The following is a 288,358-nucleotide window of genomic DNA, read 5'->3' as shown; positions in this document are numbered from 1 at the left end:
GCTTTTCTCATAGACCTGTTTATTCCTCCCAGATTTTTTTTTTTTTTCTTCAGGGATGCAATTTCCAAGCGGTGCAACTAGAAACTTGTATTTGCCAGGATGCGAATGCAGTGTCCAAAAGTAAGATGGCGCCACTGCGTGTGGTGCGTCCCACTCTGTGCGCGCTAAAACACTTAGGAAAATAATATGCTGGAAGGACGCCGTTGGAAACTGCCAGTGAGAAATACCTCACATACCTGAATTGTCAACTCAGTATAAGCTAATTGATACTTTAAAAATGGTTAAGCAAGGTAGTTCCAAAACAATTGGCACTCACAGATGCCGCTTTCCACAATGGTGTATGAAACTTTTCAAGTATAGTACAATCACACTCTTTAATGATGGTAGTGCAATTATTAGAGTGACTACGTCGTTTCCAAATCACTGCTCAAAATTTTCTTTTGTAGAATTACACTACACTGCCCCATGTTTTCCCTCAGCTTTCCAATTGGATTAACTACGTATAATATCACTTTTAAATGGGGTATATTACCATTTGGTGCGTGGGCTGGACGGCCACAGGTTGGCAGCACCTACGAACATCAGCTCTATGATGCGCGCTGTGGAAATAAGGAGGTTAACTCTTCCCAAGCTTAACACTAAACTCCGATCAATATCCAATGCGGTAACAAAGAGTAAACTTTGCTTTCAGCTCCACTCAAATCTCCTCCTCACAGCGAACGAGACTATCTCCAATATTCACACAGAAAGTAATGAAGGCTACGAAGTCCTCTTTCTTTTTCACAATTACAGGGCGGGAACTTCCTGTCGAAGACTCTGCGGTTCCTCGGAGCAAGACCTGCTACGTCTTCTCCCTCACGAGTGTTCAGTGCTTCTCACGCCCCGCACACCAGTCCTCACAAACCACAGAGGGGACAAAGCAAGGTGCTTGCAGGGCGCCCACTCAGTGACAGGATCGAAACAATGCCTCCAGAAGTCGTTCGCTGCGTCACATTAACTTTGACAGCTTCTCACTTAGCCCCAAGCTCCTTAACGGCAAACCCGTCGGGCTGAAAACTCCCCGAATACTTGTCATGCAGTAGGGAGAAATGGGTTACACTGCATCTGACGAACCCTGTATTCTACACCACGGTGACTGAGGAGAACACGCGCCACTCCGGCACTGCACCGACGGCAAAGCTCCTCTGCATCACAAGCGCTAACTGCAGCCGTTCCTCTTCACACGCTCACCCTCGGCCTCTTCTCCTTCAGAGATAGCTGATCACTGCCACAGGTAGAACAGCTCTCACAAGGTCACGCTGTGCTCACTCCGCAGGCGCCGCCTGCTGCCGTCTCACTTCACTTGAAGCAGCCAATTCCGCTGGGCTCACCACAGAGATACCAGCTAGAAGATCCACCAACTCCAGTCAAACTTGACACGGAAGAACAAAATTCCTCTGCTCCACACGGTACGAGCTCACCTTCATCGAGACCACACACCCTGCTTCCTTTTGCGTTCCGGGTGTGAGCACCACACGTCCCCAAAGGGAACAGTTCAGCTCATTTCAACAATATGTCCGCCGTTCCCATGACCTTCCTTCATCGACTGGGTAAGTCATCATTTTCAATAATTTTCTCCGCTCAAGCATCAAATTGCTCCAGGGGGAGGCACCACGCTGACCCTGGCTCAGCTCCTCTCCCTCGTCGCCAAAAATGTAGTAATAAATCACCACACATTGAGGGTTCCAAGAACATTTATTAAGTCCTTAAGTAAACAGGTGCTCCCAGCTTGACGGAAAGGTCTCCGTGAACATTCTAACACAGGCGCACGGACCGTACCAAGGGAGAAGAAGGGAGAGGGGTGGGAGGAGGGAAGCGACCAACAGGTGCAAAGTCACAACACAGGGCACTCAGACAAATCACATTGCTGCATTGCAGCAGAGTGACTGGCTCAGGGGAGCCTGGGTGCTTCTTGGTCCGACCATAGGGAAGAGGAGGGGAGATGCAGTGAGGAGAGAAGTGAATTTTTATTTTTTATTTACCCCCGCCCTTCCCGCCACACCTGATCCATGCCAGCTGACAGTTTATCAATGTTAATTCAAAATAAATGACTTTTCTAGGACTTTTGTTCTTTATTGTAGGTTTTACCACAGATAGCAATTCTGTGTAGGTTGAGGATTGCCGATCAGGACGTAAATTATATACTAATGGCACTGAAGTATTAATAATGGTAGCATGAATAGTATACATTTGGATGAATCAATGGGCGTAAACTTGAATGTCCCATCCTTCTTCTAAAGTTCACTGTACTCAAGGGTCACCAGGGTATGGGTGGGGCTAAAAAAAATATTACTCTTTCTTGAGGGTTTGGTTGCCATGCAACAGGAAAGGTACATCACTGAAAGTTAGTTCAGGGGGTTTATTAATGTCAGAGTATGTTTGAGGGGCTACACTGTGTGAATTACTTGCCTGTTTTCTTCTTTAGACCATTCAACGGAGGTTGGGTATGGAGGGCATACTGCTTGCAACATGCATGGGAATATTTTGTGACACCTCCTGCAAAACTGAGCCACAGGGATCATTTGAGATGGATATGAGCATGTATATGTGCTGCACATGTTCTCCAACTTCAATCTCCATTGCAGAGGCAGAGTGGTTATGCTCTATTGTACTAAAAACAGTCTGCTTTAGAGTAACCATTATACCTGTGCACCGGGGTGATACTACACACACCTCCAATTATTCCTGGGTTCAGTTATCTTCTCCTTACAGTAAACATAGCACTGTACTTTAAAATTCTGTTTCCATGTTCTACATCCAATGCTTGGAAAAAACATGACATTTTGTTGAGGCCTGCAAAAACAAAATAAAAATAGAAAAGGTATTAATTACATTTTAGTGTTTTGATACGGATACCTTTTTATTTATTTTTTCCTATTGAAAGGGAGGAATGATGTACAAATTATTACTTTCTGTACGAGGGCAAAAACTGAAAAAGGTAATTTCTTTTGAAAGGGTACGTTTTAGAATTTTGAAAACTATAGTTGCCTTGAGGGAGAAAAATGGTATTAATTGGTTGCTCAAAAACTCGGAGTTAAAACTTGTTTTTACCTTGGAGTACTCTTGTTTTGGATGATGTTGAGGTTTAATTTGTTGTTGAACTTTGGTTTGCGGCATGTTGAAGCGAGGAAGTAATACTTAGTTTGTTCTTTCTTCAAGGTGGTCGTGTGTTTTTTTGTGCTGAGACTGGAACTTTAGAACACTGTTTGCTTTTGTGAGAAAATAAATATTATATTTTATTAAAAGTATATTTTGTGTTTTATTGAAAATGTTCTTTTAAAATTATGGTCTATGTCCATCACCTGCTCGGAGGTAAGTACTCGGTGGACTTTGAATAGTAATTATGCCCCGTCACTCTCCAGCATCTGCTCTGAGGTAAGTATCCAGTGGTGTTAAATAGAAAATTAGCCCCCCCATCCATTGTCCAGCATCTGCTCAGATGGACACCCCCAGCAGAATTAGAATAGTAATTTTGCCCCAACCACTGCCCAACACCTGTCCTGAGGGACACCACCAGCAGAATTAGAATAGAAAATTAGACCCCCAACTACAGTAGAGCACCTGCCTTGAGTGACGCTCCCAGCAGAGATAGAAAAGAAAATTACCCCCAAATCACTGTCTAGCACCTGCCCAGAGGGATGCCCCCAGAGGAGTTAGAATAAAAAATTATCCCCCCAACCAACATCCACCGCCTACCCAGAAGAATGCCCCCAGCGGCGTTAGAAAAGAAAATTAGCCCCCAACCACCATCTAGCACCTGCCCAGAAGGATGCCCCAGCGGAGTTAGAAAAGAAAATTAGCCCCCCCCCATCACTGTCCAGCACCTGCCCTGAGGGATGGCCCAGGCGGAGTTGGAATAGAAAATTAGTCCCCCATCCACTGTCAAATGCTTGCCCTGAGGGACCCCCCAGCAGAGTTATCATGGAAAATTAGCCCCCCAACCACTGTCCATCACTGCCCAAAGGGATGCCTCCGGCGGCGTTAGAAAAGAAAATGAGCCCCCTCCCGCCACTGTCCAGCACTTGCCCAGAGGGTGATCCCTGATAGAGTTAGAATAGAAAATGAACCCCCTTACCACCGCCCAGCATCTTCCCAGCGGGACACCTTTGGCGGAGTTAGAATAGAAAATTAGCCCCTTTACCACTGTCCAGCACCTGCCCAGATGGATGCTCACAGCGGAGCTAGAAGAGAAAATGTGCCGCCCTAACACTGTCTGCAGTCCTTCTAAAGAGCTCTGAAACATTGTTGCACAGAACTTCATTGAGACCTGTGTAAAAAAATGCGGAGTTAGAATAGAAAATTTGCCCCTCTACCACTGTCCAGCACCTGCCCAGATGGATACTCACAGCCGAGCTAGAAGAGAAAATGTGCCGCCCTAACACTGTCTGCAGTCCTTCTAAAGAGCTCTGAACCATTGTTGCACAGAACTACATTGAGACCTGTGTAAAAAAATGCTCCCAAATTGGAGAGAATATGTATTTAATAGTTACACACATATGAAACGCAAAACAACAGTATGTACAAGAATTCCGGGGGAAGAAAGGTTGGAAATCACCAGAATTCCAAACCTCAGGCATGTATATGTATATACATAGTGACTACGTTGATTATTACATATTAGGAACAGTTACAATATGGAAAAACATCTTATGCTCCATTCGAAATAGTGTGGAGTCAAGATGTGTTTTTCAACTACGTTTTGATCTCAACTAAAAACAAGTGATCATCATCATCAGGAGGCACAGATATATACCTGAGAAATGCCTGTAAGCCAAGCTAGGGATGCCTCCTTAGTCGGTAGTCCACAAGGTAATGATCGGGAGTATCCAGGGCCAGACTGGCCGTAGTGGGCACCGGGTGTTTCCCTGGTGGGCCGCCAGGGTGGGGGCCGGTTTTGGGTACCTGGTGGACTGTTTTTGTTACCGGAGGCGCAATATTGGCATCCTGTAACAAAATCGGCCAAAACCGGCACCTTCAAACAGCTCGGCCGCACCCCCCTGTCCCCCAGGGATGCCGGCCGAGCAGTTTGCCAGGGCCGATTTCGGTTTCCCGTCCGGCCCTGGAAGTTTCCCGGAGTAAGGGGCCTGAATTCTGTAGAGTCGCGCTTTAGCATCTAAGCACTACGTCATTACGTAGCGAGAGCGGCGGCCATCTTGGATCACGCTGGAAATGCGCGATTCGAGTCTGAGCTCTCGGAGAGGCAGCACGCCCGGCGCTCTCCTGCAGAAGTAATCTAAATAAAGTAATATAGTGCCTCCACCTATTCCAGTGTTCTGTCATCCTTGCCAGGGACACACAATATTACAGTGGCGACGAGGCTGAGACCCTGGAAAAAAAAAACGAAGGGAAGGAAAGACCAGCACCACGTGGCAGGAGACAGCCATGAGAAGAGGCAGAAACGAAGAGGGGTGAAGATAAAGCGCAGCAGGAGAGCATGGCAGTGGCACAGGAAGACACACCGGTACAGAAGTCATACCAACACAACCAGGTACGAGGGCAACCAGACCAAGGAACGGAGAGACAGGATAGGCCCCCTGGGAACCCCACAAAGAGCAAAAAGAACACAGGAGACACAGACAAGGACAGGCCCCTGCAGCAATACCCAGCAGAAAATAGAAGGAGGAACAAAGAAAAAAAACTGAGGGAATAGCCTGAGAGGGAAGACACGTACCAGACAGAGGCCCTGGCGGAGTCAGCGAGAAGTGGAGCGAGGGGCGCAGAGAGTCCCCAATTTTGACCAGAGCAGGGCGAGGAGACAAGTGCACCAGGCAGTCCGAAAAGCCAGGAAACAGCACCAAAACAACGCGAAGAAATGTGTGCGCAAGCGTCATCAATGACGACACCGATTCAGTTTCTAACAAAACCCGGAGAGCCCCTAATGAAGTGGGAGGACTGGAGAGAGTACATCCTAAACTACATAGAAGCCCTGGAAGACGAGAATGAAGAGGCGTTCACAAGCAAGAGGAAGAAAAGAATACTCTTACATAACTTAGGCCCGGAAGGGATTAGAGTGTTTCAAAACCTTGTACCCAAGCCCCGGCAAGCAGGAGATGACGATGTGTTCGCGCACGCAATAGAAGAACAAAATGAGCACTACAGGCCAGCAGTGTGCACGTCTATAGACCGGTACAATTTCCAGCAGAGAAAGCAGGAGGTGGGAGAGTCAATTGACGAGTATGTGGCGGCGCTGAAGAAGTTAGCGACGACGTGCAAGTTTGGTGCGCTGCACGATGAATTCATAAAAGACCAGATAGTCATGCACACCACTAACAAAACAGTGCAGGACAAATTGTGGGCAAGTGGCGAAGCCACGCTAAAGGAAGTGATTGCCATTGTAAAGAAGGTTGAATTGACAAAAAGGTGCGCAGACGCAGCAAGGAGAGAAACAGTCACGAGGGCCTTGGTGAACAAGGTAGACGACGAAGAACCCACGGGAAGAAACAAGAGTGCGGGGACGAACAGTAGAGGACCCAATAGATGGCCTGGGAAACCGGTGCAGCAAGGAAAGCAAAACAGAGTAAGCAAGAACACGTGCTTTCGATGCAGCAGTCAAGCCCACGAGGCCTACGACAAAAGATGCCCGGCGTTTTGAGCGAAGTGCATGTTCTGTGGCATAATTGGACACTATGAAAAAGTGTGTCGCCGGAAGGTGAAATATGTTGAACAAGATCCGGAAGACGCGGAGGAGAGAGAACACGAAGAAGAGGACACAGTACTAGTATAGAAGATCAAGTGCTAGGCGTAGATATCAAAAGATCACGAAGACCGCAGTGTGACATGCTGATTGGAGAAGTACAGATCAGTTTCGTAGTAGACTCTGGATCACCGTATACCATCGTCCAAAGAGCAGTGTGGAATGAGAGGTTTAAGCCCCACCTAGGACCTCGGTTGGAACGTCCGGATATAAGACCTGTCTCATACACGGGAGAACAAATTCCCATGGTAGGTTACAGAGCACTAAAATTCGAATCCAATGGACGGAGCGCTGAGTGCAAATTGTACGTAGCGGAAAAGGGCCAGTCAGTCCTAGGCTGGATGGATCAGGGAGACCTGGGCATACAATTAGACCCGGGAGGTGACGTACAAGTGCTAATGACAGCACCCGAACAATGGCCAGACTTAGAGAAAATGAAAAGGGGCTTCCCCAAGGTGTTCGGAGGGAAAGTCGGAAAACTGGAGAAGTTCACACACCGGATAGACTCAAGGAAAACTCCAAACCTGTATCTCGCAAGGTGCGGAATGTCCCCATAGCGGTGAGAGAGGCGGTACAACAGGAACTACGAAGATTAGAGGAGAATGGGATAATAGAGCCCATAAACTGTGCGGAGTGGTTGGCGCCCCTAGTGGTAGCGATGAAACCTAACAACAAGGTTCGGCTATGTGTGGACCTGAGAGAACTAAACAAGTGCATCGTGGTGGAAAAGTTTCCTTTACCCCGCATTGAGGAAATGTTGGCGAGGACCAGAGGAATAAAATGGTTCTCCACCATGGATCTCACGTCTGCATATCACCAAATAGCCCTACACATTAAAGCAGGAAGCTAACATCATTCATAACACCCTTTGGGTGTTACCAATTCCGCAGGATGCCATTTGGACTTGCCTCGGCAGCGGCCGTCTTCCAGAAACTCATGCACCGTCTCTTCAAGGACCAGGAAGGGGTGCAGTACTTCCAGTACGAAATATTGGTGATGGGGAAAGACCGGAAGGATCATGACACGAAATTGGACAAGGTGCTAAGTGTCGTAGAAGAGAAAGGCGTCACAGCAGAGTGGGAGAAGTGCTATCTTGGAATGGCCTCCGTCACCTACCTAGGACACGAAATAGGAGAGCAAGGCATTACACCAAAAAGGGAAAATGTAAAAGCCATTTGCGATGCTCCGCCTCCATCCAGCAAGGAAGAAGTAAGATCCTTCTTATGGATGGCTGAATATTACAGCAAATTCGTACGACACTTTGCCACCAAGACACATCATCTGAAGCAACATATAAGGGACAAAACCGTGTTCACATGGACAGAAGAGACGCAAGGGGAATTCGAAGGCATCAAGAAGGACATCAGCCGAGCCATACCCCTGCAAGAATATGATCCTCAAGGACAAACGGTGTTGGCGACAGATGCCAGTGACAAAGGGCTGGGAGCAGTCCTCATGCAAGAAAGAAGGAATGGAACAACAGAAACTCTCAGCTTCGCCTCCAGAGCCCTATCAGACACAGAAAAGAAATTTAGCGTCATAGAAAAAGAGATGCTAGCAGCGGTTTGGGCCATGGGCAAATTCCGCCAGTTCCTATGGGGCACGAGGTTTTAACTGAAGACTGACCACAAACCCCTAGTAAAGGTGCTTACGTCCTGTGGGCACACAAATGCAACTCCCAGAATAGCCAAGATGACTCTGAAACTGCTCGAGTACCGATATGACGTGGAGTACGTCCCGGGAAGTAAGAACAAGGTAGCAGATTACCTTAGTAGAGCTGCTGCAATGGAAAGAGCACTAGACGGAGCAGAAGTGAGCAATGAGATGGTAGCCTTGATGGAAGACCCGGAGAAAGTGATTAGCAACCAAGAGTGGACTGGAGTGTATGGAGAAGATAAGGACATCCAAGAAGTGAAGGAATACATAGTTAGAGGATGGTCTGAAAAAAAGCACCTGAGGACAACCCTCAAGAAATTGTATGAGGTGCGAGAAGAATTGTCCCTGGACGACAAAGGCATCTTCCTGTAGAGAGGAGACAAAGTTGTACCTCCGATGGAATTGATATCACGATTGTTGGCGATTCTTCATGAAGGTCATCTAGGGATCGTGAAAACTAAGATGAGGGGCAAGCATCGATATTGGTGGCCCGGGATGGACATACAAACTGAGAGACATGTGAGGGAGTGTGACCAATGCCAACGAGCGGACAAGACGATGACTCCCTTGAGGCCAGCCTTAGGGAAATTTATTCACCCGAGGAATCTTTGGTAGGAGCTATCCAGAGACATACTGGGACCAATACTAGATGACCAGGGTACCCCAAAATACCTATGTGTCATAGTGGACAGATACTCAAAATGGCCTGAAGTACACGTGCAAGAAGAAATGGACACAGAAATTATACTTAAGTTCCTCACTGCAACCTTTCTCAGGGAAGACATACCAAAATCAGTTTTGAGTGACAATGGTCCCCAGTTTACCTCAGAGAAGTGGCTCAAATATATGGAGAGGAATGGCGTCACATCCAAGAACACATCCATATACCATCTTGCTGGAAAGGGACAAGTGGAGCGCTTCAACCGAGTACTAATGGAGTCCATCCAGGCAGCCATCATGATGAGCAAGGATTGGGAAAAAAGGTCCAAAATATGATATGGGCCTACCGCATCACCCCAACGAGCATGGGGTACAGCCCCTTCCAAATTCTAAGGGGTAGAGATCCCTTCACGAAAGATAACTTGGCGTGGAAAGAGAAAACCATAACCAGCAAATGGTCCCCTGCAGTGGTGCAGCACAATCTAGAAAAAGCCCAAACGATATATACCGAACATTACAACAGAAGGAAGAATGTGAAGGAAACATCCCTGGAGAAAGGAGAATGGGTCAGGGTCAAATTGGCGGTACTACAGAAAAAAGGTGACAGCAAATACAGTCGTCCTTACAAGTAAAGGAGGTGTATGATTGGGCTGCATTGCTTAGTGATGGGAATGTGTGGTCTCAAGATCGCATGTCCCGGTGCAATAAGATCCTGCAATGGTACCCGGAAGACAGAGAGCAATCTACAATGGACCGGAGGTTCCTGGAGAATGACATTGTAAGCCCGGAAGGAGAAGGGAGCATGATTATGGAAGGACAGGAAGAAGATCAAGGGGGCAGTGAAGTTCCCTGAGCAGAGGTATGCCCGAAAGAAGAGAAAGACTCCCGGCAGAGAAAGACTGAGTACACAAGAAGAGAGAGTGGCGGGTCCTACTATGAACAGTCCCAGAGAAGCTGCTTCCACCCCGGTAAGACAAACAAGGGGGGGGGGGGGGGCAAGAGTGATTGTGAGGCCCGCGAGATATCGGGATTATGAGCTGGGAGAAGCAAAGTACTCTGATGTGTAGAGACTGCAGTTTTCATTGTTTATATATAACAAGCATTTGCAATGCATAAGGTCTCGCATTAGGAAAGTTTGAGCTATTGGTATTGTAAATGACACATTTTTTATTTATGTGTTGGTTTTGAAAATAGCAAAAATAGCTTTGTCATTTACAGTGCCAATAGTTATAACTTGTGACACCTATAGCATTTGTAATGCAATATGTGTTATATTCACGTGACTTAGATGTATTGATATTACAAATAACAATGGCTTTTGATTTTTTTAATAATTAAAACTTAAATAAAAGTTATTGTAATTTATAATGGCAATAGCTTAAACTTTTGTAAATAACTTTTGTGAAGAATATGTTCAGTGTATTTTATTGTGACGAAAATCCAAGAACAAAAGTGAAATACTAACCTCTTTTTGTGACATTTGTAATAAAGCTTGAAACATTGAGAGAACATATTTGACCCAGTTGTTGTTTAATGGTTGCACAGATTGATGCTGTGGTGGCGCTGAGTGATGTTGTGGTGGCGACTAGTGATGCTGTGGCATTCAAGGATCCTGTGGTAGCGCATAGTGATGTTGTTGTGCCCCTTGGTGATGCTGTGGTGGTGCTGAGTAATGCTGTGGTGATGCGATAGATAGAGTGAGTGGGATAAATAGATAGATAGAGTGAGGGCGATAGATAGATAGATAGAGTGAGGGCGATAGATAGATAGATAGAGTGAGGGCGATAGAGGGAGGGCGATAGATAGAGTGAGGGCGATCGATAGAGTGAGGGCGATCGATAGATAGATGGAGGGCGATAGATAGAGTGAGGGAGGGCGATAGATAGCTAGACAGATAGATAGAGTGATCGCGATCAGTATCTAGATAAATAGATAGATAGAATGATAGATAGATAGAGTGAGGGTGTAAGATAGTGAGGGCAATAGATAGATAGAGTGAGGGCGATAGCAAGATAGAGTGAGGGCGATAGATAGAGTGAGGGCGATAGAGTGAGGGCGATAGATAGAGTGAGGGCGATAGATAGAGTGAGGGCAAAAGATAGATAGATTGATAGAGTGAGGTAGATAGATAGATAGATAGATAGATAGATAGATAGATAGATAGATAGATAGATAGATAGATAGATAGATAGATAGATAGATAGATAGATAGATAGATAGATAGATAGATAGAGATAGGACCCGATTCACAGAATGAACTTAAGACTCAATCCTAAACTTACTACTATTTTGGTATTCACAGAATGCACTTACTACTTTTGGCATTCACAGAATGAACTTACTACTTTTGGTATTCACAGAAGTTAGGATTTTGTCTTAAGTTTGTCTTAAGACAAACTTAAGACAAAATCCTAACTTCTGTTAAGACAAACTTAAGACAAAATCCTAACTTCTGTGAATACCAAAAGTAGTAAGTTCATTCTGTGAATGCCAAAAGTAGTAAGTGCATTCTGTGAATACCAAAATAGTAGTAAGTTTAGGATTGAGTCTTAAGTTCCTTCTGTGAATCGGGCCCATAGATAGATAGAGTGAGGCCGATAGATAGAGTGAGGGCGATAGATAGATAGTGAGGGCAATAGATAGATAGAGTGAGGGCAATAGCAAGATAGAGTGAGGGCGATAGATAGAGTGAGGCCGATAGATAGATAGATAGATAGATAGATAGATAGATAGATAGATAGATAGATAGATAGATCGATAGATAGATAGATAGATAGATAGAGTGAGGGCGATAGATCGATAGACAGAGTGAGGGTGATAGATCGATAGATAGATAGATGGATAGATAGATAGATAGTTGTGTGTGCGGTTGTGTGTGTGGTTGTGTGTGTGTGGTTATGTGTGTGTGGTTGTGTGTGTTATGCTTTGTTTTGCTATGCTATGTTTTGTTATGCTATGCTATGTTTTGTTGTGTTTGGTATGCTATGCTAGGTTTTGCTAGGCTATGATATGTTTTGTTTTGCTATGTGTTGTTGTGTTTTGTTAAGGTATGCTATGGTTTGTTGTGTTTTGCTATGTTTTGTTATGCTATGTGTTGTGTTTTGTTATGCTATGTTTTGTTATGTTATGCTATGTTTTGTTATGCTATGCAATGTTTTGTTTTGCTATTCTATGCTTTGTTTTGCTATTCTATGCTTGGTTTTGCTATTCTATGCTTTGTTTTGTTATGCTATGCTATGTTCTTTTGCTATCCTATGCTTTGTTTTGTTATGCTATGCAATGCTTTGTTGTGTTTTGCTATGATTTGTTATGCTATGTGTTGTGTTGTGTTTTGTTTTGCTATGCTATGTTTTGTTATGCTATGCAATGTTTTGTTATGCTATGCTATGTTTTGTTGTGTTTTGCTATGCAATGCTTTGTTATGCTATGCTTTGTTGTGTTTTGTTATGCTATGTTTTGTTATGCTATGCTTTGTTATGCTATGTTTTGCTATGCTATGCTTTGTTATGCTATGCTATGTTTTGTTATGCTATGCTATATGTTGTGTTATATTATGCTATGCTTTGTTTTGCTATGCTATGTTTTGCTATGCTATGCTATGTTTTGTTGTGTTTGATATGCTATGTTTTGCTATGCTATTATATGTTTTGTTTTGCTGTGCTATGTTTTGTTGAGCTATGCTATGTTTTGTTGTGTTTTGCTGTTTTGTTATGCTATGTGTTGTGTTTTGTTATGCTATGTTTTGTCATGTTATGCAATGTTTTGTTATGCTATGCTATGTTTGTTTTGCTATCCTATGCTTTGTTTTGTTATGCTATGCTCCGTTTAGTTTTGCTATCCTATGCTTTGTTTAGTTATTCTATGCTATGTTTTGTTGTGTTTTGTTATGCTATGCTATGTTGTGTTTTGATATGCTATTCTTTGTTATGCTATTTTTTGTTATGCTATGCTATGTTTTGTTGTGTTTTATTATGCTATGCTTTGTTTTGCTATGTTATGCTATGCTTTGTTATGCTATGCTTTTTTATGCTATGCTTTGTTATGCTATGCCAAGCGTTGTTTTGTTAGGCTATGCTATGTTGTGTTTTGTTATGCTATGCTATATTGTATTTTGTTGTGCTATGCTATGTTTTGTTGTGTTTTGTTATGCTATGCTAGGTTTTGCTATGCTTTGCAATGCTATGTTTTGTTATGTATGCTATATTTTGTTGTGTGTTATGCTATGCTATGCTATGTTTTGTTGTGTTTTGTTGTTTTGTTATGCTATGCTTTGTTTTAAGTTATGTTATGCTATGCTTTGTTATGTTATGCTGTTTTGTTCTGCTATGTGTTGTGTTTTGTTTTGCTATGTTTTGTTTTATGTTATGCTATGCTATGTTTAATTTTGCTATCCTATGCTTTGTTATGCTATGCTATGTTTTGTTGTGTTTTATTATGCTATGCTTTGTTTTGCTATGCTATGTTTTGTTTTGTTATGCTATGCTTTGTTATACTATGTTTTGTTATGCTAAGCTTTGTTTTTTATGCTATGCTATGTTGTGTTTGGTTATGCTATGCTATGTTTTGTTGTGTTTTCTTATGCTATGTTTTGCTATGCTTTGCAATGCTGTGTTTTGTTATGTATGCTATGTTTTGTTGTGTTTAGTTATGCTATGCTATATTTTGTTGTGTTTTGCTATGTTTTGTTTTGCTATGTTTTGTTATGCTATGCTTTGTTTTATGTTACGTTATGCTATGCTATGTTTTGTTTTACTAAGCTATGTTTTGTTCTGCTATTCTTTGTTATGTTATGCTATGGTTGTTTTGTTATGCTATGCTACGTTTTGCTGTCTTTTGCTATGTTTTGTTATGCTATGCTTTGTTTTATGTTATGTTATGCTATGTTTTGTTCTGCTATGTTTTGTTGTGTTATGTTATGCTATGCTGTTTTGCTTTACTATGATATGTTTTGTTTTGCTATGCTTTATGTTATGCTTTGTTTTGTTATGCTATGTTTTGTTATGCTATGCTATGTTTTGTTGTGTTTTGTTATGCTATGTTCTGTTGTGTTGTGTTTTGCTATGCTATGTTTTGTTATGCTATGATTTGTTTTGCTATCCTATGCTTTGTTTTGTTATGCTGTGCTTTTGCTATCCTATGCTTTTGTTTGTTATGCTATGCTATGCTGTGTTTCGTTATGCTATGCTAAGTTTTGTTATGCTATGCGGGTATGTGAGGGTGTGTGAGTGTGTGTGAGGGTGAGTGAGGGTGAGTGAGGGTGAGTGAGGGTGAGTGAGGGAGGGTGAGTGAGGGTGAGTGAGGGTGAGGGGGGTGAGGGGGGTGAGGGGGGTGAGGGTGTGTGAGTGTGATGGTGTGTGAGGGCGAGGGGTTGCGAGGGTGAGGGGGTGTGAGGGTGAGGGTGTGAGAGGGTGAGGGGGTGTGAGGGTGAGTGAGGGTGAGGGGGTGTGAGGGTGTGTGAGGGTGAGTGAGGGTGTGTGAGGGTATGTGAGGGTGAGAGTGTGTGAGGGTGAGAGGGTGTGAGGGTGAGGGGGTGTTAGGGTGAGGGGTGTGAGGGTGGTTGAGGGGTAGTGAGGGTGAGGGGGGTGAGGGGTGTGAGGGTGAGGGGGGTGAGAGGGTGAGAGGGTGAGAGGGTGTGAGGGTGAGGTGGTGTGAGGGTGAGGGAGTGTGAGGGTGAGTGAGAGTGAGAGGGTGTATGAAGGTGAGGGGGTGTGAGGGTGAGAGGGTGTGTGAGGGTTAGAGGGTGAGAGGGTGAGAGGGTGAGAGGGTGTGTGAGGGTGAGAGGGTGTGTGAGGGTGAGAGGGTGAGTGAGGGTGAGGGTGTGTGAGAGTGAGGGGGTGTGAGGGTGAGGAGGTGTGTGAGGGGTCAGGGGGATGTGAGTGGGTGAGGGCGAGTGAGGGGTGTGAGGGTGAGTGTCTCCAATGAATGTGCTGCTTCGCCTTCTTTGAAAATGTTCAGTGCTGCAAATAGAGCATGCCGCCCTAATTATCACAGCATGAGGCACCAAAGGGATAATTATCACAGCATGCAGAGAGGCGCCCCACACTGCTGGAGCACTCAACTGCACATTAATTATAGTTGAGTGCTCCAGCAGCCTGGGGCGCCTGTTGACATGCTGTGATAAGTGGGGTCTCATGCTGTGATATTTGTTACTTGCAGGTGCACAAGCTGTTCCACTGTGAAGCTCGTTCACAGACCTGAATCGGCTCGTGCCCATACTACAATAAAAACGGGGCGGGAACAGGATACTGAATCCCGCCCCTCCAGGACTCCCTGACCTGCCTCATGGTTGCCAAGGCAATATTTCTAAAAAATATTGTCGTGCTACCGTAAGGCAGGTCATGGAGTCCTCGAGAGGCGGGATCCAGAGTAGACAAATCTGCTAAACAGGAGCTTTTTCCAATGGCAGGCCTCCGTTTCCAGAGGCCTGCCAATGGAAATAAGGGGCGTGGCTTCACACCATACTGAAATCCCCTGCTCACAATATCTCTTTGCCTGCAGCAGGGCCATGCCCTGCAATGCAGGCTTCGACCTAAAAAGGGGGAGATATGTAGAGTCGCGCTCTAGCATCTGAGCGCCACGTCATTACGTAGCAAGAGCAGCGGCCATCTTGGATCGCGCTGAAAATACGCGATTCGAGTTGGAGTTTTCGGAGAGGCAGTACGCCTGGCGCTCTCCTGAAGAAGTAATCTAAAAGTAATATAGTGCCTCCACCTATTCCAGTGTCCTGTCATCCTTGCCAGGGACACACAACATTACAAATTCTCGAGGTGGAGTAGTGGTAATGAAGCTGCTAATGCGGAACCCTGCAGCAGAACACCCAATACCGGAGAAGTTCAAGGAGGGTAAAGCGTGCACACGATGGTGGAATCAGACAGCTGGCCACGTAGCAGCCATCTTTCTTTTTATTATTTTACTTATGTTTGGTTGTATTTATTTGCTTGTAATTATAACAACGTAAAACTTACAATGACAGGACAGTCTTTTGTTCTAAGAAGATTGTTTTGTAGGAAAGCAGGTGTGAGTACGGTTTGTTTGATCTGCAGGAAAAAGTGACATATGTCGATATAGGGAAGAATTATTTCCATATGTTGTGGCAACTTTACTCTAGCGAAAATGCGAGCACCTGCTCTAAAGCATGGCCACAGTGCAATTATATTGCAAGGCTGTATGCCCCGCGTGAAGTTATTATAAAACATAATTAGACCCTCCTGGCAGTGACCAGTAGCTGATCTGAGAGGTGACCCATGCGGAGTTCCATTACTAATATAGTCCCCCTGCCACCCTCTAGGACCAGCGTAAGGGATGTCTCCAGATGAGTTTGTTCAGACAATTATTTGCCTTGTCAATACACAACTTTTACTTGGGTCTTCCACCTTAGAGGTGGTTGTTGGAAAAATGTGCCCCTCAAAATATTGTGAAGTACATGTGCAGAAGGTCATCTTTGTTACCTCTTATAATAATTAACTGTTTCTAGAAAATATTGTCAGGGAATTGTGAAGACCAATGTAGTATGTGCTTACTTTAATAGTATGTCTTTAGTTGTAAATGATTAAAGGTAGCAGAGAAACCTGCAAGTTATCTAACAAAAAAAAATGTTCTTTAGACAATATTACTACACTATATTTGCTAGGTGAACATGAGTAGGTATGTGTGTACGCTGTACTTACTTTGAACGAAAGGTTGCACTGTCGACGTACAGCTGTTTTTTTTACTCAGAGGAGGTCTCAGAGACATGCTGTGATGATCCACTGATACCTGGTAGACGGCTACATTTTATAAGTTTTTTCCTGCGGTAAGTCTTTTTTTAAAGAAAATTCTTTCGACAGCATTATTTTAACAATATTTCAAACGTGTCACAACGTGACGTTTTTAAATTTGTTTTTGTTTAAACGTTTAATGTAATAGACAAACCAAGATGCCAAATTTGCTTTGGGAAACGTGGAAGAGTATTAGTCAACATTAGACTACAGGATCAAAATACGGCAGTGTGCTTTGTGCAGAAATTCAACAATAATTCTATTTAACAAACGTATATATTTCAAAAACGCAGTTACAGTAATTGGCCAATCTCCATGCTCCTCGCTTGTAAATGTACATTCATTGTGATTTCTTTTTCCGTTTAATTGCATTTGGTGTTGTAATGGTAATTGAAGTAAATGTATGCGTTATAATGGCATTCGTAGTAGCTGTATTTTATATGATTCCCTATGTGATGGTGTGATATTGGCATTCAATGTAGAAACTGGTGCGGTGAAGCCATTGTTTCCTATTAGTTGTAGAACTCTTTGTTGTTAAGGCTTTCATTGTTGTATCATGAAGTTATGTTCTGTGAGTCCAATATTTATACATGGTGCCAACTTTTGAAGGGGTGTGGGAATACCTGGGCTACTCCCACGCCTGCTTCTGGAAAGTTCTTCCCATCCCCTGCCAAAGCTCCAAGAATGTGTGGTGACAAAAGGAGAGTGTCATGTTCCTTTGTGTGTGCTTGAGGCAAGCCCTTTGAAGTGTAAAAACCTATTTAAAATCTATGACACTTTGTCTAATGGTCTCACATAGGAAGCAATGGCTTCACTTGTCTCTTAGTCTTCTAATCATCTTACTCTTCTGGAATCCTTTGACAGTCTCCCCTGACCAAATCTTGGTCCTGATAAATAAGATTAAATCTGGCACACCAGCGGAACTTGCTTCTCCCCATATCATGGCGAACCTGGCTCCAGCACTTTTTCCTACAATTACCGGTCTGTTTAATCGGTCCCTAAATACTGAAACTATTCCCACTACTACTCGCATTTGAGACCTATTTGAAGGAAACCCATGGCAGATCCTTTCGAACTTGAAAATTATGGACGGTAGTTAATAAACAGGTGATGTCTTTTTTTGGAAACCCATTGTTTGCTAGTCCCTTCCCAGTCTGGCTTCAGGATGTCCCATAGTGCAGAAACAGCATTGGTGGACGTTCTTGACACCATCAGACTTTCTCTGGATGAATGCCACCCAGGCATGTTGGTAAATATAGATCTATCAGCAGCATTCAACACCATCTCATATACAATTCTAGTCCAAAAACTAGTGGAGATTAGTGGTGGTGGAAAAGCCCTAGCCTGGCTAAAAAACATTAAGAGATAGGACTCAGTTCAGTTAGACCTCTTTACTTCTTAGACCATGGCTTTGAAGCACAAGTTACTTACCTTCGGTAACGATATATCTGTAAGAAACAGTAGTTAGTATTAGATCCCTTAATTTAGAATATCCCCAGGCGTCAGACTGGATCCGGAAACTTTTGCGTAGCAGTACCCTTGCGCGTTGGCAGGCGTCGTCTGCGACTCCGTGTCCGTCGTTGCCTCCGCGTCAGTCGTCGGCATTGTTGGCGCCGGGATGCCGTCACCGGAGTACTTAGACGCCGCCCTCACGCGCTGACGTCAGTTCTTATACACAGCTTTTCCGCGCCAGACACACAGAGCCATTATAAAAACCAACACTGGTGCCATGAAACTAGGGCCCTGAAAGGGGGATGTTTTGTGTCCAGACGGTGGAACCGCTCTACCTCTTTAGAGGGATGCGGAGGCGGAAAGAATGTGGGCAAAGTGATGGACTGCCCGATGTGGAAGGCTGTGACTACCTTGTTATGTTATAGTTTTGGTAAAGCGCAAACAGCTGCCCCAGCAAAGAGGCGTCCCGGCGCTAAGGAACTACAGATACTCTACTGAGGATGGGTAGAGAGGGGAAGAGGTGGCCTAGGGGGAGGGGAACAGATGGGTCTTGATGGCCTTCCGGAAGGTAGCCAGGTTATCCAAGGAGCGGATGTCCTGTGGCAGTGTTCCAAAGCTTGGCTCCCAGAACCCTGAAGGAGCGACCGCCAGTGTGGCATAGCTTTGTGCGGGGTACGCTCAGTAGGTGTTGGCCTGAGAAGCGCAGATTGCGCCGCGGTACATAGGGTGTAAGGAGAGGTCGCAACAGTTCTGGGCGCCCGAGTTTAATGATTTTGAAAGTCATAATGAGGGTTTTAAACTGGATTCTGGAGTCAATAGGTAGCCAGTGCAGCTTACGGATTGTGGCTCTAGTGGAGCATCTGCGAGGAAGACCAACCAAGGCTCTTGCCGCAGAATTCTGCACGCGTTGCAGTCGCGCTATCTCTCCTTTGTTGGCGCCAAGAAGAAGAACATTGCCGTAATCTAGGCGGGAGAGAATCGTGGCTTGGACAATGAGTTGACGAACTTTGGCGTCAAAGAAGCCAAGTATGGGGCTGAGACTCCTCAACAGACCAACACAAGTAGCTGCCACTTTTTTTGTGTGGGTCTGCAAGTTGAGTGAGGAGTCCATCCAAACTCCTAGGTTTTTGACCAGGCATTTGGGAGGTGGGATGGTGCCTAGTGACGAGGGCCACCAGTGCTCATTCCAGTAGCTGGTGTTCTTTCCAAAGAGCAGCACCTCCGTCTTGCCTGCATTGAGCTGCAGGCAGTTGTCCGTCATCCATTGGGCCACTGCAGCAAGGCCATCCCTAAATCTCGAGGCCGAAGTGGAAGGGCCTTCCGTGAGAGTGATGGCCAGCTGCGTGTCATCAGCGTAAGACACCAGCGTTGGGTCCCACCCTTGGGCAGGAAAGAGAGTCTTGTCCGCAACACAACCTTGTCCGGATGGACAGAAAGGAAAGGAGGCTTGGAGGAAAGAGCCTGGAGCTCACTCACTCTCCTGGCAGAGGTGATGGCAACCAGGAAAGCAGTCTTAAGAGTAAGAAGACAGAGAGGACAGTTATGAAGCGGCTCAAAGGGAGCACACATCAGGTACGTCAGCACCAGGTTCAAGTCCCACTGGGGCATCACAAAAGGAACAGGGGGAAACATATGAGTGATGCCCTTCAAGAACCTATTTACAATCGGGGACTTGAAGAAAGAAGGCTGATCAGGTAGCCTTAAGCAGGCGGAAAGGGCAGAAAGGTAGCCCTTGATAGTGCCCAGACCAGAGCCCTGCTGGGCAAGAGAAAGAAGGAAGAGGAGAACCTCAGAAAGGGGGGCAGAGAGTGGATCCAGCCTTTGCTGTGCACCATGCCACAAATCTGTTCCACCTGCAGGCGTATGCCGACTTTGTGAAGAAACGCCTAGCTGCCAGAATCACATTACAATCTTCAGGTGGCAAGTCAAATGGCCTTAACTGTCGCCGCTCAATCTCCAAGCATGGAGGTGGGGACTGGACAGGTTCGGGTAGGGGACCGTCCCCTGCTGCTGTGACAGAAAGGTCCTCTTGAAGAGGCAGATGAATCGGGGGATCAACAGACATGCTGAGTAGCTCGGGATTCCTGTATCTTTGTGCCCAGTACGGAGCCCCGAGGATGATTTGGGTCCGGTCTATTTGGCCTCCCAGGCTCAAGGGATAAGATCTTGAAGGTTGGAAGTCATATCTTACGAGGACAACACACAACTTATAACCATATGGAAAATGTTGAATCAACCAAGATCAGTTTCAGGGAATGTATGAGAAAATAGCCCTCTGGATGTCTTCCAATTGCTTCCAACATAGTGCAGGATTGACTGAAATGTGGATCTTGAAAAAACTCTGTCTTTTTGGTCTGAGGACTGGTGGTCTCTGGAATTCGGTCCAGGCCCAACCAAGGTAGTTAGAAATTTGGGCATACTGATTGATGATGCCCTCTCCATAAAAGATCAAGGAAAATTCCATATTGGGTCTTGCTTCGGAATTATTCACCTTCTCAGGAGAGCTCTCCAATGGCTGCCTTTGCAGTCTAGAAAATCCATTACTCAGGCACTTATAAGTCACCTAGATTATGGAAATGCCCTTATGGTTGCTGCAAATAAAGCTCTATCTACTAAAAATCAGGTGGTACAAAACACAGATGCCTGACTGATCTGCAATTTGCCTCCCGCTCTCCATCTAAGCCCACAAATCTCTGCATTGGCTTCCAATAAAAAAGCTTAACTCCTCTGTCTAGTTCACAAGTCCCTTTTTGGAAACTGGCCACTTTATTTGCAGAACAAGTTACAGCTCTAGACACCTACACAGAACCTCAGATTTGATGGGCACTCCTACTTTGCCCCCAACACATTCGCACATAGACATTGAGGCAGATACTTTTCATTTTTGACCCCCTATCACTGGAAAAAGCTACCCTTGTACATTCAATCCTGTCTGTACTTAGCACGATTTAAGAAATTCCTAAAAACCTGGTTCTTTTAACTCCTTTCTAACATTGCGGTCCTCTTTAGAGTGCATTAGGGTGGAAAGACCCTCTTTGGGGTGATTCGCTCACAGTTTATAAATATATATATATATATATATATATATATATATATATATATATATATATAAGGATGAGAAGGGAACAGGAATGTTTCCGCCTATCCTGCCTACAGTCAGTCCCCTTTATCTCACTGTCTTGCAGGAATACAAAAAGCACAACAAGGTAGCCGAGTGGATGACGACCAGCCGCCTGAAACTGAACTCGGACAAGACGGAGGTCCTCATCCTGGGCCCCTCTCCCTCCGCCTGGGACGACTCCTGGTGGCCTCCCGCCCTGGGCACCGCACCCAAACCGACAGACCATGCACGCAACCTGGGCTTCATCCTGGACTCCTCCCTCTCCATGACCAGGCAAGTCAACAACGTCTCCTCGGCATGCTTCAACATCCTACGCATGCTACGGAAGATCTTCTGGTGGATCCCCACCGAGACCAGGAAGACCGTCACCCAGGCCCTCGTCACCAGCCGACTGGACTACGGCAACGCCCTCTACGCCGGGACCACCGCCAAGCTCCAGAAGAGACTCCAGCGGATCCAGAACGCCTCAGCCAGACTCATCCTCGACATCCCACGAACCAGCCACATCTCCGGACATCTGCGAGACCTTCACTGGCTCCCCGTCAACAAAAGAATCACCTTCCGCCTCCTCACCCACGCACACAAAGCCCTACACGACCAAGGCCCGAGCTACCTCAACAGCCGAGTCAACTTCTACGCTCCCAAACGCCACCTCCGATCAGCCAACCACGCCCTCGCCGCCGTCCCCCGCATCCGAAGAGCGACTACAGGAGGAAGGTCCTTCTCCCACCTGGCCGCCAAGACCTGGAACTCCCTCCCGACCGACCTGCGCCTGACCCAAGACCACCTCTCCTTCAGGAAGAAGCTGAAGACCTGGCTGTTCGAGCAGTAGCGGCTCCCCCCCCCCCCAGCGCCTTGAGACCCCACGGGTATGTAGCGCGCTTTATAAGTGTCACTGATTGATTGATTGATTGATTGATTGATTGAACAGTAGAATCATTCCAAGTCATGTCACCCAGGACACTGGCAGAAGGCACAAATGGTAAGGACAAGAAAATGACAACTTTCTAAAAGTGGGATTATAAGAATTGTGAATTAAAATCCAACTTTACCATCAAAGAGGATTTAAAATTACAATTAATTTGAGTCTAAACATGAAATTTCTGGTGGAGTGGCCATGACCAAGATGGTTCTGGACGATTGAGCCAGGAGCGCTTGCCTGGGATAGGTTCAGAAAAGGGGGTGGTGATGAACAGAGTGTCTGAATTAAGCAGACCACTCTTACCCAGTCCAAAGATCAGGGCTTGATCCATCACCGTTTTTTAGCTCACTGCACCATCCCAGCTCAGAACTTGGCTATATGCAAATTAGTCTGGCCCTGGCCCAGTGCATCATGGGAACAGGGCAGACCAAACTACCAAGCCAATTCTTATACTGGGAAGGAAACAAGCTACCGGGGACCGGTTTCTGGCATTTCAGCCGTCTTCGGCCCGGCTTGCTTGAATCCTGATGGTGCAATGAGCTAGGGACTCACATCTGAGTATACCCTTCCACGCTTATGGTGGACAAAAATGATTCAGAAAAGGGGGTGGTGATGAACAGAGTGTCTGAATTAAGCAGACCACTCTTACCCAGTCCAAAGATCAGGGCTTGATCCATCACCGTTTTTTAGCTCACTGCACCATCCCAGCTCAGAACTTGGCTATATGCAAATTAGTCTGGCCCTGGCCCAGTGCATCATGGGAACAGGGCAGACCAAACTACCAAGCCAATTCTTATACTGGGAAGGAAACAAGCTACCGGGGACCGGTTTCTGGCATTTCAGCCGTCTTCGGCCCGGCTTGCTTGAATCCTGATGGTGCAATGAGCTAGGGACTCACATCTGAGTATACCCTTCCACGCTTATGGTGGACAAAAATGATTCAGAAAAGGGGGTGGTGATAAACAGAGTGTCTGAATTAAGCAGACCACTCTTACCCAGTCCAAAGATCAGGGCTTGATCCATCACCGTTTTTTAGCTCACTGCACCATCCCAGCTCAGAACTTGGCTATATGCAAATTAGTCTGGCCCTGGCCCAGTGCATCATGGGAACAGGGCAGACCAAACTACCAAGCCAATTCTTATACTGGGAAGGAAACAAGCTACCGGGGACCGGTTTCTGGCATTTCAGCCGTCTTCGGCCCGGCTTGCTTGAATCCTGATGGTGCAATGAGCTAGGGACTCACATCTAAGTATACCCTTCCACGCTTATGGTGGACAAAAATGATTCAGAAAAGGGGGTGGTGATGAACAGAGTGTCTGAATTAAGCAGACCACTCTTACCCAGTCCAAAGATCAGGGCTTGATCCATCACCGTTTTTTAGCTCACTGCACCATCCCAGTTCAGAACTTGGCTATATGCAAATTAGTCTGGCCCTGGCCCAGTGCATCATGGGAACAGGGCAGACCAAACTACCAAGCCAATTCTTATACTGGGAAGGAAACAAGCTACCGGGGACCGGTTTCTGGCATTTCAGCCGTCTTCGGCCCGGCTTGCTTGAATCCTGATGGTGCAATGAGCTAGGGACTCACATCTGAGTATACCCTTCCACGCTTATGGTGGACAAAAATGATTCAGAAAAGGGGGTGGTGATGAACAGAGTGTCTGAATTAAGCAGACCACTCTTACCCAGTCCAAAGATCAGGGCTTGATCCATCACCGTTTTTTAGCTCACTGCACCATCCCAGCTCAGAACTTGGCTATATGCAAATTAGTCTGGCCCTGGCCCAGTGCATCATGGGAACAGGGCAGACCAAACTACCAAGCCAATTCTTATACTGGGAAGGAAACAAGCTACCGGGGACCGGTTTCTGGCATTTCAGCCGTCTTCGGCCCGGCTTGCTTGAATCCTGATGGTGCAATGAGCTAGGGACTCACATCGGAGTATACCCTTCCACGCTTATGGTGGACAAAAATGATTCAGAAAAGGGGGTGGTGATGAACAGAGTGTCTGAATTAAGCAGACCACTCTTACCCAGTCCAAAGATCAGGGCTTGATCCATCACCGTTTTTTAGCTCACTGCACCATCCCAGCTCAGAACTTGGCTATATGCAAATTAGTCTGGCCCTGGCCCAGTGCATCATGGGAACAGGGCAGACCAAACTACCAAGCCAATTCTTATACTGGGAAGGAAACAAGCTACCGGGGACCGGTTTCTGGCATTTCAGCCGTCTTCGGCCCGGCATGCTTGAATCCTGATGGTGCAATGAGCTAGGGACTCACATCTGAGTATACCCTTCCACGCTTATGGTGGACAAAAATGATTCAGAAAAGGGGGTAGTGATGAACAGAGTGTCTGAATTAAGCAGACCACTCTTACCCAGTCCAAAGATAAGGCTTGATCCATCACCGTTTTTTAGCTCACTGCACCATCCCAGCTCAGAACTTGGCTATATGCAAATTAGTCTGGCCCTGGCCCAGTGCATCATGGGAACAGGGCAGACCAAACTACCAAGCCAATTCTTATACTGGGAAGGAAACAAGCTACCGGGGACCGGTTTCTGGTATTTCAGCCGTCTTCGGCCCGGCTTGCTTGAATCCTGATGGTGCAATGAGCTAGGGACTCACATCTGAGTATACCCTTCCACGCTTATGGTGGACAAAAATGATTCAGAAAAGGGGGTGGTGATGAACAGAGTGTCTGAATTAAGCAGACCACTCTTACCCAGTCCAAAGATCAGGGATTGATCCATCACCGTTGTTGTTGTTTATCACCACCCCCTTTTCTGAATCGTTTTTGGCCACTATAGGTGTGGCAGGGTATACTCAGACATGAGTCCCTTTCTCACTGCTCCATCAGGATTCAAGCAAGCCGGGCCGAAGACGGCTGAAATGCCAGAAACCGGTCCCCGGTAGCTTGTCTCCTTTCTGGTGAAGAATTGGCTTGGTAGTTTAGTCTGCCCTGTTCCCATGATGCACTGGGCCAGGGACAGACTGATTTGCATATAGCCAGGTTCTGAGCTGGGATGGTGCAGTGAGATAAATAACGGTGATGGATCAAGCCCTGATCTTTGGACTGGGTAAGAGTGGTCTGCTTAATTCAGACACTCTGTTCATCACCACCCCCTTTTCTGAATCGTTTTTGGCCACTATAGGTGTGGCAGGGTATACTCAGACATGAGTCCCTTTCTCACTGCTCCATCAGGATTCAAGCAAGCCGGGCCGAAGATGGCTGAAATGCCAGAAACCGGTCCCCGGTAGCTTGTCTCCTTTCTGGTGAAGAATTGGCTTGGTAGTTTAGTCTGCCCTGTTCCCATGATGCACTGGGCCAGGGACAGACTGATTTGCATATAGCCAGGTTCTGAGCTGGGATGGTGCAGTGAGATAAATAACGGTGATGGATCAAGCCCTGATCTTTGGACTGGGTAAGAGTGGTCTGCTTAATTCAGACACTCTGTTCATCACCATCCCCTTTTCTGAATCGTTTTTGGCCACTATAGGTGTGGCAGGGTATACTCAGACATGAGTCCCTTTCTCACTGCTCCATCAGGATTCAAGCAAGCCGGGCCGAAGACGGCTGAAATGCCAGAAACCGGTCCCCGGTAGCTTGTCTCCTTTCTGGTGAAGAATTGGCTTGGTAGTTTAGTCTGCCCTGTTCCCATGATGCACTGGACCAGGGACAGACTGATTTGCATATAGCCAGGTTCTGAGCTGGGATGGTGCAGTGAGATAAATAACGGTGATGGATCAAGCCCTGATCTTTGGACTGGGTAAGAGTGGTCTGCTTAATTCAGACACTCTGTTCATCACCACCCCCTTTTCTGAATTGCCTGGGATAGGGGCACCCGCTAGGTTAGCAGACTCCCCCGGAGACCCAAGTGCGGGCTTTGACAAGTGCTGGGCACAGAAAGAACCCAGAAAGAAAAAAAAACACCAGGAAAACCCAAGACGAAAAATTGGAGGTGCTGCAGAGCAAGCGGTTGAGCCGTGCAACAGGCAAGATGGCGGCACATGAACCCACCCACAGTCCCAGAGCTGACCGGAACAATTGTGGCACCCCAGCTATTGCCAGCTGACCACGAGGACTTCAGACTTAAGCTGGGGCCAAACTGCACACAGTGAAAAGGCTCCATTGCGAGGAAGAGACACACCGCAAAAGGGCCTCGAGCTGCAGGCACCGGAAAGGAAGGTGGCCCTGTCGGGGAGGAGTGGGAATGGACACAGCCGGGGCCCTCAATGGGGCGAGGCACTACCAGCTGAGAACCAATAATATAAGTAGGGAGGGGCGCTGCTCTGTTCAATTGGGTGTTCGCGCACAAGCACTCCTCATCATTCACTTGCCTTTAAAGGTACAGTGGAAGGCTGGGAGATAGAGTCCTACCCATCAGATGTCACAGGAGTGGAGGTCCTGCATGCCGCATATAAGGAGGGGTAACCCAGGGGCTAGTTGAGGCAGAGGAACCCATGATGAACTGCCACCTAGCACTGACCCTTATTTTCAGGCGCAGCTTGTCCCTCACACCTGCCGCTGACCAGGGAACTGGCTCATGGGCAACATTCTTTTGTGGAAAATAATACACCCAGGCAACACACAAACACTGGCACAGTTCAGGTAACAAAATAATAATAAATAATAAAGCACTAAATTAGCACAGAAAGTTCAATTTAATAAATTTTATAAGTGTCACGAAATGATTCATTGACATACTGATTAAAAAACAGTAAAAAGATTTTTCAGTGAATATACAACAGATGCACGTTATTTGTTTGTATAATTAAATAATACAGTAGGGAGATGGTTTCCGTCTACGCGTTTCGACATGTTGAAAGTGTCTTCCTCAGGACACTACCATCTTGTTACTGAAAATAGATGAACAGTATTTTAAAAATATGCCTCTGTGCTAGGCAGTGCAAAATAGTCAATACATTTTACTTGAACAATAAAGCCAGTGATTTGATAAAATACCATGATATACCGTATTACATCAGTTCATTCTATTTTCATTATCGTAGAGAAACTATTGACAAGACATAATCCAGTTAAAACAAACATTTACCATTTCATTATATAGAGACATAATGGGAAAACAGGAGAATCACAAAAGCCAGAGGAGAAGATGAAGATAGTACATAGGTACTTAACAGAGAGAAAAATCTGGTGTGTCTCCAATCGATGGTTTAAGTATACACCTATTAAGATGGTCAGAAATTATTTTTTACCTATTTAACTGTACTTCAATCAACTACCCTAAGAAGACTAACGGGCAAGAAAGATGGTGATTGATTAAATACGGGAGATGCCATAGTTGTTGGAAATATTATTTAGCCAGACAGATTATGGAATGTCAGTGCTTATCATGTATCATATCTTCGGATAATGTAGAGAAGATTAGTTGGAATAAGTCCGGTCGGGATCTAAACACAGGACCTCTTTATCTTTTTATGCCCACCGAAGAGAAAACCAGAAAACCGAAAACAAAAATCAGCTGTTTCAGTCAAAACACGATTATATTGGGCAAAATGAAAAGGTTAACCATGACAAAGCCGTCCAGAGATTCATTGATTCAAATGTCTCCAGCAGCCATGACTAGTGGATAAAGTTATCGCATGCAGAGATGTATGCATAACTGTTTAAACTTATTTGCGAAAGATGATTTGATATAAGCGGTATTTAGGTTCCGCTCGTAATGATGTTGATGGGCTTTCCCATTATAGAGGCTGTGATATATGCGTTGCAGATAGGCAATTATCTCAAGACAAATACCTGAGGTACGGCTGGTCGGTGATGTTATAACTCCTCATGCTGAAAAGTTGCGTCAGCGTTTCCCGCGGTGGGTCAATTAATCATTAAAACGTCTTCAAATACTGAAAAATCAGAAGTATGCATTGTCTGGTTAATTCCCCTGATAATACACAGCATACATGTGAGCTAATCTAATAAGAGAAGCTAAATGTGATTCTCCTGTTTTCCCATTATGTCTCTATGGGCTAGATGTAGGTCATTTTATTTTACCACTTCTTAAATACCGAATGTTACCGATTCGGTATTTAAGAAGTGGTAAAATAGAGGGGGGAGGGGGGGGGGGGGGATGTAGGTATTACAGAATCGGTAAATACCGAATCGGTAAGATTCGGTATTTACCGATTCTGTAAATACCGATTCGGTAATGCCCATTGATTCCTATGGGCATTGAAGCCCGATTCGGTAAATACTGATTCCAGCAAGGGCGCAGGGGGTGTCACTTTGACACCCTCTAGCACCCCAAATACAGGCATGTGTGCCATGTGGCATAGGTGTGCATGCACACATGTGCATGCACACCTGGAATCGGTATTTTACCACCCAATTGGATTGGGTGGTAAAATACCGAATCTGAAAGGCCTTTGGGACTCAGAAGAGTCCCACCTACATCTGGAAGTTACCGAATCGGTAAAAATACCGATTCAGTATTTTACCGATTCGGTAAATTTACCGATTTGGTAAATTTACCGAATCTGTAAGATTGGCCCCCTACATCCCAAAAACCCATTTACCGGTCGGTAACGGCCGAAATCGGCCGTTACCGGCCGGTAAATGGCCACCTACATCGGGCCCTAAATGATGAAATGGTAAATGTTTGTTTTAACTGGATTATGTCTTGTCAATAGTTACTCTACGATAAAGAAAATAGAATGAACTGAAGTAATGTGGTATATCATGGTATTTTATCAAATCACTGGCTTTATTGTTCAAGTAAAATGTATTGACTATTTTGCACTGCCTAGCACAGAGGCATATTTTTAAAATACTGTTTATCTATTTTCAGTAACAAGATGGTAGTGTCCTGAGGAAGACACTTTCAACGTGTCGAAACGCATAGACGGAAACCATCTCCCTACTGTATTATTTAATTATACAAACAAATAACGTGCATCTGTTGTATATTCACTGAAAGAAATCTTTTTACTGTTTTTTAATCAGTATGTCAATGAATCATTTCTTGACACTTTTATAAAATTTATTAAATTGAACTTTCTGTGCTAATTTAGTGCTTTATTATTTATTATTATTTTGTTACCTGAACTGTGCCAGTGTTTGTGTGTTACCTGGGTGTATTATTTTCCACAAATTATTTGCCCTGACCCAGGAACTTTATCCTCATTATGGGGTCCTTGTTTTCCACATCATGGGCAGCATTCGACAGAAGGCCTTTTGTTTATATGTGGACCATTTAGGGAGGCTGAGCTGAGTGCTGTGCGGACAGACCTCAAACATAACCTATCGGAACTTCAGAGGGATGTCCAAGACTTGGGGACCAGAGTCAACTATTTAGAGATAACCCAGGATGAACACACACTGGACCTAAAGAAATATCAGTCCTGCTTGGTGACCATGAACAATCAACTGATAGCACTCCAAGAAAACAGGAAAACCTTGAAAATCAGTCCCGCCGGTGCAATCCCCTCATCAGAGGTGTGACCCTGGGCAAAGAAGGCATGGACTGGAGAAGCTTCATCCAGACCTTGACAGAGACAACCATGACGAAGATGGACCAGACTCCCTGTGCATTGACAGAGCACATAGAGCAGTCCCCACACTCCCGTACTCAAAAGAATCTTCCAGAATCCTGGTCTGCTTCCACCACTATGAAGACAAAGAGATGATTCTGGAGGCAGCGAGGTGTAGGGGCCTTATGCACTATAATGGTTAGGATATTCAAATTTTTCAGGACCTATCCCAGATCATATTGATCAACTGTAGGTCCTTATGCCCTCTCACCATGTTCCTGCACGAAAACAAATTCAGATGTAGATTGGGACATGCTCTTTGCCTTATGTTTGAGTGGCAGGTCAGGCGCAGGTCCCTTTGAAAGGCCTACTTGGTGCTGAACCTTCTGCTTCCTGAGACCAAAACAGACTCACCACAAGAAGCACTTCACCAGCGGAACCTGTAATGGACACAATTACATAGAGGTCCAAGGCCAAACCTTCCCTAACAGGAGGAAATCTTGGCAGGCCGGTAATCAACACTCGAGCAGGTCCACAGAGTGAGCGACCTCTCCACTTAATCCACAACAGCCATTGACTCCCACCCTGGACCAGGAGATAATAAGCAGCTGGCCCATTTGCCTCCATCATACATTAACAGAGTTGATAGGTGGGTTCACTACGGGAGTACCCTAGTCTGACTATCAATTAGCTTATAATGCGGGTGCTGTCATCCCAGACCTTCATTGACAGAGGTCCTTTCACCCTATTGGACTGGGGTCCTACCTCTCATTGGGCAGTTGCAGCAGTCTAGAGGCCCCAAAAGATTGATAACTATATAGGGCTATGTGTCTCAACTGTGATAGCGCTTTCTACTGATTGTTGTTCTTGTTTTTACTGTGAGTTGTTGGGCTTTGAGAAAGAATAGCAGTCTGCCCCATCCGTGCCCACACTGACAACACTTGCCACAAGATTGTGACTCCTAGAAATAAACCTATGGCCCTGAATACCCTACATATTCCCACCTACAATGACTGAAACTTCAATAACCGAATTAAACGACACTCCATTGTACACAAATGATACCTCCTGCTTGCAGATCTGGGGTTTTTACAGGAATCCCACCTACTACACTTCAAAAAACTCTCCCTTAAAATCTAGGTCAATATTTCCCCTCAGCCAGCAAGGAGACAGCAGGGGTGAGTATCTTAATGCATCGAGGCTGCCCTCTGGTAGTAGAGGGGACCCTTTGAGATATGGGGGGAATGAGCAGCCATACAGGATTCATTGCAAGGCAGTCCCCCAACGCTAGCTTCGGTATTCAGCCCTAACCAAAGACAAGGGCACTGTTTGGCGAGGTGATTCAGATCCTCACTGCCTGGTCAAACACATCCATAATTGAGAGAGGTCTCACCCCCGCAGTTGATACTGAGTATGAGGGGATGCTCAGTGACCTTGTCTATTGCTGGTAAGATGTTATTGGAAGAAATTGGGCTTATAGGCACATGGAGAACTCACCACCTGCGAACCAGAGTCTGTTAATTTCACTCGGGAGCCCACAAAACAGAAACCAGAGTAGATTACATTATTCCGGATAAGCGCTTCCTCCTGAATTTGACAGATTCCACACAACACCGTATTACAGTCACTGACAATAGGGCAGTCTCATGTGAGATGGTAAACATAGGCACCCAGGGCCCAAGAACTACTATCACCTGGAGGCTCCAGGATTAGCTCATGAGAGACACAGAGAAACAGGTAATAATGTTAAGAGCATCTGCCCCATAATGATACTGGGGAAGTGATGCATTAAAGGCAGTCCTATGAGGTACTTATATAGCGGAAGCTGCAAGCCTCTGAAAACTTCGGGAGGAACAGCATCTTCAATTAGGCGCAGACCTTGAGAAGCTCAAGATGGAGGAAAAAAAGGATCCATTCTGCAAAAGTGTGGAAAAAGGTATTGGCAGTTCGGGGTCAAGTCTGTATGCCTGAGACTAATAAAGTAGCATACTTCTCTAGCACAACTAGATAATAAATATTACGACCATTTTAACAAATCCAGCAAAATGAGGGCATATATCCTGCAGGCCCAAACTGCTAAAGCCACTAAACAGGAAGTCTAGCTCCCACTGGGGCACATGTGCATGGGAGGTGAGGAAAAGACAGCGTGTTTTCACACTTTCTACATCCACTTGTATAGGGCCCAGCATACGGACATGCACACATGATCAGAATACCTCAGAGAGGCCCACTTACTCAAACTAAGTCACACACATAGGCTGTTGGAGAAAGAAGAGATCCTCGTAGTCATATTTAAATTACGATAATTAAAGGCACTGAGGCCGGATGGCCTCACGGCAAACTTTTATAAAGGCTTTGGTGCCACGATCCTACCTGTATCACATAATGTATATTGTAATTTTATTTATAGATCGCTTACTACCCCTGGCGAGTCATTGCAGCGATTTTCGCAAGTTGCCCGCTACTCCAGAACCTCTTTGTGGTACATTAGTAATGGGAAATATAACTTGCTATTTTGATCAGTGGACATATGAGTCTGTTAGTTTGATTGAATAGTATAATGGAGGGAAGGGGATGGAAGAGTCTAGAAAGTGTTATTTGAGAGATAGTAGTAAAATGAGGTTTGGGAATAAATCAAAAGGGGGATAGAGGAGGGACAAGTCTAGAGAGGGATTAGGGAGATTATGGTAGTACAATGAGGTTTGTGATAAGTCAAAGGAAGGATACATGAGGGAAAAAACTAGAAAGGGTTATTTGGGAGATCATAGTAGCTGAATGGGTTATGTTCCATATAGGTACCCTAATATAGGCCCGCGTGATATCATACACCTTCACCTACATTACCTCCCCTACACTACAAAGTAACAAGCCTTTCAGGATTGAACCTTTACCTAGTTCTAATCCTGGGCGAAAAAGGAGGGTTTCTCCCTGAACAATAGTGTCCTATAACTTCATCAATAGACTACACAGTATGAAAGAATATTCACAGGATTCTTGGAAACCAGGCAGGGGCTCCATCACCTGCATAATATCTATTTACAAGGTTCATTCCATAAATTATCCTCAAATCCAACAATGGCTAATACAAGAAACAAGGGACAAAGGAACCCTAGATACTTTCTGTATAATACAGCACATCTTACTAGTGTTAGCTATTGGGAACCAAGACTTCCTAGGCCGACACACAGACCAGAGACGCTGAGGCTCCTGCATGCAGACACTCCGGCTCACAGTGGTCTGACATATCCCTAGCAGTGTGTCCATTTCGAGACCAGGAAGGGGTCCCACACACTCACTTCAGGTAAAGGGGTTAGACTAAAACCTAGAGGGATTCTTGGCTTTACACCTACTCACATGCTAGGTACATTTAGGTACATCTAGACAGGCATCAAAGGAGTATGTGCTTACTTTTATCATGCATTTTATATTCATGTATGTATTCATGATCATTGCAAGATGGTAGAACTGTACTATCCTTTTATATTCACTGTACTGTTAATCATATATATCTTCTACTGTCTAACGGTTGTTGCAGCACATCTATTTTACACTAGAAGAACAATTGTGCAATAAATTATTATTGTAACATGCCTAGCTGTTTCTTCTGTGTAACTCTCTGAGACTGAATATGTGAGCACGAATGACTGAGCGAAAGGTAGTACATTGTTTCCACGATGCTGAGGGATCAGGGTTGTCATGTTCTAAGGTTGCCAGAAACTATTCTCTTCCCGATAAGAGGAGATTCGAGTGGCACTGTGAGCTAGCTAATACAAACCGGTTAACATTCTCGGTGGGGGTGTTCAGAGCCAGTCTGCCACCAAGCCCACAGTTTGTGTTATCCGAACGCACAGATTCGGTATGGTTGGGTACTTATTTAATAGTAGAATCTGAGTAGTTCAGCCATGCTATTCTCAGAGACCCCTATTCACAAAACGCCAGAGACGTCTGGAGTGGGTGGGCACAAAATCCGTCACAGCGGAGTAGGCAAAATAATCTATTTATTGGCTGCTGGTTAATCAAGCTTGAAGGACACAGTGTTCTTTAAATTGTGCATTAAACAAAATCTTAGTTCCATTGAACAAACTTCTTTGTTACAAAAGTGACAGAGGGAGAAAATAACGCAGTAGTGGATTTGCACCTCTCAGCAGGAGAAGAAGATACGAATGCAATTCAAATTGCACCTACATTCTGACATCCAATCACCCTGAAACTATTAGAAAATGGTTTACAAGCTAGAGGTGGCTTAGAAGTTTTCGTGATTGAGGCACACGAATCAAACAAAACAGAGGTATTTTATTTGTGGGTTACATTCCCAGCAGCAGATGCGAGAACACAGACATTTCACTACAATACAGAAGGAGATGCACCAGTGGAATATGGTCCGTTCGAGGACAGAGATTCCACTCACATACCAGGAACAGTTATACTGGTTTAAAGGCGCCCTACCCCATATAAGAGGAAGATTAGGGCCGCTCGGAGGAGAGAGGGAAACATGGCCGATATTAGCAGCCTACAAACCACATCCTGACATTGAAACAATGCCACAAGGAGACTTACTCGTCCAACACAAAGATTTAATTAAAATGTACAGAAACCTGACGAAATTCATCATGAGGACTTTTACAGTTCAACCAATAACAGTTGCAACAAATGGAACTCAATCTCAAGGTACAGCAAATAAGATCACACCACAAACGTTACACGTGCTAATGGGCAAAATGCCCACAAAAAGTTAACAAATGCCATTCTGGGTAGCTCAGAAAATAACAGTTAGAGGCAGTATTCCAGAATACTACCCCATTTGAAAAACCCAGAATGCTAACAATCTGCTTGCCCATGGGGATAACACCACAGATAGAGTATTGTACCACTTGGGGTACAGTCTTTTCTGCTATATATACACCAGGACTCATGGAATTTCTTCATAAGCGGCGATACCGGATGTATTAAGACAAATACAAAACGAGTACGAAGCAGAGACTGTTCTGAACCTAGAGATGAAGTTACTAAATAATTATGACCAGGTATCAGCCATAATACTAGCTAATATTAAAGGGGAAGCAGCTTCAGCGGCAATCCGCCAACGCCTAAGAGAGTTCAGTACATTGGATCAACAACACGAACTGCCCAAAACAATTGAAACTGCGTATGCATAATTAGGCATGACAGTTTGGGTGGGAAGCTTTAAAACCAAAACTGATGGGCAGTTCTGAAAAGGAGACTTCTAAGCAGACACCTGCTTCTTCTAAAAAGAAGTGGGATAACAAAAAACAACAAAACTTTAAAGAAAACAGATCTCAATCCCGAGGTAGATCTCCAGAGGAGCACTCTGAAAAGAGATGGAATCTTTGGAATAGGGCTAATATTAGGAAACCTGACAGGTATCCGGATACTGATAGACGTTCCTCTCGTTCCTTTCCGGGCTCGATGAAAAACTCAGAGCGACAGAAGGATGGTCAGAACACAAAGAAGGGAACACAGAGTCCAGAGACAAGCAGCACACTCAAGACTATACTTCCAAAAAAGAAGAAAAGCCAAAATCAAAACCTCAGTTTAAAAAGAAGAACGTTGCAGGCCTGACGATCAGACATGCCAAGAATTCTGAGGACACAATTTCTGAACGGGGAACGGGCTCAGACGATGCTAGACAGTGCAGGAGAAGTAAAAATAGCTCACCAGAACCTGATGGGATTTCTGGTGACAGCAGACTTGAATGATTACATTCCGGTGGAAACACCAGATACAAGGGTGAGTGTCCTACATAAGTCACAAGAAATAACACTCCAAATGGAAGGGGACAAGCCCAGGAAAGTTAAAGGTCTCTTTGGGGAGAACCTGTCATCTGGTTATGTCATCCTATTAACTGAACAAGATTGGACACCAGCATTCATTACGGAGTGCCCTAGTGGAGAAAATATAATTTTTCCAGCCTTCTCCAAACTCGTTCCCATCCATATTAAACACACATGCACGGGAGTGGGAAGTTGCCCTAGCTCCAGCATTGTACAAAAATCAGGCTGGATGGGATGAGAATTCAACACACCACGTAATTCTGTTAAAAGTTTTACCAAATGCGCAAAGGCAATACCCAATAAAGCAAGAAGCTAAAATACAGGTCAGGGAGATCTTAGATCAACTTCAATATCAAGGGGTCATTGAAACATGCACCTCACCAATGAATAACCCTTTTTTTCCTCTAATGAAGCCGTACAACTCATATTGTCTAGTTTTAGATTACAGACATTTAAACACATGCACAAAGACATTTGCTGTCCAAAATGCAAACAGTGCCACATTAATGAATAACATTGTGAGGAAAAATACAAAACTACACTTGATATCTCAAATGGATTTTTCTGCCAAAATATAGTGCCTTAAAGCAGGTATTTGACCGCATTCCCCGCATTGGGGTCCCAGCGACAACTTTGACATCTCCCACAGGGGTATAAGAACAGCCCGGGGGTATTTTCAGCAAGGGTAACTTAGTTACTCCAAAATGTTGATGAGTAAGTATTGTCCTATGTAGATGATATTTATCTAATGGACGATGTCTTTGAAAGGCACTTGACCAGGGTGAACACCATAATTATGGGATTCGCCTCGGAGGGCTACAAATTTAATTTAAAAAAATCAACAATAACCCAGCTCAATGTCCTGTTTTAGGATATGAGCTGTCAAGTGAAGGTAAAAGTCCGGCAGCTAACTTTTGTAGAAAAGTGTTCGCTGATCCAACATCTAAAATCATTGAAGAATTTACACTCAATACTGGGATTCCTAAATTTTGGCAGAACATACATTTTGGATTATGCAGAAAGAGTAAAACCTTTCTATGACTTAATAAAACCAGATTTTTCAGTTAGACAATGGACACAGGAACACAAACATCCTATGTTCACTATAAGAAGACATGAGAGCTTCAAAACACTTACAGATGTGGGTAAACGTATGCAACTTGGCGATCCGTGTTATAGCGGGTCAATGCGGGTACACTTACTTTGCCTTCGATGTAGGTAAAACAGTACCAATCGCTTACAAAGCACACCTGTACACAAACGCCAAAATGCATTTTACTTCAACAGAAACAATCTTGACAGCAGTTCAGGGTGCTGTAGTAAGACAAAGATCACAGGCTCAGGGAAAACGCATAATTGTCGTAACCCCGGTACCACCATTAGAAGCTGTTACAAAGGCTAGCATTCCAAATGCAAAGCCTTATATCCAAGATGGATACAATGGGCTAATTCTCTTACTGCAACAGATGTTGAATACAGATTTGATCCAAGTCTAAAAACACAAGCATTCCTGCAATACGAACAAGAATATCCTCTACCTAATGAAATAATTCCTCTAGATCAGTATGAATAAATTATTTACACTGATGGATCTGCTTAACCGGCCATAGGGAGTAAGCAACAATACAGCGCTGTAAGAAAGTGGCTCTGTATATTCTGGACCAAAGTAAGTCCCCAGAGGTTTGGCAGAGGCTAAAGTTAGATATAAACTTACTGTCTAAAGTGATAGCTTGGACGAGCAGTAAGGCAGTATTGGAGGACAGTGTAAAGCATGTGGTGTATACACTAAGTCAGCAAATGGTCTCACACACAAGAACTAAACTCTAGGCCAATTATTTGTATAAAAATATATAGTTGTTTTATTTTAGAAGCAACAATAGGTATCAAAATATACTTTCTCATAATGAGATACTTTGGTTAAATACTTTTCAAATAGGCAATAGACTTTTGAATACAATAGCTACAGTTGTTGCAACACAATTCCAAACACAATGTTAGATTGAGCTCAATAATTTCTAGTTAAATGCAATTAGTTACTTTATGGATTACTTTTCTAACCACAGGACTGGATCCTAGATTCAGTCCTGAGACATCTCCTGTACACAATTGAGTAAAAGCGTTTTGGTTACAGTTTATTTATTTATTTATTGTGATTTATAAAGCGCACTATAACCCAGAGGTCTCTAAGCGCTTTGTTAGGATCAGCTAGACAATAGAAAGGATGCATCAGAATTACAATTGGCGGCCACGCCACGCTTGCTGGAAAAGCACAGTTTTTAGTTTCTTGCGGAAGGGCATTAGGTTTGTCTCATTGCGAAGTTCCAGCGGTAATTTGTTCCACATAGCTGGCAGAGTATGTGAAAAAGCACGCCCACCCACAGTGGTCAGTCTACAGCGTGGCTGAACAAGATAGATGGAATCGGCAGATCTGAGCGCCCTCCCTGGTTTATAGAGGGTCAGGCGTGATTTCAAATAGGTAGGTGCCCTTCCATGAAGAGCTTTGTGGACAATGCAGAGCCCCTTGAACATTAGCCTCTGCCTAACTGGCAGCCAGTGGAGCTCCCGCAGCAGGGGGGATGCCTGGGTGCTCCTCGGTTTCTTAAAAATGAGCCTAGCGGCATCATTCATGACCGTCTGCATTCTGTTTAAAAGACCCTGTGGAAGTCCTATGTACAGTGAATTGCCATAGTCTAACCTGGCTAAAATCATTGCAGAGACCGCACTCCTTAAAGTGGAAAAAGAGAGCAGCGAGGAAACTTTCCTGAGTTGTCGGAGGAGGCCAACACAGCTGCCCACCACAGCTGTGACTTGCTTTTTCATGGACAGCTTACTGTCCACCTGGATACCCAAGCTCTTAATCACCTCCGCCGGTTCCGGAGGCATGCCCAACTCCCCAGGCCAGAAACGGTCACACCAAGGGTTGCCAGCGATGGTAATCGGCAGCACCTCGGTTTTGTCCGGGTTGATTTTTAGGGAGTTACCGGACATCCAGTTAAATCCAGTTGTGATTTTTAAGGAATATTATTGTATTTTAAAAGTTGACAATTTTTTTTTACATAGAATCACCAATGTTATTCTATGGGAGGAAATTCACTTAGCAGGTAAGTAATGTTATTGTTACTTTTTCTTACTCAGTGTTGGATCCTGGATCCAGCACTGGTGTATCTCCTGTAAACAATTCAAATAATGCGTTTAAGTCATACAGGCGATTTTTAAGGAATATTTGTAGTTTAGAAATTGGACACTTAAGACGTTTTTCTGATGAAAACCAGACAATGGTTTCCTATGGAGGAAAATTGAGTTAACAGTTCAACACGGTTATAATTACTTATTTAGGTTCAGTGCTGGGCTGAAAGATACAACACTGGGATCTCGCCTGATAACAAGGGAGTAAATCAGAATTAGTTGTTTGGCTGATTTTATTTGAATATTTTAAAGTTTCAAAACTCCACTTAAAAGAATTTCCAAGTGAAACCAGTCCATGTTAACCTATGGAAGAAAAGGGAGTTCTCAGCATTTGGGTAAGTACTCGACTGGCAGACTTAAGGTTCTGGGCACAGACTCAGGGGGTCAGGTAGGTGCAGTTATAACACCCTCAGCGGCACAGGGGCAGCCGGGTGCAGACAGAGTAGGCCCAATGTTATCCTATGGAGGATAGGGGGCCTTCGATTGGTGGCTGCTAGTAGGCAGGCCACGCGGCTGTGGGAGCTGGGATCCTGGTCACTTGCTCAGGGCAAATGGGGAAGTAGATTAGGACAAAGGTTGCACTCCCAGGGGCACTTGGGCGGCTGGGTGCACGGTGCTTTTGAGCCGTCAGGCGCTCAATGGTATTCAAGGGGAGTCTTGGAAATCGAACAAAGGCTGCAGGCTCGGGGACGGAGAATCTTCAGGTGCGACCACCACTTCGAGAGGCAAGTTGGGATCTTGGAGGCTAGGTAGGCACCCAGGAGTTGGGCACAGGGGGCCGTGGGGCGCCGAGTGCAGGGGTGTCAGGAAATCTTACCCTCAGCTGGTCGCGGTTGGAGGGGTCCCTGGCTGTGAGGCTGCAGGCATAGTCAGTATCGTCGAGGAGGGTCTTTGGGCACTGGATTCCGGGTCACAGGCACCGGGGGGACGTCCATGTGATCTTTGTCTACTCAGGCACAGGCTGGGCAGGTGCAAAGTGTGCTGGATTCGCAGTTCCTGGTTGGTACCAGGGGTGTTGCTCTTTGAGCAGAACCACTGCTCATAGGAGTCCCAGTCTTTTAGATGAGCAAGGCAGGCAGGTCCTCCAGGGTTCTCGAGGTTGCTGTCCGCAGGAGACGCCGGGGTTCAGCAGGAGCAGGTTCAAGGATCAACAGGCCTGTAGGGTTCTGGGGCCAAGTCAGTTGGTGTTGTCCTCTTGTTAGCAGCTGCATGGCAGGTCTTCTTGTTTCTTGTTTTCAAATCGGGATCTGAGGAAGGAAGGTTCAGGGTGCCCCTAAATACTAAATTTAGGGGCGTTACAGGTAGGGCAAGGGCAGGGACCAATGGGTCCCTGCCCTGGGGTGAGTACACCCCCTATCCTGCTCCTCTCCTGTGGGAGGGGGGAAGGAGTCTTTCTCTGATTGGGCAGGGCTCCCCAACCTCAAGATGGCGGTAGCCCAGAGTTGTGCTTCACCTTGCCTTTCCCACCTGAGAGGTGGGGTTGGCAGAGGTTGGCACACCCCTTTTCCTTCCTTTGTTTTTCCTGTATGTCTTCCCGCCAAAGTGGGGGTCAGAATCGGTGGGGGCCAATTGCTGAATACAGCAAGTGGCCTGGAGAAGCTCACAAAGGCGGCATGCCTTTGAAGCTTCCCCTGCCCATCCTGGGGGAGGAGGCTTGGCACCTCATCCCAGGATGTGCATTGTTTCAGGCCCCCCGAGAGCGGCAGGCTCTCGACCCAGGGGTCCAGAAACATGTCTGGTGGTGGCAGCCTCGGTAGCCACACAGTCAGGACACTGGGAGTTGGTTAGATTTCAGGAGGCATCCCTAAGATGCCCTCTGTTGTGCATTTAGAAAAACAAAATGCAAATGCCAGTACTGATACAAAAGATTTAATTGACTAGTGTCAAAACACCGGACCTGAAAAATTAATTCAAGACTGGTAGCTGATTAGTAGCTTTTTTATTTTGTTTGGTTTTATCAAAAGACATTCATTTCAGTCAATAAACGATATTACATGCTAGGTGCAAAAAAGTTAGGGAATAAGGGAATCTTTCATCCTATCAAGCATGTCACAAGCATACAACATTCAACCATTCAGGAACAAAAAGAACAATGTGTAATATATTACAGTGAACGATATTTACAGTGAAAAAACAAACACAAAAATTCTAGAGAGAGCCACTATCTGCAAAATATTTTAGATGGTATTCATGAACGAATTATTTATAACAAACGTACATTTCTTCGACAAATTCAAATATTCTCTGATTTTGTTAAATGAAAAGAACATCCACAAAGTAATGTACAAAGGGTAGTGGTAAGCAACAAGGCAATTCATATGAGCTTATCACCCATGCAGACTCAACAGTGGCAGTGGGCCTACGCGTTTCGAATCCTGCTGATCTAAGAGGATTCTCTTCAGGGCCTTTATTTTTTATCTGCCTAGGCGGGGCTACTCTGTTAAGGGTAAAGCCACTTGTAGAAACGGAAGTAGCACCTACTCGTCTGGAGCCTTTATTTTCATGTGCAACCGCCGTCGGATAACGAAAGAAACAAGGGACGGAATCCGCAAGGAGGGCGCATAGAACGTGGAAAATCTTGTAACCGGCGCTTTTTTTAAGGTGGTTGGAAAAACCGTGATTAATTGCACGGGCGTGGTCCGCTAAGCGCGGCTCGCTTGATACAAACGACTTACAGGTCCATCAACGCGGCGCTGCACGCGGACGGCATTTTTAAAAAAAAAGGGTTGATTAAGTTAGACTGGTCCGAATCCTTAAACGACGGCGTGGCGAAAAAGGCTGCACTCTGGCTCAAGCAACGTCAGCGTGCAGCGCCGCGTTGATGGACCTGTAAGTCGTTTGTATCAAGCGAGCCGCGCTTAGCGGACCACGCCCGTGCAATTAATCACAGTTTTTCCAACCACCTTAAAAAAAGCGCCGGTTACAAGATTTTCCACGTTCTATGCGCCCTCCTTGCGGATTCCGTCCCTTGTTTCTTTCGTTATCCGACGGCGGTTGCACATGAAAATAAAGGCTCCAGACGAGTAGGTGCTACTTCCGTTTCTACAAGTGGCTTTACCCTTAAAAGAGTAGCCCCGCCTAGGCAGATAAAAAATAAAGGCCCTGAAGAGAATCCTCTTAGATCAGCAGGATTCGAAACGCGTAGGCCCACTGCCACTGTTGAGTCTGCATGGGTGATAAGCTCATATGAATTGCCTTGTTGCTTACCACTACCCTTTGTACATTACTTTGTGGATGTTCTTTTCATTTAACAAAATCAGAGAATATTTGAATTTGTCGAAGAAATGTACGTTTGTTATAAATAATTCGTTCATGAATACCATCTAAAATATTTTGCAGACAGTGGCTCTCTCTAGAATTTTTGTGTTTGTTTTTTCACTGTAAATATCGTTCACTGTAATATATTACACATTGTTCTTTTTGTTCCTGAATGGTTGAATGTTGTATGCTTGTGACATGCTTGATAGGATGAAAGATTCCCTTATTCCCTAACTTTTTTGCACCTAGCATGTAATATCGTTTATTGACTGAAATGAATGTCTTTTGATAAAACCAAACAAAATAAAAAAGCTACTAATCAGCTACCAGTCTTGAATTAATTTTTCAGGTCCGGTGTTTTGACACTAGTCAATTAAATCTTTTGTATCAGTACTGGCATTTGCATTTTGTTTTTCTAGATATTGGCTCAGCCATACTGATTAGAGCCACCCCATTCTAGTTTTTTGGCTCTGTTGTGCATTTGGCATTAAATCCCACACTGGCATCAGTGAGGTTTAATGTGCTGAGAAGTTTGGTACCAAATTTCTCAGTCTTCAGTGTAGCCATTATGGTGCTGTGGAGTTCGTAATGACAACCTGCCAGCACCATATACTCGTAATGGAATCACTGAAGTATGCCAGGGCAGTGCGTTTGTGGGCATGGCACACAGGGATGTGTGCCATGTCGACTCTTTGTTTAGTTTTGCAACAAGACACTCAGCCTGCAAAGGCTGTGTGTGTCGGGGTACAGTGCCCCGAAGGGTGGCACAATAAGGGCTGCAGCACTTAGGGGTCTTCGCTGGTCACAATGCCCTGGGCACCTAGGGCACCATTTACCAGGGGCTGGCATGTGGCAAGAGATGCTAATTAAGTGGGGGACGAAAATCCGTTCAGCTCGTGGAATTTGAGGATTTTCGGCAATTTCGCAATCCGCTGGCGGGCGGATTTTTTTTTTTTTTGCACTATACATTTACCCAACGAGGTAGCACTTACTGATACTCCAGTTGAGTAGAGGTATGGCACAACACGGTGGCATCTTCGTGGATAAATATGCAGGCAGGATACATTCTGGCATGATGCTCCTGTCACAAAATTAAAACCTCAACAGGAAGCACTTACAGATATAAATAAAGCTGGTGCCCGAGTTAAAGCTCAAATTCAGTCACGCATTACAATCAGCCCAAACAACTAGTGAGCACGGTCGAGGCTATGCAGGTGTGCTTCCTCCCCATATCTACCATTAGATGTAATCCTTGATGGAGGTTTTTGTATCCACGAGTTTCTCAAGCGCAATCCCCGTGTTCTTCCTGTGACCAGGAGGCTGCTTCCTTCTCATCTGTTGCTCTGATCGGCCTCTGACCCTTTATAAACAAGAGGCATGTGAACTCGCATAGAAGCCCCGCCCGTTTGGCCCCGCTCCACACACACACACACTAGGGCGTGCAACGTCTTCCCGCCCTTTTCCCCACTATGATGGACAGCTCACTTGAGGCGCCTATCGGCGCGGTGGCAAAGTTACAGACTCACGTGGTCACTGGAGATAACTCTTTGTGAGAAGTTGGCCTGATATTTGATGTTTCCAATTCTGGAACCACCTTGTATCAGTCCAAACAATCCCTTATGGTGTCTGGTTGTAAGTCAACCTTGTTAGACAAGCTATCCTAGGGGTAGCATGGACTAAGCAGCCTTAAAGGCTTAACTTGAGGTCGTGTTAAGCGAGCTGTTTTACCACATACAATCCTGTAATATCAAATGATAGGACATCACACAAGTATATATTATAAAAATATATGTGTTTATTTCTAAATTAATCCCCAGTACTCTTTATGAGCAAAGGGGCACAAGCGTTAAATCAAAAGCACAGTATAACATACAAAGTTGCACAATTATGGATGAGGGTGGGTGGCCACTCAAACCATATACTAAAAAAGTGGTATAAGAGATACCAATCGAACAGTGGTTAGGCCTAGGGCCTAGGGAATCGCTGGGAGCAGTCAGGACTAGCAATGCTGAAGTCAGGAAAAGCCCGCGGGATTCGGGTGCAGCGCATAAAGTGCGGCTTCCACCAATGCAAAGTCAATGGTGCGTAAAAGTTACAAAGTTAGTTTAAGGATACTTCCGCTGAACCTAGAGGAACAAAACTTAAGACACAGACCCTAGAGGTGTGTACCAGTGTAGGAACACCGGCGTTGCAATGTTACCTCACCCACAGGAAGTGGGTGCACAGGGTCGAAGTGGCGTCGGGTTTTGACACGCAGGCTCTTGGTGCTTGGAGCTGAAGATGCTGCAGGCGATGGGAAGCAGAAGTGTCCGGTGTGATCCAAGGGTGGATCGAAGTCGAAAAGTATCTGAAAGCAGAGGGGACAGAGTCTGGGTCACTCAGCAGTGACCAGGGTGGAACCAGGACGGAACCAGGCAATGTAGGGCGCAATCAGATGGTTGTCGAGGAGCTTCTCTCCGCTGTCACGTGGGCTCTGGGGCATCTGCGACGTCCAGGAGCAGGTCACGTCTGTCCCACGCAGGCTCTCGCCGTCAGCGCCGTCGGCTTCAAGATTGGAGCAAACAGCACTTGGCAAAAGCAATCCACGCGGAACCGGGAGATTGCTTCTCACTCAGACCAGGAGGGTCAGAGCGGGGGCTCCTTTTCACAGGAGCTGGTGCAAATCTGGAGCAACCAGAAAAGCAAGTCGGTTTAAGGTTTTCGTCGGCACAGGGGCCACGAGCCAGCTGGCAAGTGACCGGGCCAACGCGTCGAGCCAACACAAGCAGAAGGGCCCCACGCAGCACTCGTCGAGTGTGGAGGGGGTAGCTTCGGTGCAAGAGTAGCTTAGGGTTGGGGCTTCTCAAACCCCGGTGCACAGCTGCGAGGGTCACTCGTGGGCTGCGCAGTCAGCGTCTCGTGGCCTTTTCAAGATGGCGTGCCCCACGCTTCCGGTCGCCTCCACGGGTCTCAGCTCTGCAGGGACTGTGGATCGGCCTGGAGGAAGGCAGGCAAGCTTGATCTCGTCGATCTCGGTCACTCGAGTTCCGGCGGGAACTGCAACAAAGCAAGGGTCGAGGTGCTGGATGGTGCCTGTTTGCACAGGGTGGTCACTCCTTGACCACAAGGGAGATTCTTCAGTCTTCTACGTTGAGTAGGATGTCGAAGGGTCCAGAGTTTCATTGCTTATGTTTCTTTAGGATAATCTGAGTTGCATTGGCACTGCTCCCACTGTTTTTCGAATCTGGTGGGCTGGATTACCTGCTAGGCCCCCTCCTATGGGTGGGACCCAGGAAGGGGGTGGATACACCCCTTTCCTTTGATCCAGGCCGCGACTGGGGCTGGTGTGCCCCAGAACAGGTTTGGCCGGATTATGCAAGGGGCAGCCTTGTGCTCCCCAGGCAGTGTCTGGTTTCTTTCAAACCTCCCTGCTACAATCCACTATCTCCTGTCTGGGGTAGTGTAACACCGCCGTGCGACAGGAAACCCTTAGTCCAGGCCACCATCTGCTGAGTTTCGGTCAGCAGCAGGAGGCCAGACCCGTGTCTGTGGCAGAGGCATCCATTTTGTGGATCTGAGGCTCTTTTAAAATCAACCGCGTTTCAGCAAAGTAACATGTCTTCTCCCTCTAGAAGGGTGGAATGCTACTCCCGTCGCCAGAACTGGCGAGGGGGTAGTATTCCAATTCGTATGACACCTTACACGACATGTTTTGATAAAGCCAAACCAAAATTGCTGTATAACCGCGAGGATTACAAGGCACTTAATAGTATATGGTATGGCATTATCCCGGATCAGCTTAGGGAGTTATTCCCGACAGCTGCAGACAGGCTCAGCTCATGCCAGAGCTCCATCTCACATTAAACCACGCACTCTGCCTCCAGGATTGATAAGGCCTTCCATAGGAGTGACTCACAGGTTTATATGTGTCCAGATAGGTTTAGATATAGGCATACTATATCTAAGCAAGGGGTGATTACACCACCTTGCCCCAGCTGAGTGATCAGCCAGTTGTGTCAATTTTGGATAGCCAGCCAGGGGTGGCAAAAAGATATGCTGCAGCCCCTGGTAGGCCTTGGGTGGCACCTATGCCCTGGGCACCTATAGTGCACTATACAGGGGCTGATAAGGTGACCCAAGCCAATTTAGTTATGCACCTAGGGTACATGGAATCCATTTTACAGAGAGAGCAGATAGCCTGGGGCCCTGATTAGCAGGGAACCAGGCCAACTAAGTCGAAAACCAGCTAAACACAGGCAAAAAAATCTGGGTTAACCATAGTCAGGTAGCCACCTTCCTACACAACCCCCCCCCCCCATCCCCCAAACGAAAGGAGATAAGGCTATCCTTGGCCAGGTAAGCCTATATTGCCTGAGTGGCCATATAAGGAAGTACCTGCACTAGCATGGGTACCCCCGGTCTCATGGTCCACTAAGCAGTCCCTCACCCTAGGGGTATTAGAGGGTCTCCACCATAGGGAATCACTACCTTGGGTGTGTCTATGCAAAGTTAAAGGCTGGTTTGGATATGGAGTATTGAAGTGAGGCTCCACTAATTTTGGGCTCAACTTCCTCCAATCATCTTCCACCATGTGTGCCTTTCTTCCTTCAGCTGAGTTGCACTGAGCTCTCGGGGTCAACCTCTGGCTACCTAAAGCTGGAGGCTGGGTCCCTCTGTTTGGCTTGCTGGCGGGACAGCTCACGTTTGGGCCCTTTGGGTCCCAGGTTTGGCTGTGCCCAACAGAATCCATCTGTGGGAGGTCCCTAACTGTTTTTAAGGGGGCTCCCTCAGGAGTTTTTAAAGTTTTCACCTTACTAGGGCTACTAGTTTTGGTGCCCCTAATCTGTTGATGGGGGTGCTTTATTTGACAGGGGGCCCTCTGGGTCTCACTGTCCTTCTTGTCCTCTGCAGCCCTGGGCAGACTAAGGCAAGGTAGAGAGGGGCAGGTTACCTGCTCCAGACTGGGTCCCACCTGAGAAGGGTCCACTGCCATCAGAAGCTTTGTCAGGCCAGGCCCAACAACCTCTGGGGCAGTTCCTTCATCAGGGGTAAGATCAGTTCCCTGAAGAGGCTGATCCTGTCCTAATGTCTGGTGAGGGGGAGATTTATCTTCCTCCTCCATGCTCTCAGTTTGGGTGGAGTGATCCATCATTTCAGGCTTCACAACTACCGTATCAGTTTGAGTTTGGGCTGTGGCCATCACAGCCCCACCAACCTTTTCAGGAGGAGACTCAGTTTGGGTTTCTGCTGTTATCATAACAGCTTTGCTAATCTGTTTTGGAAGAGCTTCTGTTAAAGATGGGGCAGAGAGTTGCTCAGCCCTACCAACCTTCCCAGGAAGGACATCTTGGGTTGGGGCTGTAGCTATTACAGCCCCACTAACCTTTCCATTGAAGTTTACCATTCTAGAATGGATTTCCTGTTCAACCTCAGCCCAGGCTGAGATTTCTAAATCATTACACAGTAGACAGTCTACAGGCAAGTTTGGTGACACTGCCACTCTCTTTGGGCCAATGACACCTCCCCAGCTGAGACTTACTACTGCCATGGGATGATTTGTCTGGATGCCATCAATGTTTGTTACCTGGTATGTGGCACCTGGTAAAAGTTGCTTAGAGGGGACTATACAGTCAGCCACCATGGTGATGCTAGCCCCGGTGTCTCTAAAGGCTTCAACTTTCAAACCATTGATGATGGGTTCTTGTCTATATTTGCTCAAGGTATTTGGGCAAGCAGAGAAGTTGGCAATCCCCCTGCCAGTCTCATAAACAAGATCATTGGGTGAGGGGGACCTGGATAGGCCAGGTTCCACCTGGGCTCCAAAGTTAAACCCACCCAGATTCCTGGGTGTGCTCCCACTTCCTGGGGGGTTACTGCTGACGGTAACAGGAGGTGTTGGAGCTGGCTTTGGAGGTATGTTTTCTTTATTGCCATTCTTGGGACAACAGCTGTTTTGTAATGCCCAACCTGTTTACAGGCATGACAATAAGGCTTTTTCTCAGTTGATGAAGTGTCTTGGGACCCACCCCCATTCTTGGAGTTTTGGGGCCCTGGGGAAGTCTTTTCCTTGCTTTTATCACCACCCTTATCTTGAGGCTTGGTAGACTCCTTCTTCTGGTTACTGTCCTGATTCTTAGGCCTAATCCTGGTTCTGACCCATTTATCTGCCCTCTTTCCCACTTCTTGGGGAGAGGTCAAATCTGAGTCCACCAGGTGCTGGTGTAAGAGCTGGTTCTGACAATTACTTCGGATCTGCTCCCTCATAATCAAATTATACAATCCTGTGAAGTCATGTACTTTGCTGCCATTTAGCCAACCCTCCAGAGCCTTAGTTGCACAATCAACAAAATCAGTCCAGTCCTGAGTCTGTGTCTTCTGGGTGTCTCTGAACTTTAACCTGTATTGCTCAGTGGTTAAGCCAAACCCATCTATTAGAACACTCTTCAGGACTTTGTAATTGTTGGCATCCTCATGTCTGACAGTGAGGAGCCTCTCTCTCCCTTTCTCTGAAAAGGAGTACCATAAGATTGCTGCCCACTGTTCCTCAGGAACCTGCTGTACCATGCAGGCTCTCTCCAGAGCAGTCATCCATTTGTGGATGTCATCCCCTTCCTTGTACGGGGGCACAATCTTTGTCAGGTTTCTACTATCATAGGACCTGGGTTTCTCTTTAGGAATATTGCTGCCACCAGTGGAATCTAATCCACACATTTTTCTTTCTCTTGCTAAAGCAAGTTTAGCTTGAGCCAAGGCTATCTCTTCCCTCTCTATCTGGAGTTGGACAGCTCTCATCCTGGCCCTATGCTCTTTCCTCTGGGGGGAAGTCATTCCCCTTTGAGATCCTCTTGAGACACTAGAAACATGAGTCCCCTGATGGAGATCTCACCCTTCTGTTGCCTGGGAGGATTAGGTGTTGGGTCCTGGGGAGGTGCTGGCCCTCTCCATTCCCCAGTAGGTCTACGTTGGCCTGGTTAAGCCTGGCAACTATAACCTGGTTTACCCTCTGATCCTGAATCTCAGGTTCCTCTATCTCTGAGCCTTCTTCCGCCTCTTCCTCCTCCTCTTCTTCATCTTCTGGAGAAATCTCATTCTCAGGGGAGTTCACCCCCTCTCCTGTCTCTAAGGGAGCCTGACTCACCTTATCTAAGTCATCCTTTTCCAGGATGGCTATCAGGGAAGGAATGGTAGGGCCTCTGCCCTTCTTTAGCCCCCTTGCAGTGCACAAGGCACCCAAGTCTTTGTGGCTAAGGTTGTCATATCTGGAAGTTGCCTTGGTAGGGTCAACTGTCACAGGGACAGAGCCTGAAGCTCCACCTGCGTCAGACATGACTGCTAGTGAGGTGTAAGTGGTGCACTTACCTACACTAAGTGTTTCCCTACTGTACCTTGCTAGTGAGTTGTAGTCAGGGTGTGCTAATCCCTTTAATCTACAACTACTAAGTTCAGTAGAACTTAATATGCTAAGCTTTTGATTTTATATGTACCTAAGGTACTTGATGTGATCTTTCAATTTGATAAAAGATTGCAATGGTAAAACAACAGCAAGCTCAAATCCGCACCGCTGCGCACCAATGTGAGAAGTTGGCCTGTTATATGATGTTTCCAATTCTGGAACCACCTTGTATCAGTCCAAACAATCCCTTATGGTGTCTGGTTGTAAGTCAACCTTGTTAGACAAGCTATCCTAGGGGTAGCATGGACTAAGCAGCCTTAAAGGCTTAACTTAAGAGGTCGTGTTAAGCGAGCTGTTTTACCACATACAATCCTGTAACATCAAATGAAAGGACACCACACAAGTATATATTATAAAAATATATGTGTTTATTTCTAAATTAATCCCCAGTACTCTTTATGAGCAAAGGGGCACAAGCGTTAAATCAAAAGCACAGTATAACATACAAAGTTGCACAATTATGGATGAGGGCGGGTGGCCACTCAAACCATATACTAAAAAAGTGGTATAAGAGATACCAATCGAACAGTGGTTAGGCCTAGGGCCTAGGGAATCGCTGGGAGCAGTCAGGACTAGCAATGCTGAAGTCGGGAAAAGCCCACGGGATTCGGGTGCAGCACGTAAAGTGCGGCTTGCACCAATGCAAAGTCAATGGTGCGTAAAAGTTACACAAAGTTAGTTTAAGGATACTTCCGCTGAACCTAGAGGAACAAAACTTAAGACACAGACCCTAGAGGTGTGTACCAGTGTAGGAACACCGGCGTTGCAATGTTACCTCACCCACAGGAAGTGGGTGCACAGGGTCGAAGTGGCGTCGGGTTTTAACACGCAGGCTCTTGGTGCTTGGAGCTGAAGATGCTGCAGGCGATGGGAAGCAGAAGTGTCCGGTGTGATCCAAGGGTGGATCGAAGTCGAAAAGTATCTGAAAGCAGAGGGGACAGAGTCTGGGTCACTCAGCAGTGACCAGGGTGGAAGCAGGACGGAACCAGGCAATGTCGGGCGCAATCAGATGGTTGTCGAGGAGCTTCTCTCCGCTGTCACGTGGGCTCTGGGGCATCTGCGACGTCCAAGAGCAGGTCACGATCTGTCCCACGCAGGCTCTCGCCGTCAACTTCAAGATTGGAGCAAACAGCACTTGGCAAAAGCAATCCACACGGAACCGGGAGATTCCTTCTCACTCAGACCAGGAGGGTCAGAGCGGGGGCTCCTTTTCACAGGAGCTGGTGCAAATCTGGAGCAACCAGAAAAGCAAGTCGGTTTAAGGTTTTCATCGGCACAGGGGCCACAAGCCAGCTGGCAAGTGACCAGGCCAACGCGTCGAGCCAACACAAGCAGAAGGGCCCCACGCAGCACTCGTCGAGTGTGGAGGGGGTAGCTTCGGTGCAAGAATAGCTCAGGGTTGGGGCTTCTCAAACCCCGGTGCACAGCTGCGAGGGTCACTCGTGGGCTGCGCAGTCAGCGTCTCATGGCCTTTTCAAGATGGCGTGCCCCACGCTTCCAGGCGCCTTCACGGGTCTCAGCTCTGCAGGGACTGTGGATCAGGCTGAAGGAAGGCAGGCAAGCTTGATCTCGTCGATCTCTGTCGCTCGAGTTCCGGCGGGAACTGCAACAAAGCAAGGGTCGAGGTGCTGGATGGTGCCTGTTTGCACAGGGTGGTCACTCCTTGACCACAAGGGAGATTCTTCAGTATTCTACGTTGAGTAGGATGTTGAAGGGTCCAGAGTTTCGTTTCTTATGTTTCTTTAGGATAATCTGAGTTGCATTGGCACTGCTCCCACTCTTATTCGAATCTGGTGGGCTGGATTACCTGCTAGGTCCCCTCCTATGGGTGGGACCCAGGAAGGGGGTGGATACACCCCTTTCCTTTGATCCAGGCCGTGCTGGGACAAGGGCTGGTGTGCCCCAGAACCGGTTTGGCCGGATTATGCAAGGGGCAGCCTTGTGCTCCACAGGCAGTGTCTGGTTTCTTTCAAACCTTCCTGCTACAATCCACTATCTCCTGTCTGGGGTGGTGTAACACCGCCCTGCGGCAGGAAACCCTTTGTCCAGGCCACCATCTGCTGAGTTTCAGTCAGCAGCAGGAGGCCAGACCCGTGTCCGTGGCAGAGGCATCCATTTTGTGGATCTGAGGCTCTTTTACAATCAACCGCGTTTCAGCAAAGTAACATGTCTTCTCCCACTAGAAGGGTGGAATGCTACCCCCGTCGCCAGAACTGGCGAGGGGGTAGTATTCCAATTCGTATGACACCTTACACGACATGTTTTGATAAAGCCAAACCAAAATTGCTGTATAACCGCGAGGATTACAAGGCACTTAATAGTATATGGTATGGCATTATCCCGGATCAGCTTAGGGAGTTGTTCCCGACAGCTGCAGACAGGCTCAGCTCATGCCAGAGCTCCATCTCACATTAAACCAAGCACTCTGCCTCCAGGATTGATAAGGCCTTCCATAGGAGTGACTCACAGGTTTATATGTGTCCAGATAGGTTTAGATATAGGCATACTATATCTAAGCAAGGGGTGATTACACCACCTTGCCCCAGCTGAGTGATCAGCCAGTTGTGTCAATTTTGGATAGCCAGCCAGGGGTGGCAAAAAGATATGCTGCAGCCACTGGTAGGCCTTGGGTGGCATCTATGCCCTATAGTGCACTATACAGAGGCTGATAAGGTGACCCAAGCCAATTTAGTTATGCACCTAGGGTACATGGAATCCATTTTACAGAGAGAGCAGATAGCCTGGGGCCCTGATTAGCAGGGAACCAGGCCAACCAAGTCAAAAACCAGCTAAACACAGGCAAAAAAATCTGGGGTAACCATAGTCAGGTAACCACCTTCCTACACTCTTCTGTTCCTTTACGCAGCTGTAGTCAGTGTAGGAAAAGCACAATACATTTACCCAGCGAGGTAGCACTTACTGATTTGCCACTAGACAATGGCAAACAGTCTATTTGTGCAAATCCGCGAGTCCGTTTATTTTTTTGCGACTTCGCAGATTTTTTTGCGATTTCATGCGAATTTGCAGACCGCAAATCCACAAAATTCGCCCATACTTAATGCCAATTGGGTTTTGTTTTCAACACAGTTTTAGGTAAGGAACACAGGCCCTGGGCACCTAATTGGCAGGAGCCGAGGGCACACTCAGTCAAAGCACTTCATCAATAAGTGGGGTAATACCATGCAAGAAAGATGGCTTTCTCACAAGCGCAGTATGTGCCATGGTTAAAGGTCGCATGCAGGATGGGAAGTTACATTCAGAGTTGCACCAAGACGCAATCTCTAGGAAACTGCATGGCTCAGTTGGCAGAGTTAAAGGCACCAATACTGGCACTGGTGAATGCGGACCACGAATTCCCCACGCTGACAGTGTGTGATTCTTTTTACTGTGTGCAATCATACAAGGAATATTTAATCATTGGGTACAAAACAGGTTCAAAGACGCAAAAGGTTGCACAATTAAGCATAAAATGCTATGGGAACAGGTAGATGAGTTGAGAAACGAACTATCAATGACTCACGTGATACACACACCGAGTCATCAACGTGATGGCGTTCACGTTAAAGGGAATTGATTGCCTGACGAAGCTTCGAAGGGGGCTGTAAGCACAGCTTCCGTAGCTGCAATCACTCATTCAAATACGAGGATAGACAGAGAGATTATGGTGGCTGTCATTGCTTCGGCATGGTGAGCAAAAAAACATGGATTTTGGCCCAGATCTCTGTACTGAGGTGAATGTATGACATTGTTCTGCATTCTGTCCATCAATTGTTCTTTTTGCATTTGTCACCCGGAGTGAGACGGGTATGCCCAGACGTGGGTCCAGTGCTCTCCATGCCACTGGAGTCAAGCTATCCTGGCTGATGAGGGCTGGAAGCCCGAAACCGGTCCTAGGATGCTTGTTTCGATTCCAGCGAGGACCAGGGCTGGCAGCTCGGGCTGGACTGTTCCCATTGGGCACAGGGTCAAGATTGATTTGCATATGGCTGGGTCCAAACTGGAATGACATGTGAGCAAAAAAACGATGGATTTAGGCCCAGATCTCCGTACTGGGGTGAATGTATGACATTGTTCTGCATTCTGTCCATCAATTTTTCTTTTTTCATGTGTCATTCCGAGTGGGACGGGTATGCCCAGACGTGGGTCATGTGCTCTCCATGCCACTGGAGTCAAGCTATCCTGGATGATGAGGGCTGGAAGCTAGAAACCGGTGCAAGGATGCTGGTTTCCAGTCCAGGGAGGACCAATCCTGGCAGTTCAGGCTGGACTGTTCCCTTCGGGCGCAGGGTCAAGACTGATTTGCATATGGCTGGGTCCAAACTGGAATGGCATGGTGAGCAAAAAACGATGGATTTAGGCTCAGATCTCTGTACTGGGGTGAATGTATGACATTGTTCTGCATTCTGTCCATCAATTGTTCTTTTTGCAATTGCTTCGCTTAAAGGCAGCTTATAAGTACCAATAAAATGTTCCTCTCAAGTACTCCTACAAGTTAGATGCAAACAACATTCCATATGTTCAGATTCCTGGCGTGGGTGATAGAGTAATACCAAATATGGATCATAGACATGGTTTTATGGTTGCAGCACACAAGGGTTTGGGCTCTGCGCACACAGGTGTTACAGCGATCGTTTCATTATTGAAACCGTGCTATTGGTGGCAACGTCTAACAAAGCAAACTAAAGACTGTCTTGAAATGTGACATCTGCTAGCAGATAAGAGGCTCCACCATAACATGCCCGGCACAGACACTGTTATTAAAATCCAACAAACCTTTTGCTTGTGTGTATCTGGACCACTGCGGCCCCTTACAATCTGATGGGGCTTACAGGTATATCTTGGTGGCAGTGGATTTATGCTCAAGATTCCGATGGGTTTGGCCTCAGCGCTCGGCTGACGCTCAAACTGTTATTAAAGATTTGTGAGCCTTTATAGGGACATACACAGTTGGCACGTTACCTTCGGACTGTGGCCCGACGTTTAGCTCTCGGGCTTACAAAGAGGCCATGGAAAGCATGGGCATAGAATTGTGGTACTCCTCTCTGGGCCATTCTGAGGGAGTTGTGGAGGAAACACCGGGACCTAAAGCAATTTTTAACATCTAGGGTATTAGGAAGGGCGGTAGTTGGGTCAATCATTTATATGGGGCACAGAGAGCCCTCAACAACCAGCCAAGCAGTTCTCTAGGGGGTGTCACTACTTACGAGTTCCTATTTGGGACGGAAACGTGGGAACCTGATCTTCATTGTGAAGGCACAGTGGCAGATAAATAACCATTTGATATTCATGATCGTTTGGCTGTTTTACAAGATCTAAATTAATCCAGGACACAACAAAGTAACATCCACATAAAACAGACCGCCACTGGGAAAGTCAAGGCAGTCACAGCAAGACCTGCCTGGATCCTAAAAGTCGGGGATCTGGTCAGAGAGAAAATAGAAGATAAAAAAAGAATTTGGACCATCATACAGAAAGCCTGTACCTGTCGAGCAATTCAAGGAACAAGAACTGTACTTTTGCCACCTCTTGCCGGGAAAAAGGAGAAAAGATTGGTCTCAATTGAATTAGTCAAACCACACTATGTGGCCGATACTAAGCAGTAGACCTCGTGGTCTCCACAGTAGCAGATGCCCTCCTCTCGCTACAATCCAAGAAGTTCAAACAGAAAGTCTCATCACATTCAAAGAGCCTCCTGTACGGAATGAAGAACTATGCAATAATGCTATGGAACTCGTTCCTTTTGAACCCAAAGTTAAACTTCAAAATCAAACTTAAAATAAGAACCAAGTTGCAATTAGACCAAATACAGACGTCAACATCAACATGCCTCAACAAGAGCAAAATACGATTTCAACAAATCCTGATGCAGTTCCAACAATTGATCGAACTGCTTCCGACTACTTTATGAATTTTTTCTTTGTAACCAAGTGAACCAGAAACAACGCCAGCCCAACAAACACGCAAGCAACAAGTCAAGAACTTTCTCAAAAAGACTTACCTGGCATCGCCTTGGGTAGAACCCTGTGTAATTACTGGGATACTGTTCTTTCTTTTCTGGCTAGGTTTAGTTATAACCTTTAGCATAGTTATTAATGGACAATACCTTCAACAAAGTTCTACAGCCGAAAGTGTTAATTTTGATTCTGAAGCCACATCAGTCCTCACATCGTGAACAAAGAGACATGTTATCAGTGAACATTACAGCAGTTCCTATACCGGATGGTATAATTTGGGACAAGGTTGATTTTGAATTATTCTGTCCGGCTGAACTTTTAGAAATGTCTGATGTATTTAAAATGTAATCGAGTGATATCATTACCTCCAGTACACTTTCTGATGATTGAGACTCTGAAACTGTTAATAACATGTTGTCTGATTCAGAGAAAACTGCTGCATTTCCGGACACTGAAATGCTAGAAGGTACTTCAGACTATGACACTCCGTACTGTTATCAACATTGTGGTCATCATTCTTGCACAAATCTAACACCTGGAAATGTTTTTGAGTACCATCAGTGGGAACATTGCCCTACACCACCAGAAAGTATGAGAACAAGTGGGGCGGTGCACTACCCTGGTCGTCTGTTTCAGTAACCACAAGTAGTCATTTGCCTCTTATGAAAATCGTTCTTTATTCAGATAATCCAACATGTATGTGCAAACCGTCTCAGCAAACGCGTTTCATTTAACAGGATTGAACTTCATCAGGGCGTGTGCGTATGCTGGAGAGTTCAAATAGGTTCCATAGTAGCAAGGTCTCGAGTAAGAGAGTGACCGTGAAGCAGTGTGGGAGAGGTCACGAGTGGTCTGGCAGTTCCAAGAACAACCACGAGAGCCTCCTTGATAAGGGCTCAATAGAAGGATCTGGTGCCGTGGTGTATATGTGCTCCTTCCTTGTACCACCTCTGGATAAAGAACACACACGTACTGACGAAGTTCAATCCTGTTGAACGAAACGCGTTGGCTGAGGTTGTTTGCACATATATGTTGGATTATCTGAATAAAGAACGTTTTTCATAAAAAGCAAATGACTTGTTACTGAAACAGATGACCAGGGTAGTGCACCGCTCCTCTTGTTCTCAATCTTTGTATATCTGCCTGGCAGTTTGCATCTCCCAACAGCAGGTGCAGGAGCAGTCTGTGCACACCAATTGTGACTACATTACTTGATTATTCACAACGGGAACACAGGCAAGAGGTGCGGCAATTGGAGTCTGCCATTGATTCTTGCCCTCTACAGACCACCAAAAAGTAGTTTGCAAACATTTGCACAGAAATTGTTTTTTTTTTCAGGGTTTAACACCACTGACCCGACATCTTATTATTATTATAAGGTTACCCTGACATCGGCACTGAAAATTATGTTGACTAACACCAAACAGATTTACTTTTATTGCCTAATTGTCTGACAGGGTTTTGACCTATAGGAGGACACAATAGACTTAAAATTAGTCTGGGGTTCTAGGAACTGGCAAGTCCAGGGAACAGAAGCGTGACACTGTGCAACAGACATCCTGTCTTGGACTAGCCAAGAACAAGGACCTGAACACACCTCGGTTTCCAACACCATCACAGATGGAGGGGTGGGAAAATTCAACTTCACAGGAAGGGGCAACAGTAGATGACATTCTACAGTACAATAGATCAGACCCTAATTGGAAAGAATGGTTGGTTTGGCTCTTAGACACGAACAGGAAATTCTTGGGTATCACTGAAGGGTTCAGTATCCATAGGCCATACCCATGCTATTGACAAAGAGAACATTCAGGAGTAGTGACATCCTACCGGGTTGGGAAGTTGTGCCTTGATTGGCTAGAAACCTCAACACTGAGAGAAGTGAAACAACACTTGTCCTTACTCACACAAGACATGGATCTTATGGATTTTTTAAACGTTATCCCAGAAAACAGTCAAAAACGTTTCATATATGCTGGCATTTATGGTGCCTATAATTAAATTTGGAAACTATCCCAACAAGAGGCCGCAGATAGAATATGGGAAATTAACCATATTAACTTAGAGAAGGCATTAGCTGTAGTGGTCAATGGGTTAACAACTCTGACCTCCAGGATATATTCTTTAGGCAACATTGTATCTTCTGCGATAGACATACTGGAACAAGATTTAGCCATATTACAAAACAGGCAATCTCAGTTACGTTCTATTAAGTTGTTAAGCTGGGCGCTGCAATCTTTGCGTGCAGGCTATGTGCCTTGGCGTTTTATCAACAGTACGTCTCTGTTTTCTGAATACAATCGAACAGATAAACAGGTTGAAATGGCACAAAGGGGAGCAATGTATACAATGCTGCGTATTGAAAAAACTGGATAGATTGCCATTTACGGTAGCTGAATCACCATCAATGGAATGGCTAATCCATGGCCACATAACTCTACTGGTCACTACTTTTCAGTTTCAATATTGCCTTGAGCAAAGGCAGGGAGGCAAATATGAAAGAATGGGTACCAAATACATTAAGGAATCCTGGGAATTACCATACAGATTTCGATGTCGGAGTGGGGATCGAGATGTGTGTCTAAGCAGCACAAACTGCAAGAACGCTTTAAGCGGTTCTCTCATGTGACAGGACATTTCACTTCTCGAAGAATGTAATGGTTTGGTAGCGAATTTGTCCTGCCACATGAAAGGGACTCCAGGGGCCGTGATTACTCTGGTATTCAAGCTGCTCTCGAATGGGAATTAATGGATGTTGAATGATCAAGGTTGCTGTGGGATGCTTCCGGGTATTGCCTATCTGGTCACTATGAACTCCAGGGTTACTTGCTTTGTGCAAGTATTGTTTCCCCCAATGAACAGTCTGGGAGATGCCGTTATGACCTTCGTTGAATGTTTCCTTTATACAGTTTGATACTTTGAGCAGACTGAAAGCCATGCTTTTACAGCAAACCATACCCTTAACCTCCACCAAGAGACTTTTGGTCTTCAAATCACAAGGACCTCAACTGAGATACAGGCACTTATACGTACAAACTGCCCCTTTCATTTTGCAGAAATGGTGGGTCGTATCTTTAATATGTCTGATACGAGTAGTATTGTACACCTATTTAAGCCATAGGTGCATCGATTTATGGTGTTTTGTGTTGGAAAACTATCAAATGGTGTTCTGACCATTTGCCTGGAGTGATCTTTTGAAAGGTAACTAAATCTGGATTTGCAAAAATGACATCTAGGATGTTTCTAGCAGTGTGTTGGGGTTTGTGGGTGATCTAATGTAGTTTCAGTGTATCTAACTAGGCCAGTGATAGGTTTGGATGGGTTTGTCATCCCATATGTTTACACCATCAAGAATGCCTAGGTTGGAGTACAGTGTTATACAGCTTGAAACTGTGGGTGTAGAGTTGTATCTGGCGATGAGGGTCTCACAACCTTGTAGGGAAGAGTGATCCACTTTGTCGAGATGTATTGTTTTCTTGAATATAAGAGCTAGTCCACCTCCTCTTGGTCTATAGGATTTTGTGTGACAGATGATAGCCCGGAGGAATGGCTTCATGCAGCACTAGAGCCATTTCATTCCCAAACAGGATTCGGTTATACAAAGTAAGTCAGGTTGTGTCAGAGTAGGTCATAGATGTGGTTCTTGTTTTTAGAGTCATTGAGCATTTACTAGTAGGCAGTCTAGATATTGTGCTTTGGTGGCGGTGTAACTGTTTTCTAGAAGAGTGAATAGTATTCTTTGATCTTGTAGCAGGTGATTATTAGCGCTGGTATTAATGGTAGGATGATAGCAATAGTGTTTTTTGTGTATATTTTAATCCTCGTCCAGCAGAATTAGAAGGCATTTTGTTGGATCTGCGTGGTTGGGGAAGATGATAGCGGGGAGTAAGTTGGTGAGCGGTGTTGTTCTTTGGCGTAATGTCATTTGTCTAACAGACAAGTAGAAGCGAAGTTGTGAAGAGGTACATGTTGTTTATTTAGTTTGTGCCTGTTTAGGGTGGAAGGTGCATGGGTTAGTGGTGGAAGTAGAGCATGTAGATCATGTGTTAAGGCTCTAAACTGTGCAATGGATGACAGATAGGCATATAAGATTTACTGTGTTGGGGTATTGGGGTATTTGTTGGTGAAGATAGAAAATGAGGGAGTAAAGAAGGTTTAGGATCTGTATTTGTTTAGTCATGAGGGGTGAAGAGGGTGTATGTTTCTATTTTTTCACAGAATGCATTATGAAATATTGTAGAAGAGAGATTTTGATGTGGTATGTGTGTTAGGTTTTGTTTTTGTTGAGTAGTGAGATGAGATTGATGTAGTGGATTTCTGTGAAAGATTTGTATGTAAAGTACAGTTGGTAATTGGAAGTCGAATGGTAAAGGGGTGGTGATGTGCATAGGAGAAGAGTGTATGTGGTGTATAAGAAGGGATGGACAAGAGTTATGAGTGTGTGTTAGATTTGATAGCTGGAAGATAGCTGGAATTGATCATATGTGCGGTGGAGTGTAAGGATTGTTCGGTTGTGTGCTTTTAGTAAAAAGAGGAAGAGGGTGTTAGATGATTTGAGGGTGGGTTGAGTATAAGTTTGGTGGTGATGGAAAGGGGTCTGTTATGAGTAAGTAGAGGTAGAGCACACTCCCTGTTGTATGAACAGGGACTGTATGTTTAAAGGGATTAAAGTTAAGCATAACATGGGTTTGTGTTGTGTGGATTTGATTGCGATATAGGACAGTGGTATTTTGTGTGAGAGTGAAGGTGCCATTGCAGGCAGTTGGGGTATAAGGACGTATAGGTGTGGTTTGTAGGGGTTTTGTATTGGTTGTTGAGCTACCGAAATGTGTATAGGGTTTGTTTGTAGCAAATGAGTAGTGTGCATTTGCTGATAGTGTGTCATTATGTTTGAGGATGTTGATAGATTAAAGTTGCGGCTGGAAATGGTCAGAAATAACAGCATTTGTGGGCCTAGATCGGGCAGGCCAGAACAGGCAACTGCCCTTGCCCACTACGCCCTTAGCCTCCATGCCCCGGCTGAGACGCCCTGAACCCAAGAGTTAAATAGCCCTAGGACAAGTGACCTTTGGGAAATGGGAATCCTATCCCTAACAATTCCGAACACTAGCCCTAAATCCTAGGATGAACGGGAGACCTGGCCCTATCAACTAATCACAGCTCTAGCCACCAATCAAAAAACCCAAACCGTAAGCCCTAACTCTAATACCAGTCGTAGGAACCAATCAGAACTGTAGCCATATCCGCAAATCCAATCTTAAAGCCCTAAGTCCAATAGAAACCATAGCCCTAGGAGCCAGACCGAGCACAGATGCAACAACCAGTAAGAAACTTATATAAGGGGCATGTGACCTTAAAAACAAACTGGTATGCAAGAGGGCAAATAGGTGCTCCTAAAGTCAGAATCTCCTTGGATAGACAGGCTCAATCCACACTTTGTAGTTCCTTTTTAACCCTGAAGGTCAGACCCAAATCTGAAGTCACTAAAACACTGCTTTTAGCGCACTTAAATCACTTTTTCAAGTAAAAAAAACAAGTGCTACAGACACTTTCCAAACACAATTTAAACGACAAAGCAGATCATTCAGTCCTATAAATACACTCTGGTTAGACTTAGGGGTGCATTTTGCCTTTTAGCTTGTTAAAAATAAAAGGGGGTTTGCCTTCTTAAGGGCTGTTTACGGGAAACAGGAGAGAAATGTAAGCAGTCAGGGGTTGAAGAACCAGCAATTTTGAAAGTAAAAATTGTGCAGAAACCAAGAGATACATTTAAACAGTTACAGGTAGAGGAAACAAGCAGTTTTAAAGTTCCACATTGGGAGATAATCGAGAATGGCAGGGTCACTCCCACCATGACTGATCTACTATAGCCATCACCCTCAAGCCTAAACAAAACCCTAATGATTGAAGATCCTATTGGCCCATCTCTCTCCTTGATACAGACACGAAGATTCTCACCAAGATAGCCACCCAGTGACTTCAACCATTGTTGGATAATTTGGTGCACCCTGACCAATCGGGATTTCTCCTGACACGCCAAGCTGGTGACAATACTGTATCTCCTCGACATCAGCTCCACGTGATCCAAGCAATCTATTATGGTAACCTGAATGCAGTGAAAGCATTGGACAAGGTTGAGTGGGACTTCCTGCCGATATATTGAAGTGGGTGGAGATGGGGAGTACATTTGTTCTGGCTCCTTGCAGAGTATGCCACTTTGCCATTGGATTCAAACTAGCCTGGCTGATGAGGAGTGTTACCCCGAAACTGGTCCAAGGATGCTTGTTTCTGGTTCAGGGAAGACCTGGTTTGGCAGATCTGGCTGGACTGTTACCATGAGGCACAGGGTCAAGACTAATTTGCATTTGGCTTCGTCTGAACTGTTGCGACTAAGTGAGCTAAAGAATGATGATGGATTCAACCCAGATCTGTGACTGGGGGGTGTCTGAAAAGTGTCAGCGCTCTGTCCATCATTTCCTTGTGTTTGCCCTACGTTGGCAGGGTATGCACATACGTGGGCCCCTTTCTCACTTTCCACTGGATTCACGCTAGCCTGGATGATGAGGGGGGACCTGAAACTGGTCCCAAGATGCTTGTTTCCGGTGCAGGAAAGACTTGGCATGGCAGTTCGGTTTGGACTGTTCCCATTAGGCACAGGGTTAAGACTGATTTGCATATAGCTGGTTCTGAACTAGGGTGGCAAAGTGAGCTAAAGAACAATGACAGATTCAACCCAGATCTGAGACTGGGGATGAGCATCTGAAAAGTTTCAGCGCTCCACCCATCTTCTCTGTGTGTTTACACTTTCCTTACAGAGTATCACACCCCACAGGCTGGAATCCAAATCAATGGCCTCTTCTCGGACTGGGTGGACATATGTAGTAGCACACAACACAGTTGTCCCCTTTCACCTTTGCTGTTTGCCCTTACACTTCCGACATTGGCACAATACATCTGGAATAACCACCTTTATAGGGAGGGGGATAAAGTTTGGCCAATAAGAGCTAAAATTAAGAGCTAAAATTGCTAATGTTTGCGGACGATATCCTTCTGTCCTTGATGAACTTAGTGGTGTCCTTTACCCAGGTGATTAAGAAGCTCCATTGCTACCACAATGTCTCATGGTTTAAAATTAATACCACAAATCTGAAATGGTTAATATTTCCACCTCCGTACAGTAGTACAAGTGCAAGCGTGCACTTCCCCGTGATGGGCTACTACACATATAGATTACTTAGGCTTGGCATTAGCCCTCATGTTGGCAAAAACTAGGGATATTAATCGTCATCGCTTGAAAGGCACATATGATGCAAATTTAAAACAAATCTCTCTCTTCTTGGGAGAGTAGCGACATACAAAATGGCTATACTACCCAAGATGTACTTGTTTCAGTCCCTACCTCTCCAAATACTAGAATATATAGCTGAATTCCAGGCAAACTAAGCCGCCTTATATGGCAGGGCAAAGCGGAGAGAATCAGCTGAAAACAGGTACAAGAGGCATGCAAATCCCTAACCTGGGTAAATATTATGCAGTAACACACTTGCACTACCTGATCCACCGGAGAAGGAGAGAAAGGGTGGTGCATGATAGACCACACTTTGGCAGTGGGACCCTTGGGGGTAGTTCCTTGGCAAAGTAGACCAGACTGGACGAAAACGTTAAATGCTTCTCCCATTATGAGGGTTATGTTGGAGGTGTGGTACAGGATGGGAGTCCGGTGGGGCCTTTCAACAATTTCTTCTTCATTTACAAACCTGTGAGGGAAGTGCAAATTCACAACTTGGTTGACCAGAACTACTCCTGCCAAATGGCTGGTGGGGGGTGAAAAACACTGAGGAATGTGCATCTGCAGGGGTCAGTCAAATCCTTTGAACTTCTAAAAGAGGAAAACCACCTACCACAGACTTAAAGGTACTGATATTTACAACTGCGCCACTGGCCGCTACTGCTAAGAACTATATATTACAAAGGTTCTTAAAGAATATTTTATCAAAAATAATGAATATAGACTAGAATCAGTACTATATTGCAGGATGTCCAGCCGGACATGCAATGTAATAATTCCGAAAAATTTTAGGCTTATTCAAGAACACAAAAAATAGAGTGGGACACAGTTCTGCATCCTACATACAAACAAAAGACAATTACATTTAGTATTTCAGGCAAAGACAGAGGAAGCTTATGGTTAATGATAGTGGATGAGAAGCTTTCTATAAACAGGAATCACACAGGTTAACACAATGGTTTAATGTGTAAATATGTTTCAGAGGTCGACGACTTTTCGATCCCCTTAAGACAGATAATGGGATCATCACCAGGACAGTATAATTACATCCCTTAGTTTAACATACTGCCTGTAAAGAGAAGAAAGGAATAGGAAGGCAGAAAAAACAACATGTTACGACAAGGAGCTACGAGTGAGCTCCTTTCAAGGAACCCTGTACTTGCTACTGTAAGTTATTGCTAAACCATGCAAGACCTTGGATGTGGGCGTATGAGGAGAGAATCTCCACTGTGAACCATGTGTGGGGGCATGGTTTGGGTGAATTCGCGGTTGGTCTGTAAAAAGCATAGTGGCGGGTTGACGTCCATGCATGCAGGTATATGCATGCAACTTTTTGTGACTAATGAAATAAAGTTCCCTTCTTGTAGAAATGCAGTTTTAACACTTTTAGCGTGTTTAATGGACACAGATGGATAAGTGGAATGTGAGGTGAAGGTGAATGTTGAGCGGACCGAATACATGTGACATATACAGTGAGAGCGTATAAACAGGCGCATCATGTGTAGCTCTGAGCCAGCGGTGCGATTGAACCAGACAGACGTGACGCTTAATGTAAAGGATCAAGGCAAGGCTGGTAGCTGCACGGATCTCGAAGCCGGTGGTGTCGCTAAAACATTTGTGATGTGACCAAGACTCTGATAGTTCAGATTAAACCGATTCTGCACGCGGCGCCAACCTAATACATGCGACATATACAGTGAAATACACAGTGAGGAGCGTATGAACAGGCGTATCAAGTGTAGCTCGACGCCAGCAGATGCGATTGAACCAGACGGACGTGACGCTTAAAGTAAAGGATCAAGGCAGCTGCACGGATCTCGAAGCGGATGGTGTCACTAAAACAATTGTAATGTGACCAAGATGCTATTACTTAAGATTTAAACCGATTCTGCAAGTGGCGTGAACCGTACAAAAGTACATAACAAGGGGACGCGTTATTGCGGTGTCTAGTGAGCTATTGAGAGTGCCTGCCGCGTATACTAACAAGGACACTTATAGTTAGGGTTAAAACGATTCAGCAAGTGGTGTGAACCTTTAGAAAGAAAAAAGTGAAGGGACGTGTTAATGCGGTGGTTAATTAGATAAATATGAGTGCTTGCCGTGGTAATGAAAGTGAATGCCGGACGGACGCGAGAGGCTGGTAAGGCACAAGGTAGCGCAGGGACACTAACCGTGATGATTTAAGGACAGAATCCTTGGAGTGGCTTAACCTTGTAGGATAAGGTATGCCGCTTTGGTGCAGTGCTTGATCGAAGATGCTTGGTCCAGGGGAAAAAACAGAGGTTGGTGAAGGCAGGGCCGGGAAGTGCCTTAAAAGAAAACCAGTGGAAATTGCTAAGGCTTTACCTCCGTGTAGAAGATCGGAAGGAGCCGGTGGAGTTGAAATTAATATACGATGGACATCAGTAAGGTCCTAGAAGGGGAATCAGACAACCCTTAGGAAAGCGCAAGTTGCGGTCTGCTTGTGAATATGCTGGCGAAAACATAAATGCTTTCCGGTATGTAGAGGCTGGATGGCCGGATATTGCGGGATCAGGAGCGCGATGCTCAGTGGTCGGGGATGCACTTTTTTAAAGGCATGCGGTACATGTGGAGTATAGTGATTGGCGGCGGCCATATTGGGTGAGGGGTTTGATGAACATGAGACTGTGTCAAGGGATCGGGACAATGATTTAGCTGTGCACGGAAAGTGAGAGCCTTAATACAGGAGCATTACAGGAAAAGTGCCCGTCATGTACATGATGTCTATATTAAAAAACACAAAATACATTTCATAAAACTATAAGGATGAATACAACCTTATACAATGAAAGAATTTTTAGCAATTTTGGAGGGAAGACATTTAGAGAAAAATATCAAGACGTGGGAGACCTGTTACATGATTGATTGGGTACATTAGTGGTAGCCATATACATATTGTAAGAATTCAATTACCTCTTTTGCAGTGGCTAGATAATTAATTTGGGTAGTAAGGTAGTGCAGAAAAGTTCAGTGATTTCGATAATTAAGACTTAAGAGCAAGGAGGTCCAATCTTAGTTTCTGTTTAGACCGTTTCTGATGCTGTCCATACAGATTATCATTCCCAATTCCTCCTTGTTGAGCAGTAAAGCCATATCACCTCCTCTTGGGGTTAGATTCAGAGCATTTAGAACAGTCCATTTGATGTCATCCTCATTGTGTCCAACAAGATTGAAATGTTAAACTAGCGGCGCATTAGGTGTTTTGCATCTCACCCTACTGCAGTGTTGACCAATCCGAGTCTTTATCTTCTGAGTAGTCTGTCCAATGTAGATCTTCAGGCAGGGATATTGGATAAGGTAGATAACATTGCTTGTATTACAATTGGAAAAAGTGCGAGATTTTACTACAACATTGTTAAAAATGAATGACTTTCCTTCTATTGTAAAATTGCATACATTGCAATTACCACATTTTGAGTGACTGATCAATGGCTCCAACCGATCGGTCACTCAATATGTGGTAATCGCAATGTATGTGACTTTGGAGGGAAGACATTTAGAGAGAAATATCATGACCTGGGAGACCTGTTACATGATTGGTTGGGTACATTAGTGGTAGCCATATACATATTGTAATAATTCATTACCACTTTTGCAGTGGCTAGATAGTTCATTTGGGTAGTAAGTAAGCATGGGCTGAAAATTCGCTCCGCTCCCAGAATATGCGGATTTTCCACGATTTCGCAATCCGCGAATCTCGCGAAATCACGGTAAAATCCGCGAATCAGCGGGGACGAATTTTCAGCCAAGCACTTACAGGGTTACAGCAGCAGGTGCAAAAATTGAAGCTAATTTTTTGTAACCTTTTACAAAAGGGTTACAAAGAAATTAACTTCAACTTGGGCACCTGCTGCTGTAAGCCTGAAAGTGCTTCCTGGCGCCTCGTTGCCTACTTACAACTATTCTCTGACCCTGAATGGTTGCGCAGATTGATGCTGGGGTGGCGCTGAGTGGTGCTCTGGTGGTGCTGTGGTGGTGCTGGGATGGTGCTGAGTGATGCTGGGGTGGTGCTGAGTGATAATGTGGTGCTGAGTGATGCTGTGGTGGTGCAGAGTGATGCTGTGGTGGTGCAGAGTGATGCAGTGGTGGTGCAGAGTGATGCTGTGGTGGTGCAGAGTGATGCTGTGGTGGTGCAGAGTGATGCTGTGGTGGTGCAGAGTGATGCTGTGGTGGTGCAGAGTGATGCTGTGGTGGTGCAGAGTGATGCTGTGGTGGTGCAGAGTGATGCTGTGGTGGTGCAGAGTGATGCTGTGGTGGTGGAGAGTAATGCTGTGGTGGTGCAGAGTAATGCTGTGGTGGTGCAGAGTGATGCTGTGGTGGTGCAGAGTGATGCTGTGGTGGTGCAGAGTGATGCTGTGGTGGTGCAGAGTGATGCTGTGGTGGTGCAGAGTGATGCTGTGGTGGTGCAGACTGATAATGTGGTGGTGCAGACTGATAATGTGGTGGTGCAGAGTGATAATGTGGTGGTGCAGAGTGATAATGTGGTGGTGCAGAGTGATAATGTGGTGGTGCAGAGTGATAATGTGGTGGTGCAGAGTGATAATGTGGTGGTGCAGAGTGATAATGTGGTGGTGCAGAGTGATAATGTGGTGGTGCAGAGTGATAATGTGGTGGTGCAGAGTGATAATGTGGTGGTGCAGAGTGATAATGTGGTGGTGCAGAGTGATAATGTGGTGGTGCAGAGTGATAATGTGGTGGTGCTGAGTAATGCTGGGGTAGCGCAGAGTGATGATGTGGTGATGCAGAGGGCAGAAAGGCACAAAAAGCAGTCTAACAAAGTACAGAAGGGCAGAAAAACAAGGGAAAAACGAGTCTAGCAGAGGGCAGAAGGGCACCAAAAACTAGTCTAACGGGGCAGAAGGGCACAAAAACAAGGGAATAACAGAGGGCAGAAGAACACAAAAAACGAGTCTAACAGGGGGCAGAATGAATCCCGCCCTGCGTGTTTGTCCACAAAGATGCCACCTTTTTGTGCAATACCGCTACTGAACTGGAGTACTTTCTACTGTCTAATCAGTAAGTGCTCCCTCGTTGGCTAAATGTATTGGGGCAGCTTTACAATAACTGGCACATCCCCAGGGATGCGGCAGTTATTGTGCGCCGCAGCTCCGCCACCCATGGTGCGCCGCATTTACAATGCTGCGCACCATGTGGCAAAAACGGCACGGATGCGTCACGCATCTGTGCCGTAAAAGTAGCGCATTGCTGGAGCTGCGTCGAGCTTGCGACGCAGCTCCAGCAATGCTCTGGGGGGCCTATCTCCCCAAGGCTCCCCAAGCCTTGCGCCTTGCTTCAAGCAGGCGCAGGATTTTGAAGCAGCATTGGCCTAAAAGTCACTGAGTGAATTCTTGTAGATTTCACTCAGCCACTTTTAGGAGGCGTTCCTGCGCAGGAACGCCCTCCCCTTCGCCGGAACGCCTCCTGATGACGCAGGGCTTTACAACGTGACGCATCTCTCAGATGTGTCACGTTGTTAAAACCCAGCACCATGGCGCATTTTTTGTGCTGCCGCTGTGTCACAAAAGGTCTTAGTAGAGGGTGGCAGGGGTGAACCAGAGGGTGGCAGGGGTGAACTAGAGAGTCGCAGGGGTGAACCAGAGGGTGGCAGGAGTGTACCAGAGGGTGGCAGGAGTGTACCAGAGGGTGGCAGGAGTGTACCAGAGGGTGGCAGGGGTGTACCAGAGGGTGGCAGGGGTGAACCAGAGGGTGCTGTGCCCATACACGACCGCATGGGTGACTTCGCCATGCAAGCGGCCCGCCAACAAGCAAAAAGCCCCGCGAACACGCAAAAAACCTCGCGAACACGCAAAAAAAACAGCGAACACGCAAAAAAACAAAAATCCGTGAATTCGATATCGCACGAATTTGTGGAACGCGAATTTGCACATTTCGCCCATACTTAGTAGTAAGGTAGTGCAGAAAAGTTCAGTGATTTCGATGATTAAGACTTAGAGCAAAAAGGTCCAATCTTCGTTTCGGTTTAGACCGTTTCTGATGCTGTCCATACGGATTATCACTCTCAATTCCTCCTTGTTGAGCAATAGAGCCATATCACCTCCTCTTAAGGGTAGCTTCTGAGCATATAGAACTGCTAAGAACTAAGCAAGGGGGACAAGAACACTTACATACTTCAAAAAATACCTACTGTATTGCACAGATGATAAACATGCCATTTTTATTATAGACATGCTAAATCGCACACAAGGACCCACCCAACATACATTCCAACTCAACTGGGGGAGAGCAAGGTATTACTTTGAATCATGATCAGTGGAAGGAAATCCTAATTATTTGATTTGATGGCATTACACTCCAGCTCACCTGACTTGATGGAAAGAGGGTGGTCTTCAGTGCTGGAGAGGTGGTGAGGAGGTTATACCACCCATATACTCCGGTCCTGCCCTAATATACAGCTCCTCTGGATCTCAGTACTGTCCACAACAAAGAAAATCACTGGGTCAGACTAGAAGCCCAGAAGTGATTCTACTGGGGCATCCTGCACCAGATATTTACCCACTCCATGCATCCCTGGGCAAACTGATATCCCATCTTCTGCTGGCAGCTAAGCAAACCATTCTAAGCTTCTGGTGCCAACAAGCATTGCCATCCAAACATTAAAGGACTGAAAAACTGCGGTGGGCTTTTAGTATGGAGAAACTGTTGAAATTGGCTCAGGGAGAAGAGAAACTTTTCATTAAAAATAAGGTCATCAGTTGGACTTCTTTAGCAGGGACTTTAAGGAATTGTCCTGCCCAAAGCGTCTCAGGGCACTGAAACTCCTGTACACCTCCAAATGTTATTACTATATTACAATCTGCTGCCACCATGGAAACATACAGGGTCAGGACAGGGCAACTACTGAAACCTAGGAGCACAACTTTGACATTATAGAAACCCAAAGTAACAGGAATACTGAAGGGGCAGGTGGGAAGTCTGTGACAGCTGGAGGAAGGGAGAGGAGTTTTGTTTGGGGACTACATATTGTTTACTGTAGAGCAGGTTTCTATGCAGGTTATATACAATGGATATATGAATGTGGCAACAAAAGGATAATAAAAATCGATTAAAACCTAAACATGATATTTCTGCCTGCTCCCAATCAGAAGTTAGGACTTCTAACATGCAATAATGTAACCCAATGTTATCCACTGGGAGACACAGGCTTTACAGTAGTGAAAAACGAATGTAGGAGTTTTTCACTACCAGGACATAAAAAACTTAAACCTGCATGTCATACTTTCTAAGTAGAATGCACCTTGCCCTATGGGCCTTTAGGGTCTATTTTAGGGATGCCGTAAGTATTAACCCCTTTACTGCTAAGGCAATATTTGAAGGCCCATTTGTTTTCCATTGAAATCAATGGGAAGTCCATGACGAGTTACCCTTGTCATTAGCAGCCAAGAGGTTAAAGAATAAGTTACTTACCTTTGGTAATACCTTACATGGCAGAAACTATATTGAGCTGCAGATTCTGAACCATTTAATTTCCCCAGGCATCAGACTGGATCTGAAAGCTTTTTTGTGAGTAGTACCCCTGTGGGCTGGCAAGTGGGCTTGATTGGCTCTTCTAGTCTAAATATACTCGCCACTCAGGAGGATAAGCCTGAAACAGCACTGCGTCCAGAACAGCTCCAATGAAAGGGAGTCAGTCCGAAGTGAATTCAGCATGTTGACAGTGATTCTCAGCGAGTTCGGGAGGTTTGCCATAGTCTGGAGGTGAGAGAAGTCCGCCTGGGGTGAGCCTACCTTCAACAGCCAGTCGGCAAGGTAGAGGGGGTTGGGAAGACTGGCACCACTGATATTTGTAGATGAGCTGCAACTACCACTATCATCTTGGTGAACACCCGAAGGGCGTTGGTAAGGCCAAAAGGGAGAACGGTGAACTGGAAATGTTCATGGCCTACCCTAAATCGCAGATAGCGCAGATGGGAAGACAAAACCTGAGTCAGTGTGAGCATTTGAATTTCTCCTTCTTGAGGAGGAAATTGAGGGCTCAGATCTAGAATTGGACAAAGGCCTTTGTCTTTTTTGGAGACCATAAAGTATTGTGAATAGCAACCAAAGCCTACTTCTGGCACCGGAACCCTCTCAATGGCTCTCTTGGCCAAGAGAGCCATGACTTCTGTGTGGAGAAGGGTCAGTCGATCATCCATTAGCTGATCAGTAGATGGTGGCATCTAGGGAGTCATTCTCCAAGGGGAAGAAGTAGCCCTTTCGGACAATCTGCAAAACCCACTTGTCTGATGTTATGGACTCCCAGTGGGGCAGGTGATGGCGAATCCTGCCATCAACTAGATGCCCATGGTGGTCAAGGGGCAGATTAGGATGGTTTTGAGGCTGCCGGCTCTGGGGGAAATGGTGAACTCATCAAGACCACTGGCTACAGGACCTACTAGATCTGTGGTTACAGCGCCCTCAGCCTTGCTGAGGCTAGGGTGCACAAGTGGCTTGGTGTCTGGAAGGGAATTGGGGTGGCTGAAAGTCCCTTACGTAGCCAGGAGTGCAAGACATATTGGGGGTGATGTGGCGCAGCAGAGAGGCACAAGTACTTAGCCTAGCTTGAGTGTCCTTAAGGAGCTCAAGTGTCTAATCTGTCTTCTCTCTAAAGAGACTGGTGCCACCAAAGGTCATGTCCATAAGGGAAGCCTGGACATCCCCCAAAATGTCAGTCATCCTCAACCAGTAATGGCGCCTCATGGCCACCATTGAGCAAACCACTCTGTTCAGTGAGTCGGTTGTGTTCAGTCTACATCATACTGTAAACTTTGCTGCATCTCTCCCAACGGCAACACCTTGAGAGAGCACACCTGTCTCCCCTCAGGGACCTGTGGCTGCACTTGAGCAACCGTGTTCCACAGAGTCTGCAAGTAATGGCCCAAAATGCATGTGATGTTCAAGGACCGCAATGCTAAGCTGGTACAAGAAAATATTTTCTCCAAGGAGCCCAGCCTTTTGGATTCCTGGTCCAGGGGAACTGTAGGGAATGTGCGATGGGACGTCAAGGCTTGAGCCACCAAGCTCTCCGGGTTAGGGTGTTGGATGAGGACTTCTGGGTCCCCTAGGGCGGGGCAGTGGTGGCGGGTGATCGTCCTATTCACAGGAGCCCGTGTTGGGTTTGGACCAAGTGCCCAAAAGGAAGCCAGCAAGGTGGGCCATTGAATGGAGTAGGGGTTCAGACGAAGAAACCCCCAGTTGCAACACCTCTGTCAAGATGTTAGTCTTGACTGCCACAAAGGGCCAGGACCTCAGCCGTTCTCCGCACCACCATAGCATATGAGGTTACCTTCTCTGTAGCCACGGTAGGGGGGGGGGGAGAAATCATACAAGTGTCTGGAGAAGCAACCAGTACACTGGCTTCACCCAGTTCCTCACACCAGTCTATATTTGTGTCTTTTTCATGGGGCTGGCATTCTGCAGAGTCCAGCGACCCCTCCTATTTTTCACTGAGGCCAAGCCAATAAAATACAGTTCCAGCTCCAATCTAGGAGTCAAGGCTACACTTTACCATAAAAATGTTAATAGTACCTTTTGTCTTGATGGGCTTAAGGTTTAGACAAACACCACCGCAGGGTGGCTTAAAGTTGGTCAATCTGGTGATCAGCACACCAACTCACAAATGTATAACCTAAGATCAGACATATACGGATTTTGTTGAGGGATGCCTGTCTGCCAAGATGACATTAACTGCCACTGCTCAATCTCCAAGCATGTAGGTCGAGAAGGTACAGGCTGGGATGCAGTACCCTGCACTGCTGCTCTGACAGAAGATGCTCTGGAAGTGGCAGCCTGATCGGAGGACAGGTGCTCATACCCAGGAATGCCAGATACCACACACTAATTGCCTAATCCGATGCTGCTAGGATGACTTGGCCCTGGTTTTCCTGATCTACGTCAGTATCTGGGACCAGAGAGGAATTTATTCGGAAGGCATACAGAAGTCCAGAGTTCCACTCTAGATGTAACGCATCCCTGATAGAGAGACGTGTTGAAACTCCAGACGTGTTGACATTGCAAGTTCTTGGAGGTGGCAAAAAGATCTAGGTTCTCCTCATTACCAGAAGAGACCTTGCTCCACCTCGGGTGTGCCTGCCATTCGTGATCCGCTATGCAGCAGAGGTTAAGTTTGTTCGCCCAGGTGAACACCAGAAAATCAAGTTTCAGCCACTTCCAGAGGTGTAATACCTCCTATCACAGGGTCCACAACCCCACCCCACTTATTGCACTACCGCATGGCAGTGGTGTTTTCCATGAACACTTGTACCAGCTTACTTCAGACTGATAGTGTTGTAAACAAATCTAGGACCTTAGTGTAAATTTTCCCTATTCATGCCCTTATATAGGTATACATTATCCAATCCTTATATAGGCATAGACATCAGTACCATATTTGGCCTGAGCCTTGCCGCCCAAATACGGCATGGCTACTTCCACTAAGTTCCGAGAATCAACAACCATTTCTTGGAAAAACCCGCCTTCAGCAGCTAGGGACTTCCCCCTGCTTGAATATTGATTTATCCAAGAACTCCTGGAGTTTTCAAAGAATTGAGTCTTTGAGGGACGTTATTAAGTTCAATCATACGTCAAACTCGGCACCTTCAAGGTGTAAATATGCGCAGTGCTTGATCGAAGATGCTTGGTCTAGGGGAAAAAACAGAGGTTTGGTGAAGGCAGGGCCAGGAAGTGCCTGAATAGAAAACCGGTGGAAATTGCTAAGGCTTTACCTCCGTGTAGAAGATCGGAAGGAGCCGGTGGAGTTGAAATTAATATACGATGGACATCAGTAAGGTCCTAGAAGGGGAATCAGACAACCCTTAGGAAAGCGCAAGTTGCGGTCTGCTTGTGAATATGCTGGCGAAAACATAAATGCTTACCGGTATGTAGAGGCTGGATGACCGGATATTGCGGGATCAGGAGCGCGATGCGCAGTGGTCGGGGATGCACTTTCTTAAAGGCATGCGGTACATGTGGAGTATAGTGATTGGCGGCGGCAAGATTGGGTGAGGGGTTTGATGAACATGAGACTGTGCCAAGTGATCGGGACAATGATTTAGCTGTGCACGGAAAGTGAGAGCCTTAATACAGGAGCATAACGGGAGGACATTGAAAAGTGCCCGTCATGTACCTGATGTCTATAATAAAAAACACAAAATACATTTCATAAAACTATAAGGATGAATACAACCTTATACAATTAAAGAATTTTTTGCAATTTTGGAGGGAAGACATTTAGAGAATAATATCAAGACGTGGGAGACATGTTACATGATTGATTGGGTACATTAGTGGTAGCCATATACATATTGTAAGAATTCAATTACCTCTTTTGCAGTAGCTAGATAATTAATTTGGGTAGTAAGGTAGTGCAGAAAAGTTCAGTGATTTCGATAATTAAGACTTAAGAGCAAGGAGGTCCAATCTTAGTTTCTGTTTAGACTGTTTCTGATGCTGTCCATACAGATTATCGTTCCCAATTCCTCCCTATTGAGCAGTAAAGCCATATCACCTCCTCTTGGGGTTAGATTCAGAGCATTTAGAACAGTCCATTTGATTTCATCCTCATTGTGTCCAACAAGATTGAAATGTTCAACTAGCGGCGCATTAGGTGTTTTGCATCTCACCCTACTGCGGTGTTGACCAATCAGAGTCTTTATATTCTGAGTAGTCTGTCCAATGTAGATCTTCAGGCAGGGATATTGGATAAGGTAGATAACATTGCTTGTATTGCAATTGGAAAAAGTGAGAGATTTTACTACAATCTTGTTAAAAATGAATGACTTTCCTTCTATTGTAAAATTGCATACATTGCAATTACCACATTTTGAGTGCCCGATCAATGGCTCCAATCGATCGGTCACTCAATATGTGGTAATCGCAATGTATGTGACTTTGGAGGGAAGACATTTAGAGAGAAATATCATGACCTGGGAGACCTGCTACATGATTGGTTGGGTACATTAGTGGTACCCATATACATATTGTAAGAATTCATTACCACTTTTGCAGTGGCTAGATAGTTCATTTGGGTAGTAAGCATGGGCTGAAAATTCGCTCCGCTCCCAGAATACGCAGATTTTCCGCGATTTCGCAATCCGCGAATCTCGCGAAATCGCGGTAAAATCCGCGAATCAGCGGGGACGAATTTTCAGCCAAGCACTTACAGGGTTACAGCAGCAGGTGCAAAAATTGAAGCTAATTTTTTGTAACCTTTTACAAAAGGGTTACAAAGAAATTAACTTCAACTTGGGCACCTGCTGCTGTACGCCTGAAAGTGCTTCCTGGCCCCTCGTTGCCTACTTGCAACTATTCTCTGACCCTGCTCTGACCCTTGAAGCAGGGTCAGAGAATAGTTACAAGTAGGCAACGAGGCGCCGGTCACGAAAATTAAACCTAAACAGGAAGCACTGACGGATATAAAAACAAAATATTGCAATGCAATAGGTCTCGCATTAGGAAAGTTTGAGCTATTGGTCTTGTAAATGAATTTTTTTTATTTATGTGTTGGTTTTGAAAATAGCTAAATTATTAGATTTGTCATTTACAATGCCAATAGTTATAACTTTTGCAAATGTGACACCTTTAGCATTTGTAATGCAACATGTTTTGTATTTACGTGACTTAGCTGTATTGATATTACAAATTACAATGGCTTAATTTTTTAAAATAATTAATACTTAAATAAACGTGATTTTAATTTATAATGGCAATAGCTTAAACTTTTGTAAATAACTTTTGTGAAGATTATGTTCAGTGTATTTCATTGTGACAAAATCCAAGAACAGAAGTGAAATATTAACATCTTTTTGTGACATTTGTAATAAAGTTTGAAACATTGAGAGAACATATTTGAACCAGTTGTTGTTGAATGGTTGCGCAGATTGATGCTGGGGTGGTGCTGAGTGGTGCTGCTGAGTGGTGCTGTGGTGGTGCTGAGTGGTGCTGTGGTGGTGCTGAGTGGTGCTGTGGTGGTGCTGAGTGGTGCTGTGGTGGTGCTGAGTGGTGCTGTGGTGGTGCTGAGTGGTGCTGTGGTGGTGCTGAGTGGTGCTGTGGTGGTGCTGAGTGATGCTGGAGTGGTGCTGAGTGATGCTGGGGTGGTGCTGAGTGATAATGTGGTGCTGAGTGATAATGTGGTGCTGAGCGATGCTGTGGTGGCGCTGAGTGGTGCTTTGGTGGAGCTGAGTGGTGCTGTGGTGGCGCTGAGTGGTGCTGGGGTGGCGCTGAGTGGTGCTGGGGTGGCGCTGAGTGGTGCTGGGGTGGCGCTGAGTGATGCAGAGTGATAATGTGGTGGTGCTGAGTAATGCTGTGGTGGTGCTGAGTAATGCTGGGGTGGCGCGGAGTGATGATGTGGTGATGCAGAGGGCAGTAAGGCACAAAAAGCAGTCAAACAAAGGGCAGAAGGGCAGAAAAACAAGGGAAAAACGAGTACCAGGGCAGAAGGGCACAAAAAACGAGTCTAACAGGGCAGAAAGGCACAAAAACGAGTCTAACAGAGGGCAGAAGGGCATAAAAACAAGGGAATAACAGGGCAGAAGGGCACAAAAAACGAGTCTAACAGAGGGCAGAAGGGCAGAAAAACAAGGGAAAATGAGTACCAGGGCAGAAGGGCACAAAAAACGAGTCTAACAGGGGGCATAATTAATCCCGTCCTGCGTGTTTGTCCACAAACATGCCACCTTTTTGTGCAATACCTCTACTGAACTGGAGTACTTTCTACTGTCTAATCAGCCAGCGCTCCCTTGTTGGCTAAATGTATAGGGGCAGCTTTACAATACCTGGCACATCCCCAAGGATGCGGCAGTTATTGTGCGTCGCAGCTCCGCCACCCATGGTGCGCCGCATTTACAATGGGATCAAGCCCTGATCTTTGGACTGGGTAAGAGTGGTCTGCTTAATTCAGACACTCTGTTCATCACCACCCCCTTTTCTGAATCGTTTTTGGCCACTAGGTGTGGCAGGGTATACTCAGACATGAGTCCCTTGCTCACTGCACCATCAGGATTCAAGCAAGCCGGGCCGACGACGGCTGAAATGCCAGAAACCGGTCCCCGGTAGCTTGTCTCCTTTCTGGTGAAGAATTGGCTTGGTAGTTTAGTCTGCCCTGTTCCCATGATGCACTGGGCCAGGGACAGACTGATTTGCATGTAGCCAGGTTCTGAGCTGGGATGGTGCAGTGAGCTAAATAACGGTGATTGATCAAGCCCTGATCTTTGGACTGGGTAATAGTGGTCTGCTTAATTCAGACACTCTGTTCATCACCACCCCCTTTTCTGAATCGCATTTACAATGCGGCGCACCATGTGGCAAAAACGGCACAGATGCGTCACGCATCTGTGCCGTAAAAGCAGCGCATTGCTGGTGCTGCGTCGAGCTTGCGACGCAGCTCCAGCAATGCTCTGGGGGGCCCTATCTACTCAAGGCTCCCCAAGCCTTGCGCCTTGCTTCAAGCAGGCACAGGATTTTGACTCAGCATTGGCCAAAAAGTGACTGAGTGCATTCTTGTAGATTTCACTCAGCCACTTTTAGGAGGCGTTCCTGCGCAGGAACGCCCTCCCCTGCGCCGGAACGCCTCCTGATGGCCCAGGGCTTTTCAAAGTGACGCATCTCTCAGATGCGTCACGTTGTTAAAACCCAGCACCATAGCGCATTTTTTGTGTTGCCGCTGAGTCACACAAGGTCTTGGTAGAGGGTGGCCGGGGTGAACCAGAGGGTGGCCGGGGTGAACCAGAGGGTGGCCGGGGTGAACCAGAGGGTGGCCGGGGTGAACCAGAGGGTGGCCGGGGTGAACCAGAGGGTGGCCGGGGTGAACCAGAGGGTGGCCGGGGTGAACCAGAGGGTGGCCGGGGTGAACCAGAGGGTGGCCGGGGTGAACCAGAGGGTGGCCGGGGTGAACCAGAGGGTGGCCGGGGTGAACCAGAGGGTGGCCGGGGTGAACCAGAGGGTGGCCGGGGTGAACCAGAGGGTGGCCGGGGTGAACCAGAGGGTGGCCGGGGTGAACCAGAGGGTGGCCGGGGTGAGCCAGAGGGTGGCCGGGGTGAACCAGAGGGTGGCCGGGGCGAGCCAGAGGGTGGCCGGGGCGAGCCAGAGGGTGGCCGGGGCGAGCCAGAGGGTGGCCGGGGCGAGCCAGAGGGTGGCCGGGGCGAGCCAGAGGGTGGCCGGGGCGAGCCAGAGGGTGGCCGGGGCGAGCCAGAGGGTGGCCGGGGCGAACCAGAGGGTGGCCGGGGCGAACCAGAGGGTGGCCGGGGCGAACCAGAGGGTGGCCGGGGTGAACCAGAGGGTGGCCGGGGTGAACCAGAGGGGGGCCGGGGTGAACCAGAGGGTGGCCGGGGCGAACCAGAGGGTGGCCGGGGCGAACCAGAGGGTGGCCGGGGCGAACCAGAGGGTGGCCGGGGCGAACCAGAGGGTGGCCGGGGCGAACCAGAGGGTGGCCGGGGCGAACCAGAGGGTGGCCGGGGCGAGCCAGAGGGTGGCCGGGGCGAGCCAGAGGGTGGCCGGGGCGAGCCAGAGGGTGGCCGGGGCGAGCCAGAGGGTGGCCGGGGCGAGCCAGAGGGTGGCAGGGGTGAGCCAGAGGGCGGCAGGGGTGAGCCAGAGGGCGGCAGGGGTGAGCCAGAGAGTGGCAGGGGTGAGCCCGAGAGTGGCCGGGGTGAACCAGAGAGTGCTGTGCCCATACACTACCGCATGGGTGACTTCGCCATGCAAGCGGCCCGCCAACACGCAAAAAGCCCCGCCAACACGCAAAAACCCAAAATTCCGCAAATTCGCAGATTGCGAATTCGATTTTGCGCGGAATGCGAATTCGCACATTTTGCCCATACTTAGTAGCAAGGTAGTGCAGAAAAGTTCAGTGATTTCGATGATTAAGACTTAGAGCAAAGAGGTCCAATCTTTGTTTCTGTTTAGACCGTTTCTGATGCAGTCCATACGAATTATCACTCAATTCCTCCTTTTTGAGCAGTAGAGCCATATCACCTCCTCTTGGGGGTAGTTTCTGAGCATATAGAACTGCTAAGAACTAAGCAAGGGGGACAAGAACACTTACACACTTCAAAAAATACCTACTGTATTGCACAGATAAACATGCAATTTTTATATACAATGGATATATGAATGTGTCAACAAAGGGTTAATAAAAATCTATTAAAATCTAAACTTGACATTTCTGCCTGCTCCCAATCAGAAGTTAGGAATTCTAACATGCAACAATGTAACCCAATGTTATCCACTGGGAGACACAGGCTTTACAGTAGTGAAAAACGAATGTAGGAGTTTTTCACTACCAGGACATGAAAAACTTAAACCTGCATGTCATACTTTCTAAGTAGAATGCACCTTGCCCTATGGGCCTTTAGGGTCTCTTTTAGGGATGCCGTAAGTATTAAAGAACAAGTTACTTACCTTTGGTAATACCTTACATGGTAGAAACGATATTGAGCTGCAGATTCTGAACCATTTAATTTCCCCAGGCATCAGACTGGATCTGAAAGCTTTTTCGTGAGTAGTACCCCTGCGGGCTGGCAAGTGGGGTTGATTGGCTCTTCTAGTCTAAATATACTCGCCACTCAGGAGGATAAGCCTGAAACAGCACTGCGTCCAGAACAGCTCCAATGAAAGGGAGTCTTAGAGGGAGTCCGAAGTGAATTCAGCATGTTTACAGTTAATCTCAGCGAGTCCGGGAGGATTGCCATAGTCTGTAGGTGAGAGAAGTCCGCCTGGGGTGAGCCTACCTTCAACAGCCAGTCGGCGAGGTAGAGGGGGTTGGGAAGACTGGCACCACTGATATTTGTAGATGAGGTGCAACTACCGCTATCATCTTGGTGAACACCCGAAGGGCGTTGGTAAGGCCAAAAGGGAGCACGGTGAACTGAAAATGCTCATGGCCTACCCTAAATCGCAGATAGCGCAGATGGGAAGACAAAACCTGAGTCAGTGTGAGCATTTGAATTTCTCCTTCTTGAGGAGGAAATTGAGGGCTCAGATCTAGAATTGGACAAAGGCCTTTGTCTTTTTTGGGGACCATAAAGTATCGTGAATAGCAACCAAAGCCTACTTCTGGCACCGGAACCCTCTCAATGGCTCTCTTGGCCAAGAGAGCCATGACTTCTGTGCGGAGAAGGGTCAGTTGATCATCCATTAGACAATCAGTAGATGGTGGCATCTAGGGAGTCAGTCTCCAAGGGGAAGAAGTAGCCCTTTCGGACAATCTGCAAAACCCACTTGTCTGATGTTATGGGCTCCCAGTGGGGCAGGTGATGGCGAATCCTTCCATCAACTAGATGCCTATGGTGGTCAAGGGGCAGATTAGGATGGTTTTGAGGCTGCCAGCTCTGGGGGAGATGGTGAACTCATCAAGACCACTGGCTACAGGACCTACTAGATCTGTGGTTACAGCGCCCTCAGCCTTGCTGAGGCTAGGGCGCACAAGTGGCTTGGTGTCTGGAAGGGAATTGGGGTGGCTGAAAGTCCCTTACGTAGCCAGGAGTGCAAGACATATTGGGGGTGATGTGGCGCAGCAGAGAGGCACAAGTACTTTGCCTAGCTTGAGTGTCCTTAAGGAGCTCAAGTGTCTAATCTGTCTTCTCTCTAAAGAGACTGGTGCCACCAAAGGTCATGTCCATAAGGGAAGACTGGACATCCCCCAAAATGTCAGTCATCCTCAACCAGTAATGGCGCCTCATGGCCACCGTTGAGCAAACCACTCTGTTCAGTGAGTCGGTTGTGTTCAGTCTACATCATACTGTAAACTTTGCTGCATCTCTCCCAACTGCAACACCTTGAGAGAGCACACCTGTCTCCCCTCAGGGACCTGTGGCAGCACTTGAGCAACCGTGTTCCACAGAGTGTGCGAGTAATGGCCCAAAATGCATGTGATGTTCAAGGACCGCAATGCTAAGCTGGTACAAGAAAATATTTTCTCCAAGGAGCCTAGCCTTTTGGATTCCTGGCCCAGGGGAACTGTAGGGAATGTGCCATGGGACGTCAAGGCTTGAGCCACCAAGCTCTCCGGGTTAGGGTGTTGGATGAGGACTTCTGGGTCCCCTAGGGTGGGGCAGTGGTGGCGGGTGATCGTCCTATTCACAGGAGCCCGTGTTGGGTTTGGACCAAGTGCCCAAAAGGAAGCCAGCAAGGTGGGCCATTGAATGGAGTAGGGGTTCAGACGATGAAACTCCCAGTTGCAACACCTCTGTCAAGATGTTAGTCTTGACTGCCACAAAGGGCCAGGACCTCAGCCGTTCTCCGCACCACCATTGCATATGAGGTTACCTTCTCTGTAGCCACAGTAGGGGGGAGGGGGGAGAAATCATACAAGTGTCTGGAGAAGCAACCAGTACACTGGCTTCACCCAGTTCCTCACACCAGTCTATATTTGTGTCTTTTTCATGGGGCTGGCATTCTGCAGAGTCCAGCGACCCCTCCTATATTTCACTGAGGCCAAGACCAAGAAAATACAGCTCCAGCTCCAATCTAGGAGTCAAGGCTACACTTTACCATAAAAATGTTAATAGTACCTTTTGTCTTGATGGGCTTATGGTTTAGACAAACCCCACCGCAGAGTGGCTTAAAGTTGGTCAATCTGGTGATCAGTACACCAACTCACAAATTCATAATTTAAGATCAGACATATACTAATTTTGTTGAGGGATGCCTGTCTGCCAAGATGACATTAACTGCCACTGCTCAATCTCCAAGTATGTAGGTGGAGAAGGCACAGGCTGGGATGCAGTACCCTGCACTGCTGCTCTGACAGAAGATGCTCTGGAAGTGGCAGCCTGATCGGAGGACAGGTGCTCATACCCAGGAATGCCAGATACCACACACTAACTGCCTAATCCGATGCTGCTAGGATGACTTGGCCCTGGTTTTCCTGATCTACGTCAGTATCTGGGACCAGAGAGGAATTTATTCGGAAGGCATACAGGAGTCCAGAGTTCCACTCTAGATGTAACGCATCCCCGATAGAGAGACGTGTTGAAACTCCAGAAGTGTTGACATTGCAAGTTCTTGGCGGTGGCAAAAAGATCTAGGTTCTCCTCATTACCAGAAGAGACCTTGCTCCACCTCGGGTGTGCCGGCCATTCGTGATCCGCTATGCAGCAGAGGTTACGTTTGTTCGCCCTGGTGAACACCAGAAAATCGAGTTTCAGCCACTTCCAGAGGTGTAATACCTCCTATCACAGGGTCCACAACCCCACCCCACTTATTGCACTACCGCATGGCAGTGGTGTTTCCCATGAACACGTGTACCAGCTTACTTCAGACTGATAGTGTTGTAAACCATTCTAGGACCTTAGTGTAAATGTTCCCTATTCATGCCCTTATATAGGTATACATTATCCAATCCTTATATAGGCATAGACATCAGTACCATATTTGGCCTGAGCCTTGCAGCCCAAATACGGCATGGCTACTTCCACTAAGTTCCGAGAATCAACAACGATTTCTTGGAAAAACCCGCCTTCAGCAGCTAGGGACTTCCCCCTGCTTGAATATTGATTTATCCAAGAACTCCTGGAGTTTTCAAAGAATTGAGTCTTTGAGTGATGTTATTAAGTCCAATCATACGTCAAACTCGGCACCTTCAAGGTATAAATATGCCTACATTTGCCCAGATAAACACACGGTGGTTTGGAGCAGATCGACTAACTACTTGCCCGACGCCCTGCAGCAGCAAGTGCCGAAGGAAGCCGACCCTCCAGCTGACGCACTGAGAGACGCTGTCTTTTCTCTTGCCGAGAAATCCAGCTCTAGTGTTTCCGGCTTACCCTTGCGGGTATCTGGGAAATCGAGTCCTGAGAGAGATAAAAGACCTCCTTCATTCTGAAACCAAGGTACGGTATCGATTAGACCCTTAAAGAATTCTTGGAATAGATTCTTGGCAGAGAACTACTAAACTTAAGCTACTCCTCACTTCTTCCCTTGTACTAGTCTTAGGTTAGGTACACCGGGGTAGGCGTATACATTTTAGGCAACTTATGGCTTAGAAACCATATCATGCTTTTACAGTACTACTTTATAATACTGTTCGTATTATATGCCTTGTACTTTATAACCAGTATTACGATTGTAGCAGTACATTTCTTATGCTTGAGAAAGAAGACTGTTCAATAAATACTTTTTATTGAAAACGCCTGTCTCTCTATTTTCTCAGCACCTCTGGTGAAACGAAGCATGCACGATTGACTGAGTAAAATAGCTATCTATTGTTTCCGCGACTCTAGAGATACGTTTCTTATCCTGGGGAAAGTTGTCATGTTTATGCGGTTGTCAGAAACTAATCCATTCTTGTGAATTCGAGAAAGTTTCTAGTGACCTCTGAGCTAGCTGGCACTCACTATTAAGTCTAATATATAGGCTAGAGACCTAGTCAACCTCAGTCCTACGAATAATCTATAGTATATGTTATTCCAATGCGCAGAGCCTATTGGGAATATAGGAACTACACTACAATACTAGGCAGGCTTTCAACGCCAAATGGAAGGCCCGGAGCTCAGCAGGTTGATGTGAAGCCAGGCCTCTGCTCTCCACATCACCTCAATGGCCACCTCAACACAGTAGTAATGAGTGTTAACACTTTGAGCTCTGGGTGCAGTAGGAAGCATGGTCTGCCGCTGACCATATAGTGGTTCAACAACCACCACTGCAGATCGTTTCAAGTCTCCTCCAAAATCTGGATGAAATTGGAGAGGCCCCCGATGCTGTGGCCATCTAGGACTTCAGATACCTCGGTTGAGCCTGCATATGCCACTTGGTGTACTTGACCAACAGGATACAGGAAGCCATCCCTCCCAGATGATTCAGTCATTCATATTGTGTTTCAGGAGATGTTAAAAAATCTGGATCACATCCTGAATGTCCTATACTCTCTCTTCTGGGTGAAAGGCACGAAACTGCACTGTCCAGAAAGAATCAGATTGAGTGTCTGAAGGAGTCGGTGTGATTCTGACACATTGAGAGTGAACCCCATCATTGCCAGGAGGTTCACAGTAGTCTGGAGGTGGGTGATGGCTACATGGGATGAGGCAGTTTTAAACAGCAAATCAAGGTAGGGACGGCTGGGATTATTGACCTACAAACCTCCGAATATATACTACAATCACTTTCTTGAAAAAACTCACGCAGCACTAGTGAGTAAAGTGAACTGAAAAGGCTCCTGACCAGGAAGCACTAATGCCTCTCTCCTTCGGCACCAGACAGCTGCAGGAATAACAGCCACAGTCTACTTCGGACAATGGCATTTGGACAAAATGGTCTGCACTTCCTACCGCCAAAACATCAGATAGTCCTTCGTCAGCTGTTCTGAAGATGGTGGAAGGTACAGCAGGCAGCAATTAATGGTTGGACATAACCTGTAGGACCCACTTAATCGAAGGCACGGTCTGCTTCCCCAGTAGAAAGTACTAGATCATGCCTCCAAATGGGTGGCTGGGTGCTATGAAGGATTCACTAAACATTTAACGAGGCTGAAGCAGCCGCAGGTGCGGAAGACTGGGCTGCAAGCTGCCCCTGTTGTCCACATGGTCTGTGTGCACCCTGATCACAGCCATGAAAGAGCTAAAACAGGGGTCTCCAAACCGGTCCTGGAGGGCCGGATCCATGCTAGATTTTTAAAATAACTACATGTATCTCAATGGGGATATCCCAAAAATATGGCATGGATCCGGCCCTCCAGGACCTGTTTGGAGACCCCTGAGCTAAAATGTTTGCTGGACTGACTGAATCTGCAATACTGCAGTACTGAAAACCCATACCATAGTGATGGAGGCAACATAAGTGGTGCTGAGGCTGGCCTGGAGGAGCAGACAGACCGAATGTGCCATGATCCCACTACCTTTATAGTTCGTGAAGGCAGAGTCTGCTTTTTCCCCCAATGAGGTGAAACCCATCAAAGGGCTTGTGCATCAAGGTGGAAAACAGAAATTCCTGTGGAGGCATAGAATCTACCAACCACGCTGGGGTTGCCAATTGCCCTACTGAGGTGATCTGTGGTGTCTAAGCCACATCGAATAGTAAATTTAGCTTCCCTGAAAGGCTTGGGAGCAGGACGCAATTCTTCCGGGATCTCAGGCAAGATCTGAGCAACAGAGTCCCTTAGTGCATGGGTAGAACACAGAGGAGACAGCTGGCATTCACTAAAAGTAGGCACAAACTAGTTGAGGAAAACATGCACATTGTTAATGTTTTCAATCCCTTTAGGTCTACCTTACTGACGCCTGCACAAAAAGTCTCTCTGGCATGGGGTGAGGAGCCAAAATATCTGTATTCCCCCAAGCTGGGCAATAGTTTTGTGCAATTTGCTTGTTCTTTAGACATCTGAAACAGGGCGTCACCCAGGCCCCAAGAAGGGTGTTTGTAAGGGCCTTATTTAATGGAAGTAATGGCTCTGTATTGGTTGACAGAGGCCGGAGCACCTTAGTTAGGATGGTGGTCTTCTCATTCATAGCACAGCAATGTGAAGTACTTATTAAAAGTTATAGGTTTTAATCTTGAACCATTAGTGAACTAAGGGCCAGATGTATTAAAGGGTTTTGCCCATTCTGTGTCTATGGGGAAATGTGTGGATACATATGGCCGTAAGAGGCAAGCCAGTTGCCAAGCAAACCCTGTACATGGCTCAGATTATAGTCTTAATTAAAACACAACTGGAATTTATATAAATGGACACAAATTACTTTAAGGGTACACTTTCCAAGTGTACCCAGGGCGCATCTTTAAACAGGTGCACTGGCTGCAAACAGAAAATGTACCCTATTGTGATGAATGTGCTACCCTCAGGGCGGTTGCAAACTCTGGGTGCAGTGTGTTCAAGTCAAATATGGAAATGCTACTTTAAAGCTGCTCCCTGTTTCACAGTGCAGGAAGCTACCTGCCTGCACTTTCAAGAGGGATCAGAGATCACCTTGCAGGTGGGTGCAGTGAGTGACTGCACCTAACTGAAGGGGGATGCCTGCGGGGGTGAAGAGGGCTGCTGTCAGTGAACCACCTAACAGCATACGCCAAAGTGATTTCCTCATTTGCATGGGGCTGCACCCAATGTAAAAAAATCCACTCACAATAATTCAGGTGCTACAGGTGCGCCAGCAGAACCAGTATGACAGAAAGGGCCGTATAAGCATACTCGGCCCATCATGTAAAACGGAAGTGCCTCTGGAGTGCACAAAGTGGGCACATATGCCTGAGGTGCCACCAGGGTACTTTCTGTAATACGGCCCCTGGTGTCCATTTCTGATGCAACACAAATGATGGTGAGTGCTGTTGACTTAACATCTTCTTAAGGAGCACCAATGGGGCGGATTCACAGCATGGCTACTGCCTCTGTTCTCTCATAAAAACATTACCTCTTTTAGTGGAAAGATTCACTTACTCTACCACTCACCCTTTTGTAAGGGAAATGTCTGTTTTAAACCTAAGGAATTTAAAATGTATATAGCTACGATATGAACAACATTCTTAGAAGAATTTGTAAACCCAAAAATGAAACTTTCTACGGGCCTAAAAACATCTCTCTACCTCCCTCCAAGTCAATCTATGAGGAGCTCCACCTTGCAGTCTTCTTCCAACCAATTCCAGCTTCCCCCATACAGGTGGGTATTACAGTTACTCTCAAACTCCCCTGTGTCACCGTAAATTGGCCTGCCAAGAGAACAATAAGAAACTACAGGCTTCATCCAGTTCACACTTTTCCAACCTGCAGTTAATAACTTGCCCCTAACTCTCACTTGCACTCCTTGAGTAGGGAAGAATGCCAGACAAAACACATTGTAGGAAACCTTTAAATAGACTAAGGAGTAGGGGATGAGTTTGCCTGAGGCAGCCTATTGTATTGATAAGGAAGCAGATCTGAGACTACTCCAGCTGCAATTATAAACGTCTTTTAAGGTTCAAATCGGTTTATCAAAGTAGATATTTTAACACATACCCCCGCCTACTACCGCAGACTAGTGTGGAAGAATAGGGGAGAGGAATAGAGATGAGAAACATGTTAGGGAATGGGGCATATCTATGGGGGTCAGGAGTGATTCTCTCACAGAATTCCTTTATGAAGAGTGAAGGGGTGACCCACTAAAGCCACTAAGTCTACCCAGCGCTGTCCAGCCTGCTTGCTTATAAAGAGGCAAATGAAATGGACGAGCCTGGTCTACTTCAAGGTTCCATTTGGCAGCTGAATGAGTCTTAGGATGCGCAGGTACACAAGGCATGAAAGTTGACTGAATTTGGAGGACAGGAATTTTAAACAGGAGTTCCACATTTGTCAAATTGACTGATTCTTTTATAGGGTGGCCGTAAACGTCAACATGCCGAGGAGTGCCAAAGTTTATGAAGACATGCTGGGTAGTCTGGGAACTTGTCTTTGCCCTAGTTTGCTGCAAGGACTGGTCTAGCTGCAAAAAGGGTAAGTATAATAGCTTTAAATATGCAAAACTTTAATAGGTAGGTTTTGATGTTTGGAAGTCTGGGGAATATGTAGCTGGGAAAGGGCAGGTTGGCCGAGTAAAACATCTGATTTATGTTGAATAATACCGCTTGCCAATATCTTTAGTTTAGGCCATCTCCATAAATGGTTTGTGTGTTTTGGTGCACGCCTGAGACTCTGCACCTTCGCCAACAATTACCGGTTATGGCGGTCTTCCATTTCGCCATAGGGGCTGGGATATAATACCAGTAGCGCATAATTTTAATTTGGGCCTATTTACCTGATGTGATGAATATGGAGGTGTGGACCCAGTGAAAGTTCTCTGGCCATTTTGTTTTATCTGAAAGGGCGAGTTAATATCCCTTTGTCAACTTTTTTGATAACGATCCGCTTTTCAAATAGGGTAAAGGACCTACTGGTTCCAGTGTTAATAAACGTGTGCAACAGAATCGTATGTGAAGATTACATAAGCGTTCTCCCTCTGGAATCACAAAATTTGCCATTATCTGTTCATAAGATAATATTGCATCCAAATCATAGGAATCCATTCTTCTCTTGTAATTGGCTCCCCCCCCCCCCCCAAGATAACTAGTCATCTATGACGACCTTAGGAGTGAAGTGTGAAAGTACTAAGCTAGCCAAGTTTCTGCGCTACTTCGCACTACATTAATTGCACGTAGCACAGTGCGCTCATTTTTTGCTTGCTCGCGGTCCTCAACGTCAAGTTGGTGACCGCGAGCGAGCAAAATGACATCCCGGCGAGACTTTTCCTCGTTCGCGATCAGCAACATTAAGTTGCCGATAGCGAGCGTGGAAAATAAACCTCCCGGCGAGATTCTCAACTCGGGGAGGTAAGGTTTCTCATTGCGAGTAGTCGCGTATGCTTGCGATCGCTTGCGATGAGAAACAACCTGTCCGTGTTGAGAAAGCTGCAGCTCGAGTAGAAATCTACTTGTGCGGCAGAAAACGACCGCTTGCACTGTGCAAGATGCGGTTTGCGATGATTGCACAGTGCTGACCAGTTTCGGCACTGTGCAATCAGTGCGAACAGCATTTTGCACACTGCACTACGCAGTTCGCGTAGTGCGAAATGCACTTTGCGTAGCGCTACTAAGAAAACTACACCCAGGGTTAATCATAACCCTATCCCAGGCAAATTCTAGCTCTCATGACAGGAAAAGAATACATGCCCATGGACTACCTCGCCTGGGTTGCAAAAGCACTTTGGAAATAGGTCTTCCCACAATATATTGATCTCTGAAGCACCAATAATTTTCGTCTGAGGTCCATATTACAAAATGGAAATCAAATGAGTGAGAGTGTCATTCAGTCCAGCAAAGTGTGCTTGGTGAAAGAGGATTAACAGGAATGTCATGCTCTACTGCCACTACTCTAGATACACTATTGGATATGACAGGATTGTTATGGGTGTGTATTGTTTGCTTAGGATGCAAGGTTCTGCCTTAGTTACTTATTATAAACTGCTACTATACCAGAAGGTCTGAGGTGGAAATGAATATGAACTCTGTTTCAAAGCCTGAAACTCCCAAGATGCTTTTAAAGTTGTAGAAAAAGCAAAGTAAACCCAATAGCTTCATTTACTGCTGTGTGATGCACGGAAATATGTAGAGTAGGCGATTCTCATGTCTTTTTCTGCTTTCATCTTGACTGCATATTAACCCGGAGGACACCAGAGGTGAAAGGTCTCCAAATCATTGTTCAACAGCCTTGATGTACACTTTATTTACTGTAGTTCACCATCCATGAGGTATTTTCAGATCTCTCAGTTTAATACACCTGCAACAAACTGACTGTGTGATTCCACCTTTAATATTTCCAGGTTGATAAAAAAAACATTGTTACAATTAGGTAAAAATTGTATTTTCTTCCAGCAACTAGAGATATTATGGTTCGTTAAGCATGCGATTGGAAAAGCTACTTTTGTAGAAGCAGTTTGCAAACAAAATCACAATCATGCCCATCATTCTGTTCACCAATTGCCAAGCAAACAAAATAAAAAATGAAGCCTTTTGTTGAAAATGTTTTTTTTTTTATTTTAGCTTTTAATTAATGAGGTAAAATACTTTACTTTCAAATTTCATACAAAATACAGAGCTATCAGATACCCCTGGGGAAAATATGTATATTATACATATAATTCTCTATAACATTAAATCATATATATATAATATATATGCCAAAAATGTTTTTTTCTTTATGAGTTTATAGAAAGTGGAACGTCTAAAGGCACTGCACAAACGGGAGTTAAGAAACTACTTTACATTTTTATGTACATATAAACACATTATTCAGCTACAATGGACTCTGATAACTCGATTACCCAGCCATTATTCATAAGTATGCGCATGTAATCCCTGTTGAGTCATAACTCTAAACACAATTATTTCAATAACATGCACAAACAAAAAATATTTTAAAATAATTTCTAGTCAAGGTTTTAAACACCAACTAAACAGTTAAACAAAAATCTGATTTAAATGTAATTAAACCCAAAACACTTGCCTCGTTTGATTTCTTTAAAACATCAGAACACACTACAAATTAATACATAATAATGGAATAAATAAGACCAAAGGGAATCGACCTATTTCTGTGAGCCATTTGCAAAGTCACATTTACTGTTAAAGGTGCTGTAAGCAGCACTGTAGGAAATGAGCTCCACTCTACTCGCCAAACCATACACAAACATGGATTTTCTTTGACACTAACAATTCTGCCCGTGTTTTTCACTTTGTCCCTCTGCATTAGTATTTGGTAATCTGTTTTATACAATTAAATAATTTTTTTTTAGATAACTGCTGACTTAACCGATGAGCGATAGACATGTGGTTTATGAAGACATGACACGGATGGCTGCATTGCAATAAACCAAAATCTAAAGAGTTGACCTTTCCTGAGTTTTCCCACTTTGCTACATGAAAAACACCCAGCAAAGGGGACTCCAAGTTTATTGGCTGAATTTTAAGAAATCCCTTTCTCCTAAACTAAAATGAGCTGCTGATGCTTTAAAATTCAATATGATTACTAAAAGTGAGGCAACAATGTATTGTATTACCCTTTGAAGAAATTAAAACATTACCATACGTGGGTGCTTTGATAATTTAGAAATTTTTCGGGCCACAAGTTTAAACCACTTAAGCACGATAATACAATTTAACATTTCGGTTTAAAATACATAGTAAAATATTTTCTCCGCCATAGAGCACACTAGTTGATTGCCTTATTTTTATGTTAACCACATCGACTAAATATTAAAAAAAGCAAAGAAAAATCATGCAGTTTGTCTCCCATGTGCATTTGGTTAGATGAGCTCGGCGAGTACAGTGTACATGCTTTCCCACCACTATGCTTTTAAAATCATGGGGTGGCATTTGACCAGGAAGAACCTAGCTTCAATCCCTGGTGGTATAAATAGAACTCTGAATGCCTTACGGGGTAATTGTTAATAGAAGACGATGCTACCCTACGTGAACTTTACTTTACTAAACCAGCAGTTCCCTGCCCAGTATCTAAGATAAATCAAAACATTTCCCTGAACATGGTCCAATAAGCTGATCAGATCCTTTTACCTTCAAAAAACAGAACATCTTTCACCATGGACTCCTCTGCCCATGAAGACTGTATTAGCTGTTGCGCTATATGATAATCTAGGTTTTATTTTTTCAAATGGAGCAGCATGTACACAATGTGGCACTTGGGTATTGTCTCCATAGAGGATAAGCAGCGCTGCTAAAGGCCTCTGGAATCTATTCCTGAGTAAATACTGACACCAGGTGGCCCATTTAATGTCTACAGGCCTCCCAAAACTTTAGGGACGGTAAGAAGTAGCGTTCGTAAAATAGATAAAAGTAGTGATAGAAATTTTTAGTAGAGCACCCCAAAAATGGATATAACAAAATCTTGCTGAAAAGAAGCACTACAAAGAACACTAGAGGCAATACCTACCAGCTAGAGATGGGCACAGAACTGTAACAGTTTGCCTAGAAATTTGCGCATAATATTTGCAATCCGAACAATTTATGTGAACCCAGTACTTTGGTACAGGTGCCCCATCTTTGGAAACGAACAAAAAAGATGGGGAATAAGGATAAAAGGTCATCCTGCTCGATGGGCATTGGAAGTTGTTTTCACAACCAACAAAAAAATGATGTGTTCAAGAATCAATAGCGCGCACGAATTATGAAAGACAGGTGAAGTTCTGAACCAGTTTTTTGTATGGAAGGTATCATATAGACAAGAACACGGTCGCTTCAGCAAACCTTAAGTAAGAAACAACTGCTGCAAGGCAGTTTTATTCTTTTTTACTTTCGGACACTGACCTTCCAGATCAAAGGTGTCTATTATTGTCCAAGAGGGATGGAGCCACCACAGATTTTTTAGCTTAGCCCAAAAAACAAACAGAAAATGTTTACAAAATGAGTTTACAGAATTATTTACACAGCCAGTACTAATCATGAAAATCTGCCATGGCTTCAGATCTCGGAGATCACCAGTAGACATGAATGAGCAAAACGGACCGTCAATAGCTACTTTGATATTGAAAGTGTGGTCCAACATAGGGAGGAGGTCAGTCACAACCCACTAGCAAAAGTTGCCCTGTTATCTCAGAATTCCAGTTTCAGACGGTAACTTGTAAGCAAACATGTAAAAGCAAAATGGTCGAAGAAGGAAACGAAAACTGATAGCAAGAGACTGGTAACATGTTCCCTGCTTTGTCCTGAGACTAACGAGAGAGCAGGAGGAGCAAAGGATTGTGGGGGAGGGATTTGGTGTGTAGAGACTGGAATCCATATGCTGAAAATTCTATAAAAGTGTCAATGTGAGCTCGCACTTACAAGCATGGGGTGGGGGATTTTTTTTGGGCTTCTTTCTGTATCAAAAAAAAGAACGTCAAAAATGTGTTTCAGTAGATATAAGCGAAACATGCACTTAAGTGGTCTCTGAAGTAGAATGGCCATGTTTGCCAGTTGCTGGCCAGCAAGTAGGTGCGTTGCATTCTGAGTGAAGCTGAATCTCGACTAGGGCAAGCCTTGGTACTGCCATAACAGTCCACAGACCGCTATAATCTACCACAAAGCGTTGCCAGATCAAATATCTCAACTTGAAGACAGCCAACCATTGTGAAGCCTTGCAGGAGAGGAGGACAATATATTCCAAAGATACACTGCCACTCACAAGCCACTCTTTCCTGAGTTGAAACAGTGCTTTGTTGGGAATTCCTTTCAATGAAACTGTGTTACACACTCATTTTTAATTTACAATGCCCCAGCTTTGGTTTTACTTCCATGTACATCAACCTTCAGTGCAACCCTCAAGCATGATACTAATAAAAACCTTTAAGCTCTATCCATATGGAGTATAAAACTGATTCCGAGCAATCTAATCTGAACTGGTTTGTAATGTGATGGGAAATGAAGGACAAACTAATCTACTTTGATCAATCCGACTTTCTGTAATACTGTCATTTACACTGATAATTTCAAATTGCTTTCACAATTAAGTCAAACTCAGCTCTTTGGCACAGCGCCATCTTTAATTCTAGCCTCTCACAGAGGCCAATGTTTTAATTTGCACATTATCGCAACACTGCGTCTCAGCCTTTAGAACCTCCTTTGTTTCTTTTCATCGGACATCTTGGCTAATGTTTGGAATTGACAGAAAGGTAACAATGGGAAGGTGGGAGGTTGAACATTCCATCTGGTAAGTGCACTCAAACCGGATATCCTGACTCATAGGTTTCAACAACTGTTTCTCTCCGCTGACAACCCAGACGCAATCCAGTACTAATACTCACAAGTAAGGCTTAACGGGATAACAAGCAAGTACTACACAGTTTCTATAAAGAAAGTAGAAACTCATCAACTGTACAAAATATATACACCAATGTCAAGCATATACATTCCTGTTGCTAGTTAGAAAATGCAAATCCCTTGTGCATTTCTTTGTACATAAGGATGTCACATTCTGCAGCAAGCAGGTAAAGTCTCGAATGTTTGCACTAATCTTAGTAAAAGATTATTAAAAAAGCTTCAATAATAATCTCAAATTACAATTACAGATCGTATGGCCATCTTACACCGAACAAATATATTCAAAGCTGAAAGTTCTGTTTCAAAAATATAGATTTTAAACACGTTAAAGGCATTTGGTTAATTCCACTATGACGAAAAGGCTTTCCCTGCTCAGAATAGGATACGTGTTAAGCAATGTAACACAAGAAGAAGAAACCGAACTATTCTACAAAAGCTAACATAAGGCATTTCCATGATAGATGCATACATGCACAAGCAGTACAGGCAGACTGCAGGCAACAGTAACGTACCCACAGTTAAAGGAGTGCTAATTTATTCGTACAACACATCGCAAACCAAGGTGATTTGTCTATAGGGTATCTATAAAGAATGCATTCTTTTTGGTTGGTAGAGAAAGAGAGATTGAGTAATGCTTTCGTGGCACCCTACCTTAATGGGCTCAAGTGGAATGTAGTGCATCAATTGGATTGAGACGTCACATCTAGTAAAGGAATTACAAAGGCACAATTTTTTTCAGATGGCGTTAAAGCGAAGTATGGTTTAAAGCTAAAAGTCTTGTAAAGAAACAAGAACATCTTCAATGAGGATTTCTCAATCCTAGTCGTAAATGGATAGCATAGTTCAAGTTTCCGAACCTGAATTCTGTGGTGCCATGCTTCTTGCAGGCAAGATCGGAGATTGCTCTCCCACAACTTTGAAAAGGAAAGACTTATTTCTTTTGCACATAAATTTACGAGGTATGTAACAAAAGCAAAGCTATGTTGCAACCTAGAATAATGCTATTTTTTCAGTGTGCCTTTTATCTGTAAATACAAATCTCAACTGCTTTGATAAGTGCATATCAAGTTTCAAGAAATCAGGTTAAACCGCCTGCAAGATTTCTTGAAGAAGGGAGAGGGGCAGGGGTAAAGGCACAACGCTACATCTTGTGCCACACGACAGCTCAGGGTATCCACATAGCTACTATGCACTCATACACCATTTAGTGATTTGTCACTTGGTAAACAAAAAGGAATCCTCTTACATGATCAAGCAGATACCACGGGGTATGCAGGAGTAATCTTGCTTTGCTTATTTTAGTAATTGAGAACTCAACCTCTCAAGGCTGGCTCAACTGCACAGCGCCAGCTTTGATCTAGATTAGTGCAGGAGTAGCGTTATTGCTCAATGGAAAAATTATATGGACCATCAAGCCAATACTGGTTTCTCCAGTACTGAATTGGGATTAAATGTGCATTTTACTGGTTCGATGTCCTTGTTGAAGGATCACTTTCCTGAAAGATCCTTAAAATGCTAAATTTAAAAACTGCATTAGCCGTATCAAATTTGCCCAGATCCAATTTGAGTTAAACTCACTAACAAGTGTTCATTACACCAAGTACAATACATTCTCACTGGAAAGTATTGTTTGAACAGTTCAAATTTGTTATCATGGAAAATCATCCAAGGATAAAGGCAAGCCAACAACTATCCTACCCATGACAGCCAAACCACCAAACACTATAAGCAAATTATTGAGGACACCTAGTGCCAATAATTTTACTAACTCCATCATCCAAACATTAGCATTAACATTGGTTTTGAAGCCTAATCTTACAATTCAGAAGAGGCGGTATCCGCTGTCTGCATCTAGCCAGAAATTCCAAACTAATCTGCAATAACACCAAATGATCCCAGCTTCTTTTGCTCAGAAATACTATTACATAGGTAATTATCATTAGATTATACTGTAAACACATGATTCTATGTAAACTTGTTTTAGGTATCAGAAGTGACGGCTGCCACAATTGCCTTAGTCTCTACTATAATGGGGGGTGATCGAAGGTCGAAGTAGTTGAATTTTCCATTATCTCTCTGCTCCAGGTTCTCAGCTTGCCAGTCCTCAATCCAGCGACGTTTATGGCGCAATTTTGGTGGGATTGCAGAGTCATCTTTCTTTTCTGGGATTGCGTTTTCTGTTGGCGCTTCTATAGGAGGAATTGCCTCCCCTTCGGTTTCACCTTGGACAATCAGGGTCTGAGTTATTGGATTCTGATCTTGAGCAACCACATTCTGGCCCTGAGTTATGACGGTCTGACTTTTAGTTATGACGGTCTGGTTTTGAGTTGTCATGGATTGGGTGGTCCTTGGTGTGGGAGTCAGAACTATAGTTGGCCAGGATGGGACATTTGGCCTGGCAAAAAATGGTTCTTTTCTCTCTTGAGATGAAAACACCAAATCTTTCCTCTCATCTGATAGGAAAACTGGGTCTTCTTTTTCAACAAATGCTGCATCTGGTGACAGGTTTTCAAGATCGTCCTCTTCATGCCCGCTGCTATCCCCGCTTATTGCAGAGTTTGGGCTTTCGGGTTCCTCATCAGACACAGGCTCCATTTTCATTCTTGGTGCAACAGGCTGAACTTGGGGAACAGCTTGAGGTTCTTCCACACTTTCAAGCCGTTCTCGGTGTCTGCGTCCTAGTGGGGGTGCCTGGAGCTTAATAGGAAAAGTAGGTGGGTCTTCAGGATGCATATGCCTGTGTGGGGGTGGGATCATTAACCCTGGATATCTGGGGAATGTCCTTGGACTTAGATGGTAGTTTAATACTGAGCAGGCTTGAGCTTGCAGGTAGTGTTTCATTTCATCTGGGTTGAAACTGAAGTAATTGCCACCTGGGAAAGCAGGACTTAACCCTGGTGAGGGACTGTAAGAAAAGACTGAAGGAGTAAGAGACAGAGCCGGGGATATTGGTATGTTTAGAACACCACGTCCTGGAAGAGGGGACAGAGAAAATGGACTGTGTGGCTCTGGATACATGCCAGGTCTGGAGTAGAGGGGAAACAGGAGTTCTGGTTTGTGCTTTTGGTTAGCAATGCCAGCACCACCCAAGGTGCTACGAGGTCCCATCAGGTCAGCATTATTGCGCCACTCTGCACGAAGGTCTTCTAGTTCCGATGTGTGAGGCTTTCCATCATTTGCATCATTCAAAGATTCATGGCTTGACTGGCCAAGTGAACCTCCTGAGTATCGATGAGCATGAGCATCTTCATTGGGAGAGTCGACATCCAATGGAGGGAAATGAAAGCGTGATGATGCAGAAGGGATAGGAGGAGCACTCTGGGGGACATTACCTAGGGGAATAGAAAACAAATTTCAGGTAAAGTAAAAAAATTAATCTAAAGCAAACTAATATTTTGACAATCATGAACAACAACATTTTAGGCCAATACTCCAAACATAAAATGAATGCTTTCATAAATTGAAAAAAGGTCCTAGTATGTTTAATTGGAACAATGATGTTAAGGTGTTCAAAAACTGCCACAATTATATTTATCATCATTTATTACGAGGAGGGTGTCCTTAATGCAGAGCCACAGACCGGTTTATTTCCTAATGTGCATCACTTACGTATGTTTTATTTTAAACCAAAGAATATCCAGGTGATGGAAAATCGGTTTTAGAGATGGTTGTTCTAGAAATACACCAGAAAAAATGAGTTTGAGGAGTACGGTAATAAAACTCTAGTGTGTTAAATACTGTAATGTGTGTGCATATATGTGTTTTCACTTTATGGAAAAGGCGCGATTCTGGAAGTCAAAGGCGTCATCGCGGCAACCTAAATAATCGCGAAAAAGGAAAATAGGTCTGAAAGATGATTTTGAAAAGAAACTTAGTACAAAAATATGAGTTTAAACATGCTTTGAAAGCAGTATGTATATAGTAATGTGTGTAGGGCAATGTTCAGAATGGATTTTGTTTTGCATATTTTTGGATGTGTTGGTGGTCACTGAATGTCTGCTTTTGTTTTCAGTTTTTATGATGTGTCCGGGGGAAGCGCGATTACCGACATCGAGGTCTCCGGAGTCAATGCAAAAAAATAATAGGTTTTAAAGATGGGTTTTATAGAAACTCTACAAAAACATGACATTAGAGAATACTGTAAGAAACCCCTAGTGTGTAAAATAGTGCAGTATGTGTGCATATTTGTGTTATCACTTTATGGGAACGGCGCAATCGTTGCTGTGAACTACATCCCCACGATGTCCTGAATAACTGCGAAAACGGAAAATAGGTCTGAAAGATGGTTTTTAAATAAACTTGGTACAAAAATAGGAGTTTAAACCTGCTTTTAAAGAAGTATTAATATAGTAATAGATGCAGGTCAATTTTCAGAATGGACTTTTTTTTACATATTTTTTGATGTGTTGGTTCCCATTGAATGTCCGGTTTTGTTTTTTTCTGTTTTTGCAACGTGTCCGCTGGGATTGCAAAATCGCTGCGAAGATTCACAAAATCTTAAGAAAAAACCTTTTACTGATGACAATCTCCACAGTAAATGCAAAAATTATGTTGTGAAGACTTACAAAATGGTTAAAAATAAAACCAGTTATTAATGTATTTTCTGATAAACACATGAAATAAAAAAATGTGTATATTATATAAATAGAATACACAAGTTCCTACTTGTGTAATGGTATATCTGCAAGAGACATTAGTTAGTGATAGATTCCTTACCTTAGAATATCCCCAGGCGTCAGACTGGATCCGGAAATGTTTGCGTAGCGATATCCTTGCACGTCGATAGGCATTGTCTGCGGCATGCGCGTCCGTCGTCGGCACCGTGATGACGTCAGAGTACTTAGACGCCGCCTCCGCGTGCTGACGTCAGGTCTTAGACACAGCTTTTCCGCGCCAGAAACGCAGAGCTATGCTAAAAACCAACACTGGGCCCTGAAAGGGGATGACCTTAACCCTAGATATCGGTTCGCAGAACGGGGAGGAGGGGTGGGTCAGTAAGGAATCTATCACTAACTAATGTCTCTTACAGATATATCGTTACACAAGTAGTAACTTGTGCATCTGAAAGAGAAACGTTAGTGATAGATTCCTTACCTTAGAATAGATACCCCAGCAATACCAACCCCAGTGGTGGGCTGCAAACCAATAATCACACCAGAAAGTCCTGGAGGACGGAACGGCGAAAGAAGCCATCCGTACGGACTAGACTGTCCAGGGAGTAGTGTCTTGCGAACCTGTGCAGCGAGGCCCACGTAGCCGCCTGACATATGTCCTGCAAGGGGACTCCTCGGCCCAGGGCAGTGGTAGTCGCCGTGGCCAGAGTTAAATGGGCCCTAAGCCCAGCAGGAGGTTCCTTTTTAGCCAAGGAGTAGCACGCTTGGATGCACAACACGATCCACCGAGAGATGGTCCGTTTGTGCACCGCCCGTCCCTTCTTAGCGCCCATGTAACCAACAAAGAGTTGGTCATCCACCCGGAACTGGCGAGTGCGATGCAATTAGAATGAAAGCGCACGTTTTGGGTCCAGACGGTGGAGCCGCTCTTCCTCCTTTGAGGGATGCGGAGGCGGAAAGAAGGTGGGCGAGGTGATGGACTGCCCGATGTGGAAGGCTGTGGCTACCTTGGGCAGGAAAGAGGGCTTTGTCCGCTACACAACCTTGCCCGGATGGACAGAAAGGAAAGGAGGTTTAGAGGATAGAGCCTGGAGCTCAATGACTCTCCTGGCAGAGGTGATGGCAACCAGGAAGGCAGTCTTCAAGGTAAGAAGGCGGATAGGACAGTTGTGAAGTGGCTCAAAGGGAGCGCACATCAGAAAAGTAAGAACCAGGTTCAAGTCCCACTGAGGCATCACGAAGGGAACAGGTGGAAACGTATGTGTGATGCCTTTCAGGAATCGATGAACAACAGGTGACTTGAACAAAGAAGGTTGATCAGGCAGCCTTAAAATGGCTGAAAGAGCAGAAAGGTAGCCCTTGATAGTGCCCACAGGAGAGCCCTGCTGGGCAAGAGAAAGAAGGAAGAGAAGAACCTCAGAAAGAGGGGTAGAGAGAGGATCCACAGCCTTTGCTGTGCACCATGCCACAAATCTGTTCCACCTGCAGGCGTATACAGACTTTGTGGCGGGACGCCTGGCTGCCAGAATGATGTTACAGACCTCAGGAGGCAAGTCAAATGGCCTCAACTGTCGCCGCTCAATCTCCAAGCATGGAGGTGGAGACTGGACAGGTTCGGGTGGAGGACCGTTTCCTGCTGCTGCAACAGGAGGTCCTCCTGAAGAGGCAGACGAACCGGGGGATCGACTGACATACTGAGTAGCTCGGGATACCAGTATCTTCATGCCCAGTCCGGAGCCACAAGGAAGACTTGTGCCCGGTCGTGCTTGATCTTCAGCACTCTGGGCAGAAGTGGTATAGGCAGAAAGACGTACAACAGACCAACTCCACTCGCATCGAAAAGCGTCTCAGAGCGAGTGCCGCCTTGGAAATTCCAACGCGCAGAACTGATGACATTGCTCGTTCTCTTCGGTGGCGAACAGATCTAACCAAGGCTCTCCCCACAGCTGAAAGAGGCCTTGCGCCACGTCCGAGTTCAGACGCCATTCGTGATCCATCATGCACCGGCAGCTGAGTTAGTCCGCCCTGGCGTTCAGGGAACCTGCCAGGTGTTGAACCACCAGGTTCACCCCCTGATGTTCCAGCCACTGCCAAAGGCGCAGAGCCTCCTGGCAGAGGGTCCATGACCCCACACGCCCTGTTTGTTGCAGTACCACATGGCGGTGGTGTTGTCCTTGAACACCTGCACTACAAAAATCCCCCGGACAGAGGGGAGGAATGCCTTCAGTGCTAGACGAATCGCCTGTAGCTCCAAAATGTTGATATGGAGCCGGGACTCCGCCGGAGACCAGAGGCCTCCGATCTCTGCCTCTCCTATGTGGCCTCCACAGCCCTGGAGGGACGCGTCCGTCACAACTACGTGCTACGGTTGGGGAGGAGAGAGGGCTCTGCCGCTGATCCAATCGCGGTCCGTGAGCCACCACTGCAGGTGTCAAGCAGTGCCCTCCGAGATAAGGACATGGTTGGGCAGGTTGCCCTGATGCTGGGCCCACTGAAACTTCAGGTCCCACTGCAGGTGCCCCATCCGCCAACAGGCGTGATGCACCAGAAGGATGCAGGAGGCCATCAGCCCCAGAAGCCTCAGCGTCAAACGGACCGAAACTCAGGATAAAGGCTGAAAGATTGGAATCAGAGCCTGTATATCCCGAACCCGCTGTTCGGGTGGGTAAACCAGAAACTGCGCCGAGTCGAGAACCGCTCCGATGAAAAGGAGCTTCTGAGAGGGACACAGGTGTGACTTCGGCACATTGATAGAGAACCCCAGCTGATGCAAGAGGTCTGCCGTCGTCTGGAGTTGGCCGACAACTGTTTGGGGCGCAGCCCGCCAACAACCAGTCGTCGAGGTAGGGGAAGACTGAAACCCCTAACCTGCGCAGATGAGCTGCGACCACCGCCATCACTTTCGTGAACACCCGTGGGGCGCTGGTAAGGCCGAAGGGGAGCACGGTAAACTGAAAGTGCTCGTGGCCTACCGTGAACCGCAGGTAGCCCCGGTGGGCCAGCTGGACAGGGATGTGGAAATAAGCGTCCTGCAAGTCCAACGCTACCATCCAGTCTCCTGGGTTCAGGGCACCTAAGACTTGAGCCAGAGTCAGCATTTTGAACTTCTCCTTCCGGAGGAAGCCGTTGACGTTCTGTAGGTCCAAGATAGGGCAAAGACCCCCTTTGCCCTTCTTGGGTACCAGAAAGTAGTGGGAGTAGCAACCACACCCTACTTCTGGCCCAGGAACGCGCTCGATGGCCCCCTAGGCCAAGAGGGCCGTAACTTCCTCCTGCAGAAGTCGCAAATGATCCCCCGATACGCGGTGGTGTTGTGGTGGCATGGCTTGAGGTGTCATCTCTAAGGGGAGGGAGTAACCCCGTCGGACAATTTGCAGCACCCACCTGTCCGACGTGACAGTGCACCAGTAGGAGTGGTGATGGCGAACCCTGCCCCCCACTGGCGTCACATGGGCTGAAAAGCATGGACTAGGAGGGTTTTGAGGCGGATGCTGCGGGGGAGGATGTAGACTGGCCTCTCCGTTGTCCCCGACCGCCTCCACGGCGATTTCCACAGCCGCCACCACGCTGGATGTTAGTCTGCGGGGCGTGGCTGGCAGCACGTGTGGGGGCGCCCCTTCCTTGGCCACGAAAGAAGCGAAAGGCACCTGTTTGCTGGCGCGGGCCGAGAGGCCAAAGGACTTGGCCGTAGCCCTGGATTCCTTAAAGCGCTCAAGCGCATTGTCTGCCTTGTCGCCAAAAAGGCGACGGCCATCAAACTGCATGTCATCAGTGTATTCTGGACATCGGCCGAAAAGTTGACGGACCTCAACGAGGCGACGAATCGCCACTGTCGTTGCCATCGCTCTGCCCATTGAGTCGGTGGTATCCAGCCCACACCTGATAGAATATTTTGCTGCATCCCGGCCTTCCACAAGGGCTTGGCCAAGTTTGGCCCGTACCTCTTTTTTTTTTTAAACAATTTTTATTGAAGTTCTTTGGTTCTTAAGGGCTGTGCAATTATAATTAAATACAATAAAAAAGTCGGAATCAGGGCAAACATGAAAATTTGATCACATTAAGAATACAAAAGAAATGCAAGGAGCTAATTTTTTTTTTTTTTTACATGACAAAATGAAACAAGTCCCTAATTACTCAAAAAACAATCCCCAATTTTTTCCAACTTCCTCATCCCTCCTATCCGTTGTGCGAATAAGGATTCACTTTTTCTAACATTTCTTATTTTTTGCAACCATGCTTGGAACAGCGGGACCTGTGCCGATCTCCAATTTTGCAGTATTAGCGACCTAGCTACTGCCATTACAATATACAACAATTTGACCGTTTGATCAGCAAATTCTAATTCGGAATCATATCCATAAAGCATTAATTTAACATTATACGAGATCTGAATCTTACAGTCAACTTGTATAAAACTAAATATCTCATTCCAGAAGGATACAATTTTAGGGCAATCAACTATAGTAGGATACCAATTAGCGGGGGAAAATTACTGACATCGAAAACAATTAGCAGATGTATTGACGTACATTTTTGAAATAACCGCTGGGGTATAGTATAACAGCCATTTATTAAAAAATAACATTCTTCTCCAATTAGCACCCCGTAGCACAGTAAAGCTTAAATCATTTAACGTTTTCCATACATTTACAGAGAGAACATGATTCTCTTGATCTTGCCATTTTTTAATAGCTTTCGGTGTGACATCTATCTCGGTATGGAGAGCTAAACAACGTTTCCATTCCCCCGGTTTATTCGACCGTATAGTCACAAACAAATCTTCCCAAAGCTGAATACGTAAACAGAGATTTCTTGGGTCCAGCCGTTCCAGCATTTTATAAATCAAAATATAAGAACCTATTAACAAGTAATTCCCCTGAATTAATTGTTGCATCTCACCGGGAGTTAACCAAGCTTCATCCCTTAAAAAATCTGATACGTTTTTGAATCCTCTATAATTCCATTGCAAAACGATATCTGGACTTATTTTAATCTCTATATAATTGAAAACATATTTTAAAGGAGTTTTAGAGTTGAAACACGGAAGGGAGTATCTTTTAAGGATAGCCTCCCGTCGTTTGAAAAACCAGTTCATGATCTTATAACGTACTAATTTTGGGGATTTCGGTATTTGCAGAGAAGGGAATCTGAGTCTCATAACCAATTAGGTCGAAAAAGAAATTAATGAATAAACTAGGACTTTGCACTCCAATTTTAAAGCGCTCCAGATATTGAGCGAAATATGCACTATAATAGTCTTTAATATTAGGTAAAGAGAGCCCACCTAGTTTTGTATCTGTATAAAGAGTTTTTAATGCTAATCTAGGAGTTTTTTTTGCCCAAATGAAACCTGAAAATACCTCCAACGGACACACTGGCAGCAATTCCGCGACCGTGTTCCACAGAGAGTGGGTGTAGCGGCCCAAGAGGCATGCAGTGTTGGAAGACCGCAGTCCCAGACTAAAGGAGGAGAATACCTATTTGGTGTACTGCTCATACCTCTCAGATTTTCCGTCCGGCGGAGCCGACGGGAATGCGGTCAGGGAATTTGAGGCCTGGATGACCAGGCTCTCGGGGGTGGGGTAGGTGGACAGGAAACATGGGTCGCCCGGGGCCGGGCGGAGGCGTCTGGCCACGTTCCTATCTACGGGCGAACCCTTAGCGGGCCTGGACCAAGTGCCCAAAAGAACGTCGGTCAAGGCCTCATTAAACGGCAGCAGAGGCTCGGCCGAGCTTGACTGCGGTTTAAGGACCTCAGTGAGGAGGTTAATCCTCACGGCCGCGACGGGGAGCTCAAGGCCCAAGGCCTTGGCTGCCCTCATTAACACCACACTGTAGGTTGCCCCCTCCTCCGTAGCCACGGTAGGAGGCGAGACAAAGCCAGTGTCTGGTGAGGTGTCCAGACCACTGGCATCCCCAAGTACACCTGTCCAGTCCTCTTGAGACGGACACTCTCAGGTCAGAGGGTCCTCAGACCCCTCCCAATACTCCTCTTCACCCATCCCCTGATAATCAGGGTTGTCAAACAATGAGGCCGGTTCATAGAAGCTAAACTCCCCAAGCGGATCCAGTGGGGCCCTGCGGCGCCAGGACCTGCGGCACCGGCGGCGTCAGGGCCGAAGCCCCCGACCCGCTAGGGGCCCCAGACGGGTCCGCTGGGCCCGAAGGCGCCTGCGGAACCAGTCGGGGAAGTGAGGTTCCTCATGGCCATGAGGAAGCGCTCGATCTCCACCGGCGTCGCGTCCTGCCCAGGGACCGAAGGGTGTGGAGCAGGCCGCGACGCCCGCGACTCAGACGTAGCCGCGAGGGCGGTGTCACCCAAACCCCAGGCCGCGACGCAGGGGGGGGGGGGGTTTGGGGGTGGGGTGTCGCTTGCGGGACCGCTATCTTTCGATGTGGGGGGCAGTCGCTTGCGGGACCGCTAGCTTTCGAAGTCAGGGCCCGGCAGTCGGGGCAGGTCTTGTCGTGGTCGACGCCAAGACAGTGGAGACACCGACGGTGAGGGCCGGTGACCGACAGTCGGTCGCAATCCTCACAAGGCTTGAAACCAGGCATCCCTGTCGGCACCATCCGGAGTCGCAAGACTCAAGAAAAATGATCAAAAGGTTTCAAAAAAGTCTAGTCAAAAAGTGACTAAAATACTGCTTTTTCCAGATCTACGCTTGCTGGTGCGGAAAAAAGAAGAACTGACGTCAGCACGCAGAGGTGGCGTCTAAGTACTCAGACGACGTCATCACGGCGCCCACGACGGACGCGGAGCCGCAGACGACGCCTACCGACGCGCAAGGGTACTGCTACGCAAAAATTTCCGGATCCCGTCCGACGCCTGGGGATATTCTAAGGTAAGGAATCTATCACTAACGTGTCTTTCAGATATCCAATTATAGCAAGAAAGAAAATCTTAGAGGATAGGAATAGGTTAGAGTTTCTGGGCGCAGAGGCTTTTGATTGCCTCATATGCCGAGCAGTAGAGAATATGACTGAAAACACATTGGAGTACTGCCAGGTCGTCGCTCAACAGAAATTTAGGTTGTGTGAACCTTTGGGGGTTCCCATGCCCTTGGTATATAGCGAAATTGAACAGAGGCTCTCTTATCTCCCGATACAAGCTGTTGATGGGGGCTATAGCTCTAGTGGGAACTTTGTGATGTTTCTATTAGGAGTTTTGAGGCACCATGGGTGACTCCTCTGGTTCAATTAATTTTAAGGATTGCAGTCCCTAGAGTATTGTAGGGTTTAATAATTGGTATAGAGCTGCTGTTATAATATCCCCGACGTCAGGTGTTTTGGATGACAAAGTAGACACTTGGACACTGTTGGTATACTAGAGAATAAAACATTATTGGCTCGCAATAATATTACTATTGCCCATAGACTGGCATCTTGGAATGTGGCAGGTGTAAACAGCAAAAGATCTGACCAGGAGTGGCTATCTGATCTTAAATCCTTTCTATCATTTGCCTTCAGAGACCTGGGAGACTGACAGTTCCTTTTTTACATTGGGTAGGCCCATTTTGTTTGATTCGCCATCCGCTATCTCTAAGGCTAATATGGCCTAGATAAGGAATAACTTTTTACAGTGGAAGTCATCAAAGTGGGGAACTATTGAGCTTGAGAAACCTATAGTACGTGGCCATGCAGTCATAAAACCAGACCCTGCCATTGAGCCGTATTCGCTCACTACTATTAATGTTCATTGTAGATTTCTTCTCACTAGATTTAGGTTCAGCCAGCTTCATATGTTCTTAGCTTTATCTAAAACTGTGGAGTGGAGCACAAAGTTAAGCTCATGCACTTGTGATAACTTTTCTACTGAGGATTTATTACATTTTGTCTTCTCTCGTGGTTATTATGAAACCCCTCGAAGAATGTATTTAATCCCACTATTGAAAGCTTTGCAAGTAAAACCTTAATTATTGTATTTGAGCCACTCCTGGACATGTACCCTATGTATTGTGTAGCTCGGTTTCTCGCTTGAGAAAGTCAAAGAAGCCAATTGTGGACATGTACTTAATATTGTTTAAGGATGTTCCCCCCCCCCCCCCAAGATGTGTTTCTCAATCTTTTGGACGTAATGCATAGATTTTTTTATGTACTTTTTTATTGACACTGTCAAACTGAGATATTTCTGTGCATGGTATATGAATTTAATGCTTTTAATGGACTATAAGCAGCTCACTGCCACAGTATTTGCATTGTTTTACTTTTTTATGTGTGTGAAGTACATATCTTTATTGTACTTTTATGGTCTTGTTCAGGCCGAATTAAGTTATTTTGACTGAGTGACTGATTTTCTTAGAACACGTGACCGACCCCCTTCGACAGATTTCCATGAAAATTGTCAATTTACTAAGTCAGCCATGGCTTGGCATGACAAGTTTCATGATGGTCAGTCCGGAGATAAAAGTGTAATAAGTAGGTAGTGTGCTCAACCACAGCTGTTGATAGGATACTAGTTCATCTCGGCCGAATAGGGAATTCCAATATTGGACTGTGTCCAATTGACCATGCGATTTTGGCTGGACACTGCTCTTCTCCCTTCACAATTTCTTGTGACACATGGCAGAGATGTCCATTGTCACCGCTTATTTGCCCTCTATTTGGAACGTTCATTACAGTGTCTCATTTGTAGTCCGTGGATACCTTCTGTGGCTTTGAATGGAATTCAGAACAAGATTAGTGCTTAATGGACGATGTAGCAGTGTATTCCTCTTAACCAGACAATCTATTGCTGAGAAGGCTGACTGATACGTGGCAGTTTCTGGGCATGGTCTGAATCTTCAAAAGGCCCAACTATTCTTAATTTTACACCAAACTTGTAGGAGCCTAGTTCAGTACCCGTTGACCCCTATGTAGGTCTATTTAGGTATTAAACTTACCTCACCTGTTAAAAGGATAAATTATTCACAGTTACTTTGTCAGCCTATAAATAAAGTGTGCTTATGACAGACAACCTATCACCATTATAGGCCAATGCGACATTGTTAAAATACATTTTCGAACCCCGGACCAATTCAAGCAATACCTCTCCTAGTGAAGAAGATCAACAATGCCTAATCCCAGACCCACAAATTCAACCCATCAAAGCCTGGTCCCCACTGGCATTGCAACTCAACTAACTCACTCTAGTACATTTGTTAAGAGCGTGCAATGGCCGAACAAAATTGGACACACCAGGACAGCTGAAGTTTAATAGAGTAGGCCAAGCGTTTCTGTTGGACTACATTCTGGTGGAAACCAGATTATGGCAAAAGGGCAGTGATTTCTATGTCACCACGAGGGAGGATAGGGACCAAAATGCCCTTATTTTGGTTCTGAAGTCGCTGAATTTGGGTCCCTCCAACTCCCTATTTACCTCTATACCTGTAAATAGTGTGCTAAGTCTAACAAACAACAGAAGGAATGTTAGGTGGGAGGAATTCCAGCAGTCACCCCATAAGCTGGCAACAGTCTACAAACTAAGAATTCCATCTATGATAAATATGTGAGGGGTAACATCTGCAGAGGGTCCAATGTTGGATGCTGGGAAAGTTGTCATACTTCATCAAGAGCGATCATCAAAACTGGAAGACACATTCTTCCCAACAGTACGAAGTAGGCCAAATAATCAGCCCAAATGTACCTGGTTTAATACAGTCTTATTGGACGTTGTGAAGGCATAGGAAAGGCCACGCATTAAACTAACCCGGGTACTGTACAAAAAGATCACTTAGCAGGGGAGGAAAAAATGGGAACTGGAGAGATGGGACAATCTCAAACTCGCACTATCGAACAAGGACATGAAGTCCTTTTGGGCCATTGTGAGCTTGGGAGATACCCAAGAGAAGTCAGCAATTAAGCCAAATATTGCCTCTGACTTGTGGGAGAAACCCTCTACTCCAGCAATGAAAATGAAATTGTACCTCGAAAATTTAATAAAGTTAAGGATAATAATGCCCCTAGGCTTGCATCAGGCAAGGTGCCAGAGCTGATGTTTGCGGATGACACCCTCCTACTTTCAAAGACACCAATGGGAGTCAATCAACCACTGCATTTCTAAAGCGCGCCACATACCCGTGAGGGTCTCAAGGCGCGGGGGGGGGCTGCTACTGATCGAAGAGCCAGGTCTTGAGGAGTCTTCTGAAGGCCAGCAGGTCCTGGGTCTGTCGTAGGCTGGTAGGGAGCGCGTTCCAGGTCTTGGCAGAGAGGTAGGAGGGATCTGCCGCCGGCGGTGGTTTTCCGGATACGAGGAACTGAAGCGAGGGCGAGGCTGGCAGAGCGGAGGCTGCGTGTGGGGGTGTGGAAGCTGAGTCGGTCGTTGAGGTATGTAGGTCCTGTGTTGTGTAGCTTTGTGTGAGTGGATGAGGAGTTTGAAGGGGATCCTCTTGTTAACTGGGAGCCAGTGTAGGCTTCTCAGATGGGGTGTGATGTGGCTGCGTCTGTGGGCGTCTAGGATCCGTCGTGCCGAGTCGTTCTGAATTCGTTGTAGTCGTCTCAGGAGCTTGGTTGTTGTTCCTGAGTAGAGGTCGCTCTCGTAGTAGAGTCTGCTGGTGATGAGGGCCTGGGTGACAGTTTTTCTCGTGTCATGGGGGGATCCATTTGAAGATCCGGCGGAGCATTCGGAGGGTGTTGAAGCAGGACGCAGAGACGGCGTTGACTTGCTCGGTCATGGAGAGGGTGGAGTCGAGGATGACCCCCAGGTTGCGTGCGTGGTCGGTGGGTTCCGGGGCAGTGCCTAGCGATGTGGGCCACCAGGAGTTGTCCCAGGCTGATGGGGTGGGTCCGAGGAGGAGGACCTCCGTCTTGTCTGAGTTCAGCTTCAGTCTGCTGTCCTTCATCTAGTCGGCGACGGCCTTCATTCCTCTGTGGAGATTGGCTTTGGTGGTGTGGGGGTCTTCGGTGAGGGAGATCAGCTGGGTGTCGTCGGCGTTGGAGATTATGTTGAGGCTATGTTGTCGTGCTATGTGGGCGAGCGGTACCATGTAGATATTGAACAGCGTTGGGCTGAGGGAGTGTCCCTGAGGGACACCGCAGATATTGTGGTTTTTGAGCGGAAGGGTGGGAGGCCGACGCTCTGGGTTCTGCCAGAGAGGAAGGATGTGGTCCAGGCCAGGGCCTTCTCTTGGATTCCGGCGTTATGGAGGTGTGCTGCTAAGGTGCGATGGCAGACCGTGTTTAAGGCTGCTGATAGGTCCAGGAGGATGAGGGTGGCCGTTTCTCCCTTGTCCATCAGGATCCTGATGTCATCGGTGGTGGCGATGAGGGCGGTCTCGGTGCTGTGGTTGCTGCGAAAACCGGATTGAGAAGGGTCCAGGATGTTGTTGTCTTCGAGGTAGCGGGTTATCTGTTTGTTGACAATATTATCTGTCACTTTTGCCGGGAACGGGAGCAGGGAGATGGGCCGGAAGTTCTTGAGGTCCTTTGGGTCCGCCGTGGTTTTTTTTCAGTAGGGCGTTTATCTCGGCGTGCTTCCAGCTTTCCAGGAAGGTTGCGGTTTCGAAGGAGATGTTGATTGCTTTCCAGAGGTCGGGTGCGATGGTTGTGCTGGCTTTGTTGAAAACGTGGTGAGGGCAGGGGTCGGATGAGGATCCGGAGTGGATGGAGTTCATGGTTTTGATGGGGTCTTCGTCGCTGATGGTGGGTCAGGCGGCTGGAGGTGACGGGGTGGTGGTCTCTGTGGTGGGTGCGGGGGTGTCGGATTTGAAGCGGTCGTGGAAGTCAGTGATCTTGCGGTGAAAGAAGGTGGCCAGGGAGTCGCACAGGTCCTGTGATGGTGGAATGTCATTGGTGGAGCTGGGGTTGGAGAGTTCTTTCACGATGCTGAAGAGCTCTTTGGTGTTGTGTGCTTTGTTGTCTAGGCGGTCCTTGAAGGCGGTCCTCTTGGTGGTATTGATGAGTTGGTGGTGTCTGCGGGTGGCGTTCTTGTGGGCTGTGTGGCTGTCTGGTGTTCGGTCGTGGAGCCACTTCTTCTCCAGCTTCCGGCAGGTGCGCTTGGATGTCTGGAGGTCTTTGGTGAACCAGGCGGCTTTCTTGTTGGTGTGGTTAGTTGTGGAGATCTTGAGAGGGGCGAGGGCGTTGGCGCAGTCGTTGGAGTCAAAGCGCATTCTAGAATGCTCTGATACCTTCTGTAAGACTTGGGGCTGGAGATAAACACATCCAAGAACAAGTATATGTTGTCTAATCCTGTTAACACATCTCACACAAATCCACATTTGAATGGCTTTCCCCTTGACAGAGTGACGGTGTTCGATTATCTAGGCGTCACTCTGACCGAGCATCTAGAGTGGGGATCGCAGATGGCTAAGGCCAGCCTTAAGCTAGCACAGACACTGGGAGGAACCCGTGGGGCCAATAGTAGAAATTGACATTATTGGGGTCCCCTGGAAGCAGGCTGGCCACATTGCAATGCGGAAACATGTTCTCGGCTGTGCATTATATATGGAGAAATTGTATATATTTTATTGTGTATTTCAATATGTGCTTTTATGGTCTTTGTGACCGAAATAAAGTAGATTGGAATGGAATACCCTTTTCATGCTATCCTGCAATAAGCAATACGTAGTTTTGTACGAGGGGTATAAAGGGGTAGGTGGCCCATCCAGCTTCTGAAACAGCCCCCCAATCGAGGGGTGGTCTCTGCCAGATTTTAAGATTACTTTTGGGTCACTTTTGTCTCTTGCATTAGATTTCTTCAAGCTGACTGTCAACCATATGGTAATTCATTTGTGTATCAAAAATGGGTTGAGCCCGACTGAAAACTCTTACTGTGCCTGTATGCATGCGGAACCTACTTTTTAAAAAGGTTTTTAAATAGTTTTGATTTAAGGTGATCATTCATGCCTGCAAGATATGGGGAGACACTTGTTCTGCTTTTCTAATTTCTCCACTACACTGTTTAATAACTCTTTGTGGAATTCATTCTTACAGTCTATTTTTCAGGACAATATTGCCAGATCTTGGTACTCCTGTGAGATTAAAGCTGGAGGCAGCTGTTTGACCATCAGGATTTTTCTACCTTTGCCTCAGTGTGAATATGGTCTTCCTCACAAGGATATATATGGATAATATTACTTACCCAGTAAGCATCTGTTCTTGGCATGTAGAGCTGTAGATTCACTTGCTTTGCATACTCCTATCTAGTGTTGGTTCCGGATGTTTGCACTTTGTTTTTCTTTGAAGAAGTCTTTCCAGTCACAAGGTAGGCGACACCTCCTTTCGGTGATAATACGCATGGGATTAGACTCCATTCAATAGAGAGGTCCATGCGTATGTATATAAAGTAAGAGAGAACTGCAACAGGTATAGATACCCGGGGGAGGCGGGTGGGCGCATGTGAATCTACAGCTCAACATGCAATAACAGATGCTTACTGGGTAAGTAACATTATCCGTTCGAGGCATGTGAGCTGTAGATCACATGCTTTGCATAGACTATACAGCAGTATTCTCCTAAAACGGTGGCTAACCTGGAGCTGTTGCAGCGGTCTGAAAGAGCGTCTTACGTACTGCTTGGCCTACATTAGCCTGTTGCCTGGCTAACACATCTACGCAATAGTGCTTGGTGTAGACCATGTTGCAGCTTTACAGATGTCAGCTATGGGGATATTTTCTAAGAAAGCTACAGTAGCTCCTAATTTTGCGGGTGGAATGCGCTCTAGGAGGGTATTGGTAAAGTCATTTTTGCTTTTGCATAGCATGTTTGAATACATTTGACTATACACCGAGCGATACCCGATTTAGAAATAGGATTGCCTTTGTGTAGTGGAACAAAAGCCAGAAACAGTTATTTAGTTTGACAAACTAGTTTCGTTCTTTCTATGTGATACAATAATGCTTGTTTAACATTTAACATGTGTAGTGCTCGTTCTGCCACTGAATCTGGTTGAGGAAAGAACACAGGCAACTCCACAGATTGATTGATATGAAAGGCAGATACCACTTTGGGTAGGAATTTGGGATTGGTGCGAAGGACAATCTTGTTTTGGTGGACTTGACAAAATGGTTCCTCTATGGTTAGTGCCTGAAGCTCAACTACTCTCCTCAGTGATGTAATAGCAATGAGAAAGCAACTTTCCAAGTGAGAAAATGCATTTCACATTTGTGCAATGGCTCAAAGGGTAGACCTATTAGTCTGGTAAGGAAAATCTTAAGATTCTGCACTGGGGCAGGTGGAAGTCATGGTAGAATAACTCTGAGTCCTTCCATAAAAGTTTTTATAACAGGGTAAGTGTGGCAGGGTATGCTCAGACGAGAGTCCCTTCCTCACTTTGCCACTGGATTCAAGCAAGCCGGGCTGAAGACGGCTGGAATGCCAGAAACCGGTCCTCGGAAGCTTGTTTCCGGTCCAGGGAAGGCATGGCTTGGCAGTTCGGGCTGGACTGTTCCCATGAGGCACAGGGTCAGACTGATTTGCATATGGCCATGTCTGAACTGGGGTGGGGGAGTGAGCTAAAGAACGGTGATGGATTAAACCCAGATCTTTTGACTGGGTGTGAGTGTTTAATGAGTGTTTAATTGGTTCAGATGCTCCGTCCATTACCACCCCCTTTTGTACCACTCTTTTGCCAGAGGCATCTATCAATTTAGATTCCTGGTATGGAGGAGGGGCATTTCTTCACGTCTGTGAGGATGAAGTAATCACTTAAGTTGTCCTGACCCCTGACTCGGGCTAACGACAAAATATGACTGTAATGAAATAAACACACAACTAGCATTATCGTGGCCTTGTAAACTGCCCTTAAGAAAAGCAACCATCTGTAAGTAAATATACATTAATAACGGTGTACCACATAGAACCTCTACACAACAATACTTTCTACTACTCGTGCAATATATGTGACCGCATATGTATACAATGATGAGGATATACACCACTGCTAAATAATGTATCCTTTTAACAATATCTATATATTACAATTGAGTAAAAAGATGACAGTGAATAATGCACATCCTTTATTAATATAATGTTCTGAACATTACGCAGGAGTCTGTTTTAGTCTTTAGTCTTTTTTCAGTATCCGTAGGTAAAAGCAATAGAAAGGGGACTTAAAAAACACACCCGTCACTTCTGGGGGTAGCGGCAGCACAAGCAAGGAAATTCCATAGAGCTGGTGAGAACCGCCATGCCGCCATAACCACGAGGAATAGACCAAGTAAGATTGTTCCTTTAACAATATATTTCTTTTTAATACAGGCGACTGAGAAGATTCTCTCTTGACCCCCGAAGGAAGTATTGCTTAAATCTTGAGAGGTACGGGTTAAATAACTAATGCTTATAAATTGCGGACAGATAGAAGTTGCAAGTTTTTGCACACAGATGTGATGTCATAAAAGGGGCAACTATTTAATTCTACGAATCCTGATCACCACACTAACGCATTTCTCTTTTTATAACAAAAGGGGATTTTTGATAATTAGGAGTCCACTATTTACAAGACAATTAGAATCAGCGTTATAAATAAATCGCGCCAAACAAACTCTAACCCCATAATTTTGATCTTGACAAAAAACATTTTTCACATCAAATGGTGACCGATAAGACAAACTAAATAGCCTCAGTAAGATGTTCACAGTTATTTACCTATCACTAAATCAGTGTTTAAAGAATTTAGATAAACACATAGGGTTGTATAAAACGAATTTGTATCTAGTTATTACATTTCTTGATTGCAGGTACTATTGGCCTCACTAAACAGAAGGTGGAGAATTTAACCACTGGTGTACTACACAAATTGTGCAAGTAATTTTAATTTTCATCTTGGTCCTGAAAAAGCCCCATAGACCCGGCTGGGCACAGTGGGGCTGAAACATGTCGACATACTCTGACCAATTTTGATGCATAGAGGATCTAGTAACACAACCCTTATCTATACCAAACCTTTTTTTAACAATTGTTGAATCACATATTTTATTAAATTCTTTTTGTTGATCAAAGGATTTTTTAGACTCGCTAATATATTTTTGGGAGCACTGTTTCTGGTCACTAATACATAGCCAGTAGTTACCTCCGGGTGGAGGTTGCATACAACTATACAAAAACCCTATGATGATGCACCCACGCTACGTATAATGGTGGAGAACCAAGATATACCATCACATCGCTTACGTGAGTGTATGAGGGTTTTTTTTAAGAAGGTCTCAAAAGTACCCTGGTGCTGTAGTGTCAAGTGATCCATTCTCCATTTGATTTTTGATTACATAGCCTGGAAGCCGAGTGGATCCACAAATTCTACCTCCCTCCTTTTGATTTATGAATAAGCATACCCTTAAACATGGGCAGTGTATGAGTGGATTTTTGTGAAGGGCTTAAAGTTTCAAACAGAAAATCTTCCTCAGGAGACTGTGAAGCTGAACTCCATGCTACTGAGTAGCTCGGTTTAATAATTCTATGTACCCTACATTATTATCTGGTGGGGAAGGTTTTTAAGGGTATAAGTCTGGGTCTTCTTCATCAAACACGCTTTATTTGAATATTTCACAGGCTAATCATAAAAGCACAATAAAAAAAACATCCCCATGAAAAAGAATTATAACATACTTGTAGTCCGTCACTATTAAAAGGAGATCGTTTCAATAGATTCTATCATAAATTACAATAAAATGTATTTCCTACTTTTAAAAACATTCTTTAAAAACGATAAAACAGATGTGATTATAAATTCATCTTCCAATGATTGCAAAACCAGGAAAGCTGGACAACATTGCATTAGACCAATTTTCCTTAAGAGTCAGGAACCATTTCTTTCTTTCAAACAGATAAAATTTACCAAAAAAATGACACATGGATGGTCGACTGGTTCGATTGGTCGTCACATGGGCATTTATACAAATCCCTGGACCAATCATTCTGTTCTGGGAATTAAATCGATCTATAAAATAGTTCCCAATCGTAAGCGTATTAACAAGAATCTACTAGAATCTCCTGTGAACATCCCTTAACAGGGCTGTATTTTAAAGGTCGTTAAAAGAGAATATTGGACTTGAAGTGTAGCCTTTTTTTTTTTTTAAATCAACCCCTCTTCCTCGATCTTCCACAAGTCTGGGTCATAGTCAGTGTTTGGATCTGTATTGTACTCATTACAAGGATCAGGACTATTGTCACGTGGTCCATCATCATCATCATCATCATCATCATCATCATCATCCTGGTTGTCAGGTGATTGTGATGAATTTGTGGATGTTATAAGCAAATCTGGGTCAGGTGGGGAGGAAGGTGGTAGAGGAGGAGAAATATTTGTACCAACACTTTTCCTTTTAAGAGGAATGTGGCAAGTGTCCTCGGACTCTGGCTTGAGTTTAACTGGCAATTTTGCTTATGATTAATGACCAATTGTTTTTGCTTCGGGTCAGGGTTGGAAGGCGGGACCTCTAAACAATGCTCCTTGGATGGAGTGGTAGCTGCTTTCTTTTTCGGTGCCCAAATTTTAGGAGCAGTTGTTTTCGGTGCCGTAGTTTTCGGATCCGACACAAGAACAAGTTTCAGTGCTGAATATTTTGGCTCGGTGCTCGAATGGTGTAGACCCAATCCTGAGCCAGAAGGCTTTGGTATTTGTTTCGGAGCAGTGCCCAAAGACAGGGTGTTGGAATCCTGTTCTCGGTGCCGACCTTGGCCCGAAGGCAGAGGAGGGACCGGAGCCTTTTTCTTGGGCAGGGGAGAAACAGTACTCACGGTATGTTGACCCTGCGGAAGGTCTTCTTCCATGTCGGAGTCTGCTTTTGACAGGGAATATGTGTTTCTTCTTCTTCAGCTCCTTGCAGGTCAAAGACATTGTGGTCTGAATCTTCTCCGAAAAGATCCAGAGCTGAGTCGCTATGTTGTTGATCCATTTTGTGTAGTAGAGCCAGACTGTCGCACAGCATATTCTTGGACAGGAAAGATCAGCACGCGGTCTTGTTGGTTATGTTCCAGAGACAAACAGTGTGCGGATACTTGGCTCGGCACCTGGGACAGAATATAAATGGAGTCAGTTCTATCGACTGCGAGCTGACCAGACGCGGCCAGGCCAAACGGCCTTCCACAAAGTTTCCGATTGAAAGACATTTTCTGAATCGATACGATACATGAAGAATGGGAAACACAATTGAATACAATACCATCGAGGGTACGTGGATTGTGCACCGAGGGGAACACGAGAAACTATGTCGAACTGGAGAGCAGCAATTCACCTCCGAACCCGATGGCAGAAAAAAAATAATCTAACAATGGAGTCGATGCCCATGCGCACTATCACCGAAAGTAGGAGTCACCTACCTTGTGACTGGAAAGACTTCTTCAAAGAAAAACAAAGTGCAAACATCCGACCAAACACTAGCTGGCAGGGGCAAGCAAAGCACCTGATCTTCAGCTCACATGCCTCGAATAAATATATATATATATATATATATATATATATATATATATATATATATATATATATATATATATATATATATATATATATATATATATATATATATATATATATTTTCTCTAAAAAAAATAAAACAGGTTTCAGGGCCGTTAGTTGGACATTTCAGTCGTACAAAACGAGAGAAATTCAGCCGTTATGTTATGTTATGTTAATTATTATTTGTACAGCGCACGTACGCCCATGGGCTTCATGGCGCTATTGGAAAGATCAAATAAACATCATAACAAGGGGAAAGTGTTAACAACAATCTATACAGCGAAAGCATGTGTGAAGAGCAAGGTTTTAAATGCCCGTCTGAAGGTAAGGAGATCCTTACTCTGTCTAAGAGTCAGAGGCAAGGAGTTCCATAAGGAGGCTGCCAAGTAGTGGAAACAGCTGCCTCCTTGCCGCTTCTTCTTAAACCGGGGCACCACCAATAGATCTTTATGGGCTGAGCGCAGACTACACGAGGGGGTGTATCTCCCTATCAGCTGCCTTATAAACAGGGGGCCCTTGCCTTGTAAGGCCTTGAAAATAATGCAACCGGCTTTAAATGCGGCTCTCTGGGCCACAGGTAGCCAGTGTAGTCTCTCTAGTCCTAGTTTGATGGATTCCCACTTGGGTAACTTGCAAATCAGCCTGGCTGCTTCATTTTGAAGATATTGCAGTCTTAAGTTGACCTGCAGGCAGGCCCAAGTATAGACTGTTGGAGAAATCAACAGAACTAAGGCGATAACTGCTTGGATCAGGGCAGAATGGGTAAGAAGGTGAGCAATTTTCTTGATTTTTCTCAGTTGGTAGAACCCCGAGGAGACTACTGTTCCAATCTGTGTTTTCAGAGAGATCCTCGCTGATGGTCACTCCCAAGCTTTTTACTGAGTGAGATTTTTTAGGAGGAAGGCCCATATCCAGGGGCCAGAAATGGGGGCCCCAGCTGATCTCACTCTTCCCGGGCAAGATGAACTCGGTCTTGCCTGGGTTCAGCTTGAGATGGTTCAAGGTCATCCACCTCTGGATATGGGTCATAGTAGCCTGAAAGTCGTGATAGTTAGTTGATGTAACTATAACTCGTGCCCCCCCATGCACTGCTGACGTCACATATTACATCACTCATGACATTGCCAGTGACATCACTGATGACTTCATCCAGTGACTGAGCGGTTCTAAAAGTTAAAATATTATATATATATATATATATATATATATATATATATATATATATATATATATATGGACCAAAGATCTTGAAATACCTTCAGTTTATTATTTTACAGCGTACAAACAGTGTAGGCAGCCATGACGCGTTTCGTCCCTACCTGGGGATGTATCTGTCTATCTCGAGATGAAAGAGGTAGCCGAATGGATGAAGAACAGCCGCCTGAAACTGAACTCGGACAAGACGGAAGTCCTCATCCTGGGATCCTCACCCTCCGCCTGGGACGATTCCTGGTGGCCCCCCGCCCTGGGCAGCGCACCCGAACCAACGAACCACGCACGCAACCTGGGCTTCATCCTGGACTCCTCCCTCTCCATGACCAGACAAGTCAAGTCAACGCCGTCTCCTCGTCGTGCTTCAACATCCTGCGCATGCTACGTAAGATCTTCCGGTGGATCCCCACCGAGACCAGGAAGACGGTCACCCAGGCCCTCGTCACCAGCCGTCTGGACTACGGTAACTCCCTCTACGCCGGAACCACCGCCAAGCTCCAAAATAGACTCCAGCGGGTCCAGAACGCCTCAGCAAGTCTCATCCTGGACATCCCCCGTCGCAGCCACATCTCCGGACACGAGAGACCTGCACTGGCTCCCGGTCAACAAGAGAATCACCTTCCGACTCCTCACCCACGCACACAAAGCCCTACACAACCAAGGCCCGGGATAACTCAACAGCCGCCTCAACTTCTACGGTCCCAAACGCCAGCTTCGATCGACCGGCCACGCCCTCGCCGCCGTCCCCCGCATCCGAAGAGCCACCACAGGAGGACGGCCCTTCTCCTACCTCGCAGCCAAAACATGGAACTCCCTCCCGACCCACCTCCGCCTGACCCAGGACCACCTCGCCTTCAGGAAGCAACTCAAGACCTGGCTGTTCGAGCAGTAGCGGACCCCCCCTTCCCTAGCGCCTCGAGACCCTCTTGGGTGAGTGATGCGCTATATAAATGCTGTGATTGATTGATTGATCTCTATATCTATCCTACTGGCGATAGCCAGTAGGTATATATAGTTAGGACCTAGTAACCATAGGACATGCCGAACATTCTATTGGGAATAACTTTGGTGCCAATTTAGGGATCTGCCTGTAATTTTCCTTAAATTTGCGAGAAAAAAGGGGGGGTCCCAAAACATGTTTTCCCCATGTTAATTTCCATAGGGACATTCTGACAAGGCTACAGCTCGAACGGCTGAACGGAATTACACCAGATTTGGCAAAATGGTATGGACTGGTATGGAGCAGTGCCTTGTGTATGTTTGGTGTAAATCCCTCCAGTAGTTTATGAGAAAATTGAATGTGAAATTGGGTCCAATGCAATTTTCCATAGGACCTTTAGACGCAGCTACAGCCTGAACGGCTGAATGGAATTACTGCAAACTTGGCAAAATGGTAGAGCCTGGTATGCAGAAGTGCCTTTTGTATATTTGGTGAAAATCCCTTCAGTAATTGTTGAGAAAATCTACTTTTTTCAAATTATATATCTATAGGCGGGACACAGTGCGCGCCCGTGCGCGCACCGTCCTTGCACGTGCGCGGACCTTAGCTTGCGCAAACTGCATGCTGATTGGCTGCCAATGTCTGTCAACACTCCAAAACAGAAGTTGTTGGCAGCCATCTTGTGCCTCGGTAGAAGTACCCTGACCCCCTAGGCCTGCTCAGGGGGTCCCACAAGGATCACCCAGGCCCCAATCGCGGGGTCCGAGCACGGTGCCCCGCAATTCCCCCCCCCCCCCCCCCCCCCCCCCAAATTTAAAAAATAATAATTTGGGGAGGGGGAGGCTGGGGGGTCCTTGTGGGACCCCCTGAGCAGGCCTAGGGGGTCAGGGTGCTTCTACCCTGCCCCCTTTGCGTGTTTTGCACCTTTGTTTCACTGCTTTCTTGTGCCTTGGTTCTACCGAGTCACAAGATGGCTGCCAACACTTCCTGGTTTGGAGTGTTGACAGACAGTGGCAGCCAATCAGCATGCCTTTCACAGGAAAGCAGCATGCTCATTGGCTGTCAACACTTCTAGCAAAAAAGAGCCCAATATCTGGGTTCAGGGACCTGTCTTGTGTGGTGGCTAACTTCCAGATACTATCTTAAGTGTAGCCCAACAAGAAAGAAAAAATGTCTTTCTTATAGTCCCCTCACTCACCGGAGTTTCCTCACGGTGACATGCTTCATCATCGGGGTCCTCCCAGTTCTCTACGAAAAGGGGCGTGCTACGACTTGCGAGCTACGTAGGAGCACTGAGTAGTGAAGGACTATGTGTGGTGTAAGGAATGTGAAGTGGAGTGGATGGGTGTGTGTGTGTTTAAAAATACTGTGCTAGTGGGCCTCAATGTTTTATTCTGCTCCTAGACCAGTATGTTAAAAATGGGGTTATACTGTGTACCAACCAATAATGTAGTTGGGTTCAGTATTTGGTCAACATGTTTCACGCTACCCCCAGCGTTTCTTCAGGACCATACAGGGACCAGCCCTGTATTGTACCACTCCTAAAAAACCTAAAGTTAGGAATTTATTAGTGCAACATATATTTACAGTGATTAACGTTGTCCCTATTCGGTACACACGTGGTTCTACATACATACGCTTGACTTTTAAGGCGAATGTATAGTTCAATGGTGAACCTGTAAAAGAATGAATAAAGAACAATTAAAAAACACCTCGTCCCTATCTCTGCCGAGATCGGGGACTTTTTTTCGTCCTTCACAAACATGCACGTTTTTGATACATGCACATATATGCATACAGACTATATGGTGTGGTTTCACCATATTGGTGCGTGCATACTTTCAGATCCGGTGTCTGTTCGCCAGATGCCCAACAAGTGAACTTAACGTGGAAAAAGACAAACGGAAGTGACTATACATAAAACAGTGGACACACATTTAACACACAACCAAAGGAAACGTTTGAATATTTACTTTTGTTGGCGCTTAATAGCACATCATGGTCTCTTAGGGGGGCGGTATTGCCTCGGTGGAAAACAATGCTAGAAGGATTTTTAGGGTTGTAGAAGACGTGGTTAGTGATCGAGCGTCTTTTACATATATCATTTAGTTAGAGGTCTAGTACTCGCTACCCTCTCTTGGCGGTTAGGTCAGATACACTTACTTCCTAATCAGCAACCCGCGCCGTGTTACCTATCAGCTTCCCCTCGGACCGCATCTTGCAATGTGGTCCGCGGGTTTGGTTTTTGTTTGTTTCGATTTCCGGGTTGGAACTAGACCGTCGCGCTCAGGCGGCCATCTTAGATGGATGCAAACGAGCGTCACATGCGTCTTTCTTCCATGCCGTTTGTTACTCGCCCTTATTATCGAACCGGCTTTTTAGAAAACACAATGTTTGGGGTAATGTTATAATAAAAACAAAGAATAAAAATGAAACAATGGGCATTCTTCACAAATAGGGATTGAAGAAAACGTGGACAAAAAAGTTACCACAGGATTAGTTGATATGGTTTATGATATATAACAAATAAACCAAGGATGGAGTGAAAAAATGGAGTTTGAGAAGTATTGTTTTAATCATCTTTTTCTATAATGGTTTTAGGGGCATTATAGTTCTAGGATGTTATTTTTCATGAAAGTTATTTTTCAGCTCTAGGATTCAGGTACATTAGTTTCAGGATGTTATATTTCAACGATTGAAGACACCCCAAGGTATGTCGTCATTCAACCCACTTGTATCTGTCTGTAATCTGAAAACCCAGCGTTGCTCTCGTTCGTGAAGAGTTTTTTCAATGTTGTCTTTATTTACCACACACTCAAGGACTACCCATCTCATGTCATTTGGTGTGTGATTCTTCTCAATAAAGTGGTTAGTCATGCGTGTGGTGGATTTCTTACAACGTATGTTGCTTCTATGCTCAACAATTCGAGTGCTGACCTTTCTTGTGGTCATGCCCACATAATGTAAATTGCACGTGCAAGTGATCAGATATACCACCCCACTTGTATTGCAATTGGAAAAGTGTTTTAATTGCCATGTGGTGTTGTTGTTAAAAGTAACTGACTTTGTCACTGCAGTTAGATGGCAAACACTGCAGTTGTTACACGGGTAATGGCCATTCGGTAGAGGTTGTAGTCTGTTAGTATTGATCACTGGTTTAGGTCGAGTATGTACCAGATAGTCTTTCAGGTTCATTCCTCTACGATGGCTAAACATGGGTTTTGGGATATTTAGATCACCACTGTTTAGTATGCTCCAGTGTTTTTTCACAATCTTGCTGACCTGGTTGGAGACTTTGTCGAAAGTTGTGATGCAGATGGGTCTTTCGTTGGTTGAGGGTTTTTGTACCTTTGGTTCCAGGAGGGCATCCCTATTATTATTGCTCGCTCTTTTACAGGCTACTTTTATTACTTTCTTTGGGTAATTTCGTTGTTGTAATTTTTTACTTAGTTCTTCTGCTTGTACTAAGTAGTCTGATTTGTCTGAACAGTTTCTTCTCAACCGTAGGAATTGTCCAAACGGGAGGTTTTCTTTTAGATGTCTGGGGTGGGAACTGTTGTAGCTTAAAAGGCAATTCCTTGAAGTCGGTTTATGGTGAGTGGTAGTTGATAGGGTTCCATCATTTGCCCTGATGTTTAGATCCAGAAACACCAAATGGTTCCTGCTCATGGTGTTTGTGAATTTAAGAAAAGGATCTTGTTCGTTTAGCCAGGAGCAAAAACTCATGGCCTCCTCTTCCTCGCCTTTCCAAATCAACAGAATGTCGTCTATATAACGCTTCCACATTATTATGTGGTTAGTATATGGATTGTTGATGGTCAGAATTTTCTTTTTCTCAAGCTGATGGACATACAATCCCGCTACGCTCGGCGCAAAGGTGCTGCCCATGCTGGTCCCATGTTGTTGGCGGTACAAAGTTTCCTCAAAACGGAAAAAATTCTCTGTGAGGGCTAGACGGCAACACTCAAGCACTATATGTCTTGGTGTATGATATTTCCAGTCTTCTTCAAATAGCACCTCTTCCAGGATTTCCAAAGTTTCCTTGTGCGGTAAACTAGTGTAAAGACTCTCCACATCTAGGCTTATTAAAATACTAGATGTGGGGTCAAAATTGATCTCCTTCAATAGACATAGTACATCCTTGGTATCTTTGAGATACGTGTCTGTTTTTTGAACTATTGGGCGAAGGAAGGCATCAGCATACTTAGACAGGGGCTCTAGAATGGAGCCTATTCCGGACACTATCGGTCTCCCGGGTGGTTGCTCCATATCTTTATGGATCTTTGGGATCGTGTAGAAGTATGGGATTGTAGGTTTTGAATTTACTAAGAAATCAGCTTCTTTTTTGTCCATCCAGTCATTTACTGTGCTCTCCTCAATGAGGTGTGCAATGCAGATCCGTAGTCTTTCAGTCGGGTCTTCCTTGATCACAATATAGTTCCTTGTGTCTGCAAGTAGACGTAGGCATTCTTGTCTATACTTTACAGAGTCCTGTAGGACAATTGCTCCTCCCTTGTCCGCCGGTTTTATTGTGATTGTCTTGTTATTTGATAGTTCATGGATTGCTTCAAATTCCAATTTAGTAGTGTTTTTGAACACCTTGATGGTATTGGGGTCAAGGTCTTTTACATCTTTCATTACAGCTTTCTCAAAAGCTAGCAATTCGACTGGTAAATTGTGAGACGGCGGGACAAAAGTTGAACTTTTCTTCAAACCTGTGTCCGTTTCTCTGGTAATTGTCTTATCTTTGTCTTTGAAAAAGACCTGGAGTTTCAATTTCCTCATGAATTCCTTTAGTTCACAGCATAGTTTAAATTTATCAGTTACTGGAGTTGGGACAAAACCTAATCCTTTATTTAATATTCCAATCTGGACTTCTGTCAGAGATATAGAGGATAGGTTGACCACTAGATCTAGTGGTTGCTCGTCGTGGGTTCCGGTGGCCCCTTGCTGCGTGTGTGTCGTCCCGTTGTTTCCACGGGTTGGGCCCATTGTACCTGCTGAGCTGTTTTCGTTTTTGTTCTCTGGGTCGTCTGGCCTCTCCCTAAAAAAGGGCGGTTTGAATTGCCATGGTGGGAGTTCCAATTTTGGAAAGGTTGTTGTGGATACATTGGTGGAAACTGTTGCGGCCCATAAAAGAAAGGAGGCGGGGGGCCGAAAGGTGGCTGGTAAGATGGCCACATCTGTGGTTGGTTTCCTCGATTTCTACCTGAGTTTCCTCTACCCCTTCTTTGTTTTCTATTCGTTGGGTAGTTGTAATATTTAGGAGAATTGGAATTCTCAGATCCACTGTCAGATCCATCGCTGTCTGTATTATATCCAGGATTCCTGTTACTAGGTTTATAGTCCTCTCGTATGTATGGATAGACTTTTTCATGAGAAAAACTTTTTTTGTCTTTATCCAATTTGATGTACTTGGTATCCTTGAGACTAATCTCAAAGTCTGTCATGCTTTTGTTTAGTTCATCAAGTCTTTTTTTAAGATCAGCAGGTGACTGGAAAGATTTAAGGCGTATTTCTAGGGCCTGTATCTCTTCTTTTAATGTTTCAGATAAACGCGCTGCCGTCTTTATTATCAAGACCAGCCAGTCCCTGGTACAATGCCATGAAATCAATGACCAATCTTTTTTAAATTGTTTATCATTTTGAAAAATGAAGGGTTCATTTCTGACAATTAGACCTCTTGGTGCAGCGCTGATTTTGAGATATTCCGCCATCATAACATTTGAGATTAGTCTCAAGGATACCAAGTACATCAAATTGGATAAAGACAAAAAAAGTTTTTCTCATGAAAAAGTCTATCCATACATACGAGAGGACTATAAACCTAGTAACAGGAATCCTGGATATAATACAGACAGCGATGGATCTGACAGTGGATCTGAGAATTCCAATTCTCCTAAATATTACAACTACCCAACGAATAGAAAACAAAGAAGGGGTAGAGGAAACTCAGGTAGAAATCGAGGAAACCAACCACAGATGTGGCCATCTTACCAGCCACCTTTCGGCCCCCCGCCTCCTTTCTTTTATGGGCCGCAACAGTTTCCACCAATGTATCCACAACAACCTTTCCAAAATTGGAACTCCCACCATGGCAATTCAAACCGCCCTTTTTTAGGGAGAGGCCAGACGACCCAGAGAACAAAAACGAAAACAGCTCAGCAGGTACAATGGGCCCAACCCGTGGAAACAACGGGACGACACACACGCAGCAAGGGGCCACCGGAACCCACGACGAGCAACCACTAGATCTAGTGGTCAACCTATCCTCTATATCTCTGACAGAAGTCCAGATTGGAATATTAAATAAAGGATTAGGTTTTGTCCCAACTCCAGTAACTGATAAATTTAAACTATGCTGTGAACTAAAGGAATTCATGAGGAAATTGAAACTCCAGGTCTTTTTCAAAGACAAAGATAAGACAATTACCAGAGAAACGGACACAGGTTTGAAGAAAAGTTCAACTTTTGTCCCGCCGTCTCACAATTTACCAGTCGAATTGCTAGCTTTTGAGAAAGCTGTAATGAAAGATGTAAAAGACCTTGACCCCAATACCATCAAGGTGTTCAAAAACACTACTAAATTGGAATTTGAAGCAATCCATGAACTATCAAATAACAAGACAATCACAATAAAACCGGCGGACAAGGGAGGAGCAATTGTCCTACAGGACTCTGTAAAGTATAGACAAGAATGCCTACGTCTACTTGCAGACACAAGGAACTATATTGTGATCAAGGAAGACCCGACTGAAAGACTACGGATCTGCATTGCACACCTCATTGAGGAGAGCACAGTAAATGACTGGATGGACAAAAAAGAAGCTGATTTCTTAGTAAATTCAAAACCTACAATCCCATACTTCTACACGATCCCAAAGATCCATAAAGATATGGAGCAACCACCCGGGAGACCGATAGTGTCCGGAATAGGCTCCATTCTAGAGCCCCTGTCTAAGTATGCTGATGCCTTCCTTCGCCCAATAGTTCAAAAAACAGACACGTATCTCAAAGATACCAAGGATGTACTATGTCTATTGAAGGAGATCAATTTTGACCCCACATCTAGTATTTTAATAAGCCTAGATGTGGAGAGTCTTTACACTAGTTTACCGCACAAGGAAACTTTGGAAATCCTGGAAGAGGTGCTATTTGAAGAAGACTGGAAATATCATACACCAAGACATATAGTGCTTGAGTGTTGCCGTCTAGCCCTCACAGAGAATTTTTTCCGTTTTGAGGAAACTTTGTACCGCCAACAACATGGGACCAGCATGGGCAGCACCTTTGCGCCGAGCGTAGCGGGATTGTATGTCCATCAGCTTGAGAAAAAGAAAATTCTGACCATCAACAATCCATATACTAACCACATAATAATGTGGAAGCGTTATATAGACGACATTCTGTTGATTTGGAAAGGCGAGGAAGAGGAGGCCATGAGTTTTTGCTCCTGGCTAAACGAACAAGATCCTTTTCTTAAATTCACAAACACCATGAGCAGGAACCATTTGGTGTTTCTGGATCTAAACATCAGGGCAAATGATGGAACCCTATCAACTACCACTCACCATAAACCGACTTCAAGGAATTGCCTTTTAAGCTACAACAGTTTCCACCCCAGACATCTAAAAGAAAACCTCCCGTTTGGACAATTCCTACGGTTGAGAAGAAACTGTTCAGACAAATCAGACTACTTAGTACAAGCAGAAGAACTAAGTAAAAAATTACAACAACGAAATTACCCAAAGAAAGTAATAAAAGTAGCCTGTAAAAGAGCGAGCAATAATAATAGGGATGCCCTCCTGGAACCAAAGGTACAAAAACCCTCAACCAACGAAAGACCCATCTGCATCACAACTTTCGACAAAGTCTCCAACCAGGTCAGCAAGATTGTGAAAAAACACTGGAGCATACTAAACAGTGGTGATCTAAATATCCCAAAACCCATGTTTAGCCATCGTAGAGGAATGAACCTGAAAGACTATCTGGTACATACTCGACCTAAACCAGTGATCAATACTAACAGACTACAACCTCTACCGAATGGCCATTACCCGTGTAACAACTGCAGTGTTTGCCATCTAACTGCAGTGACAAAGTCAGTTACTTTTAACAACAACACCACATGGCAATTAAAACACTTTTCCAATTGCAATACAAGTGGGGTGGTATATCTGATCACTTGCACGTGCAATTTACATTATGTGGGCATGACCACAAGAAAGGTCAGCACTCGAATTGTTGAGCATAGAAGCAACATACGTTGTAAGAAATCCACCACACGCATGACTAACCACTTTATTGAGAAGAATCACACACCAAATGACATGAGATGGGTAGTCCTTGAGTGTGTGGTAAATAAAGACAACATTGAAAAAACTCTTCACGAACGAGAGCAACGCTGGGTTTTCAGATTACAGACAGATACAAGTGGGTTGAATGACGACATACCTTGGGGTGTCTTCAATCGTTGAAATATAACATCCTGAAACTAATGTACCTGAATCCTAGAGCTGAAAAATAACTTTCATGAAAAATAACATCCTAGAACTATAATGCCCCTAAAACCATTATAGAAAAAGATGATTAAAACAATACTTCTCAAACTCCATTTTTTCACTCCATCCTTGGTTTATTTGTTATATATCATAAACCATATCAACTAATCCTGTGGTAACTTTTTTGTCCACGTTTTCTTCAATCCCTATTTGTGAAGAATGCCCATTGTTTCATTTTTATTCTTTTGTTTTTATTATAACATTACCCCAAACATTGTGTTTTCTAAAAAGCCGGTTCGATAATAAGGGCGAGTAACAAACGGCATGGAAGAAAGACGCATGTGACGCTCGTTTGCATCCATCTAAGATGGCCGCCTGAGCGCGACGGTCTAGTTCCAACCCGGAAATCGAAACAAACAAAAACCAAACCCGCGGACCACATTGCAAGATGCGGTCCGAGGGGAAGCTGATAGGTAACACGGCGCGGGTTGCTGATTAGGAAGTAAGTGTATCTGACCTAACCGCCAAGAGAGGGTAGCGAGTACTAGACCTCTAACTAAATGATATATGTAAAAGACGCTCGATCACTAACCACGTCTTCTACAACCCTAAAAATCCTTCTAGCATTGTTTTCCACCGAGGCAATACCGCCCCCCTAAGAGACCATGATGTGCTATTAAGCGCCAACAAAAGTAAATATTCAAACGTTTCCTTTGGTTGTGTGTTAAATGTGTGTCCACTGTTTTATGTATAGTCACTTCCGTTTGTCTTTTTCCACGTTAAGTTCACTTGTTGGGCATCTGGCGAACAGACACCGGATCTGAAAGTATGCACGCACCAATATGGTGAAACCACACCATATAGTCTGTATGCATATATGTGCATGTATCAAAAACGTGCATGTTTGTGAAGGACGAAAAAAAGTCCCCGATCTCGGCAGAGATAGGGACGAGGTGTTTTTTAATTGTTCTTTATTCATTCTTTTACAGGTTCACCATTGAACTATACATTCGCCTTAAAAGTCAAGCGTATGTATGTAGAACCACGTGTGTACCGAATAGGGACAACGTTAATCACTGTAAATATATGTTGCACTAATAAATTCCTAACTTTAGGTTTTTTAGGAGTGGTACAATACAGGGCTGGTCCCTGTATGGTCCTGAAGAAACGCTGGGGGTAGCGTGAAACATGTTGACCAAATACTGAACCCAACTACATTATTGGTTGGTACACAGTATAACCCCATTTTTAACATACTGGTCTAGGAGCAGAATAAAACATTGAGGCCCACTAGCACAGTATTTTTAAACACACACACACCCATCCACTCCACTTCACATTCCTTACACCACACATAGTCCTTCACTACTCAGTGCTCCTACGTAGCTCGCAAGTCGTAGCACGCCCCTTTTCGTAGAGAACTGGGAGGACCCCGATGATGAAGCATGTCACCGTGAGGAAACTCCGGTGAGTGAGGGGACTATAAGAAAGACATTTTTTCTTTCTTGTTGGGCTACACTTAAGATAGTATCTGGAAGTTAGCCACCACACAAGACAGGTCCCTGAACCCAGATATTGGGCTCTTTTTTGCTACATTAATCTCTTTAGGAGGATGACCTGTTCTTAAGTACCTCCTTCTCCCCCTTTCTTTGTACATGTCAACACTTCTAACCAGGAAGTGTTGGCATTCATCTTGTGCTAGGTAGACCGAGGCACAAAAGAAGCAGAAAAACAAATGTGTAGAACGCAAAAAGGGGGCAGGGTAGAAACACCCTGACCCCCTAGGGCTGCTCAGGTGGTCCCAGAAGGATATTTACATATTTAAACGTTATCCGCTAATAGAATTAGCATTTAGAAAACCTTTGAAATGTATTTTAAAAAACTATAGGTTTCACGCCTGACATAGTTCGGAATTAGCATTTAAAAACTGGTCCCAGAAGTATATTAACATATTTAAACGTTATCCGCTAATAGAATTAGCATTTAAAAAACCTTGCAAATTCACTGAAAAAAACCATAGGTTTCAGACCTTATATAGTTAGGAATTGCATTTAAAAAACCATTGAAATTGCTCCTATATAGTTAGTTGTACTAACTATATTTTGCGCACCCGCAATCCACTGCTGTCACATATTACATCATTCATGACATGGTCAGTGACATCACTGATGACATCTCAAATGACATCAATGATGACATGACTGATGACATCATCCACGTGACAATCACATACACCTTTTCATACACTAGTAAAATCTTTCATCACTCTTTGTAAAATACAGAGTATCATATTTGAATCCATTGACACAGCAATCTAACACAGTATCTAAAAACCCACTCATTGATTCCTAGATGTATACATATCTCTAATTACTTACCTGTGGATTCACTCATACATGCTGTCAATGATCAATAGAACACTATCAAAAATACTTATACACCTATATTACACAGCAAAACACAACCTATGAAGTTATCCTACTCACTTATGCAAACAATGGATCATACTTACATACTTACTTAGCTACACACTTCTACAAACACCACTTCATCTATTTAGTCAGGGGTCTCCAAACAGGTCCTGGAGGGCCGGAGCCTTGCCAGATTTTTTAAATTACTACATGTATCTCAATTGATTTAGATAGTAAGTCAAATGTATTATAGAATAAAATCATTATTACAAGTATATAGTTATCCATACAGTCACACACACAATCATTGAGTCTTATGTATACTTATTTATATACAATTGACACATACACTGCCTTTTATTTTTCTAGTTTATCTACTGAATCAACTATTCACACATCTTTGGGCAGTCACACACCCTCCACCGAACCACACACACATTCACTCTCCCATACAAATGCTCAGTTAACTAATCAATAACTAATATAGACTTTCACAAAGCTAGTAACCAACTGGAGAACCAGTTTACACAACAACTGACAAAGTGATACAGATATTCACAAAGTTTAGTCACTATCCACTATATTCAGTGAGACACTATAAATTGTTAAAGTCCTCCATCCAAATATTTTATTTTATATATCCACTCATACTTCAATGCAAATTGCTATATATGTAATGCATATTTAAATAACGAAGCAAACCACATTCACTGGATGATGTCAATCAACACTAGCTGGCAGGGGCAAGCAAAGCACGTGATCTTCAGCTCACATGCCTCGAAAATATATATATATATATATATATATATATATATATGCCAAGGTGTATTAAAGAATGAGTGGGTGTATGAGTTTCTGTATAGATTTAGTAGGTGCGTGACTGACTGTATAAGTGAGCGATTTAACATTTGTTATTGAAAAAATGGTTCACTGACTAAACTGTGAATGTCTATCAGTTTGTCAGTTGGTGTGTAAGAGGCTGCATGGGTTACGGAGTAGCTATATGTGGGTCTATATGGGTTATGGATTGATTATCTGAGTATCTGTATGGGTGCCTGGGTGGGGTATGTAACTTTGTGCATAGATATGTGAGTGGGTGATTCACTGGGTGTATGGGTTCAAGAGTGCATCTGTGAAGGGGTGTATGGGTGTGTTGGTGAGGGTTTAGATGTCTCAGTGGTACATGTGTGAGTAGCTAGATATGTGAAAGGCAGTATATGTGAATGTTGGACTATATAAATGAATATACGTGAGAGTGAGTGTTTGTGATAGTGGATGTATGTATGAGTGCGTGGGTGCGTGATTGTATAAGAGAATATGTCTTAGTATCTGTATGAATAAGTGGGGTGGTGCATGAATAATTGAGTATGTGAGTAAATGGTAGTGTGATTGATTCTTGCATGACTGTGTCTATGTGTGTAACTATGGGTGAGTAGCTGTGTGTCTGTATAGGTGTGTGAGTGCATATGATAGTGCTATATTGATGAGTGACTGTATCTATGGGTGAATGAGTAGATGTGAGTGTAGACCTAGGAATCTGTGAGTATGTAGTAACTGGTATGGGTGTGTCTTTGGTTTAGAAAATGATAGTCTGTATTTTAGAGTGGGTGTATCAAAGTTTATATTAGGGTGTGAGGAGGTGCATCAGATTGTCATGTGGATGATGTCATGAGTGAAGTCATTGACCATGTCATGAGTGACGTAATATGTGACATCATCAGCAGTGCACTGCAGGGGCGCGAGTTATAGTTACCTCAACTAACTAGAACGGTCGAATTTCTCTGGTTTTGTACGACTGAAATATTCAACTAATTATAAAGTCCCTGAAACGTGATTTTTTTCAGTAAATTTCTATGGTTTTAAATGCAAATTTTTAAATATAGCGTCCTTGAAATCTATGTTTTTTTCAGTAAATTTCAAAGGTTTTTACATGCTAATATCCAACAACAATATCCCTGAAACCTATGGTTTTTGCTGTGAATTTAAAAGGTTTTTTAAATGCTAATTTTGAACTAGGACGTCCCTGAAACCTATGTTTTTTTCTGTCAATTTCAAAGGTTTTTTAAATGCTAATTTAAAACTATGTCTACATAGGTAGGACATATACAGAAAGAGGAAGAAAGGCACAGACAGAAGCAAAAGTAAATGCAGAAAGAGGCTACAAAAGTCCAGAACGATGAAGACAGGTGCAGAAAGAAGCAAGAGATGTGCACAAAGAACCAACAGAGGAGCAGAAAGAGGCCTTGATGCAAAGTCATCCGGTGCCCCCACTTTTTGCTGACTGGTACTGGTGGTAACTAACTAACCAGGCCCTGATCCAGTGCTATGCTAAAAGACACTTTGAATACAGTGAAAACACCCACATACACTAGGGTACACTATGGGTTGGGTATCCCGGTGATTGGCATGACTTCCCCTGTTAGGCCCTAGAACATAATAGGGCAGGGGGATTAAAACTACCTTCAAGTCAGAGGTGCAGAAAGAGGCAAGAGAAGTGCAGAAAATGGCAAGAGAACAGCAGAAAGAAACAGATGTGCAGAAAGCGACAACGGGGGTGCAGAAAGCGACAACGGGGGTGCAGAAAGCGACAACGGGGGTGCAGAAAGCGACAACGGGGGTGCAGAAAGAGACAACGGGGGTGCAGAAAGACAGCAGGGGGTGCAGAAAGACAGCAGGGGGTGCAGAAAGACAGCAGGGGGTGCAGAAAGAGGCAAGAGAGATTAAGAAATGTGCAAAAGAGGTGTAGAAAGAACCAACAGAGGTGCAGAAAGAAGCAAGGGAACTGCAGAAAGAGGCAAGGGAACTGCAGAAAGAGGCAAGGGAACTGCAGAAAGAGGCAAGGGAACTGCAGAAAGAGGCAAGGGAACTGCAGAAAGAGGCAAGGGAACTGCAGAAAGAGTCGAGAGAGGGAACTGCAGAAAGAGTCGAGAGAGGAGCAGAAAGAGGCGAGAGAGGAGCAGAAAGAGGCGAGAGAGGAGCAGAAAGAGGCGAGAGAGGAGCAGAAAGAGGCGAGAGAGGAGCAGAAAGAGGCGAGAGAGGAGCAGAAAGAGGCGAGAGAGGAGCAGAAAGAGGCGAGAGAGGAGCAGAAAGAGGCGAGAGGGGAGCAGAAAGAGGCGAGAGAGGAGCAGAAAGAGGCGAGAGGGGAGCAGAAAGAGGCGAGAGGGGAGCAGAAAGAGGCAAGGTAACTGCTGAAAGACAAGAAGGGCCCAGAAAGACAAGAGATGCAGAAAGAGGCAAGGGAACTGCAGAAAGAGGCAAGGGAACTGCAGAAAGAGGCAAGGGAACTGCAGAAAGAGGCAAGGGAACTGCAGAAAGAGGCAAGAGAGGAGCAGAAAGAGGCAAGAGAGGAGCAGAAAGAGGCAAGAGAGGAGCAGAAAGGGGGCAAGAGAGGAGCAGAAAGAGGCAAGAGAGGCACAAAAAGAAGAGGTTTGTGTACCATTAGTAACAGTTTAACACCCACATTTTGCAATAAGTAACACGTGACCATTCCAGCTTGGCAAGGGGCCTTCCACCACGCTGTAACACACGACGCTCTATTTTTGGGAACATTTGATCAGTTTGAGCTAGAAACAAGGCTTTAATTGTTCAAATCTGCAGATTATGCAGCAGATGATGGAATATTTGGCAAATGCGGAAAATTATGTGACAATTGTAGCAGCCGAACAGTCACATAATTCCAGTGGCCCTGCTCATACCTTCAACTAGGTGCAGAAGGGCTCCTCAGTGGTTCCTCCTTTTTTTGTGTTGAGTTTCTATGGAAACTAGGAAGACTAAACCGGAGGTCACCACAACACAGACTACAATACCACACAATTACTCTCCATAACACATAATCCCACTCCACATAATTCCTATAAACTAAATACCACATACTTTCTAGTCACATAATTTCACTGAACATACCACATAATTCCACTACACACAACGCACATCCACTCTACACCAAAAACAAGAGTAAAGAATTTTTTAATTTACGCCAATAGCTCTAACTCTCGCAAATGTGAAACCTATTACATTGCAAATGCTTCTTTAACTAGTAGTCACATTTGCAGAGTGGTGGAGCAAGGGGGCTGGGCCTAGACCAGCGCTCAGGAATTCAGCTGCGTAGGACTAACAGGAGGTACCAGGAGGGCTTCTTGGCCCCAAAGTCCCTCAGGAGTAAAGTGTCCTTCATCCCCCATCCTGTAGTCTGCCAGGAGGTGTGTTTGCAGAGTGGTGGAGAAAGGGTGTGTGGCCTCCGAAGAAGTCTTAGCAATCCTACTGTGTGGGACTTTCTGGAGGTAACAAGATGGGTAGTTAGCCCCCAAGGACAGCCTCTTGGTGGGGGGGGGATGAAGTTCACATGCCTTCTGAGGGTCCCTGGGGCCAACTAGCCCACCAGGTACCTCCAGTAAGCCCCCCACAGCTGGATTGCTGAGAGTGGTCCAAGGCCACGCCCCCTTTTTACACCACTTTGCAAATGTGCCTCCTGGCACACTACTGCTGGGGGAATGAAGTCCACTTGTGTCCTCAGGACACAAGAGGACCTCATCGTCCCACTAGCAGTGTACCAAGACGCCCGTTTGCAGAGTGGTGTAAAAAGGGGCGTGGCCGCGGACCACCTCTCAGCAGTCCCGCTCTGTGAGACTTACTGGAGGTACCTGGTGGACTAGTTGGGCCCCCAGGGACCCTCAGGAATGGAGGGGACTTAATCCCCCAACTTAGAACGTGTCAGGGTGGCACGTTTGCAGAGTGGTGTATGGAGGGGGCGGGGCCTCCAGCGATATGCTAGCTTTTTCCTAAATTGGTTTTTGGAAGGGAGGGGGGGGGGGGGGGGCGGTGCGACCCCTTCCCATTCTTATTTTTGGGCACTGGGCACCCCATCCCCCAGGGCCTTCCCATGGCCGATTTTGGCCCCGGGGACCCCATCCCCCGGGGCATAGCCACATATTACATTTTTTTTTTATTGATTATTTTTCAGGAGGGGGCTGCGCGGCCCCACTCCTGAAGTCATCATTGTCTCCGGGGACCCCATCCACCGGGACTGTGCCTCGATCACTTTAAAAAAGAAAAAGAAAAAAAAAATAAGGGAGGGGGGCCACCCCAGCTTGACAAATCACCCCGAAACTTTCAAGACAGGAGCCGACTGGGGCGCCCCATTAATTTTCAGAAATTTTGCGAAGATTCATCAAACGGCACCAAAGATATTGGCAAAAGAAAAAATGCTTTTTGAATAGAGGCTGTAGAGCTCCTAGATCGGGTAGCCCGACCAGGCATTGGACATTAAGGGCTCTTTTCAAGCTATTTATTCTTCTGTTTCAGTAATTTCAAGTCGGAACAGGTTACAACCCTCTTTATGTTGTAATATACTCTAGAAAAGGTGGATACATGGGGTTTAATCAAATTCGGCAACAGGTGTGGCTGCACAAGGTGTGGATTATGTGTTGCAGATATAGTCCATATGTTTGTTAGCTATCCATTATTAGCACAATATTGGAACATTATAGGTCAAAATCTTTTTCAGCATTTGCAGGTTGATTTACAGCTATATGTTGGTGATATAATGGGCAGGAGAGCAGATCTAGTTCCACATATCTCGACAGCCATTTCCATTGCAATCATAATAGCGTGCATATGTATTGCCAGGCAAAGAAAGGCGGCAGCCCCCCTTACAGTCAGTGGTGGGCATTACTGCTGAAGATTAGAGAGACTGAGGTTGCTATTCTCCAGCTCAGGGGTAAAAAGGGCATAAATTGTATAAATCAAATTAGGGTACCTCTTAATTGAGATCAGAAATTTTATGTGTGTCTTACTTTATCTGGGTTTACGTTTTACTCCCCATTTTCAAATTCACGAAAGGAGTTATGTATGGAATACAGGTATGATATTAGCTGTGTGAGAATCTGATATTCAGCTACTTTCTTCTGTTGGAGGATTCTTCTTTCAGAAGATGTCTTTTTTCATAATCCCTTCAATGTATTAAGGATATTTTTCTTTTATCCAAATAAAGATCATTATTATTATTATTGCTGTACCGCTTCAGATCCCCGCCCCCACCGCCTAAAAAAAAGAAAAATCAGTTGTCATGGCTCAGTGCTCCAAATCCTGTCAACAGGAGTCAGAAAAAGAATTGAAGTACCCTGCCACCTGCTGGGATACTGGAGGGCTGGGGGACTTTAAAAGGTGATAGTGTATACTTGCACAGCTTGTTTAATCTCCTAGTTTTGCGGTTGTGTGTACTCTTGGGTGTGTGCTCCGTTGTACACAATACTAATAGTTGTGAGCGTGCCCCTACTTGGGGGAACATCCCCTTGGCACAATGGCACAACAGGTGACCCCAGCCGGGGTTAATCCTATTGGAATGTAGTTTAAACACAAGTTTTTTTTTTAATGAATATTCACCGCTTCATTTGATTGGTATAAGGAGTATTTATTGAAATTCCATCAGAGTTTTTCTTCACTCCAAACATGTTAGATGTATATCCAATGCATTTCGGGTAATAATACCCTTCATCAGGGACCATGAAATTAAAAGCAAATTGAAATGAAAGTACACAAAGTCTCTTGAATGAAAAATAAATTCTAACCCATGAAGTGCGGTACACAGTACATTACATAAAAGGGCTACATCTAGTCTCTTCGAAAGCGCCGTCAAAAGCGATTACTTACTGGAATTTCCTCCGTGTGGTCAGAATCGGTCGCCGTAGTTGCGGGCAAGTGTGTTAGTAGAACTGTAATTACGGGAGTATATGTTAACGTGAAATGCGTGATAAACATAGAAAGCGGACAGAGGCTCACGGTCGCCATCTTGAAATGGATAAACTGACAGTCTGTGGATACATTAATGTGCAATATGTGCTAGCTCAACTAAACAAGATCAAGAACCCTGAATAATCCCAAAATTATTTTTAAAAAAAAGTTAGAAGAAGTGCAGGTAATCAGGGAAATAAAACGGATAAGACAATGGTGTTAAGAGTACATAAACCTCAGCTTGAAGTACACCCATTCTAAAAAAATATATTCAAAACAAATTCGAGATCGACCAGAGGCTATAATGAATAGGGTTATAGGTAACAAATGTACTCCACTCTTATCATTCATCCCAAACGGTTTTAGGGTTTCCAGTCTATTTATCCAGTAGTTCTCTCTTTGCAGTGGTTGCTTGTTGTTCTCTTCCTTCTGTGTTTTGGAACGATTTCCAATATGGTGAATGTGAGTTGGCTGATGTGTTTTTTCTCCGTGAAGCGACTAGATACAGTGGATTTGAGTTGTTTATTGCGTATGTTGGATTTGTGTTCATTAAGTCTAGTTTTTATCTTTGATTCTGTTTTCCCAACATAACCTTGGCCATAAGGGAATTTTAGTAAGTAAACCACGTTCATAGTGTCGCATGTTGGTCACTTTTGAGTTTGATGGTATTCCCTTTCCGTGGATGCGTAATCAGAGGTCCCTTCATAACGTTATTGCAAGGACAGCAGTTGTGGTTCGGTACTGTTCCTTTGTATGTTGTTAACATTTTATTGGTCTGGTGTTTCAAGATTTCACTCAAGTTGTTGGCTCTTTGGTAAACAAAAATGGGTTCATCTTTGAAGATGTTGTTAAAGTCATTTTTCTACGATAATATGGACCAAAGTCGTTTAATGCTGTTCCGATATGCTTTGCTTTTAGTTTAATATTTAGAGACTACCTCAATCCTGGTGTTTTCTATGCTGTTTTTTTTTTTGCAATAGCTCCAGTCTGGTTTTTTGTGCGCATCGGTTTCTAGCTTGTTCGAGCACATATTTAGGGTATCCTCTTTGCGTGAATCTTTGTTCCATTTCATTGATTCTTGTGATGGCTGTTTGCAATACAATTCTTTTTACTCTGAGCATTTGTGAGTATGGAAGATGTTGTTTGAGGCTGTCCTGATGGAAACTTTGGTAATGCAGGATGTTGTTGCGATCAGTGGATTTCCGATGGAGATCGGTGTCAAATCCTGTTGTGGTTCTTGTGATCTCCAAGTCAAAAAAGGTTATTTTCTAGTCTTGAATTTCTGATTTAAAATTGTATTCGGTCATCTACTTTATTAAGGTTTGCGACGCCAACGACGCAGCCCGCAACCTCGCACAGTGGGTCACCAACTGCGCCGACGACCTGGCCCCACTGAAGAACCCCCCAGGCCTGACCGGCAACAGGAAAACCCCATGGTTCACAGACGCACTTAAAGAATGGAAGAAATCCTGTCGAACCCTTGAAAAAACCGGGCGCCACAAACGAACTACAGAGAACATGACAGCACTCAAGAAAGCCACCCGCGAGCACCACCAGCTTATCCGAACCACCAAAAGGTCATCATTCAAAGAGCGACTAGACAACACCCACAACAGCAAGGAGCTCTTCAGCATCGTCAAAGAGCTCTGCAACCTCAGCGCCAGCAACAACGCCATACCATCACAAGAACTCTGCAACTCCCTCACCACGTTCTTCCCTCTTCAACATCTACATGAGCCCCCTCGCCGCCATCGCACGCAAACACAACATCAACATCTCCTACGGCGACGACACCCAGCTGATACTCTCCCTCACCAAAGACCCAACGACCGCCAAGACCAACCTCCAGGAAGGAATGAAAGACGACGCAGAATGGATAAGACTCAGCCGCCTGAAGCTGAACTCAGGCAAAATGGAGGTCCTCATCCTCGGACATTCCCCCTCTGCCTGGGACGACTCCTGGTGGCCCACAGCACTGGGCTCCGCCCCAGCACCGGCGAACCACGCACGCAACCTGGGATTCATCCTGGACACATCCTTCACGATGACCAAGCAAGTCAAAGTCAAGGTCCACTTTATTCGATTAATTAAAATCATAAAAGTATTCTACAACAAATATCATACGTTCATATATCTTAAAAAACAGTTAATACAGTATTAAACAGTAGATAGAATTTAAAAAACAAGTTAAAATGGCATTATTTACACAGAATTCTTTGCAGTTTGCACTCAACATTACAGTAAACATGAATTCAAGTATCTATCCTCAGTTGTGAATCCAATCTTAACCTTGATCTCTTACATCTAACAGATGCAGCCAAAAAACTAGCGGTGCAATACATAATCAAAGGGGAATGCAACATCTGTAGATATAACAGCGCAGGCTTGTACTGCGTGAAGCACAACTCCCTCAGAATTGATTTTAAATATCGAGTACGGGGTTCGTGATAAAAGGAACAGAAGAACAAAAAATGCGCATTATCCTGAGGGGAAAAACCATCACATTTGCATGGGGACGAGTCCTCGAGCTTACACCAGTCTTTCTCGTCCCGCAGAACCATATAAATTTGGTTAAAACGGAATTTGGACAGTAGCCACCTATGAAAAGAATTAGTGACCACTGCCAAATAAGGAGCCAACTCAAAAGATGGGGTTATCAATACATGAGCCCTCACTGAGGGTTTACATAATTCATCCGCTTCACGCTCGGCCATACGTAATCTGATGAAATTGTTCTTAACCCACAACAAATCTGCTTTACACAGGGATTCTGGGCTGGTAAAGATTTCAGGGCGTCCCAGCCTTGCGGCCAAGGACTCGACATATGACAGCCACTGGATATCCCTCCTGTGATCTAACATAAGACAGTCTTTGATTATCCTATGATTAAGGCCAAGATTCGGATTAAGCCAAAGCTTAATCCACATCAGAAGTGGAGCGAGATTAATTATATCTAAAATATAACCCAAACCCAGCTCAAGATGTAAAGAGTGAGTGGCAGTTGACTGTGGTAGACCCAACAGAGAACAAAGAAATTTATTTTCCTCTGTCTGGATGCATTTAGAATTAGCGTAGCCCCAGACTGCAGCCCCGTATCTAGCGATCGCGGCTGTCTTGGCTTTGTAAACAGCCAGGACAGCTTCGATAGGTTTCCCCCCCAATCTTTTAGTGAATCCCAGGATTGCAGACCAAGCAAGTCAACGCCGTCTCGTCCTCCTGCTTCAACACCCTGCACATGCTCCGAAAAATCTTCAGATGTATCCCCACCGAAACCAGAAAGACAGTCACCCAGGCCCTCGTCACCAGCCGACGACTACGGAAACGCCCTCTACACAGGAACCACCGCCAAACTTCAGAACCGACACTACAACGCATACAAAAAGCATACAAAAAGCATACAAAAAGCCTCCGCGCGACTCATCCTCGACATCCCCCGCCACAGCCACATATTCGCCCACCTGAGAAACCTGCACTGGCTCCCTGTCAACAAGAGGATCACGTTGAGGCTCCTCACCCACGCACACAAAGCACTCCACGACATAGGACCTGAATACCTCAACAACTGCCTCTCGTTCTACACTCCCACACGCCAACTCCGCTCCTCCAGCCTCTCCCTCACCACCATCCCACGGATTCGCAGAACCACCACCGGAGCAAGATCATTCTCCTACCTAGCAGCCAAAACATGGAGCTTCCTCCCCACATACACCTACGAACGACCCAGGACCATCTCACTTTCAGGAAACACCTCAAGACCTGGCTCTTCGAGCAGTAGCAGCAGCAAGTCCTGGCTCTCGAACAGTAGCAGGCCCCCCCCCCCTTTTTCTCAGCGCCTTGAGACCCTCATGGGTGAGTAGCGCGCTCTATAAATGCTCGGATTGATTGATTTCCAGGTCTGTGTGAAGTAAGGCATACTCCACTGATTCAATGCCATGTTTATGGGGTGTTGAGGTGTACAAGGCTCTGACGTCTATGGTACAGAGTAGGATTGGTTTGTCTTGTGTCAGTTGGACGGCTTGCAATTTATTTAAGAAGTCCGTTGTATCGTTCACTTATTTTTTAATTTTGATTACACATGGTTGCAAGTATTTGTCAAGAAGTTGTCCAATGGGTTGATGTATGCTGCCTTTTGTGGACACAATTGGACGGAAGAGTGGGTTGCTAAGTCTTTATGTATTTTGGGGACCATATAAATGGTCGGACTTCTTGGGCGTGCTGGAAGGAGGAATTATTTTGTCCTTTCATTAATGATGCTTTTTTTCATATGCATTGTTAACGATAGATTGTAGTAGGTTGGAGAAAGGATCTGTAGGACTGGATTCTAGTTTCATATAAAGGGTTGTATCCGACACATGTTTTTCCACCTCTTGGTTGCAATGTGTAGTGTTCAAGATCACAATGGCCCGCGCCTTTATCTTCCTTTTGGCATACGATCCTAGGAATATTGGGTTTTTTTCTTAGCACCTTGGCTGCTAGGCGTTTCCCCCCCCCCTGTGCTGTAAATTGCTTTATTTATGACGAGCTCAGCTCGTCATCAGCACAGCTCAACTGTGCATCATGACGAGCTGAGCTCGTCATGAGCATCGAAAGGGTTAAGTATCCCCATTTCTTTAGTGTGAGGTTGTTTTTCGTATTGTTTTGATTAAATTCAATTTGGATAAATCAGTCTTGACAAGGTTCTCGAATATGTCTAAAAACTTATGACTGGTTGGTGGCATGTATGTACTTCAGGGTGTGAGTCCGCGTAGTTGGTCTTCTGTTGATGATCTTTGGTCAGGTAACACGTTGTCAAAAAAATGTCTAAATCGAAGTTCTCATTAATTTGAATAAGCTAACTTCAAGCTCCAATTTGGTTGTAAATGGAACAAAAGTCATGCCTTTCTGTAGTCTGTTAATTTCTGTTTGCGGCAAGGATTCATCCGAAATGTTAATGACCAAGTTGTTTAGTTTTAATTCTTCTTGCCCTTGTCCTTCTTCCCGCCTGCTGTGATGCTCCTAGTGTTAGGAGCTTCTTTTTCTTTTACCCCTACGGATTTTAAAAAGGTGCAATGTCAGTTTTCTTGTTAACACATCTGCAGCCTATAGGTCTACTCTGCCTTAATTCCTTCAACCTTTTTTTTAAAAAATGGTTTACCAAGGAGCTCTTAAGAAAGGCTACTCATTTCTAGTAGCTTTTCTATTCTTTAATATTTTTGCCATTTATAAAAGTAAGTTAAAGGAAGAGGCCAATAAAGCCTATGTTATAGCCTGCAAAAACATGCATATCATAAAATATGGCCATTCTGAAGTAAGGCGAATATGGAACACAAAAGAAGATGGGTAAGACTATTCAGTACTTATGACTTCAATGGAAACTCCTCTGAAGGAAAAGCTGCATTTCTAGATTCTGTGAAAGAACCAGAATTAAAAACTAAATGTGCATCCAGCAGCAGTTTTCACTTCAAATGATAGCTACCAGCAGTGCTAAAACAGTGATAATGATCACTAATGATATGCAATATATTCCACTTTTGCAACTACTCGCTGCATTATGAAGAGTTCAAACATTTTGATGGTCCGAGATTGGTTTTAAAAAAACGTTTTGGTATGGGTATCTCCGAGCCTGAAATCTTCAGATCGTAAAATAATAATGATAATACTACTCAAATTTGTATAGTGCGGCTAATTACCCGTGAGGGTCTCTATGCATGTTTCTAAGCATGGGGAAATTAAGTGATTTGCCCAGAATCACAGCATGTGGAGTCGACGCGGAGACTCGCACCTGGGTCTCCAGCTCCAAAGTCGGCAGCACTGGCAGTTACACCACACCCTCTCCCTGTGATTGTCAAAAGCCACTGAGAAAAGTTGTACAATGGTTCGAAGCGGACACACAAGAGAAATGCGAGGACCAGACTGAGGTCTCATTGGGGCATCACAAAAGTGGAAGAGGAAACAAGTCTTGCAAACCTTTTGGAATAGGAGTCAGAACAGGTGACTTAAACATGGTGGGTTGATCCTGTAGCCACAGGGAAGCCAGAATGGCTGACAAGTAACCCCAACAGTGCCTCCCTAGCAAGAAATTTCCATTCTAATGACAAAACAAACAGCAATAACTTCAGCAATGGTGCAGAAATGGGGTCGACCAGGCATGAGAACACTCCGCCACAAACTTATCCCAACAGCAGGCGTATAGTCTTAGTGGAGGGAAACCCTAGCTGTCAAGATGCTGCGCAAACAAATGAAGGACGGAATGCTGAATAAATCATATATTCACCTCCAGTCAAGAGATCTGGGTTAAAACCATCGCTTTTTTGCTCACCATGCCACTCCAGTTTAGACCCAGCCATATGCAAATCAGTCTTGACCCTGTGCCTCATGGGAACAGTCCGGACCGAACTGCCAAGCCAGGTCCTCTCTGGACCGGAAACAAGCATCCTGAGACTGGTTTATGGTATTACCCTTCATCAGCCAGGCTAGCTTGAATCCAGTGGCACAGTGAGCAAGGGACCCACGTCTGGGCATACCCATCCCACTTAGGGTGAAAAGTGCTACGCAAACAAATAGACGGATTGCTGAATAAAACCTACATTCAGGCTAGCCATCAATTGTTCTTTTTGTAGCTGCCAAGATGACATCACAGACCTTGGGAGGAAGAACAAAAGCTCTCAACTGCAGCAGCTCAATTCTCATTCATGCAGGTGGAGTATGTGCAGGTTCGGTGCAACACATTGCTGTGTTACTGCGACAGGAAATCCTCATGAAGGGGCAGCCTGAACAGAGGACCAATGCTCATGCGGTCAGGATACCAAACTCTCTGTGACCTATCCAGAGCCGCAAGAATGACTTGGGCCTGGTATGTCCTGATCTTCTAACGAACTCTGGGCAGGAGTGGTATCAGCAGAAAGGTCTACAGGAGTCCCAATTCCACTTGAGCCGAAATGAGTATGAGAGAATCACTTTGGAAAACCTAACGTGCAGAAGTGCCGGCACTGCACGTTCTCAGCAAAGGCGAACATATAGAGCAGAGGTTCTCCCCATTCCCAGTAGAGCCTTTGCCCCGCACCTCCCGTTTAGTGATCCTACTAGGTGCTACACGATCAGGATGACATCCTGGCACTCCGGCCAAATACAGAGGCGCAGGGCCTCCTTGCACAGGGTCCACAACACCACTCTGCCCTGTTTGATGCAGTACCACATGGCGTGGTGCTATCCGTGAACACCTGAACCAACCTTTGCTTGATAAATGGGAGGAAGGATTTCCATGCCAAGTGAATCACCCTGAGCTCCAGGAGGTTTTTGTGGAGCTGGAATTGTGCCAGAAACCAGAGTCCTCAAATATCTGCCTCCCAAAGGCTTCTGTCCCAAACCAGAAGTAATGTATCCGTCACCTGTGTCCATTCCAGGAGGGAAAGGAGAAGGGTCTGCTATCTGCCAACTGCCACGGCAGATCCTGTCTAGTCCCCTCTAATATCTGGACCAGGTCAGAGATTTCCTTGATGCTGCACCCACGGGGCTTCAGGTCCAACTGCTGAGCCCACACACGCCATCAGGGAATGCTTCAGCAAGCAGAATGCAGGAATGCATGAGACCCAGCAGCCATCCAGTCAGTCTAACTGAAATCCAGGAGAGAGGCTGAAATGTCAGAATAAAAGCATACATATTCTAGACTCACCGGTCCAGAGGATAGACACAGAAACACTGTCCAGAATGACTCAGATGAAAGGGAGCGTCTGAAAGGGGGTTTCAGGTGCGATTTCGGCACACTGATAGCACCAGCGAATGCAGGTGATTCACTGTAATTTAGAGGTGTGTGATGACAGCCTGGGGTAAGACGGTCTTCAGCAGCCAGTTGTTGAGGTAGGAGGAAGATTGGAACCCCGACCTCTGCAGATGGGCTGCAACTACGGCCATCACTTTCGTGAACCCTCAAGGGACAAAGGTAAAGCCGAAAGGGGGCACAGTAAACGGGAAATACCTGTACCTCAGCAGGTAACGCCTGGGAGCCGACAGGAGAGGGATGTGGAAATATTTGTCCTGCTGGTCCAGCTCCACCATCCAGTCTCCCATGCCGAAAGAACCCGAGCCAATGTGAGCATCTTGATTTTTTCTTTTTTCAAGAGTAGTTGAGAGAGCGCAGATCTAGTATGGCATGAAGGCCTGCATCCTTTTTGGGCAAGAGAAAAGTAGCGTAAATAACAATCTCACCCGACTTCTGGCATGGGTACCCTCTCAGTGGCTCATTTGGCCATAAAAGCCTGTAGTCACAGACTGAGCAAGGCAAAATAGTCCTATATAACTTCCTGGAAAGGTGGCAAGAGCGGATGGATTTCCATAATTTGGGAGGGCATACTAAATCTGCACATTCTGAAGCTCCACTTGTCGGACGTTATCGCAGACCACTGGGGCAGGCGGTGCATGATCTTGTCCTCTCGATAGCGATCAAATGCCATGTCAGCTTGTCGCCGAATAGATCTGATCCATCGAAGAGCATTTCAATCAAGAACGCTTGGACATCTCTCCCCGAGATCCCAGTGGATGCAACCAGGCATGGCGAAGCAGAACCACTGCGGAAGCCAAAGCTCCGCATAGGTATTCGGTGGTATCCCGGATGATGAACATTGCTACATCCTGACCATCCGCTAAGGCTTGGTTGAGGATAGACCAGACCTCCTCAGGAAACAGCCTTGCAATCGTGCCTGCACAGCAAACGTGTGCATGTCTCTTGTCCGGGAGCCTGAAGGAGCAGAATTAAGCGTGGGGTGGAGAGGAGACGCCATGCACATCCCCTGTCCATGCGCGCACATGGTTTATCTCCCTTCACACACCAAACCCACAACAATAGTCTCGCTAAGGCAAAGCAGCGCATGCGCTCAATTCGCTAGGCGAGACCTAAAAAGAAGTAGGTACAGCAGAAACAGCTTTTAGCGTTCATTCTATTAAACGTCTTTTTCAATAACCGTATGTGGCAACCCACTCCAATGCTTTCAATTCCAAAGGCAGAACATAAACATTGTAACCAGCCATTATGCAACGTAGAACTTAATGTAACCTAGTGCTTTTTTTTTTAGGATGGCCAATAGTCAAACACTAGTGGCATACTCGTGTGCCATTTGGAGCATAACGTAAACATAGTGTTTTTATTTTACTCTGAACTAAAGCCGCAAGTGGAATTAAACAGGTTTAGTCATTTTAACACGGTCTCACAACTCTAGTCATTGTGAATTCACAGAAGAACTGTCCCACAAACTGTTCGAATTGCAAGGTTTAATCTTCAGTCTTGGTTCATGCTGACGAACCTATGCCAATGCCCTCCATTAACACCCAAAGGCATAAAAAAAACCACAGGGTGCGATGTAGAGGTCTGATGCTGGACACGTTTCTTCTTGCCGACGTCACATTACATACTGTTTTTTTTCGGACTACTCATGCTGCAAAGCTAGTCATAACAGTACATCAAAACTGAAAAACGGATCAGTATAGATTCTAAAGATCATACTCACGTGAGTGCCATTACATTGAAAGTCGTGTCAAAGGAAAACCTTTCATAGGAAAATGTTAACACAATGTACGTCTATTTGGTAAAGGTCTATAGTCAAGTGACAACACAAATGTAACAAGCATTAGAAATGCAATAGGTCTCGCAGCATTAGAGTTAGTGCTTTTAGAATTGTTTATGGGTTTTTTTGTAAATCTTTAGCATTTTTGTTTCCTGTAGCCAATGCTAAAGAATTAAAAAAAAAAAAGCCATAAACATTTCTAAAAGCTCTAACTCAAATGCTCCGAGACCTATTGCATTGGAAATGCAATAGGTCTCGCAGTAGGAAAGTTTGAGCTATAGGTGTTATTTATTTTTTTTTTTTTTATTCATGTGTTGTTTTTTCTAAATAGCTAAATTAATAGCTTTCTTCTTTACAAAGCCAATAGTTATAATTTTTGTAAATGTGACACCTCTAGCATTTGTAAAGCAACATGTTTTGTATTAACGGGACTTATCTGTGACTTATATGTATTGATATTAAAAAAATCAATGGCTTTAAAAAACAATCAATAATTAATAAGTAAATAAAATGGATTTTATTTTATATTGCCAATAGCTTAAAGTTTATTACATATATTTAGTGAAGATGCTGTGGTTGCGCTGAGTGAGGGTGAGTGAGGGTGAGGGTGAGTGAGGGTGAGGGTGGGTGAGTGAGGGTGAGTGAGGGTGAGTGAGGGTGAGTGAGGGTGAGTGAGTGAGGGTGAGTGAGGGTGAGTGAGGGTGAGTGAGGGTGAGTGAGGGTGGGTGAGGGTGGGTGAGGGTGGGTGAGGGTGAGTGAGGGTGAGTGTGGGTGAGTGTGGGTGAGTGTGGGTGAGTGTGGGTGAGTGTGGGTGAGTGTGAGGGTGAGGGATTGAGGGTGAGGGATTGAGGGTGAGGGGTTGAGGGTGGGTGAGGGGTTGAGGGTGAGTGAGGGTGAGGGGTTGAGGGTGAGTGGGGGTGAGTGAGGGTGAGGGTGAGGGGTTGAGGGTGAGTGAGGGTGAGGGGTTGAGGGTGAGTGAGGGTGAGGGGTTGAGGGTGGGTGAGGGTGAGTGAAGGTGGGTGAGGGTGAGGGGTTGAGGGTGAGTGAGGGTGAGGGGTTGAGGGGGTGAGGGGGTGAGGGGTTGAGGGTGAGTGAGGGTGAGGGGGTGAGGGGGTGAGGGGTTGAGGGTGAGTGAGGGTGAGTGAGGGTGAGTGAGGGTGAGTGAGGGTGAGGGGTTGAGGGTGAGTGATGGTGAGGGTGAGTGAGGGTGAGGTGTTGAGGGTGAGTGAGGGTGAGGTGTTGAGGGTGAGTGAGGGTGAGGCGTTGAGGGTGAGGCGTTGAGGGTGAGTGAGGGTGAGTGAGTGAGGGTGAGGCGTTGAGGGTGAGTGATGGTGAGGGTGAGTGAGGGTGAGGGGTTGAGGGTGAGTGAGGGTGAGTGAGGGTGAGGGGTTGAGGGTGAGTGAGGGTGAGGAAAAGAAAGCCCTTCGATCACATTTCCACTACTACTGCAATACATTTCCCCATTTGAAAGCTCCACACGTGAGAAAAACACAAGAAAACATCTCAGAACAAAAAAAATACCACATTTCTCATGGATGTGCAAAGCGGCATGTAGATCAATGCAGGACTCCTAGGGGTCTAACGGACACATTACAGCTCCCACTGACTCTAGTGATGTGCTATATATTTCACTTCGTCTCCGGAATGGATGCAGCTCTGGAGCCAACAAGAGGAAATCAGGGGACGATCGGGGGTGCAAGGGAAATCGGAACCCCGGCAGGAGAAGATCAGGAGCTAGGAAAAGATCGGGAGGCGGAGAGTTGAGGCAGGCAGGCAGGCATGGGAGGGGAGGAGGAGGGGGGAGGAGAGCGAAAGGATCGGAGACACGGCGGGTAAAATAAACAAAACAAAAAAAAAGCCGGAGGGAAGAGAGGGGAGGGGGGAGGAGAAATGCGACCGTAACATCCAAGTGCGTTCACCGGGAGAGAGGCGGCCACAGCTTCGAAACACGGCCTTGAAGGGGCGACTGTGGGCTGGAAGAAGACGGCATGGGCTGGGAAGGCGGGCGGGGGATTGGGGTGGGGTGGGGGGTGAGGTGGGGAGAGGCAGAATGAAGCAGGCGGACAACAGATCGCGGAGGAGAAACGATCAAGGTAGAAAGAAGAAGGATTCAGAAAGTTAGAACACTACAAAGTAAGTGACGACAACATGGGGGAGCGGAGGGGATGCGCATGTAGGCACTTTGAGGACCACAGCCATTAATTAGTACATCAGCATACACGAACAAAACATGAAAGTCCCTAGATGCAAAACTGAACAACAAAACGAGAGACGCTATGAACAATGCTTATGGAAGAAAGCCACGTGTCCAGGCAGTTCGACTAAACAGCAAATAGTTATGCTGAAGGCAGGCTGCCACACAACAGCTAAGTTGAACCAAAGAAAGCCCTTCGATCACATTTCCACTACTACTGCAATACATTTCCCCATTTGAAAGCTCCACACGTGAGAAAAACACAAGAAAACATCTCAGAAGAAAAAAAATACCACATTTCTCATGGATGTGCAAAGCGGCATGTAGATCAATGCAGGACTCCTAGGGGTCTAACGGACACATTACAGCTCCCACTGACTCTAGTGATGTGCTATATATTTCACTTCGTCTCCGGAATGGATGCAGCTCTGGAGCCAACAAGAGGAAATCAGGGGACGATCGGAGGCAGGCAGGCAGGCATGGGAGGGGAGGAGGAGGGGGGAGGAGAGCGAAAGGATCGGAGACACGGCGGGTAAAATAAACAAAACAAAAAAAAAAGCCGGAGGGATCAGGGGACGATCGGGGGTGCAAGGGAAATCGGAACCCCGGCAGGAGAAGATCAGGAGCTAGGAAAAGATCGGGAGGCGGAGAGTTGAGGCAGGCAGGCATGGGAGGGGAGGAGGAGGGGGGAGGAGAGCGAAAGGATCGGAGACACGGCGGGTAAAATAAACAAAACAAAAAAAAAGCCGGAGGGAAGAGAGGGGAGGGGGGAGGAGAAATGCGACCGTAACATCCAAGTGCGCTCACCGGGAGAGAGGCGGCCACAGCTTCGAAACACGGCCTTGAAGGGGCGACTGTGGGCTGGAAGAAGACGGCATGGGCTGGGAAGGCGGGCGGGGGATTGGGGTGGGGTGGGGGGTGAGGTGGGGAGAGGCAGAATGAAGCAGGCGGACAACAGATCGCGGAGGAGAAACGATCAAGGTAGAAAGAAGAAGGATTCAGAAAGTTAGAACACTACAAAGTAAGTGACGACAACATGGGGGAGCGGAGGGGATGCGCATGTAGGCACTTTGAGGACCACAGCCATTAATTAGTACATCAGCATACACGAACAAAACATGAAAGTCCCTAGATGCAAAACTGAACAACAAAACGAGAGACGCTATGAACAATGCTTATGGAAGAAAGCCACGTGTCCAGGCAGTTCGACTAAACAGCAAATAGTTATGCTGAAGGCAGGCTGCCACACAACAGCTAAGTTGAACCAAAGAAAGCCCTTCGATCACATTTCCACTACTACTGCAATACATTTCCCCATTTGAAAGCTCCACACGTGAGAAAAACACAAGAAAACATCTCAGAAGAAAAAAAATACCACATTTCTCATGGATGTGCAAAGCGGCATGTAGATCAATGCAGGACTCCTAGGGGTCTAACGGACACATTACAGCTCCCACTGACTCTAGTGATGTGCTATATATTTCACTTCGTCTCCGGAATGGATGCAGCTCTGGAGCCAACAAGAGGAAATCAGGGGACGATCGGAGGCAGGCAGGCATGGGAGGGGAGGAGGAGGGGGGAGGAGAGCGAAAGGATCGGAGACACGGCGGGTAAAATAAACAAAACAAAAAAAAAAGCCGGAGGGAAGAGAGGGGAGGGGGGAGGAGAAATGCGACACGGCGGGAAGGGGAGGGGGCGGAACGGGGGCGGAGAGGGGAGAGAGAGAGTAGGCAAGGGTAAACAAACACGGACGTGCACGCGCCCGTGACTTTTAAGGTCAATGCGCATGCGCATAAGCTTAATGCGCATGCGCATTGACCTTAAAAGTCACGGGCACTGCAAGGAATCGCCACGATTCCTTGCAGTTAGATAAAGAGTGGATGAGCCCCTATAGTCTCGCTTGCTCGATGCGCATGCGCATCGACAGGCGAGACCTAATAAACCACAAATAATGTAATAACCAACATATACTAACAGATGAACTCACCACTCACAAGATTATAGGTGTTCTTTTGTATAAATGTATTTTATCCTAAGAATTTATGTTTTCATTTTTTTGATTTTTTTGAATATATTCATTGTATACAGGTATATCTTTTACATCAAATTCTTAATAGTGTATAAATATTAAAATCCATTGAAAGACAGACATAACAAAACCCGTGATAATGCAATATGGCAAGATAGGTCACAATGTACGTCTGCTGTAAGCGGACAGCTGATAAGGAAGACACTATCAAGTGATATCAGTAACTGAGGTAAGACTGGAATACCACAGTTTGTGGCTATGAGGGCCTATTCTCGTGACAATTAATTTCCTGCAAGCTACTGGAAAAAATCTCTCCATCTGAAAAATCACTGAACACAGGATCACCTCAACACAAATTCACATAAACCTTGATGAACTGTCTTGTTTCACTATTTGGAAGTCTATTTGAATTTTAAATGGTCACATCAGACTTATGACACATAGAATGTTGTAGTACTCTTTTCTTATTTTGCAAAGTGACAGCATATCAGGTTTGTGTCAAGCTTTGAATACAAAAGGGCGGTGAAAGGGGTGTAAATAATGCGGGGTGTAGCCAAAGAGGACAAGGTAGCCCAAAACCAAATTTCTCAAAGTTGCATTGCTAAAAAGGACTACGATGTGTGGATAAGCATCATTTCAGGTAAACTTGGAAAACTTGGAAAACACTGTTTATCCATTTCCGAGTAACTATAAGAGGACAGGAAGTGCAAGCCATATTCAAGCAAGAATGCCAATTCGTGAAAGTCATAACGGTGGATAATCAAAGTGCATCAAGGCAGCAAAGCAGGACAGCAAGTACAGTACCAACTGAAGGCACAACCTAAACATTGTGCATTTTATGAACATGGAAAAGTAAAATGAAGATTATAGGTTCCAAGGCAACGACAATGCCTGTCCATTCTAGCTCTCTAGGTTGGCAAAATAAGTAATTTACTGTTAACACTTATGATTACGATGTTTTTAATGGGGTGTATTTGTATGAAAGATTGTATGAAGAGCTATGTAGATTTGGAATACAGCCACTAACCCTCACTTCCTTCTTCCCCTCACATCTTACACAACTATTTGACTAATTTTTGGCTCAGCACACAAGTATACTACTTGCTGAAAAGTGCTTCATAGTCACCTGTATACATATTACAAGTTGGGGTGGGAGCAGGGAGGTTAAGTTATTACATTAGAAGAGCTTTTGATGGTAAAATAGAAGGTGCTAAGCACAGCAGAGCCATCTGAAAGGTATTGCATGCAGTAAAACAGCAACACTTAAAGGGAGAGGGGGGATTACAAGGAATTGAAAATGTATCTGAGTTGTAAGTTGGTTTCACAGGCCACTTTGCCTAGTCCATTCTGTTCCCAACCTCGGAGCTCTTGCCAGCACCTTGAACTATCGCCAGTGACTGATCTGCCTTTTCAGTAGCAAGCGCTGCAGGTGAAGGCGGAATGAACAGGCATGAAACTGGATATCAGCACCCCAAAACAGGTTGAATTTCCATCGACATCCTCGGGCAAGATAGGGAAAAACAGACTGCGATACATTTGAGCACTCAGTATTTCTTTCTACACGAATGCCCGAGAGATAGAAGGGAGTGACAGCACAAAGAAAGAAGGAACAGCACCAGCAGTGTCAGATGAGAACTGCCCAAACTTGTTACTGCTGTAATTAAAGATTGACACGCACCTCCCGTACTCCACCCGAACAGAGGTGCGCACCAACATTCCACCCAGTCAAATTTTTTTTTTAAACACTAACAAACATATCCTGCCTAACAGTAAGGATGTTTATATTCCGGTGACATTGCAGGCTGCCACTGGGTTCATGCATTTCAATTTGCACAGGAGACTTGTTTTGCAAGATGCACTATAATGCCACCGCCTACAACACTAAATGGAAGGACAGCCCACTGGTTTACACGGTCGTTGCGGAGAACGCATTACAATTCAGCAAGAAAGTCAGAACATACATCTTTAGACTACTGGGCAAACATTAACTAACTGCCAATTTAACCACGTTTCACTGCAAGAGAGTGGGAAGTCCTATTTCAACCCAAAAAGGGATTTTTGCCTTTTGTCTCTTTTGGCTTGTCAGGGGAGGATTACAAATTGTTGTTTCACGTAGGTTTACGGTTCTTGCAGGGGCCCCGACTTAATGGCTTCAGTAAAATGCAAAGAACTCATTTTGCACGAAGTGCTTTCGTGCGTTTTCCTACCCAAAATTAAAATTGGAGGATCAGAAACCAAAATGTCTGTGACATTTCTGCCGGTGCAAAATGAAAAGATGGCCGTATTGGCCATATTAAACACCCCCCCATGACGAAGTTAAACAGTGGAAATTCATTGGAAAAGCAGACTAAAAGTCACGTTTAAGGCTGTGATTCGGATTTTACTAGCACCCTACATTTGATCGTCCTCATTTTAAAGTAGTTGCGTGGTTTGATCTTTTTCAATTCAGTGCATTATGGCCTGATTTTATTTTCCTTTTAATGAAGCTGCTTTCTTCAGCGGCCACCATCCGTTCGAGTGATTAAGTGCTCAGAGCTGGGGAGGGGCCAATGCTGCTGTGGTCAAAATTGCAGGCACTTTTCAGCAGTCCATGGTTCAATAACCGATACCTCCTCTACAGTGCGGCGTGAGTCTTCCTCTTCACTTTTCAGCAGGCCATGGCTCATTCCGGTGTCCAGGAAAAGCATCCTTCATGGTCATGGTCACTGGCGGCGCTAGTGCTCTCTCCGCCGCACTGATTGGGGATACACAATTGGGGAGTTGGATGCTGGGGGCCAGGGGAGGCGTGCCATAAGCGACCTACGTCTTTACCAACATTTGCCTCATCCTCCTCGCCACCACATAGTAATTTCCAGGGCGCTGGAGAAAGAAGTCGGGGGGTCGACACAAGGCTTGTTGGAGGCCTAGAGAAAGGGTGCCTGCACCTCGCTTCTGTGGTGTATAGAGGTCAACTGTGGCCCAGGGAAAAGAATAGCGGTTTCTAGACATGGGAGATCACTTGGGTCAGGACTACAATGCAGGCGGTGGAAGGCACCGTGCAAAATTGCATGTCTGAAAAGGGTGGCGTCTTGTACACGGCCAGCTGTGGGTCTTGGGGGGGTTGTTTCCTCTCACTGCATGCAAGGCCCCTCTTTTACTGCAGCACCTTGTTATGCAATCAGTACAGAAAGGTGGCGGGTCATTGAGAATTGCTTTACGATTTACAGGAGGAATGAAGGGGGGTTAAATCATGTGTCCAATGGCCATGCTGATTTACAGACTATGGTATGGTGAAATTCATATCTAGTGACTATTCTTCTCCATTTCCTTTTCGCGTATATCTTCCTGTCATCACCCAACAGTCAGAGCAACCTTGACTGGGCCTGTAACACTACCACCTCAGGATTGGTCAAGAAAAGGGTAGTTCTGCTCCTTAAAGGCACAGTCTAGTTAGATGGGCAAAGTAAATTAAGTTGCCCCTATACCTCCGTCCGTTAACCTAGATTGTTCTGTCATTGTGCCGGTTATATGCTTTTCCACACAATTCATATTTGGAAGAGATGAAGGGTAGCCCAGAACACCAGTGTTTCCTTGAAACTGACTCTCCAACTTTATCTCCCTCTCCTCTCCTCTCCTCTAGCTCTTCCTGGTAATCACTACAGCACATTTGCCTAAGCTACCTGCCACCTATCCTTAACGTGTCCCACAGGTGCCCTTTACCAGTCCATGTAATGCCTCAAGTATAGGTATTCTAGAAGATGTGTGCTACCTTAAGCCTTAGCACAATCTGCTAACTTGCTGTCATCAATGTCTTGCCCTCTAAACAGGCACCCTGCAACACCTCTGTAGGTGCCATCATTACCATATCGAGGGGCTTGGGACATATCACCTTTCCACCTGCACTCTGGACTACTCCATTGTGGTAGTGCAATAGGCTAGGCGGCCTAGGTTAACTTTTGGAGAAAGGGCCAGAGGTTTTGATCAGAGGTATCCACAATATGGCTTGATTTATGGTGGTGCTGGAGGGAAACTTGAGTTTCAGTTTGAAGCCGAGGGAGGTAGATCAAGATTTGTATCTGTTTGCTTACTGTGGCGGGAAAGCTCCAACCCGGTTAATGGTATTTTAACAGGAGGCTGCTCAGGCTTTTGGTGGAATTGCTGGGAAAATGATAGCCAAGCAGGTAGGCTGAGTCTCCTTACCAAAGATTGTAGCAAAGGTGACACCATCACAAACCTCTTGATAAACCATGACCTTTTGTCCATAATGATTGCAGCACACCAAGAGCATTCTTTGGATACAGTCCTTGGCTCAGTCAGGTGCACAACATATTTCCAATTTATGTAGCTGGCAAGACATTGGGTTTCCCTCCATGAGACATCTAAATAAAGTATTACTCACACATAGCCCTACAACCACAACAGGAAACTGTAATCAACATTGGCCGATTACTTTTTTTATTCTGTGCCTCAAAGGATTTGTGATGCTCAACTACTAGGTATATTCAATGTTTGAAAATGTTTTAAAATAATTCATTTTCACTAGTCAATTAAATGGTACCCTTTCTACCTGATCGATAAAAGAATTTCAGATAAGATTGATCAAATGGCATAGGTATCTGTAAAAACTGCAGAAACAGACACGCATTACTGGTTTAAATGTTGATTAGATTAACCGTGCTCACAAGAGTACCCCCACTGGCCAACGAACGAGGCGAAACATATTCCGAGCATAAGAATAAAGTCATTTTCTGGCTAAATAGATACAGACCCTTAATAGGCCCCGGACAGGGGAAGATTTTATTTGCTCGACGAGTTAGCTGGTTAGGGACCAGATCCAAAGATATCTGTGGTGACTGTGTAATTGACAATTTCAGGGAATCCTGGTGTGGTTAAATATATACTAGGTAATGGAGGGCCCCATAACTTTTGTTCAATTAATACTGGTCATCTGGGGTATTTCGACCCACTTGTACTAGCACCGGGTAGGCTTACCCGACCCTATTTCCATCAGGGCGGTCAAGATCCAGTCTACAACATACTCGTGGCTAATACATATAGTGCCTTAAGTAATGTGGATGGACTACCGCTGCTCCCGGGCCTAGCCAGCTTCGCTTCAAACTCACCAAGGATCAATGCTGAGGAGGGCTCGAGCGCTGAGGCAGGACCTACTAAGTTGGTCGCCATGTATAGGGTGGTTAGCTTTGGGCCAACAACTCCTTCACCACCCCAAAACTCCAGCCTCTTACGAAGCGAAAGGGAGTTGGACATACATTCACCCCTAATTAGTGGCCTCATAGATGGTGAAAGTGAGTTGGACTCAGGCACACATAGTATTTTCACCCTTAAATTTGACCCACCCCACTGAAGCTCCTCCAGTTCGACTAGCGACTGTAGACCACTAATTGGGTGTTGGAATGTTGCAGGGCTAGGGTCTAAGCTACATAACCCGGAGTGGGGAGAGTTGATGGATGGTTATGATCTGCGCCTGCTACAAGAGACTGTCTCCCCCTGTTAGGGTGGGCTTCGTGACATTCCACTCGCCAGCCATCCAGGGACCCAGGTGGAAGACCTTCGGGGGGGCTGTGTATCTGGGGGGGGGGCTGTGTATCTGGGTTGCTGTGCACCTGGGGTGCTCAATTAAGGTAATAGACACCCATTGCCCTCACATCCTTTGCATTGTACTTAACTTTTTGGATGGTTTAACCCTGGCAGTGATTAATATAGATTTACGTGCCACATCTCACCAGCAGGGCTTGTCAATTTTAGAGGCCCTAGAGGTCCTCCTTTCTTCATTTCCCTCGTCATACCACAAAATTATCAGTGCAGATTTTAATTGTCATTTTGAACCGTTCCTTGGGATCCCCCCTGTAACTTCAGATGGGGATGACATTTGGCTTATTCCGGAATGTATCATGTACCCGGTAAAGCGTTTATCGCCCTTGGCTCTTATGGTAAACAAGCAGGTTGTAACATACTCTGTTCCTTCCAGATGTCCCGGGAACTAGTACCTTTAATAGACCAGGGAAAAGCACAATTATTGATTACATCCTGGTTAATGTAGAATTCTGAGCTCGTCTGAAAGCTTTCTCTGTCATCACAACTATCGATAGTTAATTCTAGTGACAAAAGGTTATGGTCACTAACACATTGGGTCACCGTAATGAACTGAGAGCAGAGGAGACCATTACTAATTCAAACCTGGTCACAGTGGCAGGTGGTAGACATATTAGGTGGGCGAGGGTTGCGCTAGCTCCTGAGAAGCTATCTAGGATATACAACCATGTCGCTAACTCACTAGTAGAGGTTTACGATCTCTTGAGCCCTAATTGTGCCCTGCCCCGTCTCCAGGTGCTACAGCGCATCCATATTAAGCTCCTTCACACTTTGGCAGACTATTTTTAAATTAATGTTACCAAGAGGCCAAGGCCAAAAAAGCAGGATAACTGGTTTACCAAAAGTTGTAGGGTGGCTAAAAATATCCTTATAAAAAGAGGTCAAATCGGGGTCCCAGTCAAGTATTAGAAATGCTAGGAAAATATACAAAAAAATGATCATGGATGCCAGGTTGGAGTGGGAGGCAGCAAGGTGGGAAAGCATCAAAGTAGCCCTGGACGATCGAGACTATAGGTCCTTTTGGAATCTGGTTCGAGGAGGGGTGGCAGAGGGGTTGTCTGCTATTATTCCTAATCTTAGTGAGGAGGTTTGGCTAGCTCAATTCAAGCCCCTCTACTCACTCACTGACCCCGTACCTCTGATTGATTTAGCTGCCCAAAAGAGCATACTTGTCCTGGCTCCTTTGGAGGGCCAGGGTGAGGACTGCCCCCTTGCACCCTCCTAGAAATCCAGGTGGCACTCAAAAGTCTGACTGCGGGGAAAGCCCCGGGCCTAGACAGGATCCCTGGTGACTCCTATTTGAGCGAACAGAAGGTGTGGGCCCCGTATATCTGGGCATATTTCAATGCCATTTTCCATGGTATGGAGATCCCCCCCCCCCCCCCAACTTGGCTGGGTGCAGAAATTATACCCATCCATAAAAAGGCTTCCTCTCTCGACCCGGCCAACTATCGCCCCATCAGTTTGATTGACGTCCACCAGAAATTATTTGCCCGCTTCTTACTAACAAGGTTGCAGAGTTGGATGGATGATCATCACATCTTAACCTCCCTTCAAGCGGGCTTTCGTGCAAAAGTCTCCACCATTGACCAACTGGTTAGATTACAGTTGGTCTACTGGAAGACAGTTACCCTGGGGGCGGGGAGTTTATACCTGATTTTTGTGGACCTACGGTCCGCATTTGACCTGGTCCAGAGGGATAAGCTTTGGCCCGTTTTACTAGAGATGGGTGCCCTGGCCTACCTGTGCCATCTATTTAAACGAATGCATCAAGGCACATATGCAAGGGTGAGGTATGAAAGGAATGGGGAGCGGTCTGCTCCGTTTCCGGTGGAAAAGGGAGTGAGGCAGGGGTGCGTTCTGGCCCTCACGCTCTTCTCGCTTTTCCTCAATGGGCTGATAGAACATTTACTCGGAGCAAAAGACCTAGACTCTCCCAGTTTAACAGGTCGCAAGATACCCGCCCTAATGTTCGCTGACGATACCCTTTTATTATCTAAATCGTTTACGGCCATTCAGCGTACATTAGAGGCATTCTGTTCCTTTTGTAGATTGAGGAACTTGGAGATTAACCTTTCTAAAACCAAGTTCATGGTCTACAATACCAAACATTCGACCTGCCCTCACCCCCATCTGGATGGAAGGAGTAGTTTCTTTTCTGTAACTCCAGTTCTGTAGTAGGGGTATCTCTGTTATAGTCATAATCTAGTGAATAGTCCCGCCCATGTGCGTGGACCCCGGAGCAATCAAAAATAATCTTTAAAGTGTCGAAAAAATGCAGAACTGCACAGACACAAGAGAGAATTTAAAGACATATAATGCAGCCTATAAAAGGCTACACTGTCCAGTACTTCAACTAGAAATTCCACCAAAAATCCACAAAAACAGCAAAGCCTGTCCAGATTTCCCTTGCCTTCAGCAGAAATACCTCTGGAAGATAGAGAGGAAGACATGGACAGACAAGCCCCATAGGCTGCCATTATGTGGCTCAGAATAGGATACTGTGCCTTTAAGAGAACTTTCCAGAACTTCACAGTATCCCAGAATGCCTTGCAGGTCTCTCTTACTTTCAGTTCTTTTTGAAGGCGTAACACGCCAGACCTGTAGCATTCTTTACATGAACATCTCTCCACCGGGGAGGAGGGCGGGCGCTTATGACTATAACAGAGATACCCCTACTACAGAACTGGAGTTACAGAAAAGAAACTACTCCTTCTGTAGTAGGGGATCTCTGTGTATAGTCATAAGCTAGTGAATAGAATGGAAAGCCCATCCCCACACCAAAGCGGCGGTGGAGAAAAGAAACCAACACCACTATTGTGCGAACAAATTCCGCAGCGAAGCCTGTCCAACCTGAGCATCTGCCCAGGCATCAGCGTCCAGACAGTAATGCTTAGCAAAGGTATGAACCGACTTCCAAGTGGCAGCCTTGCAAATTTCTGCAATCGGCACATTACGGAGCACGGCTGTCGTGGCAGCTTTGCCCCTGGTGGAATGAGCCTTAGGCTTACCCCCTAAGGTCTTATTAGCTTTCTGGTAACATAGTTATATACAGGACACAATCCACCTAGAGATGGACTGCTTAGAGGTCGCAAGACCCGTCCTGACTGATCCGTAATTGATAAACAATTGGTCTGACCTACGAATATCTTTGGTCTTATCCAGATAAAATTTCAACACCCTCCTAACATCCAGTGAATGTAAGGACCTTTCCGCCTGAGAAGAAGGATTCTGAAAAAACGTAGGCAAAGTTATAGTCTGGTTGACATGAAAGTCAGAAATCACCTTGGGAAGAAATTTAGGGTGAGTACGCATAACAACCTTAGCAGCATGAAATACAGTATAAGGTTCATTACAACACAACGCCTGAATTTCACTCACCCTGCGGGCCGATGTAATGGCCACGAGGAACACCGCCTTCCAGGACAGGTGCTGCAACGAAGCCTTATGAATGGGTTCAAAAGGCTCCTTCATCAAACTGGACAGCACCACATTCAATTCCCATGAAGGCGAAGGAAGCCTGACAGGAGGGAAAACTTTCTTCAAGCCTTCCAAAAAGTCTTTGATCACAGGGATCTGAAAGAAGGAAGTCTGTGATGGGCTTTTCCTGTAAGCAGTAAATACAGCGAGATGAACCCTAATGGAATGAACATTAAGGCCAGACCGCGCCAAATGTAGAAGGTAGGGAAGGAGGTCATCTTCCTTGCACGTCGTAGGGTCAAAGTTCCTGGACACACACCAGATACAAAACCTCTTCCACTTGTAAGCGTAGGACGTCCGAGTGGAAGGCCTCTTAGACTCCCTCAGTATGTCCATGCAATCTTCTGGTAGATTCAAATGGCCATATTGCACTACCTCAGGAGCCATGCCGCCAAACTCAAAGACGAGAGGTTGGGGTGCACCATCTGCTCCCCGAACTTCGTGAGAAGGTCCGGCCTGCACGTTAACCGTATGTGTGGAAGGAGGGACCGGTGTAGAAGGTCCGTGAACCACCACTGTCTGGGCCATTCCGGGGCAATCAGGATCATTCGTGCCCTGGACCGGGACAGCTTGATGAGCACCGCCGGAATCAGTGGGATGGGCGGAGAAGCGTAAACAAAGCTGTTCGACCAGTTGATCCAAAGTGCATTCCCCAGCGTCCCTTGCTGGTAGTACCTGGAGGCGAAGTCTCGGCATTTGCTGTTTTCGGCATTGGCGAACAGATCTACGTCTGGAGTCCCCCACCTTGCGAAGACTTCTCCTAGTACGTCGTCGTTTATGACCCACTCGTGGTTTTCCTGAATCAGTCTGCTCAGTTAGTCCACCTGAACATTCTGCACACCTGGCAGATGGGTAGCCGTTATCGTCAATCCTCTTGCCAGAAGCCAGTGCCAGATCGTCTGCGCCTCCCGAGACAGGGTGCGCGATCTCGACCCCTCCTGCTTGTTGAGGTAATACATCGTGGTCGTATTGTCTGTCTGTACAAGCATAGAGTTGGTCCGGAAGGATGGATGAAAAGCCTTCAGAGCCAAGTGAACAGCTCTGAGTTCCAGGAAATTGATGTGATACGTGGACTCCGTCTGAGACCACGTGCCTTGGATCTGTAAGTCCCCCGAATGCGCTCCCCAGCCCTGGAGAGAAGCATCCGTCACGATCGTCTGAGTAGGAATGTCCTTGTGGAAGGGAACCCCTCCGAGGAGATTCTCCGCCGAACACCACCACTTCAGAGACTGAAGAGCATGCAGAGACAGTCGTATCTTGTCGTCCCAAGATCCTCTCCTCTGGTCCCATTGGTCCTCCAAGCACTCCTGCAGAGGCCTCATGTGTAGTCGTGCATGAGGAGTGAGGAAGATACAAGAGGCCATCGTCCCCAGTAGAGAAGACACCGTCCTCACTGTTGTAGATGGAGCTCCTCCGAAGGAGACACGCTTGCTGACAGAGTATTGATGGTGGCTCCCAAGTATTGAATGCATTGGACCGGGATCGGGACAGACTTGGACATGTTGATGTGCAACCCCAACTTGTTCAAGAGAACGCACGTCTTCTGGAAGTCTGCTTGAGCTTTTGAGAAGGAGGAGGCCTTGATCAACCAATCGTCCAGGTACGGGTAGACAAACACCTTGTCTTTCCTTAGGTGTGCCGCTACCACTGCCATGCACTTCGAGAATGTCCTGGGTGCAGATTTCAGCCCGAAAGGCAGCACCGTGTATTGGTAATGGTCGGTGCCGACCTGAAATCGCAGAAACTTCCTGTGCTTGTGTGCGATGGGCACGTGGAAGTACGCATCCTGTAGGTCTATGGCACAAAGCCAGTCCCCCTGTTGCAACTGAGGATAAATCTGATGCAACAACAGCATGCAAAACTTTTCTCTGCGAATCCATTTGTTTGCCTGCCGCAAGTCCAGAATGGGCCTGAACTCGTTCTTGTCCTTCTTGCGAACCAGAAAGAACCGGGAGTACAGACCTCTTCCTCTTTGAGACAGAGGTACGTCTTCTATCGCCCTTTTCCTTAACAGGATATCGGCCTCCGCCTGCAGCTCGCGCAGTTGATACAGCGAGCTGACCGGAGGGATCGCTGGAGGAGGACTGATGAATCGAAGACTGTATCCACTGCAAACAATATTCAGCACCCACTTGTCCGGAGTAATTTTTCTCCACTCTGCCAGAAAAAATTGAACGCTTCCCCCCACCGGAGCGGGTAACGGTTACGGGGAAGTAACCGCTCAGGGTCGAGACCCGGCCGGGCCCTTGTTCACGGTAGAGGACTGCTGGCCACCTCTACCCCTCTGGCGTTTCTGGAAGGGTCTCCGGAACTGCTGCTGTTGTTGCTGCTGCTGTTGTCCCGAAGACTGTCCTCTTCCTTTCCCTAGCGAGCCGAGCCGCCGTTGGAATTGGCGGTAGGGTTTCTAGTCCTTTGGCTTCTCGAAGCCCACAGCCGTCAGGGTTTCCGCCTCGGCCTTCATCCGGGCCATTTAGTCATCCGCGTGTTTACCGAAGAGCGTGTCTCTGGAAAACGGCAGATTGGCCACTCGCTGTTGCGCCTCAGGCTTGAGTGACGTAAGCCTGAGCCACGCATGGCGGCGCTGGTTGATACCGTGGCAGTAGCCATGTGCGGCCAACAAGGAGATATCCGCCGCGGCACTGATGGCCTGGTTGGAAACCAGCATCCCCTCCTTCACGATCTCCATGAAGTCCTCCTTCCGGTCACGCGGCACAAGTTCTGCGAACTGCTCCATGGAATCCCACAGCGCACGGTCATAACGTCCCAATAATGCCGAGTCGCTGGAAGCCTTCATCGTGGTGGAGGAAGTCCCACATGCCTTCCTTCCCGCTGAATCAATCCAGCGGCTCTCCTTATCCGGAGGCACGGTGGAGGACGGGGAGGTAGAATGTTGTTTCCTGGCCGCCGTCACTATTACGGAGTCTGGTACTGGGTCCATCCTCAAGAAGACAGGATCCGAGTCTAGAGCCCTGTATTTCTTCAACAGTCTGGACGGGGCAGCTTTCACCACCGCAGGTGTAAGAAACAGCTCTTGTGCCGGTTCGACCAGTCCTGGCACCAGAGGCAACAGAGGGCGAGACAGGTGCTTCTTGTGCAAAGTTTCGAATATCACGGATGTCGTAGGTGTAGGAGCCGTCACCGTGATACCCAACTTCGCAGCCCCCCGCAGGAGGACTTCCTGAAATGTACCGATGTTGTCGATCGGAGACACCCTAGTCTCCGGGGAATCAGACAGAGTAGGTGAATAGGAACGGGTCCTAGAAGTCGTACTGGACCTGGACCGATGCCTCCTATGGCGCCATCTAGAACGGGTGGAGGACCTGTGTCTGCTCCTCGATCGTTCTCCCCGTCCGGAGCGCGACCTCGATCTTCTGGGCCTCGGACGGCGAGCCGGAATCTTCGGGGTGGACGCCTTGGGCTTACGCGATTCCTTAGACTTAGGAGTCTTCTTGGGAGGGGTCGGCAGCCTGGGCAACGAGACCGACCTCGGCGGAACCGGTGGAGGCTTGTCCGGCGCAGGGGCCCCTGGCCCGATCGGAAGAGCCAGCAGCGGAGGCAACGGAGGAGGGGTAGCAGCCCTCGGACGTGGACCTCTAGGTAGCGGAGGAGGTGTAACAGACTTCTTCGGAGTATAGACCTCCAAATGCACCGATCCCGGTGACCCACCATCCTTCCCGGACTGAGGGGAGCCCCCCACAGCCCTAGGCCGCGCAGCACCATCCCTCGGCGCCGACGAACGGTGATCAGACCTTGAACGCCGGTCCCTAGACGTCGAACGTCCCTTCGACGTCGACAGTCTTCTCTGTCTCGGTGTCGAACGTCTGCCATGTCTCGACGTCGACCCGGACCATCTCGACGACGATCCTCTGTGCCTCGACGGCGATCTCTTGCGCCTCGACGGCAACCGCGACCGCCTCGACGTCCGCCTCAACGTCGATCTTCGCCGCCTCGGCGGCGACCTCTTCCTCCTCGACGGCGAACGCTTACGCCTCGACGGCGACCGCTTCGACGACGATGAGGTCTTGTCCCTAGACGGCGATCGACGGTGTCGCCCTGACGGCGAGCGTCGACGCTGGACCCGTCGACGCCGAAAGCTCGACGTTGACGACACCGATGAAGATAATGTCCTTGGGGTCGACGGCGGCCTGTGCAGGTTCTCTCGACCCAGAGCCCTGGGGAGACGGGGAGCCGGCCTTGGACGTCCCTCTCGACGTCTTGGTGGGTGCCACCGACCCCGACGGAGAGTGGGTACGTGTGCTGGACTTCCTGTCTCTGGGGAGCCCCCCAGAGGCCTCAGCATGGGCAGAGGAAGCCCCTCCAGACCCACCTTGCGCCTTCAATCTTCTTTCTTCCAGACCCTGAAGCCTGATCTTCAGTCTGTCTTTCAGGGTCCTGCCAGAGAAGCCTTGGCAGATCTCACACTCTTCAGGGATGTGGGAAGAGGGAAGGCAGAGGATACAGACCTCATGGGGGTCTGACTTGGCCTTCTTCCTGGAGCACTCCGGGCATTTGTCAAATAATGCAGGCATTACAGACAACAAAAGGGTGCAAAACAGCCAAGAAGAAGACACCAAAGTACTTTAAAAGTACACAAAATCAAATTTAGTGAAAAAACACCAACAAAACCCTTGAAAAGTGAGAGCTCAATGCTCCAGGGTCCTGCTTGCAGGAGCCGGAAAAAAGAACTGAAAGTAAGAGACCTGCAAGGCATTCTGGGATACTGTGAAGTTCTGGAAAGTTCTCTTAAAGGCACAGTATCCTATTCTGAGCCACATAATGGCAGCCTATGGGGCTTGTCTGTCCAGGTCTTCCTCTCTATCTTCCAGAGGGATTTCTGCTGAAGGCAAGGGAAATCTGGACAGGCTTTGCTGTTTTTGTGGATTTTTGGTGGAATTTCTAGTTGAAGTACTGGACAGTGTAGCCTTTTATGGGCTGCATTATATGTCTTTAAATTCTCTCTTAAGTGTCTGTGCAGTTCTGCATTTTTTCGACACTTTAGAGATTATTTTTGATTGCTCCGGGGTCCACGCACATGGGCGGGACTATTCACTAGATTATGACTATACACAGAGATCCCCTACTACAGAACAGTGTTGGACCGTGTGTCTACCCTTGATTATTTGGGGGTCACACTCAACGTCAGAATGGATTGGGGGTCTCACATGGCTACGGCTAACCTGAAGCTGGCCTAATCATCCGGCGGTATCCTAAAGGTTTTCAACGAGTCAACATTAAAACTGTTGGGTCCGCCTATGGAAATCTATAAAGCCCAGGCAAGAGGGGGTGCGCTTTACGGTGCAGACCTATGGGGCCACGTTGGCACTGCCCCGCTCTCACTCACTAAGAATAGTTTCATCAGGCGCCTCTTGAGACTTCCCTCGACCACTCCCCTGACCCCCTTACGGCTGGATCTAGGTGTGGTACCTATACAGGAGATTGTGTTAAACCGTCCCCTTCTGTACTGGAGACAACTTTGGTCCACCCCGGAGCTTATAAGCTATAGGGAGGACTTGGGGTGGTGGGGTGGTGGGGTGGTGGGGGGGGGGGGGGGAATGGTCTACTGTCCAGAAGGGGTGTGGGGAGAATTCCTTGGCTAAACTACATTAAGCACCTTTGTCAGGCGCTTGGACTGGGGGACTGTGGTCCTCACCTGAGGAGACCTGCATCTTGATTTCCAAGAAATTGCTGATCTTGGTACTCAAGCGCTATCGAACTGATCTTACATTAACAAACTCTTCTTGGAGTAGATTGACCAACACCTTTTTGGATATTAAGGCCCATCCCTACTTCGAGAAATTTTTGGATGATATTCAGCCCCCTTTGGCTAAAAAACTATACATCCAGTTCAGACATGGTTCATTGCCACTCAGGGCTGTAACATACAAGTGGTCCAAAGTACCACGAGTAGGGAGTTCTTGCCCAGGGTGTGAGGGCAGTAGTGAGACAGATCTGCACGTTCTGCTCTTCTGTCCCTCTCACTCTAAGTCAAGAGCCAAACGGATCATTCAACTTTGCAAATCTAGGGGCCTTAGGGATTACAGGGAGGTATTTAGGATTCTCAAATACGATACCTCCCCTCTGACAGTGTTTGCAACCGCTAGATTTCTTCTGTCGATGTGGCATGTAAGATGCACAAAATTAAAAATTGGCAGCCCACAAACTATTGATTCTCTAGCAAATTAAATATAGTGCTACGAGGTTTGTCACTAATAAAATGCCTAGGGTTTGTTCAATGCGACTTATTTTAAATCATGTAGTCCTTTATTGACTGTACTCAACTTTTAATCTTTTTATTCATTTATATGTATTTACTATGCTTCTAGACTTCTATGTAACTTTGTCTTAAATTATTCATTTTATCTGTAAATGTGTACATATGTCTTTTTATGGTTCTTAACCGATAATAAAAGCTTTTGACTGACTGACTGATTAGCTTAAATGTCCTGCAGTAGTTGGTCTGTTGCACGGGAGACTGTTAGTGTGACCATTTCAGAGTTATTTTATGTAGGAACTGGGCACATGAATTGTGTGCCTTTGGTGGAAAATTTCTATCGTCTGACATCAAGAGGTTTGTTAGGCTTCAAGAACAGAAAGTGTTCATGTGCATGTTTTTTTGTTTGGTCACTGGAGAAGTAGACCCAATCTTCTACAGCACAAACTTTTTAGCTAGCAGTTTTAACAATATTCAGCATAGGTTTGTGAAAAGGTATGGCTGCTACTAAGTCAAGAAAGGAATCCATAAGTAACATGTTCAAACTTGTACACATGGTTCACTAATGCAAAGCCATTACTGTTTGTGCAAGCACTCTAAGGGTCTGCAGCAGGTTGTACACAGAGTGTGCATTATAAACCATGATTGCAATGTAAATGTATGTTCACGTTTTTAAAATATCACAATTTGTGGCTATTCAAATAAACACGAATGATCACTGATCATATATTGATACATGCAGAACTGAAGCAAAAAGTAGCGATTGTTTCACAGTATAGAGTAACAAAATATCATTTGAGATTTGAAAGAAGGCTGAAATTCGATTTGCTTAACTATTAAGCAATTTTTAAGGGCAACCTTAAATACCACTACTATAGGATACCATTTAATAAAAACAATGCGTGTCACTATTTAAAAAAAGAAAGAAGAAACGGCGAATCGGTGCAAAAACCATTAAGTTCAACATTTTGGGCAACATGTAAATAAAATAAATTAGGGCCCCATTCTCAAAAACAGTCACAAAAAAGGTTTGATTTTGCACTGGTGCAGATTGAGGCCTAGAAATAATACCCATAGAAAAAGTCTGCGAATTCAAATTTTGCATGACCAAATGTATTTACATACATTAGCTCATAAAAAACATGCAGAGCAAGAGTAAAATCACTTTTTATATTTAATTTTCTAGTGTGAAAATATTTTCCCTCATGGGGGAAACTAGTTTCCCTACAGGACCAGCTTAATTTAGGAGGGAGTTGTCCTTTCTCCCCCTAGAACATTTTCCTTTTCCAGGCTTGGTGTGCGGATGTACATAGGGAACGACAACTTCCAACCAGCATCCAGACCACGAGTAGTTATGCTCCCACAAAATATTTGGTATGAAAAAAAATCTGTTAGGCGCGCAAAACCATACTTTGCTTGTATAATGCAAGCTTATATGCGTAGATAGCAATGAGAATTGGACCCAGAACATTAGGTCTTTGACAAGACCTTGCAGCTCATAGTTGCAAAATGTAAACCAATCATTGATGTAACATGGTTCATTGTCAAAATCATGGTAACAAGAGAACTGGGGAACAGTGAAATTAAGTGAATTGCAAAAGTATTACACAATGTGCTCCTGTGGAGAAGGTCAGACTGAGCAGTAGTGTTGATCAGTTATCAATCTTGGCATTGGACCTCAAGCACAATCTGGATTTATTGTACAATTTTGAGAATTTGAGTGAATACGTAAAAGTAGATTTGACAAGGCAATGCACAAGGCTCTTCCTTACAATCAAAGGTAAGAAAGAGAGCAGTGGTACAGTTAGAAATATGGTGCATCTTGAACTCTGGTATGATCAGTACTCTGGCATAATGAAAGTGTTGGCAAATTCAGAACCCTACTGTGGTCAAAAAGCTGCCCTAAAACGATCACAGCCATAGACTGAGCCTGTGAATATCGAAATATTTATCACAAATAGAACTCCGGTATGTTCAGCGTCATGTGTAATCTGAAATGTGGCAACATCGGAGACTTAGCCAGAATCAAATCCATGATTTATTAGCACCGGCATAACTTAAGAGGATAATATCAGTACTCAAATATAAGAATCCAGTCCTGATCGGTTGCCTCTCTGCGTTGATTCAAAAGGGACAATTGTAAGTAAGTATTTTAAAATATTCCACACCCCTGCCTTGGTACTGCAGTGGTGGGCCATAAATGGAATATAAAAAACCTCACTTGAAAGATGTGGTACATGTAGTCCAATTGAAATGGAACCACAAAAGTGCCAGCATCCAGGCGCAATTTTCATGATGTGCTTCTTGAACCCCATTTTGACCTCTATTTTGACTCCTATATTTAAAAATTGAAAGGAATAAAAGCTACTACTTTATCACATACATAAGATAACCTACCGAACCAGTGAAAATATGTCCAACTATTTTTGGGAGTAAAATGCTGCAGCGTCACCAAATACTAACTGATGTATTTTGCTTACAATATGGATATGGAAGACTACCTTACCACTGATATGCAACTGATGTCATAGCAGAGGTTTCCAAACATTCAAGCAGGCTCCCATAGCAATTATATGGATGGTAGAGAAAAATCCTAAACACAGTCATATATGCGAAACAGTAATCAGTGGTACTACAGCTTATTCTTTTCATCTACGCAATCTAGAAAGACATTGGTTAATTGCCACTAAGTAGCACTGTAGTCTTTAAGCCCCAATGTCTGACCCCACTTAATGGGAATTTAGTTACTTTCTAAATGCCAACACTGATCACATTATAAGCAATGTACTGTGTAAGGGTGCCTATACCCAGTTATGTAATCAAGTATATCAAGTATGTGATGTTAAGTGAGGTTATGAACAAACTACGGTGAAATTGTGGTTGTCTCGCCAACCTAATTTTGGAATTTTAGTAGGTTTTATGTTTTGTATCATAACCACAGTGCTTGTACAATTATTACAAAGATTGGTATAACTACCATTTGATCCATTGGCAACTAGGAGTTATGTTAGTATGATTTGCTTTGCATGTTCTCATTGAAGGTTTTGAACTCGTTCTTAATTGCCGATTTTAATAGATCAGATGGATCAAACCTTTATGCATGATAAAATGTAGTGAGCTGGGTCTCAGATTTACTACTAGCATCAATCGGCAGGCAACATTTCTTCCTCGATTCTCAATTATACAACTTAATAATGCATCAGTTGGAGAGAATAGCATGACTATGGCAATTTCATACCACCAAATAAAGCAAACAAACAAAACAAAAGCACACTTTAGTAAGCAACAGTTAACACATTACATGTTTGTTGCAAACTTGAGAGGGAACAAGAGCAGGGCAAAAAACAATGGAAACTGGCCTCTCAACAGTATTCTGTACAAATATGCATCGCAATCTGACATACACGAATATATGCCAAGCGCTAGGTGCATAAGGATTAAAACGTTTAGACATTTAATGTATTTTTCAGACAAGGAAAAATATCACAAGAATACAGCATTCTAATAAGAAAACCGGTAAAGAAAACATTTCTGGAAGGATTAGAAATAAATAAACGAGCGAAGACCAGAGTAACAACATTATTACACACTAAAAGGTGTAATCAGAATATACTGATCACCTCATATTGTTAACTGGTACACATTGTACTCTTAAACTTCCAGAATTGAACTATAAGGGAAATCGTTCCCACTGTAGGCAACACAAAAGATTAGTTTGGCCAAGTCCTCATTCTCACAAAACGTTTCTTCTACCACCAATGATTATATGCACAAGCAGGCAAGCCTTAGACTTGGGTTCCTGTTTGCTTACCATTGTGCCGAAGGTTGATGAAGGGGTAGTTGGGCATCACAAGTTTATTGAAGTTGAACTTGTAAGTGAATCTTTTGCCTTTTGTTTTATGAAGGATCCTCTTGTTGTAATAATATCTAAAAGAAGAAAATATTAAATATCAAAAATGTGCTTATGATTTAAGTAAATATTACATTTTTGTTATTAAAACAAACACCTAAACTAATTCAATCAATGCGTGCAGCTAAACATGGTCACAGAGCAAAAAAACAAAAAACACTAGCCACTTGCTAGGCTTATACTGCAGAAGCACTGGAATTCGGAGCTTAAACCTTGAGATACCTTGGAGTTAGGGACTGGCTGGTGAGCAAAGTCATAACTCACAAAAATATTTAGTTAGACTTACATACCAGCACCAATTTTTTCCCTACACCTGATCTTAACAAGTGCTGAGGTACGTACAGCGCAAACCCACCCCATCCCTCCCGCGCCACTGCTGGGACCATCACCCCTCCTGCGTCGCTGCTGGGACCACCACCACCCTCCTGTGTTGCTGTTGGGACCACCACCCCCTCCCCATCTCTCCTGAGTTGCTGCTGGGACCACCACCTCTTTCTCCCCATCCCTCCAGCGTCGCTTGGGACCACCACCTCACCTCCATCCCTCCTGCGTAGCTGCTGGGACCGCCGCCCCCCATCCATCCCTTTGCATCAATGAAGGGACCATCACCCCCCCCCCCCCCCCCCAACCTCTAGAAATCCCTTCCTCCCAATCTCTGATCCCAATCAATCAATTGTTTCTAGAAACGAATCTTTTCAGGCCCCTTTTTCACCTTAACCATTTTGCCATTTCCAGCAGTGTCTCACAACTACAAATTTTTCAATGAGCAGTTTCAGAATGTTGCAATTTATCCTCATTACAGCTCAATTTAAAGTGTCTCAAGGCCTGTGAGGTGCACTTGTGCTACAGACACTTTCTTTTTAAAATTAAACAAATCTGAGGTTTCTGAATAGGAAAATGGCTACATAAGCTAGGATGGTAAATCTATCAGGAGAACGGGGGCTCACAGGTTGGTCTTTTCAAACTGGAATGACTTCTTATTTTTAGAACACTCAGGATGGGAGTCAGAGAAAAATGAATGGTTAAAAAAGGCAGAGTTAAATTTGAACTCTACAAAACATTGTAAGACTTTACAGGCTGTGTGGTGAAATGTGCTGGAAATGCACACAAATAATTTACTGTTGAGAATGGACACATTCCACAGTTATTGTAGGACATTAGGATTCCAAGTGGGTGATGGCAATTGTATAGAGCAGGGGAATGTATAAAATTGATGGTTGTATGATGAGTAGGATAACAGTGGTACAGATGGGCGAGATTTTGTTAGCTCAAAGTCTTTAGCTGTGAAGAACGAAGGACTGGTGTTCAAAGTACTGAAAAGAGAATGTTGGGTAAGGGATAATTTTGATGGTGAGGAATGAGCAAAGTATGTTGTGTAATATTTTACCGGGCTTGTGTCATAGGTGGGATGCTTTTATCTAGAAGTGTAAGATTTCTGGTGTGCATTAATTACACCATCTTCTTGATAGTGCATGCATCCGAGTTTAAGACTTGGATCAATGGCAGTGGTAGCGGAGCAAATGGATGGTCAAGTGCTAGCAGAAATATTTCTTCAAAAAGGTGGCAATACCTACTTTTATTGTCAGATGACTGAAGTTGTTTCAGTAAGTCGGAGATGGTTTCTAATGATATTTTTCTACTTGAGAGAAAGAGTGGTTAAGAAGAGGTATGTTGATGTACAGCAGTCAGATGAGGAGTGATCAATGGTAGATTGGCAATCAGTAGGTGACGTGATGACCACAAAAACATTTAGTGGTTTACTACAGCACTGGGCAGGCAGAATGTAACAAGCAATAGAAGGAACGTAGTTTAATAGGATAAACACAAATGTTCTAAATTCATAGGTTCAAGTCTCCCAGGATCTTGTAGAGATGGAAGCAGCAGATTAAATAATAGATTGTAGATGTGCAAGCAAAATGTCCTTGCATCCAGGGTTGCATTCAACAGCTAGGAGGCAGGGGCCAACAGATGGCTAAATTGACCACATATATTACTTCCTGAGAAGGCCTGGCGGCTAGAAATATATGATTTGCCAACTACTCCAAAACTGAATCGGAGAGTTCTGGGAAAGAAGGGGCGATCTTGGGACTTGTTTAGAAAGGAAAATGCGCCTCTTATGAATAGACTATTAAAGTTATAATGCTTAATAATGATGAATGTGCGGTCATAGCTATTCAACATGTTTCCATTTAAGAAAGCCAAGTTTGCTGATTACATTATTTGTATGTGGGGTGAGAAGAAGTGCTGTAGTAGCCACAAAAAAAATGCAACTCAGTAGTGGATGGTGGCTGGGTATTGCCGGAATGATTGCTAGTGGGAACAAGCATTTACAATGCAACGGTTTCGCCTTTTAAAAGTTTGAGCTATTGGCATTGTAAATGACACATTTTGTATTTATGTGTTGGTTTTGAAAGCAGATAAATAAATGGCATTGTCATTTACAATGCCAATAGCTTAATCTCTCACAAATGCGAGACCTATTGCATTTGCACACACACAGAGCACAAACACACACACAGAGCCACAGACAGAGCCACACACACCGACAGAGCCACACACACAGACAGCCACACACACACACCGACAGAGCCACACACACAGACAGCCACACACACAGACAGCGACAGAGCCACACACACAGACAGCCACACACACACACCGACAGAGCCACACACACACACACCGACAGAGCCACACACACACACACCGACAGAGCCACACACACACACACCGACAGAGCCACACACACACACACCGACAGAGCCACACACACACCGACAGAGCCACACACACACCGACAGAGCCACACACACACCGACAGAGCCACACACACACCGACAGAGCCACACACACACCGACAGAGCCACAAATTATGCGAAAAACTGCAGCCAAATAATTTCAATGGCCCTGAATAATTTCATTTGGCTCACAATTTTTTTGTATGTAAATTCTGCATTTTTCTTCCACAACCCCCCTAAACAAGGGGATTACCATACCCCGACACCGGGCAGTAGCAAAGGCCGAGGCCCGGCTCCTGCCTGCACGTCAGCCACGAACAAATGATCAAAACATGCCGCCCCCCCCAAAAAAACATCCGCCCACCGCAGCAATGACGTTGTTAAAAGGGCGGAGAGCGAAAAAAAAAAATCGCCGGAACGCCCACGAATCTGCTCTGACAATGACTGACGCATCTCTGTTCCAATGGCTAGCCTCCATTTATGGACGTGGCAATGGAACAGAGAGGCGGGTTAAAGCCCCATACTGAAACTCAAAAGATTTCGCCTGCGCGAACACTACTGCGCAGTGGACGCCAGGCGAAACCTAAAAACATACTTTGCCGTTTCACGGTATAGGGCATGTGACGATATGTTTGTCAGGCGATTCACAAAAGTACTCGCCTGCCGACTGGGAAATCTAAATGCAACCAGAGTTCAAAAGTACATACACTAACCTTGCAAAGGCAAAGATCAGGATGGGTAAATATTTGGAAAAAGGGGACCCCTATATAATATAGTAGCACTTGCTATACATAGGGAAGAAACAGAGTTAGGAAAGGTCTATAGCAAAGTGACAGACATTGATTAGATAATACAATTTACGTTTTTTTGTAAATAAAAACCTAGAATGAAACAGTATATTAAGTCCACTTGTGTACAGAAACCAATGAGCAAAATAATTTCTGATATTGCTTTATTGTTTATTGTTGTTGACTATTTTTCTTTTGTTTTCTACTGTTTTTTTTAAATATATATAGTTTTTATAAGTGATTATGTGTTTAAATTTTATATAGTCTTGAATTAAAAAATACAAAAGAGAAAATACAAAATCAATAGACATGAAACATATATACAGTGATGAAGGCAAAGCGGTAGACACCACTACGCGCGTTTCGGCTCTTGAGCCGTCTTCAGGTGACCGTCTATTGTTAGAGTTTCAAAGAGTCCAGGACTCACAGTTAGGTGTGGCGTGGATATAAAAGGTCAGTCGGTAAAGGCAGCTTCTTAAGATCTTGAGATGTGGAACGATGTAGTCCTATAGCTTGTCATATGATGTTATGACATCAGAGAAAAGGAGGTGGTAGAACAGTATAGTGGAGGTAGCTTAGATTCAGATCGTTATTTGTGTTGACATTTGTAGAACCTCCACGAGGATAACTTCCAGTGAGTAGATGGTAAGATGATGAGAGCAATAGTGAAGGAAACGAGTATTTATCTAAAGATAAAGTAGAAAAGATGTCCCAGGAGCGGAAAATACTATGGAGGATGATCTGGTCATAGCATCGCCCGTGAGGTTTGATGAAAATAGTGACGCTCCTGGTAGAAAAGGACTGGTAGCAGTACTCGACCGCCAAAAGACCACACACCGGTATGCTAGAATGCAAGCAACCAAAGATCAGGATGGGTACATCCTGCAACTGAGTTCCGCCAAAAAAAAAGCAGACAAGCTTCGGCCAAATGTTTCTCTTTGAAAATTGAGCTTGCCAGAGCCCCAGTAGTAGTACTTCGTTACAAGCGTTACCTGCCACAGTGGATTCAATACAGATATTGCCAAGATCATTTAATCCTGTGTCTGTTTGGAAGTGGGGTAGAGAACATGATTTCCAAACCAACATTTGCATGGGTAGGACTAGCCTTAAAGAATACTCATCTTGCGGTAAAAAACACTAAGAACTTTAGAAAAGGATAGAAAAGAGTTAAAAGTAGACAAACAGTTTGTTTCAATGTAAATCTGCATTTCAAAACCTGAAAAATACCATTTATTTTCTGATCCACATAAAAATATTTACACCTCCAATTCAGACTTCCCCGTTTGGGCTACGGACCACATTCTTTTGATCAGATACCTAGGTGAAGTATTAAGACCTCGAAGGTAGGTGCCCACGCAGCATTTGAAGATTGCAAGGCTTTCAAAGCTAACCTGCAATATAAACAAAAATTAAGGCAACAGCCAAAATGCACACATTTTGACCATAGCCTAAATCAGTCATTTCTTCAGATGTCTCCAGCGAAGATTATTAAAGAAATCAGGCTGCGCCTCATTGCAGATGTAAGATGCTTCTTCCTTTTTTATTTTCTTTTTACTCCACAGTATCAAAACAATATAATACATCACATTATTTCATACATTCATATGTTCATAGAATGCCCCCCAAATGAACATACCGGTCTTTCTTTTCCTTGAGCCTTTTGCCGAATAAAAGCTAAATTATAAATTATACAGTCTGGCTCGCCATCGTTCAAAAGGAGGGGCCTCAGGTTGAAGCCACTCAGCAGCGATACATAGTCGAGAAACAACCATAGCCATAAAAATTAAGTAGCGATGTTTAAACATATGTTTCCAAGTTTCTAAATTCTGCCTAATACCGAAGCCTGCAGTAATTTTAACAGATATTCCCGTAACCTCTGATAAAAACTTCGATATCCACAATATACCTAGACAACTTACAGGTATAAAAAACATGTAAGCTATCCGCATTGTCCCATCCACAACGGAAACATTTACCGTCATGCCTCCCTCCCCATTTTAACATCCTTGCCGGAGTATAATATAAATTGAAAGCAGTTTTAAAAAATTGAGCTTTTAAATTTGTTGATAGAAGGGTTTCCCTAGACATTAGAATAGCTTTCTCTATAGATATAGCATGTTCTCCCAGCACATTAGCCCACTGAGTATTATGTTTCTCCAAATCATCTGCCCTAGAGGATAAGAGAATCTTATACAATCACCCTATTTTCTCCTGATGCCTTATAGTTTCAATAAGTGGGTTTGGTACTTCTTCCAAGGAGTTGAAGCATGCTCCCCTGTAACATATTGCCCTTTCACCATTGAGGCAACAAAGGGAACACAATATCAAGGAAGGCTGTTTCTTAAATATTCTTACTAGCTCTTTCAGGTTCTTCAATATGGACACATTTATTTCCTGACCTTCTAAGAACAAGAAGAAAAAATATTTAAAAACTGGACAGTGATCAAATGAGTTAGGAGAGCAAAATAAGTATAGGATCTTATTCCAGTGACACAAAGGGGATATTGTTGCGTGCTTATCTAGGTTCCTGATCGATACTGTGACCTTATGCCCCTATTCGGCTATAAATCCATTTATTCCCTATATTGGCATAACCGTTCAAGTGCGATTTTCTGAAAAGTCATCTCTGGCCTCACACGAACAGAGCCACATTCCAGCATGACTCTGCTACTTCCTTTGCGACCAATTAGTGCAATGACAGAGCAGCAGTCACTATCTGATATTCCTAGATAACACTCAGAGTTCTTCAACAAGATAAAAACTTAGCAAACCTGGAAATCCCCACTTGCTATGTTTTGATTAGTAATGGAACTCTAATGAGCAACTGATAACTGTCACTTCCTAGTGACATCTTTAATTGACGTCTTATGTCCAGCAAACTTGCGTCAAACCCGGCACCTGTCGGGTATAAATATTACCAACGTTGCCTTAAGCAATGTGAGTTCGTTGCCTGTTGCTGATGCCAGCTGCCTGCATGACCCTGTGTTGGTAAATCTAGCACTGTCGCTGCAGCCTGCTATCCTGTGGTGGTGAAGCTGCTGATTACCATTATCGCCGCTAAAGCGCGACCTATGGTGCAGTACGCTTAAGGAGCTGAACAGTCGTCCTCTGCGAAGACATCCAGCAGATTCCAGCTGCCCGCGGACGCTGTCCCCCCTCCTTCCTCGACGCGCTGAAGAGAAGCCGCTGCCTTTCTCGTGCAGAGAAATCCAGTCCCGGCGCTTCCGGTTTACCCTCGCGGGTGACTGGGATATCGAGAGAGACCCCTGAAGGAGATACCAATCCTCCATCATTCTATTCAGAGGTATGGTGTTGACTAAACCCCTAGACGAGAATTCTTGAAACAAACCTTGGCAAAACCAACTTAACTTAAGCTACTTACTTACTCCCCTTCTCACGTGTTAGGCTTAGGTCAGGCACACTGGGGTAGGCTTAGTTAGAAGCACCAGTTGAGTAGGTTAGCCTAATGTATATATGACTGTATATATGTTTTATTACTTTTAAACCATTGTATGGCTAAGAAACCATATCAATGCTTTTACAGTTCTATTTCGCAATACTTATCTTACTGTACGTACTTTTTATAATAACAGTTATTGCAATTGTGGCAATACATTTCTCTTGTACGAGAAGAAAGACTGTTCAATAAATGTTAACCTTTATTGATACACGCCCGTCTCTCTATTCTCTACATACTGTGAAAGTAAACTGCACTAGACTGACTGAAATCTAGGTCTATTGTTTCACACGACCCTAGAGATCGACTCTTGATCTGAGGAGCAAAGTTGTCATGTTGCACGGTTGTTGGAAAACTGAATCCCTTCTTGTCTGTGCCCAGGAAGCTGATCACTTCCTATGCAGAGAAGAAAGTTTCCAGTGACCTCTGAGCTAGTTGGTAACACAACCCAATTAAGTTTAGCATAGTCAGTGGAGGCCTGGAATATAAGCAGTTCCACGTCGATACTACTGTTTATGTTATTCCAATGCGCAGGGCCTAGTGGGAAACTAGGAACTACACTACATGGCGCCCTAACGTTTGGTAAGGCGATAAACTAACGCAAGACTTTTAGAGTAACTCAGTCGTACATATTTCACATCCCTTTCTCCCGTAAATACTCCAATAGACGTCTGGAGTGGGTGAAAGGTTAAAATCCGCCCGACCTTAGTAGGAAGAGATTCCTATGTAAAGCTCTGGTTTATTCAACGTTGAAGGATACAGTGTTCCAAAATATTGTGCACCTAATCTTTGTCTCCTTGGAGACCTACTCTGCAAACCTTGCATTTTTACAATGCCAGAAAACGAAACCTCTGGGGCCGCAGCAGATGCGACTCAGCAAGGTCCCGAATACACAGACCCGGGTGCTATTATCATCCCGGTCCAGTTAAGAAGATCTATAACTTTAAAACTTATAGAACACGGACTGACACCTCAAGGTGGTACAGTAATTTTCGTGATAGAGGCTCACGAGTATCGGCAGACAGAGGTATTCTATTCATGGATAAACTTTCCAGCGGTAAACGCTATAACACAAGAGTTTCACTATTACAAAATAGAGAAACCTCCGGAAGAGTACGCTCCTTTCGAGGAGATTGAAATTCCACTTAAATTTCAAGAGCACCTGCTCTGGTTTAATGGCGCCCTAAAACACAATGATCACATTACCAGGCTCGGTCCACTAGGTAGACCAGGAGCCACGTGGCCGGTTCTAGCCAGCTACACACCACATCCTGACATTGCAAAAATGTCTAGAGAAGAGCTGTTAGTTCAGCTAAACACATTAATAAAAATACATAGGCAATTAGTCCAATATGTAATGCGGACTGCAACAGTCCAGCCAGCTGTTAATACACCACAGCTGACCCCTCATCAGGGGAACACAAATAAAATTACACCACAGAACATACAGTCATGTCTTGGTAAAACACCCGTAAAACGGGAACAAATTCCTTTCTGGTTAGCACAGAAAATCACTCAAATAGAGGCAGTATTTCCTGATACTACCCCTATTGAGAAACACAGAATCTTGACCATCTGCCTTCCTATGGGAATCGCACCACACGTGGAGGACTGTGACACTTGGGGTACAGTCTTTGCTTCCATTTACACAAAAACACACGGTGTTCCGTCTATGGCGGTAATACCAGAAGTGCTAAAACAGATTCAAAATGAATTCGGTCCAGAGCCCGCTTTAAATCTAGGTATGAAATTACTGAAAGACTTCAAGCAGGTCACGGCTATATTATTAGCCAACATTAGAGGAGAAGCAGCATCTGTGGCGATTCGCCAGAAGTTGAAGGAAACAGATATAAAAGATCCTGTTGAGCTTGCAAAAATCATAGAAAAATGCTATGAAGAATTAGGTAGAGACAGCTTGGGTGGAAAACCAGTTAAGCCCCAACTGCTCGAAAATCCTGAAAAATTATTTATTAAAAATAATTCAAATACTCCTAAAAAGAGCTGGGATGGAAATAAACAATCCACTCCCAAGGAAAAAGTTTTCCAGTCCAGAGGAAGGTCTCCTCGACGGAGGGAAAGAACTCCGACTCGAGAACGCCAGTCTCCCCAGAGGGAGCCCTCTGAGAAAAGATATAACCTTAGAAATAGGGATAATCTGAAAAAACCTGATAGATATCAAAGTATTGATACACGTCCCTCTCGATCTTTTCCACAGAATTCGGAAAGAAGAGGACGGTCAGACCCAGGAGAGCACACCAAGTCCAAAGACAAGGAACCTGCTCAAAATAAGAAATCTCAATTTCAGAAAAAGAAGGTAGCCAGTATTAGAGTAATCAACCATGCCGAGAATACTGAGGACACAGTTGAAAAACGGGGAGTGGGCATTGACAATGTTGGACAGTGCAGCAGAAATCAGTATAGCGCACAAGATCTTGATGAGTCATCTGGAGACAGTGGACACGAATGAATACATTCAGGTTGAAACTGCCGACGCCAGACTTAGCGAGCCCCATAAAATATACGAAATAACATTGCGTATGGAGGGTGATAAGACTAGGAAAATTAAGGGTCTATTTTGGGATAAGCTCTCAAAAGGCTATGATATTCTGTTAGCTGAAAAAGATTGGCCCCCAGAGTTTGTCAGGGAGTGCCCTCGTGGCGAAGAAGTGATTATGCCCGCCTTCTCGAATCACATTCCGATTCATAAAAAATACACATATGCAAGGAAATGGGCAGTAGCCCAGGCACCTGCATTGTATAAAAATCATGTAGGATGGGATGAGGATTCACCGCCTCACAAAATCCAACTAAAAAGTGAACCAACTGCCCAACGGCAGTATCCCATAAAGCAAGAAGCTAAAAAACAAGTCAGGGAGATCTTAGATCAACTTGAGTACCAGGGGGTGATTGAAACATGCACCTCTCAAATGAACAATCCTTTGTTTCCTGTCTCCAAACCAGACAATTCATATTGTCTAGTTTTGGATTACAGACACCTTAACGCATGTTGCAAAACATTTGCAGTACAGAATTCGCATAGTGCTGCACTAATGAATAACATAGTTAGGAAAAAATATAAAACGACATTAGACATATCAAATGGTTTCTTTTGTCACAATATTGCACCAGCAAGCAGATACTTGACCGCTTTCTCAGTAATGGGGTCACAGAAAAATTTCTGTAGGCTCCCACAGGGATTCAAGAACAGCCCAGGACTATTTTCAGCCAGAGTAACAGAGTTACTACAAATATATGATGATGAGGCATTATCTTACGTAGATGATATCTATGTTCCTACCCTGCTAACGGGCTGCTGCATGGACGTATCTCCATACCTGCTGCCTCACCTTTGGAACTTGCACCGACGCCTCATATCGTCTAGTTTTGGACTACAGACACCTTAATACATGTTGCAAAACTTTTGCAGTACAAAACTCGCATAGTGCAGCCCTAATGAATAATATAGTTAGGAAAAAATATAAAACGACATTAGACATTTCTAATGGTTTCTTTTGTCAAAACATTGCACCAGAAAGCAGATATTTGACCGCTTTCTCCGCATTTGGGTCACAGAAAAAATTCTGTCGACTCCCACAGGGGTTCAAGAACAGCCCAGGACTATTCTCAGCTAGGGTAACAGTTACTACAAATCTATGATGATGAAGCATTATCTTACGTAGATGATATTTATCTCACAGATGACGACTTGGATACTCACTTGAAAAGAGTGAACACCATTATACTTGGGTTCGCAGCAGAGGGTTACAAATTCAACTTTAAAAAGTCCCGAATTGCCCATCTGACAGTACTATTTTTAGGGTACGAATTATCAAGTGAAGGGAAAAACCTAGCGGACAACTTCTTAGAGAAGTGCGCTGTACTCCAAGCTCCAAAAACGCTGAAGAATTTACAATCAATACTAGGTTTTCTGAATTTTGGAAGAACTTACATCCTAAATTACGCAGAGAGGGTTAAACCTCTCTACGAACTAATAAAACCTGATTTAAAACAAATCAATTGGACTCAAAAACACACAGAAATTTTGAGATCACTGCAAACAGACATGTTAGCAAAAACAAAATTAGATACACGTGACAACACGATCGATCTTGTAATCCGAGTCATCCCAGGAAGATGCGGATTCACGTACCTAACCTCTAATGAGGAAGAAAAGGTACCAATTTCAATCAAATCTCACTTGTACACACAAGCAGAAAAAACATTCAGTCCCACAGAAAGAACTGTGAACGCAGTGCAAATCGCATTAGCAAATGAACGAGAACTAGCACACGGCAAACTGATTAATATCCTTACAGCGGAATCCGCCTTCGAGGCGCTATTCAGCCCAGTAAACCTGCCAACAGTGTCACTGGATCCGAAATGGATACAGTGCATAGATTCTCTAGGAGCGGAAGATGTGAAATACTATTTCGCCCCGCAATTTGAAGAACTGAATGATTTAGAATATGAAGAAGAATATCCTCTGCCAATCGAAATTCTGCCTCTCCCACAATACGCCTGTATAATCTATACAGATAGCTTTGTACAGCATTTCAACGTAGAGAGAAAATCCTACAATGCAGCGTGTGCGATCATTAAAGGTCGTTGGCTGTGCGGTAAATTCAGACCGAAAATAACAAAAACCGAATCAGTAAAGTACTGTTCGGTTCAGAGAACTGAAATCAGATCTTTAAAGATGGCGCTAGAAAATGCAGAACGTGAATTCCCGACACTTATCGTGTGCGATTCTCATTTTTGCGTCAACCCTTACAACAATAAACTGCAGAGTTGGATCGAAAACGACTACAAAGATGACACAGGTGCCACAATAAAGCATAAATTGCTCTGGAACGAGGTAGCTCTTTTATACAAAGAACTACAAAAGACTCACGTGATTCACGCACAGAGTCTTCAACGTGATGGCGTTCACGTTGCAGGGAATTCATTGGCTAAAACAGCCATAGCGGAAGCAACTAACCCGGCTTCCGTAGCCACAAAAAAGCGTACAGATAAGTACATAGACGGGGAAACCATGCTGGCAGTAAAAACGACCGTAAAAGGCGACTGTGCAGCACTACCCGTAAACTATCCACTCAATTATGCATACATAATCGATGCAAACTCCGTTCCTTTTGCTCGAATCCCTGGAGTGGGGGATAGAGTAATTCCAAACATGAACAGGAGAATATTTTTAATAGCAGACGCACACATGGGTTTGGGTCTACGGCACAGAGAGATCAAGGAATCACTGACTGAATTACAATCAGTATTCTGGTGGCCGGGAATGAGTGTAGAACACCAAATATATGCAAACAACTGTGAAAATTGTAATAGGGATCGCAGTAGCGAACCTTGCTACCGGCTACCAGTCAGAAAGAGCGTAACGCTGCCTACACCCCATCCTGCGTCCTATTAACAGTTAAGACGAAAAGCACTTAAAAAAAAAAAGAGGCCTCCAGCGCTCGGCTGACGCTAGAACGGTTATAAAAGGTTTGCGAGTCAATATCGGCACATACGCAATTACCACGTTCCATTCTGACCAGGGTCCTGCTTTCAGCTCTCGAGCCTATAAGGAGGCCATGGCCAGCATGGGAATTGGGTTGCGGTATTCTTGTCCGTCGCACCCCGAAGGGAATAGTGTGGTAGAAAGAAAAAACCGGGACATAAAGCAATCTATAACAGCGAAGGTATTAGGTTCAGGCGCTGGGTGGGTCAAACATTTAATAAGTGTCCAGACTAGTCTTAACAACATGCCAAGAAATTCTCTAAAAGGTTTCAGCCCATACGAACTATTGTTCGGAATTAGAATGAGCGTTCAGGACCTCGATAGTCAGATGTCAGTGGTACAAGAAGAAAAAACGCAGTTTGATGTAAAAGACCGTTTGGCTGTTTTACAGGAACTGAATGAAACAAGAAAATCATTAAGCAACATAAAGTTAAAGCAACAGCCAAGTACCACTGACGAGGCACCACCCGCAACAGCCCCAGCAAGGCCTGTCTGGATTCCAAAGATTGGGGATCTAGTCAGAGAAAAGATCGCGGTTAAGAAGGAATTTGGGCCTTCTTACAGAAAAGCAGTACCTGTCTTAGCAGTCACCGGAACAAGATCAGTTGTGCTACCGCCCCTTGCTGGTAAAAAGGAGAACAGAGTCGTGTCCATCGATCTGGTAAAACCACAAGCATGTGGCCTATAATCAACAGTAGGCCCAGTGGACTCCCAAGAAACAACAGAATACCCAAACTTGCAACAATCCAAGAGGTTCAAACTGAAAGACTCATCACATTCGATCAGCCTGCAGTGCACAATGAAGGACTATGCAATAATGCCATGGAACTCGTGCCTCTTGAAACACAGATTGAAACAGTTCGTCAAGAAACAACACCAGTCTACAATGATGTGGCATCAGAAAGTGCTACCGAGAGACAGATTGAAAGAACAATCTCATCAATTGACAGAACTGCCTCTGGTTATTTCATCAACTTCGACAACTTCTCTGAAGATTTAAACAACCCCAAAGTGATGCCAGAAACAAAAAAGTATTCTAAAGAAAATACAACAGGACTCCAACAAATCAAAGAACTATATCTGGATTCACCGTTGATTGAGCATTGGATTATCTCAGGGGTATTCATACTCCTACTATGCCTAATTTTAGTTTTAATTTTAGGAAAGTTTATTACAATTGAATGGACACAGCAAGTCAGAACATCAACCTAGTCCTGAAACCACACAGATCATCCCATGTGAAGAAAAGAGAACTGTCAACAGTAAATGTCACAGCAATTCCAATACCTGGTGGGGTAGTATGGGAGAAAACAGACTATGAGATCTATGGTCCGGTCGAAATCCTGAAGTATCCTCATCAACTAAAGGTTTCCTTAAGTGACTTTGTGACACCAAGTACATTCTCTGATGATTGGGACTTTAACAGTATTAATGACATGATGTCTGATTTAGTAATGTCAGCTAGATTTACAGATCATGATTATTTACAAGGTTCATCTAGTTATGAGCAGTTATTCTGTTACACCCACTATGGGGATCATTACTTGCATAAATCTGCACAGCCTAGAAATGTTTTTATGTATAATCAATGGGAACATTGTTCTACACCACCTAAAAGCAGTTCTAAAGCATTCTTTGAGAAATTCAAATACTTCTCAGGGTTTAACACCAGTGATGCAGAAACGTTTTATTATAAACTGTTAGATAGAACAGGAATGAAAACAATGCTGACAAATTCTAAATTGATATATTCAGAAGCATTTTATGACAAAATGATGACATTTTGTTTTGATTATTGGAAAAATAATATTGAAACAAAAACAATTTGGGGTACAAAAGATTGGCAGGTGCAAGGCATAGAAGCACTGTTTAGAACCTGCATGATACCTGAACAAATGTTATTTTTAAATGACACAATACACCAAACATCTTGTCTTGGCCTAGCTAAGAACAAAGACCTTAAAACACCGTCTATTCCCAAGCCAATACCTGAAAATATAACTGCAGATATTGAGTTAGACGTGTCACAAATTTTACATTTCAACATAACACATCCTGATTGGAAAAAGTGGTTAATCTGGCCTACAGACACAAATAGCTGTCAAGATAGGTTCCTGAATAAAACACAGGGGTTAAAAATGACCAGATTAGACCCTAGATATTCCCAGAGACAACATCCAGGGATTATAAAAACATACAGTGTAGGGAAACTCTGCCTAGAATGGCTAAGTACATCCACACTGGCTGAAATTAAGCAACACTTGTCTTTATTAAAAGATGGTGCTGATTTGCGCAATTTCATTCTTGGACCACGCAAACAGCGTCAAAAGCGTTTCATAGCGACCAGTATCTATGCTGCTTACAACGAGGCTTGGAAAGTAAAGCAAATTGAAACTGCTGAAAAAATAGGAGAAATTGATCGTATTAATTTGGAGAAATCACTTTCTGTGGTAGACAATGGGTTAACGACTGTCTTCCAGAATATATTCTTTGGACAATAATTGTATCCTCTGCCTTTGATGTGATAGACAGAGATTTGCTAATGTTACAACATGGCCAGTCTCAATTACGCTCTATTATAGAATTAGGCTGGACGCTGCAAAATCTTCGTTCAGGCTATGTGCCTTGGCGTTTAATCAACACGACGTCATTATTTTCCAGTTTTAACCTTACTGATAAACAGATCAGTTTGGCACAGAAAGGAGCAGACTATACAATCCTGAGCATCGAGAAACTCGAGAGATTACCATTGACAATGTCAGAGAGTCCTGTCATTGAATGGATAATACACGGAATTATCACAATTCCGATAACAACTTTCCGATTTCATAAATGCCTTGAGTACATACCTGCTGGCCAATATGAACAATTGTGTAAAGGATATGTAAAATCCGAATGGAAATTACCATACACTCATTCTTGCTATAGTGACAGCGACAAAAATGTATTTCTTAGTGGTGACAACTGTAAACGCTCACTAAGCGGTATACTTTTGTGTCAGGGTATTAATTTACACGGAGCATGTGATGGAAATTCAAACAACCTTTCATGCCACCAGCTAGTCACACCTGCAACTCAGATAGAGCCCTTCTTTATGCAACTCGCAAACGGGAGTTACATTCTTAGAACGGATCACAGGTGTTGTGGCCTCACGCCAGGGAAAAGTTATCTAGTACAAGTTACGTCCATGGTCAAATGTTGTATGCAAGCATTGTTCCCGAGCGGGCCTCCAGACATAGTGACTCCCCTCTGGCCTCGTCTGAATCTCTATTCTATACGAATTGATACATTAAGCAAAATGAAATCTGTACTTTTACAGACAACAGTGCCTATAACGTCATCTAAAGAGACGTATGATCTTCTAGTCGCAAGGACGGCTACTGAAGTCCATGACCTTTTATCAACAAATTGCCCCGTGCATTTCGTAGAAATGTTCAGCCAACTCCTTAACATGTCTAGTGCAACAAGCATCCCAGGCATATTTAAGACAGTCTTTACGGGACTGCTAACACCCTTCCAGGCAATTTTGGGAATCTTTCCTAATTTTGAACACTCCATTTTTGGCGGCATACCACTATTTTTGGGACTCGTTGCAGGGATTCTATTTTTGACCCTCCTGCTACGTTATGGCAAGCCTCGGCTCAGACATAGCTCCCATGGGAATGGAAGAGACAATCCTAGCAATGCGCTACCGGGACAGGATAACTAACGTCCTCGGATTGGCCAGGCTGAGAGATCTAAACATGACCTGGTTCCTTTCATTCAGACCGATATGGCAAAATTGCATTTTACCTGTGCTACGGTGTATGCTTTGCGGCGATGAATGCGTGTTGGACATCTGTCTTTCACTTCCATCAGCAGTACCAATGGACGTCGATACTTTGCTCAGTCCAATAACGGCTCACGCATTGTGTTGTCCCCAGCGGCTACCAATCCTGATGACGGCATTTGTGGAGACTCCTGTACTACAGCCAAGTGGTAACAGTGGAGCGAGTGACAAAAGCAACATCATCCAGGTACAACGTTCTGTGAGCATTGCTGGTCCTGCCTTCGATGACAGCAATCATTCTCACACCTGCCAAGTTACAGCGCTATCTAATTTGGTTGAACTATCACCTGATTTTGTAGACCAATTCTTTGCGAGCCTGTCTGATACGATGTTCTCACCCACAGAGAAACAATAACTTTTTGAAAAGTTTTCCGACACACAGCGTTCCCATGAACTCTGAATTCGGCCTTCAGTTTTGATCAACAAAGACTGCAATAAGCTTTGGAACTCTATGTTTCCCCGTTCAAGCATTAAATTATTTTTTTTTAATTGGACATTTTTTAATAATTCACCTTTTTTGGCACGAACAATTCTTTGCTTAACGTAAAAACTATTCTTAGAGAACAGAAGCTTCACACTTCTATTTCTAAACACCTCTAGAGACATAACATTACACCAGCCTATAGCACACATGTTATTACAATGCATTTTTATGTGATGATTTATCTCGCATTTCTTCTGTCAGAGATACTTCATGTGTAATTCCTTTTGCATAATCGTTCATTGATTTCAAATGCAATAATTTTTGAATGATTAATATGCTTTAAAAAACGTACAGTACCTAAATTCCATGTATTACAAGTACGCCTATTTCGAATGCATTTATGTATTTTGGGGTGGGCAATGTTACACATGCATCTTATTGCTTAGTTTTAGTAATTTTGATGGACATGAAAACGTGGAGTGAGTGTTGCGTGCTTATCTAGGTTCCTGATCGATACTGTGACCTTATGCCCCTATTCGGCTATAAATCCATTTATTCCCTATATTGGCATAACCGTTCAAGTGCGATTTTCTGAAAAGTCATCTCTGGCCTCACACGAACAGAGCCACATTCCAGCATGACTCTCTGCTACTTCCTTTGCGACCAATTAGTGCAATGACAGAGCAGCAGTCACTATCTGATATTCCTAGATAACACTCCGAGTTCTTCAACAAGATAAAAACTTAGCAAACCTGGAAATCCCCGCTTGCTATGTTTTGATTAGTAATGGAACTCTAATGAGCAACTGATAACTGTCACTTCCTAGTGACATCTTTAATTGACGTCTTATGTCAAGCAAACCTGCGTCAAACCCGGCACCTGTCAGGTATAAATATTACCAACGTTGCCTTAAGCAATGTGAGTTCGTTGCCTGTTGCTGATGCCAGCTGCCTGCATGACCCTGTGTTGGTAAATCTAGCACTCTGTCGCTGCAGCCTGCTATCCTGTGGTGGTGAAGCTGCTGATTACCATTATCGCCGCTAAAGCGCGACCTATGGTGCAGTACGCTTAAGGAGCTGAACAGTCGTCCTCTGCGAAGACATCCAGCAGATTCCAGCTGCCCGCGGACGCTGTCCCCCCCTCCTTCCTCGACGCGCTGAAGAGAAGCCGCTGCCTTTCTCGTGCAGAGAAATCCAGTCCCGGCGCTTCCGGTTTACCCTCGCGGGTGACTGGGATATCGAGAGAGACCCCTGAAGGAGATACCAATCCTCCATCATTCTATTCAGAGGTATGGTGTTGACTAAACCCTTAGACGAGAATTCTTGAAACAAACCTTGGCAAAACCAACTTAACTTAAGCTACTTACTTACTCCCCTTCTCACGTGTTAGGCTTAGGTCAGGCACACTGGGGTAGGATTAGTTAGAAGCACCAGTTGAGTATGTTAGCCTAATGTATATATGACTGTATATAGGTTTTATTACTTTTAAACCATTGTATGGCTAAGAAACCATATCAATGCTTTTACAGTTCTATTTCGCAATACTTATCTTACTGTACGTACTTTTTATAATAACAGTTATTGCAATTGTGGCAATACATTTCTCTTGTACGAGAAGAAAGACTATTCAATAAATGTTAACCTTTATTGATACACGCCCGTCTCTCTATTCTCTACATACTGTGAAAGTAAACTGCACTAGACTGAGTGAAATCTATGTCTATTGTTTCACACGACCCTAGAGATCGACTCTTGATCTGAGGAGCAAAGTTGTCATGTTGCACGGTTGTTGGAAAACTGAATCCCTTCTTGTCTGTGCCCAGGAAGCTGATCACTTCCTATGCAGAGAAGAAAGTTTCCAGTGACCTCTGAGCTAGTTGGTAACACAACCCAATTAAGTTTAGCATAGTCAGTGGAGGCCTGGAATATAAGCAGTTCCACATCGATACTACTGTTTATGTTATTCCAATGCGCAGGGCCTAGTGGGAAACTAGGAACTACACTACAATATTAGATATTTATAGTCTGAATCAGTTTATCATAGTTAAGTTTTTCCACATGACAAACTGAGTGAGATCTTGGGAGCTACTCAAATACTGAAGTCATTAGCACACACAGACATACATACCTTCATGATGCTTATTGTCACATTAACAACTCATGAAGCACATCTTACTTGTGCCTTCGGTTTAAAACTGCAGGTCAGTATTCTCAATGCAGAGATCTATTGAGAATAGGTGGTGGTGTCCTATATTTGCCTTCAAGGGATATAGCAGTGCCCCTATTTGAAAGACTACCTGATCAAAGTTTAATGGACAGTCTCTGCATGGATAGCACTATTAAACCTACAGGAGTGCATGCACTGTAATAATGTCAACATAGACCATTTGCGTCAACAAACAAGACCTATCAATTGATCCCATCGAGCGCCTTTTGGCTCACAGAAGCAGAGGTAAGACTGGCTTTTAAATGGGAGGGCCACTAAGACATTTTAATAGTACATCAAGGATTATCTTTTCGATAAATTAGAATACCGATTAGACCTTAAATGCCTGCAGTGGTCTTCAATTCTGGAAATGAACTTTAGTAAGTTTGGAGCAGCATGGATTTTTGTCTATCATTTTTAATTTGAGGGAAAGTAATTCACAAGTTTAGGGTTAATAAACCAGGCCTGTAAGAAATACAGTGCATGGTGGGACATGTGCAGGACAAAACTTATATTTTAAGTCTTCACAACATGAAATTTATTGGATACCATTTATACCACTACTATTTCCATTTATAGCATCTGTTGCTTAGGTCTGCGAATGGCCACCATCATCATATGTCCACAAAGCCTCCATGGGGCAAGAGGTGGTTGGAAATCAAAAGCTAACTAACCCACAAGGCAGTGCAAGGTATTGAGTGGGAGTGAGAAATTCTCTATCCTAGGAATAGCCATAAATGAGTTATTTACAATTGCATTTTGAAGGCAGCACAATTAACAAGAGCAATAAATGGCACATGGTCACGCACTTTACTAGTTTCCTTATTTGGTAAATACGGTTTACTTCAAATAATTTCGTTTCCATTAAAGAATAATGAGAGACTAGTAAGTAAATAGAGGCCTGACTTACCTTTAGAATATGCAGAATATGCTTTTCAGAACAAAAGGAAAAATGAGTGGACTAATTAAAAGCTGCCAGAAAAACAAAGATATTGCTTTGATCATTGAGCACAGCAGAAAGGATTAGTGCTGGGCTTCCTAATGTATACTATTTCTACTGTGGAAATTTGTTTTGGGGAATCATTTGCAACAAAGATATGGAAAATGCAAGTGTTATATGTGGTTTGATTCAGTTTTCTTCAATTTACTTTACTAACTTGTTTAGTATTATACAAAAGACTAAATTGGGCATCAACTTTACATTTAACCTTCTCCAAAAGTTAAGTCCTTGCATCTAAATGGTTTACCAAAAGATTAAAGTGCCTATCTTGCAACAAGACTAGCAATTACCAAAAACAAAAGGGGGAAGCCTAAAACATTGTTTAAAACAAAGCAGAAGTCAAAATGTTAGTGTGGCAAAACAATGCATGGCTTACTACTTAGCCACAGAGAAAATCCTTCCAAATGTTAAATTCTTTAAGGAAAAGAAGCCATAAGACTGAAGGACAAAGGAAAAGAAAACTTCAAACATTAGCAACAACCTTAGCTCGTAGGCAAATGCTTATTGGAGATAACATAACATATTTCCATGTTTATTTAACCCGTTGGGTGTTGCCGTCGGCCAACGGTCGTCGCGAGCACTACCTGGGTAGTGCTGCGCACGCCGTTGGCCAACGCGGCCCCACCAGTTTCTTCGAACTTTCAGCACTGGCGCAGAACGTTTGAAGCAGCCAACAGGTTAAATATAAGGATTTGTCAATGTAGCATACAAATCTAGTGCCACTCTATCAGACAACATCAGAGGTTAATATTACATTTCCATTCCTAACTACCCAGTACACTTGTGGATCTCTTTTCAGGGCCCTAGAAAGAAGACAAGAAGGAGCACTAATATGTACTCCCTCCACTTAGTATACTACAAGTTCTTCTTGCCAATTAACATTCTATAGATTAATGTTGCTGGGTGTTCGTTAGAAGTTGTCCAAATTCACTCAGATGGTACACAACCAGACAGGCGTCAGGGCAATAGGAGGAAATTAGTTTCCTGCTTGGGGACATTCATGTTATTGCAAGCATTGTTCGATCACATAAAGAAGTGTAGCAGCAGCTCAGTATTTAACGAATAGTTTACCTGTCGGTGTAGTTTTGCAGCTTGAAGATCTTTCTGGATTCACTATGCTGTGCATTATTCCGCGGTCTAGTGGTTGGGTCCGGAATCGTAGTCTTTTTTTTTTTTTCCGTAGCCCAGGTGGGCGTCGACGTCCCACCTTTTGGTGTCCGTCCTGTGACGTCGGCATGCTTCCTGCGGAAGCTCCCACCCTTGGGCGCCATCTTCGGATTCTTTTTTTCTCTCCCGTTTGTGTTCTGTTTCCGAATTGTATGGCAATGTTTTTATCTTTTCTCTTTTAGCGCGGTTTTCCTTGAAGTTCCATGAAGTCTTTTATTATACATTTTTTTTTGTTTACCACCTCTTTTCTCCAGGCTCATCTTTCTGGCGGAGGTGGGTGGGTTCGCTAGTGAATCCAGAAAGATCTTCAAGCTGCAAAACTACACCGACAGGTAAGAAACTATTCGTTTTGCAGTGTGAATCTTTCTGGATTCACTATGCTGTGCATAGACTTCGTAGCGGTTTGTTGTTATTGTGGCGGCTGGGTGGAAGATGAGCTTGAGTTCTTGAATATGTGCTGAAGCACTTTCTGTCCCACTTGTGCTTCCTTGTTCATTTGTATGTCCACACAGTAGTGTTTTGTGAACGTGTGCACAGAAGCCCATGTTGCCGCGAGGCATATGTCCTGAATGGGAGTGTTTGCCAAGAAGGCTATTGTAGCTCCCTTCTTTCTTGTTGAATGGGCCCTTGGCCCCTCTACTAGTTCTTGTCCAGCTTGTTTGTGGCAGAATTGTATAGTTTGCGCGATCCATCGTGCAATTGTTTCTTTAGTAACAGCTTTTCCCATGAAACTTTCAGCAAAGGAGACAAAAAACTGTTTTGTTTTTCTGTGATCTTTAGTTCTCTCTATGTAATGCTTGACTGCACGTCTCGCATCCAGAGTGTGCAGTGCCCTTTCTGCTTTTGTTGTTGGTTTCTGAAAGAAACTTGGTATTTGAATCGTCTGGTTGATGTGGAACTTTGACACCACCTTTGGCATAAAGTGTGGGTCCGTTCTCATCACCACCCTGTCGTTGTTAATTTGTATGTAGGGTTCCTGTAGTGTTAACGCCTGCAGCTCGCTTACCCTGCGTAGCAAGGTGATTGCCACTAGGAATGCTGTTTTTAACGTTAGCATCTGTAGTGAGGCTTTATGCATCGGTTCAAAGGGTGCTTTCATGAGTTCTGTCAGTACTATATTGAGGTTCCATGCCGGTGCTGGTAACCTTTTAGGTGGTGCTATTCTTTTTGCACCTTCCAAGAATCTTTTTACAATTATAGAAGTAAAGAAGCTTTTGCCTGTTTCCCCTCTAGTGTAGGCGACAATGGCTGCTAGGTGTACCCTTAGCGATGATGAGCTCAGGTTAGTTTCGAGCAGGTGTACTAAAGGACTGTAGAGTCTCTGGTCATCTTGTTGTGCAGACCCTCCTTTTTGCACCATAATGTGAACCTCTTCCATTTGGCCACTTAGCACTTACGTGTGCTTGGTCTTCTTGCTCTCGAAGTACCCTCAGGGTGCTCTCAGGTGTGCAAACTCTATGTCCTCAGGAGCCAGGCTGCTAGGCTGAGACTTTCTGGCTCTGGATGAAACACCTCTCCGTTTTGCATGGAGAGTAGGTCTTTCCTCCTCCCAAATTTGTGAGGTGCACTCTGTCATTTCCATAATCTGAGAGTACCATGTTTGTCTGGCCTATAGATTAATGTTGCTGAGTGTTCGTTAGAAGTTGTCCAAATTCACCCGCTTCCGATTTTTTTCTGCAACATTGTTCAAAGCTGGTTAGCATTATAGTCCCGATGTTATTCCGGTTCTCTCTGCGGCGATCAGTGGCATCTCTAGTCATCACTTTGAGGGAGACTCTGCGGAGCCTCTATGGGACGATGTCAGTCGGCCGCCATCTTCCTCCGACCGACTAAGTTTAACTTCATGTTGCTGAAATCCCGGAGGTACAAAGAATTTCAATCTGCTCTCACATTCTCCTAACCTGGAATATATTCTGCTCTCAAAAGGATTTTGTGCTCCAAACAAAAATGCCATATCAGTTGGCCCAATCCTGGTATTTTTTTTTATTTTGAGCCCCCTAAACGATTTATGTATAAAACACCTGGAAAATTGTCCAAACGAATCAAGGATACACTGTTCGCTAGTAATTTCTCGAAAATTATCAGTGCATTCAATCAAGCTAACATGTCCAAACAATTTATGTGGAGGCATTATTCTTTCCTGGACCATTTCACTCAAGTTTCCATCTTGTTCGGTCGTGTTCTCCAACTGAGGTTGCAGGCATCTGACTCCAAGACAAACTCTGGAACATTTCCAAAAATGGCTTTACCATTCCAGATTGCCAGATTGTCTAACCACCATTCTAGACTCTCCAGAACATCTGCAAATAATGAAAGTAGATCCGCACGACATAAACCTTTCCTCAGACCCAAAGCATTCGGTCTCTGAAGAGGTCTGTAATACAACAGACCCAGGATGGCTTAAATACATGATGATGATAGAAATCAGAGGAGTACACTAGGCAAATCTCAATATCATCATCTTCTTTACCAAAACAGATTTCACTTCCTGTCTGAAGAAAGAGCACCTGAGATAGCAGAGTATCCACCTGAAAGACCAAACATTCTAGGTTCTGTGTAGGGACTTTCCCACATTTATTATAAACCCTAAACTTTCCAATAGGTCTCTTGTCCACTCATGATGCCTTAATAGTTCCACCCTGTCCTGAGATATCAACAGTATGCCTTCCAAACAGATCAAACGGACACCTCTTTCTCCCAGGAAGGCTACTATTTAGCACATCACCTTGGTGAAGCACCAAGGAGCAGAGGATAAACCGAAAGACCAATTCTCTTGGTTGGATGTTTTGAGCAGGGGACCCCCAAAACTCTTTTGAAGACTCATATGGTTTTCAATACCAAAGTGTCTCCTGTAATATTTCTCCAGTTGTAGAAAAATAAAAACACAACCTTTAAATGAGAAAAACCAATTGGACTTCTCAGACTTAAACTGAACCATGAGATCTTAGCCTCCCACCACAATATTGCAAGTGCTTCCTCATTGTGGGAAGAAACCCATTTTAGGAACAATAGTTCCTTCTGTAGCTTCTTGAGAGTAATAGTGGCACCTTTGGACTCCACGGCCAACGGTCAGTCCCTTGCCGAAGCCCTTCCAAAACTTTTAGGGACGAAAACACGCCTTATATTTATTAGAGCCTTGCTAAAATCAGTGAAGGTGGAGACTTTCTTGAACTCTGTCCAATTTAAAATGCTGAAACAGCGTAGAATCTACAACTATTAAGCAGTTGCAACACCATCCTAATCAAAAGCAACTTGCTGTCACAAACCTATGCTCAACCCGTCTACAACTTTCCATGGCCTCAATCATCAGATCTAGACAATCATCTTGGAGAATTTACTTGACCCTCAAGAACAGTAGTCGTCAAATCCACTTCATATCTATCAAATTATACGCACTGACCAATTCAGGAAGAAGGATACCTCAAGGTAAGAGAAGCTATCTGTCACCTTCAGAGCATCCAAAGGCTCTAATCCCTTAGTACACATCTACAATGATGCCCTAGGACACCTACTAACAGTTAATAAAAGCATAACCAAACCACCTCCGCACACAATCTACCTGAAAGTCTCCGACAATAACTACTGAGAAAAACTAAAGACACTGCCTTCACTGAAGCAGATGCTACAAGTTTGTCTGAGGAACAACCTTGCAAAGCAGTGCTCTCTACGCAAATAACATTTGGCAAAAAGATGTCTAAGAGTGGCTACACAACATAAGCCCTAAGGGATTCATTCTTAACTCACTGCCATTCACTTTTATTCACCCTCACCACGCATTTTGCAAACACACCTCCGAGATTTGGGACCTCATCTCCACCTTTATAACAGATATCTTACCAACTAGGACATTGCTCAACCCCACTCCCGCGCCTGACAACTCCACAGAAATACCCAAAGGATACAAGATTACCCACAGCTACCTTATCAACAAGCCTGGTGGAGGGATCGCCCTCATACATAAGGAATCTATCCAACGCACCACCACAAATGATGGCATTACCACAGCCATGGAACACATCAAATTCAGCTCCTAAACAGACAACAAAACCACCAGTGAGGCACTTTTGTTTACTGTTCTTCACGGCCAAGTCCAGCCTTCTGCAACTTCTGCGCACCACCGCCCCCGCCACAGACTCTAATAACTACATCTTACAACTTTCATCTAGACGGCCTCAATAATATCAACACTACCAACCTCAGACAGCATGATCATCATCAGACTCTCACACACACTAGACCCCCCCCCCCTTCCACCCCTTCTTCAACTCACGTGACTCATCAGGTACAGCCACACCACGAAACTCACCTAGACTGACCGCGCCATCATCCACTTCAACATAACCATCTCTCGGGCCTCTGGCACAAGTCTGCAAAATCTCATAAGACACACGGATTAATGCTCTTAACACCACCCACCCCATCTCCTCCTAGACCACAATGTCAGACATTTTAACAACTGGACCACCTACTGCGCCAACAGAGTCGCTCCCATCGGCAACAACACCCAGAGAAGCAGTCATCAAGCATGGTAGCTGGTACACTGAAGACCTCAGAACTGCTAAACGACAACTGGAAAAGAGATGGTGCACCAACAAAACACAACTGACAAGACCGTCTTTTATACAGCCCTCAACCTCTACCACAGACAGTTCTGAGAATTGAAGCAAAAGGCCTTAGCCTCATGTATTTAAACAAGCACCAATAACAGCAAAGAACTCTTCAACATCGTCTAAGAATTCTCCAATCTTGCAGCTGTAACAAACATGAATCCCTCACAGGACCTCTGTGGCAACCGTGCAAATTTCTTACAAGACAAGATCACGGACATCTACAGAAACTTGAAACCCCTGCCCAAGGCCATAGACTTCAAGCAACAACGACCCCGCTATCACCACAGACATCGACTAACTGAATGGAGCCAGCTCGCTCCACAGACCACCACCTCCATCATGAACAGACCCATGCCCTCGCTACATCTTTAACCAAGGTGAAGCCAGAATCAGCCACGTACTCACCCCCTTGTTCAACACCTCAATTGCCATAACCACCTTCACTGAGCGGGATGAAAACACACAAAGCCCTTCCAAAGAAACCATGGGAGGACCGCAGCAAACTTTACTACCTACCGATCTCCCTGCTCCCGTTTACGACCAACGTATTAGAAAAAGACATCAACCAACAACTTCACATCTGAATGGAACCTCCTACTCTACTCCTCTAAAATCGGATTCTGCCGCAACCACAGCACAGAGAAAGCTCTTGTCACGGCTACTGAGAAGAGTCTGCAGCTGATCCTTCTAGACATCTCAGCAGCCTTCGATACGGTCTCCAACCACACACAAGGCTGCACAATATAGACATCCAAGGAACCGCTCTTGGATGGATTGCCCCTTTCCTCACTGGAAGAATGTAAAAAGTTGCGATCCTCCTTCACCTCTAAAACCAAGGAAATCAGCTGAGAAGTACCCCAAGGATCCAAGCTCAGACACACCTCTGGCCAGCATTGCCGAAACATCAAATCCTTAGCTGACACACAGCTCGTTCTCTCCCTCTGCGAAGACACCACCAACACCAACTTCAACAACTGCATGACAGATGTTGCCAACTGGATGAAGGACAACTGCCTGAAGCTCAACACAGACAAGACAGAGGTACTGATTTTGGAAACAAAGCTCCCAATAGGACGCATCCAGGTGGCCCTCAGAACTCAGACCTACTCCCATTGACCAAGCTCTGAACCTAGGCATCATTCTGAATAACAAGTTAACCATGGAGACTAAGGTCAACTCTATCTCCTCCTCCTCCGTAATCCTCCGCATGCTTCGTAAGATACTCAAATGGCTATCCCAAGGGCTCAAGACGACCCATCACACAGGCCCTCATCTCCAAACGAATGGACCATGGCAATGCGCTCTACGCAAGGTTCGAGCTCACCTCCGACGATTACAGACCATACAGAATGTATGCAATATTGTATTTTCTTTTAGAGAGATTTCTTTTAGAGAGATTGCTAGGTATGTATTGTAGTAGTCTCGCCTTGACTACTGCAATAGCATGTATCTGGAGGCCCAGCAGGGAGTTCTGAACAAATTGCAAACGCTACAAAATGCTGCTGCCCGACTGATTACCGGTCTACCTAAGTTTGCATCGGTAGCTCAGGAATTAAAAAATCTACACTGGCTTCCAATACGGAAACGTATAATGTTTAAGGCTCTTTGTATGGTATTTAAGGCAGTAAATGGAATAGGTCCATCCTTCCTTCAAGAACACCTCCAACTGTACAAACCAGGGCGACAACTAAGATCTGCTAATAAAAGCTTGGTCATGACTAACCGTATTAGGAAAGCCCGTTGGGGAGGCCGTAGCTTCTTCCACGGAGCATCTAACATCTGGAATGAATTGCCTCTCGCCCTAAAACAAAGCAATGATCTCCTGACCTTCAGGAAAAATATCAAAACATGGCTTTTTAACCTCCAGTAACTTTCTTTGCCTCTTGGAGATAATGTATCGTTTCAGCGCCAGGACACCGCCCGGTAACAGCGCGCTCAACAAATGGTAAAAATAAATAAATAAATAAATATTATGCTACCCTAATTTAGCAAAATTTGTTCTTGGAATGTTTGGCTTTTACCAAACCAATCCATTTTATACCATCAATTTTGCAGCTTGAAGCATGCCCTCCTAATTACTTGTATGCTACCTTTCAACTTCGAGGAGGTAAGACATATTGTTTCTTTAACCGCTTCCCCTCGGACTGTTGGGTATATCGGAACAAGATAATAAATCATTATTGCAAAAAGAAGAATTGAAGCACAGAATGCAGAACACAAGATGGCCGCCTGGAAGGAGCTCTAGGTTAGAGCTCCGAGTGCTTGGGATTCCATTTTTTGGATTTAATCTCCGTTAGCACCCAGCATCCCGAGGAACGCAACTGCAACTTAAATACTAAAAGTAACTGGAACATTTGCAGCACCCTTACTTGGCTGGCGGTGGCTGGAGTATTCTGAGGGTCCCTCACCACACGGAGGCTGTGATCACGGGAGAGGACCGAGTCAACCCCGCCTTCTCCAGACACCGGGCTGCCCCTGGCCATCCGCGGAGTGTGGGACAGAGCCTGCTGTGGCGCTGCCTGGAGCCTTCTTGGGGCCCCTGATCGCCCCCCCTGGAGTCTGGGTCCGTCGCACGAAAGGACCGAGCGGCCTGGCCATCAGAGGCGTCCGGTACGCCTGTGGGCACCAGCACCGGCTGCAGGGGTCGGATTACTGGCCTGGACTACTGCGGTGTTGGGGAGATACCGTAAGGGTCTGGAAGGATGACGGACGACTGGAGATGCCCCCATCTGCACTGGGAGCGGGAGGCGATCGGAGGTGTGGCGCCACCACAGGATCAGCTGCCGGAGTGGAGCCCTGAGGCGGGCGGGATCCGGAGGGACGACGACGGACCATAGGAGCTTGTCCCATCTGCGCCGGGAGCTGGAGGCGATCGGAGGTGTGGCGCCGCCGCCCAGAGAGCGGCCGGAATGGAGCTCTGAGGCGGGCGGGACCCGGGGGGACGACGAACTACAGGAGCTTGCCCAGTCTGCGCAGGGAGCTGGAGGGGATCGGAGGTGTTGCGCCGCCGCCCAGGGGAGATGCCTGACTGAGCCCCGAGGCGGACGGGGAAACACACGGCATCGCATCGCGGCCCAGAGGAGGAACTGCAGGAAAGGGGGAACAGGCAATCGGGACACACATAACAACGACAACACCAACTGCCAGAAGTCGATGCACACTGCAGCGGTATACATTCTGGCCGGACCCTTGATTAATGCAAAACTCTGATGTCAACAACAAAGTACTTGCTGAGCAGAATATACAATAAGGTATTTATTTACCCCACTCGCTTGCACACATTTTTTAAAAACCCTCCTTCGTTCAAAATGGCTGGGGTCATAAAACGGTAGCAATAAATCCCCTCCTGTACCTCCGATGCCCACGAGGCTCCTCAACTTAACCCCTCCACACAAGACCACCAAAATAGAGATCAGACTCCCTCCCAGCAAGCTAGGAACTGGGCTTGCTCAAATAGAAACTGAAACTGCCCTCCCCTGTTCTCAAAGCAACAACAACTAACAGAGGACTATCATCTCCATCTCCCCTATTTGGCGGCCATCTTAGACTGGTCTCTCTCTCTCTCTCTCTCTCTTTGGCGGCCATCATGGACTAGTCATTCTCACTATCTGACCATACCCTAAGAGCTGGCCTTTTTAGACCAATCTCACCTACAGCAGACTTTACATAGCTCTGTATCTAAATCCTCGTGTGATTAAGTGTCTGCCTTTTATTGCAGTATTATACTTGTATGTTGTACATTTATTTTTGTAATCTGCACCCATTTCGCTTTTTCTTCACCCTGTAATGCACCGATCGCTACCTCATATTTCTGGTTGCTCACTATTGTCATTTTTGACTCTTGTAGCTTTCTGTTTGCACCTGTATTTTGTTCCAGTATATCATCAGTATTATATTTCTACTTGTATACTGTACATTTTGTAAGCTGCACCCATTTCACTTTTATTCCTGTAATGCACTGATTGCTACCTCATATATCTTGTACATTCTTGTAAGCTGCACCCATTCACTTTTTATTCCGGAATTGCACTGATTGCTACCTCTTATATTTTGGTTATTTTTGGCCATTCACTAGTGTCACTTTTGTTCCATGTAACTGATTGCTACCTCATATATCCTGTACATTCTTGTAAGCTGCACCCATTCACTTTTTATTCCTGGATTGCACCGATTGCTACCTCTTATATTTTGATTATTTTTGGCCACTCACTAGTGTCACTTTTGTTCCATGTAACTTACTGTTTGCATTTGTTTTTTGCACATGTGTATCACTATCGTTCACCCTCCCATACCCACCTATACCGCCATCCCAACATGGATCTCATCGGCAAGCACACATATAAAATCAACTACCCATCCACACTCACCAAAAAAGCCGCTATACGCTGTAAACACAACTTCCTGAGGTCCCACCCTGAAACCCCCTTTGCCGACACCTACTACTCACTGGTCAATGGATCCCTGAACATCGATATCTTCCACACCACACGCAGAGCTCAATGGAGAAAAGCGTTCTTCTCCTTACTCACCGTCTCCACCACCAGGAAATCCGCTCATGGCTTAACTCTCCAACACACCATCCCAACTCTTCCCAGGCAGAACCACCATTACTATCTACAATAACGGGATTGTCCTAATTCAATCCACAGACAGGAACCTGGAACTACTAGACAACCTGTTCCCCACGTTCAAAGAGCACCTCTCCATTCCTCGGACCTCCACTCATATCTCCTCCAGTACTATCACCCCTGACTTCACAGCCCCACCCATAACCCTTCTAACCTAGCTCAGCATCAGAACGACACGCACCTCACCTCTACCCCAGCACCCTAGTCAATTACCCACCTGCTGTTACCACCCCACACTCCTCAATCACAGACACAAATCTCTCCCCCTCATACACTAGCCGCCCCCCTACCACCAACCCTTGGACCCCCACTCATACCACTCCCATTCCTCTCTCTCCTGACATCACAGCTCCCACCCACAACCCCTCTAACCTAGATCAGCACCAGAACGACATGCATAACGACAAATCCCACCCTTTCCCCCCCCACTCTCAGTCCCCACTACCACCGCTAATTAACCACGCAGAGCACACCACAGCTATTAATCTAACTCCCCCTCCCCACAACAGGACCATCTCCAACCCCATTTCCCCCCCCACTCTCAGCCCCCACTACCCTACCTGCTCCCCCATCACCACTAACATACACTCAACTTCCACCCGGCTCTCTCCGCCTGCCACCAATGCCCTCATCTACACCACCAACCTCCTCCCTACTTCATCCACACCCATCCCCCCCAAACCTGCTCTCCTCTCTAACACCAACCCGTACGCCGACACCACGGAGCCCTGCATGAACACCAACCCACCCCCCCATCCGCACACTAATTCTCAGGTCAGTCACACACCCATGATTTCCATCCCCAACACTTATCCCACGCTGGACAAGATTATTTCCACCCTCCTCCAGCTCAAAGAAGACATTCACACCATCAAAGAGCTACTCATCACACACCCCAGACACCCCTCACTCACCACCACCCCCCCCTCCCAACTTGCTCCCCACCCGTCCGGATGACTACCCCACGCTACACCCCCCACACTGGACCGCGATCCCTGTCCACAATCGCAACAACCGCCCCCGTCGCCCACACTGGACCGCGATCCCTGCCCACAATCGCAACAACTGCCCCCGTCGCCCATGCAACCCTCTTTCGGACCTCGACACTCTCACCCTCCGTCGCTCCTACGACCCAGCTCCCCTAAACCACACAACCGCCACTCACCTCTCCATTCCCACGATACACTCAAATCCCCGTAGACCCCCCACACTAAACAGAATCTCCGTCCCCCTCTCTCTAGAACCCTCTACCTCCCCTGACACACCCCGTCTCAAATGCACTCTCCTCAACTGCAGATCGGCCTCTAGACACTCCTCCGCCATCGCGGATCTCATCTTAACATTGGACCTTGACCTAATCATCTTGACTGAAACCTGGCTAACCGAATCTCCTACACCTATAATGGACATTCTGGTTCCCCCCATTTACCACATCATTAGACTTGACAGGTCTGGCAAGATAGGTGGCGGAATCGCATGCATATACAGGAACAACCTTTCTGTTCTGAAAGTCACCACACCTTCCCTACCCTCCCCAACTTCCTGTGAATACATCTGCCTCGATATTATCAGTGAGGGCAAACCGATATGCTCTCTTCACGACATTTACCACCCACCCAGAGACAACCTCACCTTCGCCCAACAAATCATGGATATGATCTCAACCAACGCCGGACGACAGCTCACCCAAATATACCTTGGTGACTTCAACCTCCACTGGAACGACCACAATGATGTGGTGGTAAATAGTCTTAAAAATTTCCTCAACGCCCTTGACCTCACACAATTATGCAACAGCCTGACCCACGAGAAAGGCTCTATCCTCGACCTTATCATCTCCAAAGAGGACACTATCCAACTTGAGTCTATTCAACCCTGTGACTGGTCAGATCATCATATTGTCACATTCTTCATCAATGAAAAAGTCAAATTCAACACGGCTCAATCCTCCAGGCCTAAAGTCTGGAAAAGAGACCTGAAAAAACTCAACCCATACTCCCTACCCACGAACAGCCGCGACCTCCTACGGGCGCTACGGACGTCCAATACTTGACTGACCACTATCTCAACGCCATGACCTCAATAATTAATGAGGCTGCACCCATGCAGCTAAAAAGAGTCTCCGCTAAAATCTCCAATCCATGGTACGACGGGACTCTCAATGACGAGCCATGCGAATGGCAGAGCGCACCTGGAGATCAGCTCCCTCTGCACTGCACCTGAAAACCCTGAAGAAAAAGAGAAACGCCTACTTCAGGTAAATAAAGCGCTCAAAATCAGACTTCTTCAGCCTCCAGCTCGACCAAGCAAAAAACCGTCCGAGAAAACTGTTTGAGCTAATCAGATCACAAGCCAAGGAACAACCCCAACCACTCAGCACTATGTGCGAAGCACCCTCCTGTGAAGACTTTGCCGCTTTCTTTACCCACAAAACTGACAACATAAAGAGTGATCTCCTCATTGATGCAAGCCTTTACTCCAAACCCCACTGCATAGCACCCTCCGAACCAAAAAACAATGCTACATGGTCATCCTTTGACACCTACTCCGAAGAAGAAATTGGCAAACTGCTCAGCACCTTGAAACCATCCAATCACCTCACGGATCCCATCCCTGCTAACGCTATCAAAGATTTCACCCCGTTGCTCCTTCCACTCTGGACTAAAATTATCAACAGCTCACTTCAACAAGGAACCATCCCTGACTCCCTCAAAGTTGGACAAGTCACACCTTTACTAAAGACAACTTACTGCCGACCCATCTGATCTAAAAAATTACCGTCCCATTACCAATATTCCCACTCTCGCCAAACTCTTGAAAAAATGCGCACAACTACAGTTGACTAAACACATTGATCAGTTTGATCTCCTCAACCCTCATCAATCAGGCTTCCGAGCAGGACACAGTACAGAAACTGCTATGATTCACATAATTGACGACGCCCTTCAAATCCCAGATCAAAATGATACCTGCCTCCTCATCCTTCTTGATCTCTCTTCAGCATTCGACATCGTTAAACATGAGAATTTACTCGAACTTTTGAACACAAGAATGGGTCTATCTGGGACTGTTCTCAAGTGGTTCACTTCCTTTTTACACAACAGGTCGCAGAAATTCAAGAGTAACAACCTGATGTCCTCGCCAATACATGTATCGTTAGGCGTCCCCCAAGGATCCTCCCTATCCCCAACTTTGTTCAACCTAGTTATGGAACCTCTCACCACCTTGCTACAAGCATCCAATGTACTCTTTCACATGTACGCAGATGACACGGATTAGTTACTTACCTGTAATCCTAGTTCTCTTCCAGGGATATCCTCATCAAAGTCATAAGCATTAGAATATTCCCGCCCATGCGCGGGACCCCAGAAACAATATATTATATGTGCCCCACATATACATATATATATAAATATATATATATAAAATTAAGCAATTGCAGCCAAATAAAACAGTAGAGCTGGAATATGCTGTGAAGAATTTCCACCATACATGTGTATTAGCATTAGAAACATGAGAAACAACACCAATGCTTGTTTAGAAACTGTTTTAATGCTTAGAAAGCAGTAGAAATTCTTATAACACACTGTAAGCACATACAGCTCCCAGGCTGCATTGCAAATACCCAGTCTAAAAAGACTGAAAAGCTAACTTGTAGCTGCATGTACTAAAACTGACGCTGTGCCTTTAAGGCACCTCTGCCCCTAGCTTCCCATCATGCCTCAGGGGTTACAGTTAGGTCAGTTGTTCTTTTCGGAGACTGAAAACCAAACCATGGTAATAACAGGTTAAAACATCTCCTACTTAATAAACAAAGTCCTTTGCCCGGGGAGGCGGGAGGGTTGCTTATGACTTTGATGAGGATACCCCTGGAAGAGAACTAGGATTACAGGTAAGTAACTAATCCTTCTCTTCCAGGGGATCCTCATCAATAGTCATAAGCATTAGAATAGAGTAGCGAGCCTCACCTCATCCCTGCGGGCAAAGGAATCAACAGGTAACATTCATAGTCGTAGGCCCAAAAGTAGGCCTTATTCTACCCAAATAGGTTTCTCAAGGAGGCTTGCCCTACTTGAGAATCCGCTCTGGAATCAGACTCTAGGCAATAATGCCTTGTAAAGGTATGGACTGATTTCCATGTCGCAGCCTTGCAAATTTCTGACATGGGAATGTCATGTAAAAATGCTATCGTGGCTGCCTTCCCTCTAGTGGAATGAGCTTTGGGTGATTGTAACAAAGGTTTGCCAGCCAGCTGGTATGCTAGTTTGATACATGAGACAATCCATCTGGAGATGGACCTTTTGGCTGCTGCAAACCCGGTCCTCATTGAACCATAATTGACAAAGAGTTGGTCTGTCTTTCTGGTGCCCTTCGTTCTTTCTAGGTAAAACTTTAGCACCCGTTTAAGATCTAACGAGTGCAACGACCTCTCAGCTGGGGTCGATGGGTTAGGAAAGAACGAAGGAAGGGTAATCGCTTGGTTTATATGAAAATCCGATACCACTTTTGGAAGGAAAGATGGGTGAGCCCTCATTACCACTCTGTTGTGGTGAAACACAGTGTAAGGTTCCTTGGTGCAGAGTGCTTGAATCTCGCTAACCCTGCGAGCAGAGGTTATTGCCACCAAGAAGGCCGCCTTCCAAGTGAGATGCTGCAAGGAGGCCTTGTGTATAGGCTCAAACGGTGTAGACATCAGCCTGGAGAGAACCAGGTTCAACTCCCAGGGAGGAGAAGGATTTCTCACAGGGGGATATACCTTCTTTGATACCTGAAGGAAATCCTTAACCACTGGGACCTGAAAAAACGATGTTTGTGTAGGTGATTTTCTGTACGCTACTATGGCAGATAGGTGAACCCTAATAGAAGCGTATTTCAACCCTGATGTCGCTAAGTAAAGGAGGTATGGGAGGACTACCTCTTGTCCTTTGGTGGGATCAAAGCCATGGTCCTTACACCAAATGAAAAATCTTTTCCACTTGAACGCATAAGACGCCCTTGTGGAAGGTCTCTTTGCCTCTCTTAAAATATTCATACATTCTGGAGGCAGATTTAAGTGTCCGTATTGCAAGACCTCAGGAGCCATGCAGTCAGGTTCAGCGACGGGAGGTTGGGATGCAGGATCCTCCCGTTCATTTTGCTCAACAGGTCTGGCCTGCACGGCAGACGTCTGTGTGGACACAGCGACAGATGTAATAGGTCTGGATACCACCATTGTCGCGGCCAATCCGGAGCAACTAGGATCATGTCCATGCTCGATCTGATGAGCTTGGCCACCACCTTCGGAATCAGTGCCAGAGGAGGAAACGCATAGGCGAACATTCCTGTCCACTCCAGCAGGAGAGCGTTCCCTTGTGTCCCTGGCCGGTGGAACCTGGACGCGAAGGCGTGGCATTTGGCGTTTTCGTCGTCCGCGAATAAATCGATGTCTGGACGGCCCCAGCAACGGAAGAGTTCTTCGACTACTTCGTCGTTTAGCACCCAGTCTGGCTGATCTTCAAAGTGCCTGCTGAGTGCGTCCGCTTTTGTGTTTAGCTCGCCTGGAAGGTGTACTGCCACCACCGACAGTCCCCGAGCCAGAAGCCAGTGCCAGATTGTCTGGGCCTCCTGAGACAGAGGGCGAGACCGAGTTCCTCCCTGCTTGTTCAGATAGAACATAGTTGTAGTGTTGTCCGTCTGAACCAGGATTTTGTTCGTTGTGATTGCTGGAAGGAACGCTTTGAGCGCCAGATGAACTGCTCGAAGTTCCAGCATGTTGATGTGGTATGTCTGAAGGTTGGTCGACCAGCGACCCTGGATCTGAAGATGACCCATGTGAGCACCCCAACCTTCCAGAGATGCGTCCGTTACCACAGACAGCGAAGGAAGAGGTTGCTGAAAAGGGACTCCCTGCAAGACATTCCGAGGGCGAGTCTACCACTGTATTGAGGTCAGTGCTGCTTGAGATAGGATGATTCGATCCTCCCAATCCCCAGTCGCTTGGTCCCACTGATCTTCCACAGACTCTTGTAGAGGTCGCATCCTCAACCTGGCGTTTGGAATTAGGAAGATGCAGGACGCCATGGAGCCCAGTACAGACGCTACTTCTCGCACCTTTGGACGAGGAAACTGAAGTAACTTTCTGCATTTCTGCCCCATGGAAGATAGTCTCTCCTGCGAAGGAAACGCTCTTCCTAAATTTGTGTCTAGAACTGCTCCCAGATAGTGGATAGTTTGCGTGGGATGCAGGACTGACTTTTCTGTGTTCACGTGGAGCCCAAGCCTGTGTAGTTGTTGAAGACACAGATGACAGTCTTTGGTGGCTTGACGAGGGGACGGACTCTTCAGGAGCCAGTCGTCTAGATATGGGTACACAAAAAGACCTTTTTTGTGTAGACATGCCGCTACCACTGCCATGCACTTGGTGAACACCCTTGGTGCGGATTTTAGTCCGAACGGAAGTACTTTGTACTGGTAATGCTTGTTCCCTACCAGAAACCTTAAGTACTTCCGATGACCTGGTGTTATAGGAATGTGGAAGTACGCGTCCTGTAAATCCACCGAACACATCCAATCTCCAATTTGTAGATGAGGACATATCTAATGAAGTGCCAGCATGCGAAACTTCTCTTTGACCACCACCTTGTTGAGGGTTCGAAGATCCAAAATCGGTCTGAACTTGTCCTCTTGGTCTCTTTTGGGGACTAGAAAATACCTTGAGTACACTCCTCTCCCCCTTTGGGGTGGGGGTACCTCTTCGATTGCGTTTTTCTTTAAGAGGACGCTCACCTCCCTTTTGAGGAGGTTTAGATGGTACAAGCGAGTCTTTTTTGGAGGAATCGGTTGTGGTCTCTTCCGGAAACGTAGCGCATATCCATTGCGCAGTATATTCAGCACCCACTGATCTTTTGTGATGCTGACCCACTCTGCCAGGTGTTGCGAAGCACTTCCTCCCACTGGAGTGGGTAACGGCGCCAGAGGAAGCCACTGCTCAGGCTTTGCCTCCTCTAGGCGTGGTAGAGGACTGATGATGTCCGCATCTGCCTCTGCCCGATTTTCCTCCTCTGTATTGTGTCTTCCCTTGTGGCTTGTTCTGAGACCATTGAGGGGTTTGAACCCTCTGTTGGCCTCCCCGGTTCTTGTTGGTCTTGAAGCGTCGCTTGAACGGCTCTTTCTTCTTCTCCAGACCAACCGCCTTCACTGTGTCCAATTCGGTTTTCATGCGGGTCATTTCCTGATCGGCATGTTCCCCAAAGAGTGAAGATCCTGAGAAGGGCAGATTGAGGATGCGTTGCTGGGCATCTGGTTTGAGACCAGTTAAACGCAACCAAGAAGATCTCCTCGCACATACCCCATGTGAGTAGGCATGTCCTGCTAGAAGGGCGTTATCTGCAGATGAACTAATCATTTGGTTCGCCACCAAACAGCCCTCCGTCACTGTCTCCTCGAAGTCTTTCTGGTCCCCCTTGGGCAATTTCTCTTTGAATCGTTCCATGGAGTCCCACAGAGCTCTATCGTACCTGCCGAGAAGTGCTGATGCACTAGAGACTTTCAGGGATGAAGCTGCTGTGCTGCACACTCTGCGTCCCCAAGAATCTTGGGTCTTGCTGTCCTTGTCAGGAGGAACTGAAGAAGAAGGAGCGACTGTGTGATTCTTCTTAGCTGAGGCTACGATAACTGAGTCCGCCGCAGGCTCTCCTTTAACAAAGATTGGATCTGAGTCGGCCGGCCTATACTTTTTCTGGATACGTGCCGGTACCGCCCTGATCGCTGCTGGCGTGAGGAAAACCTCTTTGATTGGGTCCATTATCCCTGGAACCAATGGGAGCAAAGGCCGTGAATATGATTTGTGACGAAGGGTCTCAAAAATCACCGTAGTGGAAACTTCTGGAACAGCCATTTCTATTTGAAGTTTGTGAGCGCCCCTTTGTAAAACGTCCAGGTATGTGTTGACGTCGTCAAGCGGGGAAGCTCTGGAGCGAGGGCTGTCTGCCAGCGTTGGGGAGTAATCCCCTTTAGAAGACCTCGAAGAAGAGGAGGAGGATGATGGTGGTGTTCTCCTTCTCCTGTGGTGAGATTTTTCCTTCCTCACTGGCGATCTTCTCGGTCGATCTTCCCTTCGAGGAGAACGTGATTCTCTCCGATGCTCCCTTCGTGGAGATCTCGACCTCTCAGTTCGTACCTCCCTTCTCGGTGTTCGAGACCTGGGATGCTCCCTCCGTGGTGATCGGGAGACCCTGGGGGTATGCAACCTTTCTGCTCTCCTCTCCCGAGAGCGTGATCGGTGCCTGATAGGACTCTGTCTGTCTGCCTCTTCTATCAGTCTCTGAAGAGGTGACCTGTGGAGTGGGCTTACGTATCTTTGCAGCCTCTCCGTCGCTCCAGAATCCTTCCACTTGCTCAACTGAGCATTCCATCTTGGCGAAAGCGTTGTCTTTCGCTGGGGCAACGGACTTCTACTCCTGGAAGAGGACCTCGATGAGCTAGAGGTACCCGAGGAGGAATGGTGAGAAGCCGATTGAGTCACCAAAATTGTTGAAGGCACTGAAGGGGATTTTCGTCTCACCGGTGTTGGAAGACGTCTTAAAAGTCTTTCCCTTGACGTTGAACGCCTCTGCGGCGTCGACGGAGTGATAACCTTCGACGTCGAACGCCTCGACGCTGACCTGTGTTCTCTCGACGCTGTCCTGTGATGTCGAGCCGATGACGGAGTCTTCTCCCTCGACGTCGAACGGCGTCGCCCTGCCTTCGACGGAGGTCTTGACGTCGAACGGTGTTGCCCTGCCGTCGACGGAGGTCTCGAAGTCGAACGGCGTTGCCCTGCCGTCGACGGAGGTCTCGACGTCGAACGGCGTTGCCCTGTCGTCGAAGGAGGTCTCGACGTCGACCGACGTTGGTCTGTCGGCGACGGAGATGGCAATCGACGGTGTCCTGTCGTCGACGATGCCCTTGATGTCGACCTGGCATGTGGTGACGGCGGAGGATCGGACATCCTCGACGTCGAGCGCCGACACGCCTTCGACGATGATCCCTTCCTCGACGACGATCGTCCGAGGGGGCTCTTGCTCCTCGACGCCGAGCGCCTCCGTGGAGACGTCGGCGGAGGTGTCACACTCTTCGAAGCCTGTCGACGTTGAGACGACGGCGAGTGTGTTCTGTCTCTCGACGACGACCGTCGCCTGGTTGACGGCGGCGGAGTTGACTTACGTCTTGACGCCGATCTTCTCGTCGACGGAGATCTCGTGGCTTCTCTCGACGCCGATCGTCGCCTAGACGGCGGAGCTTTCTTCGATGTCGGTGAACCTCTTTTCAATGACGATTTCCTCATCGACGCCGGTCCCGACGTCGACGGAGCTTTTTCTTTCGAACTGTCCATCAGATGTCGTTTTTTCAGCGCCGAGCCCGGCGCTGAGGTTGATGGACGCTCTGGCTTGCCTTTGGAGGGAGTTCTGGGTCTCTTCGAACTCTTCCTCTCTGTAGATCTTCCCCTCATGGATCTCTGTGCCAGACCATAGAGCCTGTTTCTCTCTCTGTCTTTTAAAGTCCTGTCAGACAGATTTTGACAATGAGAACAGTCTTTTGGATCATGATCCTCTGGCAAGCATAAAATACAGACCTTATGAGAGTCCGTTTTTGCCTTCTTGTGGCCACAAGAAGGGCAATCATCAAATAATGAGGGCATCCTGACAGGAAAACCTCACAAAAATTCGACTGCTAAGCAGTTATTTACTTGACCCTGATGTTAAAAGTCAAAGTAAATCAAAAAATGGTTCTTTTGAAGATTTTCTGACTGAAAAAGGCAGAAAAAATGTGGAGCTGTGTATCCAGGGTCCTTCCTGAAGGAGCCGGAAAGAACAACTGACCTAACTGTAACCCCTGAGGCATGATGGGAAGCTAGGGGCAGAGGTGCCTTAAAGGCACAGCGTCAGTTTTAGTACATGCAGCTACAAGTTAGCTTTTCAGTCTTTTTAGACTGGGTATTTGCAATGCAGCCTGGGAGCTGTATGTGCTTACAGTGTGTTATAAGAATTTCTACTGCTTTCTAAGCATTAAAACAGTTTCTAAACAAGCATTGGTGTTGTTTCTCATGTTTCTAATGCTAATACACATGTATGGTGGAAATTCTTCACAGCATATTCCAGCTCTACTGTTTTATTTGGCTGCAATTGCTTAATTATATATATATATATATATATATATATATATATATGTATGTATATGTGGGGCACATATAATATATTGTTTCCGGGGTCCCGCGCATGGGCGGGAATATTCTAATGCTTATGACTATTGATGAGGATCCCCTGGAAGAGAACTAACTATATCTCAAATTACAATCCCCCAAAGACATTTTACTCCTGAACTCAACGATCAGAAGCACCCAATCCTGGCTTGCCGATAATCATCTCAAACTCAATGCTCTGAAAACAGAGTTCCTTCTGATCTCACCTCCCGCGAAGATCTCTACCACTCAAACTTGGCTTAAACAGCTAACTGCACTCAATGTCCAACCCACCATCGTGGACTCAGCAAAATCTTTAGGCATAACTCTCGACACCAATCTCAACATGCAGCATCATATCAGCAAGGCAACTAAGGGAGCGAACTTCCAAATCAATACCCTGAGGAAACTTAAACCCTTCCTATCAGCCAAAGACTTCCAAACTGCAATACAAGCACTAGTCATCCCTCGAATAGAATACGGCAGCATCGCCCTCTGCGGTCTCCCTCTAACTACTACTGCACCCCTAAGAGCTTCTCTAAACGCTGCAGCGAGACTCATCACTGGGTCAAAAAAACTCTCGCATATCTCCCCTGACTTGAAATCCCTGAACTGGCTGCCTTTTGAAGCCAGAATACATCTGAAAATTGCCTGCATGACACACAAGGCTGTACACCTGAGCTCTCCCTGATACCTCAACCAGAAGCTGTCAATCTCTGGCGGCTCTAGAAAAACTAGGGGCACAAACAATCTTCTGCTAAAACCTCGAAGATTCCGGAAGGAAAAAACTTATAAACGCTCCTTCTCAGGAATGGCACCCAGGATCTGGAACTCACTCCCTCCTGAAACCAGGCTCATCTCCTCCATCACACTTTTTAAGAAAGAAGTAAACGCTATTCTCATGGCTAAATACACTTGACCTATTAACATGGATTTTTAAAGACTTTGCACCGATCTGTATTATCTGTTCGATCCCTTCGATTATTTGTTTTACCTGTACTATTGACTTACCTGACTATCTATGCTCACACTTATTTTTATTATTTGCATTATTGATGTACCTGTTTTACTATGCTCCCTCATGTACCTACCCAACCCCAACCCCAACAACTACGCTATACCTAATGGCCTGTTATTCACTCTCTTGTTAGTATTCCCTGCTTTGTAAAGTGCTCTGATATCTGCAAAGATCTTGTTCGCGCTATATAAAACTTTCAAAATAAATAAAATAAGGTCATACATTCGCCCCAGTACAGAGATCTGGGCCTAAATCCATCGTTTTTTTGCTCACCAAGCCATTTCAGTTTGGACCCAGCCATATGCATATCAGTCTTGACTCTGCGCCCAATGGGAACAGATCAGGCCAAAATGACAGGCCAGGTCCTCCCTTGACTGGAAACAAGCATCCTAGGACCAGTTTCGGACTTTCAGCCCTTATCAGCCAGGATAGCTTGACTCCAGTTGCTTTGTTTGCCCTAAGTTGGCAGGGTATGCCCAGACATGGGCCCCATGCTCACTTGACCACTGTATTCAAGCTAGCCTGGCTGATGTAGGGTATTACGCAGAAACCGGTCCCAAGAGGCTGGTTTCCTGTTCAAGGAAGACCTGGCTTGGCAGTTCGGGCTGGACTGTTCCCATGAGTCACAGAGTCAAGATTGATTTGCATATAGCAGGGTCTGAACTGAGGCGGCGAAGTAAGCTAAAGAACTATGATGGATTCAACCCAGATCTGTGACTGGGGGTGAGTGTCTGAAAAGTTTCAGCGCTCCGTCCATCATCTCCTTGTGTTTGCTAATTTTAAATAAATCATTATCTGTTCTGTAACTAGCCCTTATTTTTTTCAGAATGGTTTTAGGGATGCTACTTCCACAGTATTAGAATTGCTCCTATAGAACTACAAAGGGAACATCATCATCATCATAGGCTAATAGGGCTGTCTATCAGCCTCTGTACCACTTATTGCGATACTATTCCGGTGCCCGTTTATGCTGCTGACGGCTATAACCTATTCCTTTCACGATACAGGACATCTGCAAGTGTTTCTGTAGCCCATTCTACAGACCCATCTGTTTCACAGCACCCTTCCATTTAAGTTTTTTTTAGGTCATACGGGACAGCCCAACTATCTTATCTGCAAGACCTACTGCGAAGTATTTACCATCCACTTCGGGTGGAATTTACCTTCACCTCATGGGAGTATTATCCACTTACCTTATGCTATTGGCTGTTTGGGGTGTCATTCAACCACCCAGTGAATGTGCTGCATTAAAACGCATGAGACTATTTCCCATTGAAAAAGGGATAAAAAATCATCATGTGTGTGTATATATATCTCATATTAAATTCTTAATCTCAAATGTTCCATAGGTTTTTAAAAAAAGACTGACTTAGCCTACGCTCATTATGATGATGCTTCAGATACAGGAAGTAATTTAAGCAGTATTGATTATTGAAACTTACTGTGTAGCCCTTTTCATAAGAAATGTATTATGCATAATTGTACAGGTAGGCGATACCCAAGACTACAAAAAATAAGTAATTAAGAGCCCTGTACCCCGGAACAAAGGCCTTATTGGTATATGGTTCTCCGGACTAGATGATTGCCTCCTATTATCTATAACCACTTAGTACAACATAAGGGCATCGGAAAGTACACAAAAAGAATGTGGTCTATACGACAAGGCTGCATCGTGCAGAATAGATTTTCCTCCGGTTGAGCCCAGTCACATTTTCATCCAACTAATCATGACAATACTGTTCACAGGTCAATAGATCACTTGTAAATTAGTTCATAATGGCAAGTCACAGGTACAAAGTATACGTTAATGATGCTGATCTTTAACAGAAAAAGTTAGACTGCAACATAGTGACTGAATATAGCCTTAAGAGTCTGCAGTAGTGGGCTCTATGGCCATTAAAGGCCTGCTCCAGCATTAAAGGCCTGAGCTAATTGCTGGTAGAGCCTGCTACTGAGGGTTCTAAAGCTAATAGAACATTCCAACACAGGCAGAATTTTGATTTGTAAAACAAAGGCCTCACGGAGCCAGAGGTGATTGAAATCCCCTCTGGCTCCGTGAGGCTTTTGGTTCACAGCACCAGCTGAAATGTTGGAGCTCCGGCCTTCTACCGGCCATTAGAAGCCCGGAGCACTCGTCTGCTTTCAACAGAGCTCCCAACATTCAGATGTTCTGATAAACCTTTCCTTTCACAAAGTTATGTAGCCATAGACTGCGTGGGAGTCCTGCGCCATTACATAAATACATTTAATTTACACTGCAACTGTACTTGCTCCTGTGATTAAGCGTTTTTGTAGATCTACAATCCTCGTGCCAACATGGATTACAATCTTGTTTGCTTACTTCCACCCACTCACACAATTCGCCATCTATTCACTAACAGCGTTCCACCCAGCACGCCTTTATTCTTACCTTAGGGCACGGCTCAGTTTGTCATAGTTCATCTGGGGCTTGCACTTCCGCCGGCCCCACAGGCGAGCCACTTCATCTGGATCCTTGATGACAAACTCGCCATACTCCCCCTGCTGCCAGGCAATGACGTGTCGGAACTCCTCCTTCTGCAATAGTTCCAAGATGAAATGCCACAGCTGAATCTGTCGGGAGCCTGGGCTAGATTCAGCTTTGTAAGCCCAGTCTGGGAAATGATAACCTGCATATTAAAAAAACCCAAATAAAAAGATAATGCCAAGAAAATAGAAGGGAACAAAACAAAAAGGAAAAAGAAAAATACTACTGAAGAGAATATACACATGCGAACAAAGAAGCATTACCACTTTAAACATGCAGAAAGACGGGAAAAGAATAGAGATGAAATAAAAAAAAGAGAATAAGAAAAAGTACTTTAAATTCAGGAATTCTAAAAATTAAAATTACACTTCACAGAATGCCTTTTTTTCCGACATATGAAGATTCAAATTTCTTTCCATTCTATTAATTGAATGTCCTGCATACAGGTACAGCTTCTACTGAAATAATTTTCTAAAATAAAATAAGTTAAACAAAACAAAGGGAGTTTCCGGTTTAGAACGTTTGGGTGCAAAACAGCAGAATAACATTAGCCATACACTGCAGCAATCACATGCAAACAATCACTTACCCCCTCCTCCCTTGGGGTTTTCACCAATGCTGCATCCGGTTTTCATTGTCAACTTCCTGCTGACTGTGTACAGAAAAAAAGCAAACAATGCTGTCAGGCATTTACAGAATGTTGCTGCAGTGCAAAAAAAATAAAGGGTCTTAAGAAGTGTATACTTTCGTTTCCGGCACATTGATGAAAATATACAACTCAGAATGTTGGGCCCGAAAGTTAACAATTCCTAATGGTTGGAAATCGAGATAATTCTTTAAAATATTTGTTGGAAGGTGGTGGTGTTGGGGTTGTGAGGGCTTCGATATCGGTGGTGGTGGTGGTGGTGGCGGGATTTAAAAACAGAGCAGGACTGCAAAGACGGGAAAAAAGCTAGACTGGTGGGAAAAGGGAGTCAGCAACAGCTACACTGGGAACAAGGTAGATAACCAGTAATGGTAGTACGCAGGGTGAACACTTTACAGGATAAAGTTAATGAGAGATACTAGGATTAATTTATAATAAACTTTTTTTTAAAACCAAATGTGGCATCAGGTGGGTCGGCAGGTTTCCAACATACACAGACATATGGCAAGGTTAGCAGGTGGCTATGCAATCTAATAGGGTTGGAGTTACAACTATATCTTAAAATAAGAGGGTAAAACAAAAGATTTGAGGGAGCTGGCACACTGGTTTATGGAAAAAGGGCGAAAGGAGGACAGATGATTACAAACAATACCAATGACCCAGACCATACATCAGGTTTTGGCAACCCACTGCTGTGCACAGACGCAGATCGGCCTTGTGCCTCAGACAATCAGGAGGGCATTTTTTATTTTTATTTTATGGAACCCACCACATTTAAAAACAATGCTTCAGTTTCCCTTAGCAGCTGTGGGAAGTCTTTAAAAGACAATAGATACATTTCTATTACGTAGACCCCTATGCAAACATGCTTCCAACATTTTTCTGCCTGAGTGGTGAAAAAGCAACATTAAGGCCAAACCAAAGAAAGGGTATGAAATGGTTATGGGCCAGTTCTCTGAGGATGGTGGGACAACAGGCAGTCCTTATAACGAGTACGGTCTGTTGTCCCTGAAGGGCCTCGAGTGATAAGTCACTGAATAGCCAAGAGCATAAAAAGTGCTTTGACTTTCAGGTATTGGAGAGGTCAAACAGCAAAAGCTTACTCAGGCAGAATTTAAATAAATAGCTCGTGGATAACACAATTGTAATTATATCATGGAATCTGGTATATATTTTTTTAAGAGAGGAGTTATTCAAATTAAGCTTAATCGCGTAGTAAAACAATGCTCTGTTCTAAATCACGAATAGGTCAAGGAGCGTTCCACACATGTTCCAGGTTAGTTTATGCACACAACAGCTTGACCACCCTGCATTTAAGAGTCCTAGGCAGAAAGTCTGCAGAGTAATTCAATACTATATCGGAGGTCAGCTTAAGCACACCAGTAAAGTCAAGCCTCGATGGGGTCAGCTCAGTTTCATCACAACTTTCTCAAGAAAGGGTGGCGACTGGATTCACCACTATTACAGGGTATGGCAGCTGCAGGAGCGAGAGTTCTGAAGTCCTTCAACATCAGTAGGAACCAAAACGTCAAGGTTCAATGTCCTATCATAGAGAGGGACTGTAATGAGCAGTTCTCATAACATAATCAGTGGAGGTGTGGATAGTGCGGCCACCTAGGACGAAAACTGTGGTCTGGGATCAACTGCACCACGTGGCATAGAGAAAAAAAGTTCACACATTTAACCACAGGGAAGAGTGCCTGAAGCAATCAATGTCTTTGGAATCAGTTCGCCCTACTGGCTTCTCCATTCTGCTCTCCCTCACCTGGGAGAGGGTATCACAATTAATTTAACCCTTCCGCAAGCAAATGCATAAAGTTGAGGTTAATACGGCTCTCGATGTCTGCAACCTTGCATGGGGCCTCAAAGCTACGCAACCAAATCTCGTTGAATTAAGCCATCGTTTCCCAGTTTCTGTAAGCCCTAAACACACCAAGTAATCAACTACCTTCAGGTCTAAGTAAAAGCTGGCTGGGGGGGGGGGGGGGGGGGGGGGAGGGGGGGAATGCCAAACACACTGACTTTTCTGCAAGTCCTTTCTCTGTACTTCAAGTCAAAAGAGAGTCCGGTAACTGGGCATAAAAATCTTTGGTGGCGATCCATCCAATCAGTGTCAACGTGGTCATCTCAGTATTCAGCTTCATGTACAAAAACATGTATAAAGGTGCACATTCATGCTTGTTCCCCCTGTGAAGACAAGCATCTCATTATGCACATAAGGCACAGACAGATATCAGCCACTCAGAGGCTGGTGCTCTGCCAATGCCTCCAGAGTAGGCCTCGATATTGAGGAAACCTAACCCCTTTGGGAGGTTTTTGCAAGCAGGTCTTAAACTGAGGAATGACTATGAAGATAAGGCAGCATACAAGAATGAATATTAGGAATGATATGCAGAAGCAGGTTAAGACACATTGGCAGCCCTGGCAAGGTGGCATTACAATTTTTGAGACATTATATATCAGCCTGCACTACAAGACGTTTTCTGCCCCTCGGGGTAAGGAGAGGGAAGATCTTTGTAAGGTCCTAAAGAAAGGCAAAACAAGTAGCTGTAAATGGTATTTATGGGGAATAAAGGAGTGAGAATATTCTGACCCTGAGATGTCTGACTCATTTGCACTAATGTGAGTCTGACCAAGAACATTTGACACCTATGTAGATGATCATGCAGAAGGTAGTATTCCAAGAACGAGAATCTCATCCATCTCAGAGTTAAATGTCAAGCTGCTACAGGGGTTGATTACCAAGAACCAACTCTTCTGCCTTGCTACCATTAAGCTTCAAGCAATTAAGCTTCATCCAGTCTGCCACATTCTAAAGACAGTTTGCTAAATTAGAGGTAGTACTGGAATCTGATGAAGAAAAAGATATGCCAATTTTGTGTGATCAGCGTAGGCATGGACTGGCAGTCCATGGTTCACTACTATGTCCACCAAAGGACGCACATAAATATAGAGCAGTATAGGCCTCAGTGAGGAGCCATGAGAAACTCCATGAGGTACCTTGCATACTGCGTTCGATCTTGAAGGTATGTGTGCTATTAGTGAGGTTGAGTGGAAAGAGGAGTTGTTAAAGGATGAGGTTCTTGTTCAAGTTGTTAATTACTTGAAATCTGGTTGGCCTAAAGAGAAGAATGTTTCTGGACATTTCCAGACCTTTGTTAAGGTTGCTGATGAGCTCACTGTTGAGGACGGTATTCTTTTGCGGTGTGGAAGGCTTATTCCTCCTGAGAGTTTGAGGAAACGTCTTGTTGATGGTGCACATGAAGGTCATTTAGGGAAAACTTTCACGAAGCATAGGTTGAGAGATGTGTTTTGGTGGCCACAAATGGATGTTTGTGTTGATACTTTAATTGATAATTGTGTTATCTGTAAGTCTTCTGACAAAAGTCACAAGGTAAGGACTCCCCCTTTGGAGCCTATTCAGTTTCCGGAGAGAGCGTGGGAGAGGATTGGTGTTGATTTGGTAGGTCCTTTCTATCTTCTACCTTCTTCTCGTTTTGCCATTGTTGCCATTGATTATTACTCCAAATGGCCTGAGATTCGTTTTATTAGTGAACCTTCCTCTGCTAATGTCATTCTTTTTTTGTAAGACATTTTCTTGAGAGAGGGTTTTCCTTCAGTTGTCATGACGGACAATGGTGTGCAGTTCGTTAGCTCTGATTTCGAGTGCTTTCTTAAACAGGGTGGTGTTACTCATAAGAAGAGTTCTTTCTATCACCCCCAGGCCAATGGCCTTGTTGAGAGGATGAATCGTGTGCTCAATAACTGTGTGCAGTGGGCCATTGCCAGCAAGTGTGTAGTTGAGAATGCTGTGCGTTCCATGTTATGGTTTTACCGTACTACTGCGCATTCCTCTACTGGGAGTTTCTCCTTTCGAACTTCTAAGGGGGAGGAAACCTACGAAAATTTGTCCGGGTTGGATGTCCAAATGGGTGAAGATGAATGTGATGGATGGCATTGATGGTTTTGTTAGGGACAATGTTTCAGCAGCTCAAAAGAAACAAAAGGTTTATTTAGATGAAAGGAAAAGATCTGTTCCTCATAATATTTGTGCTGGTGATGTTGTTCGCATAAAAAATCCTGTTCATGTTACCAAGGGAAGGAGCAAATTCTCCGAGCCACTAGTGGTTGATAAGGTTTGCGGGAATGCGGTGCGTGTGAATAACAAGAATTGGTGGAACATTTGTAAAATTGTAAAGGTCGGTAGAGATGATGTTTCCTCTAATGATTCTTTGTCCAGTTCTAGTTCAGAAACAAACAACGGTTGTTCTAGTTCTGTAAATAATAATGGAAATGGTAGTGATATTGATGCAACTTTTGTGCCTGAGCTTCGCAGGAGTCTTCGAGTTTGTAGGATTCCTGCCAGGTTCGAATAACTTTGTTTTCTGTTTTGCTCTCAGATGTGTCTTCCTACTTTCTCTGTTGTGTTTTCCTTCTTTCTTTTCCTTACTCGTCCTACCACTTTTCTTTCCTTCTCTTTTCTTTCTCGCTTATGTTTTTCTTTTTCCTCTTCTATTTTCCATCGTTTTATCTTTTGTTTTATAGAAAAGAGGATAATGTGGTATTCTCTGTGTTGTGCCTCCAGGGCACCTGTAGGTAGAACCTTTGTTCTTCATGGTTCCATGCTTTGTGAGAGAATGTTGCTATGTGGCAGTTGATAGTAGTCTCTGCCTCCTGTCGCTGTACTTCTTCTAAGCTGAATAAACTCAAGACTTCAAGCATCTTCACAGTGTTTCCTTATTAAATACTACACATACCTTAGATTTATAGGATTGAGCAATAATCTGGAAGGAGCGTTCTTTCAGGAAAGAATGAAACCAGGCAAGAGCAATGTCTTGAATAACAGTAGCTGCTAGTTGCTAGAGAAAACCCGGATGAGAGACAGTACTGAATGTAGCATTTATATCAAGAATAATAAGGACCATAGCATATTTTATATCTGCTTCCAACTATGACTGCTTTACTTTCTTCTGAGAAGAGACCACATATGCAGACACTTATGCTGTTGTTTTATTAGGAGCCTTAACTTGCTAAGCAGTGTTCAATAGTCTTGGCTATGAACAGGCATTCTTTTTGTAATGGACTGGGAAGAACATACCGATTACAGTCCTTTTGAGTTTGGTCACAAACGACAGTGTGTGTAAAACCTTTCAAATTCTCACATGGACACAAACATTTGCAATCAAATTAAAAAGGGTTCAATCTCATTGGCATCTTGATGGCGGTTATAGAAATTGTGCCACTCTATAACACTGGAGAATGCACATTATCATTTTAAGCAAAAACATTATTGCAGCAATCTGCAACACCAATATGTAACACCATGATCCAGTACAAATCTCTGGCCCAATGGTACACCACATGGTAGCAACTGGGAAGAACAGTAACTGACCTAGAGTCACAAACAGACCAATAATATCCACTGGAGGTCTTATAAATAAGGTAATGACAGAATGTCTGAAGTCTCTTTCCAACCACACAGGACGTGAAGAACTGTGTAGGAATGCAAGCACAGAGGAGTGCGGGTGGTCGCGTTGGAGAGTGAGTGAAGTGGTAATTGGCAGTATGGGCATGCACAGTAATCTGATACAGCTGTGGCATTTTCTGCAGAATTATGCATTTTCTGCTTAATCCATTAACTGGATAACCTTCCGCTAACTTTTTACTTTTTAGCTCAAGTGGATCAAAAGTTACTTAATGCACAGAGGCACGTGTTGCTCCACAGTTAAAGTGGACTGGTGCTCTGTTGGTTATTATATATTTAGGTGTTGAATTGGTACTAATAAACAGAAACCTTTGCCCAGAGAGTATTAACTACCCTAATTAAAAATGTAAAAACAAGGATGTAATACCATCACAAAACGTGTGGTGTGGCAATACGCTGCATAATGTACCTTTTCTAGAAGCATAATTTTGTCAGTGGCGCATATTTATGGCCCTCGACTGCCGCATACTTTGGTCCTTCCACTGCCGCATAATTTGGCACTCCACTGCTGCATAATTCCAGTGGCACTGTTTCGGAACAGATAGTCAATAAACATCCTACCGGTTCATCAGTGGATCTTCCAAATCTTTTGTGGATTGAGCAATGGGATAAATCAGTGACTTTTTAATTGTGGAGTACTATTAAAGAAGAACAGACACCATATTCTGGTTTCCAAAACAGGACCGGGTTCTCATAATCTAGGATATTAAAGTTCCTCAAAAATTCAAACAGGGTGCCTCTTACAGCCAGGGATTACAAATTGTTTTGTCATGAAGTCAAGCAGTTTAGTGCTGTATATTAGTCAGCAGTGCGAATGGTTGCAGTCTAGAAGACACTTAACCTCACTGTGGTCCTTAAACGGTAGTCTGATACCCACCCTGTTTTCTTTTGGAGATGTCCAAAAGGTTGGGTATCGATCACTAAACTCCACGAGCTGCAGTGGTTTCTGGATTCTTTTTTTAGGTGGAATGCTGCTCGAGGGATGTAGGGTCTTAGTGGCATGTCAATAGAAGCAATAGTAGGCATTAATGTAAGCTGTTCAATAAGGACTACTGGCGTTGCTGCTGGTTGAAGTCCTTGATGTTAGCACTAAGATCCCAGGGGAAAGTCATTCCGTACAATAACTAATGTTTAATTTAGATTATTTAGAAGTCATTTAGAAACTATTTTACGTGCAAGACCATGGCATGTTAACTGAGTAATTAAACTGATTATATTTGCTAAAACTAAACGGGCTAAAGTCTCCGCAAAAAATTTTTAGCCATTGAATTCAATCAGGCTTTCATTTGTCCATAGCGTCTGACACTCAAAAACGTTTACAGCTGGTTAGAACTGATTTTAATCTTCTGAAATAAAACCCAGTACTTTTCCATTCCGGGGAGAGAATACATTTCAATAACATGCAAGGCCAGTAAAAACGAATTCAAAAAATATATATACATATGAATATTAAAATTTAATGCTTGAGCCAATCTAAGGGAACTGCGCAAATTACACTCCATTCAAACTGCCTCCCATATTCTTGTACTATTGTGTTCAAACGCCCTCTGCTTCTTCAAAAGGGATCAGTACCACCTCCAGCAATGCTGCGGGAGGTCAAAGTAATGTAAATGGTAACACAAGACCACCGGGCCAATCGAGTGCACATAATGCAAATTAATCAAATCTAAAAACACATTAATACTTTTTCATGAATACCTTTTGTCCCTTTTTCTAATTTTTTTTATGTTACGAAAAAAGGCTAATGGAGAAAAGAATGCTTAAAAAAAAAAACACCCTATCTCTTAAAAGGAAAGACTCCCCAAAGTTCCTATATGAAACTGTGGCACACAGGACCAATCTCTGGACTGAAGAATGGCGCATACTGGTTTAGAAAGGATGCTCAACAATACGCCTGCTGGTGGCAAACTGATCGCAGCAGTACTGCTTCGACCCAAATTTACAAAAGAAAAAAAACCTATTGCAATACTTCAAATGGCGACAGGTTAAATAAATTGCATACTCCATCTATCAGTGACAGTGCTTTTAACCCTACAGAGACAAGCACATTCTCCCACTACATTGAGTTCAATGGTAAACCAGGCAAGTACCCACATGCACAATACTGTTCAGTCTGGAGGCACAGGAGAGAGAATGGTAGGTTCAGTAAATGCCATTTGTGTAGCACAAGTTCTGTCTTTGGTATGGCCAGTAGCAATTTTGTAAGTTTAAAATTAACAAATTTAACACGTTTGACTTTTCCACCTCAGATCGAAGTAGAGTATAGCATTTGAATAGGCGGTTCAGTAAGAGTGTTATGTGCTGGCGGTGTTCAGGGGGAGACCTCCTTCACTTATTTTTGTTTAAGACTTTGATAAACAGGGTTTGGATCAGCCATTAGTGGGGAAGAAGGTAACTGGAAAGGGGTAGTAGGAAACGTAAGTAAAAGGTAACAACCAGGCTAAGGAGGGGATTTATCATTTCACCTTGCCCTGGTTCCTAAACTCAACAGATCTAATTCTGTTCCTGTGTGTAGGGATCATTTGGCCGCACCAGTGACTGAAATAGGTTCTATGAAGAATGATTCGGTGATCGGTTGGCGTGCTGTTGTGCAGGCATTGCTTTACCAGCTACATGGCCATGCAGTTATGGAGTGTAGGTGGGCTGTCTCAAGTGTTCTGCCGAGGTGCTGGTACGTGCCATGAACTTCATGCTGTTTTTTATATATAAAGGCTGCCCAATACGCTTAAGTGGTTACATGACAGATTAAACAAAAATGTTTTAGTGGTGGCTGGAAGGAATAAAGGTCAATTTTAAACACAGTTAACATTGGAATTCGGTTTTCTAAATTTGAAAACTTAACTCATGCTAATCCCACTCCACCCTTCATGTGGGCAAAACAGTCATGTCCTTTAAGAAAATACATGTGAGCAAATGCAGCGAAACTGTATTGTTTTTTATTTTCAGCAAGAGTTCGGTTCTACTGCTGTATTTTGTAATTTCTAAAAACTTCAACGTGAAGTATTAATCAAACAATTGCCTTTATCAGGAAGTGGTTACTTTCAAGTTCAAACCGGTGATAAATTAAGATCGCTTAAGAACTTGTGCAAACGTGGCCTATCCTTGGGCATGGTGCCATAAAACATTCATGAGCATGTGACGAACATATGGCTGCTAGGACTACCCAGATTCCTTCACTATCAAAAATTACAAGATTAAAGGTCAAATCGCATATAGTGCCACTGAAATGAGCTTTATTTAACAACTGCAAGTAAAATTTAACAGGAAACATTCAGTAGACTGTCAGAGCTGGAAACTTTGGAAACAAAGCCTACATTCAGAAACGCTAAGCAGTGTGCATAAATTCTTCTGTCCCAATAAAATGAGCGGTTATGAAAGGTCAAGAACTATGGCATGGATCACGTGGAGAAAACAGATCCAGGAACTTAGCAGCCGAAGTAGAGGGTTTCCCCAAGTATTCAAAGATAAATGAATGTATACTATTGAAATGTGAAGCTTCACACGAGCACAGATGTTGTTTTGTGCCAGACACCACATTTTTAAGATCTACATAAAATCTTGACAGCCCCCACTCTTTACTCGGGTAAGAGAGGCTACAATCTCCGTCTACTCCTAAACTTCTTATTGCATTGGAACACAGTGGGAGCAAATGCCATCCTAGTTTCACTCATGTCAAGCACAGCACATTGTGTATACAAGGTTTACTAACTTCCCAAGACACACAGTGGGCCAAACATAGGATATAAAGTTGACTAGCTGTACAATGCCCATTCCCCGGGGATGCTTCCTGTTGCTTCTGGACAAACACCTCAAAGCAAGTACCATGTCTGGCTGTATATTTGAAATCTTACGAGTTGCTCCCCGACACAACTGGGTGGATTCCTCAGGCATATACCACGGATGATTACTTAATAGTTACCTCTCTGTCACCACATCGAGGCTGCATCCAAGCAGATACACTGTTTGGTGGAACTAGGTTTGTTTACTAATGGGCGCTCCACACTAATACCATAAGTTAGAGCAAGAGTTGCTCCTATGCGGGCTCAAGGGAATCTACAGTGGTTGATGCACAACTGCACCAACCCTTCTTCCAACCAAAGAAGTCATTTTATCACCTCTAAGTTCTTTATTTGATCACATACTATGAGGTTTGTATGATAAAGCCCATTACACAAAAGAAGGTGCTGACATGCATACAGGACCATGCATTTTCTCACACTTTTATCCTACACCGAGGCAGTTATAAGCATGGTGGAACATGGTTGGAGCATTATGTGTGCAATACATTCACAACATCAAAACACTCCCCACGCAAGTAAAGCTGCTGTCACATACCTTATATCCATCCACATCCTAGGGTGCTAATGCTTAAGCATACCTATAACAGATTACTTTTTTCAACTGCTTCACAAATTGGTGCAGTGACAAAACACAAAAAACAGTAAAGTAGAGGTGCATGGTAACGCGCGCGCACACACACACACACACACACACACAGACAGACAGGAGAAAGATGAAATCTCAGGGAACAATAGGTGGCAGCACACAACATTCAGCCACAGTCCCCAACTTTGCATGCAAGTCCTGAAGGAGACACTGAGCATTTAGTGTTTATCAAAGGTGGGAGAGAACACCAACCTGACCGCAGATACTGTTGATTGTTTGTGAAAACAGTGAAGTCACTACATTCATCCCGAAGCGGATATTGACGATGCATAAGGAGCATCGCCCATAATATAAACATCAATTCATATAGTAATTCGGCTTACCTCACTTATGACGTGTTACCAAAATGAGCCTTGGGTCAACTACATGGTCTAGCTAGAAACGGGAATTATCTCAATGGAAAAATTGTTGAGAAGAATATTGTGTAGCTAAAACTGAATAGCATAATTCTGCTACTGCAAATTGTCTAACAAAAACCGCAAGCAATGGTTTTAAGAGGCGCACATTGAGACACCCCAAAAAGTCCCAGCGCCTTCGATTAGTGGAAAATGATCACTTATTGTTGATGTCTACTTTCACCTTTTAGCGCAGAGGAACCTAGACTAAACTTTTTGGCAGAAATGTGCAGATTTTTAAAGACTAGACTTATTTTCTGAGAAGAAAGGCATACAGTTTATGTCATTAAATAAAATACGGTAACCCCGTATTCCCAGAAACCTGAGCAACAATGAATAAAAAAAAAAAAACGGTTCCATCGTAAATACTTTACGCAAAATTAATATTTGCTCAGTTGTCCAACATGCCAGTTGTATTGTGCAGGTCCTTTAAAGCAAAGATACACAATATATTTGATAAAGCACAAATCATATCGGAGCAGTGACAAAATGAAGTTATGGCACATGAACGGTTGTGTTTTATGCGATCATCTTACTCGTCGCTTTGTTTACTGGAACACTACTATATATATATATATATAGGGTGAGGGGAGTTTGGTGAATAAAATGTGTTAAACGGATACCAGTGTGCCAGCCAATCTTTTTCTGACACCGCAATTGGACACAGAAAGCGTGCAGCGATATATATATATATATTCAATGAAAAAACCATTGGTTTTAGGCCATATGTAGTTAGGGATTTGCATTTACAAAACCTTATTTTACTCGCATAAAACCATTGAAATTCCATATATAGTTAGATGCCCTAACTATATATCGCGCACCCGCAATCCACTGCTGATGTCACATATTACATCATTCATGACATGGTCAGTGACATCACTGATGACATCTCAAATGACATCACTGATGACATCACTGATGACATCACTGATGACATCACTGATGACATCACTGATGACATCACTGATGACATCACTGATGACATCACTGATGACATCACTGATGACATCACTGATGACATCACTGATGACATCACTGATGACATCACTGATGACATCACTGATGACATCACTGATGACATCACTGACATCTCATTTGACATTACTGATTACATCACTGATGATATCATTTATGTGATAATACATCTTCAGACTCTAATATAACCTTAGATACACTCAGTGTAAACAGGCACTCACAGACTGTCACACATCCATGGAGTTACTCACACACCTAGTCAGTCATGCAAAGAATCAATCACATCTCCATTTCCTCAACTATACAGTTATACACACCTTACTTATTCAAACATATAGTAACACATATTTACTCTTATACAATCCTTGATACAAGTTCACAATGATTCATACAGCCACTCACATTCACTGGCTCTTATGTTCAGTTATTTATATATGTCAACTCTCACATGGAGTGTGTTTTACATATGTACTTACTTTGACATGTAGCACTGAGATATCCATTCACTCACCAATATACTCATGCACACAGTCAACTGTCCATACAGCTGTTTCTACATGCACTTTTGAAACCATACACCTAGGGAATCAACTGCTCACACATCTATGCACAGAGTTATACACCTCCCAGCCACCCACACACATACTCAGTCTCCCATACAAATACTTGGGCAACCATTCAATAACCCATATAGTTACTGATATAGCTACTGATTTAAACATGCAGCAGTTTACAGAACAACATAAATAATGATTGCCAAATTAAGACACTTTAATCACTAACCCATACACTCAGTGAGACACATTTAATCATTCTCTCATACAGTCAGTCATGCACCTACTAAATCCTTCATCCAGACACTTATACATCCACTCATTCTTCAATATGTAAGACATATTTTAACTTTACAGAAACATACAGTCACTGGGTGTTGTCATCAGTGATGTCATCAGTGATGTCATCAGTAATGTCATCAGTGATGTCACTGACCATGTCATGAATGATGTAATATGTGACATCATCAGCAGTGGATTGCGGGTGCGCGATATATAGTTAGCGCATCTAACTATATATGGAATTTCAATGGTTTTATGAGAGTAAAATAAGGTTTTGTAAATGCAAATCCCTAACTATATATGGCCTAAAACCAATGGTTTTTTCATTGAATTTTCAAGGTTTTGTAAATGCAAATTCCTAACTATATATCGACTATAACCTATGGTTTTTTCAGTGAATTTCAATGGTTTTTTAATAGCAAATATGAAAAGCTTTAAAATGTCAAGTGCGTGATAGATAAAAACATTTTCGTATTTATGCACGCTGATGTGCTTTGAACGCTGCACCCCCCCCTCCCCTCTTTTCTCTTAGTAGTACTCTCTCTTTGCAGATAGTGAACGGTAGTTAACGCAGACCTTTACCCCCGTTGTAATCCGTTGTGCCTGCTTGTCTCTCCATTTGATTGATTGTTATCCAAGCATTTACTGTTTTAGAATTGGTTCTCTTTGGATCATTCTCTATTTACAAACAAGCACAAAGTCGCAATACTCTGTTTAGTCTTTGCAGATAGTGAAAAATCGTGTAAAAAAATAAAAGTAATCGAGCAAAATCAGTAGGCCACTAATTGGATCTCTTTTTGACCTCGCTAAAATAGAAATATTAGGAACAACCCTTCATGAGAAATATGAAAATAGTGAGATTAACTGAGCTCCACACCATGAGGGCTGCAAGACAGCTCGACTCCGTCACCCACCCCGCCCAAAATAACGACAAACCCTATGCAAATATTAAAAATATAGACAACACACCAGCAAAGAAACAGGGTAAAACATTTTATTAAATAACTATTTACATAACTATTTTATACTTTTTATTGCCCGATCCGGCTAGCTCAATCGATCGAGCATGAAACTCATGCACTCTGATAGCAAGCGTTGCTACTGATGCTATGCAGACCAAAACTGGTTTTCAGTTTGTACATTTTTCTAGATTTTTCCATCCAAGGTTGGTTGACTTTGTAGAACGATGGCTTCAGATTTTCAACATACGGTGTGGTGGCGCGGACTGGGAGGTGGCGCTTCGCTCCTGCCCCCTCCCCAAGTAAGATTTTCATACGTGAAAGTACGTTAATGGTTTTGGTCCCTGAGTTGCTTCAATGTCACTGCCATTCTCAAATGGCATAAGTTCTGGATGTTGGGTGCCATAGTTAAGAGTTCTGAGCAGCGCTTGTAACACTGTCTGAAGCTTATTTCCACCTACTGCAGCTTCACTATTCTCAAAGTAAGTGAGTGTCGTTTGTGGACCTGACTGCATTTGAAAACAATGTTATATGGTACCTCCCTAAACCGCTTGACGGAGGCCCCCGAGGGGCGGTGTGATGGCACGGACTCTGAGAAGACGCTTGGCTCCGACCCCCTCCCCAAGTCTTATAGCACTGGTGTAGCCTGAGATCGCCCCGACATAGGCGGCCGGCTCCCGGGGTCCGGCGGAACTTTTTGCCTTTTGATGACTCTTCTATTCTGGACCTTGTCCCACAATCCGTTTGACCTGAAGACACGCTGTAGTGGGGCGCCCCTTTACCGTTTTAGTTGCCATTCCGCTCGCTTTTGCTACACTGTGCCTCTTCCGCCATTCAGCTGTTTACCGCCCGCTCTTGCGACTACAGCGTCTCGCTCACCATGTAGTTGAGTTGCTCCCGCTCTTGCGATGCAACGATAAGCGACTGCCACAGGACTCTCAAAATGGCGGCCGGCTCTTCAGATTTGGGCGTGGTCCACTAAAATGGCCCTGGGACACCTTGGAACTCGGACGCTTCCCTGATAGGGCTTAGGTCCCATTCTCGAAAGCGTCCCCTCAGCCGTGAAGATTCTACAAAAGTCTTGGGGGCCCCCGACTCCCGCAGGCTTCTGGTGGGGAGCGGCTGCCATGTTTGCTCGTGGAATGGCCACGACGGACCTACGAGATGGTAGTGCTCTCATGCTGACGCCAGCTTTAGTCTGAAACATCCAGAAACACTGTAGACTACCAATTCGGTCAGTTCCGGTAGCGCCCCAACATGACCCGGTAGAGAAGAACTTGCCCTCCCCTCTTTGACTGATGGTTCTTGTTGCCTGTCCCCTCTGTTGTCATTTTACAGAACTTTTTGGACTGCTGAAAGGGGTTGTGTTCCGAACGCTGGTTGGTGGAGACATTTTGACTATATTCTTGACCTACGTTGTCGCGTAATGCGTTATATGACACGCCGCGTTAGCGCACCCGGAAGTAATCCGGGGCGCGGCGCGCAGCGCGCAACGTAAGCATAACAGGTCATGTGACTTGTTAATAAAAAATTTTATTGGTTCATTTTACTTTTGTAATTTTAATAATGAAAAGCTTGGTCATATGACCTAAAAAATACGCTTTTTATTGATTTCGAACTTTTTTTAAAAAACATATATGTTATAATATTCCAGGCTAATGTACTTTCCCGGAAAATTTACAACTGTCCTGCAAGTAAAATATATTCCTTTTTCGAGAAAAAGGGCGTTTCTTCGTTCCATGACGGAGCCGTTGAGTAAAAGAGACTCGGCCTGCTGTCTTAGTCGCCGATACGCCTGATTATCAGATTCTTATCGATCACTTTATGTTGCAGGAGTGGAAAACACAACTGCCCTTGACCATTTATCTTTACTGCGTTCCTACATATTATACCTTTTATCCGTCATGTAATTGGACTACTTTATTTCACTTGCCTTTTACTGATTCGAAAACAGTGACTAAAAGTAAAAACTTTACCAATGTAAATACTACTACCATGTTTTGTTTTAAAAACCTTTATTGTGAAAATGTCAGTATACAAATACGGGCCTATAACCACGTGGGCCGGCCACGGAGCAAACTGGAATCGTATATGATGAGGAGACATTTACATTATAGAGGAACGTAACGAACGAGCCATTAGGTTGCAAGAACTAAGGTGTCTAACAGTTGCGGAATCGGTGGACGTACATTTTGTAATTAAAATACGACAGGGCCACTTTCAAAAAAGTTATCTAGATATACATTTGCGTGCAAGTACCATGGGTGACGTTAATTCGAACTTTCAATAGTACAGTAATCAATAACACATCAGAACTTAATATCAATAGGGATGTCGAAATATTCAATCAATTCTCGTCCCCGCCCGCCATGAGCATTAAAACTGCATTCATATCTCGTGATATCAAGGTTGTTCAACTAGTACACAACAATGAGTTACGAGTCCCATTTATACCGGCGCCATTTTGGGCGAGGCCGGGCAGGTCCAAGATATAGTCAAAATGTCTCCACCAACCATCGGCCAGACCAGAACCCCTTTCGGCCCTTTATGCTACAAGATGGTGTCTTCCATTCAGAAAATATTGTTGGCAGCATTTTGAAAGGAAACCTAAACAGCCGTTCTCCTAGTGAGTCTCACATTGTTACATTTAGGAAGAATGTTGGAGAGTAGTATGTGGAAAATCTGAAGCCATTTTTCTACAAACTCTCAATCAGCCTTGGATGGAAAAAAAAATCCTGAAGAATATACAAACTGAAAACCAATTTGTCTGCATAGCATCAACAGCAACGCTTGAGTCAGCTTTGTGTCAAGCCGCCATTTTCATTCAATCAATAGCGTCCCCCTGCACACATTCAGGGACCTGGTCGTGTCTTCAGATGAAACGGATTGTAGGACAAGAAGCAGAAAGGAAAAGGAAAAAAGTTCCGCCGGACCTCGGGAGCCGGCCGCCTATGTCATGTGCGACCTTTGGCCACACCAGGGCAATAGTGAAGCTGCAGCAGGTGCAAATAAGCTTCAGACAGTCTTACAAGCACTGCTCAGAACTCTCAACTATGGCACTCAACATCCAGGACTTGCCATTCGGATCTTGGCGCCTTGTGCTGGTTCCGACCTATTCACACATCGGTCCACTACTGACATCACCTCATAACCCAACGGGGCACCCCACGCCGACTTTCGGCGCAGCATTGTAGGATGGCCACACCAGTGCGGCAACTTGCTGGACACCACCTCGGTGCCATCCGGATCTCGGCGCGTTCGAGTCACTGTACCGGAAGAGTGACCGGAACTCAGCTGGACACGCCGTCTTTCGGCGCAGCATTGTAGGATGGCCACACCAGTGCAGCAATTTGCTGGACACCACCTCGGTGCCATCCGGATCTCGGCGCGTTCGAGTCACTGTACCGCAAGAGTGACCGGAACTCAGCTGAACACGCCGTCTTTCGGCGCAGCATTGTAGGATGGCCACACCAGTGCAGCAATTTGCTGGACACCACCTTGGGCAATAGTGAAGCTGCAGCAGGTGCAAATAAGCTTCAGATAGTCTTACAAGCACTGCTCAGAACTCTCAACTATGGCACTCAACATCCAGGACTTGCCATTCGAATCTTGGCGCCTTGTGCTGGTTCCGACCTATTCACACATCGGTCCACTACTGACATCACCTCATAAGCCAACGGGGCACCCCACGCCGACTTTCGGCACAGCATTGTAGGATGGCCACACCAGTGCGGCAACTTGCTGGACACAACCTCGGTGCCATCCGGATCTCGGCGCGTTCGACTCACTGTACCGCAAGAGTGACCGGAACTCAGCTGGACACGCCGTCTTTCGGCGCAGCATTGTAGGATGGCCACACCAGTGCGGCAATTTGCTGGACACCACCTCGGTGCCATCCGGATCTCGGCGCGTTGTGCTGCCTTCGGCCTATTTGCACATCGGTCCGCTACTGACGCCGCCTCACGTGCCAACGGATTTTCTACGCTTTTTGTAGCCCTATGCCGCATAACAGGTCATGTGACTTGTTTATAAAACTTTTCATTGGTTCATTTTACTTTTGGTTTCCTAAAGATGGAAGGCTTGGTCATATGACCTAAAAATAACACTTTTCATTGGTTTAGAACATTTTTTTTTCCCAAACGATGAAAGCCCCACCTTGTTTCTGGATGATTCAGACTGAAGCTGGCGTCAGCATGAGAGCACCACCATCTCGTGGCTCCGTCGTGGTCATTCCGCGAGCAATCATGGCAGCCGCTCCCCACCGGAAGCCTGCAGGAGTCGAGGGCCCCCAAGACTTTTGTAGAATCTTCACGGCTGAGGGGACGCTTTTCGAGAATGGAGCCCAAGCCCTAGCAGGCAAGCGTCCGAGTTCCAAGGTGTCCCAGGGCCATTTTAGTGGACCAGGCCCAAAACCAAAGAGCCGTCCGCCATTTTAAGAGTCATGTGGCAGCCGTCTATCGCTGCACTGCAAGAGTGGGAGCAACTCAACATGGTGAGCGAGACGCTGTAGCCGCAAGAGCGGGCGCAACTCAGCTGGATGGCCGCCACCTGGGGAGGCCCGTTCACGCCGCCTCCCCCACACCCCCCCCCCCCCCCCGGGCCGCCCCACGCCAATTTTCGGAGCAGCATTGTAGGATACCAAAACCAGTGCAGCAGTTTACTGGACATCACCTGGGTGCCATCAACATCTCAGCGCGTTCTGCTGCCTTGGGACTATTCGCACAACAGACCGCTACTGACGAGGCCTCCCTCCGCACCACCCTGGACGCCCCACGCTGTTTTTCTTTGCTGCATTGTAGGATCCCAAAAACCAGTGCGGCACCCAGGTGACATCACCTGGGTGCCGTCCAGAACTCAGCACGTTGTGCTGCCTTGGGACTATTCGCACAAAAGACAGCTTCTGACCATTGTTGCTTTTCTTTGTGAAAAATGTTTAAATGTTTTTACAGTTTTTGTTCCGTTCGTTATATTTAAAAGTTAATAAAGTTTTATAATCCTACTTAGTTGGAGTGTTATATATATTTTTTTAAACGGGTGAATGGGGCCTTGAATCTGGTTATTGTCATGTGTGGGCTTTGCAAGTGTACTGCTACAGGATCGGACATTTCAAACTCAAATGCACGTTCTTTTTCTTACCTTTCCGAAGCATGGAGCGCAATAGCAGGCAGAGAAAGGGTGATGCAAGTGTTGAACACTGCCTGGCCTGGCAAGTTGCTGGCAGTGCCCCCCCCCCCCGCCCGCTCCTGAAAGAGGACACACACACACCGCCGCCCCGAGTACTTCACAGATCTTTAAAAGACCATGCGCTTGTTCATGAGGCTTAAATGGTTTATCACCCCTTCTAGAACCCCTGCATCGACCCTCTGACGTTTCCTGGAAGAATTACCACGTAACACAATACCAAGCCCTGTCAGCTGAAACCCCCGAGGAATCATGGGGCATATTATCAAGGGGGTTTATCTCCGCTTTTTTGGCTTTAAAAGCCAAGAAAGCGGAGATAAAATTATCTCCCTATTACCAAGCTGTCGCTAACACCAGTTAGTGACAGCTAAAAGGAGATAGCGACCATCTTGGGCCCCGCTTTGCATGTCTGTGATACTTATCACTAATGACATGCAAAGTGGGCGTGCCAAGATGTTAGCGACTGGAAACAGTCCCTAACATCGCTATCTCCTATTACCAACTTTTGGAGATATTCGCGCTAAGCGCGAATATCTCCAAAAGCTAACACCTGACCTGAGCAGTTCTTAGCCATGTTATCCAATGGGAGGTGGATAACATGGCTAAGAGCATTTGCTCGATAATACATGAATATCGCTGACTTTTCTGCGATATTCATGCATTGCGGCCGTTTTTTATCGCATTTGCGATAAACCTTGCTAATAGCAAGGTTTATCTGCGATAAAAATCGCCGATGTGCGGCGATAATTTTTGTCTCTAAACAAGTTAGAGACAAAAATTATCGCTAGTTGTTGGTAATATGCCCCCGGGTTTTTGCTTGCAGAAATCGGGAGGCGGGAGACTAGCACTGAAATCAGTAGTCTCACGCCTGAATCGGGAGGGTTGGCATGTCTGGATTCTCTACAGCTGGGGCCATAAACTACATCCGCAGGGGTAGGTGATAGCCTGGGACCAGCCTGGCATCTAAAATGGCTGCCGTGCACGACAAAATTGTGGCATTGGAAAAAAGGCAAGATGGCGCAGACAATGTTTATCAATAAGGATTCATTTATAACAAAATAGTTTATCGCAGTGACAAATTGGCGGTCAACACTTCCTGATTTCCATCGAATCGAACGTTAACAGACGTCACGCAGCAAAAAAAAAAAAAAGCTCACGCACAGCCGCTGGAAGAGATGTATCAACATATTTGAGCCTCCTCAGCCACCCTCAGGAAACATAGGGGATTAGGATACGTCTCCCGCACCCCCTTATACCTACTAATTTAATTAAAACGAAGCACAAAATGGCGAATTCCCGTTTCGCTACCAGTTTGCGGCCCAGTTCGCGGCCCGTGAAGCGCTTCTACCGTGAAAAATAATTTTTTTTTTATTTTCCCCACGGGACCCTTTAATAACCCCAACAACATTCCTAGGGGGTCAAGAGGAGTATACCTTGCCCCCTTTCATTAAATTCCCCCTTCGTTTTTCACCTCTTCTTCTCTCTCGATCCTACTGAGAGATAAGATGGCGGCCGCTCCGGACTGTTTAGAATGTTGACAGACACCGGAGAGCCAATCAGCTTTCTGCGCGCAAAGTTACGTTTCGCGAAAAGTAAGCGAACCGGAGCGCAGTCCGGAGCGCTGTTACAGATGTATATCTTGTTTTGAACGTTAATTTCTCAAAACTACTGGAGCACATATATTGAGACCTAGCAAAGGCACATCGGGCTAACAGTCCCTACAATTTTGCCAAGTTTCGTGCAAATCCATTCAGCCGTTCGAGCTAAAAGTGAGTCCAACCGCCCTATGGAAATTAACATGGGAAAAACGCGTTTTGGGACCCCCCTTTTTTCTCGGCCCCCCCTTGACGAAACCCCCCCAAATTTTCAAGGGCTGCTCAGAAACAAAATGTGCCATTTTCCTGAAAATTTCAGCCGATTCTGTCCACAAACGCCAAAGTTATTACACATAGGATTTATTCCCTATGGGATTTTTGAAAATTCTAACTATATATACCTACTGGCGATAGCCAGTAGGTAATATATATATATATATATACACATATATACATATATATACATACATATACACATATATACACACACACACACACACACACACTGCACCACAACGTTTTTCAGTTATGCCTTGAGACAAGTTTTGCTGCTGTGACAGCCTCACATTAAAATAAAGCATAAATAAAAATGAAAAATGTTGTATATATGGGCTATGGCTGAGACTTCTTCGTCCACTGGTCTCTTCATATAACAGTCACATTTTGCTTCCACTCACCACTGCATACAGCACGTGATACGGGCCAGTCCACTTCAGCTATTGGCTCTCTTTGCCTTTGAGCAACCATAACCACATATGCATAACGCCTTAACCACATGGCTGCTGGCAGTTTTCCCGTCCTGTGCTGGGAATTGCCATTTTGCTGTTATCATGACGAGCTCAGCTCGTCATCAGCACACGACACCCGTGGGTGATGACGAGCTGAGCTCGTCATCAGCGTCGAAAGGGTTAAAGTTAGTGTACTGAAGTACCAGGTCTTATCATTTTTTTGTTTAATCATCCTTGGGTGTTTAATCCAGGTCTTCAGGTTACAAGGATTGAAAAACAATAACTTTTCGTTGTGGCAATCAGAACAAATATTTCTAGTGAAGTACATTACCACTAACAAGAGTTAGTTCTTAGTGATAGCACGCCCATCTTGTTGGAACAATTAGCAGATTGTTATTGTGAAACTGGAAATGGTTAGTCAGTGAGTTTTAATTTAGTTGGAATCGTTAAAATATACGTTCCTCTATCTTCTCTCCTTGAGACAAAAATAGATATAGCGGAACGCCAGTTTCAAGCTGTAAAATCTGCTATAGATGCTCCTAATTTTATGTACTGTGAAATTGTGTCTGTTCACTTTTCAAGAAAACAAAGATCTTAAAAAAATAAAATGGGTACTACACTGGGTTAAACGTTTGCCCGTTAGGAAGTAACGATTCAATGGTTGCAATTTTTTCATTTGAATTAATCATAGCAAGGATATGGCTGCAACTTTAAAGTGATGACATCTCTGTATTGTTGTGTTACATACATGAACCAAACATAAATAAATAAGTGCTGCACCAGCTTTCAATATCAAACCCATTGGCTTTGCAGGTGCTTATTGTTTTGAGCATTTCCGACAGAATATATATATATATATATATATATATATATATATATATATATATATATATATATATATATATACACACATATACACACACACACACACATATATATTTAAATAATTGCACATAGGGGCAACTACAGCACATCTGTCGTCCACCCCCCCAAATAAGGGATATCTCACGGAGACAAAATTTTAATTTGATATAATGTCAAGATCGCTAGGGCATTTTTCAGCAGTTTCTGTAAGCAGAACTCGAGTTTTTGCAAACATGCTTTGCCATTCCCAGATGTAAGTTTCAGAATTCTCTTTTCATAATCAACCCAGGCCTCACATCATGCCAAATATTACAGGCATAATCAACGGAAACACATTGTAACCATGCAATCAAAATGTGTATGGGTGTCTGAAGAAAAATCACCACAATGATGCCAAGAACTCTACAAGCAACAAAAATATCACTATTTACTAGTATGCAGTCGTACAAGGTGTTTTATAGATTCACGAGGTGTCTCAAATCAGTTAAAAAGCTCTCAACTACCATTATCTGGCCCTGAAGGATTTTGTACATGCTTGGAAAGTGGGTGGGAGGTAGCAGTGAGGGACCGTATCCACCACCACCAAACAAAAAGGCCCAATTCAAGATCCAGGTGGCTGGCATCAGATGGTTGACATCACAGCTTGCAGGTTTGGAATGGAGTGCCATCTTGTGTTATGTGGACCACTAAGTGGATTCATGGATCCCGCTACCACCCCCCAGACAAGGCAGAACAAGCATTTACAATGCAATAGGTCTCGCAATGACATTATTTTGAGCTACTGACATTGTAAATGCCAAAGCCTTTAAAAAAATTAAAGGCATTGTTATTTACAATACCAAAAGCAACACCTATTGTATTGCATAGCGCACTGTCCTTAAAGATGGCGCCGTGCTTATTAAAGTTTCTTTTTTTTTTTTTTAAGTGTCTGGGTGGGGGGAGAGAGACAAGAAGAAATGACGAGACATGTGAGATGGGGAAATAAGCGTAGGGAAGCAAGATGGCGGCTGCGTAGTTGGGGCTGAGTTGCAGTAGGCAGTGAGGTTATGGTCGGTTAAACCTCAAGGAGCATGCCATTCAGCAACCGAACGGGAGCTTCCAACACCATTGCCCAATGTATGCGGCGATAACTTACCGGGTGATATTGCGGGGGCCGGCAAGCAGTCTCCATGAGGCAGCAGCAGCAGCTTTGATCCAGGCTTTCCTGTCTCCCGCCTGCTGACTCTCTGTCGGTGTTCACGGCATTGGTGGGCGGAGCAGCGTAAGAACGCTGGAGGTAGAGCTCGGAGCGGAGCTGGGAAGCAGTGCGAAGCGGAGCAAACGGAGGTCGCGGAGCCCCAGGAGTGTTTCGAGCCCGCAGACCCAGCAACAGCGAGCAAGAGCAATGGCCCCAAAAGTGAATACGGGGGAAAAGCATCCCTAAAAAAAAGAAGGCTGGTAATGATCCCACAGGCGCTTCAGGAGCAACCGGTGGAAAAACTAGCACAGGAGTGGCGACTGAAACACCGGCGAAAGCAAAAACACAAACACCCTCTCAGGAGCCGGAGAAAAAAAGTAAGCAGCCCACTGTCAGGACCAGACAGACAACCGCAACCATCGCAGAGATGTTACCCGTAGCGGTAAGGAGAAGGGGGCTAAAGTAATGGAGGCTGCAATAACGGGGGAGTGTGAGGTTGTTTACCAAACGGAGGGTGCTGGCAACGGTATTTCTGCGGGCTTGGCATATGTCGGCAGTATAAAAGCCAGCACAGACAGTAGATCCCCCCAGGGCGATGAAGGTACCTTCACCCCAGTATCCAAAAGTACTTCTCACGGAGTGGCCGTTAACTCGTTGGGGGATGCCTCAAGCTCGGCCACTGCGCCCCAGGAAGGCTTGTGGGATATGGGCGATGTAGAGGAGGGTGCTACTCTACCAAATGACGCCCTGGGGTCAATTACAAAGCCAAACAAGAACTATAAGATCCAGGACCTGGTCAATACTTCCGAAGTCACTATTGGAAACTCTGTCCCCCCGGGCAACCTGGCTCCTAAGATAGATAGGGAGAAGGCTCCCAGTGAGTGTTTTTTTCAGTGTCAGAGGAGGCTGACTGGTCGGAAGAGGAGCATAGCTCTGACAGATTAGAGCAATGCAGAATCAGAAAGCGATCCGGAGCAGGACCATCCGTCAACGGCAGTAAAATCCGCCGCCCCTCTGAAAGGTCAGGAACAGCTCCAAGGGGGTCTGAGGTGGGACCACTCATCCACAACATGATTACAGGGGAGCCCTAACCTTGAATCAACTCAACTGTCAATGCTGGAAGTAATTCACCAGATCATAGCACATAGGGAGGAGACCAGGCAGGACAATCGCAAGGCCAAGCGGCAATGAGGAAAATGAAGGATGTAGTAAGGAAACTATCTAAGGCTTGTGTTAATGTGGGGGACAGAGTGTCAAATCTGGAGGAAAAGGTGGTCTCAACAGAAGCAGAGGCCGCCGCTGCTACCAGTAAGGCCGAGTCTTATGGTGCCCAGGCAACGGACATACAACGGAAGCTCGAAGATTTGGAAAATAGGCTCAGGAGGAATAACTTAAGGGTCTTGGGCATACCCGAGGGCTCAGAGGGGTCCGATGTAAGAGCCTACGTCAGGAATCAAACTCTTTGAGCAAGCTTTTCCCGAGCAGGCCAACTGGAGCTGGGCCGGTGAAATCCAGAGGGCACATCGCACCCCCTTCAAGAAACGCCACAATACGAAGGAAGGAGATAAAACCAGGGCAATCCTAATTTTTCTGGGTAATTTTGTCCTGAGACAATCTATCGCCGTAAAGGCAAGACCTGACGCTAAAAGAACAAGTGAAGGGGTGTCATTCTTTGTCCGACCGGACTACTGCCATACTGCGGTCGAGAGGCGCTGGAGACTACGACAACTTATTAAGCCCTTCCAAGACAAGAAAATGCAGGCATACCTTATAAATCCAGCACAGCTTAAAATAATTCATGAAGGGCGGACACAATACTTCGCGTCAGAAATTAAGGCGCAGGAGTACTTGGACTCTATGAACAGATAATCCGTTTTTTTTGTGTTCCCCTCTTATGCTCTCTTTTTTCCTCTTTCTTTTCCCTAGCTTGCTTCATCCAGCCTCGTGCTATTTCTAAGATTGTATAGTATATTGTAGGAGTATAGTGCATGAGTCTGGAAGCCTTAGAAGCCCTAGAAGTATTGCTGATTGCTCCACTATAATGTTATTGGGATCATGAGGTTCTGGAATTAAGTAGTAAGTAAGGAAGTCCTCACTGCTATACTGCACCCATCATATGCACAGACTTTGTCTGAGCGCTTCACGAGGGAGGGTGCATGGTTCAGGGGGGGTCAGGGTACTAGGGGTGGGGGGGTGGTAGGGCGGAGGGGTAAGGGGTAGGCGGGTGGGGGTCGGGTGGGTTCAAATGCAAAAAAGAGAATTTATGACACTAATGCAAACGTAATCTCATTCATAAAGTTGAAACAAGATCTGCATTTCAAATAGGTTTACAGCATGATAATTGGCCGGTTGAAGAGAAGGAAGGATTTAAGACAGAAGCATGTCTAAGCTCAAGACTTGCTCTTTGAATATAGGGGGCTTAAATGACTGGAAAAAAAGAGGAAGACTGGAGGAATTTGTTAAATCAGTACGGATGGATATCTTGTGTATACAGGAGACCCACTTGCCCTGGGGGAAAAAGCATTGATTAAATTTAAAGGGATATGAGACTCTTGTTCCTCCCAAACGTCTTCTATCAGGGGGGTGGCTATCATAAGCAAGGTGGGTTTAGGGGGAGCCAAACGATTTAAGGCGGACACTATGGGGAGGTGGGCGTTATGTGAAATGAATATGGGCATCACCATCTGTTGTATCTATGGGGCCAATAGCGACGATCCTGATACCTTTGACCGCATGGAGCAGGCACTAATGAGTTGGCTAGCCCCCATAGTGGTTTGTGGAGATTTGAATCTCTCAGCAGACTTCGTGGGGGGAACCGTATACACCGGACGTAAACCCCGGGTATATCTGGCAGTATGCTCGATGATGCAATCGCATGGGTTGAGGGACATCTGGGGGAGTATCGAACCAGGGAATTCCGGGTTCACATATTTTTCACATCCATTCCAGAAATACTCCAAGCTGGATTATTTTATTATATGCGCCACAGAGTTGAGTTCGGTCAAAATTTGCAAGCTACCCATGATATTATCAGACTACAACCCTTTGATGCTAACAATGGATATTAATAGGCCGGCTAAAAAATCAAGACCCTGGACTTTTGATAGGAAGCTCCTATCAGATAGTACTTATGTGGCGTATACTAGGAATTGGTCACACGCTTTTTTTGATGCAAACAGATACAGTGCATCAAGAAACTCTGTCTGAGATAGTTATAAAGCTGCTTTAAGGGGAGAAACCACCAGCTATACCGCTCTGAATTGGAAAAGGCTTAATTTAGAGAGAGAACAACTAAGTAATAAACTGATGCATGCTGAGGAGCAGTATAGAAAGGATATATCCCAGGGGAGGCAGGGTACAGAAAGCCTAGAAAGAGTGAGTTCGATCAAAGCAGAGATACAGAAGCAACTAGCCAAAAAAGCAGCTGCGGAATAGCAAGCACAGAGAAGTAGGCTGTATGAAACAGGGGAACAAGCGGGGAGGGCACTTGCACTCCGCATTAGACAGGTTGCCTCTAAAAATATCACACACATAAAAGAGCAGGGTCAGAGCTATGAGGAGCCGATGGAAATTTTAAATGTCTTTAAAAGATATTACCAAGCAATGTATCAGGAGAAACCGGTTACAGAGGATCCAAAGATGGAGTGGACGGGAATGGGAACTAAAGTGGCTCAGGGCGATAGAGAAATTCTCGAACAAGCCATTACCTTAGACGAATAGTCGGAAGCCTTACAAGACCTAGCGGCAGGGAAGGCCGCGGGCCCCGGGGGCTTACCCCTTGAGCTTTATAAATGGGTATCTGAAGCAACATCCCCACTCCTTTTGGACATGTTCAATGGGATCATAAACACGGGCGTAATTCCGGAATCATGGATGAGTACCAACATAGTGGTGTTTCACAAAAAGGGCAAGCCCAAGGAAAATCCAGGCTCATATAGGCCCATATCCCTGATAAACGCTGATAATAAATTATATGCCAAGTTCTTAGCTACCCGCTTGGGGCGGATCATTGGGGCCCTGGTTTCTCCCTGGCAGCATGGATTAATCCCCGGTAGGGGAACTACGGACCATATCAGACGGGCTATCGCGCTGTTTGACATCCATGCTGCCGGGCAGGAAGGGGCCGCAATGTTCCTCCTCGATGCGGAGAAAGCTTTCGACCGTGTCAGGGTGGGATTTTCTGTGGAGTGTGCCTGAGGAAAGGGGGTTCGGGGCAAGATTCTGGAAGGCTATTCAGGCAATGTATTCCACCCCAGTTGCTAAGATCCAAATGATGGGTGAGAGCTCGGAGAAGATTTATATTACAAGGGGGACAAGGCAGGGGTGCCCGTGTTCACACATCTTATTTGCGTTATATATAGATCCTTTAATACGCCAGATAATGAACAACACCGCAATCAAACCAGTAGTCACGAAGGGATTTCCAACAAAAATCTTGGCATATGCCAACGATTTGGCTGTCATTACCATTGAACCCGACGTGGCTATGCGGCAAGTGGTGGGTATTACGAGTCTATTCGGGAGACAGTCAGGGTATCGCCTAAATGAGGGAAAGACCCAGGTGCTGTGCTCTAAGAATATAACTAAATCAGACCCCAGATTCGTTGACTCGGTGGTGTATTTGGGGATAACGATTAACGCACAGCCGGAGCATATTATTAGAGATAATTTTATCCCCCTTATGAAATCAATGAAGGTGGATCTGAAAAGAATGGACACATTGCACCTCTCAATAATAGGGCCTGCTAATGTTATTAAAATGACCATGTTTCCCAAGATCCTATATAAATCCCGGGCGATCTTCAAAATAGAGGAAAAACTTATTAAAGAAATAGAAGCCAATTTTATGAATTTCCTGTGGCAATATGGAAAGGTTAGAAGATCTATTAAATACATGTCCTTGCCACAGGAAAGGGGAGGCCTGGGATTGCAGAACCTCAGATATTATCATTGGTCTTGTCTCCTCACGCAGATGGCTAGATTATATGATTCTGTGGGAAACAGCGCAAACACCTCCAACAGACAAGACGTTATCCCCTCTATTTTCGAGTTGGCGTTAGGTAGTGAGGCAATCGGGGTATTAAGGAGAACAGAAAGAAGGTATTATAAAAAGTCAAGATATAAAATATTGGAAGGGATATGGGGGGGGTCTGGGTGACAGTCCAGAAAGTTCTGGGAATCCCTAGATACAACCCCCATACTCCACTTTGGCACTCTGGTCTCTTCCCTAATTTGTGTAACGATGGGTGTTGAAGACACTGGGAGTGACAGGGTATTCTGACACTGGGGCAAATCATGGTGAGGGACGAGTGCAGATCTCTTGAAGACCTGAAACAAGAGGTACTCCCTCCAGGGTAGCCAAGATTACAAATACGCTCAGGTGGTCAATACAATCAAATCAAAGAGGTCTCGTATCACTCTAGCTAAGAGGTGCAGAATCTTGGATTATCTGAAGGGGGGGGGGGGCGAAGAATCAAGGGAGTATACAGGTTATTTATGGAGGGATGTCAGGATGATATGGGTAAAACCGAGGCAGCCTGGGCTTCCAAATTGGAGGATCCGGATATCAACCTTGATAGAGCCCTTTAAATGGATAAAAGAGTGTTACGTTCTTCTAATCTAGGAGCCCAACATTTTAAAACATTATTTAATCTATACTATACCCCCTCCAAGCTATATGATTGGGGTAAGAGGGCGGACAACATCTGTCCTAGATGCTCTAGAGGCCCAGCTGATATCACCCACATGTTTTATCGGTGTGAGAAACTTGAAGCAATTAAAACTGAGATTGAGGCATTCTGGGAGGGGCTGCTAGATGCTAAAATAAAAGTATCCCCAACACTGATGATCGTAGGATGTGAAAGCAAACTGAATCTAAATATTGAGACTGAAGCCTTAGTTTTTATCTCTACAGCCGTACTCCGTATATTAATTTCAACTGCCTGGAAAGACACGGAGGCCCCAACCTTTCAAATGTGGATGTTTAGATTCTTAAGTATGCATAATGTTGAGGCGGCCTTGTATGAACTTAAGGGTAAAAAAACAAGAGAAATGGGATTGAAGATTTGGGCACCAGTGGGCGCTTGGCGGGTCGCCAGATTGTAGTAGGTTTATTCTGGTGCTAAAAATGCCTCAGGGTATATGATACTGTACATAATTGTTGTTTTCTTTTGATCTCCTTAACCTGATATCTCTCACTTTATTTTCGATATCTTAAGCATCATGTTTTACCTGAAGTCCTATCGGTTTTAAGGCAGCTGGCTTATTAACCAATTAATGGAATCAATTTAATCAGATTTTAATTAATGGGAATCGCCAAATAGTTTTTGTATTTCTCCTGTTTTATATACTGCTGGAAGATCGTATTTAAAATCTATTTGTATTTTTTGGGGGGATAATCTGTATAGTGCTTTACATTGTGTCTTATGAATTCTCAATAAAAAATTTTAAAAAAAAAAAATGGGGAAATAAGACACGGAGAAAACAGAACAAGGAAGGTCTCAAAATCTGGCAACACTGCACAACAGGTACACAGCTTCACCCTGCACCCCCCCCCCCCCTGCTGCCCAGAATGAGCCATCCGAGTCCTACTTCATCCACACCTCACTCCGGGGTATTCACCGAGGCACACCAGATGCACTGCCGCTCCAAAGGATGGTCGGGGAACGCAGCAATGCAGAGTGGGCTCAACGGAGCGGCTCATTCAGCTGGGGTTTGTCAATCGGCTCGAGCACTCTAGCGACTAGCCGCCTCTGTAACTTCCGCTGTCGCAAGTCTGAAGCCCTCACGAACTGGACCAGGACTCAGTAGATCAGACAGCCGTAAAAACCACACGGATAGCAGCCGAGGAAGTGAGTGCATGATGGCCAAAACCACGAATCAGCATCCGCGTTCTTGTATCACATTTGTCCCAGCTGTACGGGGCGAATGCACATGCTGCTGTGATCTGTGTGTGACACCGTTGAATACCAAGAAGTTCTTGCTTATTTGATGTTCCTTTATAGTACGACACAATGGTAGTCATTTTCCTGGGCAGCAGTAGCCCAGTTCATATTTGTTTGTTGACAGGTCTGAGGTAGCAGTTCGCGGTCACTGCTCGGACAGACACTGCTGTAGTTTTGTGAGGGGCACTGTGCCAACACCTCTTGCCTCTTCCCTCGCCCCTACCAACCCCCCCACCCACACCCGTGCATCCTGAAGTTTGTTCTAAACTTTTAAGAGGGGAACGGCCGGAAACCTGTATTCTCAACTTTTGTAAAAACAAAACCATAACTATAAAAACAGTATTACAAAGGCTCCTATTCCCAACAGCCCCCCTGTTTTCTTTGTAAAATCGCTTATAATGAGCAGGCCAGGGCTCAGTTTATGGAACTTGCCAGAGCTTCACAGCTTCGAACACGAGGGCACACATCCAGGCTGCGAGCTATGCCCGCTGCATGCGTGTCCGTCAGTCGACACATGTTAGAGATCAAGTGGACACATTAGGGCACCTTTAAAAACAACAAGTAGAATTTGAACCGTGAAATAAACATTTTATGACCGCTCCTGGGCGGAGGGGGAGGGATTGCTGGAGGGACTCGTGAATTCGGTACACTTTCATTCTCCAAAGTAAAGGAACGGATAATTATTTTAACATGCTGGAAACCGCTTCCACGAAGTGAAGTGCCCTGCAGTCCACACTGTGATACAGCTCGCCCTCAAGCTGCGCAGAGGACCCCTGCAACCACATAGCAGGCTAGATGTGAGCGGCAGACGGGCGGGTGCATAACTGTGCGACAGGGCAGCGGACACAAGCGATGCCAAGCAATTCACCGTGGAGGCCAAGTCAACAAAAAAAACAAAATGGCCACGGGTTTCGCCGCTCAATGCGGTTTGAGAGCTGGGAGGGGTGTTTATAACAAAGTATGTAAAGTTAAAAAAAATTCACCCTTGAAAGAAAAAAAACAAGGAAGTCCAGCGTGGAAGGAAAGCTTAAAGCTTTGTGCCTGCAGCCCTTCCTCCTTTTGGGACGGCCCATCCGGACTGGATCCTTTGCTTCACAGCTTGTTTAGATAACACGCCTACTTTAGATAAGAAATTGCTTCACAACACCCGTGAAGCAAATGACCCAGTGCGAATGGGCCGTCCCAAAAGGGGACAGGGCGGTAACCAAGAAGCCTCATTTTCAATGGGAGGCCACTGTTTACCATAAACGATGACGCCATCCAATGAAAATAAGAGGTGGAGCTTCAAGCCCTCTTCTGAAATGTCCTGTCACAATATGTCACGCAGAGCGAGCAGCGCATGCGCGCTGCAACACTAGGCGAGACCTAAAAATGAAATTATCTGCAGGAGATAGAAAAGGAGCACTGGCATAGCCAAAGGGTTTCACTTTTCGGATCCCCATTTTTTTAAAAAGCCCATGACACAACTGGCTGTGTTATTTTGTAGAGATGCACACTAAGCATGTGCGCACCTACAAAACGGTGCAAGAACCATCTTTTGTCTATTAGTTTACCGGTCCAAGGTGACTAGGTAAACAAAACAGTAGCGCTGTTGCAGAGAAGTAGCATGGGTGTGGAGCCACACAGAGGGAGGTGGCGGAATCATGGAGGGCTGGCGAAGCACAGGATGTTGGACGAAAACAACATGCATTCAGGGTTGGGGGAAGCAATGCGTAAGTAAGGTAGATGGGAAAGGAACACAGAGAGCATAGGGGAGAAAACAGAGAGAAACACTGGATAGTACACGGACCAGAAGTGTGCAACTTGCACCCGAGGTGAGAAGGGCCCAGTGAAAAAACAACAGAAGCGGAAGGGGAGATTAGCACACATGGGCACCACAGAGGTCGTAGTAGAAGCACACTAGCAGTCACAGAGCAACACATGCGAGCAAGGCAGATGGGTACATGAAGACGACAGCTGGAAGGCAAGGGTAAACTAATAAGTAACACCTGAAAAGAGAGCACTAAATGGATGTGGGAAGGACAAACGCAGGAAGAGCAAGAAAAGCACAAAGAAGCTAACCACTAAGAAGCAAACAAATGAGCGGGACAATAAAAATGACCATTAGTAAGTAATGGGCAGGCTCTAAGCTAAGAATATGCCATGCAACAGACCGATCATGCGTTGTCTAGAAGAGACCTAAAAATGGTCAGCGAGTGCCAGAAGCACGAGAAGAACGACTGGGCCCAGAGTGTCCAAGGAGAACGCCAGTTTTTCTGTTTCGTCATGATGCATTCTTTTGGTGTCTAGCAATCCGGTTCCTAAATTTGAATAATAGACCTCTCTTCGTTTGTTTATTTTCACTAAGAAAGTGAACAGTTTTGTACAGAAAAATGACACTAGCAGGTTATTACTGATGGCATGATACTAAACTGTCAGTCCTGTCGGAGCAGTTTTTCAAGGCCCATAATCAGCCTTTGGAAAAGTGACAGTGCAGAGGTTAACCTCACCAGGACTACCACATTGTATTTGACAATCACCTGCCCCTGCTAATAGTATTAATGAACTCATAGTGAGAAGAAAAAATAGGTGAGGCAGTGACAATTGCAGCCTTTATGGGTATACAGTCTGTAATACTTACCTAGTAAATAAATATTTCTGCAGCCAAATAATACAAGACTTAGAAGTACTTGTTTACAGACCCTAACCAAGTGTGTGGTTCCCCTTTAAGAAAGTCACACTCCACTAATGGCTTACGGGAGTGCAAATGACCAGGCACTATCACTATGAACTCGAGGCATTTCTTACACCGTGGGTTCTGATTCTAGCTGGCACTTAAAACTAGGGGATGGGACGGACACACGGACACGCACACAGACACACCTCTAGCACAATAGGCACCTGAAATTATTCAGGAGGCATGGAGAATCTTGGCACTAGTAAAAATAGTTGGGCATGGGAGGCCACTAATACTATAAAACATATTTTAAATACAACCTCTAATCCTCAGGAGGGATACAAAAACAAATATCTAATCCGCCTCTCCGTAGTAAGATTCAACTTCCACACCCAGTTATTTTTAGTCTGAATTTTGCATTTAATATGTCCAGTTTTCTTTCATTTAAAAAGCCCCAGATAAGTTAGCAATGCAGCTAAGTACAAGGGAACATCTAATGTGGTTAAGAAAGTCACACTCACTACAGAGGAAGCATAGTCAGTGTTCCATATCCAATACACCTTCATGATTAAGCCCCACCAATATGTAAATTAAATAATCCTTTGATAGTGAAGAAACTTGAACTTTGATAATGGCAACGCAAATCAATCTGACCTACGAATAATCCCCTGTTGCCATCCCATTAAATAATGCAGCGCACTAAGGGCCAGATGTACAAAGCATTTTTGCAGTCACAAAAGGCCAGATTTTCAGAATTGGGCCCTTTGTGACTGCAAAAATGCCTTTTTAAATTAACGGAAGGCAGAATGTGAATTGCCAACTGGTTTCCGAATCACAGTTTGAATATGCGATTCAGTATTTGGAAGGGACGTGTTTAGGACGTGCCTTCTAAACACCAAATAGTTATGGTATGCATTCATAATTTGCTACCTAATTCCGGTTGCAAAACAGTAATACTTAACCACCAGTTTTAAAGTGGCGGTAACCGATTTGCAAATGGGAAGGGGCCCCCATGGGAATTGATAATGTCAAAAAAATAATAATAAGATTAGCAGAGGTCAAGTGACCACTGCCTGCTCTTACAAAATGAAACCTTTCATTTTCTTTTTCAAAACACAACCCCTTTACTTTTAAGGACAACATGCTACTTTAATTTTAAAAAATATATATAGATCTGTGTATTAAAAATCAATAATAGACATGGGTGCTTGAGGACTACACAGGGCACCACCCCCTGTGATGGCAGAGATTCCTAATGGGTCACAAATTTCAACCAACCACAAATATTCATGAGGTAGTTCGATTTGCAAACTACTAGGGTCAATTATCTGGGAATAGACCAAATTCTTACATTAGGAATACAGATTTCGTATTTGCAATTCAGAGATAATCACAATTAGGAAATCAGCATTCCTAATGTTTCTTAATTTGGCCGAACTCTTCTGCAGTGAGAGATCCAACCAGCAAGCCATATGGAGGAAATTAACTGGAGTGCGCAGCAACCCAGCTTACTGATATAAAGGCCCACCTGCTATACTAAACCATCAAAAGAATTTAGACTTCAGCAAAAAAAAAAAAAAATTGTGAAACAAAGCCAAGTTTAGAACTCTGTGCAGAAATGGACTTAAGTCAAAACTCAATAGTCCTTAAGCAAAATTCTAAGACAGTTCCGGAACTCGAAGAGAATTCCACTGCTTGGTCCAGCCTTGCAAAACAAATGTCAGCTCCATTCTCAACTCACCCCTCCACAAAACGTCTTAAGGGCAGCTGACCATCCGCAATAAAAGCAACACTTACATACTTTTGACGATAGAGGCGTCTCAACCAAAGACAGGTTCACTGGTGCTCATTCTAACCAAGAATGAGGCCACTGACCTTACAACGCTTGGAGCACTAAGAAGAGACAGTTAATAAAAGGACGTGTCAAGCTGTGCATTCACGGTCTGGCCACTGGAGCCAAGACGTCAAGGCGGTATGCAATTATGTGCGAAAGGGAAAAACTCAAAGCAGAGAAGGCACCTACAGAACTGGTTTATCACACACCAAAATGCACACTAGGAGGCTACTAGATATTTCAGATTGCCACAAGCACCTACGTTGCTAGCTTTCATATTTCACACTTGTATTGTTTACCAGGAATTTCCATTCTCTTTAACAACATCAAAGGCATCATGCGCCTAATTACTCACATTCTACCGGAGCAAGCCAGCAACCTCGTCGCCCCTGTAGGTTCTGTGTTTATGTTTCCTTTAATGCACAGCTGACAAATTTGGAATTCGACAATCCACTGCTAACGGACAGGGGGGTTAAACTAGATAAAAGGTATAATTGGCGGGTCAAACTAAAGGACCGAAGAAATAAATAATAATTGTGCAGGAATGTGGACATTGAGAGTCCTTGCGTTTGTGCATGCTCAGTATTATATTATTCTAAAGCACGGGAGACCCTTTGTATCGGTGGTCAGCTCCTGAATGGCTTGAAAGCTGTGAGCAAAAAAAAAAAAAAAGAAGGGAATTCCGATCACAAAGAGCTGCGAGCTGGCAAGCATCTGAGCTAAATCCACCGCTAACTTTTAGTTATGCAGCACAGGCGGATACAAACAGGAGATCCTGGTCTGTGGAAGTCTCTTACCCTACAATGGCACTGCACGAACGCCGCAGGCCTGACCCACTGTGCTTTATTTGAAGTGTCAATAAAATGTACAGCGGTGGTATTACTGCACTGTATATACTAAAGTAGATGGCTGCCGGATGTGCACGTGACAACTTTACATATGCAACTGTGTGTGGGCTGCTGTGCTTCTGAAATTTGGTTAAAAAGACAGGTCACTTCCTACGCCTCGCTGGACGCCTGTTCCAAACCAAAAATCACGAGATAACGAAAAAAAATACAGGACGGGCGCCGCTGGCTTGTTTGAAGAGCCATGTGTGGATGAGTTTCACAACACGAACATGAGCCATTGTTAGCCAGAAGTCACACATTCCTTTCATAAACAAACACAGGGCACACGAGATCGTGTATACCATGTCCGCTCTGAAAGAAAAGCACTGCACCCCACACGCTTAAATAAATGCAACACCGACAACCGCTTCACTCCCACGGAGGACACACAATGTTAGCAAGCCTCTACTTTTCAAGAGCTCCTCTGTGTCGAGTCGCCGAGTTTCAAGAATGCCACATGATCACAGCACAAACACCTACATCCTGCAGCAAGCATGGGTTGCTGTTGTAAATAAGGCCAGGTAGTCTTCTCCAATTCTTAAACCGATCATATCTTTGGTTTTTACTGCCATTTTCCATTTTAAAAAGGGTTCTTTTTTGACATCGGAGACATTTTTAACGTGGTCTTCCAATGGAGCAGAAAAATAACTATCTAACCAGTCTTGCAGCAGCAACCATCGCCTTAAAAAAAATTGACAATGTGCCTTTCTTTGTTGATGTCTGACTGGGGTTTGAGACAGACTGCGGCACCAATGACCGGATGGCCCCACTAACGGGGAAATGGTGAATCTGTCCATTCAATTACGTAAAAAAGGCACCCCCTGCTAAAAATGTGTTGAACTTTAAAAAAAAAAACTATCTCGGAATATAGCAGCCTAAACGACCAAGCTAAACAGTGGCAAATAGGGATAAAGAGCCTTTGGATTTACATTTACATTTGGAGGGTGTCACCACGTTTGATTGCTTCCGGTGGCCATTTATGGCATTCAGTGGCAATCGAAAATCCTTCAATTTCTAGAAGAAAATGCTAAATACAAAGTAAAATCTAACTCGCTTAATTTCCCCCAGCATATTATTCCCACAATGGAGTAAGTTATTTCACCCTGTGAATTAAAATGTTTTGTTTGAGTTCATGAAGTGTCACTAGAACACAGAGATAAGGCATCGAAAGACTATCTAATGTAACAAAGATGTACAATATTTTCACATAAATGTTAGCACTAACATGTACCTTGGAGGGCATCCGCTTTTTTTAATAATAGAACTAACAATTTGAAACAATATTTGAATGTTGTTATATCACCATACCACATAACTGCCACATTTGGAATCGTTTCTACAGTAGAACTGTATGGGTAAGGTAGGCGTGTGTGTGTCAGGGTGGGAAGTTTGCACATCCATGGTGATGGGAAAAGGCTTTGGGCACCTGGCACTCTTGGAACAGCCACTACCATAGCAAAACCAAAGTCTCCAGGAGAGGTTTCTTATACTCTTATAGGGTTTTAATGCATTCCAGCAGGGCGCTGGCGCCACACACAAACAGGTTTGTGCAATGGCTCCCAGCTACTGTGCACCACGCAATAGTGGCTGTGAACCGGGTGGCAGTATTATGAATGGCAGTAGTCGCATGCCACACAACAGCAACTTCAGCGTTGGCAGACGGCAAACAAACTTTTATATATATATTTTTTTTTTTTAAAGCCAAGCACAGACTGGGTCCCAGCTGTGCTAATCCAGACATACACGACCACGACTAATGTCTGTATCAGTGCGTGGAAAGTCCTTCCGAAACAAAGAAAAGTCCTTCCGAAACAAAGAACTGTCATTAATGAATATACAAACTCTCATCCTATGAGATGATTTCCACCCTAGGAAAGGAAATCCCACACATTACAACCTACGTTCTCTATAACTCAGAACAACATACAAATAGGGTCATTTATACACAGATAACATGTTTTACATAGGGCGCAGGCTGATAAAGCATTGCTCTGTGGAAATATTCAGACCAAAACAGATGCTATATTCCCAATGAAATGCTCCACATTATGTTTCCATTTAGTGCTCTGTGCCTATATTACCGTCAAATGACGGTTGAAATGCAAAGCTCTATATAGGACTTTAACTGCTACAGCGTGCACGTTTGTGTGCCGATTAGAGGTTTTTCCTATTGCGGGGCTCCCTGTAGAAGGCTACAGAATGGTGAATTCATATGGTTTGTGTGGGACAATTGTAACAAACCTGTGCACGCTCCGTTCCCCAAAAATGTTTAGGATGCAATTAATCCTTTATAAAAGATATTTGAATTTAATTAATACAAATTATATTTCAAAAATAGTCACATATAACAGCACCTGCGCTAAACATTATTATTAATTTCACTAGGCATATCAAATGGATACATATTAAAAATGATCACCGTCCTCTGTTTTTCAATAATCGGTCGTTCCTGAAGATCTCAGGGAAATAGAAAGAATAATGAACAATAGTCTTCCAACTTCCCCTGCCGAGCCTCGCAGACCTGAGGTACTACGAGTGGCACTAGGGTGCTGTCAATTATTTCTTACATCAGCAGCAGCTGACCGGAGACTTTAATCTGTGTGGACATAGCCCAATTAAAGCCACTAGAAGGACACCAGTAACACTCCGAGATGACAGCACGGACGTCTGAAGAGGGAAGGCACAGTGAATGTTGAGGCGCACCAACAGGATGCCTGCTTTTTATTAGGTTTCGGCTGCAAAAAAGCTACGCAAGCAGCTTTTGCGCAGGAGAAATCTATTGAGTTACAGTATGTGGCTCTGGAATCCGCCCTCTGTTTCAATTGGCTAGCTCCATAAATGGAGGCTAGCCATTGGAACAGAGAGGCGTCCGTCATGGCCGGACCAGATTCGGGGGCGTTCCCGAGAATTTTTGGCTTTTGGCTATGTCATGCTACGTCAGCCAAAAGCCGGGAACGCCCCCGAATCTGGTCCGGCCGGGCCGTGCTTGCTGCTGTCCTGCCTTCCTCCGTGTCCCTCCTCCCGCCGTCCCCCCTCCCCTCGCTGTCCTGTGCACGTTTCCCGCCTCCCTCCCGCCGTCCGTGTCCTCTCCCGCCGTTCGTGTCCTCTCCCGCCCCCCTCCCGCCGTTCGTGTCCTCTCCCGCCCCCCTCGTCCTCTCCGGCCCCCCTCCCGCCGTTCGTGTCCTCTCCCGCCCCCCTCCCGCCGTCCGTGTCCTCTCCCGCCCCCCCCCCCCGTGTCCTCGTAGGTGCTTGTTTTTCCTGTGGAGTAGCCCCCAGTGGAAAGAAATGTAATTTCCGCATGTGCCTGTCTCTCCCGCCCCCCTCGTCCTATCCCGCCCCCCCCTCCCGCCGTTCGTGTCCTCTCCCGCCCTCCTGTGTCCTCGTTTTACCTTTATTTCCTTCAAACTTTCCTGCTTGTTTTTTCCCATGCTTTACTTGCTCTTCCCCTCTACGCCATTTCATTTGGGTTATTATTTTTTGTTGTTTAAAACTTGTTTTTCCTCCCCACCATGGCTTTTGTTTTTTATCACAAGTTCATGTGGCTCAAATCCAGATTGCGACAGGCAGAGCGAGATCACCAGTCAGCAGAGGACGCTAACAGGCTCTTCAAGCAGGACTTTGGGGACAAGATCGACAGCCTGCAGCTACACGTGGAACAGCTCGAGAAACAGCGGTGAAGACATTGTTTTGTTGAATACTTCTAGTGATAGATATGCTACTCTGTGAAACAACTCGATAAAGCTTCATGGATGAGAAGGCTGGCTGCGGTAAAAACTTAAGGGTGAAACAGATGGGACAGTATAAGAGTTTGTATCTTAAATGCATGTTCCTCCCTTCAAAGCATGATTTTTAGTGCAGTTTGAATAGGACAGGGTTTTCTATCCTTTATAGTACAATGCATGATTGCGAGTAACCCTATGCTTCGTTATTCTTAAGCACTTTTAGGTAGCTCAACAGTGATTAGTAGCACTCCAGAAACAATGCATACAAAATAAAGTGGATGATTTACTTTTTTTTAAATGGCAGGCTTCGGAGAAAAGTAGAGGGCCTGCAAGTTTATTTGGACAATTGCACAACATTGACACATCAGATGATGAGGCTAATACAACTGGGGCATTTTGCATAGCAATGGCATCTACCTAGTGAATGTGTACTGCTGGTTTGATGCAAAAATTGTGCTTTGTGTATTTCGGGACCAGCTCTTCACCAAATGTTACAACTTGCTGATTCTTGTCGTTCTCCTCCTTTAGTGCTCCATCTTTGAGGATGCATAGACCAGTTCCAGCAGCTCAGAGAGTAGCAGATCGGCACAGCGTCATGCGTGTCAATTGTAATTTGTAAATTATATTTATATAGTGCTTACTAGTGCCCAGTCCTGAGCTCTAATGCTAGGGACGTGCCAGTGGTGGTGGTGGGGGGGGGGGGGGGCAGGGGGCTCCGGAGCTCCGAGCTGCCAGTCCTGCATTTCAGCTTTTGTTATGCCACTGGCGCGTGAGCCCCCCCTCCCCCTCCTCTTGCAGGGCCCACAGCTGCCGCTTATGCGCAGGGCAGTGGCTGGTGGTGGGGGGTCTGGCGGTGAGGAAGGGTCCAGACACGTGTGTTATGTGCTTTAACTCCCCATCCCTCAGCAGCAGGGGCACCCCTCACTTACATGAACCCCAGCCCTGGCCAGCGCAGCATGTCTGAAACAAAGCGGAGAATACAAGCGCTTACTTTAGTACTCTCTGCAACTGCAGAAAAATGTAAATGTATTGTTTTCTGGTTCCCGTGAGTGAACAAAGGGAAACCCTGAGACTGTATGTCGTGCGCACGTAAAGAGAAACCAGGGTACGAGGGTCTGAGTGAGTGAAGCTGGGAGAGGCACGGGGCGGTAAACGCGGAGTCGGCAGGGATAAAGTCGGAGGCCCTGTGGAGTTTGTACAACACAGTGGGCTAGTGCCTGTTTTACTGTGCCTGTACGGTACCTTTGTGGGGCGAGATTTCAACACTCAACAGATTTAAACTAGGTTTTGCTTTTAGGTGTCCTGTTAGTGTCACTCTGTAAAAACTTTACTTTCTTTCAATGTCCGCCTCCCCCCACCCTCCCCCCACCCCCCACTCCCCACTGAATTAGGGCCCGAGTGGGCTTGTGGTGCCTTATTTGCTTCTATAGGTACGTGTCTGTCCTACAGGAGCGGGATGCAACAGAGCCACCATTAAAGTCAAGTAAACTGTGGGGGTTACTTGTTCGATATTAAACGTGTTCCTCCCGTGTTGTCCGAAATTCTGTGTTTGTCCTGTATTGTTCTAGGTTATGTTTTGCAGAGCATTCTAAGCAGCGCATAACATTCAAGAACGCTTCTAAGTCGAGAGAACACCAAACCATTACTTACAGCATAATATGGGGTAATCTTTTTTAGCTGTCTTTTACGTCACCCCATGTTTGATAAAGTTAAAACAAAGCGGAGAATACAAGCGCTTACTTTAGTACTCTCCGCAACTGCAGGAAAATGTAAATGTATTGTTTTCTGGTTCCCGTGAGTGAACAAAGGGAAACCCTGAGACTTCGGTAACATGCCCTAATCCGTGCCCTATGGAGCTGTTTGGCGATGGACGAGCAGGGAAGGGGAAGAACTCGCCGCTGCAGCTAGTTACGTCTGAAGGAGGCTTGGCTTCTGCAAGGAAAGTTTGCCTCGCTGAGTTGGGTCTGACTTATGCAACAGGTGAAACATTTTTGTGTTCGAGTGTAAAGTGTTTTTACTGATGTGCCCACTCTGATGTCGTTAGCTTTTTTTTTTAAAGAAATATTTTTTCACAGATCTCAGAACGTAGACCGACAATAGCGTTCGTATCCCCCTGGGGAAGCCTCAAAGTGCTGAATGAGCCCAGAGCCTGCCGCTTCTCACAGATGCGCAGGGCAGTGGCGTAACGAAAATGTAGCCTCCCGTTCCTACAAAGTACATCCCTTCCCCCCTCCCGGCTCCCGACCCAGTCCGGAGCTCTAATGCTAGGGACGTGCCAGTGGTGGTGGTGGGGGGCAGGGGGCTCCGGAGCTCCGAGCTGCCCGTCCTGCGTTTCAGCTTTTGTTATGCCCCTGGCGCGTGAGCCCCCTCCCCCTCCTCTTGCAGGGCCCACAGCTGCCGCTTATGCGCAGGGCAGTGGCGGGGGGTCTGGCGGTGAGAAAGGGTCCAGACATGTGTGTTATGTGCTTTAACTCCCCATCCCTCAGCAGCAGGGGCACCCCTCACTTACATGAACCCCAGCCCTGGCCGGGCGCAACAGGTCTGTGATTGTTGAACCTCGTTGAGAGACCTGTGACTGCTACAGCGCCACTGCTCCAATGAGGTCACTCACGGCGTCTTCTCCTAGAAGACCCCTCTGCGAGGGTGTGGGCGCTGAATTTTCTTTTTTCACGTGGGTTGCAAGAACATTTGAAAATACAGTCTGCAACAGGGGGGCTCTGCGGGCCCAGAGTACACACTACGAGGCCTTCCACCCGCCGAGCGGCTCTTCCTGCGTTTTTTGTGAACGTTGCTTGGTTTCTTTTCGGGGTCTGATGGCACATTTTAGGGGCTATCAGGTAAATATGTCATTTTAGGGACGGGTGAGGCTGGTCTTAGTTTATCTTCAGTCAGAACTGTGGGCAGGACAGTCAATGTGGTGAAGTTTCATTGATGTGGTTTGAAGGTCGCACGTGTAGGTCACTCATAGCTGCGTGGGCCGGTGCGCCTGCTGCAGAGGCCTGGGACACCAACTTGCACGTGTGTTTGGAGCCGGCGAGCTGGTTGGAAAGGTGTGCGGACCAACATTTGATCCACAGATCAGTGATCTGCCTCGCCATGTGCTTCTCTGCCTCTTGTATTCTTTCCTTCACCTGTGTTGCTTCCTCCCTGTCTCCATGTTGCTTTGTCTCGTCGTTTTGTGTTCACTTGTGCTGCTTTGACTTGCCGTGTCCTTCTCTGCCCCTCCATTGCTAGTCTTTCCTTCACCCATGTTGCTACCCCCTGTCCGCATCCTTCATTTTCCTTCTCCGCCCGTATCCCCCGTTCTCTGTTTTGCTTCTGCTCTCAACCCTTGCATTTTTTTTGTAGTTACTGAGCCAACTCGGTGTGTAACAAAAAAAAAAGCCTATGTAATTTGTAAGGGTGCGCTTGCAATTGTTATGGCACACATGTCTACCAAATGACACAGCTGTAGGCGTCAAAAGTTTTTTCTTTTCAACTCTTTAATAAGTCATCCTGCAGGCCATATTGTAGGAATATGACAAGGCCCTAACATTTACATAGAACTCAAGAACTCATGATCATTTCTCTTATGTTAGTGATTTTATAAAGTGCAACATATACACCAGATGCCCGGACAATAGAAGAACTAACAAAATGTGCTGCTGCTTGAGAGAGAGAGCCCGAACCTCCTGATGACCAGGTGCCATGGGATTAAACGCATAGTTTTCATCATTGCTGACTTCAAGGCAGACTTTGAGCATGAAGGGTATGCGTGTGTCTTGCTCTTGCTGAGACCTGTATACAGTAAGCAATTGCAAAGACACTTCTCCATAGGATGCAGACCCATTAATAGTTTGAGGAGGGCGATCACATGGAGCCTAAATGATAAAGCCCTGGTGGAGGCTAGTCATCCTTGGACTTGACTATCCAAACATCATATTGTTGTTAGCAGCTCTTCTTAACGATACACACGAGGTAGACGTCATGTAAAGGGTGAGCTCCGGGTTCTTTTTAAGAAAGCATTTGATTCCTCTTTGTATTGCATTGGTCGTGGATAATACCTGCTGCATGTGCTTTCCTGTGGTTTCTCTTATTGCTGCTCTCCTGTTCAATATGTTCCAGCCTAACATCAAGTACCAAAGCCACTTTTTCCCAGGACAGTGGCACTCCCTGCAGCTTAAAAGTCCCAAATTCAACAGGCCAGATCAATGAAGAGGGAGCTTGGATGATTTATTAGGGCTGATGCTAATATATGCGAGATTAAGATATTTCTTTCTTATTTTCTACACAGTTTCTTCTTTCTTCTTTATTTCTATATCGCTTTAACTGCTGCTCTTTTTGTCGTTATTCCAAAATACTTGACTGTGCCTCTTAAAAGTGTTCAAATCTTATGGATGCATCTCGTTACATATGGTACCCACAATCACTTCAAGTACGTATGTTGTGATCGGTAGTCTGTCACCTGCTATACATTCCACCATACAGTTTAAGATTCTTTTTTGTATTTGTATTCATCCATTTACACCCTTTACGTTAAAATAGCTATAGCTTTACTGTATAGTTGCTATAAAAGCTTATAATATGGTATAGTGTGCACTTAAAAAAAAAAATCACTCCACTGCAAACAAAAAAGCATGAATAAAAAACATTGCCATTTACAATGCGAGTAGCTCCAACTCCAACAAATGTGAGACCTATTGCAATGTAAATAACAATGCCATTTATTTATAAGTAAAAAAAAAAAAAAGAAATGTCATGAGCAATGCCAATAGCTCCAACTTTTCCAAAGGCGAAACCATTGCATTGTAAATGCTTGTTTTAAAAGTTAGTCAGGGTGGGGCAATGGGCATCCAAGGGTGGAGAGTGCGGGTTTTAGGGTGGCAGATATTTTTGTTACTTTTACATTAGGGCGATAAAAATTCCAAAGCTTACATCAAGGGGTGGAAGAGGGAGTACAACGGAGATGGGCATGCAGTATTTGTGTTTGGCCGGACAGGTCCACTGGTCTTCACTTCCAGCATCTTTCTTGCAGATACTTTCCCCATTGGCTTGGACCTTTGCCCCTGCTGCCAGAGGGCCTGGATCAGCAGTCCTGTAGGGTGTTGAAGGGTGGCCGTAGGTAGTATGAGTGGGTTTCTCCCATACGTTAACATTACCGCAAATAAAGTATTGTCCATTTAAATGCTAAAAACCTATCTTAAAAAGCACTTACCCGATCACGAAGATCTTGGTGCATAAAATGATTTGAAGAACTGTTATTTTTGTGAATTGGTGTAGGAATTCTTTGCTGAGTGGTTGGAAAGTGTGTTGACTTGTGTTCAGCGCTCCCCTCTGGTGGACTTAGAGCTGCTGGCCCACACTGCCACTGGTAGAGCACTTTGGTATTATTGAAGCGAGCCCCTGTGGGTTGCCTGCACTCTCTACACAGTGTACTTTGTTTTAATGCACTGTGTAGAGAGCCACATTTCTACATTGGTAGTTCAGCTGCAGGATACACGACTTTGCTGGAACCACTATCAATAGGTGATACCACCGAAGGATCCTCAAATGACTAGCAATAACAAAATATTTTTTGCAAATGTTTATATTTTTTCCCAAATTTCTAATCTGCATTATCAGGGCTCTTTTAAGTCCCCCAGCCCTAGTGTATTAGAATATTAAAAAGTGTACTAATCAGTTGAGCCTTAAAAAAAAGTCTATTAGAAGTTTTTGTCAATTTCTTATAAGGTCCCAACTGTTATAAACAAGCATGTCTGATTCAGAGGGTACTAGCGAGGAGCTCATCTTGGCTCCCTACAAGAGCCTCGGCTAGGTTTGCAATACTGCCACTGGGCCTAAACCAACTATGGAGGCAGCAAAATCATATCCTTCGAGCAAATTCTTCTAACTACCTTTGCTGCCACACCAGTAGGAAGAATCATCAACAATCCATAAGTATGAGAATATTTCCAGAAGACCTAAAAAAGTCAAATATTTGCCCTTTACTAAAGGAAACAAACCTGGACCCACTTAACCCAGACAACTACAGACCAATTACAAATGGAACTTTCACGGACAAAATGATAGAAAGAGCAGCAGTCGCCCAGATGTCACAATTCATTGAAGACAATTCTCTACTTTCATACTTGCAAACACTATTCCGTCAAGGAAGAGAGACAGAATCTGCCCTCATTGCCACCTGGGATGACACTTTAACACAGGTGACCGGAAAAAGGTTCCCGCACTACTTCTCTTGGACCTCTCAGCTGCCTTTGACATAGCTGACCATGACACTCTAATACAAAGACTCTACAAGACAGACAGAGGGGACGGCTCTCAACTGGATCACATCCTACAGTTAAAACAGAGCTAATGTCATCCATATGCCCACTTTCTCATCCAAAGAGTCCTTCACAAAAGCAGAGGTCCCTCAAGGCTCTATCATCTCACCCATGCTTTTCAACATCTACATGAAGTCATTACTGGCACTGATCAATCAATTTCACCTTGCATACTATAATTATGCAGAGGACAAATACTTCTTAAACTGGAAAGCCCCAAAGACATTGGAAACTCACACATTTTCAATGTCCTTGGAGCTGTTCTCAAATAGAATGATCCCAAAATGGAAATACTCATTTGTGGTGATTGGAAAAAAATATAACCACTCACCACCTGGCATGGCGATCTAAGAACACTGCCTAAAATATCTAAAGAAGAAACCTCAAAATTACCATGAACTCACAGCTATCAATGAATGTGCAAGTGGAGAAACCTTATTTACCATAAAAACTCTTCAATGCATCTTCCCCCACCTGAGATTTTCACACAAGGTCCAGGATACTATCTCTTGTATTGTCTAAACTGGATTACGCCATCTACCATGAATTATCTTTCACTATGAAAAGACAGCAATGGATTCAGAACTCTGCAGCCACGCTCCTCCTACATGTAAAGACACATACCTACATCTCCCCTGCCTTAAAGGCCCTACATTGGTTACCAGAAGATCCACATTCAAGCTACTTTGTTTCACATACAAAGCAATACATGGAACAGGGCAGCTCTTCATGAAATAAAAATTACATGTATAGAGCGCTCTAATACCCTGGGGTGGCTAGACAGATCATAAGTCTAAACTGACAACTTAGAGACGATGTGCATATATACCTTCCATGTACTTATGTATCTTTGTATTTATTACTTTATGCCTAATTCAGCATCTCCAATACACTACCCTATACCTCTCTAAATTTATCCTCTAGCTCGACTCATCCCAAACCCTATTTTTCTACGCTGATCGCCAAAATAACCCTTTCTAAACTCGTCCCTCCTCTACTTTTCCTTGCATCTTCTCAAACCTCTTACTTTTCAGACCTCTAAAACAAGCCTTTCTAAAACTTTCCCTCATGTATCCCTCCTAGACTCAGACACCTTATCTTTCTCCTTAATCCACTTCTAGAGACCCTTCTCTCCATTACTCATCCCAAACCTCCTCCTACTGCTATGATCTGTAAATAAACAAGTTATAAACACGTTATAGACCCCATCTTCTGTGCCTCAACTATCCTTTTAAATCAAACTAACAGAATCACATGTCAACCGTTCAAATTAATATAATATTTTCCTATTCTAATTCACAACTAATTATTGGGTTCCGCAGTATTGTGCTACTGGCCCAAAAGTGATTCTCCACCTCGTCTGGGTGCAGTAAGAGCTGTATAAATGCAAGTACAATTTTTCCACCCCAACAAGCGGCTAATGAGAATTTTGAAGAGTGGGGGGGGGGGGGGGGGGGGTGAGTGCTTTATGGTTGGAAAACAACATTGATGTTGACAGTTACCATATTTTCAGAAAGCTTTATAAAGAATGTCATAGAACAAACCTTTTAAATTGATACCAAGATTATTCTAATTTTGTTCCAGAAAATATTCTTAGTGGTCGCCCTAATCTAGAATAGACCTGGGCACTGGTGATATTTAAAACAAATGAATGTGTCTAGTATTAATGTATGTGGCTTAATACACTATTCCTTCTCCTAATTTAATATTTTTTGTACTGTTATATATGCGTGTTTAATTGGTATTTTTATTGTGTACTTTTATGGCTTATGTATTTGTTGAATAAAGTTATCGATGGTGAAGATATTTAATATGAATGAGATAGATTGTGTACCCAGGTTACACAATTCACATGTGTTTCTATAGACAATATTGGAACACGTTCCAACAGTATGGACGAGATTACGATCTCGTTAGGAAAGCCCTCCGTACGACTTTCCCGAGGGGTTTCCAAGGGATTCGCGCGCTGAGAGTCCGAACAAGTAAGATGCAGCCGTATGCTTGCACTTCGTTCGCTCGGACTCTCATTGAACTGCATGGGAGCCCGTGTACCGATGCGTACACAGGCTCCCATAGCAAAAAGGGATTGGTGGGGAAAAGAGTACACCCTGTGGTGGGCACCCCATGCTGCCCGCCACACTGTGCATGCAAAGATCGGGGGGAACCCTGTGACCGATTCTTAGGGCTCCAGGTGAAGGGGGCCTACTACGGCCGAGGTCCGATTCTGATAGCAGTTTCGTCTCGCTGAGACCGAGGCGAAACAGGTGACCGAATTGTGCATCTTACTCGCTCGGAATCTGGCTCCATTGCACGATTAGTCTGTGTATGTGTCGGTCGGACAGGACTAGGTTCCAGAAATGATTTGGTCGAGGCAGATGAGATCTTTGCATGGTACTTGGTCGTTCGGTGCGGTTGACTACTCGGATGGAAACATAGGCGTCGAATCAGATTTGCATGTTCCAGTACCCGCCAGGAGGCCTTCCTAACGAAATCGTATTCTGGCCCTAAAATGGTCAGCCTGATCATACAGAGATTTACAAAAAATATCCACTCAACAGTGTTAGATAATGGTGATGTATTCTGAACTATATTTCTTTACTTTTCCCCCCTTCTTAAATCCAGTAAATGAACATTAAGTATGCATGGCTTAAAGAAGGTTTAATTATCACTTTGTAAGCAGCGGAGAATGAGTTAGGCCTTTACCCTGCTCACATTTTATTTGGCAGGTTATTTTAAATTAAAAATTGGATGCTGCCAAATTACTACCACAAAGGGAGCATCTACTTCTCCTGGATATAGGAGTCCATTACAAGTAGTTCGTAAATCCAACAAGGTTTCTAGATGCTAGGGTAAATGAAAGTTATTTATGTTCTTCAAATTTCTTTAAAACTCTTAATTTCCATGGTACATCAAAAAAAAGGAATGCATGTGATTGTGCTTTACATTAACTCATTAGCTTAAACAAGTCTTAGCATTAAAAAAACAATGAAGTGTTTCTTACACTTAAGTTAACTATTAAGATCTAGCCCAACCATAGAGTATTTATCATTAGTTTGATCTTACTTAAAACTGGCAGTGTTAAACGTCCATATGAAGGAGGTAAAAACTGTAGAGATTAGCTAGACATGTATTATTCTACTGGAAGATCAAATAAGCTGATGAAATGCAGATTTTAAAACGATGCGGACGATAAACAGCCGGATTTCTTTAAACCTTATTGCCTTTACCTTCCCCCCAAACATAGCATAAGTTAATTAGACTTAAGCCAAATACTAACAGTTTAGATTACACTACATTTAAGAAAAAATGTTACGACTATGCTATTCAAATGTACTTACCAAGCCCTGATGGCCAATAGGTGTTCAGCACAAAAACACTAGACATGTAGTGACCACGCTTCCTAGTTTAGGTAAGTACGTACGAGTCTCATGTGTCTCAGCTATGTTGGTTAGTCAAGAATTACATTAAATCAAGGGCTATAGCCCAACCTTGGTGCTATTAAACACTGATATTTCCTTAAACGAGGCACCACACTGCCCTACCTTAATTCAAACTCTGGTACTGGAGACTAATGGAACAATCATTCTCAGTAGGAGGGAATCTAAACAATCGCAGAGTCTTAGACCTCAGCTAGTCCTGGTATATTAACCGAATGTGAAGTAGTTAACACAGCAATAAAGTTCTGACTCAACATTTGACATGCATATTGAATATACCCGTTGATAAGCCAGTTGGTCTACGCATTCAGGCATCTGGCCGTACTACACACCAAAATCACCTACAGCCTAATGTAGGCATATGAACACCTCTATTGTCTGTGGCCTCCAGTTCCTGCTTTTTCCAGGCCGATCCAGTGACACTGCAGCTGCCAGGGTATTCCCGTGGGGTTTTCCCAATCACCGTTCTTAACAACAACAGAAGCCCTGTCCACCCCAGGGTCATCAAAATGCAGACTGCATCACGACAGTGTACACCCACACCAGCCCCACCTGGAATACACCACAGAACCACCCGAACAACAAAAAAAACGCCCTACGCGCACGGGCCCTTCTCAACACACGCTCACTATACAAGCATTCCACTTAATTATGGGACCTCACTGCCTCTCTCGCACCCGACATAGTCTTCTTCACCGAGACCTGGCACAACCCCACATCCGCCCCAGACACTGCCAAAACGATCCCCAATAGATATAAAATCATTCACCAGGACCGCAACAAACCAGGAGGAGGGACAGCCATCATCCACAAACCAACTATACAGTACACCACCACCCCCATGGAACAACTTAACTTCAAGCTCTAGACGAACAAGACAACCATCAGAGGCATTCTTGCATACAGACTTCCTGGCCCACGCTGCAGCTTCTGCAACACCATAGTAGAATTTATTACGCCCTAGCCTTAGATTCCAAGGAACTACAGCTTCATCTGCAACCTAAGTTTCCACACAGACGACCCCAAAGACAAAAACATTCCAAACCTCCCAGACAGTATAAGCAGCCTCGGATTGACCAATGTCATCCACGTCCCTACACACACTGCAGGACAGACAGTGGACCCAACTTTCACCTCCAGCAACGGCGTCAAATACATCCAAGTCACAGAACTCACATGGACCAATCAATCCATCGTCCACTTCAATACTGCCACCCCCCAATATGACAAACACGCCTCGCCGGAGGTGGAACAAAGTCTCAAGACAAGCTAGGTGTACACCCTCAACTAACCGAACCCCACTACCAACCTCGAACAGGGAGTGAAATACTTCAAAGCCTGGATCACAATCTGCATAGACAGCAACGCCTGGTACACCCAAGAACTCAGAACAGCAAAATGAGACAGCAAACAGATGAGATGGTGTACCAGGAAGGACACTGCAGACAGAGCAGCCTTTAAGGCCTCCCTCAACGTCTACCACTGCCTGTTGTGGGCAACAAAGTAGAAGGCCCTTGCGCCCCCATCAAAACTAGCATCAACAACAAGGGACTTTTGGAACTTTGTTAAGGAATTCTCCAACACGGCTGCCAGAGAAAACAACATCACACCCTCACAGGAGCTGTGCGACAACCTTGCCACCATATACAGATACTTCAAACCCCAAATCACACCTACAGACTTCTGACAGTTATGTCACCACTGTAACTGACAAGAACCACACACTGACCACCTGGAACATCCTCTCTACCCGGGATACCACCTTCACCATGAAATCTATGCACTCGGACCTCCCACAGGCCCATGCCCGCACCACATCTTTAACCTCAGAAACTAAAGGATTGGCCAGGAACTCACCAACCTCCTCAACACCTATTACCTCTGCAATATTTCCTGAGGACGCCGAAGTCAGACCACTACTCAATAAACCCTCCACAAACTCAAAAGCTAAGCCAATCTCCCTGCCTCTATTCCCAGCGAAGGTACTGGAAAAGATCATCAACAATCAACCCATAACGCACCTGGAGCAGAACCACCTATTTCATGCCTCGAGATCTGGGCTCTGCAGCAATCACAGCACAGAAACAGCCCTGATCGCAGCCTCTGACGACATGCAAACCCTCCTAGACTGAAGAGAAACAGCAGTGTTGATCCTTCTCTACCTCTCAGCAGCTTTTAAACACATATGCCACCATATGGTGTTCGAAAGACTCCACCACATCAGCATCCAATGGGATGTGCTCAGATGGATCGCCTCCTTCTCTAGAAGAACCCAGAGAGTCCACCCCACACCTCTGGACAAGAAGATCACATGCAGTGCCCCACGGGGCTCATCCCTCATACCCTCGCTCTTCAACGCATATATGACCCGATTGGCCAACATCGGATTCCATGATCTCAACATAATTTCCTAAGCAGGAGACACCCAACTCCTCCTCTCACTAGCCGACGACCAAACTACCACCAGAACCAACTTCCACAGATGCAAAAAAAAAAACACAGCAGACGGGAAGAACAACTGACTGCAGCTGTAACACAAACAAGACTGATCTTTTGTCAACAGCAGCAATGCATGGAACGACTCCTGGTGGTCTTCAGACCTAGGACCCTCACTCACTCAAACCACGCCAGAATCCTCTGAATCATCAAACAAGCCTAACCTTAAATCACAGATCAATGCTGTCTCCTCTGCCTGCTTCCTCACTCTGCTCATACTATGAAAGATATTTAAGTGGCTACCCCTACAGACTAGCCACACAAGCTTACATCACCATCCAACTGGACTACAGCAACACCCCTTAAGCAGGAATTGCCGCACACCCCCTACAGTCTTCAGATCATATAGAACGCCCCAGCCACTCATCCTAGGCTTTCCCCGACCAACCCACATCCCCACCTCAAGCAACTCCACTGGCTCCCCATACAGAAGAGATGCCAATTATAGCTGCTGATCCATGCACACTAGACTCTACACTCGTCTACAATAACCACTTTCTGAACTTCCACCAATCGTCGATAAGATTAAACTCTGCCTCGCTTTCAGTTGCCCATACCCCCCCCGCACCTACCAAAGAAGTGGAGGATGATCCTTCTCCCACATTGCCACAAAGACCTGTAACAGCCTCCCCATGTACCTCAGGAACATCATCTCACTTCATAAATTCCAAATGGCCCTCAAGACCTAGCTGTTCGAATAAGTCTGCAGGACTTGCAAATGCTTGGCTACCCTATCGGGTCATTATCCACGCTTTATATATCCTGATTAACTGAAATGTGCCAGTGTGTTGAGACGACTGACTGCTAACACAAGTTAGTTTTAGATTAGGTATATACATTTTTAAAAATCTGTCTCACCATGTTGATTTTTAAACCAATTAGCTACAAGAGCCAAACTCATCTCTTATCCCCACAGCATATAAAATGAGACTTTTCTTTAGTCAGAAGAGAAAATGACATTCAGAATGATTTAGATTGCCTTTCAATGGCAAAGCCAAGAGACCTTTTATCATAGCCTACCTTTGTCATTGTACCATGGATTAGAAATCTAAAAACAAAGTGGCCACCTTTTTTTCTAAAAAAGGAGCAAGCTTGACAAAACTGCTTGAGGAATCGTGAAAGTTACTTAACTAGATGAGAACAAGATTACCAATGAATCCTCTACTAAATATACATTAATTACCTTGCATGTCATACTTTTCCTACATTGTAGGAACCAAGCATTGATTCGCCAAACTCAAAAGACTAATATACTTAATGTAAATGACTTTTATACACAGCATTAGGCGTAATTCTTTTGTTAAAAGCTCAAAACATGAAGTGGTACTTTCTAAAAACAAACATTTAAAACCTGTATCACAAATGTATAGTTTATAACATTTTTACAGAAAATTCAAAAAAGGTCTTCGCATGTTAAGCTGGATAACCAGACTGGACTATTCCATTCATAATCTCGAAGTTTAATAATTGTAACTGAGAATAAGCCATGCCCCTCAATGATTCAGATTGAGCCTTTGACTGTGTCTGTGGAAATGAAAACACACTAACTCACCATCACACACTGCCCACTTTGAAGTCATCTTGTGTATGGTCAAATAGAGAACCACTGAAATGTTTGTGACAAACACATTTCAGGTTTAAAGTCCAGTAAAGCTTCTCAATCACTAATCTATATAACCTCTGTAAAACCCTGTGTACCTCTAGATGCAGAAAGATGCATACTGCATATCATAAAGTTCACACTTCTATCAATAGGTTCCCTACGAAGCCAATCTCACCACAAAGATAATCTTAAACTTCAACTCAAGCTCTTCTGCTTCGGCGGAGTTGAAGTTGAGCACAATATTGGTAATCCATCCCCCTTAAAGTTCTATCAGTAAGAGACGTCAAATGATTAGAGGACCAGAAGGCCACGTTAGGTTCTGTTAAGCTGTTTATAACGCGCAACATGTACCCAGAGGTGTCTTGGTGCTGAGTATGTAGGCAGCGAGAGAGCAGAAAAAAGGACCTACTGATTGAAAAGCCAAGTTTTAGAAGTTTCTGAACTAAGGCAGGGATGGACCTAAGATTGAGTGGAAGGAAATTCCAGGATGTAGCTGTTCTCACTGCAAAGCTGCTACCATCCCATTTCGGTTTTTTAAATCTGATAGAATTAACTCAGAAGGAGCTTGCTGATCTTCGGTTTCTTGTAGGAGTATACCATGATATGGCTTTCTTCAGAAAGGAAGGTCCTGAATCATGGAGAGCTTAATCTGTCAGATAAAGGACCTTAAATTGTATTCTTTTTTTGAATCTCAGCCAGTGTAGATCCTTAAGAACAGAGGAAACAGACTGGTACATAGGCAGGTCCAATAAGAGTTTGGCTGCCGATGTTTAAAGAATTTGAAGTTTGTTCAGGTATTGGGCTTGTGACCGATGTAGAGGGCGTTAACAGTAGTCAATCTTGGACAGTACCAAGTTGGGAATAGCTGACTTCCTAACAGATCGGTAAAAAATTTTGGGGGGGTGGGGGGGGGGGGGGGGGGGGAGTATTCTCAAGATGTTGTACGAGGAGGAGATCACTGGGTTGACTTGATTGCCAAAGAGTAATTGATCATCAATCATGACACCCAGGCTCTTGGCTATCCTGGTGGGAAGGGGCCCATGTCACCTGGCCAGCCTGAAGCAGTCCAGAAATTGGGATTATTGATGAGTAGAATCCCCTTGGTCTTTCCAGCATTGAGCTTAAGTCGGTATTTGTTCATCCAGCTATTCAAGAGTTTCATACAGTCATGGATGTGAAGATGGATGTGGTTGGCATTACTGGAGGCTGATAACGCAATCTGCATGTCGTCTGCGTAGGATGAAAGAGAGAACCCAATGAAACCTACTTAATCAAATTTCCAACATTTTTCGCTAAGCAGTAAATTAAAACAGTGGTCAATTACCCCATGAACTCAGCTGTTCAGCTTACCAAAACTGTAGTTCAGTGGTTCCCAACCTGAGGTCCGGGGACCTCGAGGGAGCTAGGAAGAATCCTGAGGGGTCCGCGGCTACTTAGAAATTTAAATAACAGATTCATAAACCGTACTTAAATAAAGAAGCAGAATGTACAATTAAGAAATTGTAAAACATACTGTAAAAGCGCAGGAATATGAAAATTAAATTTGTATCCTCAGGTAGATTTGTGGGGGCAGTGCAGGTGCATCAAACAGAATATAGTATGAACGAAGAGTGGCCTTGATTTAATTTAGAAAAGCTCCAACCTTTCTATTAAAATTTTGTGCATGCGATTGCAAATTAAATAAAATGGGTCATTATTTGTGTATTTGTTTGAGGAGTTCTTTTTTCTGTATTTTTTGTGTATTGTTTTGCAGTTCAATTCACTGACAATGCTCAGACAGGGCAGGGCGAATGGGGATGGGAGGGATTTGGGTTACCCGATTCCAATAATAATTCAATGGGATACCCCAGATTCCAGTAATGATTGAGTGGGGGGGCTCAAAAAGTCAAAAGGTTAAGAACCACAGCTGTAGTTCATTTTCCACCCAGGCTGGATGATACCTTTCGCCCAGGCACCAAAAAAAAAAAAAAGCAATAGGAGCAAACCAACCAGGTATCATACCTGTGGTCATTGTACGATTATGCCCATCTCTAAAACCCGATGGGATTCCTTTAAGTATTAAAGAAACATCATTCTGTCACTAAAATGTCACAAAGGGTTCATTCAGACTGAGGGTCTAGCTACCCTGGCCTGTCAGGAGAAGAACCTAAAGTAAACTGGAATATTACAGTTAGGCTGGCACAATTTAATAGATTAAAGTTCTGCTTAAATACAGAAGAGGAAAAAGTAGTGACAAGGTTTTGCCTAGTTCCTTACCGACATAGGAGGTGAAAATGGCAAGGAAACGTTATCAAACTAATGTGATTAGATGAATTACTAAAGTCACGTTGGTCTTGATGCACAAATATCACACATGTAGTTTACAAATATGGGTATACAAAACCAGCAATCATTTTCTGGATAGACATGATCATTTTACACTTTACTAAGTAATGGAGTATTTTCCCCTGGTCACATTACTCAAACACTTCAAACAACCATCACATTTGATAATATTGCTAACAAAGCTATTTCATGAATAAATAGTACCATCCTTGAGACAGAAAGGCCGCACCTAAAGAGTTATGAAAGTTTTTACAAAAGCATACTTTGACATGCTACATTGATATAAACGCAAATCTTACTATGCTACTACTGGTAAGTAATTAGAAATAAAGACATTTTGCAATTGGAAATGACCCGTTAACACTCATCACAAAAGTGTTTATCTTAAGTTGGGAAACAAGCAGCAATTAAACATTCGGTCACAAATCAAGACCTTGAAATCTCAAACTCCATTTAGTGCAATAAAATATGATTAGTTTGAATATTAGCAGGGTTGGCTCATTAATAACTCACTCTACGTCGCAGCAAATAAGTCAGCATGGTCAACACAATCCAGCAACGTTAAAAATATATGTAAAGATTGACTCATGCACCATGAAAAAATGTTTCACTATCAACCTTTACATAATTAGTCACGGTCACAGAATCCTGTAGATTGCCATAGCATAATTCTAATAGACGAAAATACAGACTCCAATATGGTTAGCATTGCTTCGATCTATGGTCTATTAGCAAAACACTTGACACCTACTGAGAGATAATCTCTCTGCAGTCTGTTTCCTAAAAATGCGGTACAATAGCCAATAATCAAGCAGAGAGCAAGGCCATAATGTTCAACAGCAATTGGAAAGAAAATTATAAATGTCTGACATGACCGTTAAGTTTGCTACTTAGCCTGAAGCACTGCTGTGAATGACAGCAGTATACAAACTGGGCTAAATTAGGTGAGTGTGTGTGTGAGAGAGAGGGAAGGGTATTATTACACTGTCCATTCTCATATGAATTGCTTTATGTCAGATACATGAAAACAGTTTTCTTACAGCACACTATCATTTCAAAATCATAATTTACAGAAAAAAATGGTAAAGCGAATGTGCAGGCAAATGAAGTCCTTACTGCGGCATGATAACATGTTACGCGTCATTCACATTTGATTAGAAACAAGGGGTGAATTATTTAAGTTCCCAGCTTTAAAATGTTGGCCCGGAGGCGGGGCAAACCGTAACAACCGCAAAATTGAAGGGTTTTGTTTCTTTCAAAATATGTATTTATAGAAACGAGGAATAGTAACATATACTTATAAATATTAGGATGACTTTTCAAAAATCCAAAACAAATAAACTCCCGTGTGCTCGAAAAAACCTATAACAGCGTCCGTGTAATTTTTTGGGGGTAAATATACACAAACAGTACCAACAGCAACAAATATAAATAAAGATAGGGGTGCAAGCGTACATTTAGCAAGGATATTTAAGCTTCACCATCCCACCATTCACGTACACAAGTGAAAATGACATGCAGCCTCTCTAAAATCGCGTTTACAGTCTAGCCATGTTACCGGTCTTCCAAGTCGGATTCGGGGGTGGTACACAAATGAAAATGACATACAACGTGTATAAAATCGCTTAACAGTCTAAGACATGTTACGCATCTTAAAAATGTAAGAATGGATTCAAGGTGCTAAAAGAGATCATTTGTTTAAAGAGATTCGAATAAGGACGCCGTTCTTTGCTCCACCCCCTCCCGTGAAGTTCAGTGTCAACATTGTAAGATCTAACTACGAAAGCTAATTAGGAGCAACAGGAAATCCACCAAATCGTAGGGGAGCCCGAGTGCCAGAAGTAGTACTAGGGGTTCGTGATGTAGGTTGAGGAGGAAGAATGCAGGAACTCCGTGCCTAAACCCCAATGTTCTTTATGTTGTACAAGGAGGAGAGGATGTGGGCCAACACTGATTGGTTACAGGAGCACCCTACTCATTCCTTACAATGAGAGTGACAGAATACGGATAAACGCGGGATAGGATTAAATGTACCGCGTGCGGCACAGATGTTCGGTCCTCCTTACCACAAGACTAAAGCGACGCCACTCAGCTGAGATTAAAACCTCTGTCGAGACTGGTTTGTTTTCGTCTTGGATATCGCCTCCCCAAGGACTAAGAAAAGTCCCGTCCCTGCATGCTGTGACCTTCGCCCTCGGGGCTATTGAGACGACATTGCCTTGGGAAACATGGACCCAAACGGATGGGGGTAATTTATTAAAACTCTACGTAACTAACCTCCCTATCCTTCGTCCAGTGCTTTGCCTTTTCTCCTCCTCATCCAACCGAGCAGGAAGTGCACGGCATACTTTCTATCGCACTTCCGGTCACGCCCCCTCCCTTATCCACATTTTCCGGTTTCCTCCCAACTCAAAGAATAGAAAGGAGACTAGGTGCGCACGACCACAGAGACAAATGGAAAAAGTTCTACAGATCAGGAAAAAATAAGTCCCGGTCGGCGGCCATCTTGGAGTGGTTTTATTCTCAGTACTAAGTCACGAGCGCAAGCTCTGTTTATGCATTAACGCTCTTTACTAAATTTACAGGGGCTATGATAAAAATGAAAAATCATTCCAATAAGTATGTCACCAGAAAACATGACACCAACTATCAATTACAGTGTGCATAACAGTATATAACATAGGCGCCACGTTTTCTGTTTGCACGTGATATTTACATGTTTTCAAAAATCTAATGCGTGACATTTCATTACCTTATATGAGACCTTATGAGTGTCACCCTTAGTGGTGTTGTGGCATCTAGCCCCACATGATGGATAAAGTAACGACACAGACACGGAGTGTACCTGTACAGAACTGGCCAGGAGCACGTGCACTCTGGCTCTTTTGTTTGCAGGGTCACATGCATATATGCCAACATTCCAGTAGAGCAAAGAGGGAGATTTTTAAAAAAAAACGGGAGAATGGGGCCTTGAATCGGGTTACTGGCATGTATGGACTTTGGAAGTGTGCTGCTGCAGGATTGGACATTAGAAACACAAATGCACGTTTTTTTCTTACCTTTCAGAAGCATGGAGCGCAATGGGAGGCAGAGAGAGGGTGATGCAAGTGTTGTGCACTGGCCTGGCACCCCCCTGTGTGACACCCTAGGCTGAAACAGCTTCCTGTGCACACACACAGCCAACAGCCCCCCCCCCCCCCACCCCCCCCGCCAGTACTTCACAGGTCTTTAAAATACCATTTCCTTGTTAATGCCGCTTTGTTGGTTTTTCACCACTTCTAGAGCCCCTGCATGGCCACTCTGACTATTGCTTGGAAGAATTAGCACTTTACACAATACCAAGACCCGCCAGCTGAAACTCCGAGAAATCGGGTTTTTGCTTGCAGGAATCGGGAGGCGGGAGACGAGCCTTGAAATCGGTAGTCTCACGCCTGAATCGGGAGGGTTGGCATGTCTGGTCACATGGTTGGTGACCTCTGTGTTGTATGGGTGTAAGAATCATCACTCCTGGGAGTGGCTTGTAAAGCACTAGAATGTGTCTAGCAGGAAACAACATTCCTCCCAAATTTTATTAAAAACTACATCGTCTAACCTGTGGGGAGGGATGAAAAAGAACTGAAACAACACTTAGTCTCACAGCCTTGAGAGGCAGACTGTTATATAGTTAATTGTTATCATTTGAAGTTAGCACGAGTGCTGCTGCGCTCGTGTCTACATCAAATGTCACAGCGTGTGGGATGGCATCTTTCAAAATGTGAGTTAAGCATATAGGCATTGCAGGTGGCGGTTTGATTCATTCTGAGCTGTACCTGTATCTTAGGATGCATTAAAGACATGCCGCTATCTTAGAGTTCCTGTTTTTCCTTTTCTCGGATTACTGCACACTAGAAATTAACTTTTCTACACTGGTGATGATCCGTAAACGTTTCCACGCGTAAGGTCAGGATTTACTACAATTTCTACAGGTTTTCTTGCTCTGTTTTGACGTCCCTTTTCAGCTCCTCCCACACATACCGCTGCTATTGGCTATTTGGTGTTTCTTGGAGGAGTTCAGGGCCATCTCAACGACTCTAGAACAGCTGTTCCTCAACTATTTAAAATCAAAGGATTTCTCTTACCGCTGCTGATGGAGCGCTGGCTCACCTGCTCAGCATACTCACCTGGGCCCATATATCTATGTATACATTAAACAGGTACACCTACACTCAATCAATTAGGATTTTTTACAGTTTGGATTTTATACCATTTATCTTAACAATCCAAGTCACCGATACCTATAGTCCCAAAGGATCAAGGGAGTTAAAGCGAGAATAGGTAGCAATAATAATATTTAGCATTTCATAAACGACCACAAACTCAGGAAAGGTTTAAAATCTTTATCCAAGTAAATCTTTGAAAACTTATAAGACATGAAACTCAAATTAATTTCTTATTCTGTTTAGACTAATGCAGATTTTAAAACATAAACATTTTCAAAAGGATTTGGAGAGAAAGCATTTAAACAAAGGGTGGGTAAGAGAAAGGGAAAACAGTACAATGACAAACCCACATTTTATAGTTACCTAGAACGGTGTGATGACCCACCCTGGTCATACCCTGAGTCAAAGAATAAGAATCCCAAAGTATAGGTGCCAGCAGTGAAGAACAGATGCAAGCCAGAATCAGGACAGGTTACGGACCAAATTGGATCAGGATAGGACCACCACATGCTAAGACCAGCACCACAGCTAAAGTTCAAACGCCAGCGTTGTAAACCCTCTCTGCAGCTAACAGTCAAACCCCGATTGGGTCATTGATCTCCTTCCCATAACCCCGATTGGGTTATCAAATCTTCTGACAAAGTGCTCCACCAGCAACTCATTTCCCGATCACCTATTGAGTGCGTTGGGTCAGTGACAGGTCAGCTATTTGGACAAGTTGGACAATCTAGCTAGCTAAGCCTAACCTAGTTATACTATTTTTCAGGTCAGTGTACCACCCCTAAATGTTGCAAATGCCTGAATCCCACAATTTTATTGGATAAAGAACGAGGAGTAGCCATCACACCATTTTCTTCTGAAGCAACTTGTCAATCATGTATTCAAATTATTCCCTCCTATAACTTTATCTACGCATGTACTTTTATTCCGCCCCGTATGTGAAATGTAACAATAAACATAAACAACATTGTTCAATTCATCTTCCTCTAGCAAGGCAAGGAGTTCATTCTTCTCTGCCATCCATGTCTGATTGGCTTGAGTCAAGGCTACAACTTCAGTGGCTTCAGGACATTTGTCGCACAGGCGCAGTTTCTCCATAGATGGAGTTCAGTAAAGCATTTAGGCCCATTATTTTGTTACATGTAATAATAGAAAAGAAACCGTTTTAGAAACACAGAATGAATAAATGCACTGTATACCACTTCTTTCTACTTTATTCCCATTATTTTATTTTAACTATTGCGTTAAATGTTAAGCGAAAACAAACAGCTTAGAAAAGCAGCGATGCAAGCTTCTTGCACGTTAGGACACACAACGGCCATCTTAGTTCTATTGCGCAGAAGCAAAAGTTTTCCCACCAAGCATGTCACGTGAGCATGACAGGCGCATGCGCAGTAGAAAATCCAGCATAGCAGCAGCCATTTTAGTGCAAGCGGATTATAGTTAGTAAAAGCACATTGGCAAGCTTTCCCTAGATGCCCAGGAAATCCACCAAATCGTAGGGGAGCCCGAGTGCCAGAAGTAGTACTAGGGGTTCGTGATGTAGGTTGAGGAGGAGGAGGAAGAATGCAGGAACTCCGTGCCTAAACCCCAATGTTCTTTATGTTGTACAAGGAGGAGAGGATGTGGGCCAACACTGATTGGTTACAGGAGCACCCTACTCATTCCTTACAATGAGAGTGACAGAATACGGATAAACGCGGGATAGGATTAAATGTACCGCGTGCGGCACAGATGTTCGGTCCTCCTTACCACAAGACTAAAGCGACGCCACTCAGCTGAGATTAAAACCTCTGTCGAGACTGGTTTGTTTTCGTCTTGGATATCGCCTCCCCAAGGACTAAGAAAAGTCCCGTCCCTGCATGCTGTGACCTTCGCCCTCGGGGCTATTGAGACGACATTGCCTTGGGAAACATGGACCCAAACGGATGGGGGTAATTTATTAAAACTCTACGTAACTAACCTCCCTATCCTTCGTCCAGTGCTTTGCCTTTTCTCCTCCTCATCCAACCGAGCAGGAAGTGCACGGCATACTTTCTATCGCACTTCCGGTCACGCCCCCTCCCTTATCCACATTTTCCGGTTTCCTCCCAACTCAAAGAATAGAAAGGAGACTAGGTGCGCACGACCACAGAGACAAATGGAAAAAGTTCTACAGATCAGGAAAAAATAAGTCCCGGTCGGCGGCCATCTTGGAGTGGTTTTATTCTCAGTACTAAGTCACGAGCGCAAGCTCTGTTTATGCATTAACGCTCTTTACTAAATTTACAGGGGCTATGATAAAAATGAAAAATCATTCCAATAAGTATGTCACCAGAAAACATGACACCAACTATCAATTACAGTGTGCATAACAGTATATAACATAGGCGCCACGTTTTCTGTTTGCACGTGATATTTACATGTTTTCAAAAATCTAATGCGTGACATTTCATTACCTTATATGAGACCTTATGAGTGTCACCCTTAGTGGTGTTGTGGCATCTAGCCCCACATGATGGATAAAGTAACGACACAGACACGGAGTGTACCTGTACAGAACTGGCCAGGAGCACGTGCACTCTGGCTCTTTTGTTTGCAGGGTCACATGCATATATGCCAACATTCCAGTAGAGCAAAGAGGGAGATTTTTTAAAAAAAACGGGAGAATGGGGCCTTGAATCGGGTTACTGGCATGTATGGACTTTGAAAGTGTGCTGCTGCAGGATTGGACATTAGAAACACAAATGCACGTTTTTTTCTTACCTTTCAGAAGCATGGAGCGCAATGGGAGGCAGAGAGAGGGTGATGCAAGTGTTGTGCACTGGCCTGGCACCCCCCTGTGTGACACCCTAGGCTGAAACAGCTTCCTGTGCACACACACAGCCAACAGCCCCCCCCCCCCCGCCAGTACTTCACAGGTCTTTAAAATACCATTTCCTTGTTAATGCCGCTTTGTTGGTTTTTCACCACTTCTAGAGCCCCTGCATGGCCACTCTGACTATTGCTTGGAAGAATTAGCACTTTACACAATACCAAGACCCGCCAGCTGAAACTCCGAGAAATCGGGTTTTTGCTTGCAGGAATCGGGAGGCGGGAGACGAGCCTTGAAATCGGTAGTCTCACGCCTGAATCGGGAGGGTTGGCATGTCTGGTCACATGGTTGGTGACCTCTGTGTTGTATGGGTGTAAGAATCATCACTCCTGGGAGTGGCTTGTAAAGCACTAGAATGTGTCTAGCAGGAAACAACATTCCTCCCAAATTTTATTAAAAACTACATCGTCTAACCTGTGGGGAGGGATGAAAAAGAACTGAAACAACACTTAGTCTCACAGCCTTGAGAGGCAGACTGTTATATAGTTAATTGTTATCATTTGAAGTTAGCACGAGTGCTGCTGCGCTCGTGTCTACATCAAATGTCACAGCGTGTGGGATGGCATCTTTCAAAATGTGAGTTAAGCATATAGGCATTGCAGGTGGCGGTTTGATTCATTCTGAGCTGTACCTGTATCTTAGGATGCATTAAAGACATGCCGCTATCTTAGAGTTCCTGTTTTTCCTTTTCTCGGATTACTGCACACTAGAAATTAACTTTTCTACACTGGTGATGATCCGTAAACGTTTCCACGCGTAAGGTCAGGATTTACTACAATTTCTACAGGTTTTCTTGCTCTGTTTTGACGTCCCTTTTCAGCTCCTCCCACACATACCGCTGCTATTGGCTATTTGGTGTTTCTTGGAGGAGTTCAGGGCCATCTCAACGACTCTAGAACAGCTGTTCCTCAACTATTTAAAATCGAAGGATTTCTCTTACCGCTGCTGATGGAGCGCTGGCTCACCTGCTCAGCATACTCACCTGGGCCCATATATCTATGTATACATTAAACAGGTACACCTACACTCAATCAATTAGGATTTTTTACAGTTTGGATTTTATACCATTTATCTTAACAATCCAAGTCACCGATACCTATAGTCCCAAAGGATCAAGGGAGTTAAAGCGAGAATAGGTAGCAATAATAATATTTAGCATTTCATAAACAACCACAAACTCAGGAAAGGTTTAAAATCTTTATCCAAGTAAATCTTTGAAAACTTATAAGACATGAAACTCAAATTAATTTCTTATTCTGTTTAGACTAATGCAGATTTTAAAACATAAACATTTTCAAAAGGATTTGGAGAGAAAGCATTTAAACAAAGGGTGGGTAAGAGAAAGGGAAAACAGTACAATGACAAACCCACATTTTATAGTTACCTAGAACGGTGTGATGACCCACCCTGGTCATACCCTGAGTCAAAGAATAAGAATCCCAAAGTATAGGTGCCAGCAGTGAAGAACAGATGCAAGCCAGAATCAGGACAGGTTACGGACCAAATTGGATCAGGATAGGACCACCACATGCTAAGACCAGCACCACAGCTAAAGTTCAAACGCCAGCGTTGTAAACCCTCTCTGCAGCTAACAGTCAAACCCCGATTGGGTCATTGATCTCCTTCCCATAACCCCGATTGGGTTATCAAATCTTCTGACAAAGTGCTCCACCAGCAACTCATTTCCCGATCACCTATTGAGTGCGTTGGGTCAGTGACAGGTCAGCTATTTGGACAAGTTGGACAATCTAGCTAGCTAAGCCTAACCTAGTTATACTATTTTTCAGGTCAGTGTACCACCCCTAAATGTTGCAAATGCCTGAATCCCACAATTTTATTGGATAAAGAACGAGGAGTAGCCATCACACCATTTTCTTCTGAAGCAACTTGTCAATCATGTATTCAAATTATTCCCTCCTATAACTTTATCTACGCATGTACTTTTATTCCGCCCCGTATGTGAAATGTAACAATAAACATAAACAACATTGTTCAATTCATCTTCCTCTAGCAAGGCAAGGAGTTCATTCTTCTCTGCCATCCATGTCTGATTGGCTTGAGTCAAGGCTACAACTTCAGTGGCTTCAGGACATTTGTCGCACAGGCGCAGTTTCTCCATAGATGGAGTTCAGTAAAGCATTTAGGCCCATTATTTTGTTACATGTAAAAATAGAAAAGAAACCGTTTTAGAAACACAGAATGAATAAATGCACTGTATACCACTTCTTTCTACTTTATTCCCATTATTTTATTTTAACTATTGCGTTAAATGTTAAGCGAAAACAAACAGCTTAGAAAAGCAGCGATGCAAGCTTCTTGCACGTTAGGACACACAACGGCCATCTTAGTTCTATTGCGCAGAAGCAAAAGTTTTCCCACCAAGCATGTCACGTGAGCATGACAGGCGCATGCGCAGTAGAAAATCCAGCATAGCAGCAGCCATTTTAGTGCAAGCGGATTATAGTTAGTAAAAGCACATTGGCAAGCTTTCCCTAGATGCCTAATATGTCCTGTAATGCAATATTAATAAGACAACATGTTAGTTAGTACATTAATATTATTTTCGAGAGGGTTGAGTATGAGCAAGTCACTGTACGTGTGAAACCTTGCTCCATGAATCCCCTCTTTGATGATATTGTATATCATCACTAATTAATTAAACAGATGACATACCCTTCACCCATCTCAATTTCTTCAAACTTTCTGTTAATATTCTTTTCATTCTTCATATGGAGGCCTTTCACCTTTTTGTATAAATGTCTATTATAGTCTTCTAATTATATTTCATTGATATTTCTTTTCTTTCCCTTTTTATTTATTGCATATGTCTTTTTATGTTTACGACATCTGCAACAAATTATTATCCCTAAAATCATTAAGGCTATTCCCACCATTGGCATCAGTATTTTACCTAGAAAACTTTTCCCTACATTAGAAAACCAACTACCTATAGCGAAAAGACCATCTGTTAGTCTCTTCCATGGACTATCAACCTCCAGTGGTTTAAGTTCTTCTTCTAAATATGTAATATTCTTTACATACCCTTTTAGTTCTACACTTTTTTCAGGTATGTAAGTGCAACAAATTTGCGTTTTCAGAATTCTGCAAAGTACGCCCTCTTTTGCCAACAATGTATCAAGAGCAAGTCGATTTTGTAAAACCATTGATCTTACCGCAACTAGTTCTGTATTAATCATTAAGAAACCTCCAGCAGTGTCTGTCAATAAACGATCTACCACTGTCGATAATTTGCAAATTCTTTGAGTATTTAAAACCACTACGAAAACACAATTAGTCACTGGAGTGACCCAGTAGCCTGGAGGGTGAGAGAGGGAGTACCGGAGTATGTCCTCCCAAAGAGTTCTAGCACGAAAAAATACTCCAGTGGACCACGTAGTTGTCAGTTGAGTAATTTTAAAAAACTGTACCTGTGATCTAGAGAGAAAAGGGTAGGGGCGATAAGACTAGTGGTACTATGAGGTTGTGACTAGCGCAACCACGTGTGTAGGGGAAAACACTAGTTTATTTATATTACCCTCACACACCCTAGTGGTGTCATGCTTCATCATCGGGTCACCCCGACCCCTACAAGTCAGGGTGGGCTCGACCACAGTGTTGGGAAGCTCTTCTGATATTTTCAAGGAGGGGGCTTTACGTAAGATAAAATCACCCAGATAGATCCCCCGGTGTCCCTTTATTTTGGGGTCTATCCGAGAAGTTAAAAATACTGTATAACAATTATTTATACAATTGGGTCATTTCAGGATATTATGGTCCTATGACCCTAGTGCCAACATGTTTCAGTCCAACGTGGCCGTAAAGGTACAGGACTTTCTTCAGGGCAGAAGCAGCCCCCTATGTGAAGAAAAGAGAGGATGGGATTCCCTATCCTAACAGTGTGATGAGGGCAGAGTAGCTGCTCCTCAGTATATATAATGTACAATTAGGGAAGTCGGCTTGCTGCACACAGGACCGGGAAACATGTGGGTGGTCTTCGATTGAAGGTCTCACCCTGCTTTTTCCCTATCGGTTCTGGTCCTCGGCTTTAGTTCAGAGCTCATTATACATACAGCTACTCTGCTACTCTGCCCTCATACACTGTTAGGATAGGGACTGAAACATGTTGGCACTAGGGTCTTAGGGTCTTAGGACCATAATATCCTGAAATGACCCAATTGTATAAATAATTGTTATACAGTATTTTTAACTTCTCGGATAGACCCCAAAATAAAGGGACACCGGGGGATCTATCTGGGTGATTTTATCTTACGTAAAGCCCCCTCCTTGAAAATATCAGAAGAGCTTCCCAACACTGTGGTCGAGCCCACCCTGACTTGTAGGGGTCGGGGTGACCCGATGATGAAGCATGACACCACTAGGGTGTGTGAGGGTAATATAAATAAACTAGTGTTTTCCCCTACACACGTGGTTGCGCTAGTCACAACCTTATAGTACCACTAGTCTTATCACCCCTACCCTTTTCTCTCTAGATCACAGGTACAGTTTTTTAAAATTACTCAACTGACCACTACGTGGTCCACTGGAGTATTTAAAACCACTCCCACTGAAGGCATCAATGCACTAAATATGTCACCTACAATTTCTGATATACTAGCTCTTTTACTACGTATTAGCCATTGGACTAGGGTAAATACATCAGACAGGATGAACTGAACTACACTGTCTGACATAAAAATGGCGGCCAATACAAGTAGGATAAAACATAACAATAGGTAGGGAAAATCAACAGAGAAGTAGGACCAGTCAACCAGGGAAGATGGACTAACTCAAAGAGTGGAAAGAGAGAAAGTCCTCTGCCCACAGAAGAACTACTAAAATGGCAGACATCTTGCAATGACTAGTTTCTATACCATACCACCCAGAGCATAACAAGGGTCAGTTAACTAATTACTATTATTTGGAACCACAACTACTAAGGGATAACAGAAGAAACATTATTTGAAAGAGAAAACTATATCTACCCTACTCAGCATCAGCACTGGAACAATTAGGAGTCAAACAGAGAAGAGTCACTATAAGACCTGGAAAAGAAATCTATATCTATACACTATAAGACCTGGAAAGGAAATCTATACCTACCACTATACAACACCAGTAGTGGTTCAACCCGGAGTCAAACAGAGAAGAGTCACCATAAGACATACAACACAGAGCTATAATGAACGAAAGATACCTAGCGGTTGTTGGCTCGAATGCCCAGAGCATAAAATATCCATCTAATTCAACCAAAAATGCAGCTAAAAGTTCAAACACGACACCCTGAGAAAAAACCCGGACACACTATTCTCTGACCTATATTTTAATGTAGTTATAGGTACGATAATGAATGACCTGATATTTTACACAAATAAAACAGCTAAATGGCGCAATGCCTTCACAAGGATGCTTGCCATAAAAGCTACAAAAAACATCCCTCATTGCACAAAAATAATGACCACACCACCAAAAAGATGCAGAGCTGAACTATGCATTACCATATATAAATCTGGAATAGTGTTGATACAAGTAGCAAATAGAGAACTAGAGAAGTTTGACAAGATATTCCAAACCGTAAAAGACTCACTAGAGGGCCCAAGATACCAACTACACCTGACCCCACCAGTAGACACTCCTGACATCAACGATATTACTACCAGAGGCGCCAATAGAACTAGGGGCCACCATGCTCAAATCTCTAATTCGGAAGATATATTTGAAATAGAAATGACAGTACCTGAGAACGAGACAGAAAGAACAGAGAGGTCTACTTGTCAGGCGAACAAAGAACAGGACCAGCTCCAAAGAGAAGAGTCGTCGTCGCTTCCAAACGATGAGACTTCCCATGTAGAGCGTACATCGGCCCGAGTGTGTTACCCTATGATAACCAGGAATTGGATGAGGTAGAAGATACCAACCTTCCTTTACCTCTCTCTAATACTATACTAGAGTCTTGTAGACCCTCACCCACAAAAGCACTCCCAGCATCACATAACTTAGTTAACACTTTCAACATCTCCAATAGATACAGAACTGACAACCAAACAAGGGATACAAAGAAAATGGCTGCGGAACTGAGAACAGATCTAAAACAGAGAAGAGCAAAATGCAAACCTCGGATAAACAGGTTAATCATCCCTAAGAAATCACTTCAGAACAGGAAAGATATTAAAGAGCTTCAGAAACTAGTTGGCAAGCTGCCACAAGACACTATTAATACCTTACAAGCGATTGAAAAAATTTGGGAGATGACGGTGAGCACTCACTCTAAGGTCACGCATATCCAAAATCTCGTACACTCCTCACAAAGAAAGAGTAACGAGATGGCCATGCCTTTAAAAAAATAGGCACAACCAACCAGATAGGACAAAATCATTGTCAAAGGAGGAAACTCTGGCCTTAATCCGAACATATGAACTACCGGACCGTGAGGGAGAGGAAAGAATCAAAACAGTACCACTCGACTTTAACAGAACATCCAGAAAGAATGATAGAAAATCCAATCCTCACAATTTACAGCACGTCCAGCTAACAACAACTGAATCCGAAAATGTGAACCTTAGTAACCCAGATAAACCTCTGACTTGTCTACTACTCAATTGTCGTTCGGCAACCAAATATGCATCAGGCATAGCGGCCCTCATCATCAACAAGGACATTGATCTGGCAATCCTTACAGAAACTTGGCTAACGGAATCATCATCCCCAACCATGGATCTCTTAGTACCACCTCAATATAACATTATGAGACTTGATAGACTTAGAAAGGTAGGGGGAGGTATAGCCTGCATTCATCAATCAGATATAGAGGTCAAACAAATCAAGCCGACCCTCTAGAATCCTGCGAATATCTAGGTCTTAATATAAGATCAGCTAGCAATCAAAGATGCAACTTGCATACATTTTACCACCCACCAGGAGATAACGCAAAGTTCACAGAGCAGTTAATGGAGATCATAACGGCCAACTCTAACAATGAAGCAATAACATATTTCTAGGCGATTTCAACTTACATTGGGATGACTGCAATGACAAACTGGTCAACACGCTTAAAGATTTTCTCGTCGAACTAAACCTCACCCAAGCATGCACGCAACCTACACACTCGAAAGGAGCGACGTTAGATTGGATTATTTCAAGAAACAAAGATACATCAATCCTCTCCATAACTCCGTGTGACTGGTCTGATCATCATGCCATAACATTCGTGATACCCATAGTGAAAAAAGGCATGACCACGCAACCCTTCAAGTCCAAAAAATGGATACGAGACACAAAAGAGGCGAATATTGACCTACTGGTCGAAAGCTGTGAGAGAGACCTAAAGCCACCTAGCAACCTGCAGAATGTTAATGAGCTGACCGATCACTACATAACAGCAGTCGAAAATATCGTCAACAACACCATGCCATTAAAACTGAAAAGAGTCTCGGAGAAGACAAGAAATCCTTGGTTTATTGGGTCACTAAATGAAGATAGGCGCAAATTAAGAATGGCCAAAAGAAAATGGAGACAACACCCTTCATCCCCCGAGCTGAAAGCCCTCAGAAAAATTAGAAACCAATATAATAAAAAGATCATCAAGAGGGCGCTAGAGGGCGCACGAGCTAATGGCCGCACTTTAGTGAGGCTCTGGCTGCCTGGTCAGAACCATCCTGATTTTATCCTGTTAACCTGCAGGTATCCGCCTGAAAAATTCAGCGAGTTTGGGCCTTCCTATCCTGCAGCTCCTGTCCAAGTTTGGGGGCGATCCGACGTTCGGTGCTGGACTTAGCCGACCCAGAACTCTGGCCGGGACGCACTGCTGCGGAAGGGCAGCGCGGGAGCCTGGGCACCGTGCCACGCGAGGTCGGGGCTCGCCAAGAGGCAGGTAGGCCTCAGAGACGGAGTGACCTGCCCGGGGTGTGCGGGACCTGCCGGAGCTCAGCGGACAACAGCGGCGGTGAGTCTCCCCCTTCCACTGACCGCAACAACGTGCAGGGGTGCTGGGCGGCGGACCTGAGACCTGCTGAGAGTGCGGGCAGGGCCGTGCACTACCGCCTGGGCCGGGAGGAGTTTGACTGGGACCCCGGCCTTGGACTGCGGATTGCCGGCGGTGCCCCCGTTCCTTCTGTGAGCTCGCTGCTTCTGGGGGCAGGGGGTCGAGGAACATCAAGAGGCCACTGGGGGTCACAGGCTGTGATCGTACTGCGAGTGTTGCTGCCCGCTGGCGGCGCGTTGGGCCTTCCCTCTCCCCCACCCCCATCACCCCCCAGTGCTTCTCGAGAACGGACCTTCCTTACTCCTTTCCAGCGCACCGCTGACCGCCACCCACACTACGCAGCCAGCTGAGGCCCTGGTCCCCCTCGTGTGCAGTATCGGCTGGCCTTGGTCACTGGAGCTGGGACACATCGAGGTGAGAGGATCACTTGGGCGCTGCTGACCTGCTCCTCTCACGGGCAGCGCTGCCACAGGCGCGAACGCTGTATAGGGTGGCGCGAATGCACAAAAGATTGTTGAAAGGCAGTGAGCACCACACCGATCGCCTCTCGCCGGGCACCTCAGGCCCCTACAGGCGGAGCACAATGGGGAAGAACGACAATAGACAGCCTAAGCTCTCTTTTGAACCTGCGGCCCCTAAGAAACAGCTGCGTAACACGACTGGCGCTGGCGGTACCCACGAACCATCGGGCACTGAGCCCCCCCCCCCCCCACACCCATGGCCCCTGAGATGCGAGTAATGATGGAGGAGATGAGACAGGGCTTCGCCACGATAGTGGACAAGGTGGACCGCCTGTCCTCAAGGATGGATGGGGTCGCACAGAAGCTGGAGGTCCGTGAGGAACGCCTGACGGAAGCGGAGCGACGTATCTCTGCCTCGGAGGACACATCGGCATCCCACGATATGCGCCTCTCCAGAATGGACAACATTCTGCGAGTTATAGCGGCAAAGAATGAGGAGTTAGAGGCGAGGAGCAGGCGCAATAACATTCGCGTCACGGGTGTTCCGGAGTCCACCAACACTGGCCGTATGGAGGAGTATGTAGAGAAAATCCTCATCACTGCAGTGGGCAAGGAGGCCTTCTCCAGCCAATTTATTGTCGAAAGGGCGCACCGCTCTCTGGGTCCAAAGCCCAAGCCAGGGGCGCAGCCGCGGCCTATTATCGCCCGGTTGCTCAACTACCGCGACTGCGACACGGCACTACGAGCAGCGCGGATGAATCAAAACATGTCTTGTGATGGCGTACACTTTTCATTATACCCAGACTTTACGCCTCTGGTGCAGGAGCAGCGGAAGAAGTTTTTAGATGTAAAGAAAAAGCTAAGGGACATGCAGGTGGATTACGCACTCCTGTACCCGGCACGACTCAGGGTGGCCCATCAGGGCAAACAATATATTTTCACAAATCCGCAGCAGGTGGAGGACTATATCAAGAAACTCCACGCTACTAGAAGGGACAGACGAAACGAGGAGAATGGAGATGCGGACGGAGACCCAGTGGAGCATGTTGAAGACTGAGAGTGCCTCTTGGCTACTGGCTGGTTGACCTCCTGTTGTTGTACTGATATTCGGCTTGGATCCTATGGCGTGTCTCAGCCTTGGATGTCCTGACCTGGTTTGAGGAACTGGATTGCAGTCTCCTCACTTTGTGGACTGGCTGTGGAAGGGCAGACAGGGTCGTACACTGTGATCCAAGGTTGGGATTGTTATTGGCATGAACAGGATGGTGGCAATATTGGAGGAGGTGTGAGCAGCAGCTGATATATGGACGGCTCACTTGATTTGACTGGCATCTTCTCCAACTGGGGAGGTTGCCGTGAGAGACGTTGGTATGATGGACAGGCCCTGACCTGCAGGGGTAATGTATACCAGGCACCACCCCCCCTTCTCTGACTGTTTCCGTATGACATAAGCGGGGCGGGAGGAGAGAGTTGGGGTGTATTGGTGTGTACCTCTGATGCCCCCAGAAGGGGATTCCCCACACAGTTCTTGAGTACGGGGTTCGGGACGGGGGGAGGGGATTTGGTACTGGCAAGTTTGGGTTGCTTCAGTGGGAGGGGGGAGGACTGGGAGCGTGGGAGTTGGGGTGCTGCACGTGGGGGGTGGGGGGGTGTATGACTGTTGGGGTATGCGTTGTTGAGCCTAGAGGCAGTTTTGCGGGAGATGTTCATGGCAAGAATGCAGATGTTGGAGCTAGTTTGATTGTAAGCGTCATTGGATGGGAGCTGCAAATGTTCCGAACAGCGGAGAGACTTGTACTTGGTACGATACGAGTGGGGGTTGGCGGCCTGGCCATGAGTTTTTTTCAGAAGTACAATGATGAGCATGGGTGATGATGCCTTGAATAACGTCTCAATATTGTCCTGGAATGTTCGAGGCCTTAATGACCCCAGAAAATGCAGAAATGTACTTGCGTATTTAGATAGGCATCATGTAAAGATAGCATTGCTTCAGGAAACCCACCTGAACCCGCGGAGTGACCCTAAACTTGCATGTAGATGGGCCCTTGTGAGGGAGTTTTCCTCATATTCCACTTACTCGAGAGGTACAGTCATCCTGATTAATAAAGCACTGCCGTTCCAAAAGTTGGGAGCGAGGGTGGACACTGAGGGGAGGTATGTGATCCTTTGGGGCAGACTGGGCACTGATGTGATCATAATTGTGAATTGTTATGCACCCAATATTGACACACCCGGTTTCTTCCTAGCATTGTGGGGTCATGTATTGGAGATCGAAGCCACACACATAATCTGGGGGGGGGACTTCAACCTGTCACTGACTCCTGGGGCGGATAGGTCAGATGGGAGTGGACAGTACAACACGAAAGCTCGAGACACACTTCAAGGCATACTGACTGAGGCAGGGCTGATAGATAGCTGGAGACACACGCACCCCGCGTCTAGAGAAGGCACTCATTTCACGACGCACGCACGCTCATGGGCGAGGATTGACTACTGCTTTATCTCGCGAGGCCTGGCTGGGGGTGTCGTTCAGGTGAAACATCTACCTTGTACCTACTCGGACCACTGCCCTGTTTTGGCTATATTGGAGATGCCTGGATATGCCAGAGTGCGTCCGCCATGGCGGCTTTTCCCCTCTGCCCTGCTTGACCCTATCTTTAAGCATGAACTTGGTGAGGAGATAGAAGCATTCTTCCCTAGAAATAAGGGGTCAGTCGATAAGGTGGAAACGATTTGGGAAGCCTTTAAGGTGACTGTAAGGGGCGTCACGATTGCTAAGAGTTGCGGTATACTTAGGGACATAGTGCGCACGTTGACTAAACTTGAATTGGAGCTTAAAGCTCTAGAGGCGGAGATGGTCAGAAATCCTTGCCCTGACCTGGCGGAGGAATTTAGGACCAAGCTCTCATCCTTTGAGGAGGAAGCTGCCAGGGAGGTGAAATTCCGAGGCAAGTACTGGACAGCTAGGCGATATTGCGAGGGGGACCGGCCGGGGGAAGGTACTTGCGGCGCTCACGAGGCATCAGCGCCATGCCACCCACATATTGGAAATCAATGATGGCAAGGGCGGGACCTACCAGGACACTAAAAGGATACAGGACACCTTCCTGCAGCACTACAAACGGTTATATTCCACGCAGCAGGAGGGCGACGTGGAGTTCGGGAACTTCCTAGACGACATAGCGCTGTGTTGGCTGAGTGATGGCGACAGGGCATTCCTGGGATGTCCTTTCGAACTAGATGAGATTAGGGAAGCTATCATGTCCCTCAGCAATGGCAAAGCTGCAGGGCTGGACGGCCTTCCGGCCGAATTCTACAAGTGTTACATCGACATCATGGCACCGGTGCTAAAGGAAGTCTTTGAAGAGTCGCTGGAGGTGGGGATACTGCCAGGCTCAATGAGGGAAGTAGCGATCACCTCACTTCTGAAACCAGGGAAAAACCCGTTAGATACTGACGCCTATAGACCCCTTTCGCTGCTGAATTGCGACGCAAAAATACTTGCTAAAGTGCTGGCGACTAGGCTGTCCCTGCTCATGACTACCCTGGTGCTACCAGACCAATCTGGCTTTGAGCCAGGGCGAGCCACATCGCATAACCTTCTCACACTGTTCTCCCTTATACCCACCATAGCGCCTGAGCTGCCGGTCGCTGCTGTGTTTTTGGACGCCACCAAAGCGTTCGATTCAGTGGAGTGGGGCTATCTCATGGCTATCTTGAATAGAATGGGGTTCCCTCGGATATTCATCTCATGGGTGAAACTGCTCTACACTTCCCCAGTCGCCAGGGTCGTCATAAATGGTGTGCTTTCTACACAGATGCCGATCACAAGAGGGACCAGGCAGGGCTGCCCCCTGTCGCCCCTGCTTTTTGCCTTGGCAATTGAGCCATTGGCATGCAGGGTCCGGCAACTACATAAGGCCAGCGCCTTTAACTGTAACCAAAGGCAGATAGGAATTTCCCTGTATGCGGATGATGTTACACTGTATGTGCGGCACCCACAGCAAAACCTTAACCCACTTCTAAGAGAATTTATAGTGTTTGGCGGCATATCCGGAGTGCACATTAATTGGAAAAAGTCGTAATTCTTTCCCCTCACCGCCTCGGTTGACCAATTCCCATTGGACTACCCCCTAGAGTGGTGCAGCTCGGAAATAAGATACCTAGGCATTGAGATATCGCTCAATAAAGAGGACACTATCCGGCTGAATTACGGAGTGGCTATTTCACAATTGACCGACAATGTGACCCGCTGGTTGGCCCTCCCACTCTCGATGGCAGGTAGAGCCTCCCTGATTAAGATGGTCATCCTTCCGCGTTTCCTGTACCTATTCCAGAACATTCCCTACTACCTGGGGACCTATTTCTTTAAGAGACTACAAACTGAGCTACTTCGCCTCTTTTGGGGAGGTAAACAACCGCGCCTTAGTTGGGCTGTTCTGACACAGCCATACGACAGGGGCGGATTCGATGTACCGGATCTAAAAGTGTACTATCTCAGTGCCCAGGCGCAGTACGCCTATCACTGGGTTAGCCCCGCTCCCTTTATGCCGCAGGTTGCTGCCGAAGATTGGATAGTGCATTCGCTTCCGCTCAAAGGCATGCTCATGGGAGTGATTAG

The 288,358-nt window shown here is 45.0% G+C and overlaps 1 protein-coding gene across 4 annotated transcripts; it reads right to left on the bottom strand.

Moving 5' to 3' along the window:
- Window positions 1–89,150: 89,150 nt before the first annotated feature.
- Window positions 89,151–270,621, bottom strand: ETV3 (ETS variant transcription factor 3). 4 transcript variants are annotated; one of them, XM_086945333.1, is made up of 5 exons: window positions 270,523–270,621; window positions 213,339–213,401; window positions 212,654–212,891; window positions 168,577–168,692; window positions 89,151–96,285 (listed from the first exon to the last, which is right to left on the bottom strand). In XM_086945333.1, the coding sequence occupies exons 2-5, from the start codon at window positions 213,382–213,384 to the stop codon at window positions 94,934–94,936; spliced, it is 1,752 nt and encodes a 583-aa protein (XP_086801459.1). In that variant the 5' UTR covers window positions 213,385–213,401; window positions 270,523–270,621; the 3' UTR covers window positions 89,151–94,933. The 4 variants fall into 4 exon arrangements, with proteins under 4 accessions (XP_086801459.1, XP_086801461.1, XP_086801460.1 ...); XM_086945335.1 differs by having other exon boundaries at window positions 93,898–96,285; window positions 212,654–212,876; window positions 270,523–270,615; XM_086945334.1 differs by having other exon boundaries at window positions 93,898–96,285; window positions 270,312–270,571.
- Window positions 270,622–288,358: the final 17,737 nt, after the last annotated feature.

Source organism: Lissotriton vulgaris, chromosome 12 (assembly GCF_964263255.1).
Source record: "Lissotriton vulgaris chromosome 12, aLisVul1.2, whole genome shotgun sequence".
NCBI classification, from domain to species: Eukaryota; Metazoa; Chordata; class Amphibia; order Caudata; family Salamandridae; genus Lissotriton; species Lissotriton vulgaris.
The sequence above is the reverse complement of the archived record's forward strand: the minus strand, read 5'-3'. Positions and strand labels throughout refer to the sequence as shown.

What these genes read in the sequence shown, in the direction of transcription:
- ETV3 (XM_086945333.1), bottom strand. Translation starts at nt 213,384, where the DNA reads ATGAAAACCGGATGCAGCATTGGTGAAAACCCCAAGGGAGGAGGGG. An exon ending in AAACCCCAAGGGAGGAGGGG is followed by an intron (nt 212,892 to 213,338) that starts GTAAGTGATTGT and finishes TTTAATATGCAG; the next exon opens with GTTATCATTTCCCAGACTGG. An exon ending in CATCAACCTTCGGCACAATG is followed by an intron (nt 96,286 to 168,576) that starts GTAAGCAAACAG and finishes CTATTCCCCTAG; the next exon opens with GTAATGTCCCCCAGAGTGCT.